The 288,358-nt window shown below is 37.5% G+C and overlaps 1 protein-coding gene across 1 annotated transcript; it reads right to left on the reverse strand.

Moving 5' to 3' along the window:
• Positions 1-5,273: 5,273 nt before the first annotated feature.
• FBN2 (fibrillin 2) lies at positions 5,274-235,415 on the reverse strand. Its single transcript, XM_060093309.1, has 65 exons — positions 234,480-235,415; positions 233,552-233,634; positions 227,950-228,048; positions 225,535-225,630; positions 210,444-210,539; positions 165,814-166,011; positions 157,908-158,033; positions 124,712-124,837; positions 113,476-113,628; positions 111,750-111,983; positions 110,688-110,825; positions 106,738-106,857; positions 105,079-105,204; positions 104,115-104,237; positions 102,337-102,459; positions 96,721-96,873; positions 94,250-94,303; positions 92,529-92,654; positions 90,488-90,613; positions 85,661-85,780; positions 79,602-79,739; positions 78,959-79,009; positions 78,358-78,483; positions 75,477-75,704; positions 74,516-74,641; positions 69,753-69,881; positions 68,855-68,980; positions 66,669-66,794; positions 66,082-66,204; positions 65,800-65,925; positions 65,346-65,471; positions 64,131-64,253; positions 61,721-61,843; positions 59,699-59,824; positions 53,911-54,033; positions 52,923-53,045; positions 50,394-50,555; positions 49,594-49,662; positions 49,016-49,141; positions 47,699-47,824; positions 46,944-47,096; positions 43,410-43,478; positions 42,397-42,522; positions 42,090-42,215; positions 40,352-40,477; positions 38,425-38,541; positions 36,779-36,907; positions 36,242-36,361; positions 33,339-33,464; positions 32,520-32,672; positions 31,652-31,717; positions 31,212-31,337; positions 30,511-30,630; positions 29,485-29,607; positions 28,920-29,051; positions 23,630-23,755; positions 22,105-22,311; positions 21,030-21,155; positions 19,324-19,446; positions 17,993-18,109; positions 17,247-17,375; positions 15,416-15,535; positions 10,674-10,905; positions 9,019-9,190; positions 5,274-7,159 (listed from the first exon to the last, which is right to left on the reverse strand). The coding sequence occupies exons 1-65, from the start codon at positions 234,731-234,733 to the stop codon at positions 6,785-6,787; spliced, it is 8,739 nt and encodes a 2,912-aa protein (XP_059949292.1). The 5' UTR covers positions 234,734-235,415; the 3' UTR covers positions 5,274-6,784.
• Between the last annotated feature and the right edge of the window lie 52,943 nt (positions 235,416-288,358).

Here is a 288,358-nt window from a genome sequence, read left to right on the forward strand (position 1 = left end):
TTTTCTTTGTGTTCCAATAGGCCATCCACGCTATCACTTCCAAGGTTAGTTCATCTTATTCTATACTCGAGAAAATCCTTCCAACTTTCTACCTTGTATCCAAATCTGCCTCATTCTACAAGGTCCAGCTCAATTCTCACCATCTCCAAAAGACCATCTCCAGTAGCTCTACATTTCAATGGCCACTTGCTTTTTCAAGGCAAAGTCTGGGGGACTTTCCAGGCAGTCCAGTGGTTGAGACTTCACCTTCCAGTGCAGGGGGTACAGGATCAATCCCTGGTCCAGGAGCTAAGATCCCACCCACATGCCTCACAGCCAAAAAACCAAAACATAAAACAGAAGCAATATTGTAACAAATTCAATAAAGACTTAAAAAAAAAAAAAGTCTGGGGCATTTGTCTGGGCCCTTAACCACATACCACTTCATAATCTTACGTGGTTATCTTGTTTCCCTGAATTGACTGTAGGCTTTTGGAGGGAAAATCTTTTTAGGACTGGGTAATAACTACCCAACAAATATTCACACAATCAGTTTGTTTCAAAAACAAGAAGTGTGTTATCTGTGTTTTACTAAAAGAAGTTATTGGGCCTGTTCTCCCACCCACGACACTACAGAAGCAACAGCAGCTTCAGTTCAGGTTTGGATGGGGGTGTCCCCTCATGTGACAAATCCAAATTATAGTCAGCCTTCCCAAAGAGCTTTCAATTTACTATCATCTTGGGTAAGATCTATGAAGCTCCCTAAGAAGGTGAAGAAAAGCAGCATAAATCAAGAAAGTCCTCCAGAGAGAAGGTAAGATACCTCCAGAGTGACCCCCAGAAATCTGTCCAGATGATGTCCAGTGAAATCATTACTGTGAAACCACCCATTCCTTGGACGAGGCCCAGCTCCCCAGGTGGTCCGTGGTGTTCTGTGGCCATCCACTACTACCCAAGACAGTAGATCTTATGGAGAGTCTTAGAATCCTCTCCCTTCTTTCATTTACTCATTGACTATTTTCTGGCCTTGGCTCTGTGAATTACCAGAATGACTAAGGTACAGATTCATCTCACATTGAGTTCCTAGGTGCTGATACATGACCATGGGTCTTAGACTCTGCCTCAGGCCTTACCTTCATGAATGCACAGGCCCGAGGCTCTAATTTCATCCCTGCATGAATGGGTTCCCTCAGTACAGAGGTGCTGGGGTGTGGAAGGAAGGCAGTAAACCCAGGAGCAGAAACCTAGGAGCTTGAGCAGGCCAAGGGGCTGCTTTTTTGACATGTTTCTCAGGAATTGGCCATTCACAGCCTTCACTGCTATTTCATTAATGGAACTCACACATGTAGCAGTAGTCGTCTGGGGAAGGCTAGTAGTGCTAACTTTCCCTATGGTTTGCTCTCAAAATCGTGTAAAGCGTTTTCCTGTTTTCCTTTGCAAAATGTCTACACTACATCCTGACATTTCATCTGCAGCCCTTATGGGGGTGACTAATATGAGCTGTTGGTTCTTGGCTCTTTCAAAAGTAAGCCAGCTTAATCTAGTAATATCTTTCTTAGGCTCACAGGAAAAGAATGACAATTAAGCAACACAAGCAACTAGTGTGCTTTCCTTAAGTGTTCTTACTGAAACAAAAGTGTATGTGTTTTTTTTTTTTTTAATGTTTTGAAGGTCTGGTTTAAATAAAACATTTAACCCTTTGAAAGTCAGAGCTCTAGTGTGCTTTTAAAGCAGTGCGTGGTTTAGGTGGGGTCTACTCTGTAGCAGCTAGTATCTTGGCATTCTAGTGTGTATACAAACCTCTGGTCTAGAGGAGTGGGTGCAGTTACACAGAGGGTGGGGTGGACAAAACAAAAAGCAGTGCTTGAATCGTGCTTGGAAAACATTTTTGCATTCAATGTGTGCCAAAACCATGGGAACTGGCCTATATCCTCCGGGTTTAAAAGAGATCCAAGTAGGCTGACCATGTAGTGGAAGTATGAATACAGACTACAACCGTGCAGCCAGGGTTCTGGTCTCACCTGGGTGGAAACTAGCAGTACAGTTAGCTCGGTTACGACTCTGGGCCTCAGTTTCCTCACATGTACATATGAGTAGGTTTCCAAAGGCCTCTGTAGCTCTGACTTTCCATGGCACTACATCATTCTAAAAACGATTATTAGATGTCTGTGTTCTCCTTCATGTTTGGTTTCCTAGGCATCTGTAGATAGGAGGGCTCTGGCTGTGTTGGTGGCCTGAACTTCCAGGGCTGTAGCTGGTGACTCCTGTAAGTGAAGAGCACAGTGGAGACTGTAAACTCTCATGACCACACCAGGACTTCTCCCTAGAGGTACAGACCACTTAGGGGACACGTCCTGGATGCTAGTTATCCCATACAGTTCAGTGGGAAGGTTGTAATTTCAGGGCCACACTTGGGAAGGAGTTTTATGTGAATATGGAGGTGAGCATATTGTGGCTGTAGGCACGGTGGGAGGAGGAAGAAGAAGAAGAACAGCTGACGGTTACTTCATGCTTGCTGTGTGCTCAGCCCTCCGCTGACTGCGCTGCCTGGACCATCTCACTCTGTTTTCTCAGCCACACTGCAGGGAAGCATCATCCTAGGAAAGAAACCAAGGTTCAGGGACATCGTGTAGCTTGTTGGATTGAGTCCTTCCTTTTAACTCCTCTTTCATTTACAACTAATTGGACATGAATAAAAGTGCCTTGCACATCACACCAGGACACCCAGGAGGCTTCTACCCACCCGTCCGTCCAAAAGTAGGGCAGATAGGATCTCAGAGGGGACAGCATATCCAAGGGAGTTGGTGAGCTTGTCCTATCTCCCACTTGCTAAACTCAGGCCGGCCTGGTCTGAAGATCTCTTTCTTTTACCTGCAAAGTGATACTGTCTCAGTGGCTGAAATGCTGAATTTAGTGAGCTGCTCATTGTGTTTCAGGACTCTCGCTCTGTACATCAAATGGATGTTCACAGAGAACTAAGGTCAGAAACACGTACTTCTTATTAAGCAAGAAAACCATGGCTTTGTATTTATTTGAGAAAGCTATCATGCTAAAAAAAATAAAATAAAATAGAACCATAAGCTAGATATCAAAGGCAGGCTTGGCTGAGATTGCAAAACAGCTGTCACCTTCACTTCCTGTGGGGTGTTAATGAATCACCATCTTTCCTGTCTCTTTAGAAGTAATGATTCCTAAAGTTTCCCCTTTATTTTTTTAAAAAACATGGGCTATATTTAACCTTTCCCAATGGATTTGTCTTTGTCTTTAAACAGTTTCCAGTAATCCCCTCAAGGCCCCAAAGATGTGTGATTTAGACTCTTTCCAAAGTCTTTGGAGCATGAAAGAAAGTGGCTGTTTGAATAAATTATGTACTTTCATTCTCTTGTGGACTATTGTAAATTAGAAGTTCAAATGAGCCACAAGCAGCATGGAAAGAAGTGAACAGAATTGATTCTTTCAAAGAGAAGGGACATTTTCAGATTTCCAGCCTATTCTTGAGAAACATGAATATTTCTGAACTACTTATCTATCGAACCATGTGAAATTACCATTTTGTAAGTCAAACATGGCCAATATTGGCAATTCCTCATGGTTCAATTTAACATATGAATTGACTCATTTCCCTTGAAGCATCAAGGATATGAACCAAAAGGTCTGTAGGTCTCAAACTGATGTTCTGTAAATTTTAGTTGTGTTCCCCACCTTCTACCATAAGCATTTATTCTTGAACCAAGAAGGCAAAACAAAACCTTAGAAGGGACAGATCTATGAATTATCCTGTTTGATATTGTTAGATAATGAAATAGGGCAGATGTTAGAATTTACAGTAAAATCCTTATATATTACCTTAAATTATTTTCAATGTTCATGTGCAAATGTAACCAACATTCGCCTACCACAAATAAGGAACAAAATAAAAAGTACTAAACTGGCCTAAATTTTTAAAAGCTCCAAATCTAAATGCTAGTGGAAAAGGAACTCATGTCAGCTGAAGGCCAAATTATTGCTTATTATTTTACTATTACATGTACCTGCTGGACTTGGTTTATATGTCTGGGCTTACATTATTAATTTAGTCTTGCGTGAAGTTTTCTGTAACTTAGCCAAGGTAATTTCTGAGGGGACAGTTAATGAGAAAGACCACATGGTACAGGATATATCATTAGCATTTAGTTACCAGAGAGGCACAAACTAATCACAGCTGTGTCAGTGCTCACAATAACAGAGTTGCAATAAAGCTCTCAGACGTGCCCAAAACGGTTCTTCTTGGAAGGAGCATCTTGAAGTAGTCATTTCCTTCTAGTACATTCTTCTGTGTAAAGCACCTAATGATTTTTTTTTTTCTCTTCTGTGTAAAGCACCTAATGGTGTGGATTCTCGAACTTCCTCCAGAGCAGGTTAATGCTAAACTAAGAGTGCTGTTGCTCAACATTCAGAGTCAAATTTGGTTCCAGGTAATTTCATATTACAGCACTCACGCTGTACCAGTTACAGATGCCAGATGAAGCTGAAGACGCATGTTAAGTTTTAAAGGATGCCTCAAGGCAAATACTTCCCTTATTCCATGCAGCTAATTTTTGGTTGGCTAAGAACAGCATTAAGATCAGTCATAATATTTCCTTGTTTTCTTATTCCTTGGATGAAAAATTTCAGCACACACATTCTCAAACTTTGTATGGAATTAACTTCAGAGACGTGTCTGTTCTCATTTCAGCTGTGTATCAGAAGAGAGTCCCTGTTAAACGATTTCTCCTATCTATACACTTGTCCTGTGAGGACAGTGTGCAACACTGCAAGAGACAGGAAGCTCTCTTCCTGTTATTTTTGGTGAAGGTGCCATTTGGCCTGGGGTATGCCTGCTGCATACTTTTGCCTAAAATCTCAAGTTCAGGAAAACCCTAAGAAGGAAGACTCTTTAAGAGAATGTTTCACTTCCTCACAGGTGTTTTAGGGTGCTTTAACACAATGGCACCCAAACCACAGGTGAGGATGAAGTGAAGAGATTCTGAGGTCTCTAGGAAGATGGGTCCTTGGAGGCTTAGAGTCTGCGCAGAAGTGAACAACCAACTGCCTTGACTATGTCCTTCAATTTGAATATGACCTTACATTGTAATTGTCAGTTGAACACTCCTGTCTACTTTTGGTCACAGACTTGACAGCAGTCGCTTGTTTTCTTGTAAATGTGCCTGGCTTTCCTTCTGGTACTTTCATACAGGTCCCTGTAAGCAAAGCCCCCAGCCCCTCCCACAAACAAAACAGGGGTTGTAGTCCCATAAAACTCTCAGTCGGAAAGCTACCCCAAAATAAGCTTTATTGCAAGAAAAGTGTCATATTTGATACACAGACCTACGAAAACAAACAAAACCAAAAGCCATAAGTTTTTCCTCATAAACACTTGATTACAAATTTACACTGTTTGTTTTTTTAGTTATTAGAAAACAAAACAAAGTCCCAAACTGGATCTAACTGGTGACTAATCTTTGGTCAGCACAGGTGTGAGAGGAACAACCCAGAGCCTGCATGTGCTTTGGCCATTTCACATATGAGGTTTGGTCACTGGTCCAGGGACAGGTTCTTGGGTTGAGAAGAACGCGGGGACGTACTCTTATTAGCACATCCTGGTACAATATCTTTTTAAATGACTAAAGCAAACTAAACATCAATTCATTGTACAAACATCTTTCATACACAATAGGCTATGATAAAACGAGACATATGGTGTATAACTACAGTATTAATGAAAATTCTAAAAAAATTGGATTTAAAAAAAAACAACATATATTCCTTGGCTGTACTGCATGATTTGTTTGCACATATGGCAATCCTGAAATAGCTTGAACATAATAAATGCACCATTAATCTAAGACAGCACCAAACACTACAGAACGCCAGGTGTTCCTTTCCGAAGGAACAGCAGTTCTTCAGCTGCCTACAGTACCACAAGTATGCAGCACGCCCTGGGTAAGAATGAGGTGTTGTGGGTAGCACATGTGCTTCCTTGAGGTTATGAGAAGGAAATACAGTACGGTTTGGCCTGCAACGCTACTGGTCTCACAAGCAGTCAAGGTATTTTGCTACAGTGGTTGTGCTTCATCTTCTGTTGCCTGGTGTGTCTGGTGATGTGAAATATCATCACAATGAGCTGCTCTGGCTTTGATCTCCTTTATAAAGGATCTAATGACACATTGATTACACTGCCCGTTCAGCTCTGTGAGGCTTCCTTTAAAATAATCAGATGTGTACCAGTTGGATGACTGGCAGAAAACCAACGGAAACACCTCTTGAATCTACTGAATTTTTTAAAAAGCACCTCTAAAAGAAATAGCTCAAATTTATAAATCTAAAGAAAAACAACTGAGTTTCCCTTTTTGTTTACATAGTTTGTTCATTTCTCCATATATTACTGCATTAAAAATAAATAAACATCTATATTTTTTTAATTAGCAACTATAGCAAAATACCCAAAGTGTTACAGACTGCTAACAGGAAAAAAAAAGCTCACATTATTTTTGTGCATTTAGTGCCATATGCTGATCTCTTGAATATTTAGGTTTTTTTTTTAATATATTTTAAAGTGAAGTTATATAGAAAATACAGTAACCACGGTTGCCTCTGTACTCAAATCTTTGGCCATACCAGAGTCTAATTATCACTCCCTGTGAGGGTCAACATTCTAAAGTCTGAGACAGGGAGGAAAGAAATAAAAGTCTTTTTTTTTCCTCTTTAAAATTAGTCATTGATTTCTCAGAGGCTTCTGAAGGCTGGCTGTGCAGGGATTTGAGCCTGGAACCAAGTCTGCAAGGGGTTAATAGAGTTGAATCTGCAGCCTCATTCTGAGAGCCTCCCCGAGCTCCCCTAGGAGGTAGTCGTCCTCATTGCTGTCTTCCAGTTTCTTAAGCTCCTTTTTCTTGTAGAGAGGGATGCTAGTGACTTCCAGTGTGTATGTGCCAGGCACGAGCTTCCTCTTGGCCGTGTGCAAGTAGCTGAGCCCATTCCTTTGGTGGATGCGGAAGATGCCATCGTCATTCCCTTGGGAGATGACATAGCGGATGTGGTTGCTGAGTGGCTCAATGGCGGGCATGAGTTCTAGGATGTGCTCCTTAGAGCCAAGGCCGGAAAGGTTGAACTTCATTTTCACGGGGCTGTCCATGTCGACACTCTCCAGGCTGATCTGTTCAACCTGGAGAAAGAGCAGGAAACGATGTGGGAAGAGCTTCGACAGCACAGGTAGATGACTCGAAAGGAGCCTGTTGTCGGGGTGCAGCCACAAGGACGATGTATCTCTGCCCCTCTGCACTCTGCTTGTAACTTACTGTCGGCTGGGAGAAAAGGTCAATTCCACAGAGTATGCCCTGTAAATCTTTATGACTTCTCACTCAGCCTTATCCAGGTAAAGTTACAGGTCTGGGCCTATGGGGAGCACTCATATTTCAAGTTTTTTTGTTGAGTTTATGGAATATCATGCTTATTAATAATAAACAAGATACAGTTTAGGAAATGACTGTAATTTTTTTTTTTCTGGAGTTAAAATGAGAAGTGCAGCTGTTATCTAACAGCAGGGACTGTCCCCAGAGGGCTCTTCACTCTGAAGGCCCAGGTTGATTTTATGGTCACAAACCATGAGTGAGTGTTTTTGCTGGGAGCTGTTAGTGCAGAGGGAGGGACCTGCAGAGTCGTCAGGGCTCAGGTTTGAACCAGCTTTGGTAAAAAGCCAATGGAGCACGGCCCAAATGGACCAAGTCTCCCTCAGTCAGCGGTATGGGAGGTTTAGGAATGCTATTTCAGTAAGACAGGCAAAAAAAAAAAAAAAAAAAAAAAAAAAAAATCAATGCATCGAGTGGGCGCCTGCCAAGAACTTGAGAAAAGTGGTGCAGAAGTGGCCCCATCAGTGTGCAGACAAAATCCTGTCCCCAGAACTACGATGGGAAGGTTTTATGAGCAGAATTTCTGGATTTGTAGTTTGGGATACTTGATGAATATCTCAGTTGCCATATTTAAATATCAGTTAGACACCTCCGTCTCTGCAAGGTAAATGTAATGCTGGCCTATTTATTATTATAAAATAGAACCAGAGACTTTCTGGCTAGCAAAGCCTATCTAGTCTTACAAATAAGGTTCTGAGGCCCAGAAAACTGAAACAAATTGCCCAATTCACACGGCCAGTGAGTTGAAGACTACATTTTTTGATGGGAAATTCTGCAGTAACACTAACTGACAAGGATGGTACTCTCCCTGATGTCTGGGGGAAAACACCTCCAGATACCGGGTACTGTTCAGAGAACATGTAGGATGCTTATGCCAGGCACCATTCCAGGAGCTTCACAGTAATCACTCAATCTTCTTGTCAACCTTCAGAGGTAATTATTTTTATTCCCATTTCACAGGTGAAGAAATTGAGGTAGAGAGAGGTTAAGTAAAATGGCCCAGGTAACATGGGTAGTAAGTAGGGAGGATCAGGGAACATATTCAAAATCATGAAGTCTGTGGCCCGCCCCTTTAACCACTCTGCTAACTACTATGAACAGCAAAGACATAGCAGAAGCAGGCAATTCAGATCTTCAGCTCCTTACAAAATATAAGTTAGGTGGAGATAAACTCTTTATGGGAGGAACACCTGTCTTATAAATATTACAATATAAGACCTAGTTGGCTTACTTACTGAAAATTAAAATCAGCCCAGTGTACTACATATGTACACAACAGAATTGGACAGATTCAAAATAATTTTGCTTTTTGAATCATTTCAAAATAGTTATTTCCTAGAAGGACATATTATTGCCTTCTGGCACAAATCAAAAAATGAAAACATATGATCTGAAACTGTGAATCTTAAAGTCCCCCAGTCCTTGTGTTTTGAGCTAAAAATGCCTCTAATTTTAATTTACTTGTCTCTGCCATAGTGTGTCCATGAATTTAGCCAATAAATTTCATGACAGTTTTAGCTTCACTGAGGCTGAAACCTACATAAAAGTTTACTGCAAAATATACGTGACTCCATATGGATAAAATCTGGTGACAAAACAAAGAGAGGTTACTCACAGCAGTGGGTTTGGGTTCATAAACACTTCTCTTCTGTCTGCTGTCTTTCTTAGAGTAGCCGTTGATTTTGCACTCATAGCATGCTTCCGGGGACAGAGCATTCTCTTCATCCACTTCTGCATCCATTGACAGGTACTGCCCTTTGTTAAATCCCATTCCTGAGACACAGTGGCTATTTGCAATAGGATGCAAGGTGATGTTAGACTTCATTATAATGTTGACTACTGTTTTCCAGAGGTAGAGCAGAGATTTTTCCAAAATAAGAAACCCACAAAGCAAACCCTAAGATCATAAATATAAAAACCTAATAGTCTTGGTAACTCTCTTCTTCAACACTTAATACGTGAGATTCTCCTTTATTTTGAACAGCAAAATTCTTCTAAGAGTGAGCCCCAAGTTTCCCCAATTTTCTATCCTAATTAGACTGAAGCACTATGTGTAGTTAAATCAAGAAAATAAAAGCAAAGTATGAATTTCCAAAGAGAGTGCCAGAAGTTCTTTTGATTCAAAAGCCTGAAGCCTATGTTTGCTGCTCACAACAAAGCTCTCTGCTTTACCAACTGAGATTTCTGAACTCCAATCCTGGTTAGTGAAAGACTCAGCCAGTTGGCTCTAAATGACCCTTGTCTACACCAAGACTTTTGTTTCAAGCATTATTATGTACCCACAGTGGACATACTAGTCCACGACCCTCAGTGTCTGACTCACACACTGCTCCTTCTGAGGAGGGTGACCCTGACTGACTCCTAAACTCTTATCTTCTATGCTGCCGAGCACTGACTTCCTTGAAGGAAGGATGCAGGTGGCCAGCACCTCATCTGCAGCTGATAGGACTTGAGACAGCCGCACTTGGGAAAGTGTGACTAGCTGGAGGGAACCCAGCCTTGTGGAGACAGTGTCACCCCAACCAGGCGCATCCTCTCTGTGCAACAAAAAACCAGATGAGCAAAGAGAGGAACAACTCCCTCCTCAGGGAGCATGGAGCTAGCACCTGCCAAAATTCACAGAAGAATCTGGGGTGAAGCCATTTCCATTTGTACTTCTTAACTCAGGTGCCTCTGACAACACATGAGCCATAGCATTTTTTTTTTTTTTTTTTTTTTGCGGTATGCGGGCCTCTCACTGTCGTGGCCTCCCCCGTTGCGGAGCACAGGCTCCGGACGCGCAGGCTCCGGACGCGCAGGTTCAGCGGCCATGGCTCACGGGCCCAGCCGCTCCGCGGCATATGGGATCCTCCCAGACCGGGGCACGAACCCGTATCCCCTGCATCGGCAGGCGGACTCTCAACCACTTGCGCCACCAGGGAGGCCCCGAGCCATAGCATTTTTAGACAACTACTTGTCTCTGGCCTTGAGGGATCCAACTGAATCCACTCAGGCCATTTTAAGAGGCAAGAGAATGACACCTGTACACATGTTCGAGTCTTATGCTCACCACAAAGGAGGTAATCCACATGCCTTCTTCTATGTGCTTCTTCTTCCATGTGCTTCCTCACATTCCCTAAGTGCCCTGATCAATGCTTTTCCCTTGTGGGCTTTTAATCACCGTGCACTCCCCTCCTGAGTGCCAGGCGGCCAGGTGGCCTGAACACAGGGAGGGCAGCCTGAGCTGGACCACGCTAGCCTTCCTGTGTGCGGGGAGGTGGAGGGCCTTACCCCTGTCCCACTCTGTAGTAGCCAGGTGGGCAGCCGCAGAGGTAGCCCCCTTCCGTGTTGGAGCAGCCGTAATTGCACGGGTTCTTGGAAGACGAGCACTCGTTCACGTCGTGGCAGGCACTGGAGAACTGGTCGAAGGAGAACCCAGAGGGGCAGGCGCACTTGTAGCTCCCCAGGGTGTTGTAGCAGGAAGCAGAGCCACAGGCATTTGGATTGGAGCACTCATTCTCATCTATGAACATAAAGCAAGAGACTCTTACAAGGGGTAGGGGCAGTGGGGCAAAGAAGAGCCTGAGTTTCAAAGTACCTATGATTTTACAGGGGAGATAGCTCTAGAACCGTATTTTTAAAATGTTTACCCTCATGGTCGATTTGCAAAGCCTATGAAATTAAAAAAAACACAACAAGACCCAACAAATCTCCCTAAATTATGACTTAAACAAAACCTTGCCCCGCCCTTTTATATTCCGTTTGTACTAGGTTTTTCTGAATACCCTGGCAGCCTCTGGGGACAGATATTTGCAGGTTGACTACTGAAGAACTCTTCTATTCTCTTATCAGAAGGTTACTTCAAAAGCCTATACTTCAGACAGATTCACAGAGACAGAAAGCAGATTACTAGTTGCCAGGAGTTGCGGGGAGGGAGAAATGGAGAATGACTTCTAATGGGTATGGGGTTTCTTTCTGGGGGAATGAAGATGTTGTGGTGTTGACGTTTGCACACTGCTGTGAGAATATACTAAAAACCACTGAACTGTACATTTTAAAAGGTGAATTTTATGGTATGTGAATTAGATGTCAACGTTTTAAAAGCTTCTATTTATATCTATATTTTTATCCATTCTCCCAGCAATTCCCAAAGCCTTCACTATATATGGAAAGAAAAACAGATAAAAAATTTAAATACCTTAAATGAAAATAACTGAAATAAACATTATTTAATTGAACCTTCTGAACCAATAACCTCGTACACTTTTAACACTTGAGAATGCATCAAGTGCAGACTTTGCCTTCTGACATGGGTTTGCACCAAGCCATCAGCTGACATAGGTTTTACTAGTTTAATGACTCACGTTATACCATAAATGGCTGACAGCAAGATAATTACAGGTTGATACTTTCAGCTGCTCTTATCATTTTTACAAATTCAAAGCTTGACTGTGCTTTTAACTTTGGAGACGATAATTTTGCTCTTAACTATCTGGTTGATACCTATTTTGTGGCTTGACCCCTGTGGGCTTTACTATAATCCAAATGTCACCCTGGGCACCAGTCACATTTGGTCCGTGGAATTCTTTCAAATTCTCATGACTGCACTGGAGCATAGTGTGTCTGTTTACCTAATACCTGACAGGTCTATGTTTCAGCCCATGTGGGGAAACAGGCCCATTTGCAATTAGGTGTACCCTTGGGACACAGCAGCTACAGGGAAGTGCTTATCTGCAGGAGCTCAGTGAGATTACGGAAGATGCAGATACAGTCTCAGTGAAGAGGCCTCTCACACAGGAAATTAAACTTCATTAACTACGTTACAGAGGTTATTGAGAGGGCCGATGTTATTAGGCACATTTCTGTATCGTGATTATAGTTTCAGAATTAAACCAAACTGCCAAATGTAGAATTCTTAATTACTGGATATGAAATGTGCTATGATTGCCTAATATGTACAAATTCTTAGCCTTCATTTCATGGGGAGAAAGTATATGAATAAATTCTTAATAACCAGGCTACCTATGACATAAATATAACTATTTTATTTCTACATACGAAAGACTTGGAATTCTGCCTCAATGGCTCATCTGCTTTTATAATTAAATCTGACAGTTATATGTGGTATTTCTCTCCTAATGGAGAATGTGAGTTAGGTTATAATTTAACAAAATGATCCTGCTATGAATATAGTATTCGACACTGTGTTAGGTAGAAAAATTACCAGGCAAAACCAATTAGTTGAATAAATTGTTTTTAAACATACCACTGACAAGAACATTTTTAAATAGGTAAAATTTTTGGAAGCACCAGGATAGACTTCACATTTATATGCTATAATTGTACATCACAGCATAATTCTATAGGCTTAGGTAATCTGACTTTGAAAATATGTTCCTGTTTGAGACCTACTTTGAGCTGACTCAAGCCTCGCTAAACCATGTTCAAGTTATTTTGAAAAGGACATACAAGGAACTAGAAGTTGCTGACACCACATAACCCAAAGCCTCATATACTAAGAAGTAATCATATGCAAATGTTAATAATATTCTCTTATTTTCAATTTGGAATAATCATCATGCTTGCATATATTTGAGAATGTTACCTAAATCTGTACAGTCCACGTACCAGAATGTTATAAATGTTCTGTGGTAACTGGCTGGAAACTTCTGAAAGTATTCATTTGAATTAAAAAATTTTTTTCATTATTAACACTTACAAGAACTATCATTTTTCTTAAATTGGTAGTAGTATTAACAACATTGTAGGTTTACAATTTAATATTACTTAAGTTATCTGATACACTAACATTTTTGTCTTTTTACAAGGGACCCCACTTAAATCTGTCTGAAATACTTCATACTATATTCCCCCCTCAATCATATGAATAACTGAAGATATTTCATACCTATAGTGACAGATAAAAACGATTTGTGGCCTTTCGTTTTGCATTTTGTTAGAATGCTTGTTATTTTGCTAACTTGTTGCTTTTATTAGTTCCCAATGGGTTGTTTAATTCTCTTACTGCCATATATTTGAGTTAAAATTCCAACTGTGTTCTGTGGGTTCAAGGCAAGAAAGTCAGCAGTTTTATTAGAGACCAGCTGGACTGCTCAACCCTGCACAGAAGAATCTCGAATCTTTCAAATTAAACCCCTGCTTCATCTTACTTACCAGGGGCCTGCTGCTTACAGAGGCCCATTTTAGCAGAGCAAGCTAACAAATTAATTCTTGCAGTTGGGGATATCTGCTTATGTATCTTTAGCTTTGAACTCATCTTTGAAACCACTTATCCCTCTGCCCATGGGGGTCTCTCCTGACTCGAAGGCACACTGGCCTCTGGCTGGACTCCAGCGTGAGCTGCTTTGGGGTGACTGCCTTGCCTGAGTGCCTATTCCAAGGATCCCAGCAAGAAGAACTGGGATACATCACATAGCCCTGACTTTAGGTCAGACCAAATTCAGTGAAAACCTGTGTGGCTATTTTCGCACTAAATGCTTACAGACAGAAACTCCAGGAAACTTAAAAACTTAGAAATTGAGTTGATACTCCATACATGTTCCTATTTCCACTTATGATCACTTTAAAAACAAGAATTTTAGTTAAGCTGACGTGTGTGAAATATTAGAGGATCATTCTTTTGCTTTAAGTTCTGTAGAATTAACCAAGAAGCCCGTGGTGTTAACCAAATAGAGGGTTGGGCCTCATATTTTATAAACAACACCATAAAATCTGTTTTAATAGCTACCTAAAAAAGTACCATTCCCTATGTTCTGAAGAGTGTGCCTACACTTTATCTCTGTTTATGAATCAGTAAATCAGGGCATTAACAACTTCTGTGACATTGTTTTTTCCATGAAGAGAAAAGAAGTAAACTAAACTTATGAAGTTATTTTGATTGACTGCCTAACTCATCATTTTGATAATCCTTTCAAACTCTGTCCTTAACTCCTAGATCATTAGTGGTTTTTGCATTTCCCCCACGAGTGTCTATTTGTGGTGTGGCTAAGCATCTGTCTTTAACCTGGCACAAGGCCACAGCAGACTTGAGATGACTTTCAGAGTTGCTTTCCCTCCTTTGAAATTTGTCTTGATTTTCTCAATTCACTAAACTGTCATTAGAAATTTCTTTTGAGAAGATCACCAAGGATAAAATCAGGTTAATTTATTTAGTGGATTGCTCACAGTAAAATATTTGAAATACACGTGGGGTAATTTAAATGACTACAGAGAAACAGGAAGTACCCCACTGTTTCTCAGCAGGACCACTGTTCTCCTTTCTGTTCTGCTGTGCCAGCATCTAATGTCACACTGTGTTGGATGGTGCCTCTATGAAGGGCATTCAAATGGAGCCAAGAAATTAGGCATATGCTAACTAAGTTAGCCAGTTATTCAAGTAGAGAGTAATGTTCTCTTTGATCAATCCCGCCTTAAAAGGAGAATTTCCATGACTCTATCAAGTGCAAGAAAGGGAGCTGAGTGCCTACAGATTTTATTTTATAAACACTTCTGTATGGAGTTTTCAGTAGAATTTGCTGTAACTAGTACTTTTTCTACCTTAAAATCCTTTAGCCTCTTCATTAAATATGTGACTGGAGAGCACAGATGAATGGTGCTCATTAAGTTGATCTGAATCCCTTTAGATTTACATGAGGGGGATGGATGGGCAATCCTTCAACCCCAAATCAAAAGATACTAAATTACCGATAAAAACCCTCTGACCTTAGCATGTGAAGATGATGATTCTTGACACCATCTTCAGAAACTTAGAATTACACCTAGCAGAAAATTAAAATTATGAAAGCTCTAGTTGAGTTACCATTTAGGTACTTAACATTTTTACTATGTATATTTTCAAATACACACATGTACAGAGACTAGTTTAATGGATCCCCATGCATCAGTCCTAAGTACTGGTTTTTAAGTTCTAGGGTTTAAAGTCTACACTGAAATGCCAGTCTTTATTGTTTCTTTTTACTCAAAGATACTTTAACGTGAGAAAAGCAGATGCTGTGTAACAAGCGAGTGCTCACCGACACACTGATTCCACTGGTAATGCTGAATATATCCTTGAGGGCAGCCACACCTGTAGCCTCCCAGGATGTTCTGGCAGCCATGCTGGCACCTATGGTTTCCATCACATTCATCAACATCTGCAAAAACAATCCCGGCAAGATCTTTATGTAACCTTTCTTCTACTATTCTTAAATGAACTCCAAACACAGCCTGGGGTAACTATTATCACAGGAACAAACAAACAGGACATACTGAGGGGCTGTGATTTTTCCAAGTCACATGGTTATTAATCAGTGGTGGCGCAGAGAACAGTTCTGAGATAAGAAACCACATCATTCTTATGCTATCCACCAGCCATGCCACGTCAGTGCTCTAAATAACAACTTAATGTCAGCAAATCAACCATAGCAACCACAAATGTTGTGCATTTTGGATGGATTAACTACATACGGTATGATTTATTTGGTAAATGATATAAATATCTTTGCATTATATATTCCAATAGGTTCAAAAGTGATTGACATATAAACCTCATTTTTGGGAAGATACAAGCACTACAGAAATACCTAAAAAGTATAATGGTTTGCACACAAAAAATTTTATTACCATTCAAGATTAATTAGATGCAAATTTAAAGTATTCTAAATATGTTATTTTTAGACACGATATAGTATTATGACACATATGGAATAATTTCTTTGTTCAGACATGCATACTCTTCTGGAATGACAACTGAGGCTTTGAAACCTACCCATAAAAAGTGAAATGAAATTGGCATGTCTGATGTATGCGTAACAAATTTATATGGATAATTAATAAATGATATCTTATGTGGATGGTTATAAGCCAAACCCACACATGGCAAGCAGCTGTATGTTTAGAATACTTTCAAAGTCTCAATGACTTCGAATACAAAATATTAAAATAGAAAATTTTTAAATTGAATTTTTCTTGGAAAATTAGATACATATAAAAGTCCTATAATTCTTAGAGTATATTAAAAAACTTAGAGTAATTCTTAGAGAATATTAACAATTTTGAATATATTTCTAGAATTCAAAATCATATATTTCTAAGAATAATTAATTAAAGGGTGACTAATATCAATAAAGACATAAGTTACAATTGTATATAAAAATAGAAAGGGGATGTATATGCTCTCAGAACCTCCGGCATGAGCATTTTGTAAAAGCTACCAATCCTAGTACATTTGTCTCATACGCTAGCACTTGCAATGGAAATACTGAAGAACAATATAATATTTTATTGACCACAGGCAAATTCTTATTTTATTCCCACTTAAATGTTCCCTTGGACTTAATAGGAAATACCTATTGTGACAGAGACTTTATAGGAAATGCCCTTTGTAGAAAAGAGAGTGAATCAGGAGTCTCAGACCAAATAAAATCGCCATCAGTTTTCCCCAGAGCTTTCTGTACATTTTTTCGGTTCTCTATAATTCGTTCTTTGTCTTACACATAACATTTACACATTCAAGTATCATGGAACAGACATCCAATTTTTTTCTGGTATACTCATACACTACTGTAAACTAAATTAGGTACAGAATTCTTTTTCAGTTCAATTCTTTTGTAGATCAGTATTAGGTAAACAGTTACTTTAGAAGCCAATTTGTACTCACAGAATTTTTGTTTCATCACATTAAGGTTTTCCTCTGCCCCCAAAATGATATATGAAAATTTATGAACAAAAAACTCAATTTCTGGGTTTTATTTTGTTAATTTTTTTTTCTTTTGAGATGATCTCAATTTCTTATTGAGTGGCTTGGAAGTTAAAAGAAAACAGTTTGCTCTATTAGAACAAGAATATTTGAGCAAATAAACTCACCTTCACAGTTCAGTCCCGTGGCATCAAGAGAGAACCCTCTTTGGCATTCGCAGCTGAAACTTCCAGGGGTGTTTTGACAGATTCCTTTTGCTCCACAAAGTGAAGGCTGAGACCCACATTCATTGTTGTCTAGCAAAGCACAAAGTGGGAGAGCATCAAGCTTCCCACTTACTATATGACTCAAATTTTACTACATGAAGTAAAAAGTGAAGTATGAAAGCCTAAGTTTCATGATGTGAAAACAGAATTTTAGGGAAATGTATACCATTATTCATGGTCATGTTAAAGGCAAAAATGGTCAGAAAAAATATATTTCAAGAGATTTGAAATTAGAGCATATTTTGGGTCAATTGAGGACATGGTTTTCGATAGTACAGACTGAAAGTCTCTTAACCTGTGTGTCTTCTAACATAAAAAAAAAAACCAGTATGTTCATTAGCATGTTCTAAATTATAGTGAGCCTTTAATCATATTTTATCTGAACAAACATGGTTATATTTAGAATGCAATATAAAGGCATTGCCTGGAATACACCTGGTGTGCATGTGCTTGGACTATACAGGATTTTTTCCTTTGGATATTGTTCTAGTGAAAAAAATATATATTATTAACAAAATTTTTAGACCACTAATTATGAGGGATTGGTTTTAATGTAAATACTGAGCCATTATTCTACCATTTTTTAAGTACAGTTTTAGGCTTCTACTAAAAGTTTGCAAAATTTCCCTTTTGTAGTTTTGTCTTACCAATACAAGCAGTGTGATGCTGTGTGAAACCAGGTGGACATTTACAGGTAAAACCTCCCAAAGTATTGACACAGAGGAACTGGCAGTTGTGTTGTTTCGTTTGACATTCATCAAGGTCTGCAATGAAAGAGAAGCCTATGAAAATTGGAGCAAAGTTATCTGGCAAATCAGGAAGCCACCGGGAGTATTTTGTCTAGATTTCTGTTGGAAGCTTTGTAGATATCCATATGCATATGGCAAGGGGTTTCTTTTCACATACTTAAGCAGTATAAATATTATGGGCTACAATGATAGGATGGCTAAGGTGATACATACCACAAAGTTTTCTTAAAATAAAAAACTGAAAGGATGAATCATAATGGTCTTCGTGAACTGCTCTCAAAACTAATATCCAAAGGTTATAATTCTTGTATTTAATGCACAGTTTAGTACATGTCTGGTCACTTATTTCTATTAAAGAAGGGATTAAACAAAAATAAAACAGAATCTGAAAATTGATGAAGGTCTTAACACAAACACTGAGTCAGGTTCTCAGGATCCAAATGAAAACACCATCATAAATACCAGAAGAAGCAAAAACACAGCATCTATAATTCTAGTCATAAATGGAACTAGTATTTGAACTATACTGACAGAAAACTCAAAATCTGATTTTGGTTGGATTGGAACTTTAAACAACGTGCAAAATTAAATTGACTCATAATGGTTCACTAAGTAGAGCCAAGAGAATAATATTGCTTCTTATTATTCTATTCTATTTGTTTTTTGGTATTTCTTGGAAATAAAACTTCATCTTCTTGAGAATAAACTGTATTTCAAAAATTTAATTAGACAGAAATTTCCTCAGTCCATTATTTTCATACCGATGAGGTTTATTATAAAATTGGACATATGAGTATAGTATTGAAGCTCTTTTAATTATCTAATTTAGTTTGATAATTACTACTAATACTATGTAAGCAAAAATTTAAATTTACCTATTCATTTTCAATCTTCTGCAGTATACGTGTAATAAAGATAGTTTAGAGAAATGAAATCTCAAGTAAGCAACAAAATAAATATTATTTTAGTTGTTCAATCTCTTCCTTCACTATAGCTTTCTGTATTATTTATTTTTCAGTTTGTGCGGTTTGCTGTAAGAAGCAAACCACTGTAACCCAGGTTTTAATTCTCTCTGCCTCCTGGCATGTGTCCATAGAATTTTCTATGAATCATAAAATGGTCACTAGGAAGATGTGCTTTAGTGAAGGTGAGACACACAGTATTATCCCTGATTAGCTGACTTTGAATCTGAAAAAAGAGAGGGTCACAAACGCAGACTCTTCACTCACCTTTGCATGTCTTTCCATCCTCCTGTAGGACATAGCCCCGAGGACAGGAGCACTGGTAACTCCCCTCGGTGTTCTTGCAGATGAAGTTGCAGGGTTTTGGGGACTGTGAACATTCATCAAGATCTAAGCAAAAGTGATGTGAGGATTAAATTATTGGTTAGAAGGAAAAACCAGTCCCTTTCCTCCTTCCATATTCTCACTTCATCTTTTTCTTTTCTTCTTCAACTTAAAATGGAAAATAGAAACGAGGCACAGAACAATTTTCTCTAAAGTAATTTACTGGTTTACTCTGTCGAGCGTGTCTTGGGCAAATATTATAATATCCGGAACAACTGTCTGGGTTCAAAAAAATACACTAGATTTTTTTAGATTGGTGTACTTTGGTTTACAGCTTGAGAATCATAAACTTAAAGGCTAGAGTTTCTTTCCTTTGACACGTGGATGTGGCAGAAATGCTCAAACTCTTAGCTGACACTCCCTTAAGAATCTTTTGGCATCACAGACTGTGCTGGAAGTCTTCCACTTCCCCCTTCAGATGCAGTCCTCAACTTGGTCCACCCCGTTTTCGGGCCCAGGAGGCTGAACTGCACAGACACCATTAGCAGGCTCTCCTGCCCTCTGTCTTCAGGCTGGTCCTTAATTTCTCAATTCCCTCCTCGCAAGATGGGATCAGAGGTCACAGATGTTCTCAAGGCAGGTCTCTGGGCAAAACTTCTTCCCTCTTCTAAGTTTCAATCTTTCCCTCTATCTTTGGCCCAGAGGTGGTACAGCCCCAGCACTCAGCATTATCCCTTGTAGTTTCTGCCCACTCTGCCCACACGTTTATATACTGTCTCTTTGTCAAAAACAAGTCTCCATAAACTGTCCTCATTTGAATATGCCACCTTCTTTCTGCTAGGACTCTGATAGCAAATCACCTCCATTTCCCCCATAAAACACATTGATTGATGCCCACAGAATGCTAAAAGCTCATGATTGATAGCCTAGTCTCTATCACTGTCTTGCCCAAACAAGTGAGTTGAATGTTTACTAAGATTTAGTTTGGTTTTTCTTAACCTTTTCATGCCAGGTATGCTTGTTATTAAAACAAGTTGATGAAATATGAAGGAGAAAAGTTTTTTTTCAAAATGAAAACCAAATGCTTTGGAAAGACTCAGAAAGGCAAGCTACCAACCCCCTCCAATTGTCATAGAATGGTGTCGATGAAACAATAAAATAAATTAGAAAAAGAGATTGTAAAAATGTAGAAGGTCTCTGTACTGAGACTGCTTTGCAACTGGAAATTTTAGATGATGCTTAATTGGTATATTTTATGCAAAAAAACCACAATGAGAAACAAGCAAAAAGCACTCTCTCCATATGCAAACACACAATTTCACAATCAAAAGTCCTATTCTTTCATTAAAAGAATGACAAACATGCCTTTATACATTTTAAATTAAACATAAAATGTTGAAAATATATTTTTAATAATTTCTGTTTCCCTAACTGCACAGACTTTTCGATGAATTGAACAATTCTGTGTCTCACATTACTAGACAAGGCCTTGGACAACTCCTATGATATTAAGAACCACATTGCTAAAAGGAATGGCATTTTTTAACAAAATGTACATTCCAAAGCTCCATAATAAAGATACTCTGCTGACAGTAAATGACATGTAGGAAACCACCACCCAGATGCAGAGACACCTCGCCTCGCCTTACCCACACACGAGGTTCCGCTGATGTCCGTGGTGTAGCCAACCTTGCAGAAGCACCGGAAGGAGCCCATGGTATTGATGCACTGACCATTGGTGCAGAGATTTGGCATAACTTTGCATTCATCAATATCTGTGCGCCAAAAACCCCAAGGCAAAAACAAATGTAATTTAATACAGATGCAAGAATAAAACTGGTTAGAAACTAAGAGAAATTAAGGAATTGACAGATCACTAAGAACCAACATTCATAATTGTGCTGGTGTAACTTTTCATCATTCAGTCCAGTGGCAACATGGAAGGGAGAGAAAAAAGAGAATCTGAAGTGATAGGAAGAGGTAAACAAAAGGAAGGCTATGTTGAAAGCCCCACTGAAGTCTACTCGTTCTGCAATCTAAGTATGAATTATTTTTGGGGAATCTAGAAAGCTACCCCTCTGAAGTTCAACTAATTTGGAATTTGTGATAGTATACCATGGATTGGCTTTAAATTCATACTTGTATTAGACTGAAGAAAGGGTTTCATTAGCAAAGTAATCAAGCACAGGGTCGAGAATCTGTACAGTAATAGAGGAAAATGATATTTTTAGGACATTAGTATACTGATTGTACCAAAAAAATGGAAACTACTAATCATTTATGAGACTTGCTGGTTCGTAAATATGTTGCAAACAGAATGAGTTCCTGCGTACACTCAAACAAATGTGTTACACACAAACAAACAAGCAACCTTTATTTAAATGAAGCAAGTATAGTTCAGGGGTTATACATGGCCTTTGGGGTTAGACAGATATGTTCCATTCCTTGGTCCATCCCTTAAAAAGGCTGTGATCTTGGGAAAATGATTTATCGTTTAAGCTTTGTGCTTCAGTTTCTATCTTTTAAAATAGGAATAATAATACATTCTGCCTTTTAGATTTGATATGAAGATTATACCTTTTAAAGTCTCTGAAGCATTAGCGAAAAGCATATACAACCACAACATACTCACACATATTTTAGCTATTATTTTACTTCCTTCAAATTAATCTGAATTAATGTTCACTGTGTTAATAATATGCATGAATTTCCTCAACTCCTTACCTCTTCCATCAGTGGTATATCCTGGGCCATGAGGACATATCTTTTTGTACTGGGCAGTTCCAGGAAGTGGGCAGAGCTCACACTGGTGACCCCAGCCTCGCCCCCCATCGCAGCAGCATTCTGACTTTGTGACAAGGTTACGGCTGCTGGATGCCATCTGACACATGGTCTGCAATACCTCTGCAAAGCAGAGTCCCTGTCGATTGTCTGAAATGACAGTGTAGTTAATAGGCATCAATGTCAAGGAACTGACATCTTGGTCTTCAAATTAAATAGGACAATCAATGTTCTCCTTAGAAATACTTTCTTAAAAGCTAAATATCCTTTTAAGACAATGTTTAAGACACTGATTAGAAAGTTTTGTTGGAGATTAATTTCATGGAGTGCTCTTTCACTAAACACAGTTTATTAAATTTAATAATAAGTGAAACTATACTTAAGAAATAGATTTGGGATTTTTCTTTTTTTTTCATCTGCAGCTAAGTGATAGTAAACTACCATTCCTGTAGAATCCAGATAAAAGGAAAATCAAAGAAAATTACTTCCCTTTAAATAAGCAAATGAGCAACAGGATTTGTTTTTGAAAAGCAAATTCTAGACTATGTTATAATTTTGGTACATGTTCAATCTAATCTCCTGTATTTTAGACATCTAAAAGACTGCTCAAACATTGGATTAAGTAGTTTTTTTAATTATAAATAAAGGGATTTCAATGATATAAGTAGGCAAAGAGATCTTTTATGTGGTTTTAAGAACCATCCTAATGAACTGTTAATAATATGAACAGAAAAGAACACTTTTTCTGTAGGTTATCTTTTCTATTTCCAGAAAGGTCTAGATTTAAGACAACAATAGCCAATTTCTTGACTAATAATTTCCTAGGATTTGAAGCAGATGACAGCATTTTGAGAACAATCTGATGTAGTTGAAATGTTCTATTTTTGCACCAAATCCAGTGATGAGTGCTGTTTCTCTGTTTGCCTTAAATTTTACTACTCCATACTTTTACACCTGCTCATAATTAACTAAAATGGTTTATGATGTATGCATGTTATCATTAAAATGTCTGAGACTTATATTTTCCAAAAGAAAATATTTTGTAAAACATTTTCCTGTACCATAAAATAAAAATCAACTTTCACTGAATTTTTGAAATGTGGCATATTCTTTAATATCATTAATATAGCAAAGCTTACCTTACATAGCAAATATTTTCTTTTGGAATTAAATCATCCCCTGATGTAAGTTTTACTAAAGTCACATTTTCCATAGAGCTTAATTAATCTTAATTTTGGAAAGACCATTTAAGATGGTTATTTACATTAAGCATAGATGTAGGTACAACACATACATATACAAATATGTCATTTTAATAGATGTCTACCTTTAAGGAAGAGGTACGTGGATTACTCAGATTGGGGAATCTGTTTAGCAGACAAGGATACATATGTAGAACTCTTCTGTGATGATGTCACAAAACAGATGTTTTATTTACCAAGTAAAATATACTCGTTTATCAACTTACCAAGGCATTCAGTGCCTGAAGAGCTTGACTGAAAGCCTTCATTACACTCGCACCTATAGCTCCCAATAGTGTTAACGCAACGCCCATTTTCACAGATTCCTGGCTTGGTCCTGCATTCATTTTCATCTTTAGAAAAGCAAATAATGTGAATCATGAGTAGACTAGAAAATTATAATTTACAAATTTATCTTCTAATGGGTTATACCATATTTAAAACTTCCTCACCAAAATATTAATATGATAGAATACTAATTTATTTTTAAATTTACCTCATCCTTCCAAGATGGGTTCTTTGTTAACAAAGTGTTTTTTTCCCTTTCTTTCTTTTCCTCTTCCTCTTTTCGGGGAAGAGGTGATATTTGATAGACAATTAGAAAATTGGCCTCCAAAAGGGATTACTGACAAGGAGAAAAAGAACTTTGGGGAAGAGGATGCCAATTTATGTGATATGAGAGAGAGGCTGAGGGCAGGGGAGGGGGGTAGGTGTTAGGGAGAGCTGGAGAGTAGGGTAAAAGGGCACTTAGGCCATGGATAAAGGACAAGTTCCTAGACTGACTTTGAGTAAAATCACAGGAGCGGAGCAGTGTGTTAAGGGCGGCTAATGGAAGAAGGAATTTAGGCCGTACTGCTCTTTTGGTTGGTGATAAATAAATAAATATATTAGAGCCAAATTGTTTTATTAAAATCCCTATATACTTACTTATTGTGTTTATTTGATATTTTGTAAATTTTGTTTGAGGTATTTTTCAAATCAATATTGTCAGAAGCATGAGAACTCATGACAATTAAATCCTTCTGATTAATTGCTCCTTTCATGTCTATACTTTTCATTCTTCAATCTGTTAATATTTATTTTGCATGTGCTTGCTTTTTATTAGCATTTTCCTTGAATATCTTGTCCTACCCCTTTATTTTCAATCTAGCTCACATTTTGATTTGGTACGTTTCTTGTAAAAAGCAATAAGCTGCATTGTAAAAGAATTTTTTAAACTACATTTGCCTTTTAACAGAAATTTGAACTATTTCCAAACTGATATGTTTGGACTCTTGCCTGCCATTTTATATTATTTTATATTTACCATGCTATTGCCCCCTTCTCTCAATATTTCTTTGATCAGTCTAGTTTTCTCTGCCCTCCTCTCATCCCTAACTCATGTCTGGAAGTTGTAATCTTCTATTCTTCCAGTGGTAACCATGAAACAACTTCAACATATACTTTAATAAATATTTTTCTATTAATATCAAGAGGTATCTGTTTCAAAAGCTTCTGACCATAACGAGTACCTTGGTATGAGTTCTTTCTCTTCTCTCCCTGTGTCACCTGCCATGTTGATGTGGTCGAGAAATTTTGGTTTGTTATGCTTTTGTTTTTACGGACCACCAACATCTATTTAAACCACATAATAAGGGTTACTGGTTTCTTGGCTTACCATTGCTTCACGTATACTACTACTTCCTCTTGAATTAACTTTAAAAAATATATTGGACTATAGTTTGGTAATCATTTCAGAGACGGTATGTGGGTGATAAATATTCTACAACACGTTTCTGACAATGTCATATTTTTGTTTGCTTTATCACTAGATTGGATATAAAATTTTAGTTCAAAATTATTTTTCCTTAGAATGTTTTGAAAATACTGATGCTCCATTGTTTTCTTTTACCCAGTATTAAGGTTCATTTGTAGGAAATCTGGTTTTGCTCTCTTGGGAGCTTTAAGGATTTTCACTTGTTCTTATTGTTCTGAAACTCACTGTGATATTTCTTGTTAAAGATGTTTTTTTTTTTCTTTTAGGAAAATTATTGTATAAAGTTTAAAGTGTATGCAAAAGTATTAAACTGAGTTATGGATTTAAAAAATTGTATAGTGTTTCTTATTTCTAGAATCTGAGGGTTCAAGGTCTACCTTCTTGATCTCATCCTGTCCCTAATGTTGATACCTTTATTTTGATTAGTATTTTAGTTGTCTGATTTGGATTACTTTTTTCAAGAAGGGCTTTTGTTGGATATACTGAGTGAGTTCTGCCATGTTTGATGATATATAGTACAGCTTTTATACTTGAAAGATAACTTGATGTATCTTAAAGTCTTGAATTACTTTTGCTTTCACACCTTTGGCACTGAGAATCCCTGAGAGAACTTGACAAAAAGAAATTACAATGGGGACTTCCTTGGTGACGCAGTGGTTAAGAATCCACCTGTCAATGCAGGGAACATGGGTTCGATTCCTGGTCTGGGAAGATCCCACATGCCGTAGAGCAACTAAGCCTGTGCGTCACAACTACTGAAGCCCGCACGCTGCAACTACTGAGCCCACGTGCTTCAACTACTGAAGCCTGTGTGCCTAGAGCCCGTGCTCTGCAACAGAGAAGCCACCGCAATGAGAAGCCTGTGTACTGCAACGAAGAGTAGCTCCCACTGGCCGCAACTAGAGAAAGCTCGCACGCAGCAACAAAGACCCAACGCAACCAAGAAAAAAAAAAAAAAAGAAAATTACAACGGATCTCATGTGTAAGAAGTCAGAATTGTAACAGTGTCTTCCATACATGTTATTTCTACCCTTTCATACACTTTGAGAAACATATATTACTCTATAAACATGACTTAGGAGTCTAGGTTTAACTTAGTGTTCAGATCTTGTAAGAACAGTGTTTTCAGATCTTAGAAAAACAGTGTTTTTGAAAGAACCACTGCATAACCAAACCTCTAAGGTGATCTATTTTAACTTTATTAAGTAGTGGATTTTGAATGAAATATCTATTAGATTAAAAGAAACTATGAAATCCAATTATAATCTGATGGGTTGTTGCAGACATTTAAAAATTAATTTAATATTACATACATAATTCAGGAATTCACTCTTTTGTAAAAAATTAAAATTGACACATAAAGTTGAATTCACTTCAGACCAGTAACCTCTAATCTCAATAGTGTCCCTGGATGTAATTCTTTTTCTACAAATTGGCGTTTATATCCTTTTTCTCTTAAATTTTTGCCCACTAATTTTAGCATCCATCTGGATCTTGTCTGCTTTAATGTTATATTTTTTGTAATTCAAAATGTATAACTGAAACATATCTAAAAAGACCTGATTGCTACAAATCTTAGATTTATTTTCTTTCTTTTTAAAAAATTTTCCTGACAATGCAAACAAATGTTGGGAAATTTCTCTTGAGCATAAGATTTTCCAAGTTGCCACAGAAACCTAGTAATGATAGAAAAGATTAATAATATTTTACAGTTTGCATATTGTATAATGAACCTAATAGAGTCTTTTAATTTTTAATCTATTTGGCTATTTGCAAAGAAAATAATACACCATATTTTTCCAGTTTGATAGCTAAAATTCAGATTTTTCTGGTTGCTGAATACAGTAAAATGATATAATTACCTTATATTCCTCTTGATTCCTGTTATATCATCGATCTTATTACTTTCAAATCATTTCTCTCTCCTAATAATATTCATTACACCAAATTTATTAAATATTCACAGTGCCTTAAGTCACACAAATCATATTTTGCTTTTGCATGCACATCTTGTAACTAATATATGTTATCAATAGTGAGAACTTGGAGTGTAATTTGTTGTGGAAGAATGCACGCTGGCCTTGGGGAAAAGCTTTTGTATTCCAATATGATGTTGCAATATAAACACAAAAATAAAGAATTAATGGTTAAAAATAGATAAATAAATCAATCTTTTCCTGTGTATTTACTGGCTTGCATATGTACCTACAGAAAACATATTGTATGATTTACAGTTTTCTTTAAAATATGACACATTGTATATATTATTCTGTAACCAAATATTTAGACATATTTTTACTTCAGTACATACACATATCTATTTTATTCCTTTTAACTGCTCTGTAAGGTTTCATAGCATTGCCATGCCACATTTATTTAGCTGTCATCCTGTGATGGGCATTTAGGTTGTTTCCTACTCTTTCTTTTTTTTTTTGGTGGTTACTACAATCAAAATTTAGTGGACATCCTCATGTTTCTTTTCCTATGGTAGATTCATTTTTATTTTTATTATTTTATTATTATTTTTTTGAGGTACGCGGGCCTCTCACTGTTGTGGCTTCTCCCGTTGCGGAGCACAGGCTCCGGATGCGCAGGCTTAGCGGCCATGGCTCACGGGCCCAGTCGCTCTGTGGCATGTGGGATCTTCCCGGACCGGGGCACGAACCCGTGTCCCCTGCATCGGCAGGCGGACTCTCAATCACTGCGCCACCAGGGAAGCCCGGTAGATTCATTTTTAAAAACAACTTTACTGAGGTATTATTTACCGGCTACAAAATTTCCATTTTTAAGTGTACACTTCAATGATTTTTAGTAAATTCCGGAGTCATACAGTCATTGCCACAATCCAGTTTTAAAACGTTTCCATTTCCCAAAAGGATCCCCAGTGACCGTTTACAGCCACTCTCCATTCTGACTCTTAGCACCAGGCAATCACTAATAGATTTATTTTAAGAAATACTATTATTATGTTATTTTTTCCCAAATGAGAAATTATTAGTAATCTTCAAATGTTCCTCCAAAAATATCCACATTTTTCTGGGTATTGGAGGTTAAAAAGGGAGCACAGCAGATTCTTAATTAAAGAAAGGGAGCCACTTATTCTCAAGGAGGAGGAAGACTGTCATGGGCTGCAGTGCCCCAGGTGACAACACTTTAGGGAATAAGTGCTGAGATACTGGATGGGGTGGCCATGACCAGCTTACATGGCGTGATACTTCAGTACACATCATAAAATCATAACATTTCAAATTCCTGAGGTCATCTTAGAGTTCCAGCCCTACCTCCTACCTTTATAGATGAATTAACTGAGGTCCAAAAACATTAACAAATATGGCTAAGTCACAGAAATACCCAGCCTGTAACAGAGTTCTGGAGATTACCTGCCTCATTACTCTTCTCATTCATGGAGTGACACAAAAGCGAGAATATTAACTCATACTTTTAATTTTGCTACATAAGTAAGTAGCATTGTTTCAAGGAGTTTTTCCACACTTCTAAATTTAATGATTTAGATTTACAAGACAGAGAATGATGATAAACAAGAGGGCATATATTCTAGGACAGGCATAATCTCCACTGTATTATCCAGAACCTATTGTATTAGCATGGACCCTGAGATCGAAGAAATCTAGCTATATAGCACAGCCTTGAAACAGCTGGAAAATAGCTGGCTTGCAGTTAGGATGATTTGGGAATAGCGCTGTAAATCTGTCTTGGAGTAGGAGTATTAAATAAGAAGACACCATCCCATAAAGCCTTACCTACACAGCCTTCTCCGTCAGGCCTTCGGGTCATCCCAGGCGGGCAGATGCACATGAAGGTGCCAATCAGATTCTTACACATCATGCCCCTAGATTCACAGTCATGTAGCCCTTCAGCACATTCATCCAGGTCTATAAAATATTTTTAACAGGAAAAACATAGAAGTAAGAAATTTTCAGGAACAGGCTATTTTTTAGTATTTTTATGTCACTTTTTTGGTCTTCTGGCTCTTATTATGTAACAGAGGAAGGTGGAGCCCAGTCTTTTTCAACTGTTGGCTGTATTCTAGATTTATAAAATTTCAGCATTGGTCCTAAAGATAAGAAGTTCAGGAAAGGGCTATCTTTGCTTTAATAAGAGCTCAAGAGTGTGACATCTTATTTTTGACTTGATTGGACAGACCATCAAGTATCTTGTTATCTAGATATGGAAATCTACCAGCAATGTTGTCAGATACATTTCTCTAAAGCTCTAGAAGAAGATAGCTGAGAACCATAAGCTCATTAAGATATATTTCCAGCATGGCAAATAAAGTGCTAACTACTCCCCTGTCTGTGGCCTTACCTTTGCACATTTTCTGGTCTTCCCTGAGGGCATAGCCAATCGGGCATGTGCATTCGTAGGACCCGAAGGTGTTCATGCAGCGGAAAGCACACAGCAGTGGGTTCTGGGCACACTCATTGATATCTGATCAAGAAAAGAGGCAGGCATGTGCTCAGCCTAGAGTTCTAATTACTTGCTCAAATAAACACTGATGTATTTGCACCTAACTCATCCTCCAACAAATAATAACTATAAACTCTGAAAAAAATACAAAAACAACACCTCAAGTGGTTTTTAGTGGTGAGCTGAAAGTCAGCAAACAACAGGCAAAGAATAGGTTCTCAAGTATTTTTTTCCTGTGGATAGCACCAGTCCTGACAGCAGCACCTGGCAGCTAAATCTTCAGTAGAACCTTTCTGAGCTTCTGTCCAGGAGGATTCAGGTGAGGGAGCCTTGGGGCAACCAAGGCTGCTGAAGAATGAGGAGGAATCCCGGAAATGAGTGGACCAGAGGTAGAGAAATACCTTATTCATTTTTTTTTGCATAAATGCAGCCCAAGTTGCTGACTTAACCATGCATGTATAGGCCAAAATCAAAGAAGCTAGCCACTAGGGTTTAAAGAGCAGAACTGAAATCTGAACCACTGTCTTCCATAGGTCTGACAGTCCACTTTTATGTTTATCCAAGTTAACTGCCTGCTAAGACAAAAGCATCAATATTCTTCAAAATAATATAACTGATTCCAGAAGACATCATTCACAATATCCAGGGCATAATCCAAAATTACTTAGGAACCAGGAAAATGTGACCCAATCTCATGGGAAAAGATAAGCAACTGACGCCAACTCTGAGAGGACCAAGATGCTGGAATTATCAGACAAGGGCTTTAAAGTAGCTTTTGTAACTATGCTCACTGAGATAAAGGAAAATACGTTTGTGATGAATATAATCATCAAGAGAATGTCAGAATAGTATAAATAAAAGCTGAGACATGAAAAACCCTTTCTATATCAAGAAGAAATAATACTAAAGAAAAGTATCACTTGCCTTCACAATTCATCATGGGCCCTGGCTCAAAGCCTTCATTGCAGTTGCATTCAAAACTCCCAATAACATTGGTGCACGTCCCATTTCCACAGGGATTGCCAATTGAACATTCATCGGTATCTGAAAAAGAAGAATAAGAAAGTGCCACAAAATCTGGAGAAGGTTTAGTTTTATAGGAGTATGCCCATGAATATCCATCTGGCCTTCACACATGTCCCAGATCTGTGCAGGGCACACATGACTCTTGCAACCCCCCTTGGCCTTGGCTGGCTGGCCTTTATGCAGGGCAGAGAACCCCGAGAGATCAAGTGTGCAATGATCTGAGGCTTCAGACAGCTGTGGCTTGCCCTAAAAAAAAACACAAACCCAGGGAGGGATGTGGTCTTCTGCCACCAGAGCAGAAGTGGAAAGTCATAAAGTAAAATGGATCTCTTTCCCAGTTAGTGGTTTTGGCAATTGTAAATCTCTAGACACATCAGAGTTTGTATATTTGGTTGAAGGCAGAGGTTGGGCAACTCTCCCCATCTTCACATAAACCAGGTCAACTGGAAAATGTAGAATGGGAGAAGAAAGAGCAGTTACTAGCTACTTATCCTGGGTTTGTAAATCCCACTGCCACCCAGGGTGCCTGAGAGACCTTTTGCTGAATATAAGAAAGAAAACAGAACTTTCAAAGTGTGAAATGTGGAGTCAGCACTTACCCACACAGCGTACTCCAGTGTAATCAAGGTTGTAACCCATTGGACATTCACAGCGAAAAGACCCATCTGTGTTGATACACTGACCGTTTGAACAAATGCCAGGGCTCTCAAGACATTCATTGACATCTAAAATACAGAATCACCCATGAACTTTCTTACATAAAAAGATATGCCCAAACTGTATATATCTATTCAAAAGAGCCTTAAAAAATTTTAAACATATAAACATGTCTTTTATCAGAGAAATATATAAGGTATTTCACATGTTACAACATAGTCTTATGATAAATACAGTGCATATGATAAATATATAATAAATATTGTATTTGTGCATTAAATGCAATATACTATGTTATACAGTAAAATCAGCAGGATTATAAAATAAATGTACAAAAATATACTTATGTAAGACTATAAAAATAAAATGTATCAAACCACACCTTCACGGGTATCATGAAGACTAGGAACAGTTCCATGGCCATAGGGACACAAATCCTGGAACGCCACTACAGAGAAAAACACAAACTACCCATTATCAAAGAGTCTCAACTATCAGAGAACTTAACTGATTATTGATAATACATGAAATTAGGCTTACTTCCCCTCTACAAGGCTGTTTTTAGTAAGAGTCTTTTTATTTTTATAATTTATTGCAAAAGCAACACTGAGCATATTTAGAGGTCACCTGAGCTTGTCCAGCTTCTCCCAGAGTGCCACCTGTGGAGGGTGTCTGATTCTGTCTGCTTGCTTGTTTAATGTTGGTCAGCCAAAGCACCTCTCTGCCCATTACACACAGAAGCTACCTCTGGCCTACAGACCAGGCCAGTTCCAAGCCTGCTGGAACAATCGTACCGTTCAGCTGTGCTAACTAGATCTGTGAGGCTCTTGGTCTATTCCTGCAAATGGCTATTGTGTTGACTCAGCTTCTCAAAACTTCACATAAGAGCCTGGGAGCCACAGCGTGGGATACAATACCCATGTGGGACTCCCACAGCAATCTGGAATATAATTTTCATCCCCTCCTTGGATCTCTTGCCCTGCACCTCTCAAATTCATTCCTTTCAAAACAAGTAATACTAGCCTTGGGGGGAGAAATGAAATAACGTGGTAACTCCCTGCATGTACACATGTTGAATACAAAAGCTGAAAGAAGTTCCTGAGACTAGGTTGCTCACTGAACCATTAAAGTTTATAAGTGAGGGGATAATTTCATCCTCATAATATTCATAAATTACATAGTCTAACTGGGTTCTGCCAGACAGTCCCAAACTAGTGCAAACTGGCATTTTATGTAGTTGTTGCTCTTACCTTCATCATCTTTGGGGCACAGCTCACAGGGGTCCCCCCAGCCCTCTCCTGGCATCTTACTACAGCAGCATTTCGCCTTTGTGGTATTGAAAGCTTTGGGTACGGAACACTTTCCATTTTCAAAGTTTGTGAAACAGAAGCTCTGGCGAGTATCTAATCAAGAAAGCAAACATCACAGACCTCCTTACTGGTCATTTTAAAAGATGGAATAATTTGTACAAAACTCTGTTTCCGACAGAACATTTCTCATGGGCTGAACATGTGATGCAGATTAGATTAGCAGTTAAAAGATAGGTCTGGAAAATCCTCAATTGCTGATAACACTTGCCAGTTTAAACTGACCGCTCTGTAAAATTATATTTAATTATTTAAAATATTTACAATGTTTTAATAATGTGCTTAGGAAATTTGACAAATTATGCTCAATATTAAAATGATTTCCATGTCTTTTTTTCCCCCACTGTTACATTATAGCCTAACAAAATCAATCTAGGTAATTTTCAGTAGGTTACATCATATCAGAAGCAACTCCTCACCAATGTACAAAAAATCTATGCCAACAACAGAATGAAAATGATGAAACAAGGTAACAATTTTTCTTTTAGTATGAAGTTTTTTAAAATGTAGAAATAGAGCCAATAATTCAAAGTACCTTAAAAATTGTACAGTGCATATACATCTGAGACCTACATTTTAAACTTACAGATGATGTATTTGCCAGAGACATATATTTATAGTGACAAACACTGAATCATGGCTTACTGTCTAGCTTTGAAGTTTAAGGACCAATTATGACAGAGAAGCCATTTCAAAACTTACCGAAGCATCTCCGTCCATTATCAGACAATACAAAACCAGGGGGACAGATGCACTGGAAGCCCCCAGGAGTATTGGTGCAGGAACCAAAAAGACAGATGTTGGGATCTTCATCACATTCATTTATATCTGGAGGAGAGCAGAATAATTTATTGATTTAATCAAATCAAAACATTGTTTAATATTTGAAACTAAATAATCTGTCCACACTTTAACAGTTCACTAGCCATTGGATATTTAATATGAAACAATACATTGTATTATGTATACGTTTAACTTATCTTTAAAAAATAAAGTGTTACTGCCTCAAAAGTCAAAGATTACATCCAGTTTTAATCAACCTTATGCCCCAGACTCCCAAGTCGGTCTCTAGCTCTCCAGACTTGACCGCTGGGGGTGTTTTTACATCCACCTGCCTACCCGACAGGACCACTTCAATGTCTCACAGGCATCGCATCCTCAGCAATGGTCCCCTTCTATGATGCCCCTCTCAGCAATCCACACTGGGGACCTGGAATCACATTTATTTCTCTCCCTGACCTTTCAACTTTCACATGCAAGCAGCATGTGGCCTGTAATTTCTATCTCCTCTCTACATTCAAACTCAACATCATTTGCCGCCTGGATTATCGCAAATCTCCCAGCTGGACTGCTGCATCTCCTTCTCTCCTCTTCACACTGCCACCAGGGCTGGTTTTCTAAAACACACACCTATTTGAAAATCTGTGCCTGTAGAACTAGTGGAACTCAGACACGTGTTGAGAATTTTATCATTTCCACCTGACCCCAGAATGGTTCCTTAAAATATACAAGGATTCCTTACCAGTGATGTTTGGCCTTTTTTCATTGGAAGTGCTTATTTAATAGGTTATTTTAACTAAATGAATAAACATTACACAATTTCAGGCACATTAGAACATAAGCTCCATGAGGACTTATGTGATGTGTCTGTCTGTCTGGATCACTGCTGCACCCTCAGCTTAGTCTAGCACAGTGTCTGGCACATTCTACATTCTCAATTTATATTTGCAGAATTTTACTGAGTGAGTCGTACCACATCATTTCTAAAGCAACCTGCAGTGCTCCATACTGCTTGCAGCACAGAGTGCAATCTTCTGAGCTGGCCAATCGATGCCCCTTACCACGTCTGTTTTGCCTCTCTTTTCAAAATGCCTCTCTGTTCCATTTCCTTCTTTGATTAGTAAATTTCTATCCAACTTTTCAGAGACAACTCAAATGTCACCAATCCTTTGTGACAGGCTTCCTGACATGTCATCTTCTCACCACCACCATCATTATTCACAGCCTCCTACTGTGATCCCACATCCTGAACAGACCGCAGTACAGTGTCTGTCACGCTGAATTGTGAGGATATCTTTACAAAATGGGGTTTCTTACGAAATATGTCTTTTCTCTTAGGCAGTAAGTTACCTGTAGGAAAAAACTTGCTTTTTGTGTTTCCAGCACCTAAAAGATGCTGTGTCCACTGTAATGTCCACTGAATGTCAGGATGGATTTATGTGTGTGTGTGTGTGTGTGTGTGAGTGTACATATAGTCACGTTAGGAAGCATTTCATCTAGGAAAGTTGATAGAAGAGATTCTATTGATAGGATGAAGGAAATATTCTTACAGTGAAGTAAGTTAGTTAAAAACCCATTCTTACGACATGTGAAATAGTGATGTTGTTTATCAGTGGATAAAGAAATACTTCTGAGGTTTAAAAAAATGTAAGTGAATCATAGATTTTTTTCACTAAGAAAAATGGTAGCTAAGTCTTTCTGATACAAGGAGACATATGCATTTCTATTTCCTCCTTACGGCTGACACACTGCTGCTGTCCTTGCTCCATAAAGAGATGAATCACAGGGATGTTGAAGAATTGAGATTAAATATAAACAAAGAAAATAAAAGAAAGGATCTTAAACTTTTCAAGGAAGTCTTTGCTAAGATGCTTCTAGTATTATTATTAATTATTTTTAAGTATTAAAAACACTAGACAATCTTACAAGGAACTATACAAATCAGACAAAAAAGGGACAAGATATAAACACCAAATTGGAATGACTAGGGATACCTATTATTTGTAATTATATGGTCTGAAAAGAAATTAAATTTAACTAAGTGAACTGTTTCTTTCAGTTCCATCTATATAAGTCCCTTGAGTGTGAACAGTAGAGCTACTTAGAATTTTTTTAAGAAACTGGGTAACTCAAAGGCAAAAAAAACTCTTAATCATTTCACGTTAGAAGAACCACACTAAGATGCTGGTGCTTCTGAATTTCAACAAAACTGTTAAAAATAATTTGTACAAAAGTGAAATAAAGTAACTGTAAAAAGGTCGGTCTTCATCATGTCCACCAGGCAATTCTGGGACCCACTTTTGATGTGGTTACAGCGTTCTTGTACACTAGGAGAGTTTCCGCAGAAAAACATCTGTTCTGACAAATGGATTAATATTTTCTGTTTTGACATGTGGCCTTCCCAGGGAAAAAAATGTTTCAACAGCATTGTCAAGATTTTCTGCTTCACATTTCTAGGACTCCAGACACCTTTAATAGCTGTTTTAAAATTGGTTGCCAAAGATTACAATTTTTGTAGACACACTTTAAATTCAGTAGAAAGTCTCTGTTGACATTTGGAAAAAAGCTTAGAATGCACTGAAAATTCTTTGACTAGTATAAGATTTCTGTTAATGAAAAATCCCACATCCTTAAATTCTTTATTCTCACCACTCCACCTTCAAATCATTTCTGATGGTTCAATAAAACAGATGTAGGCAGCTATATGTTTAATTCCTTGGGTCAGCATGCTTACAGTGGTTTGGATTTAATATATTTCCACAGAGTCTATACCAGGTCTTATTATACTAAACAGCTCACGGACTCAAAATAAACGTTAGCCTTACCGATGCAATTCTCGCTTTTTACTTCATACCCTGGGGGACAGATGCATCTGAAGGATCCCTCCAAATTCTGACAGGTGCCAGGAGAGCAAGAGCCAGGAAGGGCAACACACTCATTAGTATCTTTAAAGAGAAACACGAAAAAAATGATTTAAAGATGAGACGATTGTTGCCAAAGGATATTAACATGAATTCAACTCAGGCCTTCTGATCTGCCACGTCATTCTGGGCAAATATGCCCTCAGAGACTTTTGACATATTGAGTATTACTCATTTGGCAAGAGGCTAATTTTCCTTTGTCTACGTTTACTGAGACACGGATAGCCTGAAGCTCTATCCCAATAAAACACTGCATACGAGTCATTCCCAACTGTTGGCTTATACCTTTTACCAAAATTTCCCATGAAATTTATCTTGGTCATGTAATCAGATGACCAAATGAAATGCAAATGTGTCCCGAAGTTGGTGGGTGGGGGGGAATCACATCATTATTTTATGAAACAAAACAACATAAAGACTGTTTATTATGTACATACTTACCTATACAGTTCTTGCCATCTGGAGTAAGTTCATAGCCTTCATTACATAAACACTTGAAGGAGCCAATTTCATTAAAACACCGTCCATTTCTGCACACCTGACCAAAAAAGGAACTGCACTCATCTACGTCTGTAAGCAAACAGGAGTTAGCTTTTCAGAGAGAGCTCTTAACACATATTCTGTCACAAGTTGCAACTTAAAAACATATTCATTGGTAGACATTTACAAAACCCTACATTACAATTCCTCATCAACACAGAGAAAAATGGCTCATATCATAAAGATCAGGTGACTAATAAGGTCACACAGATCTCTCCTGTAGGCTTAAGGTGAAGCTTTCCAATTGAAAAATAGTTCTCATCCTGGAGGTAAGAGGATACCCGGATTTAACTGGACCAGCCGGTTTGCAGGTAACTTTACCTGGAGGTAAGCTGACTATATTTATATTCAAAGGACAAATAACGAAGCATATCAAAAATACAGAAAAATCAATTATATGAGAAACACTCTAGAATTGCTGACACGTTTTTCCGTCAATTTGAAAAAGAAGTTCTTAAGTGGTAGGTTTTCATTTAAGCTTAGGGTTGATCCCGTTTGAGTAATTTTTTAGTTTGTTTGCAGATTATACTTTGATCAGAGCCATATTTGTATCTTTCATTCTCCCTGGCTGTACAAAGGGTCTGAGAAACTACAGACAAGAAGGTGGTTCAATAAAGTGTCTAGTTAGCTCTAAATTTTTTCACCGTTGCAGAATTTTATAAAATAAAGAAAGCTGAGAGGAATATATATTGGATTAAATTAGGAGGTGGGTTTGAGCTGTGATGGTTCCATTAAGGTAGAAGGCCTGAGTTACTTTCACATACCTTACAGGATAATGTGAATTAAGAGATGTTATGTAGTAAAGCACCAGTATAGTGTCTGGCACATGGTAAATGAAATATTGTCAGTGTTTGTTGTCATATCTTTTACTATCTTCTCCACCAACTACAGGACCCCCTCCTCCTCCTCGAGTCACTTTCAATTTTTATTTCAATCACTGTCTGTTAGAGGCAAAGGCTAAAATTCTGTGCCATGTAGAGAAGACAGTTTTATTTTCCACTGAAAGTTTACAGTTGTTCACAGAGATTAAATAGGTTTCTGAGGGCTGATTTGGAAACCTAGACACCACGCACTCTTTCTGTGGGAAAAGGCATCCATTGCTTCAAAAGCTGACGGAAAATAAAATTTCAAAACACAACGGGTTTTTCAGTTGTAGATTGTCAGTGTTTGAATGTAAATCAAGAATGGATTTTATGAAATATGAAATAATAACAATGAAACCATAACAGGTCTAACTTTGATCCCATCTAAGGGGTAAAAATAACCCCAAACCATAAATCAGTCCCAATATATTTACTATCCTCTGCATGGCCTTTTCCCTTGAACCGACTGGTTGATTGACATAGTATTCAACCCAGCAGATGGTCTTGTGACTACTTAAGCCAAGAGTGTGACTTCAGTTAACCAGAAATTAGTTAATGATATTACATATCTTTTGGCACACATGCGCAATTTGAATAATAAACATATTTATTCTTTGGCTTTATTCTGTGTTTCAGGATATTGTGTAGAAATGAAAGAGAAGCAATAAAGGACTGAGTACTTACCCAGGCAATCATTATTATGAGTGAGTTCAAAGCCTGGGTAGCAGAGACAGTTATAGGATCCAACGGTGTTTTTACAAGTTCCATTTCCACATGGATGTCGCTCACATTCATCAACATCTACAAAGAAACACTGGCTCAAAGGAATTCAATTTTTTACTAGAAAAACGTAGCCTATTAAACTTTTAGATTTTTTCAAACTACTGGCTTACTTAGATTTTCCTCATTCAATACTAAGAACCCACGTTTATTTAAGGAAAGTAAGTATGAGGTAGAGCTAACTCAGAAGTAGAAAATTATAGGAAAAAGTGTCACTTAGTGACTTACAGGAACATATATGACTCAGAAAAGAACTGGACTAATAAGCAAGCAACTATCTCCTTAGTGAGAGGTTTTAATGAATAGGTTCGCTTGTCAATTGTAAGGAAATCAATCTTTTGAAACACTAGAACAATTTGTTCTATCAAGCATTATAAATGCTCCCCCAGAAATTTTCATATCTTAATTTGATCAGCACAACAAAGGTAAACTGTAATTTCCTAAATTTTATGAATTAGTGGAATCTAAATTGAAGAAGTCTATTAGAGTTCAATTATTATCAGCCTTTGAAAAAATGGAATTAATATTTAGAAAGGTCATGGCATATAAGAGAGGAAATGCTAGACTATGAATTCCAGGATGCTGAAAAAAAAAAAAAAAGAGGGTATTACTGTTCCTTAGGAAGGAAGCTTTGTTTAAGAGAGGTATTACCAAGGAGGCTAGCTGACTTTCATCATGGATGAATTGTTAAGACCAAGGACAGATTTTCACCAGATGAATTTCTGAACCATATAGCTCAGGGGGTTTTCTTAGCAAATCATATTCTCCCTTTCAGAGAGAACAGCCAGGAGAAGCATATATAGGCAAGCAATCTCAGAAAGTTCATGCAAATAGGGCTGCATCCTCCGTGTGTCCTTTGCACAAGCTTCCCTAGAGAATTTTTCCTAGGACCATGGGAAATGGCTGCAGGGGAGCTCTTAGGAGGCGCTGCAAGAATGGAGACGTTCTCGAGGTGGTCCTCATTTATGGATACGCCATAAAGGATACTAGTTCTGCCGTTCTGCTGTACTGAAATCTGACCTTACGATTCACAAAGATAGTATCTTAAATACCAAAAGAGTAGATGCAATTTAGCTTTTTCTAAACTGAGAACATGATAATTATAAATAGCCAACTTTTAAATTTAATTTTCCTCCTGCAAGCGCAAAGTGCTTCAGTGGAGATGAGCCAGTGGCTGACATCAGATTTAAGTAGTTAAGCTGAGTTCCAAGGTGTCCAGCCCATCTGCTTTTGAAATATTAATCATCAGCTCAGCAAGTACTTACTGAACACAATTATTGCTTAACTAACTGTACATTAGCTACTGGGGCTTTTCAAAGTTCCGCTATCTTTGCTTCTAAAAATTGTTTGTAACAGAGTTAAAAAGCAAAACAAGCAGATAAATCTCATGTATTCAATGATTCGGGTGAAAGAAGCATATGTACGTATGTGTGTGTTTATATATTCATTTCAAAACTGTCACTCTGCTACTACTCCCTTGTATTCTTGCATTCCAAAAGGCTTTCTTGAGTGGGAATAGAGAGGGGTAAATGGGCAGCTGGTACTGTGGTGATCTCCACGTAACCCTGAGTATCCCAGAGCTCAGGTTAATAAGCATGTGAAAGTCACCTTGGGAAAAAGGCTGTAAACACTGAACCCAAGAACATATTGTGGTGTGTCCTGTTTGCAAATTTTACATTGAATAAAACCATAAACAGTTTCACATAGCTCATTTTTTGTAAGACTGTTTCTGACAGAGACTTGGTAGTTACTTGTGGCAAGTGACCGAACTGTAATCTCTTCTGGAGTCTCAGCTCCACGTCACCCCTGAAACTAATGTCCTCCTTCTTACCCATGCACATCGTCTGGTCCTGAGAAGCCTTAAAGCCATTGTGGCAGATACACTGGTAACTTCCTTGTAAGTCCACACACAGGCCATGACTGCAAACATTAGGAATTTCTAAACATTCGTTGCGATCTAGCACAAAAAATAAGACACATGTTATACATATCTGATCTTTATTAAGATTCCTTCCTTTTTTTCCACAGGCGCTGTTTCTATAATCTGCTATTAATTATTACAGACAGTCTGAAAATGAACCATAACAACAGCTGAATCAAAATAAGCAAGGCTTTAAAAGTATCCAAACCTCTTTTCAAAAAATTTTAAATCATGCAATTTTTACATGCTGATTGGTATCTCAAGGACATTATTTTATTTTAGGTCCAATTCCAGGAAAATCCATTGAGAGACCTCTTCTTTTCCTAACAAAAGAATCTAAAAGATATGGTGAAATAGGTTCAATATGAATGAATAGATTTACTTAGAAAATCTTTTCAAAATTATCTTTTTTCTCTTTTTTAATACAGTGTTGTATTAGTTCCTGCTGTACAGCAAAGTGAATCAGCCACACGTATACATATATCCCCTCTTCCTTGGATTTCCTTCCCATTTAGATCACCACAGAGCATTGAGTAGAGTTCCCTGTGCTATACAGCAGGTTCTCATTAGTTATCTATTTGTACATAGTAGTGTATATATGTCGATCCCAATCTCCCAATCCATTCTACTCTCCCTTCCCCCCTTGGTATCCATACATTTGGTCTCTACGTCTGTGCCTCTATTTCTACTTTGCAAATAGGTTCATCTATACCATTTTCTAGATTACACATACATGTCCTAACAAAAATAACCAAGAGATCACTGAAAAACTCAAAGAGGAAATCAAAAAATACCTAGAAACAAATGACAATGAAAACACAATGACCCCAAACTTATGGGAGGCAGCAAAAGCAGTTCTAAGAGGGAAGTTTATAGCAATACAACCTTACCTCAAGAAACAAGAAACATCTCAAGTAAACAACCTAACCTTACACCTAAAGCAACTAGAAAAAGAAGGACAAACAAAACCCAAAGTTAGTAGAAGGAAAGAAATAATAAAGATCAAAGCAGAAATAAATGAAATAGAAACGAAGAAAACAATAGCAAAGATTAATGAAACTAAAAGCTGATTCCTTGAGAAGATAAAATAGATAAACCTTTAGCCAAACTCATTGAGAAAAAAAGGGAGAGGACTCAAATCAATAAAATTAGAAATGAAAAAGGAGAAGTTACAACTGACACAGCAGAAATACAAAGGATCATAAGAGAATACTACAAGCAACTATATGCCAATAAAATGGACAACCTGGAAGAAATAGACAAATTCTTAGAAAGGTAAAACCTTCCCAGATTAAACCAGGAAGAAACAGAAAATATGAACAGACCAATCACAAGCACTGAAATTGCTTAATCACTGAAAGTGATTAAAAATCTTCCAACAAACAAAAGTCCAGGACCAGATGGCTTCACAGGCAAATTCTATCAAACATTTAGAGAAGAGCTAACACCTATCCTTCTCAAACTCTTCCAAAAAATTGCAGAGGGGGGAACACACCCAATCTCATTCTACAAGGCCACCATCATCCTGATACCAAAACCAGACAAAGAAAATACCTTTTTTGATAGGAAAGCATGGACAGTTTTTCAGTGCAGGAAGTGTAAAGAACATTGTGCTCAGTGTCAAAGAACGAGTCATTCTCTTTCTTACCTACACAGGCTCCGTTGGGTGAAAGTTTGAAACCTGCAGCGCACTCGCAGCGGTAGCTGCCGGGACTGTTGATGCAGTCGGCATTTCGCTGGCAGAGGTTATCACCGTTGCTGCACTCATCAATATCTGAAAGAGCAACAATTCCGTTTTTAAAACTTCATTATTGCATCAGTATTATATTCACTTAACCAATTTGGTGATCAACTCCCAAATGCTGTAGAAGAAACAGTAAAAATCAGAAAACTGTCTAAAAACCAGTTATGTCTGCCAAACTTTTTTGGATAAGGTCACACATCATTCAGATTACCTTCACAGACCAGGAGCAGGTCATTGTAGCTGAATCCTGTAGGGCATTCACAGCGGAAACTGCCAATCTGGTTAATACACACACCATTTGCACAAATGCCTGGAATCTCTTTACATTCATCAATGTCTGCAATTGAACAGATGTGATCAAATACACAGGGTTCTGCTTAATGTATTCACCATAAAACCTTGAATAATACTATGTGTACACTGGAGTGAAAACACACAGTGTCACAAAAACCAATTCTATATCAGTATGAATGATTTTGTGGGTTATGAAAGCATATAGACCATAAGATATTATATCCTTTGAACAGTGGTGAAAAAAATGAAGTAGCTGATCAAATATACCAAGTGATATTAGTGTCAATATAGCAAATGAACTTCCTAGGGAATCAAACTTCCTCTTAAGTTACAGGTCAGGCTCCCCAAATTGCTATCAGTCATCTGATAAAGCCAGCTCTGTTTTTTAAATTTTATGTCCTTTGTTATACATGCATTGATAATGGACACTTAAAATTATATTGTTTATTTAACCTTTGCGGAAGAAAAGTAGATTGTGCAACAGAAAGTACATTCAGGAGGAAGTGATTTATATAATTAATAATTCTGCAAATTCATAAGTAGATTGGGAGAAAGGAGTACTGTAAAAATACACCCAAAACTTAAACGTATACTTATGAAAACAGACGGTAAAGGTTAAAATAAAGTGGATTATTTACAGTCATGTAATACAATATTTATGAAGAGGAAAACTAAAGTTTCAGCTTGATATGTACGAAATCTTGAGATAGTCACATAACTATCATAACTCAATCACCAGACTATGCTGATGGACTAATCCCACTGTTAACACTTGGTTAGAGGCTGTAAACATGTTATTTCTTTCTTGTCTAACTATATTATATCCAAATACAGATTATTATCTTTTATGGTACTTTAAAAACACTGAACAAATTTTTACAAAATGCTACGTGTATGTATTAAAATAAACATAATTTAGAAAAAACTCACCAACAGCTTTTCCAGTGTGAATGTCAAAGGTGAATCCAGGAATATTTCCACATATGGTTTTAAAGTCAGCTTTAAAATATAAACAAAGCAAATGCACTCTTAGAATTCTCAAACTCCTTCAAAATAACATTTTACATAGTATTACTTTTACTGACAGATACTTTTTTTTTTTTTTTGGCACGTGGGCCTCTCACTGCTGTGGCCTCTTCCGTTGAGGAGAACAGGCTCCGTGTGCGCAGGCTCAGTGGCCATGGCTCACGGGCCCAGCCGCTCTGTGGCATGTGGGATCTTCCCGGACTGGGGCACGAACCTGTGTCCCCTGCATCGTCAGGCGGACTCTCAACCACTGCGCCACCAGGGAAGCCCTGACAGATACATTTTATATTATTCACAATGAGACATTTTAATTTCAATTATATTTATTTGATAACAATGCCAGCTTCTGCAAGGAGTGAATCTAGGCATACTTTATCATTATTATTGCTGTTATTCTTCTTATTATCATCATTAACTTTTTACTGCTCTGATATTAGAAGTAAATCATTATGAGATTCAAAATATCTACTTTAGGCATTTAAATTCTTTTTTTTTTTGGATATGGAGGGCTTTAAAAATGATCCAATTTACGTAGATTGAAAAACCAGGTTAGCGTACAAATTTTAAAAGGGATTAGAATTGCACAAAGGCATAGGCATGCAAAAATAATTTTGTAGTGGTGAAACATGTTAACAATGAGTAATGAATGAGACATGAATTTTTTTTTTTTTAACATAAACGTCTATTTGTTGGAATGTGAAATTTGAGGCATCAAAAACAATGCATCAGGCTTCCCTGGTGGCGCAGTGGTTGACAGTCCACCTGGCGATGCAGGGGACATGGGTTCGTGCCCCGGTCCGAGAGGATCCCACATGCCGCGGAGCTGCTGGGCCCGTGAGCCATGGCCGCTGAGCCTGCGCGTACGGAGCCTGTGCTCCGCAACGGGAGAGGCCACAGCAGTGAGAGGCCCACGTACCGCAAAAAAAAAAAAAAAAAAAAAAAAAACGAAAACAACAACAACAAAAAAAACAGTATGGTGCTGGTACAAAAACAAACACATAAATCAATGGAACAGAATGGAGAGTCCAGAAGTAAGCCCACACTTATGTGATCACTTAATTTATGACAAAGGAGCCCAGATTATACAGTGGGGAAAACACAGTCTCTTCAATAAATGGTGCTGGGAAAACTGTATAGACACTTGCAAAAGATTGAAACTGGCCACTTTCTTACACCTTATAAAAAAATAAACTCAGAATAGATTAGAGACTTAAATGTAAGACTGGAAACCATAAACTCCCAGTAGAAAACATAAGCAGTATGCTCTTTGACACTGGTCTTAGCAATATTTTTTTTTTGAATCTGTCTCCTAAGGCAAGGGAAAGAAAAGCCCTCAGGCAAGGGAAAGAAAAGCAAAAATAAACAAATGGGACTACATCAAACGAAAAACCTTTTGCACAGTGAAGGAAATCATCTACAAAATGAAAAGGCAATCTACTGAATGGGAGAAGATATTTGCAAATGATATATCCAATAAGGGGTTAATATTGAAATATACAAAGAATGGTCACAGCTCAATATAAAAAATACAAACAATCTAGTTAAAAATGGGCAGAGGACTTGAATAGACATTTTTCCAAGGAAGACATACAGATGGCCAACAGACACATGAAAAGATGCTCTACGTCAGTGATCATCAGGGGAAGGCAAGTCAAAACCACAGTGAGATATCACCTCACACCTGTCAGAATGGTTATTATCAAAAAGACCACAAATAACAAGTGTTGGTGAGGATGAGGAGAAAAGGGAACCCTTGTGTACTGTTAGTGGGAATGTAAGTTGGTGCAGTCATTATGGAAAACAGTATGGAGGTTTCTCAAAAAATTAAAAATAAAACTGCCATACAATTCAGCAATTCCACCTCTGAGTATTTACGTGAAGAAAACAAAACACTAACTCAAAAAGATATATACATTTTTATGTTCTCTGCAGCATTATTTACAATAGCCAAGATATGGAAGCAACCTAAGTATCCACTGATGGATGAAGTGATAAACAAGATGTGATACATTGTATGTATATATACACACACACACATATATATACACAATGGAATATTACTCAGCCATAATAATGAATGAAATCTTGCCACTTTCAACAATATAGATGAATCTAGAGGGCATTTTGCTAAGTGAAATAAGTGAGACCAAGAAAGACAAGCAATGTATGACTTCACTTATATGTGGAATCTAAAAAACAAAACAAATGAACAAAACAAAACAGAAACAGAATCATAGTTATAAAGAAAAACTGGTGGTCACCAGAGGGGAAGGGAGTTGGGAGTTGGGCAAAATAGATGTGAGGGATTAAGAAGTACAGATTTCCAGCTATAAAATAAATAAGTCACAGGAAAGTAATGTATCCATAAGGAATGGTCAATAAAATTGCAATAACTTTGTATGGGGACATATGGTTACTAGACTTATTGTGGAGATCAATCCATAATGTATATAAATGTCAAATCACTATGTTGTAATCCTGAAAATAATATTGTATATTAATTATACTTCAATTAAAAAAAAGAAAAAAAGAGAAAATCCATTTGCCCACTGAATTTGAGCCACTGAGAAAGGCCCCATATGTCACTTTTCACCATGTCTCTCCTTAATTTCATCATGTTAAATGAAACATTTTAATAAATATACCCTAAGTAATACTGTATTTGGTAACAAATGCATAACCATTGTTTCTTATTTGTCCTATTGGTTCAACTCTTAGTATCTACAACTATTAAGAGTGATCCCTTCTCAGGTCATAAAGGAACCTGAGTGGGCAACAATTTTAAGACGATGTTTTTGCTCTTGTCTTTATTATCGTTCAGTTTTTCTTTCAAAAGAATCTGTGCTTGGAGAAAAATTTTACTGTGTAAAGACCAGCTCTCTTTTCTGCCTAAAAGTTTCAGGTAAGTTTGAGGGAAATGATGCATACGGAAAACTTTGACACTACATTGCTTTTATGTTAAGTTTGCTCATCAAATCCATTTTTTGCATATTTTCCAAGGTTGAACTAAAAAGATACTCACTGAGCTTGCTGGACTTTATAAATGACCACAAATTTTTAAATCAAAATGACACCTTCTAAATATAGCACAATGACACACAATAGTTTCTCAATAAATACTTGTTTTATGAATAAAAGAATAATTAAGCAGCATGGTTTAAGATAATGAGTTTAAATGGGCTAGCGTTATAAATTTTAATTTCAGCAATGGGGCTTATTTTCAGGATCCAGACTCCTACTCAACAGACATTTCAGGAATTAATGTTTGAATCCCAAGAGGGCTGCTTGAGAAACTGAGCCATATGAGCTCTTGGATATTTTCAGAACGGAGTGTGTCTGCTTTCCGTACTTTTAGTACTTTTTGCTTTTCCTCTACTGTTACATGTATACCTGTGTCACTGACTCAGCCTTCAGCAGAAGCAGGAGCTGTGTGCTTACCCGTTCCTGGCGTTGGGCATGGTTCACAAGGTTTGTTCCAGGCTTTGCCCACATTGTATGTGCAGCAGCACATCCTCTTTGTCACATTAAAAGGCAACTCATTCTCACAAGTGGTTCCATTATAGCTTCGGTAGCAGAAGCTTTTTCTCATGTCTACATAGAGAAAAACAAGTAAGCCAACCAACCCTATCAGCAAGCAGCTAATAGCAAACCCCACACACCTGGACACACCAAACTTCCTCGATTAACTGAAAATTTTCACGGTCATTTGGAGGTATCTTAAAATAATTCCTTAAGCTGAACACAAATCGTTTTTAGATAAGCATCTTTCCTGTTTTTAAATAAGGGGTTTCATTTACAATTTTCTTGCGGGGACAAAGTTAATAGATACTTCTCTATTCAAATGCATTTATTTAATTTAAAAAGGATTACATGTTAAATTTTAAATGTTTTCTTATTCATAAAATAATGTTCACTTTACATGAATGGAAAATAAAAATTATTTAAGAATATATATTTGTAATATTTGATGAAATTTTCTACCTGACTCATGCTTTGTAACATGTAACTATGTAGCCAAAGTTCAAAAATATGGTACAGACCCAGAAGTTTATAAGACTTCGAAATACTTCACTATTCATAAAGATTTAACTTCCAAACTTTCTGAATAATAATTCTGAGATGTATCTGAGAGATAACTGTTGGCCAGGAAGCCAGCAACTGTGACCTAATCAATCTCAGAGACCTTTACCTACCCATACAGTTGTGGCCTCCATTGACCTGCATGTATTCAGGTGGGCAAATGCAGGTGTAATTTCCCAGGGTGTTGTAGCAAGTCCCAGGTCCACACACACCAGGATGTGCAAAACACTCATCAATATCTAGAGGATGCAAGAATATCCATTAATTAGTAAATATTTTCCCCATGAATTTATATCACTTAAACTACTGAACAAAGCATATGGCTGATTCCCCAAATTCATATTTTTATAGAATTTATCTTATTTTTATAAAATTTAGAATTTAAAGCAATTCCATAGGAAATGCCCCCAAATATGCATTTACATGATATAAAATATGTCCTTCTTCTGAAGAATAAAAACCTAACATTCAAAAGTAAAGATGATCAAAATAAACTATTCCAAAGTGGCAAAAAATAACTTAAATGGCACCTATACTTTTTAATTGAAATTTCATATTCTTCAAATGGAATTGCTTTAAAGCTACTTTCCTCTTATGTCATTGAAAACCAAATATTAGTGTCAACTTTAAACTGAATGCAGTTAGAAAAGCCTTTTTCTTTATAGCTCCTTTCAAAATAGTACCCATTCAGAGATTCTACAAGTAGCACAGCTGCTGGGTAATTCTCCTTATTAAATCATTTCTTCCAGATGCATTTATCTAACATGTTCCAAAAGAAAGGTTATAATGGAAACAATTACATTACATGTTTAATGTTCATTTTTTAGAAGCATTCATTCATTCATTCCATAAATAAATACTGAGATTCTACTGTAAGCTAGAACTTGTAGCTATAAAGATGAAACAGATGTGGACCTTGCTTCAAGAAGCTCCCAGTCTAGTGGGGAGATAGGCCTCTAAAAGGATGATTACACAGCCATGTGAGAAGTTGGGGATGGAACCAAGAAAGGCATCTGCATAACCTTTGAACTGCTTCGTACTCTGTTGTCCAACATTTAAAAGTTACTGAAAATATTAGCCAAATGGTTGCATTTCAAACTTACCTATTTTGCTATATAAAATATAACTTATTGGTATTTGAACTAATAACTTATTTTGATACTGAATGTTTTCATACTATTCCAGCTTCCCCCACTTATTACCAACCCATTTACTCAGAGAAAAATAATGGTAAATTGTGGCAAATAATCTGTAAATTAATTTATCTATCATCATACAACTTAGCAGCACTGATAGGAAAAGAAAAAAGCTATGAACCAGTCTCAACATATCCTTTGATAAAATTTGAAGATGGACCCTTTTTCTCCAGGCCTGACCAGTAATTTTGTTTTAAATAGCACTAATAATTTTTAGGTATAAATTTATCTCACCTTCACAGATGCGGGTTTCCTCACTGAGGTAGTAGCCTTGAGGGCACTCACACTGGAAGCTCCCGAAAGTGTTGATACAGTTTCCACCCTGGCAGAGACCTGGTAACTCCTGGCATTCATCAATATCTGCAAAAGAGGAGACAGCTCAGATACCGTCATGAAAGATAAGAGTTACTATGAGAGCTTTCAAATGTGTGATACTGTAAGACCTGCAGACTTCCACACATCCAAGTGAATGCACACTTAGATGGGAGGTTTATTCTGACCATGAATTTTCTTGGCTTTGTCATGGAACTTTGCTATAATCTGAGAAGAGTAATTACAGCAAGCTGAGGATGATTGAAGTTGGGGATAATTATAAAAAGAGTTTCTCTGCAGAACAATCACACATCAGGTCACTGCAATGGGTCAAATCTTTCTGATTTACAAATGGTTATTCATCAGACTGGTAATTGTCCATCTGTAATTTTGCAAAATAATCTTGTTGGGACTGTTCCACACTATCTTTTCTACCAGATTTTCTCTAAAGTAAGTTCTTTACCTTGTTTAAATCTGGTGACAATTAGAGGTATGCTTACCTTCTAAGATGATTGTTATGGGGTTAGGTCTGAAGCCTTCACCTCCAGGACACAAAGTGTAATATTCAGCTGCAAAACAATGGAAAAACAGAAATTTGATACCTGTGTGCAAGAGGCTGACAGTGAATTAGCACTTAACAACCGCCAGGCTCAAAGCGCATATCCTAAGGGGTGTATCCACATTTTCCTTAGTGCCTTTTCAAATACATTATCTTTCAAAGTACATTACATTTTACTTGAAATATGATCATTACTTCATAAATTATATACAAAGTAGAATAACAAAACCCATTTGCTTTTAATTAAAGAAAAAAATTATTTTCAGACAATTTATATCACAACCTTTTTGGCTAGTAAATAAAAACTAAAAGACTCAACAATTCAAAAGTTTCACCTATGTTCATATCAAGACATACATTTCAATTTAAGACATAATATGACTGGACTTGAGGAATACAACTCATCTATGAACCTGAACTAAAACAACTGTGGAAAAGAAACAGGAATGTCCTTTACCTGTGACACCAGGGAGAACTGATATTATCATCATTATTCATATTGGATTGTGGTTAAAAACTGTTTTTTTCTTTTTAGCATTATCAAGAAAAACAGTAAGAAGAGAGGAATTCAGATTCCTTTTATACGACACACTCTTGGCTGGTTTCAGCACAATCATTGAAAGTAGTCCAGATTCAAAGTTTTGACCCTCACTACCTCCCTCACCCCCTAGCACCAGAAGAAAATGGTAGCTAGTGCTCAGCTACCAGTGTTTCTTTCCTCTTCTTCCGTTCCATACTCACTGCTATTGACAGGGGGGCAGGTCTCGCAGGGGTTCCCCCAGGCCTTCCCCAGAGAGCAGCAACAGGAGGAGCGGCTGACGCCCACCCCAATCTCAGTGTTGCAGGAGAGACTCCCGTCGCCCCGAGGACCGAACTTCAGGTAACAGTTTCCCACTCGATTGTCTGCAGGGCAACACAGGAGTTTAAAATTGTCCTTATCAGAGTAAGAATGCCTTTTTTGGAGAATGGCCACTCAGATGATCAAATTCAAATTCTGTACATTAATCCCCAGAACAGAATAATCTCCTGCTTTCAACTTTTTCAAGACTGAGTTGCAGGAATTAAATAAATTACACTTTGCTACATCTAGACATCCATATAGATCATGGACTAAACAAGATAGTAAGCAATTACTCATCTGGGACATTCTGGACCTTTAATAATATGATTGCAAAAAATGTTTCCTATAATCAATCTATAGCATGAGTTTATCAATAAAGGGAGTGAAATCCCATATGTTAATTTAAAGCAATGTATCCTATCACTGAAATATTGATAACTCCATCTCCCTTCCTCTCCTCCCCATAATCTCCATTCTCCCAAAGTTTAGTTTCAACTTGCACATTCAGTTTTGCAGGTTTTGGGAAAGCCAGTCTGTAACAACTTTAGGGAGGCTACTTAAGAGATCAATGAATCTCAGACTTTGTCTTGTCTCTATCCATAATTACCATCTAGATCACCTCATTAGTTCCATGACTTTAAATACTATCAAATTTGTGGTTCCATCTTTCACCTCTCCCCCGAACTCAGATCTTTCTGCCATGTGCCTAGTATTTGATTTCTCCTCTTAGATATCTAAGGTATCTTAGGGTTAACACGTCTAAAATCAAACACCTGATACTCTTTCCTCCACATACAAAACCTGCTCCAATCCTCTCCCAGGCTTCTGCGTTTTCAATAAACAGAAACCCCAATTTTTTAATTGCTCAGGCCCTATACCTTGCAGTCAAACTTTGAATCCTAACTATCATGCCTTATTCAATCCAGTAATAAGGTCTGCCAACCCTATCAAAATATATCTGGAATCTGATGACTTACCACTGCTTCCAAATCACTACAACCTGAGTTCAAGCCACCATCATCCCTCACCTGGACTACTGCAATTGTTTCCTAACTCATCTCTGGACCCAACTCTAGTCTATTTTTCCCACCATAGCCGGAGTCATCCTTCAGAAGCATTACCTTAGGTCAGGCCATGCCCAGTGGTGTCCCACCTCAATCAGAGTAAAATCCAAAGTCCTTATTACAGTCTACCAAGTAGTTTTCATCTCCAGCTGCACATTATAATCACTTGGGCAGCTTTTTATTATTTTACTTTTCTCATTCTTTTTTTTGTTTGGTTTTGTTTTTGTTGCTGACTCTGGTGCAGACAGAGGTGTTAACTCATGGTTCTGCTCTTACGAGGCCTGTATTCATTCATCCTTCCTTCCTCCTGCCCTCCCATTCTCTCTCTTTTATCCCTGCTCTCCATTCTCATTCCTCATCCCCTACGCAACCATATGAATGTGTTTAATATTAATTTTTTGGTCTGTGCTCCTGCAAAATTAGTATTTTTGTTTTCGTGTGCACATTTTAAATTTCTATAAATGGTATTTTGTCGTATACCTCATTCCATCTTTATAACATCCAATCCGTCAACTCCACAGTATTCAACTGTGATTCTTTTTCAATCTATCCACTGTCCAAATATGGCTTCTAAATTCTTGCCGCTGCAAATAATGAGGCACTGAATATTTTTCCTAATGTTTCCGTATGGGCCTGTAAGTTACTTTATTTGATATCTAAAGCCCAGAGAGGAACTGCTGGTTCACAGAGTTTGCATATTCTTAGCCTTTGGTATCAGGAAAAACAGTCCTTGTTATCTGCCATATGCATCCAGTGAACCTTTTTAATTTTTTATATTTGTAAGTCATTTTGAAAATAATTTTCAGAAGAAAAAGGCACAAAAAACCTTACTAGAGATTTTAATGGGAATTTAATCATAGCTAACTCAAATTTTATTCCATATTTTCTTGGTTTTGAAAAAATATATACCTGAAATGGTCCTATAAATGCCATTAACTGCTTGCCTGTCAGTTGTCGTGCATAAACCTGAAACATATTCATTTTGTAAAACTGATTCCACATTTCAAACACATCTGTCCTGGCCAATGTACTGGACAGGGAGCCAGGCAACTCGGGACACTGCTTCAGCTCTGCCATTTGCAAGCTATGAGACCTTGAACAAATGACTGCACCTCTAGGGCCCTGGTTCCCAAATCTGTGAGAGGAGGTGGTAGGAGCAGAAGTCTCAAAAATTCCTGTTTCAAAATATGACTTGGAAGATAAGCAGGATAAAAATGACCATATATTTTGGTAATCTAGAGTTTCTTAAGGTAAAGGACTACTATTTTGTTCTCAAGTTAATTGTAGTAAATGGTCATCACAAGAGAGTATGAGTATTTAACTCTATGTACTTCTATTCATTTGTTTCATATAGCTTTTGCTTACCAACACAACCCACACCAGTGGGGTTCAGCTGGAAATCGGGTGGACAGTTACACTCATAGCGACCAGGAGTGTTGACACATAGTCCGTTCACACAGTTTATTGGATCTGCACATTCATCAATATCTAGGAAAAACATTTAAAATGCCCACATTAACATCTTTACTTTCCTTGTGCATACTGCTGTTCCAAAGAATTTGGTGGAAATTTTGCAAGTCAGTAGACTAAAAATCTTTAGGAGGAAGTCAGAACAATGAAATAAAAATGAAATACTTGTATACACCTAAAGCAGTTTCCATAGATCAGTCACACAGTCACACAGTATTCATGATGATATCATTTAATATCCTTAATAAATAAATAATAATGAAACATTGCAATTCTGAAGAAAAACATTTTACCACTGTTTGCTTAATTAAACTTAAACATATGTATTATATATTTGTACATATATGTGGACATCATAAATATATACAAAGAAATACTTTACTAATTTCGTGTTGGATATTTAATATTAAGTTGTTTATATTACAATGGATCAATTCAATAGTTAAAAATAAATGTATCAGCCAAGGGGTGGGGTGTGAGGAATTGGGAGACTGGGATTGACACATATACATTATTGACACTATGTATAAAATAGACAACTGATGGGAACATATTGTATAGCACAGGGAGCTCTACCTAATGCACTGTGGTGACCTAAATGGGAGGGAAGTCCAAAAGGGAGGGGATATCTGTATGTGTATGGCTGATTCATTTTGTTGTGTAGTGGAGGCTAACACAACATTGTAAAGCAACCATACTCCAATAAAAATTAATAAAAAAATAATAAAACGATAAATGTATCAGAATGTAATTTTCTTTTTCAAAAAAATGCATAGCCCAAGGCATAGCAGGCTAAGCAGAAATTTGAGGAACTTCTATATCTAGCACAAAATGTTCATTTCAACTAATAAGAACACAATTTTAAGCCCTTAACTGGCCATACCTGTACAGTTCCCTCCGGTTCTGTCCAATTCGTAACCATCATCACAGATACAATGGAACATTCCAGGCAAATTATTACATGTTCCAAAGACACAAATATTTTGGAAGGAGCATTCATCGATATCTGGAGATTAAAAAAAATAGTAATATCTTGATTACAAAGACATTTAGATTTACTGTATGACATTAATAAATTATTCTATCTCCTCAGATGTTTTTATGCAGCAAAAATTTTCTTTTTCTTTGACCAAGGATGTCACATAAATGGCAAGCAACTAATGTTCATATGGGGCAGAAATATGAAAGAATATTATCTTATTTTATTGACAGTATTTTACTGTCTTGGGCTGTAAAATACTTCAGAAAAAAATTGGCCTAGGGCATAAAAACTTTTTAGAAATTAAATATGAACATGTTAAAGGAATAAGATTGTAAAAAATTGAAGATAAAAACAAATTCAAAGATTATAATAATTAAGTGAAAACAGCAGATGTTTTATAAACATCTACAACATACAAAATATACAACATAAATATTTTAAATATTAAATATATCTTTTAAATTATTTAAGTTTAATTTTTTTAAACTTTTCTTGTTATGTAATCTGATCTGTTATAATAAAGTCAGTTATAAACAGGGAAAGAAGTTTTTTCCCAGTAGTGTGTAATAAGATCATCCATTGCCCCACATTCCTCCAAATCTCATTAAGATATCTCTATTGGACTGAAATCATAAATTCAGTTTATGGAAGTCTTCCCTGAAGCTTTAACTCAAAATAAACAAGAAGTTATTACTCCTCATTCGTATGAAAATGAAGGCATAGTGTGCCTGTACAGCTGTAGAAGTAATCTGTATTTCTACTCATAGGAAGAGGATGGACATTTTTGTACACAAATTACCTCATATCCTGAGAATGCAGACCAGGCATGCCATTTTAGGCTAGACTAGACAAGTCATTCTAAAATGCTGTCTTGAGACAGTTATATCTTAAGTATAAACGGGCCTTTTGGTCATTTATGATTGTCAAAATAAAGCATTGCAACTATCTTATATTTAAAGTATGGTTCAAATTGTGTCTAGAAGTTCAATTGATGTGTAAAGTTGTCTTTACTTGTATTGGGGCAATAAACAAAGTTATTCTTTTCATATAAATCAGTAAAGACTCATTAAGTTAGTTTATAATTGAGTTGTGTTAATCTATAAATTGAAATGGAATTGTATTATCAGCCTTCTGCATATGCATTTTACTTTTAAGTGAACTTTATTAGAAATAACTTCCATTTAAATAACGTAAAAGTTGTGTGGAATAAGGTATTTTAAGAGAATACTGTCTTGTTTTTATAAAATTGATGCATATTCAGAAATTTGAACAATACAGAAAAGTGGTGATAGGAAACAGAAAAGATAGGAAACACAGAAAATAAGACAGCAAGAACAAAAATCACTCCAAAATGCTTCTATCCAGAATTATCATTGTAATTGGATGAACACCATTCCAAATATTGATATTTCTCAGTGCATATTCACAGAGAGTAAAGCTGAAACAATTTCCATGCATTAGATCAATTTTTTTTTTTTTTTTTAATTGTGGTACGTGGGCCTCTCACTGTTGTGGCCTCTCCCGTTGCGGAGCACAGGCTCCAGATGCGCAGGCTCAGCGGCCATGGCTCATGGGCCCAGCCGCTCCGCGGCATGTGGGATCTTCCCAGACCGGGGCACGAACTCGTGTCCCCTGCATCGGCAGGTGGACTCTCAACCACTGCGCCACCAGGGAAGCCTCAATTTTTCATTATCTCAGTATCTTCTAAAATGTTTCCTAATGTTAAGAATTGATGAAAACACTAAAACTGTATCATCTTTTGGCTTTATGTTAAAATTCAAACACAATTTTAAGACAGTATTAATGGATTCTATACAATGATGATTAACAATTAGCATCCATATATGCTTCTAACTCATTTTTGTTATTCTTATTATTTTCACTTTTTAAATGTTCATGGCATTTACCATAATCTCTACAGTATTTAGTACTAATTCTTTAAAGGAATCAATAATGTTTTTATTGACACTTCTCCATTTATTTCTTGATTGGCTGTTTTTCATTGCTGATAAGTTGTGTGTTTTTCTTGTTTTTGTTTTTGTTTTTGTTTTTTTGCCCAAGACAAGAAGAGAGAGCCCACAGGTGGTTTCTTTCTGAATTATTTCACTTGTCAGGATATGTCTATTGTCTTTTTTAAAAAATAAATTTATTTATTTTATTTATTTTTTGATTGTGTTGGGTCTTCATTGCTGTGCACAGGCTTTCTCTAGTTGTGGTGAGTGGGGGTTACTCTTCGTTGTGGTGTGTAGGCTTCTCATTGAGGTGGCCTCTCTTGTTGCGAAGCATGGGCTCTAGGCGTGAGGGCTTCAGCAGTTGTGGTGCATGGGTTTCAGTAGTTGTGGCGCGTGGGCTCTAGAGTACAGGCTCAGTTGCTGGCGCAACTGGCTGAGTTGCTCCTTGGCATGTGGAAGCTTCCCGGACCAGGGCTCGAACCCGTGTCCCCTGCACTGGCAGGAGGATTCTTAACCACTGCGCCACCAGGGAAACCCTGTCTATTGTCTTTATAATTAACTAACTCTGAGGTATAAGATTCTTGTCACTTGTGTCCTGATAACTGTGAGGGCAGCATTCTAATGTGTGTTGGTACTGAATGTTTGTTTTGTTCATGACTTGCCTTTTCTACCTGCAGTTTGAAGAATCTCTATTACTTAAGTTGACAAATTCAATAAGGCTAAATAAAAATGATTTACTTCTTTCTGTATATTCAGTTCCTTCTTCTATTTCAGGAAAATGGTTGTTTAATACTTTTTTTCTATTCAATTTTTAGGGACTCTTCACTTCAGAAACACCCATTATACTTAAGTTTATGGTCTTTGTCTTTTCTCTAATAGTGTTAATTTATCCTCTCCCCCTTTTTTTTCACTGTGATTATCTCACATCCATTCTCTATGGTAGTAATTATATTTTCATCTCCTCTGTTCTTTGCTGTATCTGTTTAATTGTTCTCTTATTTTGCTGCATTAGTCCACGTTTTTTTGTCTCCCTTAACTCTGCAATATCTCTTTTTGTCTTTTTTTCTGTTTTTATAATCACTTTGAACTTGTTCAATCATATGTTTTCATTAAGGTTATCTGTGGTACAATATACCTATGCGAAACTGGCTCTTGTTCCTTGAGTAGTTTTCCTCTACTCTGGATTGATTATTTATCTGCTTTTTGTATGCTTTTTTTGTTATTGTTGTTTCCATAGAACACCTGCACAGTTGCTGTTTCAGTTTGTTTACACATTACTTGGTCAGCTCTTTCAAGAGTTTTATATACAGTTGATGCTTGAACAACATACATTTGAACTGTGCAGGTCCACTTGTACATGGATTTTTTTCAATAGTAAATACTACAGTGTATGTAGTACAACTACACTATCTGCAGTTGGTTAAATGTGTGGACATGGAACCGTGAATGCAGAGAACTTGTGAACACTGAGGGCCGACTACAAGTTATACACAGATTTCCACCCCCATGCTGAGGGTAGGTGTCCCTAGCCCCCATGTTATTCAAGTGTCAACTGTACTCTGATACAGTTTAGATGGAGCTTCTTGACATCCTCCCTTCTTTTTGATTTGGGCTTTCTATGGAAGACAGCTTGGGGTATGGATTTCATTATAGCTTCTATTCTGTGGCCCAGAGTTTCATAAGGTGGGGGAAGAGGAGAAATACGGATGGGCGGACCTCCACTGGGCTCTGTGTGCTCTTTGTTGGTGAACCTGGCCCCTGCTCTCTCTTTGGAAATCATACTAAATGCTCTGTATCTGGGTTTACTCCATCTGATGGAGTCCTAACCTGTCCCTGAGGAGGTTCTTGCAGGTTCTGCACTTTCCCATTTTGGTGAAGAATACTGGGAAATGGCCAACTCCAGCAGTTTTTTAAACTCTATAGAAATTCTGAGAATTTATGATTAGAGGTAGATGCTGAGTGGAAAATGTTGATTAGAGGATCAATTCAAAGGGTCATCAATTTATAATAAGATGGGAAAATATCAAGTAATTAAAGTAATAAATTCAGGATAAACTGTCTAGATGTGCCAGATCTCATAGAAGAGAGAAGACAAAACCATGGAGAAACAGGCAGAACCATGGAATTACATTTTTGGGATCTCAAAAGTTGGCATCTGGTTAAATGGAGCAGAGGGTGAGCTACATGTGTGCCACTCTCAGGTGCCCTGGCAACTGGGATTTCTCTCCATGGAAACATATTTTGGGAAAGCCAACATGAGAAGGAAGTACAGTAAACAGAAACTATTTAGCATCACCTTGAGGGAGGTTCTGCGAGAAGTTTTGGAAGACCCTAGGCCACAAGTAATGGAACAGAATTATGAAAGGGAAATGTTGTCTTATGTATAAAGGGCTAATTTTGAAATTTTATGTTGGTAAAAGTGTCTGGCTATTGCTAACTTATCCCTTTTCCCACCAATTCTTGTCACACTGACATGGGTAATAAATCATGTAATTCCATAAACACATTGACTCACAGTTTCTACTAATTGACTTCAATGCTTAGAAGGAACCAGGACTAGGAAAAAAATAAAGCTCATTCTACAGCTGCCCTGTATAAAATGGTTTAGATTCTGCCCAACCTAGCAGGTCAAAGTAGAAGCATGAATACTTTCAGTTTCTAATATCATCTTCCCAGAGCCTACTATTCATTCTCTCATTCTGATTCTCTCCAAATTGGTAGATATTTATGGAAATTTCCATGATCTTTTAGGCACACTTTCTTTCTTCAGTGACACTTCTGGTGGTGGGGCAGAGTCAGGCTCTACTCCAAGCTATGCCAGATTGCATAGTTTTTGTTTGGTTGATGCTGGTGAAGTGTGTGTGTATGTGTGTGTGTGTGTGTGTGTGTGTGTCTCTGTGTGTGTGCGTGCTGGCATTTACTATTTCTGTTCATTTGATTAGATACTCATGTAGGGAAAGCCTGTAATCTGGTTTCATTTTATAATCTTTGCTAGCAGTTAGCCTGAGTTTTTTTTTAAGGTTTTCTATGAATCACTAATTTTGTTAAAACCTGATGGCATATGAATTGTTTTCAATCCTTTTCCTTTATTTACATTTTCATGTACTTTTATGAACACAATGATGGTCCAAACTCTATGTAATGTAAATTGAGTCTCTAATGTAAAAGAAAATCCAAATTCTTTTTCTTGGAAAGATATTACACTAGTCATGAAGTCCCATTTCTAGGAAAGGGGGTGATGTCATAACTTAGAGGCAGGAGACATGACTATTAAGCAAAAGGTGCAGCTCTTGATGAGTCCCTGAAGAGGACTTCCAGTCCCAGACATACAGACAGTTGACTAAAGCATAAAGGTAATGCCAAAAATGAGCTACTTAGATTTTGATAAACACATTAAATAGCAGTGATTGAGGTACACAATATATTTTAAAAGCTGAACAGTTTATCCACATTTCATTCATTTAGTGATAAAAAAAAGAAATAGTTAAAAAAAAAAGAAAAACGAATAAGCCAAAGGTCCAACTCTTGGCTCTTGGCCAGGAAAACTTCATAAGAGATGAAAGCCACCTTCATCATTATTCATTCGGCAAAATAGTCCATGCTTAAACAAATGACTTTTATGTGTGCAGCATGTGCTGTGTATTCTGCTTCCAGGTGGAGCCTGTTCAGCCCTTTTTGTGGTTTCATTTGCTGTAGTTGATCCAACTTGGAAATGAGTTGGAATCCTGGTGACCCACCTTGGCAGGATCTGCTGTCTGAGGCTGGAGTGAAGCCCATCTCACACTCGCAGCGATATGCACCCGGGACGTTGAGGCATTGTCCATTCTCACAGAGATTTATGTTTTCTGCACACTCATCAACATCTGTTGAAGGAGCAAATTACATCTCTATTAAGTTCCAAATCTCATGACATTTTTTTCTTTGCTCTATAACTAAACCAGTCTCGCTGGCCTGAGTTAGTGCTCATTAACATGAAACAACAATTATCCATATACACCTAAATAAGGGTATACAACTTGATAGCAGAGCTGTTTATGCCCTAACATTCAATTCCATTATGATGAACAGGAGGAAAGAGGTGTCTCTCACATCTGTCTCAGTTCTCTTTAATGCTAATTTGATGCATCTGTGTTACGCCAACATCATTTAGATATAACCAAGAACATTGGAATTAATCTTAAAATGGTGTTAATTCACTTGAAAACATTACAGTATTAAAATGAACAACTTTTTCACTAGTTCAAGTATTTTTAAGCAAGTAAGGGACACTCTATGGGAGTGAGAAAAGTTTCTTTCATGCCATTACAATCTCATTAAAATATTCTATTTTAATTACACAAATGAGTATTATTCATAGAACTTAAAGACAATTTCTTTGATTCTATCAAATGGAAAAAGGGGGGAAGGGCAGAAATGTTTATTGAGGGCCTAACATTTGCCAGGGAGTGTGCTAGCTGCCTGACATTCATGTTTTCACTTAGTTCACCAACCCTGTGAGGTTTACAAGAGGAAGAACCTGAGGCTAAGAGGAGGCGACTGATGCCTGGGAGTCACAGTGATCTAATCTGCGGCTGAGCCAGGGTCTAGGTCCAGCTGTGTCTGATACCAAGGCCATGCCCCTGCCCTCACACCACGGTGCAGAGACATGTTAAGAAAGATGCAGTACCCGAGGTTTAAAAGTAAGGAAGCTTTACAACTGAATAAACATGTTTTCTTTTTTTTTTTTTTTTTTTTTGCGGTACACGGGCCTCTCACTCTTGTGGCCTCTCCCATTGCAGAGCACAGGCTCTGGACGCACAGGCTCAGCGGCCATGGCTCACGGGCCCAGCCGCTCCGCGGCATGTGGGATCTTCCCGGACCGGGGCACGAACCCGTGTCCCCTGCATCGGCAGGCGGACTCTGAACCACTGCGCCACCAGGGAAGCCCTAAACATGTTTTCTTAAAGAGGCATTAGAAAACTGTAAGTCTGTGTTTTTGATGTCAATAATTAGAAAAAACTTATCTTTTAATTTGGGGCTTAAAGTGTGCACTGAAATTCAACTGAGAAACACCTATCTCTCAAGCTTAAAAGTATCATTCTTTATGTCCAGCAAGATGATCTAGTCTTTTACGTGAATATAATGAGTGGATGTTTTATCCTCAAGGAATGCAGAGTGAATTTACTCACATCCATTAAGCTCTTATGATGCATGTTTCTAAGCTGTTTACTTGTATTATTCCATTTAATACTTTCAATACCATGTGATAAACTGAGATTTTGATAAACACAATAACTAGCAGTGATTGGGTAGGTCATAGATTTTATTTTAAGAAGCTGTATAGTTTTCCCAACATGTCATTCATTCAATGATACAAAAGAAAAAAGGAAATAGTATTTATTATTATTATTACCACCATGTCCATTTCAAAATGGAGAAACTAAGGACACACAGGTTAAGTCATCTACTTAAGGCTATATGGCCAGTAAGCAGCATAGGCAAGATCTGGATCCAGATGGTCTGACTCAGAGTCTGTATTTTTGACCATTATGTTAATTAATGAATAAAAGGAAATGACAGTCACTAAGAGTACATGATAGTAATAAATGCCATTATTTTAAAAATTTCCAGGTTTTTGCGTTTAATATAAGCAAAAGATACATATTCACCTTAAGTCAAGTGTAAAAACAGAGGTAGTGATTTCAGCCTCCTTTACCTACAGTCTTCTTCTGATGATGAAAACATACAGAGTGTTGCATGAAAATCAGCACCTCACCCACCTGAGCAGGTAAATCCATCTCCAGTGAACCCTTCGGAGCAGGCACAGCGGTAGGAGCCTGGGGTATTGACACACTGAGCATTTATGCTGCACTGGTGGGTTCCATTAGAACATTCGTCCAGATCTGCATGTCAAGAGAGCATAGCAATAACGTTCAGAAATGCAAGTGGAATAATTAAACACCCAGGAAGATTTTCATTTGTCTTAATTTAAATGTAAACTGGCCCCAAACTGGCCAAATGGAATGTATTTTAGTTTACTGGTCAAGTTGCAGTTCTATATAATTTTCTAAGACCTCAGACCTATGATCCAAAATGTTCATGCTACAAACATGGGCTAAAATAATTAGTTCAAGCGTTTTGTGAGCTGTCTAATCAACTAGAATTATAATGTTTAAAAGAAAACCAGGCCTAGATTTCCTTCTGATTTCTACTGAGGGTGAATTTTATCATTGGCTACCTTATCACTAAAAAAGGGGTCAATTTTCAAGATAATACTGAATTTCAGAGCAGGACAACTACCATCGAATTTTCAAGTTCATTTTATAGATGAGTAAACCAAGATATGATTCTTGACCTCATGGAGCCCCTAGTCTAGTGGAAAAGACAGATGTTAAACACAGAAAATTACATTAAATACTGTTATACATGTACCATGAAGAAAAGTTACAAGGTATAAGGAAATAAGGAGGGTGTCTAATTTGGATTGCAGGAATTAGGAAAGCTCCACTGAGGAAGTAATTTTTAGATAACTTCACACCTGAAGGATGAGCAAGAGTTGACCTGCAAACAGAAGTAGGGATGGGTCTTCCTTGCAGAGGGAACAGCACGTATAAAAACACGGAGAAGGACAAGAGCTTTGATGTGACAAAAATTAAAGGAGGTCAGAGTGATAAAGCACAATGTAGGAGACCAAGGATGAAGGAGAGTGAAGCTGGAGAGATAGTGGGAAGATGCCATAGGGTTTTGTAAACCATGTGAAGGAAGCTGAATTTTATCCTAAATTTAATGTATTAAAATGACAATTGTGAAGAAATCAGATCCATGGTTTAAAAAAATCTACCTGGCTGCAATGTGGAGAATGGATTGCGGGAGGACCAGAGAGGGAGTAAGTAAACATATGAGGAGGTTCTTTTAGCAGCTAATAGAGAGAAAGGGCTGGGGTGGGGGGCAGATTGAGAGAGAGAACAGTTGTGAGAGCGGGGGATGGAGATGGAAAGGAGTGGATGGATTGGGATGCCATTTTGGAGTAGAGGTGCCTGGACATGGTTAAATCTTTTGCATTAGCGGCAGGCTATTTTTTGATAGCTGGCCAGAGTGATAGATGGACAAGAAGCACAAAAAACGGGAGGCTAGAGGAGAGAAAAACAGTAAACAAATGGGACTAGAAAAATGGGAATGGGGATATAGCTGAAAAGTTGTGAGATTAATGATAGAGAAATGGCTGGACTCAAGTGGGTAGCTAGTGGACTTAGTGACACCATGAGAGAACTTTCCTTAGCAAAGTTATTTAAAAACTATGTTAACTGAAATTCTAGAGTCAGCTCATAAACATTTGACAAATCTAAAACAATTGAGTAGGTAAGAAAGTACATTCAAATTAACTAATGTTATTAATAAGAGATCTTAAAATTATCCTTTAATTCTTGCTGCAGGCTTATCAGGTTTTAATGAGTAATCATGGGGAGGTTGGTTTTGCTTGCTTTAATTTGTAATTTAAATAGACCTGGATAATTTACGATTTGCAACATGCCTTATTGTTGAGGCACATAAAACACTGAACGTATCAAGCAGCACTATGAATGACATCAAGGGTAAAATCCAGTTCCTTGCCTCACAGCTATAAAGGACTTATTAGACTCTGGTCAAGAACTATACAACTTGGAGAATGGCAACTGCCTTCACATTCTCCTTCTAATCTGGTTTCTTGGAATCCAAAACATTTAGATTTCTCTGGAAGAATAATTCTATTTTCTATTAAGAAGCTGGTATTGACCACTTACTATAGACCTAGGTTATCTGAAAAAAATCTTTTCATTCCCTTCATTTATTTCACTGGGTTTTAAATCTCACTGTTACTCTATGAAAAAACTGGAAAAATATATTAGTCATGTTTCATCCTACAGCTGTTTGGATTTCTGGCTGCACATCAAATAATTTTTACTGAACAACACCACATTAAAAAGCAGATGCCAAGGCATACTATTGTAATTTGATCATTTATACCAAAGTTAAAGGGAACTCTTAGGCAAGAATTATCTTGCAACGAAAGACAGCCTTTAATTTTCAAGAGAATAAATGAAAATAAGAGGCATGTTCCTATTTAAGTATGTAGGTTAACAACTGTGCAAAGAAGAGCCTCTAGGGATTTTGTGTCTTAGCAAAGGTTATTTACATTTGCAAAATACTCACCAATACATTTGATGCCATTTCCAACCCAGCCTTCTCTGCAGCTACATTTGAAGCTCCCTGGGACGTTTAGACATGAGGCATGCATGTCACAGTTGTGGGCACCAATTTCACACTCATCCACATCTGAGAAACCATAGTTAATATGAAGATAAGATACAACCTAGTTAATTCTACTTCCAAGAGATTTCTGTATAGGCAAAATTTTAAAGTAAACACAGAGAAAACATTAACGTCACTTTTATTTTTAATATGTTTAGACTTCAACAGGATTTGGAAGTTCATGATCCAAATCAAACAAGGCCTTCCCTGAAAGAAACTGCCAGCCAGAATATATAAAAATAATCACTGGAAATGTTATCTGGAAAGTGACCAGATGCTTTTATCAGAATTATGTATATAGTGTCTGTGTATGTGGTACACATACATATGAACATGCAGAGTTCTTCTCTCATTACTTGCTCTTCCCTGGAGGTGTCAGCTTAAGGCCTAGGCTGCAGTCTAAGTCACCCACCACCTGGCTTGAGCAAAATACCACACTAGAGCCTTGAGCAATGATGGACATTTGGCCCAAAGCACTGACCTTGGGGGTTCAACCCCCATCCGCCCTTCAAAAGGCTAAAACTATTTCGTAGAGAACAGGAATAAGAGATAAAATGAATGGGGTGAACAAAGAAAAAAAGCGAAGAGAGGAAATTTGGGCAGGGAGAAGAGAAGACAAAAGCAAATGGAAAGAGAGGAGAGAAGAGCAGAGAAAAAGATGGGGGAAAGAAAGGAAGGAAAAGAGTCTAAATATAAGTTTAGATTAATTTTTGTTAGTTTAAAAGAACTGCAAAACTCAGCAAGCACCTGGGATTCCTCCAGGTCTTTTGGTGCTTCTTCCTTACGTATATCTCCTGTTTGGGCAGGAGAAAGTGAACGTTGCCCCAAGAGCTACCAGGAGCACATCAGAACCATGGGGGCCAGATTCCACACCCATTCTCCCACTCCATGACCAAGCACGCAGCCAGGTCTGCAGCTTGGTAGCTGAGACCATGCTCATCTACCACAGAGAAGAGACAAACGCATCACACATGCTCTGGGCCAGTTACTCATCACATAACTGTCACAACCTGGTGTGGGTGAAAGTACAAGAAATTCCAGGGAACAAATGATGTTGAAGGTTAACCTCTGAAATATAAGAAGCTGAAACACAGGGGATACAAGCTTGAGACCTACCTGTGCATCCTGTGGTCCCCTTCTTTACTGAATACCCCAGCTGACAGTGGCAAATGAAGGATCCCTTGGTGTTCTCACATTCCCCAAACATGCAGATATTTGAATTTAAGTCACATTCATTCACGTCTAGGAAATTGATTTTCAACACCTTGGTTAATACTTGTTTATTCTAGTAATTCAAAAGCTATCTTTTAAACTGAATAGCGTACTAATGAGATACACAAATAACGTTTAAAATATAATGTATTTGCAGGACACAGTATTACAGATAAATATATTGTATTTAAGGATTTTTTTTTCAAATAATTCTTCCTTTTTGGCTTTCACATCTTCTACTACAATGGTTTGAATTTTAAAAATAACCAAAAAAGCCTTTTCTTCTTAGGTGCGCATGTGTGTGTGTGTGTGTGTGCATACTGTACATAAATATTTATCCTGTTCTTATGGTACCCACCAATGCATGTTTTCATGTCCATTGAAGCCATGAAGCCATCATAACACAGACAGCGATACTCTCCAGGAATGTTGGTACACTGCCCACCATCACAGATATCAGGATTATTTTCACATTCATCAATATCTGATGATACAAAATCAAAATCAAATGAAAAACAAGGATGACTTTTATTAAGCTCATGCATTTTTTTCCATCCAGTTCTACACAAAATATGTGGAGCCAGATTTGTAAGATAAGATTAACCAGATGTACAGAGTCTGTGTATTTTCCTTCCTGTACCTGCGCACGACCTCCCATCTGGCATCAGGGCATAACCTTCACTGCAGCTACATTCATAGCTTCCTTCTGCATTAGTGCACTGGGTGTCACAGCCTCCGTTCATTATCATACATTCGTCAATATCTGTAAAAACATTGCCACCATGTTACTTGTCAGGGATACTTCCTTAAAAAAAAAAAGAGAGAGAGTTTTTCTACTTCTTCTTAAGCAGACAATGCTTCAGTGGCTTTGGATTTTTCTCCCCACTATTCATGCTGATTGATCATTGTAGCATTAGCCTTTCTTAGCTCCTCTCACTTCCTTTTAGACAGCATTTCATTTGACATTCAGCTCCAGTAACCTAAGATTAAAGAATTCAGATATACCATATAGGACTAAATATATATCTAGAGAGAAATATAGGATGTTTCTTATTATAAAACCAAAGGTTCCTCTGCAAAACCACCAAACCATGGCATCTGCCCCCATTCTTAGATTTGTTTTTAGGACAAAGGACTCCCATCGGCGTCATTATATATTCCGTGCCAGAAGCATTCCTCGACTGACTTGAGAAATACAACTTCCAGACCTGTCTGGCCTACCCTTACCTGTACAGCCCTGTCGGTCTGGCGTGGCCTGGTACCCAGCATTGCAGGAGCACTGATAAGTTCCGATCATGTTTACACATTTTCCATTTCTACAGAGATTGTCACTCAGGGAGCATTCATTAATATCTATAAAAAGATACACAGAGTTAATGTTTTATGAAATCACAACACCACTTAAACTATCAAGAACATGCAGCATCAGAGCAATGGTCTCCAAAGGGTTTTATTTACTTCAGGGGGAAGTAAGATGGTCTCTTGCAACAATTCAAAGAAAACGCCAGAATCTATATTTCTCCTAGTTCTATCTACAACAGGGTTCTCCAGTGGAATTTTTTACATTGATGGAACTGTTACATATCTGTGCTGTCCAATATTTAGCTGTTACTGAGTGCTTGAAACATGGATACTGTGACTAAGGAACTGAATTTTTAACGTTATTTAATTTTGATAAAATTTAAATAACCACGTGTGGCTCGTGAGTACCACATTAAACCACATCCACCTAGCACATGCCCCAAATAAAGCTTAATACTTAATCTATGAATTTACACTGGAACCCTCAACTGGTCTTAATTGGATGGTTATGTGTTGTCTAAATAACATGAAGGTTCCTGAGGGAAGACAGCTGGTTCCACAAAACAGAGGGGCTGAAAATAGGGCCCTCAGTTTTTAAGTTTTCATGGCATTGTGTTTACAGGGCCTGGATAGGTGGATTACAGATTATATTGCCTGTTTTTAAGTAAACTAACCCTTATAAGATGGGCAGATGCTTTAAAGAAAACGCCTGCAAAGATCTGTGGAAGAAACTAGTACTAATAATGCAAAAAGAGAAGAGCAAGAAAATGGTAGAGTGACACTTCCTCACACAAGTTACCTGTCAAACACAGTCTAAGGTAAAAATCAGATATAACAAGAAATTCACCCCAAATTCTCAAAATTACTAAGAAGACAATGTGGCAGATTTATGTTTGTAATCATGAAATATTTATTTTGAACATGCAAAAATACGTATTTTATAATGTACATTATGTCATTGAGGGGAACTTTTTTTTCAGCTATAAAACCCATGAAAATTAATTAGCAAAATAAACTAAACTTAGAAACAGATCTCTGGATCACTGGTATCACAACCATGAATAAATATTCTGTAATTATCTGTGTGAAAAAGCTTTTTGAACTATTAAAGTGGAATTAAAAATATTTAAAACCTTTAAATTCACCTTTTAAAAATGTCTGTTTGAAAAAAGAAGCAGACTCACAGATACAAAGAACAAACTAGTGGTTACCAGTGGGGAGAGGAAACGGCGGAGGCGCAAGATAGGGGTAGGGGTTTAAAAAAAAAGGGTTATTATGGGATCATACAAAAACATGAATGCAAAACTTCTGAGAGTTGTAAAGCACGATAGAATTTAAAGAATCTTTCATTCAATAAAAAAATAAAAAATTAAAAAAATAAATAAAATGTCTGGTCTATGATTTAAGATTCACCTAATCATTAGCATAGCGATATAAATATGGGTTATAAATAAATACATGAGTAGTCGGGAGGTGTGCTCAAGTTATGTTTTTATTTGGGGGTGTGGGATCTGTCTATTTTAAACTGTTTTATTTGCTTACACTTTCAAGAAAGACTTACTGTGAGGAAAACATTTCCTGGCTAAATCAAAGCTTTAAAACCTACGGAACGCTTCTTCAAGACCAGCCGTGGTCGCACCTACATCCTCCGCCCCCCCATCCTCAAGCTCAGGGCCAGTAAAGAGGCCTCAGTGCTTCTCTGAGGAGGGGGTTGGAGCGTGAGCTCACACACAGGTGAGCAGGCCCGGTGACGACTGACATGGGGCACCGAGTGGGTTCTTGTGCACAGATGTGTGCACGGGCAAACTATCCACTTCCAAGGGGAGCAGCTGTCCCATTCCAGCCCACCCGGAGGAGGGAACTACAAGGCCTGACACAGGGTCCCTCCCACAGGGTCCTTTCCAGTGCGCTTGTAACGAAAAAGAGGGGAACTGGGGAAAGCATCTTCTAAAGACACAGCCTGAATCCAAATGTACGGACTCTGAATTCCCGAATTTTAATCTGTTAGATTTCACAGGCCAAAAACAACCAGTTCATGAGAATGACCTCTGATCTTTATGATCTTTACCAGTTGAACTGGGAGGGTTTACGTGCTGAGGAGACAAACTCACCCACACAGTCCTCACGTGACGGTGACAGCTCGTGTCCCAGTGGGCAGTCACACTGAAAGCTGCCCTCAGTGTTCACACAGGTGCCACCCCTACAAAGGAGAGGGTTACGTTCACATTCGTCAATGTCTGAAAGGTAAAAACGTGAGAGCCATTAAAGAACTCTGAGGAAAAAACGTTCACGCACACAGCATGGGAGAAAGATTCATTATCTGAGGCCATTGTGACTCAAACGTGAGACATGGGTTAATAGATGGGATAACGCTCTCCTCACTTTATGATCAGTAGATAAAAGGTTAAGGTTCTACTCTGAAAAGACAGTGAGCTATCAAGGCTTTTACTTGTATGAAGTGAGCAGGCTTATGAGAGGTAAAAATAAACAATATTCGCTTTATATCACTCTAAACTCCAGACACCATAAGCCTCTATCTCTAATCAAAGTGAAAGAAAACTCTTAGACTGATCACTTTCTATATCCCATGAGGTGAGTCCTATAAGTTGCTAAAAATCAAACGATGGGCTAAAAGGTGGGCAATGCCAAGAGTGTTTGTAATAACACACAAGTAAGGAAACGAACATGGGATTCGCATGACAATATAAATTTGGGGGTCACCACCCACTACCATACATTTTCAGTGACTCCCTCCTCAGCAGCTAGTCTGTGGTGACTTCAGATTCTATAAATAAGCAGAACCCAGTCTCAATATCTCACTGCCATTAAGGCACCAAGGGGCTGGGGCTCCCCAAGAGCTATCGAGGAGCGGATTTCCTGTCTGACACTTAGATCTGTTCTCTCTCTCGCCACAGCTCCTTGCCAAGCACGCTGTTCACAGCTCTGAGACAGGCGAAGGTCGCGCTAAGGATTCTGTGCTACACTGGTTTGCAGACCCGAGAGGCTTACCCATGCAGTTCTTCATCATCATGAACCCGCTCTCGTAGCCTTCGAAGCACTCACACTCAAAGCTGCCCGGCGTGTTGACACAGATCCCACTCCCACAGAGGTCAGGAGAAATCCTGCACTCGTCAATGTCTAGTTCACAGGGTTTAAAAGAAATTCAGAAAACCAGAGTGAGATGGGAAGGTGTTAACGAACAGAGAGATTTGGCCTTCCAAGCAAAGGTGCTGGAGGAAGCAGGGGCGAGCCGTAGAAGGATGCGTTTTCAGGAGGTCACCTCGAGGGGGACAGGGCTGCAGGCACATTCCTTTCCCCAACTGCCAAAACTGTCACAGCCAATGGGCAGGTGGGCCCTTTTTGTCCTTAAGAATTCTGGAATTGTGGATTTCTCTTTGTTGCTTAGAAATGATAACAGAAGGATGAACCAAGCAACTGTGATATGAGCCGACCAAGGCAGGTGGCAAACGAGGAAGCAGTGGCCATATGGATGGAGTCCCACACATGACGCAAAGCCCACGCTGGTTCTGCTGCACTAGCCCACGTGCGCCCCTGGTGCAGGCGTGTGAGGGCTGCTGCCTCTGAGCAGGGGTGGCTAGCCGGCCACAGAGACAGCCTCAGAGGCAGACGCGACCACTGAACCCTGAGCCGGAGAACGTGCCTATATGGCAGGGCCGTGGAATATGCCCCAACTGTGTTTCTGCGTCATATTCAGACGGAAGAGCCTACTGATTTAATTTTAAAATTAAAAACAAACGATAATGATGGGCTTTTGCGTTTGTCAATTTTTACATACTACAGTAAATAAGAATCTTTAATAGCAGCACTTAGACTCTCAAAAATAGGATTCTCTGAGAAATCTCCCATTCCTGAAATCAAGATTTTCAATAGAGCAGTATGTCTGTAAAATAAGATTAAGAAAACATGACTTGCTTAAATATTTTTGTCAGAGTGGGAAGAATGTTTTTGCCAGCATCTGTTTATTCTCGTGAATTTAAATTTTTAAGTTTTTCTATCACAGGATTTATAAATGGCTAATTTGCATACGTTCTCTTGAGGGGGGCGGGGGGGGTAGTCTCAGCCCCTGCTTTCTCCCAGCTTTTGGTTTTTTTTCTATTGATTTTTCCCAATTGCAGGACATACTGAAAAAATGCAGGTACTTTCTTTTACACAAAAGTCTTAACGAAATTGATTGATTCAATTAAGCAGGTAATAATACGCACACTAATTCTCTTAATTTTTATCTATCAGTATCTAGGAACTGGTGATGAGAGCCGTATAAAGAACACAGAATAAGTTCAATGGCAGAGGAGGGACAGGTTTTGGCTGACGTGATGTGGTGGGAGCTGCATAGTGTAGATTATGAACTCTGGAACCAGATGACTGGGCACAAACCCCACTTCTGTCATCTTCTGGGTGTCGGGGCTTGGGAAAGCCACTTAATTTCTCTGTGCCTTAGTTTCTTTATCTGTAAAATGGGGCATGTAGTAGCACCTGCCTCATAGGAGTAAGTGAACCAATGTTTCTTAAGTGCTGAGAACAGTTCTTGTCTCATAAAGAGGGCAGTATATATGAAAGCTATTTGCTGTTAAGAATTAGCGTTTTGGAGGAAGTGGCTTTTGAACTGATCCTGGAAGACTGCATAGATATTCTAACTTTAAAGATGTAGAATAAATAGAAGGGCAAGAGATAAAATACATAGATGAAGAAAACTAATGCATTTCAGAGAACATCAAGTTGTAGAGAGGCTGATAATGGGTGCAAGTACAGGTGAGATGGGTATGGTTACTGAGGGCGCCAGCGTGGGGAGCAGAAGATGGGCCTTACATGCTGTGAAGAAGGGCAGCCGACCGTGTCCCACTGTCCTTTCACATTGCATCCCACAACACCGCAGTGCTGTCAACAAACTTCTCTCTTATACAGTATAAACGAGGTGAGTTTCAGAGGCATTAAGTGACTTGGCTAATTTCACACCAAAAACAGGGCAGTCAGAACTGGAAAAGCTTCTTTACCTAGGTCTAGGATCATCTAAGTCAATAGAAGTTGTTTTGCGGGAAGTTATACAATCCAAGCCCTGCTTTAGGATGAAAAACCTGGTGGTTGTGAAAATGAAGGATCTAATTGGAAACTTACTGGGGTGGCAGACGCTGGAGGAATCTGCAGTGTAGTAGAGACTGCGAGGTGCTGCCCAGGTCCCCCTTCAAGAAGGAAGGACTCACGCATCCTTGCCCTCAGCTGTCGGGACTGCGGCTGGCAGAAAGTCCTGAGGTGAGAACTATCCTCAGGAAGCGCCTCAGCTAAGCCGATCTTCCTCACAGTCACACCCCTTCTTGGGGCAGATGTATGCAAAGATTCATCATGCAGGTACGTAAACACCTAGCCCCTCTGCCCTTACTCAAGACAACTGTGATGTGCTTCCCAGATGCAGAGCTCCCAGGGTGGGTGGGTTGAGGACCACACTGGGACTGCATCACAGCCCACTTCTGCTTCCTTTCCCTCCCTCCCAAGACCAAGCCTTAATAACCTTCGTGCCTGCTAATCTCTGCTCAATCTGTTTCCTGAGGAGCTGAACCTACAGCAACAATAGTGTAGAAGAAATAGTACAAGTACTTGAGATAGCCATTTTGATGGAAGAATATATATAACTTTTTCACTTGTCTATTGGGAGAGGGAGGTGTCAAAATTAAGTCTGAGGCTTCAATCCTGAGTGAAATGATACTATTAATATATCCAAGGAAGTCCCTAGGCAGAGGAAGGGGGATGGGACAAAGGGAGATGAAAACAAAGAGAAACTGTCCAGATGGAAGTTAGAAATGCAGGAGTGGAACTCAGGAGGACTAGAGAGCTAGAGATGGCACCTAGGAGTCAGCTCAACAGAGGCCATCCAAAAAGGCGTGATGGGGGCTCCCCTGGTGGCACAGTGGTTGAGAGTCCACCTGCCAATGCAGGGGACACAGGTTCGTGCCCCGGTCCGGGAGGATCCCACATGCCGCGGAGCAGCTAGGCCCGTGAGCCATGGCTGCTGGGCCTGCGCATCTGGAGCCTGTGCTCCGCAACAGGAGAGGCCACAGCAGTGAGAGGCCCGCATACTGCAAAAAAAACAAAACAAACAAACAAACAAAAAAGGCGTGATGGTAGATGCAATTCTGAGAGGCAGAATGTTGAGAGAGCAGAGGACTTTGGAAAATGCCCAAGGGATGGAAAATGCCAAAGGCAAGAAGAATCTGGGAAGATTAGAGATGGAACATCATAGTCATGATAGGACAACTGAGACGGGAAATACCGGAAGCTAAGAGAGAAGAAAATCAAGGAGGGGTTTGGCCAGAGGTCAAGGAGACTATGCACTGAGAGAAAGATTTTTTTGAACTTGGCAAAGGTTTTTTGCAAGAGTATATATATGTGCCTGAAGGAGGGAGGTCAGCATTCAGGGGCTACAAAGCAAATGGTTACTTAAAAGGAATGAGAGGTGAAAGTAGGAAAAGAGTATGGTAGCCTGAGGGGAAAGGAGGGCTGAGGAGACGCTCTGCACTTGTTTACAGGTCTAGGGAAAGAAACTGGTAAAGAGGGGGAGATGCCAGAGAGAGAGGAGTGAACTCTGCTAAGAAGGGCCTGGAGCAGAAAGAGGGAAGGAGAGTGAAAGCAGAGAGTTTCGCTGGAAAATTGCAGAAGAACATCACATTTCCTTCTCTGGAAGTGGAGGAGAGAGTAGGGCTGAAAAGGGACATTTTATACCAGAGAAGAGGGTGTGTGAGAAGGGTCCTGGCAATCAGGTTTGACTTCAATAAAGAAGAAAAGGAATGAATAGTGATACGAGAGGGTGTGTAAGTCATAAGAGGTTTAGAAGTGCTGCTAAGAGAGATTTATTAAGGGACGTAAAGAGGTGAATACAAGTATCGCTCAGCAGCTGCAAAGACCTGGTTGAGGGTGAATGCAGGAACCTCGGTCACCTTTTCTCAGGCTCTCCCCGCCAAGTTCAGCAGCCCCGAGTGGAGAAAACAGTGGTGAGGGGGTTAGGAGTCGGGGATCAGCATGGAAGGCACGGCAGAAAGACAAGACGGCAGAACTCCACAAGACCAGATGGATAGTTCTGAAATGCTTAGGGGGATAGTCTAGGCTGGGTAGGGCCAGGAGTGAATCAGTAGGATCCTATGGAGTAGGAAGCTAGGAAAAAGTCAAGAGAGACACTTCAATGGAGATCATGAATGCGTAGTGGGGGCAGGAGAAAAGGGAAAATTCCAAAGAGAATATGAAAAATGAGAGTTCTGAAAATAAGACCTTGGAGACATACTTCAAGTGTTTGGAATAATTTGTTATATTACCTAATAGAAAAACTTGGAATTTTGTATATTTTCTTAGAGAGAATGGCTATGGATAAGGGTATGGATATGGATTGTGACTGAAGCATAATATTAAGAAAACCGTCCACAGATGAGGAAAATAAGTTACAACTTCTCTATTACAAACCTTAAAATTTGTAACAGAATGTCAAGTTTATACAAGTGTTGATTTAATGGCTATATTCTTTAGTACTCATATATTCTGAAAATCCTATTATTATATTGTTCTTGTAGGTAGCACAGATATTATTTTCATGCTCTTTTGCAGCTCTCTCATAACAAGTTTGCTGGAGAAGTGGTTTAGGCATCGGGAAAAGGAAATAAAAAGAACAATGTACATATTCCTAGGAGAAGATGGGCTTTTAAAGGCAGTACTTCCAAATAGCAAAAGAAAGAGAGCCAAGGTTTACCAGTACAACAGAAGAATAGTCTCACCTGTGCAGTTTCTTTCCTCCAAGTCTAGAGCAAAGCCACTATTGCAACGGCACTTGAAACTTCCAATTGTATTCCTGCACTTTCCATACGTGCACATCCCAGGGAATGCTTTGCATTCATTGACATCTACAGGCAGAACAGAGCTGGAATGTAGAGCCGGTTGATAATAAAAGAGTAGGTCCAGCTTACCCTTAAGCTGGGATGAAGTGAGAGCGTGGCATGGACATATATACACTACCAAATGTAAAATAGATAGCTACTGGGAAGCAGCTGCATAGCACAGGGAGATCAGCTCCGTGCTTTGTGACCACCTAGAGGGGTGGGATAATGAGGATGGGAGGGAGGGAGGCTCAAGAGGGACGGGATATGGGGATATATGTATACGTATAGCCGATTCACTTTGTTATACAGCAGAAACTAACACACCATTGTAAAGCAATTATATTCCAATAAAGATGTTAAAAAATAAAAGGGTAGGTTCATCATTTTAAGTTAAAAATCTAACATGATGGAAAAGAATGTACTCAAGTAAAAATGGGGGATATCAAATTTTTCAGTGATTACATTGATGCCACACAGGAAGTGTCAATTGTGAAAAAAATTCTGTATTTTTACTGAACAGTTCTGATCCCTTTATTTCTGACCATTTGTTTTGTAAAGTTTAAGGGAGATAGAGAACTTTTTGCAACATCAGGGCTGCATCTCGTCAGGCTGTGCTGAGGAAAGCAGCAGTACAGTAGAAGGCTGTAAGAAAAGTGAGATTAGCTGTCTTTTTTAGTATCTTCACTTCAATACCAACTTGTATAGGTGATTTATAATCCTGGGCCATAAGGCTGGTCGCATGTTTTGTTTAACAAAGACAATAAAGTGCGAAATCAAATGTTTAAGGCAAAATCAATCTTCAGAGAATGCGGAAGGTGAGCTTTAGTGCAAAGGGACCAAATGCGCTGCTGACGGTTACCTTTGTAAAATGGCCTCCCAGTAAGAACATCCCCTCTGTTAGCAAAACCAGGCCCCCGGGGGCACAGGGTCTCGTACTCCGTGGTGCCAGGTTTGGGGCACTCCTCACACTCAGTGCCCCAAGCCGCCCCAACTGCACAGCAGCAGGCATCCATGCGGAACTTCCCAGGAACAGGATGGATGCATTCATCCTCATCCCACTTCAAGTAACACTGCTCCATGCGGATATCTACAGGGAGAGGGAACCACAGTTTGAGATTAAGCTGTAAGATGCACTGAACATTCACATACCAAACACCTGCTTAGGCCCTGGGATGAGGCCAGGCCCTGGAGACACACCAATGAGCAGGAGACAGAGTCCCTGACCTCCTGAAATGTATACCATAATGACAGTCATTTAAAGAGAGAACAGGTGGACTCTCCTTCAGTGTTACCTAATTCTCACCTGACACCTTCAGGAAGAAAAGGTTCCCTTGGGATAAGATTCCTTCTTATCATCAGCTATGATCCTTTTTTTGTATCACTGACATCAGAAAGAATAAATAACTTTAGCATATTTTAGGGCCACTGAAATATGAGCAATTCTGGGATTAGTTGGGGAAAAAAAAATTGAATTACATATGTAAAAAGTTATAAGAGCCTGGTAGAGTAATCCTGTGCCTTTACTACTGAGTTTCATGTCAATATTTACATCAGGAATCAAAACACTGTCAACATACGGCCTGTGAATGTTTTGACTGGCTTACATACATTAAATTAAAATATTAATTTTGGAAACCTTTGGATAGTACATGTGCTTTACAGTTTGTTGCAGTCTCCACTACTCCTTATTACCACCTCACTCATTTATGTTAACTGCTTGGCCCCTGCAAGCATCTGAGTTTGGAACTCCCGATTTAGATCAACTTCTATCAGAGCAGTTTATCTCTTTTGTTCTCAGAATATTTTCCATTTTCATATGCCAATCTCTTGAAACCTTCTCACATTCACAGCCACGGTAAATTATTGTAGCAAAATTTAAGTAGTGACAAAAAGCATTTAACAATAAAGATGTTAAAAAAAAGCATTTAACAAAAGTACAAGGATGAAGAATCCAATATATCCTCTTAGAATATTACAAAAGCATGATTTTGAGTGATATTACTGAGAATTTATTTTGCTGAGTGATAATTTAAAATCAATGATATCAATTCATATATAGCATCATTTAGTTACTGAAGGCAATTTGATTTCATTAGTTATTTGACCATACTGATACTATTACTTTGTCATCTTCAAAAGATACTTTACTTTTTTCTAAACTTTGGAGATAATTTAAGAATAAAACTCCAAAAAGAAGTTTTCTTTATAATTGGACTTTGGATATTATACTTTCTAAACAATTCCATATGATTTTTTTCCATATGATTTTACAGTCATACTTTGTATCCAAATTTAAATATGCTATCAAAAATTATTTTAAAATGAAATTTGTGTTATTATAATAACTAAACTGTATGCTGTTGCAAACTTTTTTTCTTACTACTAATTTTAAAAATGCCTGTTTTTAAAATACCTTAAAGATCTTTGAATAGAATAATTTAAAAATATATATTATATAGTTTGGAATAATTTTTAATATATAATTTTTTGAATACTTAGTTAATATATAATTTTAGAATACCTATTTAAATACCTTGAAGATCTTGGAATATAATACTACCATTGCTCACACTTTGTCTACAAGCTTAAATTTCAAATACAAGCCTATGTAAAGTTATTTTACAAAACTAAAAACTTACTGTTTCATAAGATATTGGGAAAAAAATCCCTTAAGTAAATAAAAAATTGTTCAGAGACAACATAGAATCAATAGAAGTTTCTTTTTCAATCATGAAACTTAAGTTTAGTCAAGAATAACACTGATAAAAAAATAAAGTCAGCTAGGCACTTCTATAATACAATGCTGACAGAAATAGCTTCCTTATTTAAAATCTTTAGAAAATAAAGCATTAAGAACATTTAAATTCTGAAGATGGTAAAGGAAGGGGTAGGATCAGTCAATATTTTCACACAGAAGCCACATAACTTTGCCATGACTTTCCCCACTGTCTTGTCAAGGAGCATAGCTGCAATGGGCTGGTAAATGTTAAACTTCAAACACGAGTCTCCAATTTTTCTTCTATGTTCAAAATATACATAGTTCTCTTCTTCCATTGACTCAGTGTGAAAGACTAAACAGCCTAAAATATCTGATTAAAGAACTTATAATTTTTGTGTGTCTGTGAAAGTAGGGACTCGAAAATATATTTGTACGCCCACGCTCACAGAAGCATTATTCACAACAGCCGAAAGGTGGAAGCCACCCAAGCGTCCATCGACAGATAAGTAGACAAATAAAATGTGGTACATACATACAATAGAACACCACTCAGCCTGAGAAAGGAGAGAAATACTGATACATGCTACAACATGGATGAACCTTTAAGACACCACACTAAGTGAAATAAGCCAGTCACAGGAGGACAAATATCATATGATTCCTTTCCTATAAGGCACTTAGAGTGGTCAAATTCATAGAGACAGAAAGTAGAAGCATGGATGCCAGGGGCTGGGAGAGGGATAAATGGGGTGTTAGTGTTTAATAGGTACAGAGTTTCAGTTGGGGAAGATGCATTTTTGAGATAAATTTGTGAGTATACTAACTTTCTGTATTATACAGAAACCATTTCATTTAAATTCATTCACTTTAAAAATATCCTCTGGTGAGCTTCCCCCAAATATCTCACTTAAAGCAAGTTTTCCAGCTATAGATCAAATAGTTTTGGTCAGGCCACTATCCAAAAAAATAAGAAAATTCATGCTTGGTTTCATGCATAAAACACAAGACAGCATGGACTTACCCAAACACACACGGCCAGTTCCATCCAACGTAAGGCCTTCAGGGCACTCACAATGAAAAGATCCTTTGCTGTTAACACAGCGTCCATTTGGGCAAACACCAGGAAACACCTCACACTCATTAACGTCTGCAGGGAAATGAAGCAAGCAGAGAGAGAAAGATGTTACAAGTAGAAAAAGCATGTGTAGTCTTACTTCATGTATAGCATATTCATTCTGCAATACAATGTGGATTATTACTTGAGTTAAGCAGAAATATTCCACAACGAAGCCACCGGGTTTCCTGGGTACCAGCTGTGAAAACTACCACAGCCTTGCCTGTCCATAAAACACATCCCAGACATACACCTTTGCCAGCTGTTCTGTACCTTAAAGGCTAGTGATGTCCTCACAAAAATTCACCCAACAGCATAAAGAGGAGAAATGGGAAATTCTAAGCTGTTTCCTAAGAATATTATTCTAAAACATTTGTTGACTACATCTAGTATTTTTATTGAAATCCCAAGGTTTTTGAAAGTGATAAATATCTCCAAAGTGTGAGAGTGAATGTTAATTTTAAATACTGCTCTAAAGACTTACAATGTCATTCAAGAACGCACCCACCTTCACAAGTAACACCTTTAATCCTGGCAAACCCTCTTGGGCAAGCTGTATCTGTGAGAACAAAGGACACATTTTTACTTCATTACAAAAAACACAACTGTCTTAAGCTCAAGAAACAGTATAATGGAATCTAAATTGAACTAAATAAAAACCACAATCTGGGCTTTAGAGGCAAAAGACTCCAGCTGCCCTCTGTTCAATTCAGTGGAGCACATGACATGCTGTGGTAACTCCATCAGTGTTGACCCATATTGAGATTCTCATAATTTTTCCTACAATTTCCTTTTGCTTTCACACTGTCAACCAAATCACAAGTAAACAAAAGATTTAGAGAAAAGAGACATCATGCTCTACCGGGACACATGCAAATAAGAATATTGGAGGATACTGATAGTCACCCAGTAGCTAAATTCTAGTTGATTCCCTTCCTTATCCAAACTATTCAGAAGGTCTGCTTAAAGTAAAAGGATAAACCAAAAACATATTTCAAGAAGTGAATACATTTTACCAGAAAAGACAACATGTTGGGGAGGGTAATGATCTTATGATCTTCCTCATGATGGAAATATACAGAGAAAGAGATGCCTACTGAGGAAGAAGCTTTCTGATGAAAAGCCCAGAAGCCCACTGGCCAGGCTCCTACCTAGTTCACACCGTTCACAGGGGCTCCCCCAGGCGGCCCCGAGGGTGGCGCAGCATTCGGATTTCAGAGTGGCTCCGTTGATGTTCACCTCACAGCGGCTGTCCTGAATGTTGAGCCAACATGTCCCTTTCAGGCTGTCTGAAAAGGAACAGGAAATAGTGGGGAGCTCTCATCTCTGAAGAAAATAGAACTCAGTTCTATACATCAAAGGCATTATTTAGTAGTATTAAAAAACAAAACCATTATTTTAAAAACTTTTTTATAGACATTTACACATACATGCATTTAAATATAGCATATTACATACATGAAAATTAAATATGGTACTGTATATATTTCACACGATATGATAATTAATACAATTATATCTATGGGTATTCTAGGAGCAGCTGCTACTGCCCACGATTTCGTACTGGGATTTGCAAATACAGGGCGTTACTGTTATAAGATCATTACTTGTATGAAAAATATTCATAAGACTTATTCTTTATGGCAGATACTTTGATATTTAAGATTGTATCTAATAACATTCTCCAAATAATCTCCTTCTCTCCTAACTCCCCACCAAATAAACCACACACAATTTCGTTCTGTTGGAGAGAAGCCAGCACCTCTCCAACTGAAGATAATTATTTGATGAATAATTTGAAAAAAGAAATCTTAAAGATAAAAAAATAAACATCACTTATAAAACCACCATTAAGACACACCAGGGCTAATATTTGATGTATTTTCTTTCAGGCATCTTTCTATGATACATATGTATAGCCTTATCTCTAGTTCAAAACGTAACACATGTTTATGATAAACTACTTGAAGAAATAGCAGAGAAAATATAAAAATCACCTGTAATCCAACCATCCAGAGGCAACTACTCCTAACTTTTTATACTATGTTTCTACATCAGATTTAAGTTCTTCCTTAAATGCCCATTAAAAAACCAATTTTGAAGCAGAGAAAAGGAATCCAAAGTTGACATGGCAAATATTAATTGGGTAAAATAAATCATATGTGAAGTTTTCCTTGCAGTACTGTGGCTCTCAGTTTACTGTGCATAACATTACCAAGCTTCTTGTTAAAATGCAGACTCATAAGTTTCCAGGTGTGTGGCCCAGGGGTCTGCATTTGACAAGCTCCTGAGGTGATCCCTCTGCAGGTGATGTGTAAAACAATTTAACAAAGCTTAATAGCATAGTGTGGTCACAGTCTTGGAAAACAATAAAGAAAAAGCCTATTCCTACAGTATTTATTTTTTTTCATTTTTTAAAATAGAGTTTAATTTTTAGAGCAGTTGTAGGTTCACAGCAAAACTGAGCATAAAGTACAGAGTTCCCATATACTCCCTGTCCCCTCACACACACAGCCTTCCCCACTATCAATATCCCACATCAGAGTGGTACATTTTTTTTACAGTCAACGACTCTATACTGTTATAAATATCGTGTACAGGTTTTTGGGTGGACATAAATTTCAGGTCATTTGAATAAAAACTAATGAGTGCAATTGCTGGAGTGTATGGTAAGAGTATGTTTAGTTTTATAAGAGACATCCAAACTGTCTCCAATGTGGCTGTACCATTTTGCAATCCCACCAACAATAAATAAGTTATTGTTGTTCTACATCCTTGTCAGCATTTGGTGTTCTCAGTGTTTTGGATTTTCACCATTCTAGTAGGTGTGTAGTGGTGTCTCATTGTTTTAACTTGCATTTCCCTAATGAAATATTATGTGGGCATTTTTTCATATGCTTATTTGCCATCTGTATATCTTCTTTGGTGAAGTATCTGTTAAGGTCTTTAGCTTATTTTCTAATTAGGTTGTTAGTTTTCTTATTGTTGAGTTTTAAGAGCTCTTTATATTTCAGATAACAGTCTTTTTTTTTTTTTTTTTTTTGCGGTATGCGGGCCTCTCACTGTTGTGGCCTCCCCCGTTGCGGAGCACAGGCTCCGGACGCGCAGGCTCCGGACGCGCAGGCTCAGCGGCCATGGCTCACGGGCCCAGCCGCTCCGCGGCATATGGGATCCTCCCAGACCGGGGCACGAACCCGTATCCCCTGCATCGGCAGGCGGACTCTCAACCACTTGCGCCACCAGGGAGGCCCAGATAACAGTCTTTTTATTGGATATGTTTTTTGCAAATATTTTCTCCCAGTTTGTGGCTTGGCTTCTCATTCTCTTGACCATATCTTTTGCAGAGCAGAAGTTTTTAATTTTAATGAAGTCTGATTTATTAATTACTTCTTTCATGACTCATGCTCTTGGTGTTGTATGCAAGTCACTATCAAACCTAAGGTCATAATAAATTAATATAAACACAGACATTACACTTTTCACAAAAATTAACTCAAAATGCATCACAGACCTAAATGTGAACTACAGTATTTACTTTAAAACTCATCTAATAATAAGGGCAAATAAAGCTATACTGCTAAAATCAACAATAATAATAATAAAAAAACAACCAGAAACACAGAAAGGGAATTGCAATGAAACTGGCAGGCCCATGAAGGGAGACGTTGTAATCTGATTCCCTATGGAACAAGGTAGTGGGTAAGAGGACATTACCTACAACCCAAGCCCTCTGGGACAGAAGATAAAACAAAACAAACAATTCTGTCCTTGACTGAATACAAAAAGTTATGGGGCAAGGATGTGGGGAAGAAATAGGCAGTCCATTTGCTTTTTTCTGTTTTGAGATTCAGTTTGGATAAAAACTGTGTGCAAATGAAAAAGATTTGCTCATATGCATTTGTATCAGGTCTCAAATTACAGTTTTATAGGCTTAAACCTATACATTCCATAGCACAGAGGAAACAGAGATGCTTGTGTAAGGCTACTGTGTATTTAAATGGTCTTTTAAGGACTGGGTTAATTACTGATTTATCACCTTGGCTGTAGTCATTTTAAGTAAGACATATTGTAATAATATTTGCTAATATTTATTGAGGTAGCAACAAGCACTATTAAAGGCTTTCCGTGTATTAGTTTATTTACCCAATAAAACAACCCTATAAGCTATGGACAACTTGCAGATGAGAAAACTGAGGCACAGGGGTCAACTAATTTACCCAAGTAAGTTCACCCAGCTAGGAGAGTGTCAGCATCAAGATTCAAACCTGCACTGTATGATTTCAGAGGCTTTACTCTGCTTCTGTAGGCTGGTATTGTATCAACACTGAAAAGTCCCCAAATCCATCCATACACACACATATACAATCCATCTCTATCTCCTGACTGTTTTTTTCTCTTGTGTGTGTACCTATATACCTACACACACACACACACACACACACACACACACACACACAGAGTCACAATATAGACGTAGTTATATAGTCAGAGGTTGGTTAAGATTTCTGAAAAACAATAAAGCAGGGAAAGCAGATAAGCTAGAGGCTACAGTAAAAATCACGAAGAGAAATAATGGTGGCTTGGACTGGGGGTTCTTGATCTTGGTGGTGAGAAGTGGTTGAAATATGGATAAACGTTAAGTACAATCAATAGGATTTACTGATGGATTAAATGTGCAGTTTGAGAGAAAGGCATCAAGGGTGACTCCAGGATTTTAGAGGCTGGCAATTGTAAGAATGGAGTTACCATTTGACAAGACAGAAATGATTCTAGGAGACACAGATTTAAGCTGAAAGATAGAAATTTGGTTTTAGATATGCTAAGTCTGAAATGTCAACTAGACACCCAAATGGAGACACTGTGCAGATAATTAGAAATACAAATCTGAAATTAGCAGACAGATTAAGGATGGAGAGAGAAATGTGAGTCAATGTAGAGGCCATCTAAGCATGAGTATAAGACAGAGAAGCAAAGAGGTCCAAGGACTGACCTGTGAGACATTTCAAATTGGAAAACAGGAGAATATGAAAGATTTAACAAAGGAAACTGAGAAAACTGGCCAGAAAAGTGAAAGGAAAAGAAGAGGAGGCCATAAATGAAAAACTTCTTGAGAAGGGATGAGTGATGAACTGTGCTAAACACTGCTAATAGGCTAAGAGGAGGAGCATTGCCCCTGTCGTGTCCATGTAATTTAAGGACAGAACGCAGATCCAAGCCAAAGATGAGGGAAATTGGACTAGATTATGCAGAGCTATCAGCTGTGAGCAGTGCAATGCAGCAAAGATTAACCAAATTTATTGTTCTATTATATTTAATCATTTCAACCAGCATACAGCAGTCTCTTCAAGCAGTTTATAGAACAGTTCAAGATTGGTTTATACTTAGGAAGTTTGCATAATATCTTCTAAATCCCTAAATATTCTTTGTATCTAACTAATTCATGTACATTTGGACAATTTAAAATTTTTAATTACATCAGGGAATTTTTATCCAGTTCTAAATTTAGAGATTTGGCCCCTACCAAGAACAGCTTGCAGGCTAATTGCTGATTAAAGCCGTTTGACAGTCCTATTAAAAAGTACATTCATAATACTTCCTAAGTATATTTTACTATTAACTCCCTTTTTAAAATTAGAATTCTGTTTTTAATAAAAAAGAAGAGAAAATGATGTCTAAGATTTTAAAATATTAAGTAAATTTCTTTCTGAGCAGCTTTAGGCTGGGATCTTCAAATTTGATCACAATGAATGAAAACACGTAACACGTTGGCTGAGAAAAATATGGTGGTGTTTAGGTGTCCAACATAATGACTTGGAAATAAAAAGTCTTTGTTCCTTTTCATTAATAACTATAAGGGTAAAGGCCAAAATCATAGACGTGTTTATGACAAAGCAAAAACTAAGATATCTTTGATGCCCAAGTGGCATACAAGTTAGTTTTCTGAGACATTAATTGACTAATGCTGAGTTCATTTCCTTTGCATAATAAAACGAGTCTATCTCAGTTGGAAACTGTGGCTTAGCAAAAATATTTCTGCCTTACCAGATCCAACCCACACGTCCTCCCCCCAAACCAGGAATTCTGTGAGAAAAAAAAGTAATGCCCTAGGCAGATGGCAGTCTATTTCCTAGTTTGGAGAGCTGAGCAAGGCTCAAATTTCACCAGCTGTACCTCACTGGGAGATGAAGAGTTGGCATTTCCAAAGGGAAGGTTTTCATTGAAACTTTGGACTTGGTCAGTTCTCCTCCTGTGACAAACAGGTACTCTAAGCATCCAGCTAAACATTGCTAGCATCAGACATAATACTGAAAATACTATTGTCTTTGGAAAATACTAAATTGAAAATTGATATTGAATAAAGAACAAACAAAAACAGCCAATTTATTTGGCACTATGTAAAACTGAAACATCTCCCTAACTACTTGGAAATATATATTTAGTTCCCTTTAAAGGTGGATACTAGGTAATAATATGAAGTACGTATACCTAGCCAGTGTAGCCATAGACACTAGAAGCAGGAAAGGATGACTGGGATCGTTTTTTCCCTTACATATGCTGAACGGTTGCTTATAGTGATAGATCAGACTATTTCATTTTATATATCTCCTATCGTCTTTATCAAAAACTGACCTTATATGTTTTCAGATACATTGAAAGATGTCTTGGAAGTTTTGGAATCTTTCTCTCTTAGAGATTTCCCAAAGCAAGAAAACAGTTATCTTCTCTTCCTTGGAGCTCATAAATTTATGATTGATGGGAGAAATGAAAAAAAACAATAAATTCTTTCTATTTGTTTAAAGTTTAAACTCTTTAAATTCTTGTTAACTGAGTCCAAATGTGATCACATTTCTGTTTACCATTGAAGGTTGTTTATAAAAAGTATGCAGTAAGGATTTGATTGTATTGATGCCTAAGGCATTCCTGGGGAATGCATATAAATATGTGTGTGGTATGGAAATGCTTATAACATATAGCATAATATATATACTTATAAGAAAGGAACGCTTCCCAGAATCTAACAAAATTTAAGAGCCTGTCCAGTTTATGCTATCATGTTGTACTCCTATCTTGATAACAAGAGAAAACAACTGAAGTAACTCCTAATTATTAGCTTCCTGTGATCGTGTTCTGTTTTTATCCACAGAAGTCCTGAGGTCTCTGCTTATCTTTGTAGTGAAACTGAAACATCAGCACCACGTATGAATCTTACCAATACAGATCAATCCTGTAGAGCTGAGTTTGCTGCCAGGAGAACATTCACAATTGAAAGATCCAAGGTTGTTCCTGCAGGCCCCATTGACACACGGGTTGCTTTCACATTCATTTATATCTACAATCCAGAAGGAAAAGATTCTGTTAGAGCTGCCATGTGTTTCTGGAAAATATTATTCCAACAAGCCACGCTATGCCAGAATGTCTGGTAAACTTGGCTCTTGTAATTTTAATATGGTTCTATGAGGCATAAAGTGAATGGGGAATGGAGAAGTGCATTTTACCGTGTGAATACACATGTGCACGTCCAGGGACTCAGTAAGACTACAGGAATCAGCTTATTTTGAAAGGGTTTAGCATCTAAATCTTCACTGTTTCACTACAACTTTACATAAATTGGATTCATTTTCTCCTATAATGAGATGTAATTTTCCTGTGGGAAATCTGAATTCTGATTCCTTGGAAAGCAACATATTCCTGGGTGCAATGTGTGCTGTGCACAAAAGTGACTGTTTCTGTCATCTGTGGCTCCAAGAGGTTTTGGAAGAATTTTAAAAGCCTGTAGTAGAGATAACATATCACAATGCTGGCTTTAATTCCAAATTTCTGGATACAAATCAGGGAATAAGGGATGAAACTTTAATACTGGGTACAGCATTCTCCTCTAGCCCTTATCCACCTTCCCGTCCACATTTCCATGTTTGGTGTGAGACATTTTTGAGGGCCTCTCACTGTTGTGGCCTCTCTCGTTGTGGAGCACAGGCTCCGGATGCGCAGGCTCAGCAGCCATGGCTCACGGGCCCAGCCGCTCCGCGGCACGTGGGATCTTCCCGGACTGGGGCACGAACCTGTGTCCCCTGCATCGGCAGGCGGACTCTCAACCACTGCGCCACCAGGGAAGCCCCCTGGCGTGAGACATTTTTAAAGCACAACTGTTTGTGCTAAAATTAAAAAGAGAAAAAAATCTTTTAATTGTTTTAAATAGACCTTTACCATCATTAATTTGATCTGAGTCTTAAATCAAATCATATACCATAATCTAAACAACTCCTGTTGACGGTCAGAAGTATGACGGTCAGAATTAGAGTATGCCTATGTTCTCAAGTGGTGACTAAACAAAATGTCAAGCCAATAAAGTTAAGTAGTTTAACATGAGTTAATTAAAAATAAATACAAGATTTAGCTAAAGTGTTTAGAAACAATATCAAAGACTGACCTTCAATATAAATTAAACCACTCAATTTAAGGAAGAGAGACATGGATTTCTTTCTGTATTTGGTTAACTATCTGAAACAGGTCAACATACCTCAAGATTTTTTTTGTTGAACACTACAGTTTCCGAGTTCACCATAATACTTATTTTTTTCTAAATACCTCTTTGAATTAAACATGAATACTATATATACCAAGGAAAACATGCAAATAAATAACTAGAAGATTGTAATGTTTACTCTTGAACATCTCAAGTCAAATATAAACTAAACTGGTTCTGAAAAGGCAGGGCTCGCTGATTTTCAAGTCTATGGACTTGAAATGCAAATTTAAAAATCCATGTGGAAAACAGGTATGTTCCTTCTTTGCTATTTCAAAACTACTAAAGAAGTACCCAGCTATTAAATAAATTCTTCAAGTAGAAATTGTGTGAAGAAATATAAATGCATCTTTCTTTCAGGTCATTTGTAGCAAGAAAGCCTCTTAAAAGAAAAATACAAGAGCAGGTTTTATAAATATAGCACAGATTTGGAATGAAAACATCTATTCCAGAGTACTAAAATTCTTTCAATAAAAACACAATGTAAAAAAGAAATCAGCCAAAAAGCAGCAGATACCTAATCTGAAGACAGATGATATATTACCTACTAATTTTATTTGTAAGAAGCTCCCCCAAAAGAAAAATGTCAGTATCATATACTTTCAAAATCCCTATTTTATATTAAGCAATTATGAACTCAAAAACTATAAACACATGCCATGACAGCTACAAATATAAACTGTTTAATTTTTCTTTAAATACAATGTTTTTATGTTATAAATGTCGTGGAACCAGGAACTGAAACAGTTCACTGTACATTCCTGGAAATAAACTTCAAAGCACATCTGGTTTACATTTAACTAGTTATGTCACTGGAAACACAATCTAAACCACAGTGCTTGCTATAAAAATTTTAACTTTCACAGACTCTCAGAGCTCAAACAAAAAAAGTAAAATAAATTTTCGTAACTTCAGTTTGAAATATCAGAGAAACTTGATCACTGCTATTTATTACGTATTTAAAATAGCCTGTTGAAAACATGAATGACAAGCAAAATCAGTGAATATAGCAAATATATATAGAGAAAGCTAGAATCGGCAATGAATTGGCTGATAATTCCCTGCCTAGTTTTTGGAAATTAGTTTAGAAAGAATAACATGCAGAGAACTGCTTCAGGCAGACAAATTTATTGTGTGAATGCAAGGCTGGAAATAAGGAGGACACCCAAGGGAAAAAGATATCCATGGCCTGCAGGTCTATTTCTTTTTTGCAAAACACTTAATAAAATGCAAATAACTTAATAGTGGGAAGAAAGTGTAGAAATAACAGTTATTTGGTTGGATTTCTCACAATAAATCATTTTTATTTCCACAAATGTCATAAGGCTAGAACCAAAATATTTCTCTATCATTTATCTTTTATTTACATAATATTAACTTCTTTCTTATAAATGACAGATAATAAAACATATTTCGTATTAAAGAAAAGGCTCAGGTTTATCAGGAACAATTATCCTTTGGACAAAATAAGTAAAGACCATGTTTTCTAACCATCACTGTTGCCTGATTTGGTATTAATACGGCTTAATATTTATGTAATCATCCAATGTCATACTATTAAACACCATTAGCTCCTACTCTTCACTTTTTCACGTAAGGAGGTGAATCCCTTTTATTTACCCTTTGGTATTTCACCTCTCAGTACCCTTCAACTTCATCTTACTCGTTAAAATGGAAGAAATATGCTGTAAATATTGATGATTTGGTATGCAAACCAAACTGAATCAGACACCAACCATTTAGTTCCCTGTTATGTGTCTCCCTCACAATAGCACCAAAGGGTACTGTCGCTATGGACAGGGAAACCAGTCCTAATAATCATCAGCTTCCCAGTTAAATCAAGATGATATCCTTAGCTATTCTTGCTTTCAGAGCTTCCTGACATTTAACAGAAGCTTATCTTCCAAGAGACAATAGATAAAACTGATAAAGGGCAGTGCGAAGGAAGTGTAGAAAGTCGGGAATAAAAACAAAATGGAAGGAAACACAATTCTTAAAATCCCTTCTCCCACCCTCCAAAAAACTCATGGAGTAAATATGGCTAGAATTTTTTTTCTTTTACAAAGTTTCTCATGGCAATTTTGAAGGATAAGAGGTGTTGAGGGGAGTGGGTGCTAGAAAATAAAGACTCGGGTTGAATACATTTAAGAAGCTTAGGCTAAACACATATTATGTGAAAATATTCAAAATTCTTAAGTGTGCCCCCTGTCATCTCCGCTCATCTATGGACAGGATGAATCTTCAAGTACTTTAGTTGGGAATGGAAAGTGAGCTTTTCTTTGAGCAGCTCCTGCCACAGGTGGTGGATAGGAGGGGAACTCAACAGTTATCAGAACTAAGTTCAGAAAAACTGCATTTTATGCCAAGGTTTTCTTTTTTCTTCCCTTGTTTTCTTTCTTCAGGTTAATTACTGCTTTTCAGTGGTCCCTCAAATTCAATCCAAACTGAGAATTGCACTTTGTAATTGCATTTCATTGACTTCAGCTAAATCGTTTGTGTTCTGGCATCTTGTTTGAGTCCTAACTTGTTTCTGTTCATAAGAATGCTTTGAAGTTAAACAATAAGATGAAGAGAATGTTAACATCTTTTTGCATAATATTACTATTGCAGTTTTCTTGGCTATGAAGTCACTAGGAAACAAATACTTTAACAGATAAAAAAGGGCTACTCCGAATAACTAAAGATGAATTTTTTTTTTGAAGAGGTTACTATTCGGAAGTAGTTATTGGATTTGAGAATGTCATGGGACACTTCTGTAGGCCCACACAGTGAGACTTAAAAGGAACAATGACTAGTAGTCATACAACAGAATATTCTGAAATACACAGTACTTCGATCAAGAAACAAAAACATAATTGAAGGCACTCATTGCTTAGCTGGTATCTCCTGAAAATGAGGCCTTTCCTAAGCATTTAACTCATTCATGTAACTTCCACTGAAGAAAAATGAGCTTAAAAGAAAAGGAAGACGTTTTTAAACAGTGATTCATGATCTTTAAGCCCAAATTATAACTTCAAAATTTTCAAATGCAAAGGACAATTTTCTTGGACTATAAATTTAATTAAGGTGACCATTTTTACTCAAGCCCCAAATATTTTCTGGGCCAACCTCTGAGGTCTATCAATCATTTCATAAATAAAATGCCAAAGTGCTGACTTTGCCATTACAGTGCAGGTTCCCCCAGGCTAATGTGTCACAGTGGTTTTAAAAAGGGAAAAACAAACAAAAATTTGACATTTTATTAGCAAGTAAAACAAATTAGCTCCTTTCACTTTTTTTTCCCATTAAATTCAAAATGTTTGTTGATATTTCATCTGAATGGGACAAAACTGATGGTTTTATAAACTGGGTTAGGTGCATGCTATTTCTAAAACTGGCAGATTAGCTAAAAGAGATTATAAAATTTAAAACATATTCAAACAACATTCTTTCTGCTCTATTGCTTCATAACGTACTTGTGGTTCACACATATTGAGTTGCTTACTGTTCACAACGAAGGAAGATGACTCTTACCTTCACACGTCTCTGTCTCAGTCCTGAACACATAGCCAGGTGGGCAGGTGCAGCTGTAGCTCCCAGGTGTGTTTCGGCATAGGCCATTGTCACAGAGCAGTCTGTTTACCAGGCACTCATCAATGTCTGGAAGCAACCGTTAGAAGACAGGAGACACACACAGTGAAACAAACAGCACAGTGATCAAAATGTTTTATTTTTGTTGTTTGTTTTTTTCCTCACCCCATACCTTGACTCAGTCTCTTCGTATCCAAAGCACATTCCTGATCCTAAGCAAAATATATTTGGTTTTACTCATATGGAACATTCTTATTCTTGTGGCTACTTTTAAGATGTTTTGAAGTTCCTGGGAGGTGTGTAATGCTTTGGAAAAGGCACATTACTACTTTGTTCTTCATTTACTTACTGCCCCGCAGTGGTATTATATTTTAAGCATCACCATAATCTCCCTCATGATTGTACATTTTATCAAATGGGTGAATCACTATTTATTTATCCATTAGTCCATGCTATGGGTTGAAATGCGTCTCTCAAAAAATATTTTGAGTCTCTAACCCACAGTACCTCAGAATGTGACCTTATTTAGAAATAGGATCATTATAGAGTAATCAAGTTAAAATAAGATCTTTCAGGTAGGTTGTATTCCAATATAGGTATGGACATCAATGACTGGAGTCCACATGAAAAAGGGCAAATTTTGACATAGGGACAGACACATACAGAGGGAAGCTGATGTGAAGACACACAGGGGAAAGATGGATGTGTGGCTAGAGTGACACATCTAAAAGCCTAGGAATGCTGAAGATTGCCAGCAAACACCAGAGACTAGAAGAGGAAAGGAAAGATTCTCCCCTAGAGCCATTAGAGAGAGTGTGGTCCTGCTGACACCTTGATTTTGGACTTCTGACTTCCCAAACTGTAACAATCAATTTCCATTGTTTTAAGCAACCCCGTTTTGTGTACTTTGTTAGGGCAGCCCCAGCAAACTAAAACTGGAATTTGGCTTCATTTTTATTTTTAAAATCTAGTTTTAATTTAATCAAAATTATGCACGTACCTACTTTAAAGAGTTGAGTAGTGCCATGAACCGTGTTCAATGTGTGAATGCTCACTGAATTTCCCTGTTTTCAGTAGGGTACTCATGTGCTCAACTGTACTTGGACACTATGCTGGAAGCAACTTTGCTTCTGGGGAATAAAAACTAGCTGGTTTGCATATTTTTATAAATGTTCAACAATCTCTGGCTGGTGCCATTCCCAACAGATATCAAAATCTGTTATAAGTACATGATATTAAATATAGCTTTATATATCCATCTGTATGTATATCTTCAACCCAAGGTGAAATGGATATGTAATAACATAAATCAGTAATAAAACCCAGAGCCATAAACATAGAAAAATGTATTTCTTTCTAATCATAATCATCAAGACTTGGATGTAAGAGTCATCAGTGGTTAGATGTACAAATTATTATATATAATAATTGATGGAATAACATTTGTTTTATAAAAGTGAACTCAAGTGCTCCACGGGAAAATCTAGATTCTTCACAAATTCTTGAACATATGAACTACATATCTGAGTTTTTTCAAACATTCCCTTATAAATTACAAAAGGAAACACCCATCTCAGTTATCATGTTTGGATATGTTGCAGCAACTGATTCTTTATAAGTCAACCTGTAATATTTAATTTTCTTAACTTATTATTATCCACACTGCCTCATTAATTTTTGAATCCCACTTTCTAGTGAAAAATTATGGGATTAAGATATATGCAGATATAACAGGCCGATAACTGACTCTGTGTCCATTCGCTTGGGAAAAATAATTTAAATATTAAATTGTGCCACTACAAAGTCTGTTACTATGTAACAGCATTTGTTTGATTCCCATATTTTTATATCTCTGTACTAAAATGGAAACAAGAAAAACTGTAAGATCTCTAGTTTTACTCATTTATTTGTAGTTTGATTTCTCCTATAATCCATGGGATTAAACTATACAAAAGGCTCTTGTATAATAAAACAAATAACTTACCAATACAGTTTCTTCCAGAGGCATCTGGCTCATAGCCACTGTTGCAATTACAACGGTAACTACCACGTAAATTTTCACAAATTCCATTGGCACATATATCAGGATCCAGAGCACACTCATTGATATCTGCATTAAATGTTCAAAGTTTAATGCTCACAGCCACTTACTGTCTATTGATACATGTATGTCTAGTAACGATCACTCAAAATACATAGTGTCTAACCCTGCAAACCCCCAATTTGTCTGCCTTTCAGAAAGGGAAAGGAAATGAAAATAAGGAGTGAGAATAAAATTGAGAGATATGGGACACTTTGTGGTAAGTCAAAAGAAAAATGAAGGGAACCGGCAGAAATTCAAAGCATTAAGCCATGTAATATGCTGGCATTTATGATAAAATTATTAAGAAATTTATAGACTGTTGGCTCAAAACCCAAAGGAAAACTCAACTTGATAGGTATTATAACCATCTAATTAAAAGGCAAAGATTTATTAGGGTGTCTGTATAATTTTATGGTCCTGAAGGCCTGGAATATTTTTATTTTATTATCATTTTTTATAGTCAACTAAGTAATATGATACTTATTAAATGTTACTCATTGTTGATAAGTTGAAATTAATGGAGAGGACAGTTCAAATGTGGATGCTTGAGAACACAATGTTTTACAACAAGCCATGAACATGATTACTCTCTGTCACCCGTGGGCCGTGGGACTTGAGGAATGATGTGCTTGTATGAGCAACCATCTAGTTGCAATGGGCAGCTGACTCTGTTGGGGAGGCCATATTGAAAGGGAATAAAAAAACAGTCGGCATAAAATAAAATTTTGGTAACTATGCTCAAATTTTAATCCTAACTACTGTGTTCTAGAATTTGGGAAGCCTTAAATACTCCAGAAATGTCAGTCTTTTAATTTAATTTTTGGGAGAAACATCATTGTAAAAGTTTGCCCTTTACTCTGGTTTCTGATGTTCTTTGCAAAAAAATGTGACATTTACTGTCAATTAATCTATAATTTGTCTAAAGTCTCCTCAAACATGAAAGTATTAGAATATATATGTAAACTAACGATTAATAGCACCCTACAATTTTATTTTAAAAAAACAAAGGACACTATTAATATATAAAATAACTTTATAAACACATATGCACTTAATATTCAAGTTCTATATCGTAATTTTGTTAATCATAGTGCTAAATTAAAAAAAAAGAAAACTTTAATGAAACCTTGTACTTCTTTGGTTGGACAGAAACATTTTAGTATTCTTAGTCATAAGTAGTCAATTTATTTTTAGGGCAGTATATCTCAAATATCTCTTAAAGATCCATATCAAATATCTCTTACAGATTGTTTTTGTTTAAACCATGTCAGCACCATTATTTAACATTTTTCTTTAAATTGTCTTGTTTTTCTTTTTTTTTTTTTTTACAAGCTCTAGATTCTTCTTAAGTGACGGTATCCGTAAAATCATGGTTGTAGTTTGTTAGTGACATTTTAAACAATGCATATTTAACAGAAAAATATTTATCTACTATGAAAAATGTACATCTACATACTGATTGATATCATCTAGCTTATAACCATTGTTCTAGGAGATAATTTATTTTATTACTTTATACTGATATATTTTTATAATATTAAATACATCTTATCTATAATATTATAATAATAAAGCTATAAAACTATATAATTATTATAAGATTGAGAATTGAATAGAGCTACCTCTTCCATCCACAGTGATACCTACTCCACTACTACAAAGACCGTGGAATTCAGCTGTAAGATAAAAACAAATAGAGAAATCAAAACCTTTAAACTATATCTGTTCCACACACAAGTCACTTACATAACTCCAAAACTATCATTAAGAATTACCTGCAATAACTTAAAATGAAAAGAAGGACCATTTCCTAGCACAAAATTATTTTAAGAATTCCAAAATCACAGGTAAGCATAAAAAAGTAAATAAACATAACTGTGATTATCACCCTGAATTTCATTAATATATTGATAAACATTACAAATATTTTCTACTTATGTAAACTTTAAAAAAATCTAAATTGTACAACAGAGATTGCTTTTTAGCTTTTCTTCTCCTCTCAATAATAAACTAACAGAAAACACTTATGTAATAAATAGCATTTACCACGTGATGTGCCTGGTGTTGTTCTAGCATTTTGCATCTAATAATTTATTTAATCCTCCCAATACCACAAACTAGATACTGTTATTTTTCCTCTTTTACTCCCAAGAGAGCTTGGATAGAGATGGGAAGTAACATGCTCAGGTCATAGAGGTTGTAATTGGGGAGCAGGCTTGGACTCTCTGTACTCTACAATAGACATTTCATGTAATAGCCTATTTATAATAGATGATTTAACATCTTTTCTCAGTTATGTGGATCTACCACTCTCATTCAATCAATCTCTTATTGATGAAATTAGGTTTGTTCAACTTTCTGCAATTATAATAAAAAAATACAAAGTTCAGTTCCGTCACTAGGTTAATCTCTTGGAAGTAAAACTGCTCAAAGTTTATGTCTCTTTTAAGGTTTTTGATAGTCCCCCTCTCCCTAAATATCCCAGGTTACCCTTCTAGCACCAATGTAAGAGAGTACCCATTTCTGTATATTCTCCCCAACACTGGGGAAAATCAATTATTTGTATTTTACCAATCTAATAAACAAAAATGATACCTTTTTAAACTTTTCTTTTAATTTTAGATAGATTGGACATCTTTTTATATGGCACTCTACCATTTGCCTTTCTGCTTTGTGAAGTTCTGTGTACACTATACTTTTTTCTATAGAGGATTTCAACTTTCCTTATTGATTAATGTAAATTCTTTATAAATTAAATAAAATATTTTTCTACTTTATATGTGTATTTTAGTCTTTGGGGTCTGTTTTGAGAGTCCTTTATCATTACAAGATAACAAAAAGTTTGTATCTTCTACAAAAATATTATTTTGTAACATTTAATGTAGGGAGCTAACTTCATATTTTTTCCAATATTTATCAACAATATTAATTACTTAGTTTAATTTGTTCTCACTGATCTCAATGCTATCTTTATTGTGTCCTACATTTCCACTTATATTCACAACTCATTTTATTAGTCACTAATCTTTTTACCTAGTCTTGTTATCAATTTTTGCACTTCTTTCATAATATGCATAATTCATTTAACATTTTAGGGGAAGACTTCCTTCATTAACTCCTCTTTTTAAAATATGTCATGCTCAGTAATTCTTCCAGAGGGACTCTCACCATTTTGCTAAGGTTTGAACAGTCCATTTAGGACTTTTAACAAAATTACAAGCCATTTCCTTTGCTGGAATTCATTTCTTCCATCTTCTACCTGGGAAGTTCTTATTCCTTTTTTCAAGACCAAAGTAAGCCTCCACCCCTCTGTGCAGTCTTTCCCAGCCTCCCCAGGCAACTAATTGCTCCTTCCTTTGTGCTCTCCCAGTTCTTTATGTCCCTTTTAAGGCAGCAATCATATTAAACTGTAATTTATATGTTTGCCTACCTATATTTTCAACTATTCCCAACTTTAAAGGAAAAGAGATTGTGTTTATTTCTGATTCCCTACTGTACTTACATCTATTCAATACAGTTTTCATAAAAATATGAATGAACAAGTCATAGAATAGTCAAAGAATTAAACTGTTTAATGTGCCTATAATTTATGACAACATTCAGAAGTAAATTTATGACTTTTTGGAACCACTGATAGATTCCTGATAGACTGGAACTTCTGATAGACTGCAGCCTAAGACCATTCTGTGTAAAGATTAAAAATAAATAAATAAAACCAGGTTCTCATGAACTTATTATAACCTTGAAAGTGATACGTAAATTTTATGCTATTTATCTTCAGAATGACAGAAGGGATGGAAGATTTTGAGGCTAACATATTCACGTAAAGGATCCATTGTAACAGTCATAATTGGATCACAAAATAAATAAATAATCATAAAATTCACCGTGTGTTCTCTCTGCCTAGAGATCATAAGTAAAAACAAGACAGGTCTCTTTATTATATGCTTCACATATCAACACAGATTTGTATTTCTTTTCTTCCATTAAAAATAAAGACAAAACACTTCAGAGCCAAGGTACTCTTTGGCCAAATATCTAATGTGATATTTCTAGATTCTTTATCAGGTGTGAAACTGGCAAAGGTGACTACCTGAATTTTTAGCAGGGCATGGCTGGCAGGGCTCTCCAAAACCATAGTCTGGATTGGCACAGCAGCATTCAGACTTGGTCACTGCGCCAGGGAAAGGACGGACACACACTCCCTTCTTGATTCCACCATAGCATGTACTGCGCATGTGAGTATCTAAAGGAAACAGAAGAACAATGATTTGAGACAGTGATAGAGACAAAGAGATTTCAAAACTGAAGGCTTCTTGTAACTTAAGTGGTCACTATATGGGAAGCTTCTAGAAGGCATCTGCCACTTTTCTTTTTCTTTGTATCTTTAGCATCTCATAGTGTTAAGAGATCAACAAATGTTAGTTGAGAGAGGAAAAGAATAAATGCATTATCAACAATTCTTTTTTTTTTCTCCAAGAAGTTTTATGTGCTACACATGCATCAATTATCCCACTTTTCCTCACGGGCCTGTCATTGAGCCAGATATATTTCCAGAGTTATAAACAAGACTTAGAGCTCTAATCACTGACTACATTTAATATTATTTCTATTTTAGAAGTTCTTATGAACAATGAAGTGCAGTGCAGTTAAACTACCTTGAGATGATACTGCTTGGTCATGAACTTTCTTACTTAAATTTCTGAGTTAGGTGACCTTTCTCTTCAACCCCCAATTTACTGTTGTGACTATGTTTTAATCATTGCAGACTCTTAATAAATCCAGTTACACAAGTAATATTCAATAACTATCACTATGTGTCTGTGGCATTGTGCGTGTTGCTTTACAGACATTATCTTGTTGAACATTCAGGTCAACAACTCCATAGGATAGTGATCATTATCCACTTTTTTTTTTGCGGTACGCGGGCCTCTCCCGCTGTGGAGCACAGGCTCCGGACGCGCAGGCTCAGCGGCCATGGCTCACAGGCCCAGCCACTCCGCAGCATGTGGGATCTTCCCGGACCGGGGCACGAACTCATGTGCCCTGCATCGGCAGGCGGACTCTCACCCACTGCGCCACCAGGGAAGCCCCCTTATCCACTTTTTATAGATGAGGAGGTTGAGGTTCAGAGGGGTTATATAAGTACCTCAAAGCTGTAGACTATCCACTGTCTGACCTGGGATTCAGACTTAGGCTTGTGTGACCTCCAAAACTTTTCCTCTTTCTACTATGTCCTGTTACACCCCAAAGAAGCATATCCTGCTTAGTTCTCTCATTCTAAATTCTCATAAAATATGATACAACTTTATGAGATGGTAACTGGTGAACTATAAAAAAAACTCAGATCATCATACAGGCCAGAGAAGCAGTAGAGCTTTTAAACAGTCTATTGATATGGCAATTCCATCAAAGAGATAACCATTATTATAAATATCTATAATTATTCATAACTTGCTGGAAATAACTTTATCTGCTTGTTATGCAAAGTGAGTCACCTATGTCTTACGATGTGGTGATGTTTCCCGTTAAAACAATGAGATGTGTGGCTGCATTAAACAATGAGATCTGTGTATGCTCAGATAGAAGAAGGTCATAAGATTTTACCACACCAACCCTGGGAAGGGGACGTGCTGTCCCTTTCTGCTTCTGCTATGGCCTGGTTTGGCAGTCAGCTCTGAGTTACACATAAGAATAGAACTCAACACAATGACAAATATGCACAAATACCACATAGTTCATGATTTTCAATAAGATTTTTGTGAGTTCTTAGCATGGTACCACTTATCTCAAAAGGCATCATAGAATGGTCAAAGTTATTTCTGTTTTCATGTTGAGAACATAAGCCAGGAACAATTTTTAGAAGCAAGTTGATAAAAAACCTATGGTACTCACTTCTATTTTTAATGAAGACAGTTGACTTTTTCATTTTCAAAGACCCCACACTGCAACCTTAGTTCACATTATTCTCTTCAATGTAACCAAGCCACTGTCCCCAGTGCACAGAATTACAGGCACCGATACCAGCAGCACCATCAGAACATGCTCACATGAATATTCTGGTCGGTGAGGGGACTTAATCCTAAGCTATACCTGTTCCATATGTTATCAAATTTCTCCATGTCTTTTCTTTCTTAAAAATTGGAATTGCTAAAGGATTTTTTCATGGAATTATCATACTTTATCTTTACCAAAGGTAAAATCGGTATGGACACAAGATGTTAACTGTATTTTTCATTCTTTAGTATCAACTTTTCTTTATAGCTTAAAGCAGCAACTCTAAGACTATTTTTAATGTAACATCACTATTCCGATTTAACAAAACAGTAATAATTGTAATAGTTAACTTATTGGGCATGTTTTATGTGTCAGACATCATTCAAGCTTTACACAAATACATCTAATGTTAACGTATTTAATCTTCAAAAACAACTAGTGAGCAAAGGAGGCACAGAGAGGTAATGTATCTTGCCTAAGGCCTCATAGCTAGTAAATAGCAGAACTAGGGTAAAGAAAAAAATTAACCTTTTACCTGACAGAACTGTCAAACAGTGTTCATGAAGATATTGAAATACTAACGTAACATGATGTTAAAACGGAAATTTAAGCTGAAATCCCATGGTGCTAAATATCATATAACAAGGTGAATTTTGAGACTCCATCCTGAAGGAAGTAGAGATGGAAAATTGGTTGCCAGGTCCTTAAACCCCTCCCAATGCCGAGGATACAATTTGGAGAATAGCAATTAAGAGAAGAGTTTCTGAGGAGGATTTTTTTGGAAGAGCCAGATGACAAGTTGGGCATGCTTCCATCCTCACCCCTGGTCAAGAGAGCAGAGCTTCGCAGGGAGCAACTTGAAGAGCTTTGTACCCAACTCTGTCAGGGACACGTAGCGCACAGAGGAGAGTGGCTGCTATTCCCACCGTAGAACCTCTATTCACTCGGTTCAGAGGGCAAAGGGTGGCATGTCCTATGGATGAGACATGGGCCACACTAAGAGAGGTTCCTAAAACAACTACATGGAGGGTGATGAGACACCATTAGATCTCTGTCTCAAGTGGACTGCAGAAAGACAAGACGTTGAGCCAGGAGTGGCCACCAGGAGAAAAATGCAGTGTCTGCATCTCGGCAAGGGCAGGCCAACGTCCCTGACAAAATCATGAAATCACCCACGAGGAAGAGATTGGCTTTAAACTCGTGTGAAGCCCAGAAGTCTTGAAGCCACCCTAGGACACTGTCACTGCTTCTGCCTTCTCACCTTTCCTCCTGCACTTGAGCCTGTGGAGTCAGAAATGTCTTCCTCACGAAGGTCTGAGCTTGGAAGTCATAACTTCAAATCAAGTTCGAATATTAACTATTATATGATGCTGGACATTCTAATTGCTAAATTCAGATTATTTTCATTACCTAAAGTAGTCATATAAATTTTTGCTATCTAAAAATAGTAAAGTAAGGGGGTGCCTGAGTTTTCTCCCTTACTTATTGGATAAACTGCTCCCATTGAATAGTTAAAAATGTATTTTTAAAGGATTGAAAAAAACAAAATACAGTTGCCTTTTGTTCATATTCTGCCTGTGAGTCATGCTTGTTCAACATACTAGTTACAATAGTAGTTTAATTTTCTGAAAATAAAAACCCACATCTCACTATCTAGGGAAATAAAAATGAACAAACAAAATCTAAAATTAAAGTGCTAACTCTAATAATAATTCATAGTAATGATTCATTTCTAACCTCAACAATCAATGCATCTGAAAGCATTTCAAAAGGCAGAAGACATGAAGAAAACATATCTAACATGTTAAGGAAACAGTAATATATAATTTTACACACAGAACAAATAGTGCTTTTATTTTTAAAAGTTTAAGTAACCACAATTGTGAAAAACAGGAGAAGGTTTCCCAAAAATTTCTAATGCTTCTTCTGTATGTGGACAAGAGAAGGAATATTTGTGTTTGAACACTGAATTCCTAACAACTACTTATATGTCAGTTGCTTAAAAGAAAAATCATTTCTCCCTCCAAAACTGGTTTTGTATTCACCATAGGTTTCAGCAAAATCATTTAGATAAAGGAAAAAAGCAACTGAAAATATTTTAGCTCTCTAAGCAGCAAGGAGCTACATTCTTCTAGTTACTGTATTTGAAATAGCCCTGAACAAGTGCTGACAATCTTGTAAGCTGAAATAAATCCTAGATTGGATAGAGTGGATGAAACTTTAAGTGGTCAGATTATTTCCATCTGCTGTTGCTTCTTTTTTTTTTAACCTTCAGAATCCAAATGTTTTGATTCCCATAGGTAAGAATAAAGTAAAACCAACTATGTCTGAGAAAGAATTTCATTTCTCTCAAATATACTTTTAAACCAGTGAGTATGTCTGCCTTTTACTATGTGACCTGAAAACAGATGGTGCACAATGGCTAATTCACCCTAGAAGTTTCATGAAAGTGCTTTGGAGAGAATACGGCATTCAACGTATTTTTACAACACAATCACTCTGCTCTTGCTATCATTAGGACACGCTGGTTGGGTTTCGAAATGCCAATGACATTTTCATTTTACCTGCCTCTTTAAAGCTGATGCCTGGTAACTCAAAAGTATCCAAGAGGAATTCTGAATGGTTTCAAATAAAATATACTTTCTCTCTCATACTCTTCCCAGGTTTCTATCATTAGTTACACAGTGATGAAGAATAACTATTTAGAAACATTTCTAGCTTTTGATATACGTCGAAGTTCTATTGTATAAATTATTTACATTTAAAATTTTGTTTGGGAAGAAAAGCAGACTCACAGATATAGAGAACAAACTAGTGGTTACCGGGGGGGCAGGGGGAGAGGGCAATAGAGGGGTAGAGGAGTGGGAGCTACAAACTGTTGGGTATAAGATAGGCTCAAGGATAATTGTACAACATGGAGAATATAGCCAATATTTTGTAATAACTGTAAATGGAAAGTAACCTTTAAAATTGTATAAAAATAAAATTTAAAAACATTTTTAAAACTCAGATGGAATAAATAAATAAATAAATAAATAGATTTTCTTGGGATAAAAACAAGAGTTTATTTAGATATAACTACAGTACCCATTTCAAGTCTTATTTGTTATTAATTATAAAATATAAATCCATTGTATTTAGAGATGTGGTTATCTAACACTGTGAAGAATGCTGGTAAAGGACAATTTTTTTTTTTCCTTCTCCAGCATTTCTGACTTGCATCTCATCAGAGGCTTCTGAAGGGAGCTAGCCAGGTTCTTTGTCCATTTTTTTTAAACCACTTTATTGATATATAATTCACATACAAAGAATTCACCCATTTAGAGTGTACAATTCAATAGTTTTTAGCATATTCACAGAGTTGATCATCATCCTAGCTGATTTCAGAACATTTCACCACCTCAAAAATGCCTTTGGTGATCAACCCCTTCTCCCACCACCCTCACCCTCTCTGCTCTAAGCAACCACTAATCTGCTCTGTCTCCACAGATTTGACTTTCACAAATATTTCATTTGGAGTCATACTCTATGTGGTCTTTTATGTGTGGTTTCTTTCACTTAGTGTAATGTTTTCAAGTTCATCCATGCTTTCGTATGTATCACTACTTCATTCCTTTTTACGGCTGAATATGATTCCATTGTATGGATATATCTTTATCCCTTTTTCAAAGATCATTTGGTCAGTGGGGCCATTACAGAATGTTTCACTTACCAACACACACGCGTCCGTCCACACCCACAGCCAGGCCTGGGGGACAGTCACAGCGGAAGGACCCTTCATTGTTGATGCAATGCCCATTCATGCAGATTCCTGGGGTCTGGCACTCATCAATATCTGCCCAGAAGGAAACACAAGCCGGGCCATTACTGGGTAAATTTAACTTTACTACAGAGTTCACCTGTTGCCACCACTCTACATTATCAACATTTTGTTTTCAATTTTATAATTTGTGGATGAACACACAGATGTGACAACAAATCTTATACACAAATGCAATTCTTTCAAACATATTTTTCAGAAAGACTGAGTGAAAGTTGCCTCATTTTACCACTTAGAAGAGTCTCACAAATTCATTTTTTATTATTTATTTGGCAATTCAGCTTAATATTAAATGATATTTAACTCAAATTAGTTAAGTGAAACAAATTCTTCAAACTGAGGTCAGTGTTTGTATTTAACTTTTAGTTACACACACATAAAATTCTAACTAGATGCTGTTTTAATTTTAATTCAATTAGTTCATAATAACAAAATAATTTGGGGTCTCCCTTGTAATTTTCAATTCAATTGCTTGAATTTATGAACTGTAATCCACCATTAAATGGTTTTCCCCCAAAGGGAAACAGCCTTCCAAACATGGGGCTGCCAAATCATGAGCATTTCAAAATTTATGGATTACAGCATTTGTAATTAAAATATTAATAAAAAGTTCAATAAAGCAGGAACTGGTGAGATTTAGGTGATCTTTATATGTGTACTTAAATTTCTTAAGAAATGCTAAAATGTTACATGCTGTAAAGTCATGCTACACACTGGAACAGAATGCTAATCTCATATCCTGTGATTAATCCAAGTCAGCTAACCTTGAGATGACATCCCATGCATGAGTTCAATTAGCAAAGCTATAATATTTCTATTTAATACTGAACTCCCCTTTCCTGAATAGTCAAGAAACTACTTTTATTCAGAAATACAAGAATTGGGCTTGATTTTTCACTCTCTACTGTCCCCAGAATTTCACTGAAATTACAGGGATTGGTTATGAGTATTATTTGGTATTCAGATAAGTTTGTATAATTGAAGGCAGAAAGCATTCATGGAGTTAATTTTGTCTAAAAGAAGAAAACTGTAAATAACTTGTTTTTAAGTAAAACTGCAAAATTTGTTCCATCTTACTAAATTCCAATGGTGAGTATAAACATAATACAGTCTTATTTATTTCCAAGTCATACATTTTGCTTCCTAAAGTTATCGCTAGAGCTCGGCCTTCAAAAGGGTTTTATAAACAAAACAATTGCTAGGAATATTCAAATTACTTCTTCACGAAATCAATCTAAGATTTTTAGGTAATGATATAGTAACAAATGATCCGTGGATTAGCTTATGGAAAAGATATAATGCAAAACCAGTAATGAATGACAGTGGAAAATCTAGCTCTGAGAACACAAGATTTTTTTCTTCCTCTTTTTTATTGAAGCAAAGAGTAGACAGAAATTATTTCTATATTGTCTTTACAAGACTTGCTAGAACCAATCTGTTATTCCCTTAATTCTTCCTATGCCATTATTATTTTTGTAAAGATATTAGTGTTCCATAACCACAATGTATGTTTTTCTAGGAAACTTCAGACACCTGCCGTACTGAATTAGCAAGAGATGTGAATAATACAAAATCCACATGAAGAAACTGAAGTAATTCTTGCATGATTGATTTAAATAAAAAAGATGGTTTCAATCATGGTTACTTTCCTATCTCAAAGCCATACATACCAGTGCAGTAACGCCCATTTGGAGCCAAGACAAATCCTGGTTTGCAGATGCACTTGAAGCTGCCATCTTCATTAATGCACATCCCATTCAAACACATGTTGGTAGTTGTACATTCATCATGATCTGCAGAAGGAGAATGTGAATTACACCACTGGCCTTGAGGAAACCAGTTCCCCCTCTTTCTACAAACAATCACTAGTCATATTCTACTGCATAAGTGAGGCATGTGGTCATGGATTTTTTTTCTTATGAATGCCAACTGACTGAGGGCAAATAGTGTAGAAAACGTGAAGGACCTTTAGTGTAAAGGACATAAAGAAAAAGAATTAAGGAACCTTTGTGCTTAGTTTCTATTAAAACCACATGAGTAGTGTTTTATTTTGATGACCAAAAAAGTTAATATGATTTCAGGGGATGTTTATATTGTATGAGAGAATAAAGCAATGACAACCTCACTGCAAGTGAAATGATCTGGACTTTCATTAGTTGGTGAAATACATGTTGCTGTGCAAATAGAATATTTCTGTGGAGTATTGATATTTACTACACTGTTAGACATCACCAGGACCAAAATTTAGAGATTTGATTATCACATATGTCAAACTTTTTTATGTTTCCCCAGATTGGAGGTGGGCCTTTTCTATTTTGTCAGTGTTATAACCCCAACATTCAAAATACAGTAGGTGTTAATAATTACAAAGAACAACTGCTACTTACAATTAAACATATGCCACACAGAAAATTTCCAGAAGTAGTAAATTATTCATTTGTTATGACATTTCCAAAAAACCTGTCCCTTCACGTTAATAGTCTTAGGTTAAATGTATTTATATTTTACCTAAGTCATCTGAACAACTCTCACATATGTGTTGTGTGAGCTTTCATGAAAATAGTATATATGGTTCTAAATAAAAATGTATATCCTTTAAAAAATATTTTGCAAGGGAGCAGGCAATTTCCATACCAACACAGTTTTTTCCATCTGTAGTTAATTCAAAGCCAGCATTGCAAATGCACTGGAAACTTCCATCTGTGTTCACACATCGACCATTCTTACAAAGAACCCCATTCTGGATGCATTCATCAATGTCTGGGAAAATTAACAATAGCCAAATATTAGTCTTTTAAAATAATTATAGACAAAGACAATAAAACAATAAGTGTAATTTTAAATATCTAGTTTATTTTTACATGTAATATTCAAGATCGTGTTGCTTCTTCAGCAAAATTTTCATTTCTCACTATAGCTTTTTTTCTTGGATACGTAGGTTTATGCAGTTTTACAGCCCTCACTTATAATAGCTGAAGAGGGAAAGAAAGAGAAAAATGAAATGGATGTGCAGTGAATGTAGGAGAGGGTGGACAGTGCAGCTGGAATTACCGGTGCAGTTGCTTCTGACATAGTGGTGGAAGACCTAAAAGTCAGAGCAAGTGATATCGCTTATATGTGGAATCCAAAAACAATATGGCACAAATGAACTTATTTACAAAACAGAAACAGAGTCACAGATGTAGAAAACAAACTGATGGTTACCAAGGGGGAAAGCAGGGGGAGGGATAAATTGGGAGATTGGGATTGACATATACACACTACTATATATAAAATAGATAAGTCGTAAGAACCTACTGTATAGCACAGGGAACTCTACTCAATACTGTGTAATGACCTATATGGGAAAAGAATCTAAAAAAAAGTGGATATATGTATATATATAACTGATTCACTTTGCTGTACAGCAGAAACTAACATAGCATTGTAAATCAACTATACTCCAACAAAAATTAATTTAAAAAAAAGTCAGCAAGGATTTGAGTAAGAGTGAAGTAACTACAGAATATCTGGATTAAGAGCTACATGACAAAAATTGCTGGAATAAAGTGATTCAAGTAACTGCCAGGGGATGAATAGGAAATGAAAAAGAAGACAAGCAGAGTCATCTGCTAAAAGAATTCTGGGATGAATCAGGAGTGAGGGAGAGGTTTGGACGAGGATGGTGGGCATAGCAAGGAAACTGTGAATAAAGAACAGGTTAGGGGCTTCCCTGGTGGCGCAGTGGTTGAGAGTCCGCCTGCCGATGCAGGGGACACGGGTTCGTGCCCCGGTCCGGGAAGATCCCACATGCCGCGGAGCAGCTGGGCCCGTGAGCCATGGCCGCTGAGCCTGTGCGTCCGGAGCCTGTGCTCCGCAACGGGAGAGGCCACAACGGTGAGAGGCCCGCGTACCGCAAAAAAAAAAAAAAAAAAGAGCAGGTTAGATTTGGTGTCCGACTATGTGTGAGGTACAAAGAAAGAGTAGTTGAAAACGACAATAAATTTTAAGCTCCGTTAATCAGAGAGCAGTAATGCTACTGATGTTACTTGGAGAAAGGAAGCTGTGTTCTAGGGAAGGAAGAGAAACCGAATTTTTTTTGTGAAGCCAGATACCACGTTGCCTGTGTTACACATGCAAAAAGTGTTTATGTTTGAAGAGAGCACTTTGAGGGTAGCATAAAGTAAATCTGTAATAATGTAACAGCACTTATTTCATTCCATGTCTTATTTTAATAAATTCATTTTTAACCTCAACAGCCTGGGTCACTATATTTCATGGAACATCATCATATGTGAAAGCAAACTGCCTTACCAATGCATGCTTGCTTGGTGGGAGTCCTCTGGAATCCAGCATGACATTTACAATAATAGGATCCAGGTGTGTTAACACAATCTCCATTAGTGCAGGGATTCGATGTGCATTCATCAACATCTGTGAGTAGCAAAAGAAACCATTATAGACTTCACTCCATTTCTAGAAATGTTTGTTTAAAGTACATTTAGGCCTCCCAAATTTGAGAGAAGGCCAGTCAGTGGTAATAGTCTAAATATCAGAGTATTTATAAATGAATAAAAATTCCTTTCTTCAACTACAGAGGCCAGTCTGGAGATTTACAAAAATAACACCTATTGGAGAGTACAAGGGAATTTGCTTTAATCAAGAAATAACAACTTTTCAATTTGAGTAATGCCCAATGATTAAAACCATGGACTTGGGAAAGACACAGCCACGGTTCTAATACGCTAGAAAATGCTTATTATCTAAGTAACCTGGGCAAGTTAATAGCCTCTTTAAAGCTTAGTACAGAGTCAGAAGATAATTAAAGGTTTTTAAAGATATATATTTATATTACATGTTGACACTTCTACTAGTTTTAAAAAAGAGACAAATTATGGAATTTTTTGTTAATTATTTTTTGTGAACTCAACTATATATATGTAACTATGTATCAAGGCTTGGATAATATTTTGAAGTAAAAAACAAAGGATGGGGTAAAAAATGGAAATTAAGTAAAACAAAGTCTATTACATTCAGTAGCTTCTGGTTTCTTTAGGATCTTAAAATTGGCACAGGGATTTTTTTTTATGAAGCCAAGTTTTACGCAAATACTAGTTCTGGTCCCAAGTGTGAGAAACATCACTGCTTTCCTTCAGGTTCTCTAAGCCTTGATTAAATGCAAACCCATCACAGAATTCAAGGACTGCACAACCAAACAACTGACTAGACAGTGAAGATTAGTCAAATCCCAGAGAAATCAAGTTTGCCAGTGTTAGAAAAAGTTTAATTCATCTTCTTTCAGCAATGCCCACTAAATATTATTTTGAATGCTGCAGAGTTAAAAACCTGGCTGACTGGTTAGGCATAGTGACTTGCCATTTCATATACATGAGAAGCCATTAACATATACAATTTCAGCTAAATTGGAGAACACAACAATAAAGTCAATTCACAGGTTTACCATTTTAATAGACAGATTACTCCTTTCACAGATGTTCTTAAAAGAGGAACTGTACTCTACCAAACTCACCAGCTTCACTGATATATACACTCAGACTGAATGCAATTAAACCCTCTCTGGTAAAGGAGGAAAAAAAAATCTCATAGGAAATAAAAACGACAAAGGAAAACAGGATTAAATACTTTTTCAATTCATCCAAAGATGCCTTCAGCACATTAAGACTCACATTTATGCTTTTGGTTGATAAAATCAATTCACTGAGCCAAAGGAATGAAGCAATATGAGAAAAGACAGAGCTTAGAGCATTAGCAAGCATATCAAGCATAACTAATGGTCTGTCCAACTGGCAACATTACCTTCAATAGGCAATGCTGAAGATCCCTTAAATTCTCTGTGTACCCAACATCGAAATGCAACGATTAGAAAGGTGTCATAGATGTATCTTTCTAGACGCATCATTGTAAAGCTCTGTTCTAGTGAAGAACATGAGAGACCATGCACCCAACCCCCTCTTTTTAGATAAACCTTCTGGGAAGCAGGGTCACTTTTCAGGACCTTTTCCTCCCCTTGAGAACCTGTTCCCAAGGTCCCTCATTGCTATGACAGTTCTGCCAGTTATTTTGCCATTTACAGCCCTGATTCATTTTGGTTTCCTTAGCCCCTTAGGGACCTCACCAAGGTTACAGCACACAGAGAAGATATAGTACTTCACTTATTTATTTCTTCTTCTGAAGTGAAAACAATCACCAAAAACTATTAGTGACTTCACAGTTCCATATGATTTTAAAATCCCATTTGTTTTTTTGTTTGTTTTGTTTCCCAGGATTATTTTAAGATTTTAAGTTTTAGGCTAATCACAAAAGACCACTGCCACATTCTGAAATGTATATTTCATGCTTTTCCTTTACTCTGAGTCTCAATGCCTATTACCTCCAAATGATCACCTTTGTTTTGCCTTGTATAGAGGAACAGAATTTAAATATTACAGTCTGTACACTTTGATTCCTTCCTCTGTTTTCACTGAGGACTGAATATTTTTAAGCAAAATTCCTAAGGATTTTAAACTCCTAAAATAAATGAAGTAATTGAGAAACACTGATTAACAAAATGGTTAAATTCTCAGATACTACTGGGGTAAGAAATGTCTACCCTTGAAAAGTACTTTATATTCCAACTTAGAAGACACTTTTAATTTTCAAGGGCTGTAAGATTACCTTTGCTCAACAGAAACATATTATTTCTTACTATTCCAAAATAGAATTTGAGTTACAAACTCACCTGGGTACTAACATGAACTAAATGGAGGTCTTTGGCTAATTTTTACAGAAAATATTAAACTTATGGCCTATTTTTATTTGTTGGTTGATGAATCATGCAGCGATACATGAACAGCAAATATTAATAGCAAAACAAAAATAGTCAATCAAATTTCAGTTTGATAGATTGTAACTGCTTATGTATGTGCAAGAGGGGATGCTTTGTATGTTGTATACTTATAATCATATTTTCTGGCTGTAAAATCATTCTTAAGTCATATAAGTAGAATAAATATATCATTATGTCCTGGTGTTCCAAAAATAAACACGTGGTCTATCACTTAAACAAGCACCAAGTAGTATGTGCTAAGGCAGGACTGATGCATATGGTTAAACCCTGCACAACCCTGGGGTGTGCTATTTACTTAGATTATGTGAATGGTACCCTCTACAGTTGGGCGGTGCAAAACCTGTGCACCTGTATATAGGGACCCTGGGCTAAGCTTTATTTAATCATTCTGATCTTGTATCTCTGTACACAGTTTAGAATGATTGGTTTTTCCAAAGCATCATATTTGGTTTACATTTTTTTCATAGTCATAGTGCACTTAGATGTTTTCAATTTTACTTGGGAAAATTGTGATACTACCTGTCTCTGTTCCTGGCCTCTCATCTATATTTTATAACAGAAGACCTGAACCCAAATCTGGTATTTAGGGTTATGCTAATTACAAAACACATACATGATTATTTGCTAATAAGATGAATAAATAAAAGAATAGCCTCAAAACGGTTCAATCCCCATGGTCCTAAAACTACCCTTAAAAGATCATCAAAACTCTTCATTGCCAAATACAACAGTGGTTTTGTCCTCATTGTATTTGATTTTTTTGCTGCACTTGACACTTGACGTTCCTTTTCTCTTGAAAGCATACCATTTCAAGGCTTCAGTGACATGTATTTTCAAGATTATTTTGCCACCTCTCCAACATTATTACTAATGTTGCTGGTACACAGGGTTCCAACTGCACTACTCCTGTTATCTTTTTACTCTTCCTGTTGTTCAGCCTGGCTGACAATATTCACCCTCATGGTTCTAATAACCACCTGTATGTTACTGACTACTAAATCTCTAACTCTAGTCCTGAACACTCCTCTTAGCTTGAGACCTCTATAATTAAGTACCAGAGACACCTAAAACTCAACATGCTCAAAAAGAGACTCATCAACCGCTTCCTCCCAAACTCCACCTTCTCTTGCATGTTAATGATGCCACCGTATATCCAGTGTTGCTCGGCTAAGAAGGAAGGAAAGGGGGAAGCAGAGACAGAAATCACAACATTTAGGACCAGAAGGGGAAGGGGAGTCTTGAAGTGGTCCAGCTCAGCAGTAGGTTAAGGGAGCACATGGAAGAGCATGCACACAGGAGAGACCGTTTGTAAATTAGCTTTACTTCAAAAGACTTTTTAAAAATCATATTCAGCCCAACTTGTTCCTGTAGTCTAAAAGCTATTAGAAAACCAAGAATTAAAGAAGCATGAGCTTACCTATGCAATCCCCATTTACATCCTGCTTGTAACCCATGTTGCATTCACATCGGTAGCTAGAAACAGTAGGTATGCAGCGTCCATTTAAACAGAGATTAGCATGGTGCTTACATATATCTATTGTCTGGTTCAGAATAGCTATGGAAAATTAGAGCACAAATGATATTTCATCATTCCAACATGGATTACTTTTCTTAAAGTCGATTTTTAAGAGGATATTTAATAGTATATTATTTAGGTGTACATATCAAAAGCCCACATTATTCTATATTTTATTAAAACTTTAATGTTGAGAATCTAAAAACTATTCTTGAGACACATGGTTGTAACTTGCATTTGTTAAGCTACACATCTGGAAACTTTGCCCATAGTGGTGTCTTTTTAAAATTTCAGGAATGTTCTACCGTACATTTGAATGCTTTCCATTTCTTTTTTTATTTTGTAGTTGAATATTCAGATATAGTAAATAGGCAATATGCCAAAAAGAATAAACATAACACTGTAGGACATCATTAAATATTATTAGCAAGAACAGTTATTTTAAAAAGAATGAACTTAAATGTCAAGCACACCAATGCCAATTCTGGCAGTTCTCAATTTCTTAAGTTATTCAACAAAAGAGGGCGAAGAAAAGAAAGATATTTCATTATAATATTTGTATAGGCGCAGAGCAAGACTTATTCAGTTTATCTCAGTTGAGAGATGGTTCTGGAAAACAATTCAAAGGGTGTATGATCAGGGCAGCTGCAAGCGCCAAATGAAATACACTGGAACCGAAAAACGTGATCTTTAATGGTGTCATCTGGACTTGGAATATTACCACGCTCTCATCTCTATTTTCAAAGAGAACCTGGGTCACTCATTCTTTTCTCCAAGTTAGAAAGTTTATGGAGCATAAAAATAATACTTTCCTAAGATTCTGTTTTACTATATTATGTTTTAGACCTTGAAATAAGTTTCTGCACACACACACAGACACAAACATACTTTGGAAACAAAAGTTAGATATAAAATTATTTAAGGTGGAAAACCAAAGAGTCTACACACAAAGTGAACACTCACTTAGTCCAGTGATGATGGGCCCCTGTCCCCCGGCCCCTACACCGGCTCCCCCAACACCAGGAGAAAAGCCATTGCCTCCAGGAATGGGAATGAAGCCTGTCCCTCCTGGGCCATAGCCATTGCCATTGCCACTTGGAGCAAAGCCACTCCCCCCAGTGCCTCCAGGTCTGGAACCAGCACTCCCTGGAATCCCTCCTATTGGAAGTCCATCCATGCAAAGTCTGCGATATTCCTCTAAAAGAGAAGAAAGTACAGTTAACCATAAATAAATGGATTTCTGCATAATAAAGGCAATTTGTGTACTGTAATAATCATTTTAGGTTATCCTCACTTGATGATATGAATAAGTAAGTTATTATCTTTAATAAACATTTTCAATGCTAGCAGTGGCAGAAAAAGATACAGATGTTTCAGAAAAAATTAAAATATGTATACCATATTTTAACTGAGTTGCATAACCAAAGAATTATCTATACATTTTGATTTTATGTCCCTAAGTGCAACTCATAAAATTCCAGATATAACTGTAAATGCAAGAAATTTACTTGAATGGATGAAAATTAAACCTTTAAGTAATTCATTCTGTATATTTGGTTTTACTTAAATCTCCATCAGTATTGTACTACACATTTTTCCTACCTCTTCTCTTCTCTTTAAGGGATTAATATGGCTTCAGAATAATTTTTTTCTAATGTGGATTTTTAACAGAAGACAGTAGTTAGTAAACTTTTAAATCTGCTCATTATTTGTCCAAGTATCAAAGCTGAGGGAAAAGAAGCAAGAATATAGTGATTGCCTTATTTCCTTAACTGTTCTCAGAATTAGGGCACTATATAAGAAGAAGTGAAAACTATTTAGCTCAAACAATTGTTTGAGTACTGACATTACTATTATATACTACTAGTGGAACGATGAGTTTCCAAAATTATATACTATGCATTAACTCTGCTTTTTAAAATTTTTTACTATTCGATTTTGGAATTTCACGGCTTAGAGATTTAGGAAGAATGTGCCTTAATTTTTTTCTCCATAATAGTACATATAGATACATATCTTTATAAGAATATTTCAAAAAGTGTTATTATTTTTCATAGTATTTATAATATAACATGAAGATAATATAATAACATATTATCAACATACCTTTACGTGATAAACACTAATTGTACTTTACTATTCATATTATATTAACAAGAGGAACTGCTTCTCATTCACCTTAATTTCGCAGTATAGCTTCAGGTATACAGCAGTTAATATAGCAAAGTGAACGAGACGTATCCTCCTACCCTTGTATTCTTAATTTTTAAGGTCATTAGAAAAGAGAGGACATATCTTTAAGGACTGGGACACTATAAGCTAAGGGCATTCCTGAAATAAAGTATAAATGAAGGCCAAATTTTGTTATTCAAGCTTCAGATAGAAGATTAGGAGGTTTTAGAACTGAACTGAAATACTGACATTCCAGATAATTATTAAAACTTCTTGCTTAAAGTCAAGTAATGATCAGTTTTTAGGATATTTTCTAATATTAACAAAATGGATATAATAAAAACTGATCCCAATAACCAATGCCACCCTAACCCTCACAAAAAAACACCCAAGTCATATTGAAGACACTAATAGGAATGCAAACATGACTTGTCTTTAAGGGAAACACTAAAGTACATTATTGTTACTAATTTTCCTAACACTGTCTGTCCTGAGGAACTTGCAGCCAGCAGCTCACCAGAGCCTCTGATGGGACAGGCTTCAGGAATGGTTCCAACACCCCAGCAGCGGCCGGGCTCACAGCAGCATTGCATTTTTGTCATTCTGCCCGGAAGCTCTTGTGCACAGCGACCATTCACCAGGCCGGAGAAACATGTGCCTGTTCTCTGATCTGAACATATGAAAATTAAATAGAAGACATGACAGAATTACCTGGGGTTCACATCAATTATTTCACATGTTAGGAGATGCTAAGCGAAGGGAATTATTTTACTTAATTTCTATTATATCTACTCATTCGTTTAATTTCTATCACATTTATTCATTCCTTTACTTATTTACCAAGCAAATATTCACTGAGTACCTATGCCATGGCATACAAAATGAAAGATGTGAAGCAGATATGAACCAACACTGCAGTGAGAAGCCACACCCAGACAGACCCAGAGCTTGAAGGAAAGCGGCAACCCAGTCTCAGCCTAGACTGGTCAATTAGTCATCCAGCCAACCTGCAGACATGTACTGTTGTTCGCTACTGAGACTTTTGTGGTTATTTGTTACCCAGTAGTATCCACCTGATGCAGGTGCTATTTTAGAAAGGTTGAGCAGAACAGCTCCTTTGAGACAGTGACATCCGAGAAGAGACTTTAATAAGATGAGAGCATGAGCCACACAGTTACCTGAAAGGAGGGAATATGTGAAAAACGAGGAACCTATGTGACTGGAGAAGAGCAGGCAGAAGTGGGGGTGGAAGACCCTGAGCTCAGAGGCGTACAGAAGGCAAGAGTATGCACAGCCCTACAGACCATGAGGGAAGGACTTTCGGATTTTATTCAGAGAGTCAAAAAAATGTAAGTCTAGTTTCACTATATATTATTTAACTTTTATCTAGATGCTTCCAAGAAGTTTTGTCTGTGACAAGAAGAAAACAGGAGCTGCATGTCACTGATGAAGATGAAACCATTAATTACAAATAATGTTATTAATAGGGAAGGCCTAAATTTTTTACACTAGATATTGAGTTTAAAATAAATATATTATTTCCTCAAATGGTCCAAAGTATACCTCAGGTTGCTTCTACGTTATTGTTAAAGAATTGGTTTGAAAGTATTCCATGTAAGAATCAGAATGCCTTCCATTTCCCAAAAGAAACCCAGTATGCCCAAGAGCAAAGTACTAAATGTGATGTATGTGTGCATACTTAAAGGCACTGCAGACATTTCATAAACGTTACAAGCTGGGCTTGGATAGGCTGTCACTGGGAATAATTTCACAGAGAGGTTTCTACTCCCAAGAATGATCCAGGAAAATAGTTTTTAGGATATTCATTCCAGGAACTCAAAGTATCATATTCCTAGATTTACTTGATTGCTACACTCCTCAAGAATAGGATGCAAATTAAGATAAGAAAGTCCTAAGCTCTTTACAGTAATCACTCTTACAAAACACATTCAGGGCTACATGGTACATTGACTGTATTGATCTCTTCAAGGCTCTGTAAGGAGGAGGCTGTACCATAAGATTTGGAAAAAAAAAAAAAAAGAAGAAGAGTCATCATGGCTTTTAGTCAGGATACCTAGGTTTACATCAAATTATTATTACTGTTGATTCTGTAACATATCTTTTCTTCTTTATGGAATGGGGCTGATGGGAGAATTAAATAAAACAATATATGTTCTGTTTCCAGCAGAATGGTGTATTAGCTACCCTGAGTGTCTCTCCCAATTGAAACACCCTGGATAAAATATGAGAAATTATTTTTAAAAATACATCATCTTGCTGACATCAAAGGAAAAAAACAGAGTCTCAAAATGAAGTGAAAACAGGAATCTGAGGAGGTAAGTGCACTCCTAGCTTTCGGTTTAGGGCTTCTGCAAAACTCTGGAGATTTTGATTTTCAACTCTGATAATTTCACAGGGGGTTAGAGCCTAAGATATAAAAGCCCAGATTCACCTCGTTAATGCAAAATGTAATAAGAAACTCCCTCATAAAGTAGGAGTCCCAAACAGCTATATCCTTGTTATGTGGCTAATGAGAGGAAGGCAGCTAAGAGACTTGCCTGTTTATACCTCAGTGCTGGGTGGAGAAAAAAAAAGATTCTTCCTAAAAATATGAAACCAAAAGCTCTTTCTTACACAGACAGCTTTGATGTCAAAACATTAAGTTTGTGTTCTGAAAAACTTCAAAGGAAGAATATAACATTAAAGAGGTCTCCAGGTAGGGATATTCCAAGTAACTCGCAAAAACCAATACAATTGAGGACTTAATACTGACATAGGTCTCAAAGAATTCCCATAGATAAAGTTCTAGGAAAAAAAGGAGTAGCTGGGCCTCCCTGGTGGCGCAAGTGGTTGAGAGTCCGCCTGCCGATGCAGGGGATACGGGTTCGTGCCCCGGTCTGGGAGGATCCCATATGCCGCGGAGCGGCTGGGCCCGTGAGCCATGGCCGCTGAGCCTGCGCGTCCGGAGCCTGCGCGTCCGGAGCCTGTGCTCCGCAACGGGGGAGGCCACAACAGTGAGAGGCCCGCATACCGCGAAAAAAAAAAAAAAAAAAGGAGTAGCTAACAGTAAAGTAACTAAATAAGTAAGTAAATAACGCACAGAGAAACAAGGCTCAATGAACAAAAACTAGCTGAATAAACAGCAGGTTTCAGATACTGGAATGGTCAAACCAATTCTGAAAATCATTGTTTTTGATTAATGATGATTCATTAAATATTAATTAATAATGAAATCATCTTTAATCTGTTTAAGGCAATTAAAAATCTAAAAATGAGAACAGTAAAAACAAGCCCATAAACAATGAAAGAAAAGATGTAAAAGACTTCAATGAAACTTCTATAAATGAAATGATCATAACTGAAATAAAATGCTTAGTGACTATATTAAGCAGTGTATTGCACATAGATGAAAAGAGAATTACTGAGCAGGAGGATATAGCTGAATATATTATTTTAGTGTTGTTCAGAGAGTCAAAGAGATGGAAAATGTTGTGAAGAGGTTAAGAAGTATGCAGGTGAGGGTGAAAAGGTAATTTGCATCTAATAAGAGTACTAGAAAGTGTCATAAGCAGACAGTTGTGGGGAGGCAATAGTCAACAGATACTAGTTTACAACTTTCTAATGATGTTGCAGGACAACCTCAGATCTAGGAAGTCCAATAAATCCAAAGTAGGAAAAATAAAAAGAAATCCACAGCTATCCATATCACTGTGAAACTGCAGAACAACAAAGAAAAGGTGAAGATCTTAAAAACAGCTAGGAAGAAAAGACAGATTATTGGCTAAGGAATGATATTTAAATCAATCACCGACTTCTTAATAGCACCAGTGGATGCTAGAACACAATAGAATAGTATCTTCTGTATGCTGTGATAAAATAACTGTCAACCTAAAATTCTGTACCCCAAGAAACCAAAGGGAAATTAAGTTCATTTTCAGGAAAACACAAACAGAGATAATTTTCTACCAAAAGGTTCTTGCTAAAGGAAATTTTAGAAGAGGTGTTTTAGGTAAAAAGGAAAATAATTCCAATGGAAGGTTTGAAATGTATGAAGGAATAAAGAGGGAAAATATTGTTAGATACATGGACAAGTACTAAAATATCAAACAATAATAATAATGATTAATTTGTTGCAAACGGGGAGTGACAATTGACTAGAATTTTTTAAATTGGAAGGGCGAGATCAAAGTGTAACCATTCTAATATTCTTTTATTTTTTAGATGTGGGTAAAAATACAGATTAATTCTAGGCTTTAAGTTACATATGCATCTTCATACAGCTAGGATAACCACTAAAACCACAGAAATAAACTACGTATTTCTAAACAATAGAGGAAAAAGAATGGGGTGTGGAAGAATGGAAGGCAGGAAGCCTGAATAAATCCGAAAGAAAGCAAGAAAGAGAAAGTAACAAAAAGGCAAGATAAATGGGAAGCAAAAAAGAAAATAATAGAAATAAAAGCAAATATATCAGTTACTGTAATAAACACAAATGAATTTAAATCTCAATTTAAAAGACAAAGGTTTTAAGACTATGCCCCCCAAAATTTAGATTTAGGCTGTTTAAAGAAGCACATTTAAGACAAAAGGAAGCAGAAAGATTGAGAGGAAACATATCCAAATGGCATATATTTAAACCTTCCTCTCCAACTCACAAAATGTGATGCCAAATAATATGAAATAAAATGAACCAAGAGAAAATATTTAGAAACAGACCAAGAAGAAAAGAAAAAAAACTTTAGAGAATCAATATACATCAATAAATGGTTCAATTCACCAGGAAAATATAATACTTTTAAACATTCATCACCTTATAACATAGCATCAAAATACATAAAACAAAAGCTTAAAGGGCCACATGGAGAAACTGAGAAATCCACTACCAAGGTGGAACATTTATACAACTCTTTCAGTAACTGATAGACACAGTAGATAAAATCTAACAGCTCAAGAGGCAATTTGAACAGTACAATTAACAAGTTTGACCTCATATCTATCCAACAACTGGAGAAAACACAAAACTTTTTCAAGCCAACATGGGAGATTTGCAAACCAGGTAAACTCCTTACACCTCTAAACAACTCATGTGTCAAATACATTACCATACTGAAAATAAGGAAATATGTTAAAAAAATGAGTAGGGGCTCATCAGGAATCTGTACCAGTCTCAGATTTTGGGAGTCTGCAATGTCACTGTGAGGGCTCCATAAATTTATACTTTCACTGAACACTGCAATGCAAATGAAAATGCCTCATAATATATAGGCACTACTATGGTTCCCACTGATGGAGATTCCATTGTGACTAATAAAATACAAATTCATTTAAAATTATTACTAAATATCCAGTAGTTTTTTTTTCATTATGTATTTTCTCAAAGATATTGGGTTATCGTCATGTGGCTCTGAAAACATTTTTGATATTAAAGAGGGGGTCTTCAAATTCAATAAACATAATTAACTTCTGTCCTACACAGTTTGGAAACCTCTACTCAGTCTTATAAGATGTGTTGGAGGAAACCATGTCATTGTTGAGAGGGTGGAGGGGCAGAAAGAGAAGACTGGAAAGTAAATCATAACTTTTCCCCATAAATTCTATAATTAGTCTCTTCTAATAACATCAGGGAGGTAAACAATCTACTTCCAATCCTTTGCATCAAAAACATATCAGGATGAGATACAGACACATGTAGTGTGATGTCTCACAATTAAGGTCTCTCCAAAAATACATTTCAAAAGGAAGACAGTGGCTGAGAGTTAGGTTCTTTCCTTTGCATATCTGAATTGCACGGTGCTTAGAAAGTACTGTGTTGGAAATGTGCAATATGGAAGAATAAAAAGGGGCACCCTATAGAACTAGCTAAGAGTTGTCTAGGCACATCATCCCTTGAAATAGGGAATTATTAGGGGCAAAGGCAGAAGAAGCATATTTATTATACCATTAGGAAAAATCCTTCTAAAGCTTGGTATATATTTAACTGTAGAATTGATATGTCATAAGTAACAAAAACATGTCTAGTCCTCTAATAATCTCCTATCACCCTCGCTACACTCCCAGAAGAAGATTTACATCAAGTCTTATTTAAAGCCACACTGAGGAAGAGGAAGCAATCCGTCTCCTCTGATTAAAATATAAATCTATCTTGAAACAAAATAATGGTACTCTTATCAGAGTTTGTTTCATGGCTTGACATTTAGTCTAAACTTGATTTAAGTGAACTAACAGTTAATTATACAATGTGATGAAAACTTGGTAAAAGATGGGGGTGGGGCTTACCTTGAAAAAAATATGTCTCCTGTTGAATGAGCTTTGCTTATTAAAAATGAAGGGGTCAGCCAGAAAACCCTGATGAGGTTAGCTCAGGTCAGAAGACTAGAGATAGTAGGTGTTCAGTAAATAGAAACCATTGTCTCAGACATCAGCTCCTGATACTGGAGGCCTGCACTTGCCTTGCTGAGAGTCTGGCGCCAACCTAAGTTCCACTCGATTAATTCTGCAGATTGCTATTCCTAAAATACTTTCATGTTGCTTTTGTGTTTCTATCATACAAGACTAACTAGAACTAGGAACAATGAAAGAAAGAGAACGACTGTGGCTCCTAGGTTTACTTCTTCCTTTAAAATAGTGAAGTTCGTATTCCTCATTGTCTAACCTTCTCTTTCTAGGACATTCTTTCTTAATTAAAACTACTACCCCTGTTCCACCAGTCGCCTTTTATATGATTTTGTGGTTAAAACTCGAACACTATACAGTTTACTGTTTCATCCCTGTCTCCCTTCCTCTATTAGTTAAACATTTTTAGGAATTTTGGTTTATCCTTCAAGCACTTATTGCAAATGCATGCACACACATGTAATCAACACCCATCATCACATAGAGTGCTGCACAAGGACAGCATATCCTGACCATCACTCTGTATCACTGTCAGAAGATCTTCCTCATTTTGCTTAAACAGTCTTCCCTCATTGTCTTTTGTCTCTGTGCTGCTCAAAATTCTTGATGGGCTCCACCATCCTCAGGATCAACCTGCTACTTCTTAGCACGGCAGTTAACGAGCCTCAGCAATAGAGTCTTCATCTTAACCCATCTGTCCTGTTTTGTCTCCAACTACTTTCTTACTCAGCTCTCTTTCCCAGACAAGCTCTCCTCACCGTCTCCAAGCCCCCTCATTTTCAGCATCTGTACTGCTGCTGACACCTTTCTCTTCGCTCAGTGCAGTCTTATGCCTTTGTTTAGTTGCCATCCATCTTTCAACGTCTCTATCAGTACTCACTTCCTTGAGAATGTTAACTATAATAATCAGGACTTTCTTTTGGACTTACAGCATTTATTGGCTAAGAAATTATTTAGCAATTAACGACCCACTGCCTCAAACTTTCTCTTACGTTACTACTTTTCACATTATGTTTTCAGGTTTTGTTTCCTCAAGAATACTCCATGGCAATACTGTGCACTGAAACTTTTGTAAAGCTCAAGGAAATGCACAAGGATACTGTGGCAACATCACATTACCTTAAGGACTTCTAAATGCTTACTTTCATTTTCTGAACTTCACTTGCTGCTGACTGGCACTTTCCAGTCCCCCAAATAGGGTCCCTGCTAGTTCTGTGTACACAACAGTAGCTGGTACATTAACCTGCATACAGAACTTGCTCACGGCTGCTTGTCAATCGTTACTGACTCGTTGACTGCCAGTCACTCTTCTTGCCTATATTGCAACGTGGAAATTAGGTATTAATAATGCCATGAATATTATAATGACACTGAATTACTAAATGATATAAGGGTCATTACGTTGTGCTATTAAAAATGCTTCTAAGAAAAAAAATATTAGGTAGGGGTTGACTCTTTTTCGAAATGACATATGTTAGTACTCTTTGTTAAAAAGGAGAGCTGTTTCCAGAATATTTTTTAAAACTTGATGGAAAACAGGAGATAAAATCAAATTAAGAATTTGATTTTTATATTTAGCATAAAATGAAATGGGAAAACTATCCTCATTTATAATTAAAATGCCCCGCTAAACTCTCCGGCCATATAAAGCTATTTCCTACACATAAAAGAAAAAGGCAGTTTATTGATGCTTTATAATGTTGTATAGATTCAAGATGTTTTGATTAACTAGAATAAGGAATTAGGGCAGCATTCAGCATGTGCCACTCTTAAAATAAAGGTGCAGATAACATGCAGTTTCTTACTTAAGAAAAAGCTTTGAGTTCATCCAACTCATTATTGTTAGCATACATGTGGTTACAAAATAAACAGCATGGAAATATTTATGACATATATAATTCAATCATAAATAAATTCCATCTAAGAAAATACAGACTCAGATTTTAAAAAATCAAAACCAAAGATCTCTTACATATTAAAATGCTAGATTTATTTTTTTCATATGTGGAAAACACATACTTATTCCAAATGAAACATAGTTATTCAAAAAATTTTTAAGCTGCTTATTACTTAATTTTAACATTGGTTTTGCAATTTTGGAACGTCATTCTCCCCTCCTTAGGGGCTTTCCTCTATTCCTGGGTCAGGATATTGATACTGAAATGAATAGGGACTCATGGTTAGCAAAGAACTCACTGTGCCTCAGGCCTCTGGAGCTCAAGCAGTCTTTCTCACCTTCTGAGCATTGGGGACTGTAACTCACTGCCATCATATCATGTCCAGCAGGATGCCAAATGATGCAAAGCAGTTATTAACCAACATTAAATTCTTACATTCAACGTCATCTCATTCATTCATTTGCTGGTTTGCCTATTCATTCAGAAAAGATTTACTGAGCCCAAACTTCTAAGGAAGGGACTACATAAGGCACAGGGGACAGAAAGCTGCATAAGGCAGGACCTAATGGCGCTCAGAGTCTAGCCAATGAGTAAAGCACAAACACCTGTGACACTGTGATAAACCCAGAAATGAAGGAAATAAAAAATATTATGGGAAGGGCGGATTGACTTTGCCTGACAAGAAAATGTGGGTTAAACAGGGATGGCTATAAAGAAATGTTATATCTAAGTGGGTACTTAAAGGATGAGTTGGGTTTTAACAAGCATAGAAGGGGGAAATCAAGATGCTTCAGGCAGAGGAAGTACTGTGGGCAGTGTGCTCATGTACTGCAATAAGAGAAACATGAGTGTGAGGTATAAGTGGTTAGAGATGAGTCCTGAATACAGGCTGGGTCAGGCTCTAAAGGGCTTTGAAAGTCCAGTAAAGGCTGAGAACTTTATACAAAGAAGCAAGAGATAGAGTTTACCATGATTTAATGGTAAACCAAATATCTGACATTGAAGAAAACAACCTCAGAAAATCACTGGGGATCTTGATCATGATTATCTAAATATGATGAACAATATGCTTCCTTTTCAATGCAAAAAACAATGCATTGGGCTTCCCTGGTGGCGCAGTGGTTGAGAGTCTGCCTGCCGATGCAGGGGACGCGGGTTCATGCCCCGGTCCAGGAGGATCCCACATTCTGCGGAGCGGCTGGGCCCGTGAGCCATGGCTGCTGAGCCTGCACGTCCGGAGCCTGTGCTCCGCAACGGGAGAGGCCGCAGCAGTGAGAGGCCCGTGTACCACACACACAAAAAAAAGAGCATGTGTTGACTAAAGAAAGACTTAGAAATTTAAGAAATGAGAGAGAAAGAAACAACTTAGAAATCTGATATAAAACACTAACATTTGTTAAGGCAAATTCTGCCTTCTTACTAGTTGGTCTAGTTGTACAGTTCATTCCCAAAGGCCTTCAATTACTCCACATTATCTACCAAATAAAATATATACATCTTATTTGGCATTTTCAGAACTTCATGGTGATAATCTCACTTATGTCTCCAGCCACATTTCTTCTAGCCATTTCTAGAATATAAGTTTCCTGAAGTCAGGGTCTATGGCATCCAGCCAGTGATGTTCAACGATGACTAGCAAACTGACATTTTCCCAACAGAGCTGAGTTCATGCCTATTTCAAGCTGATGACTGCACATATGTGTGTATGTGTATGCACATTCTTTTCCTATACAGTTTAAGAAAATTAAGCCAAGTATAGGTAGTTCTACTAATTTTCAATTCTGTTAAACTATGTTAAATGAATCAGACTTACTATGTAGTGAGCCAACTGGTAACACTGACCCTAAAAACAGTTAATTTGCTCAGTTTTATAGACTTAACGCCTCTATAATGTTTTATCTAGTGTAAGATAGAACTCTGATTCATTCGTGAAGAACAAATAATTGTTATTCAAATCTCATAATACTCCAACGGGAAAGGGAGGCTCCAAATGGACATTGTACTTTTCAAAGCAGACTGTCAGCGTGGTGGTAGAGAAACCACTCATGCTGGAGACCTTGATATCTAGGCACAGGGTCTCTGTCACCTTAAAGCAGATAAGGAGACAGTGTAGAACCATAGTAACACAGGTGCAGAGAGACCTGGATTCAAATCGTGGCTCCATTTGTCAGCCTTGAAACATCATGTAAGTCACTTTACCTCTCTAAACCTCAATTCCTTCATCTATAAATCAGAATAATTATGCCTATCACACAGGGCTATTTTAAGGAGTACATCCTCATTCTCCTATACCTCCTCCTTCCCCTAATGATAATAATAGAAGTAATAAGAAATATTTTATTGAACACTTACTAGAAGAAACTGAAGTACAGACAGGTCAGTAGCTTACCCAAGGCCCCACCACTATGTGATAATGAGGTGATACAGATGTCCAGTGCCTTACACGTGGTATGTATTTCATAAATGGCAGCTGTCAATTTTACTACCACTACCATAGCTTCTTCTTTGACTGCTATTGCTACTTTGCTATTACTATTTACGATGACACCATAGTATTCTGAAGGCAGGATCTCCGTTTCTCATGTTTGCTGTTGCACGGCCATAGCATAGTGTTTGGCATATCAACACATTTTATCCAGTGAATTCAAGACTTTTTACTGGTGGCCTAGGACTTCTAGCTTACATCCTGAACCCTCTGTTATTTCCTCTCTTCAACCCAGTTCACTTGGACATCCTTTGGATTTACAAAGTCCCTGGAAGTTAGTTGCTCACACACCCTCCCAGTGGGGATGGGAGACAGTCATTGCCCAGATGGTCATCCTCCAGCAAACCAAGCAACTCCTGTCTTTGGGTGCTGGTTTCATTTCCCTAATTCCTGTACTATAGGAATCTTTAGTGCTCTTAAAGTCGAAGGCTTGTTCAAAAATAGATGACCTACACATGACTGTTTTATCTTTCTAAACAAAAGAGAACATGAAAATATATATGCCTTTAATTAAAATATGCTTAAAACAAAATTAAAGGTATTGATTTCTTTTTTGTAATAACTATTTTCACTAGAATAAACACGTGCTAAGTAAATAAGACACTGACTACATTCATGATTCATAGCAATGAAAGAACCCTTAATTACTACATTTTGTCTCCCAAAGTAGATTTTTAAAAATCTTTCTCATGCCTTTGTGTCTGTAACACTTGGCAAGAGCAATGTCTTGAGGAAATCTTTCTTTATTTCAGAAATGGCTTTGACAACATAAAGCAAACTCAGATGGCTTCTGAAACTGAAGTTTTTGCAAAGAGCACCTGGTCGATCAGTCCCTCAATAGTGGTACCGTTTATTTTAAACAACTCTTCCAGCATTTTCCCAGTCATTTTATAATCGTTGCCATCTCCGTACCTGTTTGGGCTGTTCTGTCATTAGAAAGAAACAGTGTATTGTGCCTTCAAAACTACGAGGCTTACCGATGCACCGAGAGCCATCTGTTGAGGTTACATATCCACGTGGACAAATGCAAAAATAGCTTCCCACGGTGTTGGAACATTCGCCAGTTTCACATATCCCAGGAATGATGCTGCACTCATCAACGTCTAATCAGGGGAAGAAGGAGAAGATGACTGAGAAAGGCCTTCATTAAATAGCTTTTAAAAGGGATTTTTTAAAAAGAGTATGAGAGCACTCATGGTTGATTAGGTCAGATCATATAACCCTGAAGATACTCTTGTTTCAGGCCCTAAAGAATTTCTCACACATATCTATGGGAACTGAGATGAAAGTAAACTCCCATGGCAGTAAAACAAGGCCAACTAAAGCAAAACTCTATATTCTTTTTTTTTCCCCCAAACGCAATTTAAATTGGAAATAAGTAAAGATGTAAATGTTTTAGTTTCCATTCTACATCAATTAGGGAATTATCCTACTAGAGACTTTAAAAAAAACACGTGCATGGATGATATTTTAAAATATGAAATAACTACATTTAAAAATTTATAGCTAATTTTCACATTAATTATTTGAACCAATGGAGGGTGGCAAGCACTTTTTTTTTCTATTTGGCTTCAGGATACGTTTTTGTACTTACATGTGAATATCGGTATATTTGACATTCTGGAAATTAAGTTCAAACCTAAAATAATACAGTAAAATGGCAAAGGGCAAACTTGGGTGGCTTTGGGAAGTGTCCAGTTTTCCTATTGTGCCTCCCTGCACTTATCCATTCAGTTTACTCAATGTTAGGACTAGTCTACTCCCTTTCACATTAATGAAAGGTCTGCTTTCTTTTAAACCGTCCCCAAACCAGAAAACCTGGCCATTTATATAAGCTTTAATGTACTTTTCTTTTAGTTCAATAAGCAGAGAGAGGTGGAAAGTCAACAAAGCTACAATTAGGTACACTGGAAGCTACTTGTTAATACATTTAAAAGGAAATGAGCCATTGTGAGGAGAATCCAGCCACAGATGCCTGGGAGTTAGCTGTCCTTTTTAAGGAACAGAGCTAGCAAAGATCAGTGAATACAGGGAACAATTATAAAAGTCATAAGCATAGATGATTACTGAAAAGTGAACCTGAGCTTTTAGGTTTTAGTTTTTTTAGATGCATATATATATACACACACACATATATGTTTAAGTGTATCAACAGAAAGCAAAGGAAAAATTATATGCTAATTGTAAATTCAAGGAAATAAATTTTAAACACCACAATTAAAGAATGGTTGACAATGCCTTTCTTAAATTCCTCTATTGCTCTATTCATTCTTTTTTCCTGCCGTTTACTGAGAAGTCATTCTTGCCTACAAGCTGTATCATGAAATAACTATATGCTTGTGTCTTCTTGGAATGTTCTTAATAAAAAAGTTACCAGATTCAGACTTTTCTGAAATAATATCTTCATTAGAGGCTTAACAGTTAGCCACTGAAGGCACAGTGGTACAAATCATAATCTACCAATTCCCCTAGAGAGCTCAGAATTCTAACATGAATTGGTTACATGAGAAGCAAACATATAATGTGGTGAAAGAGTTACCATCAGATTTAATCCAACAAAATGAAACCATATGTGCAAAATTAGGGTCTGCTGCATCCTGTGTTGCTATCTTAGTGCAGGGCATCTTAAAAAAACCGAATGTGGATTCAGAAGAGAAAGGAAACTAGAACAGCTATACTCTAATCACCAAATAAACTGATAATCACTTCTAGATAAGGAAGACAAAAAGAAAAAGAGAATAGCACACAGTAAAGCAGCAAGCTCTGCAAAAGTGAAGGACCAAACCTTTCCTACTGATCCTCTTACATCTAAAGTTATGCCAACAATCAAGGCACTTATGGAGCCCAGGATTGATCCAAATTCTTAAAAATTAGGAATCTTCATTTAGTCCTTAATTTAAGCATTTACTCTTATTTTCAGCCATTTCCTTTCATAATAAAGAACTTCTTTGTGCTCTACTTCCAAATAGCCTCCTGACAACAAAAAGAGTAGAAATTGAAAGATGTTTGCCATTTTTCTTTTTTAAGTGGAGAAAAATAACCCTGGAACATAGAAGAACACATGGAATGATATTAAATTTGTGGGTTTTGTGTTAAATATTTTATTTTACAAAACCTCCATGTTTCACAATTCTCCTTAGAAGTAAGTAAGAACCTTGAAAGGTTAGCTTCAAAATAATTATATGTAAAAGGCTCTCAGTAAAGTATTTAAGAATTCTATATGAACAATAGGAATATTTTTCATTTATTTTTGGGCTAGGCTCCCCCTCAAATTTTAATAATTAAAAAATTTGGTGTTTTGTTTTTTTACTGATCAAAAAACCCTGCCTTTCGATGTGCCCAATATTTATTCATCAATTTAAATTTAGCATTGACATTTATGTTAACAAGGATGCATGCATTTAGCTCTTTTATAATAATAGTTTTTCAAGACCATAAGTCACAATCAGATTTGCAAGTAGTATCTTCACAAATACAAAGCATACATTGCCTATGTAGGTGCAAACAAGTAAGCCTAATAGGGACAAGGCTATTCACAGGAAAAGGCAGTCTTAATGGGAATTCATTTCATTCATGTTCTGCATACCTAATATGCTTCTGTCCATCTCCCCTTGAACTTTTTAAAAAAAGTTTATTTATTAGTTTGGAGGCTTTGGTCTGCAATAGAAAAACTGATCCAAACTGACATAAACCAGAAATTTAGTAGCCTGCATATCTGGCAGTCCAGAAGTGGCAAGGATTTTAGGGCTGTTTTAAGGTAATGTCTCTTGCTCGGCTTCTCTGAGATCTGCTCACCTATCTCTCCTCTGTGCTTTGATGTCATACTTAAGGCTGACTTCCCTGATAGAAGCAAAATGGTTATAGCAGTCCTAGGCTAGATCTTTGACTGGGACATCTAGTGGAAGAGAGGGTGTCTCTTCCAGTGGTTCTCTTCTAAGAGGAGGAGAACTTTTTCCCAGGAGCACCCAGCAAATCTTCCCTTTTCTCCTAATATCCTGAACTGAGTCACATGCTAACTCTTTTGAATGATTCCTCTAGCCAGGAAAATGTGCTCATTGACTTAGGCCTGGAGTCCTGAACTAATTACTGCTGCAAGTGGAATACAGTTAGCTTTAGACTAATAAAAAAACAACAAAAACAAAAATAAAAGCCAAAAATAGCATGGGTGAATACATCTGAAAATACAGCATAGTTGAACAATGGAAAGTGTACCAGCACGGTTGGGAAACTGATGAAGATAAGCTTAGCTAGTCAGCCACATGCTGAATCCTGAATCCATATGAGAGCTTTCCCAAGAACTTTGGCTTTTTTTCTGAAATGATTTAAGGTGTCTATGAAGAGGTTTAAATTAAACAAGAACATTTCATAAGCAAATCAATATTTCAGAAAGACAATCCTTGTGTTTAATGTAGATAGACAATAAAGAGTCCAGTGATAAATGATGAGAGCCTGAAGTAAGCTTTATGATGAGGGAGAGAACTCATATTCAAGAGATTCTAGAGGGAGAATCCAACAGGACTTTGCCACTAGATAAATAGCTCAGACTTCTGGCTTGATTGAGAAGGGAGCTAATGGCAGTGCTATTAACAGGAAATGGGATACAGAGGGAAGAACACATTTTGAGGTTTGGGACATCTTGAACAAGACATGTTGAAGAGAAATAGACAGAAATTACAACTCTTCAGCTAAAAATTTGAAACTCAGTAAAAAACGTAAGGGGTAAAGATGTATATTTGTGGTTTATCACCCACTCTGCAGATTGCTTTTGAAGTTGTAGCAATAAAAGAGATTTCCAAAGAAGACACATAAATGAAAAGAATTGCATTTAAGGAGGGAACTCTGAGAACCACCACCATCCAAGGGAAAGTCAAAGGAAGAGAAGCCAGTACAGGAGACTGGGAGGAAGAATCAGGGAAGGTAAAAGCAAGAGTATGATGACGGGATGGTAAGGAAGAACTCTGTCAAAAAAGAGGGAGCTTTAAGTGTGCCATGGAGGGTAAAGAAAGAGAAGGATTGCAAAGTGTTTGGTAATTTGAAGAAGTGGAATACAGGTTTTTTGGGGTTTTTTTTTAAAGGAAAGTAGATCTAAGCAAAACCATCTGACAGATTTCTGACTGCCAAACCACATAACCTCATATTTGTCAATCAACATTTACAACATTCACTGTAACTCTTACTCTAAGCAGAATATAATGAATAATTTGGTAAGTAGTGCTAAGTGTGATCTCAGATATCACTGAATTCTAAGAACATTGCCCTAGAGATTCTGTCAATTCCAATATTTACATGTCATACATAAAAGCAGTCCATGTAACAATTATGTTACAGAGAACTTAGAACAAATAAAATAAGAAATTTTGTTTTAAAAAAGTGCTCATAGAATATTTTCTTTCCATCCCATGCCAAGGAACCACATGTATTTGGCATATTCCATATAACTTTTCTTTTGGTATAGAAAAAAAGTAAATATTATTTCTCTTCTATGTACATTGAATTTTTATGAATATACTATTTGAAACTAGGAAAACTTATGGCTAAATTTTAAATACAATAAGTTGCTGTTTCAAGCTTTTATAGGGACAACAGGCATTTTCAAAATGATAAAATAAGTTGTAATGGAAAAGTAATGTTTGCTTTACTCTTTTCAGATATTGAAAGAATAATGTATATCAATTGCACTCAGAATTTCACTGTATCTTTATAAAGAGCTTTATCAAAATATAATAATTGCACGGTAATACAGTCATCCACCTAAAGTACAAAATTCAACAATTTTTGGTATTTACAGGGTTGTACAACTGTCACTACAATTTAATTTTAGAGCAATTTCATTCCTGCCAAAGTAATTCCACCCCATTAGTAGTCACTCTCCCTACTTCCCTCTAAGCCCTAGGCAATAGCTAAACCATAACAAATAGATTTATGACTTATAATAGCTAAGCTGTATCTATATATTTGCCTATTCTGGACATTTCATATAAAGGAAGCATAAAGTATATGGTCTTTCATGACGGGCTTCTTTCACTTAGCATGATGTTTTCAAAGTTCAACCATGTTGCTGCAAATGTCAAAACTTCATTTCTTTAATTGCTGAATAATATTCTATTGTATGGATATACCACATTTTACTTATCCATTCATCAGTTGATAGATATTTGAATTCTTTTCATTTTTGGCTATTACGAGTAAAGCTGCTATGAACATTTGAGTACTACTTTTCTCTGGACATATGATTTCATCTCACTTGGTATGCACACCTAGAAGTAAAATGGCTGAGTCATATGATAACTCTATGTTTAACTTATTAAGGAACTGCCAAATTGTTTTCCAAAGCAGCTGTAATATTTAACATGCTCACTTGCAATGTATGAGGATTCCAACTTCTCCACATCCTGCCAACACTCATTATTACCTTTTCTATTTTAAGGATGTGAAGTGGTATCACATTATACTCTTGGTTTGCATTTTCCTAATGACTAATAATGTTGAGCACACTTTAACATGCTTATTGATTGCTTTTATATGTCTTCTTTGGAGAAATATCTATTCAATTACTTTGCCAGCTTTTAATTAAGTTATTTGTCTTTTTAAAATTGAGTTGTAAGAGTTCTTTATATATATCCCATATCTGATACATGATTTGCATATAAATTTCCATATGAACCTTAGGATCAGATTGTCAATTTCTGCAAAAAAGCCAGTTGGGATTTTGACGGGGACTGTGTTGCATCTATATAGATCAATTTGAGAAATACTGCCATCTTAATATTTAGTCTTCCAATCTACAAACATGGGATATCTTTCCTTTCATTTAGATCTTCTTTAACTCCTTTCAACAAGGTTTTGTAGTTTTAAGTGTACAAGTCTTTCACTTCCTTTGTTAAATTTGTTCATAAGCATTTATTCTTTCGGTCCTATTGGATGTGGAATTCTTTTCTTAGTTTCATTTTCAGGATGTTCACTGCTAATATATGAAAATACAATTCTTTTTTTTTTTTTTTTGTGCGGTACGCGGGCCTCTCACTGTTGTGGCCTCTCCCGTTGCGAAGCACAGGCTCCGGACACGCAGGCTCAGCGGCCATGGCTCATGGGCCCAGCCGCTCCGCAGCATGTGGGATCTTCCCAGACCGGGGCACGAACCCGTGTCCCCTGCATCGGCAGGCGGACTCTCAACCACTGCGCCACCAGGGAAGCCCTACAATTCATTTTTATATGTTGACATTCTATAGCAGCAACCTTGCTGAACTGTTTATTGGGGCTAATTATAGCTTTTTAGAGGATATCTTCTCCACTTTAGTGGATACCTTACTCATTTTAGTCGATCCCTTATCCACTGAATGCGTGTCATCTGCAAATAGTTTTTCTTCCTTTCCAACCTGGATACTTTTTATTTCCTTTTCTTTCCTAACTGCCCTGGCTAGAACCTCCACTACAATGTTGAATAGAAGTTGTGAGAGCGAACATCTATTTTATTCCTGATCTTCAGGGAAGCATTGATTCTTTTGCCAGTTAGTATGATGTTAGCTATAGTTTTTTATATATGTTCTTTATCAGGTTGAGAATGTACGCTTCTATTCCTAATTTATTGATCATTTTTATCATGAAAGGGTGTCGTATTTTTTTCAAATATCTTTCCTGCATATATTTAGATGATCATATGGCTTTTGTCCTTTATTCTACTTATATGATATATTACATTACTTGATTTTCAGATACTGAACCAACTTGCATTCCTGGGATAAATCCTAATTGATGATGTATAATCATTTTTATATGTGGCTGGATTTAGTGTGCTCATGTTTTCTTGAAGATGTTTGCATCTACATTCATAAGAAATATTAATGAAAATGCTATTCATTCTTTATAACTCTCAATTTTCTCTGTTTAAATCAAATAACTAGATTTTAATTCAGCATCTACCATTCATTCATGAACTCATTAAGCAATTGCTGATTAAAGTCCTTTGATTTGTCATATAACATGTATCAGCCATACATAATCTCTAATCATCATGAATTTATAATTTATTAAGTAGGTAAATTTAAAACAAGGCATGATATGATTGATTCCACCATATAAGATTAACAATATGCTACTTCAATTTAATTATGAGAAACAGGAAAAGTTCTTGGAGGACATAGTAGTTGATAAAAGACCTTAAAGAATGGGGCAGAATTTAAACAGGCAGAGAATATCGGAAAAACTATAAGCCAAAAACTATGGATGAGGAATGAAGAGTTTCCCGTGAGCTGCAGGTATTTATAAGGAGTAGAAGATACAACTAGAAGGTTAGAATGATATTCTCAGGAATCTTTCCTTGCTCTGTAGCAATGAGGAGCAACCGAATCACTAAGCAAGAGAAAGGGAATAAGAATATTACTTTTGGGGGACTTCTTTGGTGGTCCAGTGGTTAAGAATCTGCCTTCCAATGCAGGAGACACGGGTTCGATTCCTTATTGGGGAACTAAGATCCTACATGCTGTGGGGCAACTAAGCCTGCACAATGCAGCTACTGAGCCTGCGCACCACAACTAGAGAGCCCGTGTGCTGCAACTAGAGAAGCCTGTGTGCCGCAATGAAGAGCCCACATGCCACAACAAAGACCCAGCACAGCCAAAAAAAAAAAGAATTATTACTTTTGACAATGCTTTGTGCCAGTGTTGATAAAGAAGAAAGTGCTAGGGTAAAAATGGGGTCAGAGACAGATATGGTCTAAGCTCCAGTTAACGAGGGTGGGACTAGGAGAAGAAAGAATAAATGAAAGGGAGACCTTCAAGATGGCAGAGGAGTAAGATGTAGAGATCACCTTCTTCCCAGAAATACATCAGAAATACATCTACATGTGGAACAATTTCTACAGAACACCTATTGAACACTGGCAGAAGACCTCAGACTTCCCAAAAGCCGTGTGGCTGACAAGGTCTTGATGCTCCAGAAGGTGTCAGGCCTTTGCCTCTGAGGTGGGAGAGCCGAGTTCAGGACTTTGGTACACCAGAGACCTCCCGGCTCCACATAATATCAAACGGCAAAAGCTCTCCCAGATATCTCCATCTCAACACAAAGACCCAGCTCCACTCAACGACCAGCAAGCCACAGTACTGGACACGCTATGCCAAACAACTTGTAAGACAGGAACACAACCCCACCCATTAGCAGAGAGGCTGCCATAAATCATAATAAGGTCACAGACACCCCAAAACACACCACTGTATGCAGTCCTACCCACTCGAAAGACAAGATCCAGGCTCATCCACCAGAACACAGGCACTAGTTCCCTTCACCAGGAATCCTATAAAACCCACTGAACCAACCATAGCCACCGGGGGCAGACACCAAAAACAACGGGAACTCCAAACCTGCAGCCTGCAAAAGGAGACCCAAACACAGTAAGATAAGCAAAATGAGAAGACAGAGAAACACACAGCAGATGAAGGAGCAAGGTAAAAAGCCACCAGACCAAACAAATGAAGAGGAAATAGGCAGCTACCTGAAAAAGAATTTAGAGTAATGATAGTAAAGATGATCCAAAATATTGGAAATAGAATGGAGAAAATACAAGAAATGTTTAACAAGGACCTAAAAGAACTACAGAACAAACAAACAATGATGAACAACACAAAAAATGAAATTAAAAATTCTCTAGAAGGAATCAATAGCAGAAAGACTGAGGCAGAAGAATGGATAAGTGACCTGGAAGATAAAAGAGTGGAAATTAACTACTGCAGAGCGGAATAAAGAAAAAAGAATGAAAAGAATTGAGGACAGTCTCAGAGACCTCTGGGACAACATTAAACGCAACAACATTCAAATTATAAGGGTTCCAGAAGAAGAATAGAAAAAGAAAGGGACTGAGAAAATATTTGAAGAGATTATAGTTGAAAACTTCCTTAATATGGGAAAGGAAATAGTCAATCAAGTCCAGGAAGCACAGAGAGTCCCATACAGGATAAAACCAAGGAGAAACACGCCAAGACACATATTAATCAAGCTATCAAAAATTAAATACAAAGAAAAAATATTAAAAGCAGCAAGGGAAAAACAACAAATAACATGCAAGGGAATCCCCATAAGGTTAACAGCTGATCATTCAGCAGAAACTCTGCAAGCCAGAAGGGAGTGGCAGGACATACTTAAAGTGGTGAAAGGGAAAAACCTACAAGCAAGATTACTCTACCCAGCAAGGATCTCATTCAGATTCAATGGAGAAATTAAAATATTTACAGACAAGCAAAAGCTAAGAGAATCCAGCACCACCAAACCAGCTTTACAACAAATGCTAAAGGAATTTCTCTAGGCAGGAAACACAAGAGAAGGAAAAGACATACAAAAACAAACCCAAAACAATTAAGAAAATGGTAATAGGAACATACATATTGATAATTACCTTAAATGTAAATGGATTAAATGGTCCAACCAAAAGACACAGACTGGCTGAATGGATACAAAAACAAGACCCGTATATATGGTGTCTACAAGAGACCCACTTCAGACCTAGGGACACATACAGACTGAAAGTGAGGGGATGGAAAAAGGTATTCCATGCAAATGAAATCAAAAGAAAACTGGAGTAGCAATTCTCATATCAGACAAAATAGACTTTAAAATAAAGCCTATTACAAGAGACAAAGAAGGACACTACATAATGATCAAGGGATACATACATAATGCACTACATAATGATCAAGGGATCAAGAAGAAGATATAAAAATTGTAAATATTTATGCACCCAACATAGGAGCACCTCAATACATAAGGCAAATGCCAACAGCCATAAAAGGGGAAATTGACAGTGACACAATCATAGTAGGGGACTTTAACACCCCACTTTCACCAGTGGACTGATCATCCAAAATGAAAATAAATAAGCAAACACAAGTTTTAAATGACACATTAAACAAAATGGACTTAATTGATATTTATAGGACATTCCATCCCAAAACAACAGAATACACTTTCTTCTCACGTGCTCACGAAACATTCTACAGGATAGATCATATCTTGGGTCACAAATCAAGCATTGGTAAATTTAAGAAAATTGAAATCATATCAAGTATCTTTTCTGACCACAACGCTATAAGACTAGATATCAATTACAGGAAAAAAACTGTTAAAAATACAAACACATGGAGGCTAAACAATACACTACCAGGAGACCATGGTAGAAATCAAAGAGGAAATCAAAAAACTACCTAGAAACAAATGACAATGAAAACACAACGATGCAATACATATGGAATGCAGCAAAAGCAGTTCTAAGAGGGAACTTTTTAGCAATACAATCCTACCTCGAGAAACACAAAAAATCTCAAATAAACAACCTAACCTTACACCTAAAGCAATTAGAGAAAGAAGAACAAAAAAAGCCCAAAGTTAGCAGAAGGAAAGAAATCATAATGATCAGATTAGAAATCACTGAAAAAGAAATGAAGGAAACAATAGCAAAGATCAATAAACTAAAAGCTGGTTCTTTGAGAGGATAATCAAAATTGATAAACCATTAGCCAGATTCATCAAGAAAAACAGGGAGAAGACTCAAATCAATAGAATTAGAAATGAAAAAGGAGAAGTAACAACTGACACTGCAGAAATACAAAGGATCATGAGAGATTACTAAAAGCAACTATATGCCAATAAAATGGACAACCTGGAAGAAATAGACAAATTCTTAGAAAAGCACAACCTTCCGAGACTGAACCAGGAAGAAATAGAAACTATAAACAGACCAATCACAAGCACTGAAATTGAGACTGCTATTAAAAACCTTCCAAAAGACAAATGCCCTGGATGAGATGGTTCACAGGCAAATTCTATCAAACGTTTAGAGAAGAGCTAACAACTATCCTTCTCAAACTCTTCAAAAACATAGGAGAGGGAGGAACACTCCCAAACTCATGCTACAAAGCCACCATCACCCTGATACCAAAACCAGACAAATATGTCACAAAGAAAGAAAAGTACAGGCCAATATCACTGATGAACACAGATGCAAAAATCCTCAAAACATACTAGCAAACAGAATCCAAGAGCACATTAAAAGGATCATACACCATGATCAAGGGGGTTTATCCCAGGAATGCAAGGATTCTTCAATATATGCAAATCAATCAGTGTGATACACCATGTTAATAAATTGAAGGAGAAAAACCATATGATATCCCCAATAGATGCAGAAAAAGCTTTCAACAAAATTCAACACCCATTTATGATAAAAAACCTCTAGAAAGTAGGCATAGAGGGAACTTACCTCAACATAATAAAGGCCATATATGACAAACCCACAGCCAACACTGTTCTCAAAGGTGAAAAACTGAAACCATTTCCATTAATGTCAGGACCAAGACAAGGCTGTCCACTCTCACCACTATTATTCAACACAGTTTTGGAAGTTTTAGCCACAGCAATCAGAGAAGAAAGAGAAATAAAAGGAATCCACATTGGAAAAGAAGAGTTAAAGCTGTCACTGTTTGCAGATGACATGAGACTATACATAGAGAATCCTAAAGATGCTACCAGAAAACTACTAGAGCTAATCAACGAATTTGGTAAAGTAGCAGGATACAAAATTAATGCACAGAAATCTCTAGCATTCCTATACACTAATGATGAAAAATCTGAAGGAGATATTAAGGAAACACTCCCATTTACCATTGCAACAAAAAGAATAAAATACCTAGGAATCAACCTAAGGAGACAAAAGACCTGTATGCAGAAAACTATAAGACACTGATGAAACAAATTAAAGACGATACAAACAGATGGAGAGATATACCATGTTCTTGGATTGGAAGAATCAACATTGTGAAAATGACTATACTACCCAAAGCAATCTACAGATTCAATGCAATCTCTATCAAACTACCAATGGCATTTTTCACAGAACTAGAACAAAAAATTTCACAATTTGTATGGAAACACAAAAGACCCCAAATAGCCAAAGCAATCTTTTGTTTGTTTGTTTGTTTGTTTGTTTTGTTTGCAGTACGCGGGCCTCTCACTGTTGTGGCCTCTCCTGTTGCGGAGCACAGGCTCCGGATGTGCAGGCTCAGCGGCCATGGCTCACGGGCCCAGCCGCTCCGCAGCATGTGGGATCCTCCCTGACCGGGGCACGAACCCATATCCCCTGCATCGGCAGGCGGACTCTCAACCACTGCGCCACCAGGGAAGCCCCCCCAAAGCAATCTTGAGAAAGAAAAACGGAGCTGGAAGAATCAGGCTCCCTGACTTTAGACTATACTACAAGGCTACAGTAATCAAAACAGTATGGTACTGTCACAAAAACAAAATATAGACCAATGGAACAGGATAGAAAGCCCAGAGATAATCCCATGCACATATGGTCACTTTATTTTTGATAAAGGAGGCAAGAATATACAATGGAGGAAAGACAGCCTCTTCAGTAAGTGGTGCTTGGAAAACTGGATGGCTACATGTGAAAGAATGAAATTAGAACACTCCCTAATGCCATACACAAAAATAAACTCAAAATGAATTAAAGACCTAAATGTAAGGCTAGACAATATAAAACTCTTAGAGGAAAACATAGGCAGACATAAATCACAGTAAGCTCCTTTTTGACCCACATCCTAGAGAAATGGAAATAAAAACAAAAATAAACAAATGGGGCCTAATGAAACTTAAAAGATTTTGTACAGCAAAGGAAACCATAAACAAGACAAAAAGACCACCCTCAGACTGGGAGAAAATATCTGCAAACAAAGCAACTGACAAAGGATTAATCTCCAAAATATACAAGCAGCTCATGCAGCTCAATATCAAAAAAACAAACAACCCAATCTAAAAATGGGCAGAAGACCTAAACAGACATGTCTCCAAAGATGATATACAGATTGCCAACAAACACATGAAAGGATGCCCAACATCAGTAATCATTAGAGAAATGCAAATCAAAACTACAATGAGGTATCACCTCACACCAGTCAGAATGGTCATCATCAAAAAATCTACAAACAATAAATGCTGGAGAGGGTGTGGAGGAAAGGGAACCCTCTTGCACTGTTGGTGGGAATGTAAATTGATACAGCCACTATGGAGAACAGTACAGAGCTTCCTTAAAAAACTAAAAATAGAACTACCATACGACCCAGAAATCCCACTACTGGGCATATACCCTGAGAAAACCATAATTCAATAAGAGTCATGTACCACAATGTTCATTGCAGCTCTATGTACAATAACCAGGACATGGAAGCAACCTAAGTGTCCATGGACAGATGAATGGATAAAGAAGATGTGGCACATAGATACAATGGAATATTACTCAGCCATAAAAAGAAACGAAATTGAGTTATTTGTAGTGAGGTGGATGGACCTAGAGTCTGTCATACAGAGTGAAGTAAGTCAGAAAGAGAAAAACAAATACCATATGCTAACACATATATATGGAATCTAAAAAAGAAAAAAAATGTTTTTGGAGAACCTAGGGGCAGGACAGGAATAAAGATGCAAACGTACAGACGGACTTGAGGACATGGGAGGGGGAAGTGTAAGCTGGTACAAAGTGAGAGAGTGGCATGTACTTATATATACCACCATATGTAAAATAGATATTTAGTGGGAATCAGCCGCATAGCACAGGGAGATCAGCTCGGTGCTTTGTGACCACCTAGGGGGGTGGAATAGGGAAGGTGGGAGGGAGACGTAAGAGGCAGGAGATATGGGGATATATGTATATGTATAGCTGGTTCACTTTGCTATAAAGCAGAAACTAACACACCATTGTAAAGCAATTATACTCCAATAAAGAAGTTTAAAAAAAAAAAAAGAATAAATGAAATGAATATAGATCCTGAAAGTCAAAGCGAGAGTATGGGAAAGGAACAATAAGGCTTCATTACTGAGCTAATATTAATAAAGTCAGTGAAGTAAAGAAACTATATTTTTGGCAAAGTTGATGGTTTCAGCATTAACATTTCGAGCTAATAATATGTAGAAAGCAGCTGAAAATTTAGGCTAAATCTTCAGAAAGTTATTGGCATCTATCTATGGATAAAGACAGTTGAAACCATCAATGTGAATAAAATCAGTGAGATTAGAATATAAAGGGAAGAGAAGAGAACATAAGAGAGGGTGTTAAAGATAGTTACAGAGGAGGTATATTCACTTGAAGGAAGAAAATCAAGCAGGAATAAAGAAAAAGGAAAAAGAGGTCACCAGAATTATTGAAAGGCCATTTAAATTTTAATCAAGTCAAGTGTGGTAGGTAGAATAATAGCCCACCAATGACATCAGAGCCCCAATCCTGGAGACCTATGAATATGTTAGTTTACATGACAAAGGGGAATTAAGATTATTAATTGATTGGTCTTGCAATGGGGAGAGGACTGTGGATTATCTTGTCCTGGCTGCAACATAATCAAGGGTCCTTTTGAACAGAAGAGGGAGGCAGAAATGTCAGATTCAGTGAGAGGTTTGAAGATGTCACACTGCTAGATTTGAAGAGAATGGAGGCCACTAGCCAAGGTATGAGGTCAGCTTCCAGAAGCTGGAAGTCAAGAAAATGGATTCCCCTCTAGGAACTCCAGAAGAAATGCAGTCCTGTCACCACCTTGATTTCAGCCCAGTGAGATCCATTTTAAACTTCTGATCTCCAGAACTGTAAGATAATAAATCCGTGTTGTTTTAAGCCACTAAGTTTATAGCAATATGTTACAGCAGCAATAGGAAACTAATACACCAAGGAATTATATTTAAGAAGAAACAGGGTAATCAAGAATAGCGAATGTTGGGGCTTCCCTGGTGGCGCAGTGGTTGAGAGTCCGCCTGCCGATGCAGGGGTCACAGGTTCGTGCCCTGGTCTGGGAAGATCCCACATGCCGTGGAGCGGCTGGGCCCGTGAGCCATGGCCGCCGAGCCTGCGCGCCTGGATCCTGTGCTCCACAAGGGAGAGGCCACAACAGTGAGAGGCCCATGTACCGCAAAAAAAAAAAAAAAAAAAAAAACCCACAAAAACAAAAAAAAGCGAATGTTATGAGGGATTCAAGAGAATAAAGGTAATTTTACAAAAGGATAAGAAACAGGTGCTAAGGAACTTAAGACTGCTGGTACAAACTAAGCTTTTAGGCGGCTGTAGTGAAGAAAGTCAGAAAAAAATGGTATAGTGAGAGGTGACCAAAGAGATGGAGGAGAGAGCTTTTGTGTTAATGTGGTTTAGGATGGCCTTGATTGTAGGTAAAGAGTAAGAGTCAAGAAAGAGAAGAGATGCAAGCTAGAAAATGAATTTATTAATAGCAAGAGTTAGAAGGAGTCTAGAAAGGTGATGGAATTAAGCATGGAGCTAGAACATTCTACTCTGGAAAGATGGGAAGACACTTCATCAAAGGCAGGGAAAATGGAAAATGAGGATGTAGTAATAAAGGGAATCTGAGGTTGAATAAGTTCATGTCAAATAGCTTCAGTCTATAGAATAAAATAGAGCACAGATGTTACAAAACTTTAATGTGCATAAGAATCACTTGGACAGCTTATTAATCATGCAGACTTCAACTTCTAGTCAGGATTTTTTGGTACTCCCCTTCTGCTCCAAACACAGAACAAAGACAGATAATATACAAAAAAGGACAAAACAAAAAGAGCCAGCTGGTTTCAAAATACAAGATGAAAATTTCCTTGGACCAGAAATAGAATTGCTAAGCTGTAACTACAGCTGAAACCAGGGGTTTGCTGGACTCCTTCCCCAGAAGCTGGCTGTGATGGGCAGGAGATCAGAATTATCCCTGATGACAATATGGTGTGATAAATACCAAAGCAGGAGTAGTGCAGAGTGACAAGGGAATGCAGAGGAGAAACGGGTCAGGAGAGACTTACACAGGAAAGTGACAGTTAAACTGAAACATAACAGGCAAATAGATCTAAAACAGGATACAAAAATGAAACAGAGTATTGTTATCCAAGCAGAGAGAAGAGGGCACAAAGACAAGGCAACAAAGAGCACGACTTGAAGAACAAGTAAATGTTAATGTGTCTGAATCACAGACTGCATAGAAAGAAACAAGCCTAGAGATGTAAGCAGAGGATGACATGCAGAAACTCTGTCTCGAGAACAGGAGACTCAGGAGGGATATGACCAAATCTGTGTTCTAGAGAAATCATCGTGGCTGCAATGTGGAAAAAAGATTGAGAAGAACAAGTAGTAGATAGGGAGACCTCAAAGAAAGCTGTCTCAGTAATCCAGAAAAGAGACCGTGGTCATAAAGGCAGAGTGAAGTGGATGGATTCAAAATATATTTAAGATGTGGAATCCATCCAAATTCTTGGTGATAAAATGGTTGTATCAGGAAAGGAAGGTATTAAGAGTGCTATCCAGATTTATGCCTTGGGCTAGAAAGTGGATAGTTGGGCCAATCACTGAGACAAGGGACTTGAGAAATGCTGGTAAGGTACACACAGTGAGTTTGAGATAACTGGGGGGCATCCAAAGCATACATGTCTGGTACGCAGCTGCATACAAAGGTGGGAAGCTCAGGAGAGATCTGGGTTCCATTTCTGGGAGCCAACTGCATATAGATGTTGTTGTTGGTTTTTTTGGGGGGCGGGAGCAGCGGGCAGGAATGTCGGGTAACATAAGAAATGGGGAAAGTCCACCTAGTGAGCTGGTTGAAATTAGCTTCACTTGATTGGTAGGGATATTCTCTAGGTTACAATGGGTTCTAGAGTAAGTCAGAAGAAACAAAGAATGACTGTAGATAATCCCTAAGTGTGATGTGAAAGGAAGGAAAAGAGAGGGCAGTGGCTCAAGGGAAAGATGGAAAGGAAAGGAGAGTTTTTTAGGATCATGGAAAACACCACGACCCACTGTACATCCAATGTATGGAGGATTAAAGCTTGTTATCTACTATGTAATATCAATATTTTTGTGTTATTTCAGGGTTTTACTATAGTATGATTATATATACCTTCTTTGTCCCTTTTCCTCTAGTTATTGATCTAGGGAAGTATATTTAAAATATTCTGTGTGATAACATTAATAGGCAGTAAAGGAACCTTTTAAATTAAGAGGTTTTTTGTCCACTTAGGCAAAATAATACATTTTCTTCTACGACTGTAGCAATGTAATGCATGGTTCCTTTTTGGCCTGAAACCAAGAGTGCATCTTTCTAAATACTAATTTGGAGTAACTCAGGCATGAAGTAATGGCAGCAAGAGGCAATTCTATCATAGTGTTTTTAAGACTGCAACAACAATTGGAGAGCTATTTGTACTTCAAAATACATGAAAATTTCTGATAACATAGTCAAACAATATGAGTTTAAATTTTTGGTCTGCATCCCCAAATGATATCTCTTGGGAAGTGTAGCTATCTACCAGCAGTGGTTTTTCCTTTTCTTTCTATTTTCTTTTCTTTTTTTTTTTTTTCTAATTTACTCAGGGTGGCAATATTTTGTTACCTTTTGTTAGTCCAAGACAAAGAAGACCAAATTATTTACAGGCTGCAAAATACTGAAGGCTTAAAAGGATGACATTGAGCTTCTGTAAAAGAATATTTCTAACAATTGAGTGATGAACTGTTTAAACCATGTCTTCTAAAATCTTTCTTTTTTCCAATTTTCTCTGCCCTCCACGATTACCTTAAAAATTTTAATATAGAAAAATTAAATTGAAAGGCTCTTTTAATGTTGAGTAAAACCTACAATTTTAACAACATAAAAGTCAGGAAATTCCGAAGTTAAATTCACTATAACCATTTGGACTTGGCAAAGATGCAAGCATTTAATATTTTCTGTTCCCATTTTTCCTTTTTAACATCAGTATGTTAAGACATAATCATAAAACCCTCGGGGTTTTTAAATGTATTTTGGCATAATGTAGTAGGACCTTAATTTAAGAAATCTTGATCTTTCATCAATAATTTGATGATGCATCAAGACATTTATTTTGTATTTTCTAAATAAATGGCATTAAGAGAAAATGTGTCCTACCTTCCATTATAGAATTATTATATAAATATTCATTAGCCTCTGTGCTTTTCATACTTATCGCCATAAAAGGAAATAGATTCAGCAAAAATGGTATGCCCAGTTACTAAGACACATACTATATGCAATTCTTATAAAAAAAGTTAATCTTTGAATTGTTACAGTTGTATTTTCCTGGGTTTGGCTGATTTCCTTATTCCCCTGATAGATTTCATTCATATATATCCAGTTTAAATTCAATATGTAACTGTACATTCTTTGAACTGCACAGACATATCTGTGTATGTGCACAGATTGTATTGTGTAGGTGTAAGTGTGCAGGGGTCACTCCTAAGGCTCACTCAGCCTGTAAAGCACACAATTTGATCTGCTCAAGGAGGTGATGGAGTTGCATAAATCCAACAACTCATCCACTAGCATTCTGTGTGCAAAGTGGCAAATTCAAAATGGCTCACTGGGAAAACTCACCAAGACTGATTGGACCTCACTGGGGTCACACTCTGGGCTGACAGAGCACAGACACATTTGCACAACATATTGAATGACTGCTTTACGGTACAAGACAGAACTGTCGCTTATCCACAGGAAGTAATCTGGACAATTCTCAAGGACACTGAAGCACCTCAGGGGTCTTCACTGAGATTCTGAAAGACCTTCATGTTTGGAATTCACTTTTCTTTAAATTACTCACAGGATCTGTCTGATGATTTATGCAAAAGTTAAACGTTTGCCTGTAGACTTACAACTATAAGTCATGAAGTTGAAATGTTTTCAAATAAACTGAGAATATATGTGGTAATGAGTATTTGAAACCATAAGGGTGCAAGCAGAAAGCAACTTTTTATTTCTCCCACTGCCATTTTGCACATTTTCTTTTGACCAGTTCTTTCCTGACCCTAGGAAATTTCAGGCAGCTCCCTTAGGTTTTCCTACTCTTTTCAGATGAACAAAATGTCTGCTCAAATGCAACAAACCACATAGTTCTAATTTCTCATCCAGTTAACACTTTTCCTCCTTCCCAGTTGGAGCCTGCGGAGGCTTAGAAGCCTTCAGCAGTGGAGGAGATGTGGTTGTCTTTTTTCCTTCTATTTTCCTATTCCTCCTTCCCAAGACATCTGCTATTATGAGTTCTTTCAATGCTATAGTGGGGAGGAGAGAGGACAGGTACTGGTAACAAAGATTTTACTTGGTTGGTGGAGATGTTATCTCACAGATTTTTCCTTCTCAATATCCTTTGCTGGTTCTTTCTCATCTCCTGGACCTCTAAGTGTTGAAATGTTCTAGGGCTCAGCCCTTGGATTCTTCTCTATCAAAATGTTCCCTTTATTATCTATCTATTCTCGTGGCTTTAAACATCAGCTACAAGCTGAAGACTCCCAAATTTATATTGTGAGCCTCGACCTTGCTCTGGACCTTAACCCATATATGCAACTACAAATGTCTACCTGAATGTCTAACAGGTGTCTCAAATTAACCATCTAAAGCTGAGGTCATGGTATCTACCCCCCGACCCAACTATGTACCACCCACAGATGTTCATCTCATTAATGGGAACCGTGTGACCTCCCTTCCGAAAACCTTGGAACTACTCAATTCTTTTGTTTCCCCAGCTCACAAGTGACCCTCAACAAATTCTGTTGGTTCAACCTTCAAAATACATGAAATTCAACCATTTCTCATCACGTTTACCAATAAACTCCTGGTCTAAGCTATCATCAAATCTCACACTACTGCAATAGCTTTTTAATTGCTCTCCCTGCATCCACATGTTCCCTTATCATCTTTTTACCACCCAGCAGCTAGAGCAAATCTTTTAAAATGGAGGTCAGAATATTTCACTCCTCTGCTCAAAACTCTCTGTTGACTCTCATTTTGAGAACTCAAACTGAAGTCCAAAGTATTTACCTGGGCCTGCAAAGCCCCACAAAATCTGGCACCAGACTGCATCTCTAAACCTGTCACTTCCTAGTTACGGTCCTCCTTACCCCTGTGCTCCAGTCACACTGGCCTCTTTAACATTCTCTCCATCCCTCAGGCATGCCCCTGCTTCAGAGCCACTGCACTTGCTGGTCCCTGTCAGGCATCCACCTCCCCACACAGCCATGGTTTTCCCCTCACCTCCTTCACACCCTCATTCTCACCCAGCTTTGATTTTCTGATGGCTTTTTCACATCTGACAGACATGGTGTCGATTTTTACTTGTTTACTGTTTGTCCCTTGTTTTTATAATGTAACCTGCACGAGAGAAAGGATTTTTATCTGCTTGTTCACTACTCTTTCCCCAGGGTCTAGTAGTGTGCTAGGAACTCAATAAATATTTTTCTGAATGAATGATTCTGGCATCAGTGCCCTCTGGGCATGGTGGCTCCAAAGCCTAATACTTTTACTGATATTTTGGGAAACCTCTCAATGCTGAGGTCTCTCACTTCTCACCACTGATCCCAGGGATACCTCCTCTACCTGACCACTTGTAACTCTCTCATCAGCCCCAGTTTTCTGACAGTTTATCCCCAGGCTAGGATCACCCACCCTACAGGAATCCATGTGGCAAGAGCTCTTTTCAAGAACACCCAACCCATTTCCTTTCTGTGGGGTCCTCACTTGGGAGGTGGGAAACTCATGTATCTTTTGCCTTTCAAACTCTAGAAATGCAGAGCAGAGACTCTTCAGATCTGAGTTGGGCTCCACTTCTTTTGTTCCCCCTCCTACACTCTAGTTCATGGGCAACACTTTCCAAAAAAGATCCTCACTACTCTTCAACCTCTTTAAGGATTCTCTCTTTTTACACAGCCCGGAGTTGAGGGATGAAGCAATGAAGGCAGAACAATCTTCCCCTTTCTTTTCTCCCTCATCTCACTCCATTGTTCACAAGTTATGCAAATGATAAAGACAGTAGTTACATATAATATAGCAATATTCCTAAAAGAAAAACACAATCAAATTTTAATTAACTTCTTAAAGAGGAGCATGTCCTAGAATATATTTTACCATAAAATCCACATACTTTCTTGATTCCAGATAGAAATATTAATACTTGATTAACTAGTCACTACAAATAGAGTGTCCACACTAGTACACAAGATTTATATAAAATGCAACATCATACTTTTTGGAAAAAAACCCATCAACATAAACAATCTTCTATCTTGAAGCTATAGGGAATATTTTTAAATGTAAAATCAAGTTTCAAACAAATGCCAAAATGCTATACTTCCTGTTTTTGTTAGTTAACTATAAAAAATATTTTTTTCTATCATATGGTAAATTAAGGGAAAAATATTCCATGTGGTAGGAAAAGTTATAGTAATCTAATTTGTGATTAGCTGTATTCTATGAGTTTGTTAAGACGAATTAATTTTCTAAGCCAACAACTAAACATTCACAATATGGATTTACTAAAGTATTAGATGAGAAATTTTTAGCAAACTTCAAATGTTTTCTATTACAAAATACCTTCAATGGCTTCCAATCTGTTGTGCTTAGAACCCAACAAAACAAGAAAGCAACCTTTGATATTTTTTCCCAATATTATTGAAAGGATTTTCTTTCTTATATGCCTTCATGTTAAAACAGAACCTATTTATGTATAAGCATATAGCAGTAGTTTTAGAAGAAGTTTGCTCATATTTTTGTTTGAAATTTTTTATTTTAAAAATAAAATACTAACTGCAGTAGCATACACATCCCTTCTTTTTGAGTGCTGCATTGATTCATAGACCACATACAGGTAGATGCTTAAGAGCAGAATGACCTGGAATGATGTTAATGATGTCGACAGAAATTTTCTTCTAATTTCAGGAATGACCAGGTTTCTAATTACAGTCTAGGTGACAGCAGAGAAGAATAGAAAAAGAGCAATACTATAAGAAAGGGTGGGAAGAAGAGGAGATAACAATTGGAGATAAGAAAGATAGACCTAGAAAGAAAGATAATAGAGCTAAGTTTATTATGATCTTATTAGCAGCCCATTCCTTTCCTTTTGGAACTCTCTGGCAAACATAATGGTGACCCTGAGTTTCAGTTTGGAGAACACATTTTCGGAAGTAAAACAGCTTTGTGATAATAATACTAATAAATATAATGATGATAATAATAATAAATCTTACAATGTCATTTCTAAAATTCTAGTCATTAAAAATCACATCTCCATACCAACTGCTATATCCTTAAATCACTTATATTACTTTTTACTTAATGTATTTCTATACGCATACTCATTTAAAAAATTTAAATGAGAGGATTTTTAGGGCACTGAAAATAGTCTTTATGATACTGTAATGATGGATACATGTCAGTTTTCATTTGTCCAAATCCAATGTGCAATACCAAGAGTGAACCCTAAGGTAAACTACAGGCTTTCGGTGATTATCATGCATCCATATACGTTCATCAATGTAACAAAGGTACCACTCTGGTGGGGGATGTTGATAACGGGGGAGGCTCTCCAGTGCTGAGTCAAAGACTATAGGAGAAATCTCTATACCTTCTTCTCAATTTTGCTATGAGCCTAAAACCGCTCTAAAAAATAAAGTCTCTACAAAAAATTTTAATTTGAACTTTGTTATAATGAATAATACTTTCAGGAATAACATTCATAAACACATAGTTTTGATGCATTAGTTATGTTTTTTTCCTTAAGACATTGTAATAGATTATAACTATTAAAATAAAACTTAAACTTTGTCCATGACCCACCTAAAATCATCTAACCAGTCACTAAGAAAATAGCTATAAAATTAGGTAAAGGGAAGACAATTTGAAATAGGGCAAGAATAGTGATAACCATGATAATCAAGAACAGGGGTTGGCAAACTGCAGCCTATTGCCTGTCTTTGTAATGAAAGTTTTATTAAAACACAGCCACACTCATTCGTTTATGTATTTAATGTCTATGGCTGCTTTTGCATTAGGGTGGTAGAGTTGCATATCTGCAACAAAAAGTGACTTCCATCTCCAAAAATATTTATTATCTGGCCCTTTACAGAAAAAGTTTGTCAACCCGTGATCTAGAAGGATTCTGCACTCAAGAGTGCCTTGAGGGCCTCCCTGGTGGCGCAAGTGGTTGGGAGTCCGCCTGCCGATGCAGGGGATACGGGTTCGTGCCCCGGTCTGGGAGGATCCCATATGCCGCGGAGCGGCTGGGCCCGTGAGCCATGGCCGCTGAGCCTGCGCGTCCGGAGCCTGCGCGTCCGGAGCCTGTGCTCCGCAACGGGGGAGGCCACAACAGTGAGAGGCCCGCATACCGCAAAAAAAAAAAAAAAAAAAAAAAGAGTGCCTTGAGTTTGCTTTAATTTAAAGAAATGAAACTGGAACTCATAAGCATTTGGGTGAGGTTTATGAGACAATGAAAGTTCCTGAGGTCATTTGGGAAACCACTCTCAAAAAGAAGGCCCACTCCCTGTAACAGAAGATTGGAAAACGAAGGTCAACACAAAGTTTTAAGTTAAACTGAAATGTTAAAGGATGTATCACTTTTATTATCTTCTCTTTTCATTTTTTATTAACTAGCAAATAGTACTGATTTTGCTGGAGAAGAAAGTCTTCACCATAATCCCTAATACATATAAGAACAAAATGAAAAGCTGTTTACTTCTATGGGATATGAACTATTATGATATTCTATCACAAATTGGAGAAGGGAAATTTTGATTTATAGTCACATACTCCTGGTAGCATTTCCAAGAATTTGGAAGTTGAAACCTAAAGCTGAAAAATATGTTTATGCTTCAGATTAGCATCAGCTACAGCTGGTTAAATCAAGCCATACTAAATTTAGTATGATGGTGTACAGCTGTTAGTAAACATTGCCCAAATTGTCTTCTGCCAATCACCAGAATTCAGCCACGCTAGATTGTACAAACCCGCAACTTTGCCCTGCATTTGTCCTGTGTGCACTGCTGCTGGACTGGAACAAAAATATACCTCAGACAGCTTTCATAGTTCAACTGAAAAAGACACGTTAACATGTGAAATATGAAACCACCGTCCATCAGGAAAACCAAAGCTTAAACAGAAAACACAGTAACTCATCTAATATCCATATGATGACACTGAAAGAAACTTGCACATACTATAACTAAATTTATTCATTTGTTTGTTTATTTTAAATTTTGTGTCCTTGAAATAAGAGCTGCTTAAAATAGTTGTGTTCTGGAAGTAAGTAAAACAACAGGTACTTGGAGAAACAATTTACTTGACCTTTTGACCAATACAGCAGGAGACTATAGTTAAAATTTTCAAAATCATTCATATTATCCTTAAATATAATTAATTTACTAAAATCTAGCAAAGGCAGAGTATAGATGAGAAACCCTTTACACTGAAATATGAAAGGATTACATTTAAGAAAAAGAGAGATTCCTAATGTGGGACTATGAAAGAAACACAGCTTAAGCATTACCACAGCTTTGTTTATTTATATCTTGACTAAAATGGAAGCTCTAAAATTAATTAGCAGCTCGTAAAAATTTTCACCAGTCCTTCATACATTTTTCCATGCCTGGGTGGTGAATGTAGTATACACAAGGTCAGTAACTGACAACACTTGTAAAAAATGCACTCATGGATCAAGGTATTATATTTCAAATTTTGTTACATTTTTACCTGACTACACAGGACATTTCTTTAGAGTAGACTAATTTCCTTCAGGCACTGAGCCATGGTAATTTGTGAGATAGCTTTTCTTTCTCTCTCTCTCTCTCTTTCTCTCTTTCAGTAGAAGCTAAAGATACATATCGAGAATATTGTAAACCCAGTATTTTATTTTGTTTATTTTGGCCTGCATTATTGCCTTTACATTTCTACTGTAAAACAGCAATGATTTAGTAAAATGAATAAATGAGCGAGTACATTTGAGTTTATATCTTTTTTTTTCTAATGTCAAAGTTCAAACTGTTCACCTGATCCTTTCATTTCAGGGTAGAATAGATTTTTCTATCACTAACACACACCTACTTTTGTGGCTCTGAGAACGGTTTTTTGCAGGCTCTCAATTTTTTCAGTGATCTTCAGCAGAAAGTGAACTGCAAGAATCATGTAAATTACTTTACCATGTTTTTCATATTTTTTTTAAAAAGGGATTTAAATATACAATGGCACTGGGGAAACACTGGTTCCACCATTTGGGAAAATTTCCCTGAATCCTCTAAAATACAATTTCCTGACCATTGTGTCATGCTGAATAAATAAAAGTCCCCTGGGTCTCAAATATCCATTTCTGTAATTTGGGTGAAACTGGGGCTAGAGGAGTAAAAACTTGGTGAGATGTCAGGAATTAATGGATAATCTTAAATCCCCAGTTCCATGTTCCTTCATCATGATGATGGATTTGAGTCCATTTCATTGTTTGTTAATACTTTGGTCAGAGTAGGCAAATATATGCTCTAGTAGGTCAATTTTGTTTTGTTTTGTTTAAGATTAAAATAGTTTATTTATAGGAAACTGTACTACAAGTAATAACTGAAACATTATATTAGAACTCTTTTACAATTATTTTTTTAAGATCTCAAATCACATGGTTTATCGAATCTTTTATAATTAAATTGTCTGTGCTATATATCCCTGCCTTCTTTAACAAAGACCTAAAAAAGGCCAAATGCTTTCTTTATTTTATATAATACTCATAAAAACCTTATGTAGAAAAGACCATTATTATCTCTACTGTAAAGATAAAGGCATTAATTTGCTTGAGATCACACAGTCCCCACATGCTGCTGGAGCACAGACCCTGACATTTGGGCCCCAAATCTTGTACTATTTGCTCCTATGCTCTCTTTTCTCTCCACATTTATTTCCTGAATTGTACTTGAAACTTAAATTGTCATTTCTCTCTACAATTTTCCTCTTGTTCTTAGAATGAAAACTTTAAAAAATAAATTTCTTGTAAAAGAAAGTTAAATTGTAAAGCATTTATACTCCAATAAAGATGTTTTAAAAAATCACATAAAAAAAGTTAAAATGTGACCTGAATATTTCTAATTTTGATTCACAACCTAGATCACAAGCTAAAGAATATCTTTTTGTTAAATAATTTTCTTTTGGAATATGTATTTTTCACAGACTTCATGTCTGTAATGATGATGCTACCCGTAATGCTGTAAATAAAGAACTCTTTCTCCTTCAGGCTTTCATGGAAAACTATGTGTGCAACTTTCCATGAAAACCATTTTATTTAGGTTTAAATTAAGGGAGAGATGTCACTTCAGTAACTCAGTATGAAATATTGCTGTGAGTTGCCTAAGATTGCCAAAGTAGTGCCCAAGTAACTTAATGCATGCATTTTAATAGCGGAAGTCATTTGTGGGAAGAAGCTGAAAGAGTTTAGACTGGCAACTTCTGATAAATACCCTAGAAAGTGATATGTGCTGATTTTGCCTCAAATGTCAGCCCCAGGCTGCTGTTTGGCTGCTCCTCTGGACTTCTTATCACTCTTGCCTGCTGGCCTCACTTTCTTGGATGTGAATGAGACACATGGGGGGCTTCTAAAGTCAAAATTGAAAACCCCACTGCTAACCTGGTCCATATGCCCTTCCCAAATGGTTATGAAAGCATAAATGCGTCAGATTTCCATTTTATCTTTTAACTCTTAATATATATGCAAAAAATTTCTAAGCCACTCAAAGCTCTGCCTCCCAAGATAAATGCATCATGAAAAGCAGATTCCTAGTGCAAAGAACTTTTATTATCTATTCATTTGATTACATGTCACTGTCTACCTTCTATGGGGGGGCAGGGAGAAAGAGAGAGAGAGAGAGATAGAAACACAGTGACCCTGTTGGATGTCCTTAGCACACATAGGAAGCAATGGCAAGTTGAGCCAGGCTTTAATTCTCAAAGCTAGTAGTTCCATTTAAATAAAGTTTCCATTATTGTCCCTGTGTTATAAAATTAATACTTTTGTTTCCAGGGGAGAGGGTATGGGGAACTGGGATGAAGGAGGCTGGGGACTAAGATCAGGTTAACTTAGGACGATGAGCTTTAGCAATCTTTGTCCGTGTGCTGGCCTTGCCCAGAATTTAATCCTGTTCTCAAGGAGGAGTTTGGGTTGTTATAGGCTCCATCCCTTCTATTAATATGCCTTAAAAATGAGACTGAATATTGAAGGCTGTTGCCAGGAAAATGCTATGCTTAAGATGAGGTGATGCTTCAATAGCCAAGATATGGAAACAACCCAAGTGTCCATCAACATATGATGGATAAAGAAGATATAATGGAATATTACTCAGCCATAAAAAATGAAAATTTACCATTCGCAACAACATGGATGGAACTAGAGAGAACTATCCTTTCTGAAATTAGTCAGAGAAAGACAAATATTGTATGTTATCACTTATATGTGGAATCTAAAAAATAAAACAAATGAATCTATATGCAAAACAGAAGCAGACTCAGAGATATAGAAAACAAACCAGTGAATATCAGTGGAGAGAGGGAAGGTGGGAGGAGCAAGATAGGTGTATGGTACACAAACTACTACGTATAAAATAGATAAGCAACAGGATATATTGTAGAGCACAGAGAAATATAGCCATTATTTTGCAATAACTTTAAGTGGAGTATAACCTATAAAAATATCGAATCACTATGCTGTATACCTGAAACTAATTTAATATTCTAAGTGAAGTATATATCTCAATTAAAAAAAAAGAGTAGGTAATGCTTAATGCTGTGGGAAAATATAAATAAACTGTAACATGTGCAAAACAAAAACAAACAAGATATGGAAATATTTGCAGTATCTTTGCTTCTCCTGTATGATTTCTTAATCTGTATTATGAGCTCAAAGCCTTGAGGAAAAGACCTAAGGAGTAATTTAGAAGATGGGAGTCTAGTCCTGTGAGCCAGAGTGGGGTCACTGATCGCTCAGCAGATGCTTCTCTGAAAGGCAGCACACAGGCCTGGGATGAGGGGGGAGGCACCCTAACTGCAGAGTGTCAGGCTCTTTGTTCCCCAATCAGGCATCAAACAACAGTAGGTGGAAACAAGGCTCAGCATGCTAAGCCTTGTGACCTAAGCTGCCTACACAGACATCAATCCTAGTGGAAATGTGAATGAGTCACCCTTTGAGAAATGAAGGGATCAAAAAGAGAGGTAGACATCCCTCCGGAAAATCATCATATGTGTGTCTGCAAGTATGGTGACCACTACTCACAACAGGAAGAACCAGAAAACGATGCCCATCAGTGAGAAAGTGGATAAACACACTAAGATAAAGCCACATAATGGAATATTATATCCTATTCTAAAGAATGAATTAGAACAACATGCAACTATATAGATGAATCATTTCATTATAATAAAAGCTCCACACAGATCAAAATTTTTTTGTAAAATTTAAAAAACTGGAATAATAACTAACAATAATAAGTGAAATATCTATAGGTGTAATACAACCATCTAAAAAAAGCCAGAAAAATGTAGAACCTGGATACAAAGTGTGGTTGAGGGAGCACCATGATCGATACGGGTTATTATCCTGGCCCTGGCTTTTATTTTTGGTAGTTTCATGGGTGCTTATTACATTATCTAAAGCAACTAAAAAAAGCAGGCTATGACACCCGAACATTGGGAGGACCCTTGGACACAGGGTCTGAAATGACACTGACACCTGGAGGTGGCATCATGGTCCCACATTAGTATGAGGATACAGAAGAGCCAGGCAATGAATGAAGCTCTGGACCAGGTTCAGGTCACAGTGGGTCCACTGGGTGAATGGACCCAGCCAGTATTCACTTCCCAAGACCTCAAATGTCTAATTAGTCAGAAAACACCTATTAATTGGCACAACTGGCACAGACAGCGCTTGGCCTGCAGGGCAAGAGCTATTATAGTGAGGAAGGCCAAGTGGAAGCCTCTGAAATTGCTCCACACTTTAAGATGGGGAATCAAAGAAAAAAAGAAAGCAGGGTTTGGGTGGAATAAGAGTGAGATTATGGCATGAAACAAATACTGTGATGAATAAAATTCTGTGCAACTGAGAGAAAGAGGGAGCATAGATATGTAGGTAGATGTGTGTGTATGTGTGTGTAGAGAGAAAAGAAATCCTGAAATAGACAAATGCAATCACCATAAAGTAGAGCTAGATTGACCTGTTTCCTACTTTAAAAGTCCTAACCTACTTATTTACAAACGAGCAGCCTGTGTTTTGACTCCTGCATCAGCTGTGATTTCACTGGGCCAGGAAGCTCATTTGCAGTTGATGACCAGGATTTTTGCAGCTTTTTGTTTAAAGATGATTTAAGAACATCTTTCTTCACAATACAACTACCACATACACCCTTTAAAATAATACTTATATTTTTGCCAAAAGCAAATTATAATCAGCTTCATTGTATTAACACCCTGACCTCTTCCTCTTTTACAATTAATTTCTCTAGACCTCTGCTATTGACTCCCTTCTGTGAATAAAGACAGAATTAGTTCGATTCCACTTTTCCCTACTGTTGTTCTCCTTCCCCTGCAATTTCAATTCTAAAGTCATAAAGAATGGGTTATTTTAGCACAGTGGTACATAATAAACTTTCATTTTAATAAATAGAAAATATAGCAAAATCTCCACAGCCAGTACCAGGATCACTTAAATGGGTCTAACTCTGGCCTTGCTGGATTGCAGGGCATGACCACAGAATGCAATGAGCAAACAGGTACCCCTGTTGCTGCTGCTGTCTTCATGAGTTTCCCCCTGTAAATACAGTCCATGGGTTGGAGTGTGTGCTGCCCGGTCACCCACCTTTGCTTGCTCAACAGAGCTTGCTGAGAGTGAAAGCTCTGGAATGAATCTAGCAGGTTGGAACCCTGGCTCCATGGTTTCCTAGCCATTAAACCTTGCAAAAGTCACTCAGACTCTCTGTGCCTCAGTCTCTTCTTCTGTAAAGTGGGTTAATAATAGTAACCAACCTCACAGCACTGTATTATGATTTAATAAGAAAACCCATGTAAAGTGGTTTAAGTATAGTCAAGAATAAATGAAGTGCTCCATAAATATTAGCTTTTATTAATATGTTATTTTGGTGCAAATTACCTGCAGGCAGACTCAGACAAAAAATTACTAGTAATGCACAATAAAAAGTGTTGTGATAGAGGAATACCTTATTTGTTATGAGAGCAGAAAGTAGATTTGAGTTTAGCAGCATGGGCTTTCTTATTTAAGGGAGAGGGGATTTATGTTTTAACCACAGTGTTGCAAATTTCTTAAGAAGATTTAAAAGATCATTCTGTGTTTTTTAAATTAATGACCTAAAACGTTTTCCAATGTTTACAGTCCCCTTATTTGAATCTCAATTTTTAATACGTAGTTTTCTTTGAGAGAAATAGTCAATGAATTTATTTATTATTTATTTTAAAGTTAATACACTTTTGGTAATATGAGTAAAAGTAAGTACCTTTCAGTTTAGCACAGACGTTTATTTTCCACGGTTTATCAGAGTTGGAACAGCAGCTAAGGATACTGTGCCAACAACTTTCATGAGTTTCATGAGCATAAGTAAATACATTTGTTGTCACAAATCCCAAACAACTAAATACTGTGGTAATGGAGCAAAGCTGAAGACTCTTCAGAATAAATCACAAACAACTATTTGACATGTAAAGGGCCACTGAAGGGAAACTTTCCAATACAATGATGCTATTTTCCTGCCTTCCATTTAAGCCAGGAAAGAATAAGTAGCTCAAGGAATGTCAGAGAAGGTATAGTCTGGAAGGAGGGATCATGCAAGGACATCTGGTACCTACTTGTGCTTTATCCAAGTGGACTGAAATTCAAAATAACATATTTTATTATAAAAAAGAAAAATGTGGACAGTCTTCTGATACACCATTTCATATTATATTGATATGTTCTGCTTTTCTTCTTCATTTAAATTAAACAGACATTTAGATGAATGAATCTTTGAAAAGAGTAAATAACTGAAACAACTTTCTTTCTGGATGTGAATAAATAGTTTATTCCACCAAAGAATAATTTTGCCCACTGTATGACAGAATTAAGAAAAGATTTTGTAGCCAATCTGGCCCAGGAGAAATAAGACATGACTTTTGTAGACATGAGAGGTTTTATTGAATCTGGGATACTAACTTAGTGATGGGGGAAAATAACTGATTCTTTTACAGACAAACAGAGAGAGAGAAACATATATTCCTTTCTGCTTTGGACTCAGATTCACTTCTCGGACAGTAGCCTATAACTGAACACAAGAAAAAAGAATCCACCTGACTAATGATGTGAAACAAAACAGGCCTCACTGATAGATACAGAGTCACAGGTTTCAAACATTAAATTAGGAGATGAATGCTCCCTTACCATTTTTATTTTTCATTTTAGTATAAACTATATATGTTGAAACTTCCAGTAGAACAAGCTTTTTAGGATAAGATTTTAGTTAAGAAGATATCCCAATGAACAAGCAGAAGACAGCTCTTTCTTTTAAATAGAGAGTGAAGGTTCCTGACCTCAAAAGCATTTCCTGCAGGTGACCAAATAGGGACAATGACACAAAAATCTAAAAATGCTAAACTGCACTTAATGTTTGTGCTCTTGGTCTTTGAATTGCAACCAAAGTAAAATAAGATTATTAAGAAAGTGAAAAAAAAAGTCAGATGAAGGAAAAATTCCCATCATGAAGATCACTGGCCTCTTTCCAAATACAATTTCAACTCTGGCCCCGTATTTTCTTTTCTTTTGGACATTCAACACAAGTAAAAGAACTTAACTTATTATCTAGCCTGTTCCCAATTAATCAATATAGCTTACGATATATCAGGCACTGTTCCAGGCTCTCTGGTACAGCATGAACCAAGACAGAGTTTTTGTCCGCAATGATCTTACTCAAGTGTTGAAGTGAGATGGTCAATAAACAAATACACATACAAAAAAATCAATAACACAATTTTTCAAAGTTATTAAGCTGACTTTGCAGTTTCTTGTTAATGCTACCACCACTCCCCTAATGATATATTCAAAGCTCTAGAGTTACCTTTCTTATTTCTGAACAGATCTAGTAACTTACAAACTAAAAAAGATTTCTTTGGAGAATTTCATTGCCATATGAACAGAAATATAAAATGTGCTATAATAGAAATAGGGAGGGCATCATTTGAAACTAAATCTTTTAGTACTTCTATATTTTACATTCATTGTAATCCACATAAAAAATTAAAATCTTACCTATGACAGTTGGTCAAAAGTAATTGCTATCATCATATTTTTATTTAGAACAAACAGTAACTTTAAACTTATGGCAACACTTTTGCATTGATACTACATAAACTATATGTAAACTGACTATAATTCAAAACCTGTAACCAAGTGTAGCGACAGTTTATAGTCTTTCCAGATATATTATGCCACCAATTACACTAAATAATTTTATGTAAGGAAATACCACTTGATCTTTTACATAAAGAAACACTATAACCCAAAGAAAATTGATAATACTCACTTTTAAGACCTATTCAAATAAACATGACTTAGACACAAAGTAAAGCCTTCATAAAACCTTTAGCTTTCAAATTCTAATCAACACTTCCTCCAATCCTACTATTCCCCACCAATCCCAAGCATTAAATCACATAATTTTTTCTGGGCTTTGGTTAAATGGATTTGGCTGCCTGGGCAGGAAATAAGGAAAGAGACGACTGGATTCAGGGCTCCAGGTGGTGCCTACATTACATCAATAGCCCCCTTTCCTAAAGAACATAGACCAGTGCAAATAGAGTTGCACTGACTTTCGCCAAACTGTGTCCTGGTTCTATATGTTGTTTTGACAAAACGTGCTGTAGAAAAGGCTCATTCCAATTCAACTAAGAAGTAGTACATTGTTGGATGATTAATGGAAATGTCACAACCACTCTCATCAATCGGTGGCTGTGCCTTCTCACCTATAATCAAACACTCTCTTTGTTCCTAGGAACTAGTCTCTACCCAATTTTAATGTTTGATATAATTTCATAAGTGAAATAGAAAACTATTTCATTAAGGAAAAAATATAAATGGCTGGATTACTCCGTTCTCACTACAACATAGAACCTGAGATAACAAATGTAAAATGATCATTGGCTCTTTTTCCAAATCAACCCCATTAATTACACAAACTAATACAAAACTACTCTAAGGTTATTCCTTCACTTTCATATTAAAATAAATAATTACAATTGTGATTAAATCCTCCAAAACTCAAAATGAAGTCATGTTTTTCTTGGATTTAGAGTCAACCATTAGACATGTCCTTAAAATAGAGACCCTTACCTTCACATTTCTGAGTAGTTTCACTCTGCTTGTGACCAGCAGGACATTTGCATTCAAAAGAGCCCACTGTATTGACGCAGTTTCCTCCCTGGCATATCCCAGGAATAGCCTGGCATTCATCAACATCTGTAAGAAGAAAGTATTTTCAATATAGATATCACTGATTTTCAGAATATCTATGTCTATTTGTACATACATATTTCTTGAATGCACAGAAGATGTTCGCTTGTTCTCATGAGAATGAGGTGTGAGGAGTCAGGATCCTTTTGTATGCATGCATTTTTACTTATATAAATGGTATATGTTAAAGATCTCATTTCGTTTCTTGATTTTTTCTTTTAGAATTTTGTTTCTACAATATTGTTATGTGGGCAACCAATCCCTTGCTTTGATTTGCTGCAGAACACTTAGTGTGTTTACTCTCCTGGCAATGGGCACTCAGCATCCTCCAACTTCTCACCACCTCAGGTGAACAAACAGATAATATGACTAGACCTACATCTATTGAAGTAATTTAATTCATAGTTTAAAATCTTTCCCCAAAGAAAACTTCAGGTCTAGGTGGCTTTGCTGTTAAATTCTTTCAAACATTTAAGAACGAAACAATACCAGTTGTACACAAATTCATACAGAAAAGAGAAGACACTGCCCAACCCATTTTATTGAGCTGGCATCACCCTGAAACCAAAGCCAGACAAAGACATCATAAGAAGGAAAACAAGAGAAGAATATCTTTTTGGAATAGGCACACAAAAATTATTAGCAAGTCAACTTTAGCAATATATAAAAAAGTTAATACATCATGACTAAGTGGAGTTTATCCCAGGAACTAGGTTGTATCAACATTCAAGCATAAATCAATTCATCATATTAACAGATTAAGGAAAAGAAAACATATGAGTATATCATAGATGTGAAAAAAGCAATGACAGAGTTCAACACTCATTCATTGTTTTAAAAATCTTGGTAAACCAGAAATACATGGGAATGTCCTCAACCTGATAAAGGGCCTGTGCAAAAAAACTAGAGCTAATATATTATAGGAGACTGGGAAAAATTCTTTTATTTAGAGTTTCTGAATCTTTCATTTTATATCTATGTAAATTTGCCTTAATTTCTCTTTGTGTAAAAGGTAATTCAGTATATTGTTATGATGAACACTGTATAAAAAGGAAATATAATATATAAGCTTATGCAAATGTACATTATCTAGTCAAACTGACAGGCCAACATAACAGATTTATTAATATTACATATTTAATTACATAATAACATATACTCATTGTAATAAACATTAAAGATGCAGAAAAATAGAAAATTAAAGAGATAGCCATTGATATAAGTTAGTAGTCTGTTTAGACTTATTCATACACACATTCAGAGTGGTGGTCCATTTATTTCACAAGAATAAGATCACACTGTATGTGTTGTTCTGCATCGTTTTTTTTCCATTAAAATATTTTGTGGATATATTTCTATGTCAGTATCTATTTATCCTATTATTTTTTTGGTAAGCCCACAAGTTTGGTGTATCTTAGTGTGTAAATTAGGGAATTTAAGTTTACAAAAGAGCTTAGCATCCTTATTATTTCTTCCTCACTTTAACTATCTGTCTATAAAACTAATTACAATAGTCCAAAGTATTTTTATCCTGAAATTAACGTAGATATCATTGTCTTATTAAAGGATAGCTGATCCAAACAGAAAGCAACTAGAATGAAATACATGACAGGAGGTTTATATCCTGAACAGTTTAATTTACATTTCAAACTGTATTATTTTAAAAATGTACTACATTTCCACCCTCATTACAGTGTGGTATAAAACATCCCTAGAAACCTCTTTTCCTGGCAGATAAATCAGAGAAAGAATATCTCGGTATAAGCTAAAAAATGAGGCCAAACCTATAAATCCCTTAATACTATTCATAAAAGCTTTGACTACATATTTAGTCGATTCAGTAATTTTTCAAAGGAAAAAGCAATCTGACTTTACAGGGTTTATTTTGTAATTGCCTAAAAAGTACTTTCCGAGAAAAAAATAAACTTTTATTTTTGAAATACCCTAGAGTGAGCAGCTATACAGAATTAATTTCTTTTGGGTAGATCAAGTTAATCACTAAAATAAAAAAGAAAATTTTAAAGAAATCTTATAGAAATAATCAACATGAACCTAGAAGCACACGAGTGCTCCCTATAAAAACAAAAGAAGCCAGCCTCAGACCTCCAAATTATGCAAGAGTTTCTGCATCTTCCAAGTGCTAGCATAAGGAGCTACTAATGTCTGATTAGTTTTCCACTGTCCAAGTTATACAGATGGGTTTCTGTTCCTCCCTTCAATTCAGGCACAAACTTACTATTTCTTTAAATGCTGGATAACTTCAAATCACATGTAAGGATTTTACAGAATAAAATTGAATCTTTTGAAACTTAAACCTTATATAATCCCTTCAGTCTATGTCTACTAAGGTTATAAATAATGTAACAAAGCAATAGTAAGTCTAGTTTATGAACTCATTTATCCTCCAACTTCTTCAAATAAACTTGCCCTAAGAGATTAAACTGATTTTATTATATAAATTAGCATTAGATGGTATATTATTTTTAGTTGACATTAAAATGTGAAAAAATATGTGCCAGTGCTACAGGCATATAAAAATGGTTCATTTAATTTATATCTGTGGGAACTAAGGACCAATTCCTATTACTGTATTAATAGTGCATGATTTTTTAACTTGGCCTGTCCCCAAATTAGATACATTTTTAAAATTTAAGTTCTTATTCTACACTCCACAGATATTCATTCATAGTACTTCTACTTCTACAAAAACAAATGCCAATCTTTAAGTACAACAATTGAAGAATAGGTCTGTCTCTGACTGGAGCCTAAGACATACAGGGTGTCTTGGCAACCGTTCAATGTGGTTTGATTCGGCCAGAATACCTATTCATGTATTCACGAAATTCCAATGTTGAATAAATGATCATCCTAACAAGCAAATATTGGTAACTTACTACCTGTAGGACTCCGAACTAAAAAAAAAAACAGAGCATGGTTCTGTCTCAATCTTCCTTATCTCAACAAATGTCATCATTGTTTATCCCGATGTCAAAGTCAGAAACCTAAGAGATAAACTCGGCATCCTCTCACTTGTCTCACTTCATTCCATCAGTAACAAGTGCTTACTTCCCAGATATATCTCAAATCTTGGCCCTCTGCCTCTACTCTGGTCTCAACCTCCATGATATATCACCTGTACTGCTGTAGGAAACTTCTAACTGGTTTTTTTTGCTTCCACTCTGGCCCCCCAGAGTTGATTCTTTACAGAGCAACTAAAGTACTTTTATTTACATATGTGTAAATCAAAGACAGAAGTCTGTAGACACTGCCACACTGTTTTCTGGTCTATGAGTTGTTCTACAGAAGTTTGAGACCAGTTAGGATATTCCCTTTAACAAAGATATTTGCTTATTCTGTCTTATCATGCTCACAAATTTTTCCTTATCTTCTCTTTCTTATTGAACTTTTGTGCCTTCCAATCTGCAAACTGAAGCTTTTATCTCTTTTAGAAAATTTTTCAATATTATATTTATGCTTTTTTTCAGTTCCTTTCTTCAGCTTTCTTTACAACCTTTCTGCTGACTTCACTACCTTTCTGCTTCTTTTTTTTTTTTTTTTTTTGCTGTACGCGGGCCTCTCACCGCTGTGGCCTCTCCCGTTGCGGAGCACAGGCTCCGGACACACAGGCTCCGCGGCCATGGCTCGCGGGCCCAGCCGCTCTGCGGCATGTGGGATCCTCCGGGATAGGGGCACAAACCCGTGTCCCCTGCATCGGCAGGAGGACTCTCAACCACTGCGCCACCAGGGAAGCCCTCTTTCTGCTTCTTTACAATCATTATTTATTGTTCTCAGACATTGTGATTTGTGATTTCCTCAAGGTTAACCTTTGTCATTGAATTTTTTCAGTTTTATGTATGTTTGTATGTGTATGTGTAACATTTGCCTTTCATTAGGTAAAGTTTCAAGTCCTTCTTCAGTTTCTTGAGTGCTACCAATGCACTATCTCTGATTGTCCTTTCTGAACTCTTAACAATGCTTCTTTGAGCACCTGTTAAGAGAAGAACCATATTATTTTTCACCTCCTTGAGATAAAAGAGTATATGAACTTTGGGTTTATTTAGGTAATTCTTCCATGAAGCATGTTCCTCTGCCTTTTCCTTATGTTACTTCTCTCTTTTTTAAGCTTTTATATGTAAGCCTTTTCTCTTTAGTACTCACCTTTAAATGGGGCATTTCCTGCTGAAGCAAAAGTGGAGAAAGCCAAGAAGAAACAGGTTGATTTGAGAACTTCTATGGGGACTCCTGCAGCTTCTTACCAAACTCTCTCCACTTTCTTTTCCTCCTGGGTATTAATTTTAAACTTTCAGGTAGTGGTGTAGCTCCCACCTCTGCCCTTTCAGATACAGACTCTGCAAGCTGTTCACTAGTGGCTCCCAAATCCTCTTTTCCTTCCCCCTCCTTTACCTAAAGGAGCGTCTCTGGGTTGGAAGGCTGGCTAGAGGATATTAGAAATGGCTTGCCACCAAAGACTCTCTTTCCATATGCCTTCAGTTACTCCGAGGGCCTGCAGTAGAATACCTCTCATATGGGGATATACTCCTCCTCTCCAAGAGCCCGTCCACAACCACTCAACAGCCTTTCAGGATGCTAATGCTCATAGCAAACACATAGAAGATTCTCCCTGTCCCCATGACTTCCCAACAACTGCCATGTATCCATCACTACTCTGACCTGGAGGTTGCACAGTTTTATTTTAGAAGGGCTTGTTCTCTATTATTCCTTTCCTTGTTAGTTTTTGTTGAGTTAGAAGAAGGGCAATATCCTGCTATTTTCAATACGAGTTTCTATAATTGACTATGCTTCAGGTAAATTTTTTGGATTGTTTAGGGATGGCTTGTGTTCACATAGTGTGAACTACAGTTAAACTTTGCAATGATCTGGTTAACTTGGTCAATGCAGACAGCCAAGATAAATTTGTGTTTAATAATTTATACTAATCAGATGAACCAAATCTCCTTTTCATTTTGTGCTATACAGAAGGCCTGCAAATAACATTCTACTGAGAGCATCTTCCTCTCAGGATAGACCTGAGGAACTAGCCATGCCTGCCTGGTTTCAGATAAGATTCAACTTCTCTACATGATTCATGTGCAGTCTGATTGAAGGATTAAATATTTCTGAATACTAATCCCATTTGACAAGAACAGGTACGAATACTTGTTTTGCAGGGACTGACTCAGGGTCTATACTGCTCTTTCTTTATTTAAGTCCCTGTCTTATGTCCTAGGTAGGTCCTGACTCTGTCACATATGTCAGAATTTCCATGCCTCTCACACTGCTTGGAATGGAGCAGAGGCCCAGCATCAGTCTATTACTATTGTCTATAATAAAGCAAAAGCTGGATTTAAATAAGCAAATTTCTTCTGCCATACTTCCAGTTTTGAAACATCTGGAGTAGTTTAAAAGCCTAATTTCTAAAAATCAAGCAACATAAATTAATAATTATACAAATTTTAATATTTTTTTAAAAATTTTAAATATACTCTATTTGAAAATCTAAAAGACCCAAAGTCAAGTACTATTCTTAAATAAAATACCCTTCTAATTAGAGTGAATGTGTAAGATAGTAAAGATTTAAAAAGAAGAACCTATTTGTAAAAAAATAATACAACATATGCACGTGACAGTTTATGACATATTTATTTAAAGTTTGTAGATATTCTTGGAAAAGAGCTTAATGCCACTTTTATTACCTTTAATTCACTCATTTTTATGCTAGCTTAAATTTTAAGGCTTATGTGAGCCAACTTTAGTCCTTCAATGTTTAATAAAATGAAGAATGTACAAGACTAAATGCAGATTAGACTTAGGCATAAGGGCTAGAACTGAAATGCTCTATATATGAAAGAAGTCAAGAATCATTATGATTGACCTCATAGTACCCTAGGAAGGTATACTCTTCTGACACTGCTTATTTGAGTACAGAAAGTCTTGACAGCAACAGTGAAACGTAAAAAAATTTACTAGTTTCCTCACAGCTTAGTTTTTTCGGGTTTTTTTTTGCTGTTCGTGGGCCTCTCACTGTTGTGGCCTCTCCCGTCGCGGAGCACAGGCTCCGGACGCGCAGGCTCAGCGGCCATGGCTCACGGGCCCAGCTGCTCCATGGCATGTGGGGTCTTCCAGGACCGGGGCACGAACCCGTGTCCCCTGCATCGGCAGGCTGACTCTCAACCACTGCACCACCAGGCAAGTCCCACAGCTTAGTTTTTTTTAAGTATCATCTTAATTTTCTGTTGGCCCTCATTTTTCACATTTATTTGGTTTACTACAAGACCTTATTTCATCCCCTCCTAAGCCATAGATAAAGTAATTCACTAATTGCATCAGCTACAGGATAATTTTATGTTTAGAACTTCAGAAATGTCCTCCCTTGGCTAATATAAACCATGTTTTAAAACCAATATTAAACTGGCTATCATCTACACAGCTGAAATTTATTTTTAACTCCACAAAAATTTTCAGTTACCCTATAAAAAAGATCACTATTATAAAAAAAGTATGACATGTGTGTATCATGTTTTATTATCTTATTTTTTTACGCCCTATTATCTTCCAAATTAATTTGGCAGAGTATTTGGGAAACAGTCTAGGAATTTAAAGGAAAAAGTGAAATCACAGTAAGATGGAGTCTTAAAATAGCCTGAACTGAGGATTAGTGTTTAATTGAGAACTTTCTGACGATGCCATGATTTTGAAATAAAGCAGAACTTTTTCAACTTTTCCAGACCTTTTAACAATGTGGCAAATTTCATTTTGCTCCTGTAGCTGTATTAATCCATTATACTCTTGGGCAAATGGAGCCCAAAACTTATCTCTACTACATAAACAAATTCAAACAAATAAGCCTTCAGACATTACTCAATCCTGAAGGACATTCAGGAAGTTTGAGATCAGATCACACACTTTTCGTAACTGTGTTCAGAAAAACTAGGCCTCTCTGACAAAATACCAAGGTAAAGAAGCCTAAGTACAAATATAGAAGACGAGGAGAGTCAATAATTTGCAATGTTTTGGCTGAAGTTGAGGGCTTTTCTCAACCTGGACTATTTCTACGAAACAGTGGTTTTGGGAAGTATTTTAATATCAATTCCACTTATTAATTCAAAAGATATTTACTGAGTATCTACTACATGTTAGAATGCCTCAGACACATTAATGAATAAAACAGATTTCTGCCCAAATGGAGCTTACATTCTATCTGGGGGACAGTAAAAGCAATAAAGACCATAAGCAAGTGCGTTAGAAGGTGATAAGTGCTAGAGAATAAACAAAAATTATTACTCTGGTAAATCTAGTCAGTAATAATCTAGTAGATCTATACAGTGTTTTATCTTTAATAGTAATCCATTAGGGCTTCCCTGGTGGCGCAGTGGTTGAGAGTCCGCCTGCCGATGCAGGGGACACGGGTTCGTGCCCCGATCCCGGAGGATCCCACATGCCGCGGAGCGGCTGGGCCCGCGAGCCATGGCCGCGGAGCCTGTGTGTCCGGAGCCTGTGCTCCGCAACGGGAGAGGCCACAGCAGTGAGGGGCCCGCGTACAGCAAAAAAAAAAAAAAAATAGTAATCCATTAAATTACATAAATTATACAGTAATCTATATCTAATCTAGGAATTCTATGTAGTATGGTAAATACTATATACTATATAGTATAGTGTATCTTTTATAGAAAAAACTTGCTTTTTCAGGAACGTTATTATCCATAGACAGTGACAGATTCTCCCAGCACACTGAAAGGAGCCCAGACACATGGGTGACTCTGTACACACAGGCTGAAGGCTAACTCACCTTGGCAAGCTCCAGTGCGGATGTTGGGGATGAAGCCCCGCCGGCAGGGCTGAGGCTGGGCGGGACACATCTCACAGGGGTGGCCCCAGGCCCGTCCAATGGTGGCACAGCACAGAGTCTTTGTGCAGACAATGCCTGTCAGCTGCCCTTGGCACATCTGGTTGTTGACCTGAGTGAAACATGGGCCTGTCCTGTAATCTGGAATGTGAAAGAAGACAGAAAGACAGGTTTTATGATCACACACCAATCTTACACCAGGACCTCCAAATACATAAAACAGAGACTCTTCTGATGAAAACATCGTGCGACAAAAGGCCAATGTGTTTGATTTTGAAAATTCATAATTTTTCAATATTGAGAAGTGCATTACAAGAGTTCAATGTATTCTACCCTAGACACTGTAAATAGATGGCTCAAGGGCTGTGTCTGGGACACAGATGTGTTTTCTTGGCCGCCTAATGTTTTAAAAGAATTTAAATGAGTAGCCAACATTTTTAAATGGGGAAATTTCACATGAAATTTATATTTCTGGCTTTTCTTAAAAAGTTGGAAGTTCTGGCCATGCTAGGCCTGACATGTTGCATGGCAGTGGTGGAGTGAAGTGCGTCCCCTCTATGACACCACCACCACAGCCACCCAGCCCTCTCCACTCACTGGTGTGCACCACCTGTGCCCTGATGGCACCTGCTTTAATGACTCCTCTTTACCTAGAAAAATTTCTTCTTTGACTAGGTGGTCAAGAGTTCAGAAAATCAAAACAGAACCAATGAAGATATACCCTTCCATATCACATCTATATTTGGGCAGTCCAGATTGTCTATAATCATTTAGTTCTAACAATTGATTTGTTTCCTTGTCAGTCTGTTTAGTTCTATGTGTAGCTCAGCTTGGAAGACAGTACTAATAAGGCCCATGGTCATGGATTCTTTCCAAGTTAATATTATATGATCTCTATTCTCTAGAAGATGATTGTACAATTGTCCAGCTCGGTTATGATGATGATAAAAATGTTAGCAAATGTGTGTCACTTATGATTTACACGCAGACTCTTCTATGAATATTAAGGACAGCTATTATGACCCTTGGGTCACAAAGTGGTTCATGGACCAGCAACATATCCATCACTCAGAAGCTGGTTAGAAATGCAGACTCAGGCCTCATACCAGACACAATGACTTAGAATATGCATTTAACAAGATATTTAGGAGATCCATACACACCTTAAAGTTTAGGAAGGACTGATCCAGACTACAAGCAACTTGAAAGCTGGGCATTTCTATTATATCTCTCTTCCTGCTATAATTTACTTAAATGACTCTTTAAGATGATCAGTATATGTATACTATTTTAAGCAGAACTGAATTATTAATGGATTTTTAAGTTGTTGTTTGTGTTTTGAAAGACAGAAAATCAGAGAAAAGTCAGTTTCCTGAAGACTGACCAATTAAATGATTAACATTTGTTATAAAATTACAACAGAAATATGTGAAAAAGTTTTTCCCCCGTTTACAGAGATTTGTACGCATGCAGTTTATTAACTCTTGGGAATGTAAGAAGATAGTCAGGATTTCCTGATAAGCCTTAATGCGAATGACATAATTCCATCTGAAGGGGAAAGCCAGAACAAGTTTATTTCAGATTTTTGTAAGAACAAAACAATGTTACATTCAATGGAAGAACAGTCAATAATGTTGGTAAGATTTTTATGAAAAACTGTTACTGGGAAATATCAAACTTGGATATAATTTAACAGTCAAAATGCTAAACAAGAACAACTTAGATATCATCTAAATGCTACAGTATGACAAAAATACACCTTAGAGCCACATAAAATTTCTGTTTTTTAGTGAAGAATGAGGCTTTGTCAGATAGAAGAACGTTTTAAAAGCTCAATATAAAGGGAAAAAATCTAAAATAGGTAACTTTTTTAGCAAGCTGGTTTAACATTCTGTTACTCTGCAGCTGAACTTCAACAAAAATAGCTCATTTTAATCCATTACACAAGAACAGCAGATGTGCTGGCTGCAAATCACGTTTTTGAAGAAGACAATCTTTGTATTATACATGTAGATATGTCAACCTTGTAAAGAAGCATGCTTCCCATACCACAAATTGTCAGGTCATAAATTTTTTAAACCTACTCTATTGTCCTTCAGGCAACATGTTATTTTGCCATTTTAAATAAATATTAGACTTACGATAAATTGTATCACGTTCTGAACAAGTAGGGAAAAGCCTACTTTTCACCAAGTCTCTTTTTCTGTTTTTTTTTTTTTGATAGATTCATGTATATATACCTACATTCACATTCTGTACCCTTTTAGGATTCCCAGAGAGAAGCCTGCATAGCCTCTCTCATAATCTCATTCTTAAGTAAGCCAGTTTGTTAGGAAATACCTTCCTTCTAACTACAGCACCTTCTTAAAATTATGTCCTCTTAGCCTGATCTTCTTGGAGAAGAGGACTATCTGGACAAGGATAGCTGTTTGTCCCTGCAAACGACCTTTCATGTTAAAGGCCTTGATTAAGCCAACCCCAGACTCCCCTTCCTGGGAACAGAGTTTACCATTCCTTATTTCTTCTACCTATATTTCCCTTCATTAAGACTGTGCTTCAGAATCTATTTTCTTACATGGTTACACTTTGCTTTCTGGTTGGCAAGTGCTTACCTTAAAATTGAAAACTTACAATGTAACCTATTTATTCCAGAATTACTCACATGTAAAACGTGAACAAATATTAGATACTGAAAAGAGATTTAAATTTCCTGATCAGATTAAAAAACATTCTGTCCCAGACATTACTAGCATTGTAATTATGGTCAAAGAGTACTAAGAGACCTTAATTAAATGTTATGATTGGCCATACACTCATCATGTTTTCACTTCGGGTAAAATATTATTGTATACCATGCTAACCATTCATAGGTCAGGACACACGTGCAGTGTGTAAACAAAGGATAAAAGGAGTGAACTGCTTAACACGTGGTATGCTGGAACCAGTGGGTTGGAAACAGATATTTTCCTCATTGCTATATGACCAAGAAAATTTTGTTAAAAATTATCCTGTGAAACACAAATAGTGCTATTTTGATTTTCAAATATCTAACTGCAATACGGCATAGTAATTGGCTTTATATAATTTCACTTTTTTTCACATGAAGCAATTGGTACAATTAGCAAACTCATCAAAAACTTAAATTCATTAAGGTATAACTTATACATCATATATTCATCTGTTTTAAATGTAAAATTCAATAATTTTTCATAAATTGTATTGAATTGTGCAACCATCACCACAATCCAACTTTAGGACATTTGCATCACCCCAAATTGTGCTCATTCCCAGCCCCCAGCAACCACTAATCTTTCTGTCACTATAAATCTGCTTTTTCTGGACAATTTCATAGAAATGGAATCACAGGATAGGGGATCTTTTTTGTCTGGCTTCTTTTGGTTAGCATAACGTTCTTGAGAATCATCCATGCCATGGCATGGGTCAGTACTTCAATCCTTTTTACTGCTGAATACTATTCCACTCTATGGATATACCACATCTGATAACCAACCAGTGGCCTTTTGCTGGGCTGTATAGTGAGCACATGTTTAACTTTTAAAGAAACTGTCAAACTGTTTTCCAAAATGACCTCATGGTTCTATATTCCTACCAGTAATGAGTGAGAGTGCCAATTCCTCCACATCCATGCTAATATTTTCTAGTTTCTATCTTTATTATTATAGCCTATGTTACCATTTTACTTTAAATAAATACAATTGAATATAGTTGGGAATTTTGCTATATTTCACAAGTCCTCTTAATATAACTAGAGATGTTAAACAGTGATAGCTAACCAAAGATGAGCATTATTGTCATATGGACCAGAAAACTTTTGCAGAGGTTCCCAGAAGGTAAAGACAAAAACAGGTCTGCTGGGGATTTGGGACTAAGGGAGAATTTTTTTTTTCTTATTTATTCTTTTTGTTTTGTTTTGTGGAAGAGACGAGGATTAGTAAAAGTCAATGGGAGACGCAAGAGGGAAGGGATGTGGGAACAGATGTATATGTATGACTGATTCACTTTGTTATAAAGCAGAAACTAATAAAAAAATAGCAAAAAAAAAAAAGTCAATGGGAATGACCCAGTTGAAAGGGAGGGTTTCTGATTACCATAGAGAATAATAATTTCTAGTATAAGACCCCTAAGGAGTCAGGCTGAGAGTGAAGCCAGAATTTGTGTGGAGTTATCCTTAGACAGAAGAAGAAAAGCACTGTTCTTGTAACCTGAGGGAGGAATGGCAGGATGCACAGAGATGTAGGCATGTTTATATAGTAGAGGAAAATGAGCAATGTCCTCTCAGATACCTTCTCTTTTCTTTGTAAAACGGAGGTGGGACAGTAGGTCTTTGGCAGAGGTTGGCTGGGGTGTCAGATCTTGGAGGCTAACTGAGATGGACACTGCAGATACCAAGAAAGGGAGCTGACCTGAGAATCCAGCAGATTCACAGGTGACAACAGCACCTCTCTATGGTGGAAGAATAAGATGAACTTATAATGGGACCCATCTGTCTGTTTTGTGACTTTTTCCAACAGCTCTAGGCAGCTGAGAAGCTCACTCAGAGATAAGGCTTCATCTAGGATTAGGGTTTTGTCTGTCAGAGAAGAAAAAAATTCAGAATGGCAAGGGGGTGTAAGGTGTTGTTAGACATATTTTGAAATTATAGACTATGGAATCTAAGCTGGATGAGCTGGGAAGCGAAAAAAGGAATGGACTTACAGATTAAGAAGTGGGAGAAAGCAGTAAGATCAATAGACTAGGTGTCCCCAAGAAGCCCCACATGAGGTGGGAAATTAGTCACAGTGATAGCAATACATCAGCTGTCCATGTGGCTGTAGTAGTATTTATTTAACTGTCCGCAGAATGCAGTTAAGGTTCACAGCTGCACAAATGTACACTCCATAATTTAGGAAAGCTACCCACAACTACTGTAATGTAAATGACATCCCCTGGAGTCATGCAGTCAAATAATGCCATAAAGATATCCAAAATTCCATTCATCCCCACTTTAGTACACAAATAATTGCCTGATCCCAGAAGGCGTATGAAAATACGTGAGATTTCCCATCAAGCTGCACAGTCTCTGGACTTAAGCAAGAAGGCATTTCCATTCCTTCCATTCTCAGGAACCAAAGAAATGCAACATGCAATAAAGTGATCGTCTTGTGTGGGAGCTGCAGACATGAGTGAGTACAATGAAGAACTATGGAGGGGGCTTCCCTGGTGGCGCAGTGGTTGAGAGTCTGCCTGCCGATGCAGGGAACACGGGTTCGTGCCCCGGTCCGGGAAGATCCCACATGCTGCGGAGCGGCTGGGCCCATGAGCCATGGCCGCTGAGCCTGCGCATCCAGAGCCTGTTGCTCCGCAACGGGAGAGGCCACAACAGTGAAAGGCCTGCGTACCGCAAAAAAAAAAAAAAAAAAAGAACTATGGAATGTGTATAGTCTAAGTCTAATGATCCTGGCCATATGACAGCCTCCTTTGAGTAATGGAGTTTTTGACATAGCAATTACAAATAAGGTTTAGTGCATTCCATTATGATTCTAATTGAGAATCTATCTAGTCAGTCTGCCAGCTGAAATATCTGATCACAGATATAACTGGAGCGTGCAGAGAAGGCAACCACTCTAATTATAGTTTCCTTAGTCTCAATAAAAATTGCTTAAATGTCTGCTGGTCCAGAATTCATGCCAGGTCTAAATATTCAGAGTTAAGTAAAGTGAAATAAGATAGCAATTGTCTTCCATGATGGAAAAACATCTGTCACCCTCAGGAAATTTTAGAATTAACTACAGAAATGTTTAAGAGAATCAAAGCCATTAATTTAATATTTTTGCTCTTAGGAACTTGTGCAAAAATTATGTACCTGTAATGTTTTGTTTTGTTTTGTTTTGTTTTGTTTGCGGTACGTGGGCCTCTCACTGTTGTGGCCTCTCCCGTTGCGGAGCACAGGCTCCGGACGCGCAGGCTCAGCGGCCATGGCTCACGGGCCCAGCTGCTCCGCGGCATGTGGGATCTTCCCAGACCAGGGCATGAACCCATGTCCCCTGCACCGGCAGGCGGACTCTCAACCACTGTGCCACCAGGGAAGCCCAGTACCTGTAATGTTTAATAGCATCTTGCCCATTCCATTAGATTGCCTTGTAACCAGAGTTTAAAATAAATAATTATGTAATTTATTTAGAGTTGTGATTTTTATGTTAAAATGTGACTATGCTTATACACACAACAGGATCATTTAAGTGAACTTCAGATTTTTATAAATTTGTAAGTTTGAGTACTTAGACATTTAGATCTTTATTAGGTTTATGAGAGTAACTTGAGTACTTACAAAGGTTTTTAAGTTGCACAACTGAAGTATTTAAGGGAGATATTAGGTGTACTTAATATATTAAAGCAGTTTAAAAGGTAGGGAGGTGTTTCATTAACTACATATGAAAATGGAACCAAATACTATTTAAAGACCTCTTAAAGTGACCACTAAAATCTGCTAGACTTACTAGTAGATGAGTGATATTTATACGCCGAATTTAAAAGCTCAAGGAATATACCCTAAAGAACTGAAATCAGGGATCTGAAGAGATATATGGACAACCATGTACACAGCACCATTATTCACAATAGTCAAGAGGTGGACACAACCCATGTGTCTATTGACTGATTAATGAATAAACGAAATACATACAATGGAATACTATTCAGTCTTAAAAAGTAAGGAAATTCTGACACATGCTACAACATGGGTGAACCTTAAGAACATTATTCTGAGTAAAGCAAACCAGCAACAAAAGGAAAAATACTGAATGATTCCACTTATATGAAATGTCTACAGTAGTCACACTCATAGAGACAGAAAGTAGAATGGTGCTTGTCAGAGGCTCGAGGGTAGATGTGGAGTTAAGTGTTTAATGGGCTCAGAGTTTCAGTTTTGTAAGACAAAAAAGTTCTGTGGATGGATGGTGGTGATGGTAGCACAACAATGTACATGTATTTAATGTCACTGAACTGTACACTTAAAAATGGTTAAGATGGTAAGTTTCACATTACATGTATTTTACACAATTAAAAAATATTTTTAAAAAGCTCCCGGAATGACCAGGGTTTTGAAAGTATACTTAAATAAAGCAAACCTGAATTTTTAACACCAAAACAAATAAACTTTGAGTCTTTTTCATATACAGAGTCACCACTGAGGGCACTGAAACATCCCCCTTCCACACTGCTCACCTGCTTTGGGATGGATATTTATGCTGTTTACAACTGAGCACAAGTGCACACAGTGCTGCATGGGTCTTCTTCACTACATAGCTTGGCAGATTTTCTGTAAGGTCAGTTCCGAGGTCTGGAATTGCTGGGTCAAGTAGCCACTTTGAAAAATATTACGGAATTGCTCTCTGAATAGGTGGTACCAACTTACACTCTATTATTTCCTCCCACTCCTTCCAACACTGAGTAGAAGCAAACGGTTTAATTTTTATTAGTTTAATGAGTGAAAAATGGTATCTCATTGTTTTCCCTGAATTATGACAGGGCAACTCATTGTCCCTACGTATTGACAATCAAGAGAAGAAAATTAACTCTGTGACAGGCACTTTATAATGACCCTTTCTATAAACTATCTCACTTTATTTTGATGCACTAAAAAAGTATTTTTGTCATTTTTACACATGAAAAAACTAAAAATCAGACACTAAGTTATATGTGGAGAATCAAAGAGCTGGTAAAAAGAAATGTATGTATACCAAGGGGGAAAGGAGAGGGGAATGGGAGGAACTGGGAGATTGGGATTGACACATATACATTACTGATACTATGTATAAAATAGACAACTAATGAGAACCTACTGTATAGCACAGGGAACTCTACTTAATGCACTGTGGTGACCTAAATAGGAAGGAAATCCAAAAAAGAGGGCATATATGTGTATGTATAGCTGATTCATTTTGTTATACAGTAGAAACTAACACAACATTGTACAGCAACGATACTCCAACTAAAATTAATTTAAAAAAAAAGTGAAGCTGACATTGGACTTGGCCATCCACTTCATACCAAAGCACTGCACCATGCACGATACATTCATGAGACCCCGAGAGCGAACATCCACGGTCTCAGCTTTTGGTAGCTTTGCCTTCTCCTAACAGACCAAAGTCCTTTAGCATTTAAATGAATATTGTCACCTCTCCACAAATGCCTCCTCCCATCCAATGTACAATCTCCTAATTCCCAATGAGCAAGCCTGGTCTTGCTTTGTTTCTGATTTCTCCCAAAGATGAGTCTCCATCTAGCCAGATTAGGTTAGGGAGAAATTCTCTCTCTTACACTGAGAGAAACATTAAAGACTTCGCTTCTGCAAATAGATGAGTAACTATTTTAATTACTGCAGTTGCATTGCATTTTGTTTCTAACATAATACCGTTATTTAATATTTCAGTGGAATGTGGGCTCAGCAAATAAGGACCCCTTTCACCACCCTCTACAGTCTTTCAAAGCACAAGGCTACTGCTGACATCAAAGAGCACTTGAAGAATGAAGAGGCAGGAAAGATAATTAGGTACTGGCCAATGATGCAAACAAAATTGCTATCTTTGATGTCACGTTTCATAAGGATGAGGGCCATCAAAGATGTGGTCCTAAAACTCATGGCCTATGAACTTAAAGTGCACTCTCCCAAGAGCAAAGCCAATTAACTTACTTTAAGGATGACAAAAATTGCTTAAGATTATAAACTAGTAAGATTATTTAAGCAGAAAGATATTGTCACTTCTGAAAAAGAAAGTTAAAAAGACAAAAATATGTTGTCATGAGTTAATAAGGGAACCACAGACATAAATGATTAACACAGAAGATGGATAATATGCAAGTCAAATCAACAAAGTACCAAATTTTATGGTAGCTAAGAAAAACCTATAGTATAATTAAGTAAGCCTGAATAATTTCAGGGAAAGGTAATATGGGCTCACAAAACATTTATCTATTATCAATAAAGTCAGAAACAGAATCAGTGGAAACCAATGTTTGAACAGATCTTATACATCCCTTGCACCAAATACAGTGAGGTCATAAGACTGGATTAAAGCAGCAGTGAATAAAATATTAGGCACAGTTTGATGACAGAGTCTTTATGTAATAATATGGATGTAACGTACTGTTTTATTTCTGAAATTTCTGCCTAAATCAACTCCTCCTGAGCCATGTAGGCAGCTATATACATGCACTGAGTCAACCAAACGTCATAAATCACAGTTTTCCCAGGAAACATGTCGCACTATATGACTGGAAAACCAAAGCCCTTCTCTATGATTCTGCCCTGACATAGAACTTCCAGTATAACATCTAACCAGCCAGGGTGGGGCTGGGATTTCTCCTGAGAAGAGAGCAAATGCCATGTGATCCATTTAATGGGGTTTTAACTATTTGGGAGTTTTAGGGAAATGCTGAAGAGCAAAAAAGACCATAGGTCATAAGGCCTTCTAAAAGGACACAGGTAGCATCTATCATTAGATCCATTTGACTTGCAAAGGGGGAGGCCCTTCCTCTGGGACTAGCCACATGAAGAACAGCAGAGAGTCCCCAGACCCTGCTGGCAGGGGTGGTCCAGCATGGGTGGTGGTCTACACTGGTAAAGTGAATCATTCCTGGCTCTCTAGTTGGAGCCTGTACCTGTTCCTTGTACATCAGGACCAGGAGAGGCTCAAGAGTAAAAGATACCCCTGTGACCTCTCAGCAGGAAGGTTACAGTACTACAATAGCAGCTCAGTAAAATAAAAAAGACCATATCTTACACAGCCTGCAAGTTTGTAACCGCTGGAGAAACCCAGGTAGCTTGACTGGTATAGGTATTAAGGGAATTTGCTTCATGAATAGACAAACACATATTAAAAGACTAAAGTATTTTTTTGGTTCAAGAAAGTAAATCCTTTCAATATTCAGACTCAACCAAAGAACAAAAAAACAAATGGTCACTGTCTCAAGCTAAATTAGTTGTCTAGAAGATCAGACAGAAGAAATAGCTTACAGCACAGAGCAAAATTTCTAAGAAATTAATATCATAAGTAAAAGATGAGACTTGGAGGACAGAGATTGAAGACAAAAATGTAAATAATATGAATTCCAAACTAAGATTTTTAAAAACCCAATAGAAAATAAAGAAATAATAGGAAAAAAAGAATTCCTAAGCTTAAGTGAAAAGTAGCTTTACATCTTTTGGTCACAGGGTGAAGTAAGTCAGAAAGAGAAAAACAAATATCGTATAATATCGCTTATATGTGGAATCTAGAAAAAGGATACAAATGAACTTATTTGCAAAGCAGAAATAGAGACACATAGAGAACGCACATATGGATACCAGGGGGAAGTGGGGATGGGATGAACTGGGAGATTGGATTGACATATACACACTACTATATATAAAATAGATAACTAATGAAAACCTACTGTACAGCACAGGGAACTCTATTCAGTGATCTGTGGTGACCTAAATGGGAAGGAAATCCAAATAAGAGGGAATATATGTATACGTATAGCTGATTCACTTTGTCGTACAGAAGAAACTAACACAACATTGTAAAGCAACTATACTCCAATAAAAATTTAAAAAATAAAAATAAATTGCTCATAGAGTCCTAGACAAGAATAATGGGAAAAAAAGATATATTAAAAAGAGCCTCACAAAATCTCTGAATATCTGAACCTTAAGACTAAAAGGGAAAAAAATCTTTCCATCTCTAGAAAGAAAGAACAGGCTATCTACAAAGAAGATGGACTAGCCTAGCATTAGTCTTCCCATTTGTAGTATAGAGAGTTAAAATACAGTGAAACAACATTTACAGGTTATTAATTTATAATTTTTGAGAAAGAATTCTTGAAACAGAAGAGCTATACGGTAAGTCAGTAGCCTAAAATAATAATGTCTGGAATTGGGGAATAGGAGAGGTACTTGCTATAATGAGGACTTGGAAATAAATTATTCCTAAGATCTCAACTTGGGACTGGGAGATGTGAACAAGTAAAATGTCTAGGAATGAGAGGAACAGGTATTTTTTAAATTTCTATACCACAGAACAGTTGTAAGAGAGGAACAGATGTTTCAATACAATGGTAATCACTAGTTTAAAGAATATAGAATTTCTTAATTAAGGAACAAGGGCAGTGGAAGCAGAGGAATGAAATGTAAGTGATTAAGCCAAAAATGATAGCAAAGGGGAAAAAAGGAAAACTACAAAATATAATGACTTTTATACATAAAGTAAAATGATGGGAATAAACCAAATATACTGAAATCTCAATAAACACAAACATGCTTAGTTTTTAATCAAACAAAAAATCATTTGTAGATCTTATTAAAATAACAAAATTTAGCTCTATTCTGTCTATAAGAAAACCATCAAAATGAAATGATAAAAAGAGTAGAAAACAGGACAAAGAAAAATCAGGGAAAACATAAATGATATAAAGCTGAAGTAGTAATAATCAATATCAAATAGAATGGAATTCAAGCACAAAAAGCAATACCTGAGTCCAAAAAAGAATATTTACTTAAGGTTGAAAATTACAATTCATTAAGAGGATATAAGATTTATACACTAAAACTATAATGAAATATCAATAGCAAAGTTTCAGTAAAACAAGCATAAAGTTATAAGAGGAATATTTTCAAATCTGACAGAACAGACAAAAAATAAATAGCGATACAATCAAAAAGCTTGCCTCCATAGATGGATTTACAATTTTGTACCATATAAACAAAGAACGTGATTTTTTTTATTATTATGGGACATTGATTAAGGTAATCAAATACTTGGTCATAAGCACACCATCATTTCAGTGAAATGCAATACATCCTCGGGGGGTTACACTGAATATTTTCTCTTCCACAGTGTGAAAGTCTGAATCAGCTCCTTGCATAGGAGGATTTTAAGTAATGTGGCTGATGACATTCACAAGAAAAGAATACCTTGTGTGTTTTTTTCTTAAAGGGATCACAACCAACTTTTTAAACTGTAGAATCTGTGACATGAAAAAATACTTTAGAGAAAGTAACTCTAGCAGTTATAAATTGCATACCAATGTGGTTTGTTATAATCTGTAACTGTGCTGTCCAAAACAGTAGCCACTAGCCACATGTGGCTCTCTAAATTTAAACTTTATATTTAAATTAAATAAAGCAAACATTCAGTTCCTCAGTCACACTAGCCACATGTCAAGCGCTTAAGAGCCACATGCGGTTAGTGGCTACCACACTGGCAGCACAAAGAACATTTCCATCATCCCAGAAAGTTCTACTGATGCACACAGAAGTAGCTGTCTCCCAACACCATGAGGAAACAGAGAATGAGACAGCCTTTGGCGTTGAGGCAAGAGTTCTTTAAGAGGTTATGTTTGAAGCTATAAATCATTCCTATCCTTTTTCAGTGCCTACCATGAAGTCTGTGCAGTACATTATGCCCATCATTTAAAGTATCTGTACAATAACTTTATTTGGTTGGCATAAATAGCTTTTCTATACAGATGATGACAGTAGGCTCAGATAGGTTAAATAAAAAAAATAAAAATTAAGTAAAATTGCCCAGAGTCACAAGACAGTGCATGACAAAGCCAGAATTTAAATGACAAATGTATCTGACCCCCAAACCCATGTCCTTAAGCACCACAATCTGCTACCTCTCAGTGGCATCATCATTGGGGGGCAGTGTCCTGTGTTTGTTCAGTGGTTCTCACTCTGCATTAAATGCTCTTTACTGTAGACATTTATTTTTTTCCCTGGTTTTAAGACTGTAACCCTTTTATTTAGCTAATAAGTGAAGTCCAGCTTACCAAATACTTCCCTGGACACTTTGATATGCCTCCAAAGAGAGCCATCATGTCTCAGATGGCTGCGTGTCCAACTGGATTTAGCCTTTCCACTACTCTCAGTGAGCAAGTACTTCTCAGCTATGGAAATTCTCTTTCAGCAGGCACTCTATGGCATGATGACCCAACCAACTTCATGTCATACCAGCAGCTTCACTTCTGTTCTCTGAGGAGGTGGACTATGAAGAAGTATCCCTTCAATGCTGAGACAGGCTGCAGTGCTAGAACTGTAGACATTGCTGGCCAAATGCCCAAGAAGCCACACACAGTATCTATAGAAGGTGAAACACTGCTCTGCAAACTTCCAAAATAATCTGCACTATTAGGTAGGTGCTGGGCTTTGCTGCCAGCTTCCCAAAAGGTTTCCAGGCCATTCTAGAGGAGGCATAGAAAAGTATTTTGAGAACTGTATAGCATTATTTAAATTGTAATTATTTTCAATAACAACTTTTAAAGATAGAACACCCTTAGAGATTATCTGATCATGTGATGAAGAGATGAGGAAATAAAGTCCAGAAAGTTTTGGCAACTAGCCCCAAGTCAAAAGGATTTGATGTAACAGCTTGAGCTTCCTGATTCATTCTCCTGCAGTATTCAACATCAAATTAGAGGCTTACAGCTGATGGAATCTGGGGTGTCAAGGGCTCTTCATGACAAAATACACCCACTGAGTTGAGATACAGAAATACGGTCTAACTCAATAATTCCCAAGATGTGGTCAATGGAACACCAGTTCCACAGAACATTTGGAGTATTTTGTCAAAAAAGAATTCTGTGATCAAATATATTTGATTTAAAAAAAGGAAAAATGTGTGTATGTGCAGGTGAGTGTGAAACTACATGATTTTCAGGAGCCCTCAGTGTACTTGTGTGCATTATTAACTGCCAAGAGGAGGGTATAACAGGCAGTGTTCAAAATTTATTTGCTCATAAAATACTTTCATTCAATAGCATTCCTCAAGACTAGAGTAGGGGGGCGCTTCCTGGGTGGTGCAGTGGTTAAGAATCCACCTGCCAATGCAGGGGACACGGGTTCGAGCCATGGTCCGGGAAGATCCCACATGCCATGGAGCAACTAAGCTTGTGTGCCACAACTACTGAGCCTGCTCTTTAGAGCCCACGAGCCACAACTACTGACCCCGCACGCCACAATTACTGAAGTCCATGTGCCTAGAGCTCGTGCTTGGCAACAAGAGAAGCCACCGCAATGAGAAGCCCGCGCACCACAACGAAGAGTAGTCCCCCGCTCACTGTAACTGGAGAAAGCCCACACGTAGCAACGAAGACCCAACACAGCCAAAAATAAACTAGAGTGGGATGAAATAAATGCACTTTGGCAAACACTTATCTAACCTTATCAAAAGATGAGTCCCTTGTCGTATTCTCAAACATGACTGCCTGGAATAGATTTAATAAAATGGTATCTTTTGAGTAACTGGCTTTCCTCCAGATGACATCACTACTACCATAAATATCATGGAGAACTTTAGAAATTTATGACATGACTGTAGCATTCAAACTTTCTTAGCAGTTGCCAAACTATTGCCTAAACTGCTAATAATACTGAAATATTTATAAGTGATCATAGTTCAGAGATTCTGTGTTTCCTTGCATTATTGTTCTATACATCAAAGATCACATCTATTCTTCTAGAGCCTAAAACCTGATGTCCCATAATCAGTGGAAAGCACACAGTCCCACATTCCTGTGTAGGATGTCGTTGGCAATGTGAGGAAATACACATATAAATAGTGATATGAACAGAGGTATAAAGTACTATATCACTACTATAAATACGTTATATACTTTTTACTTTTCTGACCATCAAAACAACACCATGACTTAGGTACTATTATTATGCCCATTTTAGGGATGAGCATACCGTGGTACAGTAAAGTTAGGTAACTGGTCCAAGGTCACAAAGATAGTAAGTGGCTGAACCAGGAAAAAAAAAAAGATGTGATAAAGAGTCACACAATTAGCTTTCTCACATTTCTTTTTAAAGCAACTAATGATAATGGGATAAAGTGTGTACACTTACTCCACACAGTATTGAGATTTTCAAGCAGTTTATCTTCTACCTTGAAACCTTCAAAGGTGAACTGTCATATTTTGGGGCTCTAGCATTATATGCATATAGAAGCACTTAACACACTAATTAAGAGCACAGGATTGCAGTCAGACAGCTCTGGATTCACAACCATTCACCTATGGTTCACAAACTCCTCACCTATAGCCTTGAGTAAGTTACTTTAACTCAGTTTCCTTATTTGTAAAAATGTGTATAACAAGAGAACTTTACTTAGAGCTTATGATGTGGATGTCAGCCTGTCATGAGATAAAAACTTCCAGTACTTAACACAGTGCCTGACTTTTAATAAATGCGCAGCTGCTGGTGGCTGGTCTCATGACTGTGGCTATTGTGGCTATTAGTAAACAATTTTAGAGCACTCTCTAGTTTACAGCACACTTTTCTATGCTTTATTTCATTACGGCCAATACAGTGACATTGCAAGGTGAAGGATGAGGGAAGCAGAAAAGCCTACCTCCACCTTTGCTCCTCATAATTATATATGGATACAATCTTCCTGGATGTGAAAGCTGGAAGAAACCACTTGTATGGATAGCAGGATCCTTCCAAGAAATAATATACTTCCTCATGGAGTTATTTTCTCTATTAAAGTTCCCTCTTTCCCAAAGATCTGTTTGGAATCAAAGCCAGGTTTCACAGCCTGAAAATTAATACTGTGCAGCCAGAAATAAATTATTTTGCAAAGAGAAATACCAGACCCACATAATTTTACTCAGTGAAAAATAATCTCCCTTTTTACCTCGCCAGAGAGTACAATGGACAAATATAACAGCACAACGTTTATCCATTAATGTGGTCTGTAAAAGAAAGCACCCCTTTTGATTCCTGACTCCTAGCCATTATTCCAGCAGTACTGCTCCAGCCTGGCAACAAAAGCACCATCATCAATTTGTGATTATCCATGACATTATCTGGTTTTCAGATTATCCATTTCTACCTGCAGCCTCTACCTCCTTGCCAGGAGACTATGCCTCGTGCCACTGAGAGCAGGCCCTCAGTAGGGAGGAATCATGGCACAGAATACAATGAGATTGTCAGCATCTGAGCTTATGGGAGAGGCTCTGACTGACTAATGATGAAGATCAAAGAAAACCCCAGCTATATGTCCACATGTTTCCAAACTTCGCTAACATTCCAGATACAGAAACACATCCTGACACTTAAGTAAATTTTAAAATTTCCAACCAGATGTTTGCTAGGTTAAGTATGTGTCTCTGATTGACTTCAAAAATTAGAAGATTATGATTCCTATTTTATATTATCTATTTATATCTTCTATCTCTAATTAGTAAAGGAAATCAAACTTTAAATTTCCTACTAGAAAAAAACATCTTCCTTTGAGTACTCACACATTTCATATTATCTTTTTTGGTATATAAGCATTGTGCTTATCAGATTTCTACTCAGTAAGCAAGTCGTTCTAATTCCTGGGTCATTACAGAATGTTTGTCATAATATATAGACAGGAAGTAATAAACCCCCAGGGTTTCCTTAATTAATCATACATTTTGAGGGCAACTAAACTGTTTAACAAAAAGGCTCTATTTTAATTCCTCATAAATTTGAATAGTTGAGATGGATTTATAGAGTTCATGAAAATCACGGTCAAAAGATATGATGAGCTATGTAGGGAAAATGTGAACCTATTTGGCTTGTTCTGCCTCCAAACCTATTTCCCGCTTAGGAGAAAGCTCTATTGTGTGAGTTTTGGTGGGAGAAATGATGCAAAGGTACATACATAGTCAGAAATCTGTCTCAACAGCAGGAGGACAGGGGAGGCATCAAAGGACTAACTAGGTACTAACCAGCCAAGACCTCAGCTGATTTTTCTGCTGTCAGCTTCCCTTGGCTCTTACCTAGTCTCCAAGTTTCCTTCTCTAGACTGCCCATAGATTCTATATCTATCCTTTCCATACATACAATTTGTTATTATTTGTAATTAAATGAGCCAAATTTGGTTTTTGCGTTTTGCAGTTAAGACCTCTGTTTCAGGTAGCACGTTATTCATCGTGGAAAATATTAAATAAAATTAAATATGTTAATTAAAATTTAAGACTCCGCATAATTTTTTCCATCTGTACCCTTGTAGGTAGGATGTGAAGTTCATGGGCAGCTATCATTCTTTGCGAGGACGTCCATGTTCTGATTAGAATTTTAGAACATGGCTATATTAATAATATGCCCTGGAGCTCCAAATTTTTAATCATTCCCATGTCACCTGCAAATATTAATAATTAAGATATTTAAATGATGCTTAACGCTTAAAAGGTACACATGCTTGTTTTAGTAAAGATTCTTCAAAATCATTATAATGTGAAAATCTGCTCTTGTCTAATTTATAATAACTTGCCAAGGTGTGGAAACAGCTAAGAGGTTTTTAAAAGACAGGAACAAGAAATTAGACAGGCTGCACTGATTTAGGGTTGACAAGAATAAAAAGCACTTTATGAAAGGTGACATCCAACAAGTTATGGAGAGAAGGAATACCAGCTGAAAACGAGATCCAGCCTTTTGGAAAAACTACCTGGGACCGGCTAACTCTTTAACTTATCTTGGAAGAGTCTCACAGTCCCTAAGCAATCTGTTAATTTGGGGCAACAGACTTAAAGTCTTCCTGTTTCCAAGTTCTGAATTTTTACTAATTCTTTGTTAAAATTTTAATGAACAACCCAAGACAGGTAAGTCTGTGGGATACATAAAGTATAATGACTTTGAACCCATAAAAGTTTCCCAAGCATTGAAAAATAAGTTGCCTGGGGGAAAAGATCTCAGAAGATATTAATATTTTGTATGAATTGATGGTTCTTAAAACATTTTATTTTAACTGATAATAGCTGGAAAAATTTTTAAGTGTATAGTAATTTTCTTCAATAATATAATTCTTTTTATAGAGTAGATGAATCTGGTTGCCAGTAGAGGCTACTTAACAACATTTCAATCCTTCTGCTTTGTACGACTTGACTGCTATGAGGTAACAGTTCCACCATATATGTGATGGAAGCCTGTGAGTGACTGGGCTGTCTAATATACTCCCAGAAACTGAACTGCATATGGAATGGGCAAGGCGGAGGGGTGCGAGAAAAACTAATTGTTTAATGTAAAACTTCGTTCAATTTTTATTTTTGTATTTTCATAGAATTACAGCTTTTTTCATGCCGTTGTATTATCTATACTTGAGCACATTCATGCTTGTTCATATTCTCTCTCTTTATGTATTCTAGGTCCTTTAAAGTTACTATTACTTAAGCATTAAGCAGATACAGAATATTAAATATTTTAGTATACCTACATATTAGATACTTTTAAGTAGAAATCATAAAAGAAGTTAGTAAAAGAGAATTAGTTAAAACTAAAATCTTATATATAAGAAAACTCACCATAACCAAAAATTCAAAAGCAAACAACAGTCTAAGAGCAGATAGCTGAGCCATATAAATGTAAAAATAAATAAATAAATATATATATATATATATATATATATATACACACACACACACATATATAGACATTAATTCTGTTTATGGTTTATGTAGGTATGACATATGTACATGTACATATATATATCTATATGCCATAAACAAAGAATTAATATCCAGAATATATGAAGAATGCATGCAAATCAAAAAGTAAAGATGAACACCTCTAGAAAGATAGAGAAAAATGTTAATACACAACTCACAGAAGAGAATACAAATGGTTGATAAATAATGAAAAGATATGCAAACATACTGAGAGAAACAAAATTAAAATGAAGTATAATTGGACACACATCAGACAGGCCAAAAAATGTAGCAAGCACTGTTCCAAGCATCTTGCATATTTTGTGTTGTTTAGTCCTCATGAAAACTACAAGGTATGGCTATTATACCCTCATTTTCCAGAAGAGCAAAGTGAGGTACAGAGAGGTTGGGTCAATAAGCTAGTGAGTGGTAGTCCATGCAGCCCAACTTCTTAACTTGACAACACAAAGTATTGGATAATACTGGATAAGACAACTCTGGCTAAGAAAGGACCATGTTCATGGTCAAGTGAACTGTTGTGGAGAGAAGTCTAACAACGTGTAACAAGTTGAAGATGCATACATCCAATCTTGTTTAGTCAAGAGAAACTCTTACATACATGCACAAGGAAACACTTTAAAAGAAGTTCATCGTAGGGCCTCCCTGGTGGCGCAAGTGGTTGAGAGTCCGCCTGCCGATGCAGGGGATACGGGTTCGTGCCCCGGTCTGGGAGGATCCCATATGCCGCGGAGCGGCTGGGCCCGTGAGCCATGGCCGCTGAGCCTGCGCGTCCGGAGCCTGCGCGTCCGGAGCCTGCGCGTCCGGAGCCTGTGCTCCGCAACGGGGGAGGCCACAACAGTGAGAGGCCCGCATACCGCAAAAAAAAAAAAAAAAAAAAAAAAAAAGAAGTTCATCGTAGCACTTTTTAATTAGGAAAAATGAGAAAGAATCTAAATGTTTATCAGTGAAAGAATAAGTAAACTGCTTTACAGTTATACAAATGGAATACTGCAGAATAGTTTAAATGAATAAACTAGTTCTGTATGTATTAACATGGGAAGATCTCAACAACAATGTTCAATGAAAATAAGTTAAAGGATACATGGAGTCTGATAGCATTTATGTTCATTAAACATGTAAAACAATGATATATATATATATATAATTTGTGGAAACACTAAATGTAGTAAATGTATAAAGTGAATGGAGTAAATACACTATAAATTATGACAGTGATTACCTCTGGAAAAACAAGAGAGAGGAAAAAAAAGAACAAAGGAGATTTCAATTTACCTGTAAAGATGTATTTCTTTTATAAAAGAGAGGGAGAAAGAACAAGAAGTGATTTGAAGCAATTTTTTTAAAGTTAGTTTTCTTTTCATTTGATGGTATGCACATGGAAGATTTCTTGAAATGTCTTTTGTTATATTCCAGACTTTAAAATTTTTCCATAGTATTACTCTTAAAAAGATCACTTAATTAAGAACAGAGCATTCCTGAGTAATTAGACAGAAGTATGTCCGATTTCCAGGACTAAATCAAACTTATCATTTAAGTACAGAATTTATTTAGAGGCATTTCTCAGAGTTTATTTAACTGCAAGAGATCAGACATATCTCACTAATGCCCATATATAAAAATAAATTTAGGGTTAGAATGTTATGTTATCCTCCCTATATTCTTTTACCCTACAATTTTAATACTTAGACTTCTCTTCTGAGGGCTATCAGAGACAAGGCAAGTCATAGAAGAGAAAAACACAGTTGTTCTTATAAACCCAGAAGACATAACATCAAATGCAAGTCTTCTTAAGAAAAATTAGTATATCATGACTTTTTATTCCACACAACTGTACACCTACCATAAATGGAGTACAATAGGAAAAACTTTCACAATCTCAAGATAACCCTGCTGACAATGAATGAAAAAGTTAAATTAAATGATAAACAATTAGGAAAAATATTTCCTAAGTGGAAAAATGATTGGTCACTATTACCACATTAGTATTTTTAATGGAAGACAGATAATTATTCAAAACAATGACTCTCCTAAATAATATTTAGTCATATAAAAAATTATTGTTCACAACACTCCACTTCCGTTGTTCTTTTATCTTCAAAACATTCACCTCTTTCTTATTTCAGGGCTTTTTCCCCGTGTAATCTCCTTTTCCAAGAACTTTATTCCTTCAGTTCTTAAAATGGCTAGTTCCTTTTCATCCTTAAGGCCTGTTCAAGTCACTAGTACCACTCATCAAAATCCAATTTTTCCCTCTTTTCAGGCACATAGAAAACTGTATATACCTGTATTTTTAAAAATTAGGTGTTGCCATGTCATGTGACCTTTTCTGGCCAATCATATAACAGATGTCACTTTCACGCAAAAGCCTTTAAGGGCCAGTCTTCAAGTCATCATATCTTCCTTCTTTGCTTTGGTGACCATGGAGACATGTTGAGATAGAGTCTCCTTCACTCTGAATCCCTGAGTAACTATGATGAACAAAGTTCCCCTGATACCTCACACTGGACACTTGGTTACATAGGGTGAAAAGAAATTAACCTTTGTTTACTAAGTAAACAAACCACAGAGACTTTAAGGTTGTTACAGTAACATAACCTAGGCCATCTGACTAATCCAAGGTCTCAAATTAAATGGCATCTCTAAAGAGTGGAATTTCTTACACGATCATTGAAATTGCTTTAATCCATTATCTCAGGAAACATTTTGTTTCCTTCAGAGAATTTATCACAATATATTTTTAAGTGTATTTTTTTTTTGTTTGTTTTAAATTTTCCAAACAGACTGTAAGCACCATACAAAAGGGATTTTAAATGTCTTGGTTATAGTGGTTTCCCTAGTACTTAGCACAATGACTAGTAGATGGTATCTTCTTAGTAAATATATGCTAAATGAATGAATGTTTCACTTTATTTTACTTAAAATAACATGTTAGGTACTTTACAAATTTTGATACACAGTTAACATGCTTGGGCAAGAAATTCCAATGACAACAAAGGTTAAAATGCACAAGAACTTCTCACAACACATATGAAAGTTCTGAATTTGCATATCCTATTACTTAAAAGCTATTTTACCTTTGGGACACCACTGCTCCAATTTAGACAACATCAGTTAGAGAAGACTTCTTGATTTATCAAAAAAATAAAAATAAAAAATAATTCCAGTTAAACTCAGATGCAGTTCATGTAAACAGAGTGTAGACTTAAACTTAACCAACATATTAAAAAGTCATAAAAGTTATAAAGATGACATTTTATTGAAGTTGTAAAGAACACATATACTAAGCTGGAGTCCTTACTCTCCTGCTTGAAATTTAATAAACGTTTCAGTCATATTTATGACCATTTCATTTTCCACATATCTTTTGTTGCCAGGATAAAACCTTAGGAGTTCATGCTTCAATAAACTCAGACTCAAGAATCTATTACAAAAATGAATTTTAGGCTGGCATCCACTGAAGCCCTAAATCTTCTCATTCAACTGCCAGGATGTAAGGTAAAAACGGTTGCTTTACTAACAGTCTTTGTCAGCTGCCATACTTTTGCCAGTGACTATCAAGCATGGATTGTCGGTAAGCTGCAATCTATCATAAATTTTGTGTGAGATTTTAACATGCCTGGAGGTCTCAACTCAGTAACATTTCAAGGTCTAGCTTCAGACAAGGCAAGATGCCACTGACAGGAAGCAAGTTTAAACTAAATATGGTAAAAAGGAACATTTCTATACAATCATGCTAGATCAGAGTCAATAATGGCAAGTACACCTGTGGCAATTTAGCTGGATTTGTACTCATTAATAAGTATTTGACCAAGATAGCCCATGAAACACTTGACCAAATTTTATTTGGAATATTTGTTCTCATACATTTAGCTATATTTTCCCCTGATTTGGATTTTAAATGCTTTTATACTCTTATTTTCATATTCTTCCATTTAAAACATTTTTTTTCTTTTTATACTACATAAATGTTTAATGCACTCAGGCGATACATCTCTCTAATACCATAATGAAGTTAAAAACTCTGGCTTTCTAGTAAATGTGTTTGTATCTATGCCTTGTAATCATGAGTGATAAATAACAGATGAATTCATTTTTAAAAGGAAAATAATTATGGTTCTTAATAATAATAAAAATAGTAGCAAATTTACTCCTATACTCAATAGACACTTGAGGAAACAAAGGTTCTATGAGGGTAGGTACTACGTCCAAAGCAATACAGCAGCATAAAAAACAATAAGTGTGTGTGTGTTATTAGTTATAATGCATGACCAGGAGAACGATATAGTATACAGACTAGCAGTATAGCAGAGAGAATACACATTAGAGTCAGAAAGACCTGGGTTCAATCTCAGTGCCAACATTTGCTAGCTTCCTGACACTAATTTATTGAAAAAATTCATGGGAAGAGTCTTTCTACATAGTAGGTGCTCATTAAAAAATAGCTATTTATCATAATATTATTTAAACATGACTTCAATAATTTTCTGTTAATGGTCAGCATTGCCCAAGCATTGTATGATAAACATGCATTATTTCTATAAACAGAAAAAGTAAATCATATAAAAAGAGTAATTTTATAATGTTGACAATTTGAGATTAGAGCCATACCTAGATCAAGTATTAAAAAGGAAAGCTGACCAATTTCATATCAACTTTATTTCAACATATGTTAGCTGTATAGATGGTGAGAATGGCTTGTGAAAAAGAAGAGAGAGAGAGAGAGAGAGAGGTCAGGAGAACTTGCACTGGCATTTCTACTGAAGACAAAAACAACAAGGTTGGGATGAATCATGGAAACCTCAGTAAATGCAAAAAGAAACAAAATAGAGAATAATAAAAATCTCCAAACTTTTCCTTAAAATTCCACAACTTATTTTCTTAAACAGAAACTGGAAAACCAGAGTTTACTCCTTCATACTTGCAGGTATTGTATGTACTGTGAAGTGGAGAGATCAATGCTAGTGCCCACATGGAGACATGAAGTATAGAGAATAATGCAGTGCAATCACATGGGTTGTGTATACATGTCCTTGCCACTCTCTCACTTCGTCCCAGCTTAAATATACACTACCAAATGTAAAATAGACAGCTAGTGGGAAGCAGCCACAGAGCACAAGGAGATCAGCTCCATGCTTTGTGACCACCTAGAGGGGTGGGATAGGGAGGGTGGGAGGGAGATGCAAGAGGGAGGAGATATGGGGATATATGTATATGTATAGCTGATTCACTTTGTTGTAAAGCAGAAACTAACACACCCTTGTAAAGCAATTATACTCCAATAAAGATGTTAAAAAAAATCACATGGGTTTATGTAGCCAGGGGACACACATCATTTTTAAGTTCACCCATCTATAACCAGATATGCAAGTTTACATTAACAGTAACAAGCATATGAAAAATAGCAAGTTTTCTACTCCACTGATTACTGGCTTCTATGAAAAACAAACAAGTTACTCATCAATTCCTTAACCACTAATGCAGAAATCTTGGAATGCACTTTTTCCTTCCAAGTACAGAGTGCTCCCGAGTTTTTGCTGATCTATTTCCATATTGATTTGGAAATAGATTTGATCCAATACTCAGAAAAACCTTTACCATATGTAATTTCTTCAAATGCTTAACTGATGAGGATAACACCCTACATCCAAAGAAAATGGTAACATGAGATAGACAGAGATAAACTCCTGTTATAAATTTTGAGTTAAGAAAAGGAGAAAATTATCTTCAAGAAAAAAGGAAAGGCCTTTTTTTTTGAAAGGATACATAGAGTCTGTACTAGTTTTTTTTAACAGCTTTATTGGAGTATAATTGCTTAACAAAGGTGTGTTAGTTTCTGCTGTATAACAAAGTGAATCAGCTATACATATACATATATCCCCATATCTCCTCCCCCTTGCATCTCCCTCCCACCCTCCCTATCCCACCCCTCTAGGTGGACAGAAAGCACCGAGCTGATCTCCCTGTGCTATGCAGCTGCTTCCCACTAGCTGTCTATTTTACATTTGGTAGTGTATATATGTCCATGCCACTCTCACTTCATCCCAGCTTACCCTTCCCCCTCCCTGTGTCCTCAAGTCCATTCTCTACGTTTGAGTCTTTATTCCTGTCCTGCCCCTAGGTTCTTCAGAACATTTTTTTTTTAGATTCCATATTTATGTGTTAGCATACGGTATTTGTTTTCCTCTTTCTGACTTACTTCACTCTATATGACAATCGCTAGGTCCATCCACCTCACTACAAATAACTCAGTTTCGTTTCTTTTTATGGCTGAGTAATATTCCGTTGTATCTATGTGCCACATCTTCTTTATCCATTCATCTGTCCATGGACACTTAGGTTGCTTCTATGTCTTGGCTATTGTAAATAGAGCTGCAATGAACATTGTGGTACATAACTCTGTGAATTATGGTTTTCTCGGGTTATGTGCTCAGTAGTGGGATTTCTGGGTTGTATGGTAGTTCTATTTTTAGTTTTATAAGGAACTTCCATACTGTTCTCCATAGTGGCTGTATCAATTTACATTCCCACCAACAGTGCAAGAGGGTTCCTTTTCCTCCACATCCTCTCCAGCATTTATTGTTTGTAGATAATTTGATGATGGCCATTCTGACCGGTGTGAGGTGATACCTCATTGTAGTTTTGATTTGCATTTCTCTAATGATTAGTGATGTTGACCATCCTTTCATGTGTTTGTTGGCAATCTGTGTATCTTCTTTGGGGAAATGTCTATTTAGGTCTTCTGCCTATTTTTAGATTGAGTTGTTTGTTTTTTTGATATTGAGCTGCATGAGCTGCTTGTATATTTTGGAGATTAATCCTTCATCAGTTGCTTCATTTGCAAATATTTTCTCCCATTCCGAGGGTTGTCCTTTCATCTTGTTTATGGTTTCCTTTGCTGTGCAAAAGCTTTTAAGTTTCATTAGGTCCCACTTGTTTATTTTTGTTTTTATTTCCATTTCTCTAGGAGGTAGGTCAAAAAGGATCTTGCTGTGATTTATGTCATAGAGTGTTCTATGTTTTCCTCTAAGAGTGTTATAGTGTCTGGCCTTACATTTAGGTCTTTAATCCATTTTGAGCTTATTTTTGTGTAAGGTGTTAGGGAGTGCTCTAATTTCATTCTTTTACATGTAGCTGTCCAGTTTTCCCAGCACCATTTATTGAAGAGGCTGTCTTTTCTCCATTGTATACTCTTGCCACCTTTATCAAACATAAGGTGACCATATGTGCGTGGGTTTCTCTCTGGGCTTCCTATCCTGTTCCATTGATCTATATTTCTGTTTTTGTGCCAGTACCATACGTCTTGATTACTGTAGCTTTGTAAAATAGTCTGAAGTCAGGGAGCCTGATTCCTCCAGCTCCATTTTTCCTTTTCAGGATTGCTTTGGCTATTGGTGTCTTTTGTGTTTCCACAAAAATTGTGAAATATTTTATTCTAGTTCTGTGAAAAATGTCATTGGTAGTTTGATAGGGATTGCACTGAATCTGTAGATTGCTTTGGGTAGTAGAGTCATTTTCACAATGTTGATTTTTCCAATCCAAGAACATGGTATATCTCTCCATCTGTTTGTATCATCTTTAATTTCTTTCATCAGTGTCCTGAAGTTTTCTGCATACAGGTCGTTGTCTCCTTAGGTAGGTTGATTCCTAAGCATTTTATTCTTTTTGTTGCAGTGGTAAATGGGAGTGTTTCCTTAATTTCTCTTTCAGATTTTTCATCATTAGTGTATAGGAATGCAAGAGATTTCTGTGCATTAATTTTGCATCCTGCTACTTTACCAAATGCATTGATTAGCTCTAGTAGTTTTCTGGTAGCATCTTTAGGATTCTCTATGTATAGTATCATGTCATCTGCAAACAGTGACAGCTTTATTTCTTCTTTTCCGATTTGGACTCCTTTTATTTCCTTTTCTTCTCTGATTGCTGTGGCTGAAACTTCCAAAACTATGTTGAATAAGAGTGGTGAGAGTGGGCAACCTTGTCTTGTTCCTGATCTTAGTGGAAATGGTTTCAGTTTTTCACCACTGAGAACAATGTTGGCTGTGGGTTTGTCATATACGGCCTTTATTATGTTGAGGAAAGTTCCTTCTATGCCTACTTTCTGGAGGGTTTTTATCATAAATGGGTGTCCTAGTTTTAAAACTGACTTTTACCAATTTGAATAACCTTTAAAAAGGTCACTTTCTAAAATATACTGGAATTTTCTTAAGAAGACACTTGATTTTTCTGCAATGCAATCAAATGTTCTCAGGACACTGAGAATTATGCTCCAAGCAGTGAGACTTTGAGATTCTACAATTTACTGAGAACAAAAGCAGGTTCCACTGGTAAAAGCACTGCTGGCATGCTTCCTTGCAAGATCGGGTGGTAACAGAGTTTAGGGAATAATCCCATTCTGTCCACACAGGAACTGGAACAAGTGAAGACTGCTAGAGCTACCATGTCACAATGCTACCAGAGCCAAGTACAAGCCACAAGCCTAATGATTTTGGCACAATACTGGCATTTATGTCATAGACAATGTTCTTACTCTTTAATAGAGCCAAAATTATTTCTTCCAAAATGGTTCCAATATCCGATGGGGGTAATTTTCTAATGTTTAACAAACACAGTGGGGAAAATGCAGCAACAATAACAAATCAAGAAAAAGCCCACCTTGATGAATAAAAAAATGTTGCCACTAGTTTTAAAAGTTAAAAAACCAATCTCTGAATGATGAGCATTTTTTTTCCTCAACCTGATTCTAATTAAATGATACTAATTAAATTCTATTGAGGGCATCGATGCCAAGTTTTTAGAGATATTCTTTTGAGCCATTCTCTCCTTGTCACAATCCCTTCTAATAAACACCATGATCACTTTGAATTTTGATCTATGACCTACAAATTCTCTGAAGAATTTGAATTTGAATGAAGTTTCTCCTCTCCTAATACCAGTTAAAGGTATTGAGATTCATGCCTAAATGACAGTTAACGTTTTCCCCCCATCTCATTTTGTCAAACTCAGAAATACTCAGAGACTTAAAACGGCTGTTTTTGAAAATATTTTTTAACAGTTACGGTTGTTAAAAAATAATGTTGGGGGGCTTCCCTGGTGGCACAGTGGTTGAGAGTCCGCCTGCCGATGCAGGGGACACGGGTTCGTGCCCCGGTCCGGGAAGATCCCACATGTCGTGGAGCAGCTGGGCCTGTGGGCCATGGCCGCTGAGCCTGTGCATCCGGAGCCTGTGCTCCGCAACGGGAGAGGCCACGACAGTGAGAAGCCCACGTACCGCAAAAACTAAATAAATAAATAAATAATGTTGGGGATCAGATTAACAGAGCTCTTCATGCTGCCATTCTCTTCTTGTGCATTCTATGCAGAGAAATTTGTCTTTTAAATATTTCATTTTCTAATTCATCAACTTTCTTCCTTTCTGGCCACTTTTTAAAGAAAGCATCTTTATCCATTAAATATTGTTATTCCCTCTCTGATTCTTTTCTTGGGCTAGTTCCTTCCTTTCAGCAATGTTACTCCATCCTTAGGCTCTACTTTTCACCTATTCTTCTGAAATCAGACCATTTTTGCTAATGTTTACTGGACAAAGTTGTCTGACTGTCTCATGGGTGTCTTAGGTATGACATGTCTTACCCTGAACCTCCTGTCATTTCCTAGAACTCTGGTTTTCTCTCTGTGATCATCACATCAGATAAGGTCATCAGCATTCACACAGTCATCCAAGCTAAAACCCTTACAGTAATTCTTGACACTTCTCACTCTAGCCCCAGATCTGTCACTAAGTCTTGTCCATTCTGCTTTGGAAATGTCACTGGAATGCATAGCCTCCCCTTCAGTACAACTCTGATGCCTTAGTTGAGGCCCTCTGCTCTCTCCTAGACCATTTCAGCAGCCATCCTTCTTTCAGTGTCATTTGCCTTCAGAGTTTATTTTCTTCCACATCTAAGTTAAAATTTTCTAAAGTACCAACCTAACAAAATATTTTGGCTGGCTTCCTGTTAGTATATGATAAAGTCCACATTTCTTTTTTTTTTTTAATTAGTTTCTTCTTTATAACAAAGTCCACATTTCTTAACTTGACATAGAAGGCCCTTTTTGTATGACTGTACACCATTAATGTTTCTGAACTTTATGCTGTAAGTAAGGATACCACTCATTAGAGGAGGTGTGAGGTTTCAATGACATGATGCATGTCAAGTGTTTACCCAGTTCCTGAAAACTACTGAGTGTTCAAAAATGTTAGCTGTTATTGTTATCATTATTACCTTTTTCCTTCATAACTGATAAATTCCTCAACCTCCCATCCCCAAATTACACCCCACTCTAGCCATGGTGGACCAATTTTCTCTTCCCAAACATGCCCTTCCTTTTCATCTTGTGTCTGTGTACTTCATGTTCTCTCTGCCTGGATTTCCCACCATAGAACTTAATGGCTAGAATTCAGAGTTGAGAGATAGTCCCCCCTTTCTTATCCTCCTACCTTATTTACTATATACTCTATACAGTGTATACACATTACTATATATATTGTAAATACTGGCAGCTGCCCCTTCTGTATAGATATAATAGTTCTTGACTGAGAACTGAGAGGAAGAGGGAGCCCCATTTCATGGGCCATACCTGCATGGATTGGAGCTTCCATTACACTGCACTGAGGGGTGGGGAAGGAGGAAGCAAGTCATGGCTCAAGTGACACAGACCCTTGTTGTTTTTACCTAGATTTAATAGGTCTTCTTGAATAAGTGTGTCTTTGTTTGCTTGACTCTCATAAGACACTTCAAAAGGCAGGAATGCAAGGGAACTTCCTCAACATTTTATGACAACAGGTAACCTGTTGCAGGCCATCTACAAAAAACCCACAGCTACATCGTACTTAAGGGTGAAAGACTGGTTGCTTTCTTTTTCCTTAACATCAGGAATAGGACAAGGGTGTCTGCTCTTGCCAATTCTATTCAGCACTGTAGTGTAGGTTCTAGTCAGGGCAATTAGGCAAGAAAAGGAAATAAAAGGCATGCATACTAGAAAGAAAGACATAAAACTATCTCCATTTGTAGATGACAAGATCTCATGTATATATAAAATTCTAAATTATCCACTAAAAAATTAATACGTTCCTCAAGGTTGCAGAATACAAGATCATTACACAAAAATCAACTGTATTTCTATACACTAGCAATGAAAAATTAAAAAGTGAAATTAAGAAAACAAATCCATTTACAATGGCCTCAAAAAATAAAATACTTAGGAACAAATTTAACAAAATTTGACACAAGAAGTATAAAAATCATACTTCAAAAATACAAAGCATTGTTAGAATTAAAGAAGATATAAGTAAATAAAAAGATATTCCATAAAATAAAGGAGAAAAAAGAACAAATTAAGCAATTATTTTAAGACATTTTGGGATACCCGTTCCTAAATGTCTTCAACAAATGAGAGTAAGGTAGGGAAGGAGATTCCTTGCTTTATCTTACGCTGATAATCAGCCTGATGGGCAGGATTTCTAGGGCAGCCTGACGTCAACACCTAGAACACCAAACACCATACACAAAAACTTAACATATGACGTGTGCATGTGTTATGGATGAACACACTCAAGAAATTCCAGATTCTCAGAGATTTGTGGGCCAGATTTCCTTGGAACTGTGAGTGGAATTTCCTAGATTTGGTTTGGTAATCACCATAAATCTAATCCAAAATGAATGAGGAATAAAGCAGAGGGCCAGATAGTTCACTCCAAACTTCTCATAAATGCCCTGAGTCAGGAACTACTGTGCTTACTAGTTAAGTAACTACTGTGTTCAAGCTTTTGCTTTAGTGTCATCCTAACGGGCAATAAGATAGTCTGTGACATCCAGAGCCACTCTGTACAGAACAAGGTCACTGCAGCCCCCAGACAGGGTAATTCAAAGCACAGTAATTTAGAACTCTGCATTTATTACTGCAAATTTCTTTCAGTACAGTGTTCAGAGAAAGAGATATGTTTTCTAGTTCATTATTATGTCTTTGGGCTAGCAAACAGGGTTAGAGCTATATTTCAAGATCCTTTGTAATGTGATATTTACAATAAGTAACACAGAATCTCCTAAAAGCTTTTAACTGAATGATTGGATGTATATGTTTCATAATTCTAGTAATTAAATAATAGAAAATATTTTTAGGCATTTGTACCAAGCAATGTACCAAGTTCTTTATATATTGGAGTATACCTTGTGGACTAACCCATAATGCAGAGCTCCTTACTCCTAGACCAATCTCTACCTTTCCAGCATTCATCAGCACCAAACTGGCCATGCAGCTAGCATCTCAGGAAGAGGATAAGACCTAAGAAAGTCCTGTTAGGAAGGAAAAGCAAAAGGAAAGGCTGACCCCTCTGTGCTGAGGAGTACTGTCAGAGGCAGGCTGGAGAAGCACAGCATGAGAAGTCCAGGGCAGGGACAGTGTGTTAGATACAGTAAGGGGAATGCAGAGGGCACAGTACATCTGCCTTCTTTTGGGACTCCAGGAAGAGGTCACCTCCCAAATCCACTCCAATCTGAGGATAACCAAAATGGCTCCTGCACGGCCCCACAAGGACCTTGAAATTATTGGAGGATTTGGCCAGGATGTTTGCAAAATCCTACACTCATGATCATACCTAACAGATAAGCAAAAACCCTTCGAACATCTTGCCGCAGAGTTGAGGATTTAACTGGGATTCCCCAAAGTCCTTTCCTCACCCCCTCAGCTCCTTGGCCATTATCTGCTCAGCTGCTCTTTCATCTTGTCTGGTTCCGGCTCTAGGTTTTTTCCTGAAGTGCCCTCTGCCTGAAAAATGCTGCCTGGTATTCCCCAGCCCTAGTCAAGCCCTCCAAACTGTCTGTTTATCAAACAGCGTTTCAGATACCACCTCCTTCACAAATCGTTCTTAAAACAATTACAAGTAAGAGATCAAGTTCCTTGGCTCCCACTCAAATACAGGGACAATAAACTATACTTTTTTAGTTTGCAGAGTCATAAGCAACAGGAAGTACATAGTTGTGTAGTGAGAAATAAATACTTATAAATGCCAGTAATTATTTTAAAAAGAGGAAATATTATAACGTATGATACGAAAAGTATGTGATGTGTCTCTTTGTACATCTCAGTATAATCTACACTACTATAATCTCACTATGATCTACAAAACTATAATGGTATCTTTGAATAAGCTACAGAGTTTAAGCAAGATATGATGTCATAAGGTTGCTTCAAACAAGTGAGATTTTCCTTAAAAAAGACCTAGATAATGCTTTTCATTTTCTACTTATGATTTTTAAGGTATATTGGGTTTATTTCTTAGTTTACCACATAGTAACCAAGCCAAGATTATAAACATTATAATTGAAGCCATTTTAAACATTGTTGACTCAATCTTGCCCCCTGCAGGGAGTGTTAACATCTTACTGAGGTCACTGAGATTTAAAAATTTGTGAAATGGAGAAAACTTTAAGATAAAGTTGACTCTTTTCAAATCCAATTTTGCCACATCAGAGAGAGGGACAGCCTATTCTAATATTGTTAAAACATTATAAATCTGTTCAAAATAACCCGATAGTAAGTTTTCTTCAGAGTGGCTTCATTTGGGGCTCTAAATGTAAAAACTGAGTTGTTGATAAAATCTTGACTATATTTTAATAAATGATTTCTCAGACTTGTCATAAGAATATTCTGGGGTATTTTGTACCTACCTCACGCTAGACCAGTGTTCTACAAACTTCGCCTTACAGTGGAATTACTTTGGGAGCTTTAAGAAATAAATGCTGATGCTTGGGGGTGGGTCCCATTGTTCAAGATTCTTATGTAATTGATCTGGATAAAGCCTGGGTGTCAGGATTTTAAATGCTCCCTGGAAATGTAAATATGCCACGATGGTTGAAATTCATTGAATTTGGAGCACTAAATTTGAGTCTCCAAGGTATAGGCATAGGAATCAATATTTTGGAACAAAAAACTCCAGGTGATTCTTATTACCAACAAAGATAGGTAAACAGTGATCTAGCCCAGTGTCCTCACATTTCAAACAAGAAATTACTCATGAATTGACTTGCTTAAGAGCACAGTTAATCTGTCAAATTCTAATTAAAATCTCTCTGTGACAATCAGAACTTAATTCTTTTTTCTTTGATGAAAATAGTCATGTTCAAAATTTGGAATGTGCCATGTATGCTATTTCTAAGTCAGATGAAGACATTCACATTCAGCTTTGTCCATATGGAAGAATTTTGCATGCATTAAACCATGACATTAAGTATGGTCATGGGAAACACAGTCTTTAATCCACAAAAGATGAGGCACCCATAGAACCAGTGTTTCTTGGTACAATAATGTGTACTTAATAAGCCACCACAATCTTACTTGTAAATGTCAACTGCAATATCACAAATCATATCATCTTCTATCAGAAACCCCTATAACCTGGCTTTCTCTGTGACTTCAGATTGATTTCAGATCAAAAACTTGTAAATGTGATATCAACTTCCTGGCAAACACAGGAGATTGAAACCATATCATAGAATCTCCCTTTCCCACTGCTAATATAAACAGCAATAAAAAAGGTAAAATCTAACAAAAAATTTCACTCTCAGCACCTAAAGTAGGAAATAGGCACAAACTCCTGCTATAATATTTGAAAATGGCAGCCAAGGAATGAAATAGGAGACTGCTCCTCCAAATAATACAGGGAATGAGAATGATTCATCAATATCCTATGAAGTCTCACTAATTCTCCCTTGAGAGCTACTGTGGGTTCAGCTTATGGAGAAATTAGGGAAAGTTTGGAGGAGTAAAAGTCCCTACCAACCAACATAATAGCTCATCAGAAAGCAGAAAAACAGAGAGGAACCAGCCATTGTGATTTCTACCAGATGGGAGGAAACCAGACAGTGAAGACAGGATGATCCTCGCCACACAGGGTCAATTATCCCGAGTACTCAACAGGAGAAGAGGAGACCCATGGACAATATGGAAAAAAAAATTCTCAGGGAGCAGGAGGCTGGACTGAAGTCCCTTATGATGACAATAGCAAGGAGAAACTACTGCTGGAGAATGATAGGGCAAATGGGTGAAATCAGCACCAAGCACGATTCTCTGAAATCAAAGGTACACCAGGGACTATAGCTGAAATGGGAGGAATCACTCAAATTTCAGGGATATACTCTTTGAAAAGAGAATATTCCCATGACCATACAGAGTGATCCTAGCACAAGTCATACAAAGAATATCCTCAGAAAGTGCAGAGCACAGATCCTTTCATCAAAGCTGCCCAAACCCCAGCTGAGGTCTTCCTCTCCTCTTCTGGGCTCAGAACACCAAGTACTTGAATCCCTGGCTCTCGAACAGGAGCAAGGACAGGAAGACAACTCTTAGGTAATTTTGGAAGGGAGAAAAGGAAAATTCACTTTTACCAAGTTAGTGGAAATAGAAATTCTGGACAGAGCTGCCCATTTTAAGCAAGCATAAGATAAAAAGAAACGGGACAGGAACTTTCTAACATACTATAATTTTTTTTAAGGCACAGAGCAGATTAAGAAAACAAGAATACTCCATTATAGGAAAGAAAGAATAATCAAGGAAATAGAAAATAATTATTCATCATTAAGTATAACGTTAGCTACAGCTTTTTTGGAACTGCCCCTTTCTCACATTGAGGGAGATCTCTTACTCTCTAGTTTGTTGACAGTTTGTGTCAGGAATGGATTCTGGATTTTGTCAAATGTTTGTCTGCCTCTATTTAGATAATCATGTGATTTTTAAAAATTTGTTAATACGGTGACTTATACTGATTCTTTATTCTGGGATAAAATTCTGGTTATTATATACACTCTTTCAATATACTGTTGGTGCACTTTGCTGAAATTCAGAAATTTTGTATCATGAAAAATATTTGCAAGCTCTTTTTTTCTTGAAATGCCTTTCGCCGGTTTTGGTTTCAAAGTAATCTGGCCTCATAGAATGAGTTGGGAAGTTTTAACTCCTGTTTCTTTTCTAGAAAAATTTTTATAGGATTGGCATTATTTCCTTCTTAAATGTTCAGCAGAATTTACCAGTGAAGCTATCTGAGTCAGGATTTTTCTTTATAAGAAGGTTTTTAACTACAGGTTCAATTTCTTTAATTGATATAGGGATATCTATGTTATTTCTTCTTGAGTGAACTTTGTTGATTTACATCTTTCAAGAAATTACCCACTTCATTTTTATCAGCTTAAAGCTGTTCATGGTATTGCCTCATTATTCACTTATCAGTAAAATCTGGAGTGATGTTACCTCTCTCATTCTTGATATTGATAAGCTGTGTCTTTGCTTTTTCCCTGTCAGTGTGGATAGTGGCTTATCAATTTTATTAATCTTTTCAGTGAACCAGCTTTTGGTTTCAATGATTTTCTCACTTCTTCTGTTTCCTACTTCATTTATTTTTACTCTGAACTTACTTCTTTTCTTCTGCTTATTTTGGTTTAATTTTTCTTTTAATTTTTTAATGAAAAAGCTGAGGTCCCTGATTTGAGATCTCTCTTCTTCTAATATAGACCTTTAGAGCTATAAAATTCCAAGTATTCCTTCAATGGCATCTCACAAATTCTGATATATTGTTTTCATTCATTAAGTTCAAAATGCTTTCTAATTTCCCTTTTGATTTCTTCTTTGAGCCACGGATACCAGAAATGAGTTACACAGTTTCTGAATGTTTGGGTATCTTCCAGAGATCTTTCTGTTACTGCTTTCTGATTTAATTCCATTGTGAACTAAAAAGACACTTTGCATACAGCTTAAAGAATCTGTCAGGCTATGCCTGGGTTCTCTCTGCCCACAGCACAGCCTGGAAAAACTCTCAAGCAGCAACCTGGGAAAATCTAGCAGAGTCCTTTCAGGGATCACTTTCTATTGTTACTTGAGGTCCAATATCTTGAAACCCATTGTTTCATATATTTATTCTGTTTTTCAGTTCTTCCCAGCCAGGAGGGTTAATCTGGTTCCTGTTAGGCCATGTTGGCTGGAAATAGAAGTCTCAAATTTGTTTTAAGTATTATGAGTTTTGAATAAATATTTTACCACATCTTACACATAAAGAAACTCTGGGTATAAGCATTCAGAGGTATAATCAGAAATTTATATACCAAAAAGATTTCCCTAGGCCAGATAACAAAAGAACATAAAAATAGCAAGCCATCTCTTTCATTCTATTGGAAATGTGTACCTATCTATCATTCTCATACTTAACAATTGATACAATATATTTCTAAAGTGTAGAAATACATGACTTTTGCAATTTTGTGTTTTACTCGAAATAAAGTTGTAGTTAAGTGTGTGAGTTTTGAGGTTATACCACTGTATTCCAATCCTACTTTCTCCATTTATTAGCTGAGTGAATTTCAGCAAATTGTTTTACCTCCTCGTGCCTCAGTTTTCTCATTTGTAATATGACGTTAAAAAATGCTATCTTTGGGTTGCTGTAAGTATTAATTTCTCTAAAAATCTTATCATAATCCCCAGTATTACATAATTTTCCATTTCAAATTAATACTACTTTAATTTATGCAGAGATAAATCTTAATCTGACTGAAAACACTATACATACAAACGTAATAGATTCACTGCTATTATCTACCTGACATGCAATGAATTCTCCTGAATGAGGTCTTTGCCTTCAGCCTCTCCACCCTCCATTTCTTTTTGTTTACCACTCCAGACTGACCTTTATAGGGAACTCCTTTCAAGATTAGAAGTCCTTCATAATCCCTCTCCCCAGAGCCTACTGCATAGAGGGCAGCCTCTTGGCTTTGGCATTCCAGACTTTGGATATTAACATCCAAGTTTATTTTTCCAGCCTCATCTTCTACTCTTCCCTTTCACTGTATCTTAGAGCCACACTGATGAATAAGCATCCATGAACACTCAAGGACCTCAACTACGTCTGTACTTTTTTCATTCTATTTTTTCTACTTGGAACTGCTATTTTTATGTAGTCACATACACAGCCTGCCTTTTATATACTGTGTGGAGCAGAGGGAACACAAGGCAACTTAAGATAAAAATATCTGCTCTTAAAAGGCTCACAGCCAAAAAAGTAAGCAGTCACAATGCAATGATGAAGAGAGCTAGTCTAAAGGAATGGGATATATGGCATGTATAGGAAAAAAAGAAGAGCATGCCTAATTTTTGCACCAAAGGTAAGGTAAGGCAGGGAGGCAGGTGGTGGTCAAGGAAAGCTTCACAGAGAAACTGTTCTCTGGACAGTCTGAAGACCCCTCTGACCTACTTGTATTAGATTTAGCAATATACTAGCCCATTGATTACAAGTACCTTGAGTGAAATAAACTACTATATATTAGTTATACTGTGAAATGCTTGGAACACGACTTCATGCATAGAGCAGGGGGAGAGTAAAGAGTCCAGTTAAATAGTGAGTAACTACTAATAGCAACACTGGTACTTACAGTAGAAACATGTCAAAAAAAAGATGAGCAGGGTGTAAAAATTCAACTGCATAACGGGCAAGGCAGTGATTATGATATATAGTATTTTTCATTTGACCTGTATTATCACAAAAAATCCACACAAAAATTACATTGTTCACAACGTATGCACTCTGACCTAAGACATTCTGAGTGATGCTGGAACAATCTTCCTCATCCATAAACACAATTCTGTGTAGGAGAGCATATCATATCTTGGCTTTATTTTTCATAATTATAGCTTATTATTTACTGAGCACTTACTCTGTGCCAGACACTGTCTAGGCACTTTATCTTTCATTTAATTCTTATACCAAGAATGTGAGCCACTCTTAAAACATGCTATTTATTCTGAGTCCTTACACTATCAATAAAAGCAGCATTAAACTTTATGTGTATGATTTAAACGGTTGACAAAATCTCTTTATTCCGTATCTGAAAATCCATTTTTGAATATTCCACTGTTATCTTTTTGATAACTGGGGAGTTCAGTTAAAAGAGATTAGCATCAATAATGATCATTTATTGGGTGCCAAGTATTGTATCATTAAGTCTCAAAAATAATTCAAGGTTGACACAGTAGACACCTATTATATATTCAGAAACACAGATCAGAGAGGGCAATCACATTTCCAAGGCCACACAGGTCTTAATATTAAGGTTTGATTCTGGCTATACCCTGTGTTCCTAAAACACAGCAAATATCACTCAGTAGATGCCTACCATGTGCCAGGTGCTCTGCCTATTATGTGTTAAGAGCTTATTAACATAGTATTGCTTTTAATCTTCCCAACAACTCTATAAGGTAATTGCAGATCCATAATCCTTTATCTGAAACCCGTGCAGACAGGTGTTATTTAAGAATTTTTAGTATTTGAGAATTTTTTTTTAAATATACAGTGATATAACATAAACCCCTCTCCCCACCCATGCACATTTTGTTATTTATTGCTTTTGGCTAAATCCTATGTAATAACCTTTCATTATATTTAATTCGTGTGTGTGTGGTAGCTTCACCTAGTTTCCATACCAGCTAAAACTCTAATGTCTTCGGACCTGATGCTGAAATAGGAGAACAGGAAAGTATTTATGGAGCTACACAACTCTAAAATATTTGAATATTTTTATTTTGTATTGCAGGTTCCTCTGCCTCTAGGTAGACAAACCAAAAGCAAACAAAGATATACATAAATAAGGGCACTTAGAGCTGGAATAAATGAAAATACTCACTGGTTTAACTCAAAGGAGTTTTAGAAATAAAGCATCAGGGTCTAACAGGCTGCCAACACATTCAATCTTACTGCATAGAGCAAAAGAGCACAGGCTTAAATCGAAGAGTGAGAAACGGAAGCTTGGCCTCTCCCAGATCAGATTAATCAATGAACTGATTTTCTCCAAAACTTAAGAGCCGTCCTTTACACAGCCCAGCATCTCCACTCTGAGTTTTAGCTTTCCATCTCCCTTTGCTATCATTCTTCATTCCGTTCTTCTTTTCCTTCCCTTCCACTTTCCACTGCCTGCTTTTTTTCTCTCTCATTTTCCTTCCCTTGTGTTCTTAATGGCATTCAAGATAAGGATGTCATCTGAGCTACTGCCAAAAAGTTCAGTTCCCACAGATCTTCTGGTATTTCTCTGATGCCCATTTAAGGCTAAGTTTAGCTTAGAGAGTGCAAGGTTATAAAACGTTCTTAATGACCTCAGGAGTGCAGAACTGTGTGTGTGTGTGATCGTGCAGGAGCGTGTGAGTTTGACATCTGCGGCTGGTAATGTTTTCTCTGTTCCTTGTAATTTCATTCTCACTAAATCTTCTGAGTGCAAGAAAAAGGGAGACCTCTTATTTCTATAAACCAACATCAGCTCAGTAACTGTGGTAACTGGTAATTAATTGTGGAGTTTAAATAATGTTATTCAGTACAAGATTCCATCATGCTATATCGTGTAATATTAACACAGGAATTAGTCCGATACTGTTTTTCCCATTATAATGAGTGAGTTTGTTTCATTCAGATTAACTGCAGGAACACTTCTGTAATTCTCCCTTAATCAGGAACCATTTCTGAGCTCTCACATAAATTTGTTACTACTCCCATTATAGTATTTACTATGTTGTATTTTATTTTAGTGTTTAAGCAGATGACTAGTTCTAGTCTTTAAACAGATAATTTGCTTCTCATTAACAGGGAGTATATATTGTTTGTAAGTTGAACTCCACATACTTGGCCTAATACTAAATAAGTACGCAATAGATATGTGATAAATAAATAAATATTTATTTATAAATAAATTTATTTTAGTTACCATCCTGTATGTTCTAACTTGTGGTTAAAAAGGTAAAAGAATAAAATTCCAATAGGAATTTTAGGAAATTCCTAGGAAAAAACTATAGATATTTATAATATTTGGAAATGGGGAAGACTTTTTAAACATAATACCAAAGGAATTAATCATAAAAAGCCTTTTTGGAGGGAAATGAACAGAACATATGAAAAGCTTTAAATTTTCACATATTCAATGACTCAGTAATTACATTTCTAGGATATATTCTAAGAATAAAATCAAAGATATAGATTTATCTACATAGATTTTTATCACAGCTTTGCTAAGAAACAAACCAATAAAATCACAAGAGAACCTGAAAATGACCTTAAATGTTAAATGTTAATTAATAAAAAATGTAATTACAGTAGACAGCTATATCACCATAATTGAATTTAAGGTCTGAAATCAGATGGTTGGAGATCCTCCTCCTGTTCTAATACCCCCAATGCTACCATAAGTTTGAAGTGGGCAAAACTTCCTCATCTGTGAGACAGAGAAAATAACTTTACAAATATCATACAGTTGTTTAGAATGTAGATACCTAGCCCTCATTATTACAACATGCAGTGTAACTATTACAATCCATAATCTAATAGAATGTTGTTCATAACCTAAAAGAAGAAGCAGGACATAAGTACATTTCATGTTACAGAACGTGAAATATTCTTACAGTCGACTCCATAAGAATGGAAATAGCCCATTCTTTGTAAGCAATATATGTGTGGTAGAAGAAAGGACTCAAAGTGTAACCCAAATCTTAAAAGTAATTAATTCTGACTGGAGAAGAATCATAAATAATTGCATTTCTTGTTTTTCCTTGTCTTATTTTCTAAATTACCTTATAACAAACACACGTTACCTTTAGATAAGAACATTACAATGGGAGGAATTTTTTCTAAAAGTACTGCCCATTCGTTTCTTGGAAGTATCAAATCCACTGCATATAGAATTCTGCAGAATTCCAGTCTGTTCTCTCACCACACTCCCCTGTATTCCTGGTCACATTATTAATTTACTATGCTACTTGAATGTCTATAGGCTAAACAAACCCACCCTGCATACTTTATAATAGATTCCAAGAGTATGGAATTAATGTTGATTAATAAATGTATAAATTATTTCTGCACAAAGTTTGGTCTGGTCTACATAATCCCCAGAATTCTGGAAAGCCCTAATTTGCCAATCTCCACGCTCGTTCTTGGAGAATCTGGATAAGGTCTCAGTAGGTTTAATAACAGTCATTGTTACTTTACCAACTGAAATGTGAGTGGATGAACAAAAATGTACAGAATAATTCAAGACTTTAAGGTGCCATCACACAATCCTGAGCAGTAAGTTATAACGGATGCCTTTAGAGAAGTCACCATCATCACGTTCCCCCTGAATTAGACAGTAAGAGAGGCACTACACATCTGTTAAATGCCCGCTTAGGCAGGAGCATAATAACGCAGAGTTTAAACAGCCAGGACTCTGACAACGGAATTCCGTCTCACAATGGAGGGAGCAAGCGCACACCCTGTGACTGGAAGTATTCGAGCAGAAGCTGAGTTACTCCTCCTCAACATGTTTTTAGACACTGAGTTCATGCGTTAACTGGATGATTTTATGAAAGTTATCCTGAAGGGAAATCTGTCCATTTTACATTTCACATAAAGGCGTGATACTTTAGATTTTATAAACTTTAACATTTGCAACTTGATCTCACTTTTTTTTCTGATGCAGATTCAGATTAACAAAAGGAACTTTTCTTTAAAATATCAGTAGGTTAAAAAGTAAATTTCCTATCCTCCTTTTTAAGGTACGATTTACTGAAAGATGTACATTTTAAAGGAAACATCACTAAGCATAAGGGTATTTGAAATTTTACCAAATTTACACACTTTTTAAAAGGAAGTCATGTTTACATGTTTACTACTACAAACTGTTAAAAAACAATTGTTTAACAATTTGTAGTAGTAATTTATGCATAATTTAAAAGGGTCTAGGATATATTTCTAACAGATGGTCTTTATATAAGCATCAAGGAAAATTCCATTACAAAATACGATTTCAACAACCATTTAAGGTATAGAAGTTGAAACAGGGACCTGGGGCAGGCCATGTTTATTTTTATTTTAAAAAAAATACTTATTTATTTATTTGGCAGCATCAGGTCTTAGTTGTGACACGTGGTATCTTTCGTTGTGGTGCGAGGGCTCTAGAGCGCACGTGCTTACTTGCTCCGCGGCATGTGGGATCTTAGTTCCCTGAACCAGTGATCGAACCCACATCCCCTGCATTGGAAAGCGGATTCTTAACCACTGGACCACCAGGGAAGTCTCCAGGCCACTGGAGTTTATAATAAGTAATCACTGTACTTAGTCCAGAAATCCCTCAGGTAATTTCATTTCTTGCCTGCCTGCCCCCTCCAAGTTTCTACTGATAAATAATAAGGTATATTTTAAGTGTTAGAGAAAAAACACCAAGTCTTGATATATAATGATGAATGCATGTCTATGTATTTTCAGGTTTATATTAAGTACAATATTTATCTTATTTCAAATGTCATCTTTATGGAGAGAGAAGCAAAAAAAATTGAATATTGTCATGTGCCTTGGACATAGCTAAGCTGTCTGCATTTTACAATCAGCATGGGACCACAAGAACTCTTTCTTCAATGTTAAGTATAAAAGGTCATTGTACATATCAGCAAGAATGAGGAAAGAACTCCAAAAAGGCTCAGCTTACCCAGCACCAAGACTCAAGTTAAATACCACAATCATGCCAGTCATTGGTTACCATTCAGTCTCTGTCTCCAGTCCGGAAACCAGTCTGCCAGAAGCCCAGATAGCAGAAAAAGCTGCCATGTTTATCACACTACTGATCCCAAGAGACCAATTTAAACAGAAATTATATGTGTTCTACATTAAGAATGAAAAGTATCCCTAATTTTACAAAACAGTTTTTTCTAGGAGAACAAAGAACATATATTTTGAAAATTCAATCATTGAAAAAGACAATATGAACCATAAATGTAAACTGGGCACATGGGTCTATTCACTAACCTCAACATAAATAAATTATTCCTTTTGTAGCTAAGCAGACAATGTTTCTTGAGAAAAATTATGAACTCCACTTTCAGTGGGATTAGCTATTACACATTAAAAATTCAATTGAAAATATCTTTCAAAAGCGTTAAAGTTCAGAGTTGCAACCTAAGAGTGGAAATTGCTAATTTCTTCTTTGGAAGAAACAAAGTTTTAGAACTTTCATCTGAAGGTTAGTACTTAAAAAGATTTTTAAGAAACAAACCCATGTTTAAAAAAAAAAATCCTTCAGGCCAATGCATTAACTAATAAATTTTGTAATTCTTCTGAAAACATGCTACTGTACATGTAAAATATATGTTAAGTGTTTACTGAATTTCCATAAATTTAATAAGGACTAACAAACCCAATGAATGAATAACTGTTGCAGAATAACGATGTAATGCCTGGAAGCCTCTTTCTCGAAACTACACAATTCCTTTGCCAATTAGGAATTGAATTTGAAATCTGCTCAAGATAAAAGTGCTACAAAGTTTACATGACCTCCAGAAAAAATGAACATCATCTCCACCAATTATAACTATGTTTGAAATTATAAATTTAACTATTTTCCATTCTATGGTGTTTAAATAAACTTATCATCTCGGAAATTTGTTTTATTCCATTCTCAACAACTTATCATTTTATGCTAACATTTCACAATTAATTTTTCTTCCCAAAATAAAAGCATCTGGTGAAGACGTTTAAATTTGTCCTAAGTGTAACTATAAACTCTGTCATTTGTGGAATGTACTTCGGTCCCAAGAAATCTCTATTACCTTAGGAATAATGTAAATATCTTAATGTACATATACATACAAGTGTATGTTAAAAGGCTGCATACATCTTACTTTTCAAACTTCACCATATAATTCTAATTTCTCAGCTTCTTCTCAAGCTTCAACCTGAATACCAGGATTAAGTTTTTGTCAGTGTAATGGATATAATTTTAAAAACACAAGGTTTCTTTGCAATTCAAAGCCTCTATACATATATAAACCATCACCACTACTTATCTGTAACATTTCAATGACATAGCTTCATATACTCAAAGTTTCACAACAAAGAAAGCACTATACAACTTTAGATGCTATGAAAGCCCTGGGAAAATCAATTGAGTATTATGTAATTATGAATGATTATGTAATATTGATTTTAGTTTAAGCTTATTTTACTTTTATGGTTCAGTGCTAAACAGTTATCACATTTTATAAAATTTACCTTCTTTGATATGCCCTTTTGCTATCAGAACATTATTAATAGTTCACTTATTCCATCAACACTGGGGATTTTCAGTAGTCTACAGGTCACAAGTTTAACTGCTATTTAAATTATGGTAAATTGGTTTCATATTGGCTTGACCGACAGTTTACATGGATAAGGTGGACAATGCTGGATGCCTACCCAGCAGCCATTCTCCTACCCCTTTCCTCCTGCCCAACACAACTTCTACTGGGTTGATACCAAACTCTCCTTTTCAGATAGATGACTTTGAGAGGCTTTCATCATCTCCTGCTCCAAAGACAGGGCCTGGTAAGTCTACATGGAACATATTAATACCATTCCTCTCACCAGGGACTGGTTCAAAAACTCAAGCTTAATCCAATCAGCGTATGGAGTATCTCTGAAGGCTAGTATTGGCCCATGGTTAAAGGAGAGGTTTTCTCTCTCTAGATGTGAACAAGAAAGCATGTTCCCTTAGTTACTGCTGGCAGTCATTTCACAACTATAAAGAACTGGAGGGTAGGGCAAAACTGACAAAGGAAGGCAAGGCCAAGAGAAGTAGAACAACAGAATGAAAGGCTTGATCATGTCCTACCTGAAGCCCAGTGACTCTGGAATTTCTGTATGCAATGTAATATATTTCCTTGTTGTTTAGGGCAATTTATTTCAGATTTTTGTTGGTTTTGCAGCCAAGAACATGCTACATTTTTTTTTTTAACAGAGGCCGCACTGCCAACAGTGACTCCTAATTTGAATTAACTCCAAGTTATTAGGATCTGCCATCAGTCACTCACTCAGAATTACTCTAGAGCCGGAGTCCCAGAGTTGGCCTCCTGAACTGAGTTCACTCTGGTGGAAAAAACTGAGACACTTCAACTGCTATTAGCTATATCTCAAAATCTGACCATACAAGTTATAGACATAATCAAAGAAGAATGAAAATATTTCGTTAGAAGATTTTTTTCATCAGGTAATAAAAAATTACACATTTACAACAAGATAAACTTCTCCAAAGGGAGGTTCTCTTTTCTCTTCTTACCTCTTTCACACTGTGGACCAGTGAATCCATAAACACAAGCACAGCGGTTGGGTCCAATACAACGTCCACCATTCTGACATCCATTTTCACAGACGGCTGCACACAAACACAACAAGAAGCTCACTGTACAGTAAATGTCCAAGTACAATGTAGTAGTGTAGAAATGTAGCAATAATGGATCTTACCTCTAAAACACGTCACATCATGCATTTAAGTAAATATATTTCAGTGTATGTTGAGACCAAAACCTACATAATTCATGTAAATCACGTTGTTAAGCAAGCATTTGGTAAAAGTTTTTTTTAATCAGAATCACAAGGATTGGCTGGCTCTAATGCCCATACAGTCAGAATATAATGATTCAATCCACTATTTCAGTTCTATTAACACTATAATCTATTTTCATAGGTAAAAGGTGACTGAAATATGAAGGAAAAGGATTGTAGATTTTAGAGAGCAGAGAGAGGGAGAAAAAGAAGCAGAGGAAAATGCAATATGAAAAAATAAAGAGGATATGGCAATAAAAAAGAAAAAAACAAAGAAAATGAAGCCAAAAAAGAAGGCAGAATAAATAAGTAAAAGGCAAACCTAACACGAAAAATGGGGGAAAATACTATCAATTCAGCAATAAAATACCAAGAGAAGTAACTAATGTGTCAATTTATACAAAGAAAGAAAGGGGAAAACCTCACTGTGTCAACACAAAAGGTTCTTTCTTATGAAATTAACCCACAGTTCAAAATCTGTAAGTAATGATGACAAACGCCTGCGGCACACACTTTCCCTCCTCTGGACTTGTGAAGGGAGACCAGAATTCCGAAGTCAGGTGGCCCAGAGGGAGCCAGAGAGTCAGAAAGGAATCTGAACTCTCTCCCCACTGCACCTCCCAAGGGGAGCAACTCAGCAGCCAGGACCCAAGACAAGAAAGTGTCCTAAAAAAATCACCCTTCTGATTACTTGAAAAATAAGTATTCCTGTGAAACATAATGAGGACAGCTGAATTCAAGAATCTCATCTCCTGCAAGAGAAAATACCAATACTACAAGCTGTGTCATAACCTACCCACCTGTTGAACAGATTAACACTGTCCTCACAGAAGTAGAAGAGGATTACATTCTATGACCTGTGCCTCCAAAACAGGACTTAAGACACGAAAGGGCAGTGACAAGGCAGAGCACATTTACGTGCACTTCAAGTGAGGGCCATATCAGAAATGGGAAGCTCAATAAATAAAGTGATATCTAAAGATGCAAGAGGGTTGCTATTTCCTTACCAGGAACATGCAGCTGGATTACCTACCATCATCCAGAGCACACAGAATGATTTCTCTTCTGCTCATAGTAGCAATACCAAAGCAAACTTTGAAACAAGACACCTTCGTCTTAAAGCATCAGTGTGCCAATGGTCTTAAAATTCTTTGTCTGCATCAGGCTTCGCTCCAAAGCAGACTTCTTTGTATGTCTACACAGGAATGTCTCCCTAAGAACCACACCTTTCTGCTTCTTCACTTGTCCCAAGCTGAGTTTTACTAGAAAGTCCAATTCATCACTGCCTTGGAAAAACAGTTGGGCAGTAAGTTAGACGGATAAGTACACAGGATAAAAGATGCAAAATAAAGGTCATGAGAAGCATGAGAAAGATGGAGGTGGACAGGAATGTGGAAGGAACAAAAATCTGTCAAGAGAACTCTCGGTAGGGTATAATTTCCCAGAAACAACCGTAAGGATTTGAATATTTTGATTGTTAAAGGTATACTGCAAATGGGTAACACTCACCTAATGTAATTAATTAATATGAAAGGAATTTTCTTTAAATACTATCAAGGTGTAAGAAATGTCAATGAAAGTCACTGTCCCAGACATGTTCTCTCATTATGCATATGCTAACCCTTATAATGTGAATGGGAAAACCCATCCATGACTGTCACTCAGGATCTATCCCTCGGGAGGCAGAGGGAGGGCTTCTCTCAGGGTTTTCCAAGACAGAGCTTCCAAATGCCAGGGAGGAGAAGAGGGCTGGATGAGCCTGGAGCATCTCCTGGAGACAGATCGCCCAGTACACATGAAATCCAGGCTAACCTACACAGGTTAGACTAACAATGCCTCTCTTCTCACTGAATTTTTTTTTGGTGTGGAAAACATAGTTATTATTCATAAAAAATTATGTTAACATGCAACATGGCTTTTTGTTACTTCAAATGAAAAAAAAATTTAATTTATCAATTTTAATTTTTAATACAGTAAATATCAGCACGTATAACCCATTTAAACAAAAAATCTTTGGTGACTTCAATAATTTAAGGAACTACCAAGGGTTCCTCTGAACAAGAAGGATGAGACCAGCCAATACAGCCATTTGCTTCTATTCCTACTCTCACCTGAGAGAGAGATCTTCCAGGAGAGGGACCATAAGGAGTTTGCCTTTGTTTCCCCCTCATTTACTGTAGTATTTGATGAACTGCAGATTCTCAAAAATTCCCAAAATATATCAAAATCTCGCAGGATTCTTCCCACCTTTTTGGGAGGTGGAACAACGCAGGGAACAGATGAGGAGTTCTGCTGTGCTCAGCACATCCCAATCACGTCATCCTTCCGATTCTCAGCTTCCCTGCCTATAGAGTAGAGTTAATAGTCCCTACCCCAGAGGAGTTTGAGGATTAAATAAAATGGTGTAAAAAACAAAGTTCACAGTGGCTATACATTAAAGTGTTCTACAATCTTAATTCCCCTTCTTTTTTACACTGCAAAGAATCTGTATGAAAAATAAGACTTGTTCTACAGCAACCAAAGTTTACCCTGAAGAGCAATAGCCAAAGAAGAGAAGCAGGCAATGTAGATATAAAAGTGGACCAAAAGGAAAAAAAAGAGGTAAATTCCTTCTTTTGAATAAATTAGGATAAAAGTTATTTTATAAAGTAACAAGACATAATGGCAACAAATTTACCTTTCAACTGCAGTTGGAAAGAAACTTGTATAAGCCTAAATTTCCACCACGGAAAGAATGCTGACCACCCAGGAAGAAAAAAAAGTGCTTACACCTAGTGTGGGACAAAGCAAAAGGCAAGGAAGAAGAAGACTATGGAAAGAAATATGAGCTGGTTTCTTACCTGCCTGCCATGATCTGGGGAGAAGGGAGAAGCAAACACTGTTTCAAGCTGGTCAGCCTGTCATATAGAACCCTGATCATGACTGCCAAAGTCTGAATATTTTTATTCAGTAAATATTTACTGAGCACCTACTCTGTGCTAGGTAATATGACAAGTGTCTGTTATTACTAGACAGACTCCTGTACCACTCATAGGTACAAACACTTGGACATAAGTCAAATCTGAAATTATGGTAGTCACTTCTACACAAACATATGGGATAAAAACAGACACTAAAGATGGCGGAAGAGTAAGATGCGGAGATCACCTTCCTCCCCACAGATACACCAGAAATACAGCTACACATGGAACAACTCCTACAGAACACCTATTGAATGCTGGCAAAAGACCTCAGACCTCCCAAAAGGCAAGAAACTCCCCACGTACCTGGGTAGGGCAAAGCGGAGATTCCCGCACAGAGGATTGGTGCCGACAAGCACTCACGAGCCCGAGAGGCTTGTCTGCTCGCCCGCCGGGGCGGGCGGGGCTGGGAGCTGAGGCTCGGGCTTCAGTCAGAGCGCAGGGAGAGGACTGGGGCTGGCAGGGTGAACACAGCCTGAAGGGGCTAATGTGCCACAGCTATACGGGAGGGAGTCCGGGAAAAAGTCTGGACCTGCTGAAGAGGCAAGAGACTTTTTCTTCCCTCTTTGTTTCCTGGTGCGCGAGGAGAGGGGATTAAGAGCGCTGCTTAAAGGAGTTCCAGAGGCGGGCGTGATCCGCGGCTGAAAGCGCAGACCCCAGAGGCAGGTGTGGGACGCTGGGCTGCTACTGCCGCCGCCAAGAGGTCTCTGTGCGAGCGCAGGTCACTGTCCACGCCCCCCCTTCCGGAGAGCCTGTGCAGCCCGTCCCTGCGGGATCCAGGGTCGGCTTCCCCGGGAGAGCGCACGGCGCGCCTCGGGGTGGTGCAACGTCACGCTGGCCTCTGCCGCCGCACGCTAGCCCCCGCACTCCATGCCCTTCCTTCCCCCCGCCAACCAGCCTGAGTGAGCCAGAGTCCCCGAAGCGGCTGCTCCTTTAACCCTGTCCTGTCTGAGCGAAGAACAGACGCCCTCCGGTGACCTACACGCAGAGGCGGGGCCAAATCCAAAGCTGAGACCCAGGAGCTGTGAGAACAAAGAAGAGAAAGGGAAATCTCTCCCAGCAGCCTCAGAAGCAGCAGATTAAAGCTCCACAATCAACTTGATGTACCCTGCATCTGTGGAATACATGAATAGACAACGAATCATCCCAAATTGAGGAGCCAGGAGTCAGTGCTGTGCCTCTGAGGTGGGAGAGCCACGTTCACGACACTGGTCCACAAGAGACCTCCCAGCGCCACATAATATCAAATGGCGAAAATCTCCCAGAGATCTCCATCTCAACACCAGCACCCAGCTTCACTCAATGACCAGCAAGCCACAGTGCTGGACACCCTATGCCAAACAACTAGCATGACAGGAACACAATGCCACCCATTAGCAGAGAGGCTGCCTAAAATCATAAAAAGTCCACAGACACCCCAAAACACACCACCAAACGTGGACCAGCCTACCAGAAAGACAAGATCCGGCCTCATCCACCTAATTAGTGCCACCATTAGGCACTAATCCCCTCCACCAGGAAGCCTACACAACCCACTGAACCAACCTTAGCCACTGGGGACAGACACCAAAAACAACGGGAAGTACGAACCTGCAGCCTGCAAAAAGGAGACCCCAAATACAGTAAGATAAGCAAAATGAGAAGACAGAAAAACACACAGCAGGAGAAGGAGCAAGATACAAACCCATCAGACCTAACAAATGAAGAGGAAATAGGCAGTCTACCTGAAAAAGAATTCAGGATAATGATAGTAAAGATGATCCAAAATCCTGGAAATAGAATAGACAAAATGCAAGAAACAGTTAACAAGGACCTAGAAGAACTAAAGATGAATCAAGTAACGATTAGAAACACAATAAATGAAATTAAAAATACTCTAGATGGGATCAATAGCAGGATAACTGAGGCAGAAAAACGGATAAGTGACGTGGAAGATAAAATGGTGGAAATAACTACTGCAGAGCAGAAGAAAGAAAAAAGAATGAAAAAAACTGAGGACAGTCTCAGAGACGTATGGGACAACATTAAACGCACCAACATTAGAAGTATAGGGGTTCCAGAAGAAGAAGAGAAAAAGAAAGGGACTGAGAAAATATTTGAAGAGATTATAGTTGAAAACTTCCCTAATATGGGAAAGGAAATAGTTAATCAAGTCCAGGAGGCACAGAGAGTCCCATACAGAATAAATCCAAGGAGAAATATGTCAAGACACATGTTAATCAAACTGTCAAAAATTAAAAACAAAGAAAACATATTAAAAGCAGCAAGGGAAAAACGACAAATAACACACAAGGGAATCCCCATAAGGTTAACAGCTGACCTTTCAGCATAAACTCTGCAAGCCAGAAGGGACTGGCACGACATATTTAAAGTGATGATGGAGAAAAACCTGCAACCAAGATTACTCTACCCAGCAAGGATCTCATTCAGATTTGATGGAGAAATTAAAACCTTTACAGACAAGCAAAAGCTGAGAGAGTTCAGCACCACCAAACCAGCTTTACAACAAATGCTAAAGGAACTTCTCTACGCAAGAAACACAACAGAAGGAAAAGACCTACAATAACGAACCCAAAACAATTAAGAAAATGGGAATAGCAACATACATATCAATAATTACCTTAAATGTAAATGGACTAAATGCTCCCACCAAAAGACACAGATTGGCTGAATGGATACAAAAACAAGACCCATATATATGCTGTCTACAAGAGACCCACTTCAGACCTAGAGACACATACAGACTGAAAGTGAGGGGATGGAAAAAGATATTCCATGCAAATGGAAACCAAAAGAAAGCTGGAGTAGCAATTCTCATATCAGACAAAATAGACTTTAAAATAAAGCCTATTACAAGAGACAAAGAAGGACACTACATAATGATCAAGGGATCGATCCAAGAAGAACATATAACAATTGTAAATATTTATGCACCCAACATAGTAGCACCTCAATACATAAGGCAAATACTAACAACCATAAAAGGGGAAATTGACAGTAACACATTCATAGTAGGGGACTTTAACACCCCACTTTCACCAATGGACAGATCATCCAAAATGAAAATAAACAAGGAAACACAAACTTTAAATGATACATTAAACAAGATGAACTTAATTGATATTTATAGGACATTCCATACAAGAACAACAGAATACACATTTTTCTCAAGTGCTCATGGAACATTCTCCAGGATAGATCATATCTTGGGTCACAAATCAAGCCTTGGTAAATTTAAGAAAATTGAAATTGTATCAAGTATCTTTTCCGACCACAATGCTATAAGATTAGATATCAATTACAGGAAAAGAGCTATAAAAAATACAAACACATGGAGGCAAAGCAATACACTACTTAATAACGAAGTGATCACTGAAGAAATCAAAGAGGAAATAAAAAAGTACCTAGAAACAAATGACAATGGAGACACCACGACCCAAAACCTATGGGATGCAGCAAAAGCAGTTCTAAGAGGGAAGTTTATAGCAGTAAAATCCCACCTTAAGAAACAGGAAACATCTCGAATAAACAACCTAACCTTGCACCTAAAGCAATTAGAGAAGGAAGAACAAAAACACCCCATAGTTAGCAGAAGTAAAGAAGTCATAAAAATCAGATCAGAAATAAATGAAATCAAATGAAGGAAACGATAGCAAAGATCAATAAAACTAAAAGTTGGTTCTTTGAGAAGATAAACAAAATTGATATACCATTAGCCAGACTCATCAAGAAAAAAAGGGAGAAGACTCAAATCAATAGAATTAGAAATGAAAAAGGAGAAGTAAAAACAGACACTGCAGAAATACAAAAGATCATGGGAGATTACTACAAGCAGCTCTATGCCAGTAAAATGGACAACCTGGAAGAAATGGACAAATTCTTAGAAATACACAACCTGCCAAGACTGAATCAGGAAGAAATAGAAAATATGAACAGACCAATCACAAGCACTGAAATTGAAACAGTGATAAAATATCTTCCAACAAACAAAAGCCCAGGCAGGACCAGATGGCTTCACAGGCGAATTCTATCCAACATTTAGAGAAGAGCTGACACCTATCCTTCTCAAACTCTTCTAAAATATAGCAGAGGGAGGAACACTCCCAAACTCATTCTACGAGGCCACCATCACCTTGATACCAAAACCAGAAAAGGATGTCACAAAGAAAGAAAACTACAGGCCAATATCACTGATGAACATAGATGCAAAAATCCTCAACAAAATACTAGCAAACAGAATCCAACATCACATTAAAAGGATCATACACCATGATCAAGTGGGGTTTATTCCAGGAATGCAAGGATTCTTCAATATACGCAAATCAATCAACGTGATACACCATATTCACAAATTGGAGGAGAAAAACCATATGATCATCTCAATAGATGCAGAGAAAGCTTTCGACACAATTCAACACCCATTTATAATAAAAACCATGCAGAAAGTAGGCATAGAGGGAACTTTCCTCAAATGATAAAGGCCATATATGACAAACCCACAGCCAACATCGTCCTCAATGATGAAAAACTGAAACCATTTCCACTAAGATCAGGAACAAGACAACGTTGCCCACTCTCACCACTCTTATTCAACATAGTTTTGGAAGTTTTAGCCACAGCAATCAGAGAAGAAAAGGAAATAAAAGGAATCCAAATCAGAAAAGAAGAAGTAAAGCTGTCACTGTTTGCAGATGACATAATACTATACATAGAGAATCCTAAAGATGCCACCAGAAAACTACTAGAGCTAATCAATGCATTTGGTAAAGTAGCAGGATGCAAAATTAATGCACAGAAATCTCTGGCATTCTTATATACTAATGATGAAAAATCTGAAAGTGAAATCAAGAAAACACTCCCATTTACCACTGCAACAAAAAGAATAAAATATCTAGGAATAAACCTACCTAAGGGGACAAAAGACCTGTATGCAGAAAATTATAAGACACTGATGAAAGAAATTAAAGATGATACAAATAGATGGAGAGATATACCATGTTCTTGGATTAGAAGAATCAACATTGTGAAAATGACTCTACTACCCAAAGCAATCTACAGATTCAATGCAATCCCTATCAAGCTACCACTGGCATTTTTCACAGAGCTAGAACAAAAAATTTCACAATTTGCATGGAAACACAAAAGACCCCGAATAGCCAAAGCAATCTTGAGAACGAAAAATGGAGCTGGAGGAATCAGGCTCCCTGACTTCAGACTATACTACAAAGCTACAGTAATCAAGACAGTATGGTACTGGAACAAAAACAGAAAGATAGATCAATGGAACAGGATAGAAAGCCCAGAGATAAACCCACGCACATATGGTCACCTAATCTTTGATAAAGGAGGCAGGAATGTACAGTGGAGAAAGGACAGCCTCTTCAATAAGTGGTGCTGGGAAAACTGGACAGGGACATGTAAAAGTATGAGATTAGATCACTCTCTAACACCATACATAAAAATAAGCTCAAAATGGATAAAAGACCTAAATGTAAGGCCAGAAACTATCAAACTCTTAGAGGAAAACATAGGCAGAACATTCTATGACATAAGTCACAGCAAGATCCTTTTTGACCCACCTCCTAGAGAAATGGAAATAAAAACAAAAATAAACACATGGGACCTAATGAAACTTAAAAGCTTTTACACAGCAAAGGAAACCATAAACAAGACCAAAAGACAACCCTCAGAATGGGAGAAAATATTTGCAAATGAAGCAACTGACAAAGGCTTAATCTCAAAAATTTATAAGCAGCACATGCAGCTCAATAACAAAAAAACAAACAACCCAATCCAAAAATGGGCAGAAGACCTAAATAGACTTTTCTCCACAGAAGATATACAGACTGCCAACAAACACATGAAAGGATGCTCAACATCTTTACTCATTAGAGAAATGCAAATCAAAACTACAATGCGATATCATCCCACACCAGTCAGAATGGCCTTCATCAAAAAATCTAGAAACAATAAATGCTGGAGAGGGTGTGGAAAAAAGGGAACACTCTTGCACTGCTGGTGGGAATGTGAATTGGTACAGCCACTATGGAGAACAGTGTGGTGGTTCCTTAAGAAACTACAAATAGAGCTACCATATGACCCAGCAATCCCACTACTGGGCATATACTGTGAGAAAACCATAATTCAAAAAGAGCCATGTACCAAAATGTTCATAGCAGCCCGATTTACAATAGCCCGGAGATGGAAACAACCTAAGAGTCCATCATCGGATGAATGGATAAAGAAGGTGTGGCACATATATACAATGGAATATTAGCCATAAAAAGAAACAAAATTGAGCTATTTTTAATGAGGTGTATAGACCTAGAGTCTGTCATACAGAGTGAAGTAAGTCAGAAAGAGAAAGACAAATACTGTATGCTAACACATATATATGGAATTTAAGAAAAAAAAGTGTCATGAAGAACCTAGGGGTAAGACAGGAATAAAGACACAGACCTACTAGAGAATGGACTTGAGGATATGGGGAGGGGGGAGGGTAAGCTGTGACAAAGAGAAAGAGAGGCATGGACATATATACAGTACCAAACGTAAGGTAGATAGCTAGTGGGAAGCAGCCGCATAGCACAGGGAGATCAGCTCGGTGCTTTGTGACTGCCTAGAGGTGTGGGATAGGGAGGGTGGGAGGGAGACGCAAGAGGGAGGGGATATGGGAACATATGTATATGTATAACTGATTCATTTTGTTATAAAGCAGAAACTAACACACCTTTGTTAAGCAATTATACTCCAAAAAAAAGATGCTAAACCAGGTTAAAATGTTACAAAGAGGAAAGAAACAAAAGCCTATTTTTCTACATGAAATAATATAAATCTCTACTACTGGCACTACCTTTTTCCTTTGTCTTCCAGGTTACCCTGCTCTCCCAGTTTTCCTCCTGTCTCACTGTCTACTCTTTCTCACTCTTTGCTGGCTTCTCCTTTCTCTTCTCCACCTCAAAATGTTGGGCAGCAATCAAGGCTCTGGCTTCAGCCCACCTCTCTTCTCTACCTGCACCAACTTCCTAGTGATCTTTGTCTAGGCCTACAATTAAAAGATTAACCATATAAAAATTCAATCTATATGCTCCCGAAGTCATATCTCTATCTCTGAGCTCTCTCCTAAGAGCTGAGTTCATAGATCTTTTCACTTGGAAGTCTAACAAACTTCTTTAACTATCAAATCCAAAAGAGAACTCTTGATATCTCATGCTCTTAGCCCCACCTAACCCCAGTCCAACCCACTCCCCACTCAGTCTTTGGAATATCAGGAAATGGCATCACCATTCAGCCCAGAGCTCAACCCAAACCTTCTCGTTGTCATTATGGATCTTTGCTTTTTCTTTCAGTCTCATTCACCACACCCATTCCATCAGTACACACTTCCTTCCATAGATTCTACCTCCAATGCAAGCTTAATCCAAACACTTATCACATCCTCAGTTACTAGAGCATCATTTACCAGCACCACTGCACTAGCCTCCTAACTGGCCCCTTCATTTTCTCTCTTGCCATTTCTACAATCCAGTTTCAACACAGCAGCCAGAGTGATTTTTTTTTTTAATGTTAATCGGATTGTATCACTCCACTGCTCAAACTGCACCAATGGGTTCCCATAATATTTGGGGGATAGTCCAAATTTCTTTCCTTGGTTTATGAGGCCCTACACCTTTGTCTCTGAACTCATCCCCTGCCATTATTTCTTTCCCTCACTTCAGCCACATAAGTCTTCCTCTTGTTTCAAAAATGTATGTTCCCACCACAGGTCCTTCGTATTTGCTTTTCCCTCTTTCTAGAACACTTTTCCCATAGACCTAAAAGCACAGACTCAGGTCTGTGTTCAAAGTCACCTTCTCAGAGATTCCCCAGTTAAAAAATAGCAGAGAACTGCTTATTCTGACCCAGACTCTCTCCCCCTTACTCTCATTTATTGTTCTAGAACTTCTCATTCCCTAAATTTGTATTAGGCATTTCACTTTTCACCTACTTGTTACCTGTCTTCCCTACCAGAAGATAAGCTCTAAGAAGTTGGGCATCATCTTGCTCATCACTGGTGTACTCCCAGCACCTTGGACAATGTGGGGCATACAGTAGTTATTCAATAAATATTGCTGAAGGAAATGAAAGAGTACTTTCTAAAGAACATTTTCTACATTTCTGGGAAAACAGCTAAGCAATTTTAAGGTTTTTATAATCCTCATTTTTTGTTTGTTTGTTTGTTTTTTGCGGTACGCGGGCCTCTCACTGTTGTGGCCTCTCCCGTTGTGGAGCACAGGCTCTGGACGCGCAGGCTCAGCAGCCATGGCTCACGGGCCCAGCCGCTCCACGGCATGTGGGATCTTCCCGGACCGGGTCACGAACCCGTGTCCCCTGCATCAGCAAGCGGACTCTCAACCACTGCGCCACCAGGGAAGCCCTATAATCTTCATTTTAAAGAACATTTCCAGGACTTTTCTGGGTTCACAAGCTGACACTGTTACACCCTCCTCTTTACTCCCAGTAATACTCTCTCTATATAAGACAACTTAGAAAGCATCTTCCTTAAACCATTTCTTGAGCTGACATGTACTAGTTATCATACCATCACCTTCTTATTTGCTGGGACTAATGAATTTTTTAAATTATATAACTTTCTTGAACCAAATGTTCTATTACCCGTGAGTAAAGGTTAGGCAAGGATAGTTCCGTCCCATGAGATATCTAGAGCACAAATTTTCAGATGTATGATGGTCTTCTGGCCCAGTGCTTTTTTGCTTTCCCCTCCTGAAAAGTGTGGTGACATCAATATGGCTTGCCACAGGGGCAGAAGAACATAAAAGCACCTCCTACAGGATGGGGAAACTACTTTCCGTCACCTCATTTCCCATTTCTGTGTGAAGAGCAGGGAAGAGACATACCTACAAGAGCTCTTTCTGTAGAACTTTCAGGAAAATACATACATACATACACACACATATCCCAGACAGGTACAGCAGCTGAATTCAGGCAAAAGTGGCTAGTTTTAGGATAGGTTTGACGAAATACTCTGAAAGACCAGTTGAGGCAAAGCTCTTCCCCTGCAATTCTAAAGGAATTACAATTTTTCTCCCTAAGAAGTAAAAGGTTGAGTTTCAAGAAGCCTAACAGTGTCTCTTCTCTGGCTATTGAATTCTATAAAATAGGGATACAATCAGATCTCCTAATGTTTTTGTAGGTGTAAAAAAAGGTATAAATCTGCTTTGTTATAAATAAAATAGACAAATTATGCTGTATAGCACAGGGAACTCTACCTAATGCACTGTGGTAACCTAAATGGGAGGGAATTCCAAAAGGGAGGGGATATCTGTCTGTGTATGGCTGATTCATTTTGGTGTGCAGTGGAGGCTAACACAACATTATAAAGCAACTGTACTCCAATAAAAATAAATAAATAAATAAATAAATAAATAAATATGGTGTTCATAGTAGACTTTTTTAAATAGTTATAATCTGGAGTCCATTGTATAAAATTTGGAAAATGCTTGAATGTATGAAAAAATACAGAAAAAAAATCTTTTATGAAAAAAGGAATTTTGTTACAATCTCTGATCCACTGTTGTCCAGCTGTTTCCTGCTCTCACTTGGTCAACCCTAGCCTAAAAAAAGTTATTACATTGGCATCTCCTATTCTTGCAAAAAACTGGCCTCAGAGCACGGTGTTCTCTCAGATTCCTTAAGATTCCATTTCCCAGGCTCAATCTCAGGCTAGCTCAACAGCTTTTCCCATACCTGAGAACCACCTACACAAGGGGTCTGCAAACTATGGGCCACAGGACAGATCTGGCTCACTGCCAGTTTTTGTGCTGTCCATGAGTTAAGAAGGGTTTTTACAATTTTATGTGGTTGAAAAATCAAAAGAAGAATAATATTTTTGTGACACATGGAAATTATATGAAATTCAAATTTCAGTGTCCAGAAAGTTTTGCTGAAACACAGTCAAGCTTTTTTATTTGCATATGGTTGCTTTTGCACTACAATGGCAGAGTTGAATAGTGACACGGATCACAAAGTGTAAAATATTTACTATCTGGCCTTTACAGAAAATGTTTGTCGACTCCTGACCTTAAGAGAATATTTTTCTTTAAATCAATTCACCTGTTTATTTTAAATTATTTTAAAAGAAAACTTTATAGCACTTATAAACAGAAAGCTAAAATTACCCAAACCTGAAGGCAACCTCAAAAATAACATCAAAAGCCACAAGGAGATACCACTTTGTATCCATTAAGATTGCTACCACCAAGAAAACAGAAAAAACAATTGTTGGTGAGGATGTGGAGAAATTGGAACCCTTGTGCACTGCTGGTTCCCACCTGTAGTAAAATATAAAATGGTGTAGCCACTATTGAAAACAGTATGAAGGGCAGGTCTTCAAAAATGTAAAACAGAACTACCATATGATCCCTCGATTCCAGTTGTGGGTATATATCCAAAAGACCTGAAGCAGGGACTTGAATGGATGTTTATACACCCAGGTTCACCACAGTGTTATTCGTAACCAAAGGTGGAAGTATCTCAAGTGTCCATCAATGGACAAATAGATAAAAGCAAAATATGATATATACACAAAATGGAATATTATTCAGCCTTAAAAAGGAAGAAAATTCTGACACAAGCTACAACATAAATGAACCACGAACGCATTATGCTAAGTGAAAGAAGCCAGCCACAAAAGGACGAATACTATATGATTCCGCTTATATGTGGTACCTAGAGCTGTCAAATTCATGGAGACAGAAAGTAGAATGGTGCTTGCCAGGAGGTGGGGTGAGGGGAAATGGGGAGATGGCATTTAATGGGTACAGAGTTTCAGTCTTACAACACAAAAAATGTTCTGTGGATGGATGTTGGCGACAGTTGCACAACAATGTGAATGTACTTAATGCCACTGAACATATACTTAATAGTTAAAATGGTAAATTTTATATTATATATATATTTTATAATAATTTTAGAAGTTTTTTAGACTGCAACAAAAACAGAATAAGTTTAGTTTAAAACAAGCTAGATATTCTTGCACATCTAAGATGTGGTCTTGCTATGTTAAAATGGTTAATGAACAATTCTTAGGGAGGCCTTGATGATTAGCAGCAAACCTAGACTCTGCACCTGATGAAATGCAAACGGAGTGAAAAGGGACTTTCTTACTATTTATGATTCAACTTTCGTTAATATCATGTCCTTCTACTCATCCATACTTAAAAATATGGGGATTCCTGTAAGAGTCCCACAGTTTGGGAAACACTAACCTAAAGTATTCCCCAGTGATAAGTCAAAATATAAGAGGTATCATCCCTACATTCTTGTTAAAAGGTTGTTTTTGATTATAATAGGATATTCTCCAGTGAGTAAAGAGCTTTGCTGGATTAAAGTTCCCTCTTTCACAATGACATGATTTTTAAAAAATCACTTCACAGCCCTGTACTGTGGTATTAAATAATAAAATATATTTGAGAAAAGGACAATTTATAAGATTGGCTCTGCTAGGGTTAAGTTTGGGATATCCTAAAAAGAGAGAGAGATCACAGCGAACGTTACCATTTTTTTCAGAAAGGTATCCATGCTTTATGGAACTAGATAAAAGAAAATCAAGTAAATATTTACCTGTGATATACGTCAAATTTGATAAAGCACTAGTAATATTCAACAACATCAATACTCTAAAACAAAAATTTTTAAAGAACTGGAAAAAATTAGGTATTCAGCTATAAGGTATGTCTTTTCTACATCAAAATATGTTTAAAGGAATTTAAGATCCTTTACAAGACCTTAAGTTATGACTCAGTATCAAATGCCCACTCAATCAAATTATTTCTAATAAATCGAGTCTATCCCAATGTTGCTTACGTTGTCCACAATAAGTTCCAATATATCCTTTCTGGCACTGGCAATGGTCATCTGCACAGGTCCCACCGTTCATGCACCTAACGCTGCACTGCTGAACTGCAAAGAACAACAAAAAACATAAAATTATCGATCACTAGAATTATAGTATCTGTGAGAGTTATAAAACTATACTAAATACCCAATTAATGACAAATGTATTCTACGGAAGTAAATGTTATGACCCAAGCATACCTTTATTTATTTGTAGTAAGTATGCACACGAGCATATCTGTTACAACATATGTTATTTAGTATATATTTAAAATCTATTACACTTTCAACGTTAAAAGAAGGAAATATAAGGTGACTAGAAGTGTAAGTTCTAGGATGCAGGAAGCACTCATGTATCCATTCAGAATGCGGTGGCTGAGGCCTGGCACTGCCATCACCCAGTGCTTAAGCAACTGCTTCTCTTTCTCTCACGTCAAGTGTTTTAACAAGGTCTGCAGGTTCCACTGGAAAATATATCTCAAATCCATCTTCTCCTTTCTGTCGCCATTGATACTGTGTGGTTCAGTATCATCTCTCACCTGGACTGTTGCAGTAACCTCCTGATAGGTTCCCTAGCTTCTACTCTTACCCTCTTCAAATTCTTTCTCTGCAGAGCAGCTACAGTAATCTTTTAATAATATAAATGGCATTGCTTCATTTTCTTATTGAAACCCTTTCAATGATTCCCTGTTGGATTTGGGATATAATGCAACCCTTCCATGACCAAGGAGGCTGTGTATTATCTCCACACATTGGTAGTAACTGAAGACATATACGTAAACAAGTTCACCCAGGGTAGACAGAACTCTTGGGAATACCTAACTGTGACTGTAAGGCTAATAGAGAAGATACAGAAAGGAGACTAAGAAATAATATCAAGAAAAGGAGTATTGTGAGCCATTAATATTTTACAAGTGAAGGGAAAAGAAAGCATTTCAAGAAGATACTGATTCATGGTGCTAAATGCTTTGTGGAGCTGGAGCATCATGAGGACTGGAAAGGAGAGAAAAGTTACTGATGGAAAGGCAGCCAGTATTACTCAAGGCCAAATGAATTCAGGGATCCCCTATTAAATTACATACCATAAACTGAGGGTCAGCCAGTGATTGTTCAGCTGCCCAGGTAGAGGAATTAAGAAACTGAACTGTAAAAAAATTTCTCCAGATTTGGGTTTTTTGCTGAGGATGTAGTTGAGAAAACTAAGAGAACAGGATAATGAAGATATGGGGAATGGTATCGTCCAGGCAGTCAGACAAGGGAGGTTCAGGAAAGTAGTGGAAGAAATTTGCTAATCAGGGTAGAAAGTCTTGATGAATTCTAAATAACAGGTTTTCAAAGGTCTGGAAAATGACAGATTATTTTCACAGAAAACGAAACTAGAGCATTAATCAGAAGTTTCATCATCAGACAATGACATTTGTTATATGAATCTTGAATCTTATATTCCTCAATCAGATAGATTATCTATTACCTTTTCTTAGGGAAAATTTGTAGAGAGAAGTGTTAAAAATATACCAACTTCACACTAGTTTGAGGCAGACAAAGATTTAATTATTGAGCAATTAAATAAATAATATCTGCTTCCAACTTGCTATAAAATATTACCTTAAACACTGGCCTAAAAGATTAATTTTGGACCTTAAAGACCCAAAAACTTCTACTTAGGTCATGAAAAACACAATCTTAGCCCACTGTTATTGTGATCTTACAGAGCTGTTGGGAGTCAGTATGTGTAAAGCAAAATAGCTAATATATGTAAAACATCTGGTCAGTACACAATAAATATTTGTTGTCATCTCAATCCTCTTATCTTTTCCCTTTAGTTAACCCACAAAACAGGATATGAGCCACAGGAATTAAGCAAAGGCAAAAAACAGAGCTGAGGGTTTGAGACTACAGGCTTAGGCATCAGAATCCCTGGCTTCAAATCCATGTTACTTTGGGCTAGTTAAACTTATATGCCTCATTCTCCTTCTCTGTCAATCGGGTAATAATAGTATCTCATAATATTCATGTGAGAATTAAATAAAATGATATAGTTAAACACTTAAAACAGTACCTGCAACACGGTAAAAACCCAGTAAATTATAGCTATTACTCGCAAAGAATTACTTCTCCACTAAATCCAGGCTCTTTTACTGAATAGACACATAGCTTCTGGACCAGTATGAAATTATTTTTCTTAATGAAAATCACTCCCCCATTACCCCTTAGTTGTTGGTGGCAACAACTAAGCCACCAAAGATTTTTACTCCAAAGATTAGTACTGACCTAGTTAGTGAGGAAAATTATCATGGGGCTATATCCTCATTGAAAAGGACATTCAGTATTGACTCAAAAGCTTACGGATAATGCAGTAAATAAGGTCACATATTAAAAACGTACTTGATTTTGATCCACAGGTTGGTGATATTTGGCCGCTGGAACAAGTACACATGTTAGGACGGGAACAAAATCCATCTCCACAACTATTTCTACAAATTGCTGTAGAAAGCAAAACAGGGAAGCGAACGAACAATTAGGTAATAAACCATAGTTTACAAAATAAGAAAACTATAGTTAAAAACAATAAACCTGAAAAACTAAGATATAAAATATATGATATATTATATACAATGGAATATTACTCAGCCAAAAAAAGAAACGAAATTGAGTTAGTTGTAATGAGGTGGACGGACCTAGAGCCTGTCATACAGAATGAGGTAAGTCAGAAAGAGACAAACAAATACCATATGCTAACATATATGTATATGGAATCTAAAAAAAAAAAAAGGTTCTAACGAACCTAGAGGCAGGACAGGAGTAAAGATGCAGATGTAGAGAATGAACTTGAGGACACGAGGAGGGGGAAGGGTAAGCTGGGACGAAGTGAGAGAGTGGCATGGACATATATACACTACCAAATGTAAAATAGATAGCTAGTGGGAAGCAGCCACATAGTACAGGGAGATCAGCTGGGTGCTTTGTGACCACCTAGAGGGGTGGGATAGGGAGGGTGGGACGGAGATGCAAGAGGGAGGGGATATGGGTATATATGTATACGTATAGCTGATTCACTTTGTTATACAGCAGAAACTAACACAACATTGTAAAGCTATTATACTCTAATAAAGATGTTAAAAATGTTTTTAAATACGTGATATATAATGCCTAATTTCAGATATACAACAAAATTACCCATTGTAGACAAGCGAATAAGTCTCTTAAGTATCCCTATGATAATGTTCACACAAATGAAGCTACTTCAAGTTCCATAATCCTAATCATTCAACTCTTATCAATACAGGTCATCTTTTCCATTCAAGGGAAAGAGTTTATACTCAGAATTCACCGTGAGAAGACAGTCTTGGTCCTAGGAAGCTGGGAGGGTTGAGGAAACCTAGAGGTCCTGCATACCTTCAGAAAACACAGCCAACTCTGTAAAGGACCTTCACAGGAGACAGAGAATGTGAAATTGGCTGAGCTGGAGACTCCACGCTCTAACTACTTGGCCAAGCCCCAGGGGTTCCATGCACATTCCTTCCCAGCTGGTATCTGACCTGCCCCATCATCAATCTTTGTTCCCCTTAATAATTCTCTCTCTCCTTCCTCCAGCCTTTCTTCTCCCATTTTACCTCCACAACCTAGCCTATTCCTGCTGCTCAGAAAAGCTGCTGCGACATTTTGATGGAGGGAGAGTCAAAGCCTCCTGCAGCTATGACCTCCAAGGTATGAGGGTCATCAGAGCAAAGAATGTTAGGCTCACTGACACAGCACATACCACAGATCCTCAAAATCGGTAGCCCAGTGCCTTCAAATGGGAAGTCTCTCCCATATTTAGAGTCAGTTCATTTAGGAGCTGAGAGATTTATCTCTATATCCACAAGTGAATTCTCTGTGTGCACACAGGCAAATGCTTTAATGTTCCATGAGTGGATGCATGAAGACAGGAAGAGGAGAGTCTGGGAATGCCCTGAAAGTAGCTGTAAATATGTACGTAAATGTGTGTATGTATCTTTCGCTAGGGAGGGGGTCTCACAACTTTCAAAGAGATCTGAGCCCCTCAATATGTAATGTAAAGGGTGTGTTCTATAGAAATGAACTCAATAAATGTTGTTCTTCTCCGGATTGCCTTTTGACACCCACGTAATATGGCCATCATCTCTATTACCACTCCCTATAAACGAAAATGTCATAAGTTACAGTGTGAAGATAAAAAACAATTTTAGGCAAGAATATGGCTTCTGCCATGGAGTTGACTATTAATTCTTAAAATGTGCTAGATTTTCTGATCACCAATAACTTTCCAATGACAAATGTTTACTAAAACATTGTTTTATCTCAAAGCCCCCTTACCCTCAGTAGGCAGACATTTAGTCTAGGCTTACATTATATACAAAGTGCCCCTTCCCAGGTCCTAAACCCAAAGAAGGTCTGATGGGCCGGAGACTACTCATCCTCAGACGGATCCCTGTCATGGCCACAGGTGTACCCTGTATATCCGTGAACCCATGAGAAGCAAGAATGCTTAGGCTCTTTCTCTTCATACTCATCTCAAACTATTGTACATCTCATCTAAATATCTGTCCCTCCCACAATTACAAAAACGATGAGGCCCAGAAATACCAGAGGGGAAAGGAGAGAGGACCTGGGTGTTGGGATTTCAGTGACACTGGGAGAAGATGCATGGCACAGTGGAGAGTAAATGAATGGTATGCAAGAGGTCTGAGGTTGAGTTCCTGCTCTGCCATTGACCCACTGCAAGCTCGGAAAAAAACCCACAGCTTCTCTGGGTTTAGTTTTCTCATTGGTAAAATAAAACAAAAGGATTATACTGGAATGTTCTGATGTCTCTTCGGGTCTCAAATGCTATGATTCTGGGCCAACCCCTTCCCACTGTTATTCCACTGATCAAAATGCTCTTCATAGTATAATCTCACAACAAAAAAATTAATAAGCAAACTTTTCCATTGCTTCATGTTCTAACAAGATTTTAAAAAAACAAATGGGAAGTGAGAAAGTCAATTTTGGAAACAAATATTTGGAAGTTTGGAAGTACTTCAGTGATTTTTGCAGGCCACAATTAAGAACAATAACAACAAGACGCAGATTCAAATCAAAATGCATTAAGTTTCCAGTAGTTTGAGAAATATATTTTTATTTTAATATCTTCTCATGAAGCCTGATTAAGGCCAACCAGATTAAAATTCTAGGACTTGATCATTTTAATATCTTTCTGTAAAGAAAAAATGTTGATGTATAAATGTATAAGGAAATTAATCTTTGGTCCTCCTTTTCTATTTGTATTTCACTTATTCTCTTTTTGTAAGTTTCCTCAGAGCTTTTCTTTTGCTAAATGATGGAAATTCAATAAATATAATAAATAATTTTTATCATAAGAAAGTCATGGAATGAAAATTCTTTTTTTATTGACGTCTAGTTGATTTACAATATTAGTTTCAGGTGTATAGCACAGTGATTCAGTATTTTTGCAGATTATACTCCATTATGTTATTACAATATAATGGTTAAAATTCCCTGTGCTATACAATATATCCTTGTTGCTTATCTATTTTACACATAGTAGTTTGTATCTGTTAATCCCACACCCCTAATTTGTCCCTTCCCCACTTCTCCCTTTTGTAACCACTAGTTTTCTGTATCTATGAGTCTGTTTCTGTTTTGCACATACATTCATTTGTATTATTTTTTAGATTCCACATATAAGTGATATCATACATTTTTTTTTCTTTCTCTGTCTGACTTATTTCACTAAGCATAATTTTCTCTAGGTCCATCCACATTGCTGCAAATGGCAGAATTTCATGGAATGAAAATTCTTAATTTTGACATTATGATGGTTTCAATTTAGTTATTACCTCCATATACTACAGTTTTAAATGTCAAACTAATTGAACTAGTGAATTTAATGCAAAATATTAAGGTAAAATTTAGATGAGACCCATGCAAGAGAATATAAATGCATTACAGTCTCCCTCTCTTTTGTGCACTATTTTATAGTCTTGGGTGTTTGAATTACCTTTTAAATGTACTAATAAATATTTTTGTAGATATCTCTTGACACAAGTACTGTAAATGTTTCTTGGAGATATAAAGATCATTTCAAAGTTTATGCTTTTTATAGATTTATGATACATGTACATTCCAGTGTATTTCATAAGCACCCAAATACTTGGAGTATCAGAAATGTGGGCTACAATATTCACTGTTACTTTGAGATTTCCAAAGCTGATTTTCTAAACATGTAAAGAGCACACTGTTACTCAAAGACCAAAAATATATTTAAAGCTGACACTCAGAGGGCCATATATATACATATACTTTTTTTTTTTCCTACTGCAAATATTCTGGAAGGCTCTGTTCTCTGGAATTCCCATTCCACACTGATCCAATAAAATCTGACTTTACAGATTTTCAACACGTACCATAAACCAATCCCTTCTCCTCGGTTACTCTCCAACTCAATAATGGCAGTCACATTCATTACATTTAGTGAGTCAGACTTTCCGCAGTGCCTAAGTCACTCTCCGCTAGTATGGCAGGTGTGTGGTGAGTGACTTAGCTGTTTCAGGATTCTAGGAACCATGTAAGTTTAAAGCAGGCACAGTAACACCCTACTGGTCTGAAAAAGTAAATGCACCCCTACAAATGCCTCATGTATATGACTTATGTGCTGGAGGTAAAAGAACCCAATACCCTTCCATTCTTTTTAATAAAAGTAAAGGTTTATTTAAAATATTTATGAATCACCCTAAAGAACACAGTTGTTGCTTCCTGTTTTTGCCTCATTACTGGATATTGTGGGGTTTTTAGGGTAGAAATAATAAGAAGCTAGTATTCACAACACTTGAGATATCATGCCTTTTTAAAAACTGCACAGAAATAACATCAAGTGTCTATCTCAAACCCACAAAACCAGTAAATATAGAGTCAGAGATGCCACTACATCCTTATTATCCCTTGGCTAGTGTGGCTTGCCCTTTTTCTCTCTTCATGTGGCATAATTATCTTTTCCCTGGAGAATATCGAGGTCAATCTAAAGTCAAGACTGTCTCTAAATAAATGTGCTATGACACCTGGCTGTCCTCCCAACAAGGCAAATGTGGCTGTGCTATATAAATACACAAGAAAAGGCCAGTCACACTTCAACTTACAAATTCACAGGCATGTGAAGTAAGACATCCCATAGTCCACCACTGTGAGGCTGATAATGGTAACTAATGACTTCTCCAATTAAAACTTGGAGAGCTGGGTATACACTTTGGAAACTGAATAAAATAATCAAAACTTTTAAGGTCAGATATGCAAAACTTTTGAAGTTCTAAGACTCACACTTTGGAAATCTACTGTACACTATGAGATCTGGGATCTGGAAATCCTAAATTTCCTAAATGTCTTCCAAAAATTAAAAAAAAAAAAAGTCAAGCCATTTGGAAGAGTTCTCTCTTTTAAAATTTTTGTTAACCTGGATCAACTCTAAATCTCTGAGAGTGCTCCTTTCATATCTATGTTAGGTGACTGTTGAGATGAAACCAGAGATAATAAAGCGGTTTTGTACAGAGGCCTAAGAAAGCTTGATATTCAGAAGGCCTAAACCTCCTGCAGAGTCAAAAGGCAGATAATTTACATAATCACATTGTGGTCTTATCTGCTCTCCTTCAGGAAAAAGTGGTGTGGGTTATCTGGGGAATTGCTGTACTCCCCCTTCAGTTTGTATTAATAGACATAGAAAGATAAAACTTCCAAGTATCTTTGAAACCTTTATTATTATTGCCCTTCAACAGAGTCTACAAGTGAAGTCTAAACCGAGGCAAACTGGCTGCTACTTCCCCACCATTCAAATGGGGCCGCGCGTCCTAATTATTACTGCTATGTGGCCACCGGATTCTAAACGCAAATGTGTGTCCAAACGACTGAATGCAAGAGGTCGGCCCTGAGATGGGGCCGAGCGTGCTGCCCCAAACTGCGATCCCAGCCTAGCACTCACGGACAATGCATTGGTTTCCTCCAGGGAGCGTCTTCCATCCCGGGCAGCAGTAGGAGTGGAACCTGGATCCGCATACGTTGGGCCTGCGATAGACAAGTGAAGTAACGCACACTTAGAGAGGGGTGAGGTAATACATTAGCAGTTTTCGTAACATTTATGGGACAACCAACAGACCAAAACTACACGTCAAATTCCTGGGGCTTGGGGCTCAGACGTGGAAGTAAACGAACTAGACACTGGAATGAGGAGGGTCAGAAATGTCTAAACATTGCCTTTCATCCGCCCTCCGTTGCTACCTTTTTAAAGAGCGAAAAGAAACAGGGAAACATATAATTTGCTACTATTCTAGACTCCGGATGCAGAGAACAAAGGGAGCACTCCGTTTCAAAAATCCTTGCCCTCGTCCCCAAATCCATCCCTCCTTGATCAACTGTTACTTTGGCCCCGACATGTCAAGGATGGCGAGTCGGAAGGTGGAGCGCTCGGCTTGATGATTAGAGTGAGCTGTAAGCCCCGCACACGTCCTCAAACAAAAGGCTCGGGAGTTGCGCCCCCGACGGTGGGGAGCAGGCAGGCTTGACCAGCCCCAGCGCGGCGCGGGGCGACCTCAAGCGCGCCTTCCTTCAGGAACTTGTTCCCGCACGGTGGGCTCTGCAGGCGCTCCGCGATCCGCACCCGGGGGCCTCCGACCCACCCGCTGCCCAACCCCCCGAGGGAGTTGTTTTTTTTGGGTTTTTTTGGGGGGGGGGGGTTTGTGGTTTTTTTTGCCGGCCGAACTGCGGAGGAAAAGGGGGAGGCGCTTCTGGGAGTCTTTGGGGTCTACTGGTGGAAGGGGCCCCGGCTCTAGCCGCCAGAACTGGGTTTTGGGAGGGGGTGGGATGGAAAGCTGCCAAGCCGAGGTTTCCCCCCATGCCGCCTGCCCACCTACCCTCGGAGCACGTCCTGCTGTCCTCGCCTGCGGACGCGGCTGGCCGCCGCGACGCCCTCCTCCCGGTACTCGGGCACTGCGAACCCGCCTTCAGAGCCCGCCGCTGCGGGCCTGACCTGTTGCGGCGGCGACTGGGGCCGGGGCGGCTTGGGCGGCGGGGGCTGGGGCTGGCCGGCCGTGCCCTGCGCCCAGAGCGCCACGCAGCCCAGCCACACGAAGTAGGGCTGGAGACACAGCCGCCGCCGTCTCCCCATCGCGCGCGCTGAGAGCGCGCGGACCGTGGTCCGCTGAGAGGAAGCTCTCGAAGACAAAATCTACGCGGCCCGAAAAAAGTCAGGTCTAACAAGGCTTTCGTCGGCTCCGAGACTCCCTTGAGCTCAGGCTCCCTGCTCTAGTGGGAGTCCCGGACCGAGCGCCGGCCCGCTGACTGCCGGCGAGGCGCGAGCTCTAGAGAAGCGGGCGGCGAGGCGCGGCGGCTGAGCGGCCGGCAGCCCCGCGCGGTCCACGTTGCATCCCCCGGGCCGCTGCCCCGAGCGACTCCAGGACCGCCAGCAGGCGGGGGCGGGAAATTACAAAAGTAACCCGAGCAGCCGCGGCGTAAAGTTACAAAGAAAGCGGACCTCAAAAGAAAAAAAGGGCCTGCACGCAGCGACTCAGCGGATTCCCGTGCGCTCCGGGCACAGATCTTGGAAAGCTGAAAAAGTCACCAGAAAGAAGCCGGAAAGCAAACAAAAGTCGCCCCCCAAAGAAAAGGAGGGTCTTCTCCCGGCTCGCCCGGAGTTCCACTTGGCAGCGACGCGCCGGCGGCGGCCGAAGAGCAGGGCGGAGGTGCGCGGGACCGGGGCGAGCCGCCGGTGAGAGGGAGGGCGGGAGGCTGGACGCCGGGGAAGATGCGGCGGGCGAGGGCTAGGCGCGGGGGTTTTGAGGCCCGGCGGGGCGCTGGGCGGGCCGGCGGGCGGCGGCTGTCAGTGGGGGCTGGAGCACAGCCGTCCACACGTGGGGCGCAGCCCTGACCGAGGGGCCGGCGCAGAGTGGGCGGAGACAGAGTAAGGGGGCGATGGGGTGGGGAGGAACAAGGGGAGCCAGGGGCTGGGGGAGGGGAAGAGGAAGGAAAGGGGTAGGGTGAAGGGAGGGGAAAGGACTCAGATTGGGGAGAAGGGGGGCGATCCGGAGAGGAAGGCCAGGGTTTGGAAAAGGGGCTTGGAAAGAGGGATTGGCGAGCTTGGGTACGAGAGGAAATGAGCGGGGGATGGGGGCGAGGTTAGGGCGAGGAGAGAAGTGGGAAAGAGGAGGGAGGGCGGGGGGGCCTGGAGGAGGGGGCGAGGCGCTAGTCGACTTTGCTACCCGTCCCCCTCAATTGGCCGCTAGCTCTGTTTTGACTGCCTGTACAAAGCGAGCAGACGACGGGGGAGGGGGCAGTTAGGGACCGGATTTGGGAAAGGAGGCTGCAGCCCCTTCCCCTCCCCCTCCGCCCTCGCTGGGCCACGGACCAGGGACGAGGGTCTCTAAACGTGCCTGGCTTGGCTAGACCCGCAGCTGAACTTCCCCACCAGGCAGAGGCCACAAGGTTGAGGATGAGAACGGGTCCTCCTGCAGGGACCCAGACCCAGACCCGGGGTTGGGGGATTCTCAGTCAAGCAGGACTAGAGACTCCCTCGGGAGTTGGCTGCAACCTCCATCCGAGGAGGCCGGGCCCTCCCCATCGCCCTCCTACCCCCACCTCCCCATCGGGAGCGGCGTCAGTCTGCGGAACCCGCAGAGGGGCTGGGCGTTTCCGGATTGAAATGCGCCCTCCACCTCCAAGACCGAGCTCACGTAGCCGCGGGGAGCCTTGGCAGCTTGCAGGCGCCGCGGTCCTGGGGAGTCCGTACAGGGGGTGTGCTTCGGGGTGAGCCCTGCCAGGACTCTGCATGAGTTCGCAGCCAGAGAAGAGTTAGATCCCCAGAAGTGTGTTTGGGGGGCACGCGCATGGTGGGTAAATGGATTTGGGGGCATATCCCTGGTTCCTGTCTTAAACTTCTGATTAATGGTTAAACGCTAGCAATTGGTGCATCCACTGGCTGGCCACATGCCCTCTGGATCCGTAGAGTATCCTCTGTGCTCACCCGACTTTGGGTTCTTCCTTTGTGGCCCTGATTTCATGAGATTTCCGTGAAGCCCTAGTTGTCTCTCAGCATTTCATAATTAAAAATCTAACACCCCTGAAAACTGGGACTGGACATCCAATCATGGTTTAGGATATAGTACGAGACACCAATGTCTGGATTATTCAGGCCTAGAGAAACTTACTTTAAAGATTTATATACCTAAAGATTTTTTCCTGGCCCACATTGCCCAGATGTGCTATTTGGCAGCCAAAATTCTCTGAGAATTGGCATAGCTCCCTCTTTTTTTCCCCAATGTAGTTAGGCAAAGACTTGTAAGGTAGTATTCCTTCTTACAGTATTCTCATAAGGAAAAGTAGGCACAACATAATTTCATGTGGGACACCAATCTGTTCAAATCCAAAGAAACTAAAGACAGCAAGAGAGGTATTTGTCATGCCCTGTCCTTCAAACAAAATCATTTTAATTAAAAGAGCTAAATAAGGGCTTCCCTGGTGGTGCAGTGGTTGAGAGTCCACCTGCCGATGCAGGGGACACGGGTTCATGCCCTGGTCCGGGAAGATCCCACATGCTGCGGAGCGGCTGGGCCCGTAAGCCATGGCCGCTGAGCCTGCGCGTCCGGAGCCTGTGCTCCGCAACGGGAGAGGCCACAACAGTGAGAGGCCCGCGTACCGCAAAAAAAAAAAAAGAAAAAAAAAAGAGCTAAATAAAGTATCCCCTGGGTTAAAGCAGTGTTTTAATCATACTTTTTAAACATTTAGCCCCATTAAATGGGTTTTTATTTAATACTTAAATAGTTTTGTGGTTCATTTCTGTCTATCGTATCAAATCCAAATGCTCTAAAATTACATAGGCATTTATCCTTAGACTTACCAATTCCAAATTTAGAAATGTATTTAAAAGATAAAACAGGCAAAAAATGAAATGATGAATGCTATAGTCTGTTCATTGCAGCACTGTTTATAATGGCAAAAGATTAGAAATACAAAGTTCCCATCCACAAGAAACTGGTTGAATATGGTTTAATCCATTCGGTAGAATACTATACAGCTGTAAAAAATGAATGAGGATCTCTCTATATGCCTATGAGTGATCTCTAGAATATACAATTCAATGAAAAAGAAAAACAAACAAACAAAAAAACCAAACTGCAGATAGACTAGGTAAATCTATTGAGACAGAAAGAAGAATAAAGGTTACCAAGGGCTGAGGTGGGAGAAGGGAATGAGGAATCATTGTTTTACGGGTATAGAGTTTCCATTTAAGGTGATGAAAATGTTCTGAAAATTAATAATGTGACAATGATTGCACAATATTTTGAATGTACTTAATGCCACTGAATCGTATACTTAAATATGGCTAAAATGATAAGCTTCATGTTGTGTATATTTTACAACAATAAAAATTTTCATGTAAGGTGCAGGATATTGTATATGGTATGCTACCTTTGGGGGGCAAACGTGCACATGCATGTGTGTGTGTGTGTGTGTGTGTGTACACTTTTAAAAAATAGAAGTATAAACCATATCTAATAAAAATAGTTATCTTAGAGAAGGAAGAGGATGTGAAGGAATAGATAATGATGGAACCTCTACCTTTCCAAATATGCCTTGTTTTATAGTTCTAACTTTGGAGCCATGTGTATATCTTATATAGTTAAAAACAATGAAATTTAAAAGAGCTATGCCTAAAATCTGAAAAGAAACTAAAACAAATGAACCTGTTTATCACATTAGTGGCATAAATGGAGAGAATTATTATTTACAGTGACATTTAAATACAATATTTGGACTGTACATCTTTAGTAGGATGTAACCTAAGGATGAAATGAACAAAAAGAAGTCTGAAATTGCATTCCATGGTGGTAATGTGAGAGAGAGAGATTGGGAAGGGGGAGAGAGAAAGAGGGAGATAGATATTAGAAATCATGATTTCAGCATAAGAGAAAAGAGATGAAATATAAAATGAAAGTAAAAACACTGCAAGTTAAATTGAATTAAAATGCCAAGATGTAATCAGAACTTACATCTATCATTAAAAAATATGTATTTCCTGGTCCTACGCATTGAAAAGACCTGAAAGTAGTGACAACCCAATAGCAATAAGCACCCATTGTGCTCAGATTGTGGTCCCTAAATACCATTTCCCAGTAAAAGGAATGAGGGCTCCTTTGGGTAGGTGGCTGATTTCAGGTCTGGGGCAGGAACTATGTAAAATGAGTCTGGATTATCTATTTTGTCATATTTGAAAGCAAGGAAATTATCAAACAATTTTGGGTCATATCAAAAGGAAACAGGACCTAACTTGAAAAAGGTTCCACTGACGAAAGATGGGAAAACCCAAACATCACAAAGAAAAATGACTGCAAAGGACTGAAATATATGAAATGTGTAAATATTCAAGAATTACAAATGATACTTTAAACAAAAATTAATTGGTCACTTTGGAGATTGTTAGGGCGCAGCTTATTCTAGAAACATTGATAAATAAAATAATCAAACATTTATTTTGCTTTTGCTGGATAGACTCAGAGGAAGTATTTTTTAAAAAAATTACAGTTGTAAACACAGGAATGATAGAATTTTAAAAAATCACAACTTTGCAAACTCTAATGAAATAATGGATCCAGGCAAGAGTTATTAATGGCTACTAAAACTGTAAAGTCAAGTATTCTCGATTGGGGGCCATCTTCTCTCTGGAGGACATTTGGCAACATCTGGAGACATTTTTTACTGTCACAATAAGATGGTGTGTATGGGGCAAGAGTGTTGAGGGTATCAGGGATCCTACTAAATATCCTACAGTGCATAGGACAGTCCCCCATAACAAAGTATTATCTGGTCCAAAATAGCAATTTATTTGAGAACCCTCGCATTAGATGAACAGTCAGTGGGGACCTTTTTAATGAATGATTCAAGCTGTTACCCCCAGAACCTAGTGATTATTACTAACTTCTAAAAAATAGGATAATCAGACATTATGTGTCTGCTTAAGTGGTACAACTAGAGGCACACAGAACTTCCTGTGAAATATCTTTGTCAAAAAAAATTGAACCTAAATGTAATCATAACTTTATATTTAATAATATAAATTTTCAGTTTCTAGGAACTATGGAGGGCAGTAAAACACATTAAAAGATACCTCAAGAATACAGTCAACCAGATCTAGAATGTGGGAAATACCACAGGACCAAAGTTTTTCAAATAGATGACGTGAGTATAGAAAAGGTGGGGGGGAGCTCTTTTGATCCAACAATCACATGCAATGTTTGTACCTTATCTGAGATTGTTATTTGAACACAGGTGTAAAACAAAATTTTGAGGCAGTATGCGGGGGTGGGGGTGAAAGCTGATTATTAGCTAGTAAAAATTTATTTTCAATTTTAGGGAGTGTGAAAATGATATCATGGTTATATTTTTTAATAATATTTTCTGATACTGACTAAATTCTTTATGGGTGAAATGATATGATGCCTGGGATTTGACATAAAATACCACAGGAAAAACACAGGCAGCATTCTAAAAAGATGGAGTAGATGTACTTTCCTCTATTCCTCTTGCTCAGTATACTTAGCTGAACATCCTGGACATTATGTATAGAAAAAAAGAGTAAGAAGACTCTGATCAGTGGAGAGAAGATGGCAGACTGGCCAGGGACCTGAGTCACAACATGGAAGTGAATTTCTTGGGTTTTTTTGTTTTTTGTTTTTTTTGCTTCATACATTGTGGACTGGGTGCTGGAGTAGGTGACAACCTGGAAATGCCAACTGGCACAGACCAAAAAAAAGCGTCCAAGAAAACCCTGAATTCTCTAGCCAAAGGACAGGAAAGAGGCATACTAGCCAGCCAGAAAACTTGTAGATGATAACTGCTCTATAACCAGCCAAACATCACAGAAAAAAAAAAAAAAAAATGTGGTCACCCGCAACCAGCAAAGGCCAAGTGAAGACTTTAAACTTTCATCCTTGCCAGGCTGTAACAAGGTGTCCTTCCCCAGAGTAGTGTCAGAGAAGGCCAAATAATGGGCCACTCCATCCCCCTGCTGCCCCCACGGTGCCAGTGGAGAACCTGGACTTCCACTCCCACCTAACAGTAATGAAGTGCCCCTGTCTGCTGGGATGGTATCAGAGGAGTCCTAATAGAGAGTCAGGACCCTTATCATTGCCCATCCCCACGGGAAGCCAAGGAGAGCCATGTGGGGAGCAATAATAAAGCATGTCTCTCCCTCCCAGCCAGGGTGGTATAGCAGAAATTTAGTGGGGAGCTAGTACTCCCACCCCTGCCCAGCAATAGCAAAGTGCTCCTCACACTTCAACTGCGTCAAGGGAGGCAGAACATGGACTTCTCCTGCCATCTAATAGTAATGAGGCAGCACCCTTCTCTTTTCACCCCCAACCCTGTACAGTATCAGAAAAGGTTGCTAAAACAGATGACTTAAATAAGATCCAAAGTATCATAACACCCAAAATGTCCAGGATTCAATTGAAAATTACTCCTCATACCAAGGACCAGGAAAATCTCAATGTAAATGAGAAAAGAAAAGTAATACTCACCAATGCTGAGATGATGCACGTGTTAGAATTTTCCGACCATGGCTTTAAAGCAGACATGATAAAAATGTTTCAAAGAGCATTTGTGAACATGCTTGAAACAAAGGAAAAAGAAAAAAAGAAAGACTCAACAAAGAAATAGAAGATATAATGAAGAACTAAAAGGAAATTTTATGTGAAAAATTCAATAATTAAAATTTAAAAGCTTAATAAATGGGTTAACAGCAAAATGGAGAGGACAGAGGAAAGAATCAATGAACTTGAAGGTGGAATAATAGAAATTACCCAAACTGAACAAAAAGAGAAACTAGATTGGAAAAACAAACAACCAGAGTTTCAGGTTCCTGTGAGACTATAACAAAAATATTTAACATTTTGTCATCAGAATCTGGAAGAGGAGTGTAGAGCTTCTAAGAAACTACTTGAAGAAATAATGGCTGAATATTTGCCAAATTTAGCAAAAGACAAACATACAGATTCAAGAAGCTGAATAAATCTTAAACAGTATAAACGCAAAGGAATCCACATCAAGATTTCTCACAGTCAGACTCATGAAAATAAAAGACAAAGAAAGCAGCAAGAGAAATGACACCTTACTGATAGGCGAAAACAATTCAAATGACAGCAAGTCTCTCATCAGAAACCATGGAGGTCAGAAGGAAGTGTCACACATTTCTCGAGTGCTGAAAGAAAAGAATTGTCAATGCAGTTCTATCCCCAGTGACAATATTTTTCAGAAAGAAAGGGAAATCAAGATGTCAGATTAAGGAAACAAAAAGGAGTTGTCTCCAGCAGAGTGGGGATGTCCCCTCTCACCACTCCTGTTCAATATTGTACTGGAATAAGAGAAGAGAAGGAAATAAAAGTTATACAAATTGGGAAGGAAGAAATAAAACTGTCCTTATTTGCAGATGACATAATTGTCTATCTAGAAAATTCTGAAGAATCAACAAAAATCTCCTGGAACTAATACATAGTTATAGTAAGTTTGCAGGATACAAGGTCAATATAGACAATTTGGTTGCTTTCCTGTATATCAATAAATTATTGGCAAAAAAATTAGATATACATCTAACAAAATATGTACAAGATCTATATGAGGGAAACTACACAACTCTGAAGAAAGAAAAGAAGATTTAAATAAGTGGAGAGATATTCCTTGTTCATGGATAAAAAGACTCAATACTGTTAAGATGTCAGTTTGTCTCGACTTGATTTACAGGTTCAACACAATGCCAATTAAAATACCAGCAAGTTATTTTGTAGATATTGACAAACTGATTCTAAAGATTATATGAAGAAGCAAAATACCCATAATATCCTACAAAATACTGAAGAATAGTCAGAGGATTGACACTACCCAACTTCAAGACTTACTATAAAAGCTATGGTAATCAAGATGGTGTGGTTATTGGATACATGGGTGTTTGTTATATTTCTGTCTCTAATTTTGTATATATTTGAAGGTTTTCATAGTGAAAAATTTTTTTAATGCTACATACTTGTTCCTGAGAGCCTTTTTCAACTGCCCTTTTCTCTATGTTTTGTCCCTTCCCCTAATAACCAAAACTTTATCTACACTCTAGGTTTTATCAGTTTTCCTGATTTTCTGTTTCTTAAATAAGAAATTTCTGCTTTAATCATTATTATCTTATTTATGTTTTCCTTGAAAAAATGCATGATTTAATTTTGTAGTTTTTATTCAGATTTATTAGTCCAGTGCTTAATTTATTTGTTTAGATTCCTTTTTAATTGCTTAAATGTGTAAAACTATGAGTGCTCAACTTCAGATAATCCCTAAATTTTTTGATATAGGATGTATTCATTATCTGTATTTTATAAATTTTCTTCATTTTTCCTTCTGAATTTGAAGTATTTAAGAGAAAGGCACATACTTTTCTGTGGCTAGATATTTTTCTATTTATGATTATTATTTTCTAGTTTTATTGTAGTGTATTCATGGATCATGGTCTCTTCTTCATGTATTTGTGTATATATTTGGAAATGATCTGTGTTCTTTATATAGCACTGGTTTTGTAAATTTTCCATGGAAAGAAATGTTAAATTTTCCATGAAAAGAAGGTATATATCTTTCATGTTGTAGAGTTTGAGGCATATCTGTTAGCTGGAGTATAATTATATTATTAAAATTCTCTGTATGCTTATTTTGATGTGTAGTTGGTCTGTCATAAGCCTACAGGAGCAAGTTAAAATCTGCTGCTAATACTGTGTTTCTATCCACTCCTTGTTTTCCTGCAGTTTGTGTTTTCATCTCTTATTATAAATGTACACATTTATGGCAGCTCTATTCTCATTGTAAACTGTATACCTCATACCTATAAAATGGACCTCTACCTTATCTAACATTTGTTTTGGATTTAGTCTTGGTGATACTGATACTTTCAATGAAGATTTTTTTTTTGTTACGACATATTTGCCTATCATGTCTTGTTTTCCCATATAATCTGAATCTTTTAGCTCTGGATGCTTCTTGTGTATTCAACAGATTGTTTGGTATTTTTAAAAATCAAATCTGATCATCTTTGTGTGAATATATCCTTTTTACATTCGATGTCAAAACAAATATATTTTGTTTTAATTTTTTCATCTAATTTTATGTTTTAGTTTTGTTTCAAATGCTTCCCTTGTCTTTTGCCTTCTTGTGCATGGATTTTCTTTCTGTTACTTGGGTTAAATGTATGCAGTGTGTACTTTCCTTGTCATAATTTGGAAGGATTATATCCTCTTTTTAGATATTGCCAGTGAAACATTTGTAAGTTTATATATTTTATCTAACCACTACCTCTTGATATAGCAACTTTAGACAACATTTGTTGATGTTCCCTGTGAAATTTTAGATAATTAGCACACTGCACTTTCTCCTAACTCTTTTCTCTTTCTCACTTTCTGCTTTTGTCAATTGTACTGTTATTTTAGTTCTGGTGATTCCCTTTATAACATATAAATAATATACTTACACTACTACTTGTCAATTTGTTCACTTTGCTATGTTTATTGATTTATGACCAAGAAAGATGAGAAATGGATACATTTTCTTTCCCCCAGTTTTATTATTTTCACAACTTATGCCAATCTAACCTTTCTCTCCCCAATCATGCATCCTATAATAGTCTTTTTTTTTTTTTTTTTTTTGCCTGCATAACGTGGCTTATGGGATCTTAGTTCCCCAATCAGGGACCGCACCTGGGCCATGGCAGTGAAAGCACTGAGTCCTAACCACTGGACTGCCAGGGAACTCCCTAGTCATTGTTATATATTTAAATTAATCACATATTTGCTGTGATTTCTCCTATCATTTCTTACTTGGGTAGAATATTTTGCTGTTGTCATTTTTTTTCAAGATTCACAAATATATATTTCATGATTTGTTTGCTTGGTTTTAAAGCTATCTGCCTACTGTCTGAGAATGTCTACCTATTGACTATATATTTGGATAATTACTCAGCTTGGCATAAAGCATAACACTTTGGTGTCACATAACCCCTTCATTAGCTCTTTGTAGATTACTGATGCATTTTTTAATGGCATTTAATCTGGTTTTAGATCAGTATGTGGCCAGCCTGATCCTCCCCTCCCACTTCCACCTCACATTCAGCCTGATTTTTCTCCCTGGAAAATGCTTGCATTACTTTTTTTTTTTTTTTCTTTTTTTTTCTTTTTGCGGTATGCGGGCCTCTCACTGTTGTGGCCTCTCCCGTTGCGGAGCACAGGCTCCGGACGCGCAGGCCCAGCGGCCATGGCTCACGGGCCCAGCCGCTCCGCGGCATATGGGATCCTCCCAGACCGGGGCACGAACCCGTATCCCCTGCATCGGCAGGCGGACTCTCAACCACTGCGCCACCAGGGAGGCCCCCGCTTGCATTACTTTTGAAGTTTTATGAACTTACCTAAATACATGTTTCAGAATATATCATCATTTATTATTTTTTTCTTGCAATATGATATAATATTTTTCTACAGATTCAATTCTTACTATTTTCTAGGAAATTTTCGTTTTCTCTATCTTTAATTATCTTTTCCATTCTGAGTGTCGGTTTCCTGACTTCAATGACAAATATTATTTTTGTTTTGGTCTATTGTCCATTTACATTTTTATTATTATTGAAACATAGTTGGTGGACAATATTATGTTAGTTTCAGTTGTACTACATAGTTATTTGACATTTATATACCTCATGAAATGTTTGTTATGATAATGTAGTAACCATCTATCCCTATACAAAGTTATTACAATGTTATTAACCATATTCCTTATGCTGTATATTACATCCCCTTGGCTTATTTATTTTATAACTGGAGGTTTGTAGCTCTTAATCTCATTCACCTTTACTGCCTACCCTCCCACCCCTGAGCCCCCTGGCAACCACCCATTTGTTCTATGTATCTATGAGTCTGTTTTTTTTTGTTATGTTTTGTTTGTTTTGCTTTTTAGATTCCACTATAAGTGAAATCATACGGTGTTTGTCTTTCTGTGTCTCACTTATTTCACTTAGCATAATACCCTTTAGGTCCATCCATGTTGTCACAAATGGCAAGAATTCATTTTTTAATGGCTGAGTAATATTCCATTATGTATGCTTGTATGTATGTATACCACATCTTCTTTATCCATTCTTCCATTGATGTACACTTAGGTTGCTTCCATATCTTGGCTATTCTAAAAAAATGCTGCAGTGAACATTGGGGTGCATATATCTTTTTGAATTAGTTTTTTGTTTTCTTTGGGTCAATACCCAGAAGTGAAATTGCTGGATCATATGACAGTTCAATTTTTAATTTTTTGAGGAACTTCTGTACTGTTTTCCATAGTGGCTGCACTAGTTTACAATCCCACCAACAGTGTACAAGGGTTCCCTTTTTTCCATATCCTTGCCAACACTTGTTGTTTGATGTCTTTTTGGTGTTAGCCATTCCGATAGGTGTGAGGTGGTATCTCACTGTGGTTTTGATTTGCATTTCCCTGATGATTAGTGATATTGAGCATCTTTCCACGTATCTGTTGGCCATCTGTATGTCTTTTTTGGAAAAAAAATGTGTATTCAGGTCCTCTGCCTTGCTGTCCACTTACTTTAATCTCCTTCTTTTCCTCTATGTTCATCGTGGTTATCTCAAACCTTTTTTCTTTGTTAGTAATTTGGTTATAGGCCAAGTCTAATTTGCTAAATTTAGTCTTTTTTTTTTTTCTGTTTAGTTTGGTTTCACTTCTGTATTTATTTCTTAGGTCTGCAGTTTTCATTTTCCTTCAGCTTTTGTTTGTCATCTCTAAGGTTCTCTGCTTCTATCAAGTTTCATATTTTCATTATGTTCTTCCTCAATACAAAACCTTTCTAGGGAAATTTTTTCTATTTCTTCAATTTTGCTTTTGTCTAGATAAGATTGTCATCTGTGGCATAGATTAGTAGCAGCCTAGTCAGTATCTATCCTTCCCTATTTTCTTATTTCCAGACCACTCATTTTATTTAAGGCAGTAATGTACCCAGCTAAAAGGCAACATTTCCAAGACTCACAGCTAAAAGCAGTTGATGCATTTCTTCTTAGTTTCCTACCCCCACGAGGACACTTAAATCTTCCCATATTTTAGCTTGTGCAGGTACAAGTTTTGTGTGTTGGTTCACCCTTCTCTGTGTATGAGGGTCTTAGTACAATTTTTTAAAAGCAGCTTTTCATTAACATTTCTTGCCTACTGTGTGTGTTAGTGAGTGTGTTGGGTGCTTCATGCTAGTTACAGTAATTTGTTTTACTACAGTGAACCACAAGGATTCAAGTAAACCTCTTTCTTTTCTCTCTCTCTTTCTCTCCCTCCTTCCCCAACATTTTGGGTTGCTCATTTTGGATTGTATGGCATGAAGCTCAGTCCTTTCTTTTAATTGATATTGAGGTATTTTGGCTGGTTTGCTGCTAATTTGTTATTATATCACTAGGTTTAGGGAAAAGGAGAGTTTTAGACATTTTCATTCTACCATCTTAACTTGAAAATCTGTATGAGTACTTTAAATAAATTTTAATCAAAATAATGTAAACAAATGGTAACAAATCAAATCATGCAAAAATATTGTGATAAGAAACAACTGAACTCAGCTTCACTGCGGCTTTACACAAAACTTACTCTACAGAGGCACTTTTTTCTTTTTCTTACACACTGTGAAATGCACACATTTTAAGTGTAAAGTCTGATGAGTTGTGACAATTGCACATACCCTGTGACCCCCTCTATTAAAATATAGAACATTTTTATCACACAAGAAAGATTCCTTTTGTAATTTTGCAGTTAATACCCACCTCATTCCTCCATCCCAGAGGCAATTGGTGTATGGGTTTTGTTTCACCATAGGTTAGTCTGCCTACTGTAGAACTTCATGTATATTGAATCATACAGTAGGTACTCATTTATATCTGGCTTCTTTCAACCCAGCATAAAATTTTTGAAGATTTTCCGTGTTGTAACATGTTTCAGTGGTTTGTTCCTTTTTATTAGTGAAGAGTACTCCATTGTCTGTTTATATTCCGATTTGTTTATCCATTCTGCTGACGATGGGCACTTAGGTTGTTTCCAGTTTGGAGTGACTACAAAGAAACCTGCTACAGACATTATTGTACACATCTTCCTATGTCTACCTGTTTTCATTTCTCTTGAGTAAAGGACTAACGTGGAGTTTCTGGGTCTTAGAGTAGGTGTACTTTTAACTTTATGAGAAACTACTAGAACAATTTCTAAACTGGTTATACCATTCTACACTGCCTCCAGCAATATATGAAAGTTTTGACTACTCCATATGCTCAACAGCATTTGGTGTTACTGGTTGTTTCACCTTTTCCATTTTAATGATGTTGCGGTATATACCACTGTGATCTTAATTTGCATTTCCCAGGTGACTAATGATTGATGTTAAGCAATTTTTCTTGTGCTTATTAACCATTTTTATTTCTTCCTCCATGAAATGCCTGTTCAAGTTTTTTGCTGATTTTTTATTCATTGTTTTACTTTTTATTATTGAGTTGTAGGAATTGTTTATATATTCTAGATACAAGGGCTTTATCAGATATAGGTATTGCAAATACTTTCTCCCAGACTGAGGCTCAGATATGTTTCATTAATGATGTCTTTCGATGAGCAGAATACTTATGTTTTGATGAAATATGTCTATCTTTTCTTTTTTATTTCATGGAGAGTGACAACTAGCTAAGAAATCATTACCTAACCCAAGCTAAATCAGTTTGTCAAGTTCTACAGAAAAGTCTGCTTGGATTTTGACTGAGATTGCACTGAATTTGTAGATCAAGTTTGGAGAATGGAACTTCATCAATATTGAGTTTTTACTGAGTCTAACACTCCATGGGCATGGAACAGCTATTTATTTGGTTCTTCATTAATTTCTCATAGTAATATAATTTTCCAGTTTTATGTGTCAATTTGGCTAGGCTATAGTACTCAGTTATTCAGTCAAACACTGATCCATATGTTGCTGTGAATGTATTATACTGATATTTTGTAGACTTAATTAACATCTATAATCAGTTTAAATAAAGATTATCCTTGATAATCTGGATTGGCCTGATCCAATCAATTTAAAGGCCTGAGGAGCAGAATTGAAGTTTCCCTGAGGAGGAAGAAATTCTATTTGTGGGTTGCATCTTCAGCTTCTGCCCAAGAGTTTCCAATTTACCCTTCCTAACAGCTTTCCCTGAGAGTTTCAGACATAACTAGCCAGCCCCTACAATCACATAAGCCAGTTCCTTACAATATATCTCTATCCTACTGATTCTGTTTCTCTGGTGAAACCCTGACTCTGAGACACTTAGCATATAGCAGTAAAGATGATTTTTGAGTATTGACTCAAATATTTACCCTTTCTTCATTCCTTAGGTGGTGGTGTTTTTCTCACCTAACAGGACACAAGCCTTTGGTAAAGGGAGTACTTTCTGGGATCTTTCAGGGGACATAGTGTGGGGTGAGCAGGACACACTTGATAAATACACGTTAGCTCTCCTGTATCTTGAAGTCTGAATTCTTTCCACTCTGTTATACCAAGGAATTTCTGACATTTCAATTTTATTTAATGAGGACCACTGTTGAGAGTCCATATCTTTGTTTACCAGCACAGCAAGCAATTAGAACCATATCTATCCCCTCAAAATTGAAGACTGAATTCAATGTCTGTAGAACATGTATCTTTATCAAGACATAACTAGGTGATGAATTTAATTGACATTGTGTATCAGCAATCTTCATGGTCAGATCCCAATTTTGGTCTTTGGGTTTGATAGTTCTTTGGCTTTAAGAAATAAGATTATTTTAGCAAAATTATAGACACTTCTTAGTTTTCACTTTTGGTTTTGACTGAGAACTTAGGGATTTGTTGTACATATTCCTTCCTTTAATACATTTGAGGCCTTCAGAAGTAGCCACACCATTTAGTAATCTTTGAATTTCTCATGCTCTTTATACTGTTCATTTGCCCTGGTAATGAGTTTCACCAAAGCCTTGACCTCAAGTGGTAGTAGATAACAAATGAGCAGTATGTTGATTAGTTATTTGCCTTCAGCTCCCGCTGGGCCAGAGTTCCCTACTGATTCCTGATGATCTGTTACCTGGAAAATGGTAAAATAGAAAATAAGCTAAAATTCTTAGTTGCAAGCTGAAGAAACTGACTATCCTAAGCAGGAAGGAATCTTTTAGAAGGAACTTGGATAGCTCACAAATGTGATAAGAATTATTCAGTGAGGCTCAAGATACAAGCAGACTCAAGAAGGAAGTATAACCACTATATTTTAGCAGGAATAGGCCTTCGGTCACCACTAGATATTATTGCAGCTACCCTTAAGGATTTATATCATCCCCTTCATCTTTACATCATTCACTTCTGATTCAGAGTTCTGGAACTGTGTGTCCAGTGGCTGAGTTTAAGCACTGGCCCACATGGCCTCTGGGGGAAGACATACCTATTTGTCTTTTGCAGTTGAAGGCATAGAACTGCACCCCACCAATATTGCACACAATAGGGAATACTCCCCCCAAATGACGTAGGTTGAATAATATTCGGCCAAAAGAAAACAACCACACACAAATTTAAATAACAATTTGTCCTGAAGTCCTAAAAACATATTTATTCTGACCTATAATTTGTTGGTATTATTTCTTGGCAAGATGTCTCATTTGTTTGTTGGCCCCTACCTCTTCCCCTCATTTTTACTGCTCCATTGTTTTCTGTCAGTCAGGATGCTGAAAAGGATTAATGCCAGTCCAATTCTCCTGCCTTTGCAAGTGAATTGGATCTTTGTTGTTCCTTTCTTTCTAGAAAATGTGGTAATCTTTATTCTTATTTGAGGTTCAGAAACTTTATAGGAGGGGTCTTTTTTTCATTCATTATGCTGAGTGTATCATGGGCCCCTTTGACCTCGAGAATGATGGTATTCTTCAGTTATTTGATTATTACTTCCTCCATCTTTTCTGTTCCCCTTTTCTGAAATACCTAGTAGTCAAACACTGTACCTTCTGGAGATTCTCTATTTAAATTTATCAGAAGCTCTCCTCCATGGGTAAGCTTCTCTTCCTGTTCTTTTCACTGTTGTGAGTTTATTCCTTTTTGCATTTTTTTTCAGTCAGGTCAAGGGAGGGATGAGAGCAAATTCTTATTTTTGATCTTCCTGTAAAGAAAGTGTCTATGCATTAATGATAATCCCTTTCCTTGTTCAGTATTTGTTGAAAACATTTTCCCTGTTATCTTTTACTTTACAATTGTGTTTTCTTTTTATTTACAAAAGTTTTAAAATCTGTCAATTAAAATTTTTTTCTGCCACACAGTCTTCAAAACTTAGAAAGTACTTCCCTAAATAGAAATTTGAAAAAAAAAAGAAATTTGATTATTGTTTTGATTTTCTTATATTTTCTGATATTTGGTGAGCTGAATGCCCAGCACTAATTATTAAATACAACACCCCTTCTTAATGATTTGTGGTGTTTTATAATATATTTTTATAAGTATTAGGGCCTACTTCCTTTTATGTATTCTGTCTCATTACCCTGTCTACTTTTATAACAATACTACACTGTTTTAATTCCTTTAGCTTTATCAGAAGCCTGGGGGCTCTCACTGACACCAGTTCCCTTGCAACCTTCTTTAGAGGAAGATAATTTTTTTTCAAACCTCATAAAAAAAGGGGGCAGTGTGCAAGTAAATGCCCTCCTTGTTCCTCGCTGCTGCTATCAAAACATCTCTCCTTCTATTTTCAGAGTCCCCAGTTCCTTTGATGCGTTTACCATTGGACCTTATCTTCCCCTGTTTCTCCTCATTGTCCTCTTCCAATTCTTCATCGTTCCTTGTCGTTTATTGAAGTCTTGAACTCCTAGATTAATCTCTTCTTGTCCTGTTCTCCTACTGTCATAATTCTCATGGAACAACATCCATGTCAATAACATATTCAATACTCTAGTCTCCCAGGTTCTAGACTTCCTTATTTTCAATGAACATTACATCCAACCTCAGGTACTCAGTCCCATGGTCACACATTAAACAATATTACCAGTAACTATACCATCGTTGAAATAATTGTTTTAAACTTGCTATTAATCTCTTATCTTCACTTGCTATGCCAGCTCACTTACTCTAATGCCCCAATGCAACAGTTCAACATCATTGAAATTACTGATCCCTTATCCCCCCTTTATACTTTTCTCTGTACTCTCTTTTATTTCACTTCTTTCCTTAGCCAGTTTACATTCCATGGATCTTCCATGCAAATACCCTCAACTCCTTTGCCTCTAACATAGCAAAAACTTAATCTTGATTAAACTGTACATCTTGTATCGGCTTCCAAAGAATGGAATACTTCTCTGGAATAGTGTAATACAAGAGAACTATCTGCAATGATGAAAATATTTTATATCTATGTCAGTTTATTTTCCTACTTTCAATACAAATATTTAATGCTTTCTCCACTCTCTTAAACCTTCTGCACCTCTCCACATTTCTCCCTCTATTCGCTGATGATCTCACTTATGCTTCATTGAGGTGATAAAACAAATGAGAACCCCTTCATTTTCTCACTACCAAATCTCCTCAGCTAACTGCATCTGAACTTCTTTGCCTCACTTCTACCTCTACTGGAAAAAGTGTCCATTTTTCACTCAGAGGCCAACTCCTCCATTTAATGCTTTGGAACTCTTCTCCTCCAGGATCACGAAAAACTTCACTCTTCTAGCTTGTCCCTCTGTTCAGCACCAGCATTCCACCATTCTTAAGTTATCCCTCATCTTAAAAAAAAGTCTGCTTTGTCTCTGTGCCTCATTCTAGATATTATATTTCTTTTCTATTCTTCACTGCTGTCCCTGCTTCCTCATCTCTACATATTTATTTAGCAACTGATAACCAATTTATTAAAATAGTTGATTTAAGCATCTGCAGCAGTGACCTCAATCTCTACTCTTGACTCAGTACAGATGGAGGTCTCTGAAGGACTGTTCAAGTCAGTGAGTCACTTGAGAACTGTGATCTGGAAAAGAATCCCAACTCTTAGAATGTTTCACCACAAGGAATTTTTCTTGTAGTGATCCTGAGTGTTGCTAGGCATACCATCTGGTCTCTTAATTTTGAGGTCGTTTTCCTTTGCATATCTAAACAAGTCAGCACAGAGTTTCTCCAGAGATTTTACATTGCTGTTGGTTAGGGTAATTTTAATTGGGTTCCACAAGTGTCTTTCCTTAGAAGTCACAGCTCCAGTGCTGCTTTCTAATCCACTTGTTCCTTGGCAGAGGGAACTGTGGTAAGTCAGGAGGAGGGGATAGGACTTGAGCTTTGCTGAAGCTACAGCTACATCAGGGGCATCCTATTAGTTCCTAAACCCAGGCCAATTAAGGGTTTTTCTTGGGTACCATTGTATAGAAACTACTCCTTTTCAGTGTTGCCAAATGAATACTAAGTTACCAAATCCAGTGGGTATGAGTCTGTGTTCATTTTACTCCTACTCATTTAATAATTTTACTTTACTCAATCCCAACCTTTGAAATAATTGATCACTCCCTCTTTCTTGAAAACTGCTCCTTACTTTTATCCTATAGCACTGCATTCTCCATGTCCTCCCACCTTACCAGTTACTAATTTCAGTCCCGGCACCAGGCCTCTAAACAGACCTGGCAATTGACTTTCTCTGAATACATTCCCTCCCTAGGTGATATCTTCATATACTAAGAATAAGTTTAATATCCCAGAACTAATTCTAGTTTTCCTTAATCTTCATTTTTCCAAGTTGTCATTGCTACCTTGGGATGAATTAAGTTGTGACTAGTAGAAATTCCAACCCAAAGCAGATTAAAAAATAAGAGTACACAGAAGTAAGGCTGTGTGTTGGTAATGGCCCTTAGCTGTAGACAACAGAATTCACTGTGCTTGTTTTATCAATCAGATGCTTATTAAAGGATATGAGAAAGCATACAAAATCATTGGAAGAACTGGAGGAAGAGGCTGAGGCTCCAGGAAGAATGCCCAGTATCATTCTCTAGAGCTGTGTTTGTTTGTGTTTGGTTTTTCTGCTACTGCCACCACCACTGTCCCCTTCAGAACCATGCTTCTTCTGCTGTTCTCCTGCCCTGACGACCTTGGGCACTGAACACACTACTTCTGCTGCCAGCCACTGAGAGATGCCTCCACCCTCCGCCCATTTCCTCATGCAGTTCTTTTCCTCTTCAGTCCTCCTTTGGGTATGTTTGGTTACAGAGGTGAAGTCATGGTTCTCAATGACTGAGGCAAAGGAAATTGAGACAGATGGTGGTTTCTCCATTGGCAAGGCAAGACTCACAATGTAGGAAACTATTAAAATCTAGAGAAGGAGTTCAAAATATATTGGGCAGTCACAAATGACAGACATCCACTGTGGAGGGCTTAAAGGCATTGCTTACAAAGATTTTTCACTCCTTTATTATTTTTCTTGGTTTTGCCCTCCTCTGTGTGTCACTTTTTCTCCCCCCGTGTAGCTTCACTAGGAGGGCTGCAGTGTTCTAATTAGCAAGTTAACTTTTTGAAAGTCAACTTGGTGTCAGGTAGCGTTCTAGGGGATGGCCTCTGCCTAACAGGGAGTGAAGTGAGAGTGTCTCAAGTAACTTCTAATTAAGAGAAGCAGTTTTTTTTCTCTGAAGCTTCCAGTAAAATATGCATCCTTCTAAACCAGGTCATAGTACCTTTCTTGATACACCCTGTCTGGTGAGCAAGTGGGAGTAGCTGATTGGTTTAAGCCAGTCTTGGGCCATCACTGGCCTGAGTGAGGTGAGCTTCCCTTGAGGACATAGGCCATTTGTGGAAGAAGTGAACACAAGAACAGGATAAAGAGGAAATGAATGCTGGGTGACTCCACAGAGTAAACTTACGTTTGCATTCGCTCTATCTAATTATCATTCTAGATGAACTTGAGAACTGCATTGACTTCTATAGAAATTGTATTAATCCAGTAAATAATTTTAGAAGAAGGGGCATCTTTATAAAATTTATTCTTCTCATTCAAGAATGAGGGATATGTCTTTACTCGTTGTTATTCTTTATTGCTCATAAAAGGTTTATAATATCTTTCACATGTACTTCCTTGCAAGATTTTTGCCAGGTACAGTAGTCCCCCTTATCCGTGGATCCAGTTTCACTTACCTGCAGGCAACCTCGGTCCAAAATAGTAAATGGAAAATTCTGGAAACAAACAATTTATAAGTTTTATATTTTGTGCTGTTCTGAGTGGCGTGATGAAACCTCGCTCCATCCTGCTCTGTTCCGCCCCGGATGAGAACTATCCCTTCCACCAGCGTATCCCACCCATTGGTAACTTACTGTCCACGCGGTCATCAGATCTACTGACTATTGCCGTGCTTGTGTTCAAGTAACCCTTATTTCACTTAATAACGGCCCCAAAGTGCACGAGTAGTGATGCCGGCAGTTCCACTATGCCAAGGGAAAATCGTAAAGTGCTTCCTTGAAGTGAAAAGGTGAAAGTTCTCGACTTAATAAGAAAAGAAAAAGCTTCGAATGCTGAGGTTGCTAAGGTCTCTGGTAAGAAGGAGTTTTCTATCCGTGCAATTCTGAAGAAGGAAAAAGAAATCGCTGGAAGCAGATGATCTTCCTTCCTTGACAACAGAAGGTGAGTACAAGCCTAACGCTAAGTCACAATGCTTACCTCATTCACTTCACTTCATCTCATCATGTAGGCATTTTATCATCTTACATCATCGCAAGAAGGGTGAGTTACAGTACAGTAAGATATTTTGAGAGAGCACATAACTTTTATTAGTGTATTGTTATAACTGTTCTATTTTATTATTGTTGTTAGTATCTTACTGTGCCTAAACTTTATCATTGGTATGTATATATAGGAAAAAACAATAGTATGTATAGGATTGACACTATCTGAGGTTTCAGGCATCTACAGGGTGTCTTAGAATGTATCCCCTGTGGATAAGGGACACTACTGTAGTTTTTATTTTGGTGTTATTGTGAAAACAACTTCTAAAAATATTTTCTTTTTGATATGTATATTATCAATTTGTGTATATTAAATGAAATCATTCTAAATTACATATAAGTAATTTTATAAATCCTAATTATTTATAAAAAATCCTGGCATTGTAGAATAAAATTTACATTTAGTTTCTGTTGATATTGCCAAAAAAGTAATACTGTGCTTTTATTTCTAAAAAATAAATTACAAATTTTTTTCTTTCATACATTATTAAAATGATATTAATCACGAGAATGATATATATCAGCTATCAAAGTTTTGCTATTTATTTAGTGATACTAATGCAAAATTAAGTTTAATAAGATTACTTCTATTCTTTCACCATTAAATAAAATACTAAAATTGGCTGATACTCTTTATTATGTTAAAGAAAGATTTCTATTTTTATTGAGTACTTTTAAAATAAGCTGCAATCAGTGAATCAAAAGACATAATATTTTAAATTTTATCAGTTTGATAAATATTATATGAAGAGACTTCCTAATATGGAATAACCTTCTAACCAGAATTTAAATCCTTTCATTAAATCTAGTCATTATTGCTCTCTAAATATTTACCCATTGAATTTTTATTTTTAAAACTTTAAAAGGGAACACATGAAACCTCTGTTTGAGACTCTTCCTGGTGTAGAAACAAGGATAAGATTCTTAGGGATACGTTAATATTGGCATATACTACGGCTTTAACTTATATTACTGAAATATTCATCTTGAAAATGCTCATTTTCCACTTTCTAAGTTATCTAATTTATTTAAGAAACCAAACCATTTATCTAAATAAAAACTTTAAATTACTGCACTCACTTATATATTATTTTTACTTTTGTATGCCTTTTCCAAAATCGTTTTTGGCTATTATATTGGCACAATATGCAGGAAATTGATTTAATTTTTTTCTGAAACCATGTAAATATAGTCAATAAAAACTCTATTATCCACTTAAATTTATTTATTCATCCATTTATTTTTGGCTGTGTTGGGTCTCCATTGCGGCGAGCAGGGGCCACTTCTCATTGCGGTGCACGGGCCTCTCACCATCGCGGCCTCTCGTTGCAGAGCACAGGCTCCAGACGCGCAGGCTCAGTAGTTGTGGCCCACGGGCCTAGTTGCTCTACAGGCTTCAGACGTGCAGGCTCAGTAGTTGTGGCCCACGGGCCTAGTTGCTCCGCGGCATGTGGGATCCCCCCGGACCAGGGCTCGAACCCGTGTCTCCTGCACTGGCAGGCGGACGCTCAACCACTGCGCCACCAGGGAAGCCCTCTATTATCCACTTTAAAAGAACAGTGAATAAGCAAGTTTTTGCTTTTTCCCCCCCATCAACCAAAGGAATTTCTTAATTCAGTTAAGAGTATTTCCCTAGGAAAAATGAAAATAGATGCAAGTGATATTAAGTTGCTAATAGACTTACGTGTTTAATTTTTTTAATTTTTGAATTAATTATGGATTTGTCTGAATTTCTTTTACACACTCCCATTTTCTTTTACTTCTGTCCTCCTTCCCTTCATCCCTCTGGAATAGTGAAAGTTTCTTATGAAAGTAGAGTCTGGCAGTTTCAAATTTCCAATCTTTAAACTATATTAGGCAATTCATGGAGTGAATTTTTGAAGCCAATTGAAATAGCACATTTAAGATTCTTGGATGAGGAAACCCTTTATAAATAAGATTTTCCTTTTCAAATACAGAATGGCTCCCTGATCATATGAAGAGTAACTTAAGCTACTATGTTAAAGGATGTTCATTCTTAAGATACTTCTCAAAAGTCCGCTTTAAATCCCTTTCTCAATATATAAAGCAAGTAAAATTTTTCCTATAATTTTCCTTATACTTATATTAGTATCTTTTTAGTGATTTTATCACTAAGATGATATTTTTAAAGTTTATTGAAGACTTTTTAAAGTTTAATTCTCTTAGTGTTTCAGAAGAACAACATAGACTTGGCTACCTTTGGTGTTACACTAGATTTTTTTTTTTCATTCAAAAGTGGTATTGAGATATTTTTACCTTCTTCCATGTAATGATTTTTTAAGATGACCTTGGAATTGACATAACAACAGACCATTATGGGTTTTCCTAGGGTTACCATCTTAGTGTTTCTCTACTTTTTCTCTCTCCAGCCTGAATTTTGCTTTGCAGAGTTTCCAGTTTCTTAACACTCCATTTTTATGACCTTGTTTCAAACTCACTTTCCCCTCAAACTAGATACTACTTAGCCTTCTTAGCAACCATCATGCCATAGTAAATCCCTCTTTATATAGACACATTTTTATATAGAACCAGACTGCACAAGTCATCTTCCTCACACCCAGCTCAGACACAATATCCCCCCTCTTTACAGCTTCTAAGATAAAATCCAAACTTCTTAGAGCGTATTCCAAGATATCAACTACCCTATCTCATATTTGGTAATACCTTTGGCCTGGATTTTCTACTTCTGTGAAATAAGTGAGATTTCTCTCTAGTCTTACATGTTATTGTCCAATCATAGTTATTATCATCATCATTGATTACTAACATGGATCTTTACACTTATGTTATTGTCTCCAAACTTCTGCATGTGTCACTTTACATAGAATATAACTTTTCTTTCATCTCTAACAAACTGCATTTTAAAATGTATCCACTCTACACTACCTTTACTAATTCCTCTAGAAAATATTTTTGCCTACTCTAAAGACTTAGACATAAAACTCTTCCACAGAACTGTAATTAGTTTGTACTGGCTTGTAGTTTGCTTCTTATATGTGTGCTTATATAATTGTATTTTTTTAATCGATGAAAGAGAGCTCTCCTGTCATTTTGGACCTATGGCTTGGTATTAAAGAACAATTGAGCATCTTTCTCAAGGATTCTGACATTATGCACTATATTCTGTCACTGTTTCTAAGTTGTATGTCTTTTCAATGGCTTATATAGACAAATAAGCTTCTCTAATAAATTGGAACTCTAATTTTTTAAAAAAGTAAAAAATTGAAGTAAACAAGCCCTTAGGAGTCAAAAATATTAACACCATGAGTGATTTCCCAGTGGAGCCACATAAAAAATGCCTACGGTTTAGGATTGAATGTCTGATAGCATGATTAATGAAGCACGTGTACTCTGTCTTAACTATATTTACACTTTTGTGAAATGTAATCTTGGATCACATAGAGTCCATAAATTAAATAGCAAAAGAAGATTCCAAGATGAAATCATTTTATTACATAGGAACGCTTAATTTGTCAACCTTGAAATCCCATAATGCTGTCTTTTTATTTTTCAGTTTTTCCATTTGCTTGTTTTGGTGTTTAGCCCAATGAAAGATATCTCAGGAGACCATATTTTACAAGTGAATGCAAACATATGAAGCAACTTGATGGTTTGGAGTTTATATTTAAGCAACGTTGTATTATCCTAGTTTAATTATGTTACCCATAATGTAGACAAGCTATATTTTTATTAAAAGGGGGAAAAAAAAAGGCTGATCTCAGAAGCACAGAAACTAGAACTGGTGGGTCACATGAATCTATAGAATCAGCTCTGCTAATTCCATACAGATGTGCTAGTGCATTCCTGTAAATTTTCAGACTGAAAAGGAAATGTTAGTTACACCCTTCCCCTTTAAAGCCTAGGGTAAAATATTTCGCATATTGTACATATGCTTTACTAACAGAAAAAATAAAAAGACCAAAATTAACAAGTAGTCGCTTTGGGCTTAGCATTTTACTGTAAACATAAAAGAACAAGTGTGTTTAAAACCTACATACAATTCTTGTGTGGATATCAGTCCCCATATTTCAAAGTATAAAAGTGGAATTTGTATTTTTTTTAGTGATTCAGTTATACATACATATATATATATTCTTTTTCCGATTCTTTTCCATTAATGGTTATTACAAGATATTGAAAATAGTTCCCTGTGCTATACAGTAGGTCCTTGTTGTTTACTTATTTTATGTACTGTAGTGTGTATCTATTAATCCCAAACTCCTAATTTACCCCTCCTTCACCCCCTTTCCCCTTTGGTAACCATAAGTTGGTTTTCTATGTCTGTGAGTTTATTTCTGTTTTCTAAATAAGTTCATTTGTATCATTGTTTTTAGATTCTATATATGAGTGACATCATATGATATTTGTCTTTGACTTACTTCACTTAGTATGATAATCTCTAGGTCCATTCATGTTGCTGCAAATGGCATTATTTCATTCTTTTTTATGGCTGAGTAATATTCCTCTACATATATATCTCCTTTATCCATTCATCTGTCCATGGACATTTAGGTTGCTTCCATGTCTTGGCTATTGTAAATAGTGCTGCTATGAACACTGAGGGTGCATGTATCTTTTTGAATTAGAGTTTTCTCTGGATATATGCCTAGGAGTGGGATTGCAGGATCATATGGTAGCTCTATTTTTAGTCTTTTTAAGAAACCTCCATACTGTTCTCCATAGTGGCAGCATCAATTTACATTCCCACCACCAGTGTAGGAGGGTTCCCTTTTCTCCACATCCTCTCCAGAATTTATTATTTATAGACCTTTTGATGATGGCCATTCTGAGTGGTGTGTGATGATACCTCATTGTGGTTTTGATTTGCATTTCTCTAATAATTAGTGATGTTGAGCATCTTTTCATCTGCCTGCTGGTCACCTATATGTCTTCTTTGGAGAAATATCTATTTAGGTCTTCTGCCCATGTTTTATTTGGTTGTTTGTTTTTTTGATATTGAGCTGTATAAGCTGTTTGTATATTTTGGAAATTAATTTTATTTAAAACCTATACAGAATTCTTTTGCAGATATCAGCCCCCATATTTCAGCATATAAAAGTGTAATTTGTATTTTTAAAGAGTGATTGAGGGAAATAGTTTATTGAGAAAATTCATATCCATTTCTAACATGACAAATAATATAGTTGTCATGTGGACATGTTTACCTTTGGAGAATTGATATGATTATACTTCACCATATTAACAGGGATATAGACCTCCCAGAAGGAATTACACAGTGACTAAGATAGCACTCACTGCATTACCTGGAATCCTTGACTGGCATTTCTATATTCTCCAGGCCAATGCATCCAAAATGGCTTATTAGCTAATAGGCCCATCTACAGATGGACCAGTGGCTCCTGGTCAGGCACTGAAGAAATCTTTAATGTCTGTCTTGATTTTGCTTTGAATAGGGGAATTAGAAGTCATCTAGTCCAGGAGAGGCAAATACATAGTATGAGTCCTGACCCTTCACCTCTCATAACCTTCTTTCCCACAGAGCCTGAACTTGACTATTGAATCTTTTTCAGTACAGCACTATGGTTAGCCATTACTATTCAAACAGAAATTGGCACACGGGAGGAAAACTGTTTATCTTCCGTGATTTAGTCCAGTGCTCTAATTTTCTGTAGAGTAAACCGAGGCTCGGAAAGACTGGTTAGAAATCACTTGGCTAGTAAGTGGCAGAAATAGCACCTGAGTCTCTGAATTTAATCTTGAAGACTTATATTCCAATAGTTCTCTGGTGAAAAGATATGGCGATTTCCTAGTAATCATTCATTAATCAACCAATATCTAAAGGCAACTGAGACCAGGCATGCTCTGTTAAAATACTCTGCTATGGGGAAAACCATCAGGCTAGCTACGGAACAATGAATAGAAGAATAGAAGCCTCTTGCGATTAGTTACTAGAAGAGTTTTCAAGGAGTGTAGAGCCAGGGAGGGCAGATGACTCTGAGTCAAGGTTAAAACATTTCAGGGACATGTAGATAGCAAGTCTTGTAAGAGGAGAACTGAATGGAACTTTACAGGGTCCTGTTTTAGAACCCGCATTAGGGACTGTGCTTGTACCATAATGTCTAAAGATAACTCAGCAAGGCCTGGGAGAGAGACTTGATTCTGTTGCTCAGTCTGTGACAGCTTCTCACCAGGAAACAAAGTTGCTCGGCACTTACATTTAAATTTGAGAGACACTGACAACAAGCCTTGTAAAAACATGGTGGGCAACACAGTTTCAAAACTCATCAGCTGGAGCAGGTTAGTGAGGGGGCCACTGGTGTCTAAACACTGCTTATAAACCCCAGATAGACCTTGCCAGCCAACACAATTTTGTCAGTAGCTGCTTGGCTGACTCAGGGAAGCCGGAGTCCCTGGGTGTATGACTCAGCATCTGAACCTCATGTGGAGCAAGATGCTGACCCAAAACGTGGCCTGGCTGGTTCCTCACAACCAGTCCATGGCGCCTGCCAGAGATCACACCCCTGATTTGCTATTGTTGAGCCCTTGAAGCATAAACTGATCTATCTAGAAGAGCCTCATATGAATAGGACATGTTCACAATCAAACTGAAGTCTTCTCTGGACTTTGGGAGTTTGAAAGGTTCTCACATTTCAAAAAGTTAGAGAGAGGGTGTAATACATTTTATGGCAGAGTGCACAAGTCTTCTACATTTACAGGAATTGGAAGGGGTTCCCTTGATGCTACTTATAGATGTGAGTTGGAAACATAGAGGAGGCTTCATGTAGGAGAAATGGAGAAGGGAACCTGACTCAAAACTCTGCTTTCCTCCTCCTCCTTGAATATGGATGCTATTGAATGTATCTGAGTTGCAGGTGTAGTACTTGCCCCAGTTTTATATTTCTAAATGCCTTGGTGAACCCAGCAGAGTAAAGAGAGATTCAGAAATAGTCCTACACTCTACACCCTAAAAGAACCGGGGGGATTGGTGGGTGAATGGACCATGAGTGGGTGACTCTAGGTGCCACAAGGAAATATGGCAGTCTTTCTAACCAGCAGGAAACTGTAGTAAAATACAGTGGATCTTCCCAGAACAGGTTTTGAGGTAGAGAAAATGGTTGTTCTTTAAGCTAATAACCAGATTTCATTTTACTGAAACTTCTAGATGAGCATTTTGTGTGTGTGTGCAGAATGGGATCAGCATGTGAAACACTGTATGTCAGGGAGGAATGAGAGAGGCTGAGAAAGATACAGACATGCGACATGTACCTTAGACAGTAGAGCTTTGGGGGAAATGGGGATATTGGATTGGCCGGTGGTACTGGCAGAAAACAGGTGGCACATTCAAATTAGGGTAATTTGAAGCGAGTTTAATTAAGGGACTATTGATTGAGATGTATGCAGTATGTAGGAAAACCATGAGGCACAGTGCAGAATCCCTGCATTAATTTTAAAAAAAGACATTATTATTCCCAGATCCAAAGGGAAGTACCAGTTATCAGAACCTGGGGTCTGTGAGCCCCATGATAAAACAGCTGCCTATCAAGGGGTAAAACCTTCTATCTTAGGATGTGGGATAAAGACAACATCCAGACTGGGGGATCTCAGTCTCTTACTCTGTTCTTACTTCTTGCTGAAACTCCCCATTGGCCGCAGAGCAAGGAAGCCCAATGATGCAGTCAACACAGGTCCACCTTCTATGGCACAGAACAGGGTGGAGAAAGGTGGAGATAGAATCTGAAGGGGAAATGGAAGGCATTCAGAGCTGATCTTTGAAGAGGATGTTTAGAAAGCCTTGCTATATGGTGTGGGATTTAAACCACTACCCTATCTCCCCATGAAAATGTCAGTAAAAATCAACCTTACTCACCAGTGCTTCATGGAATTAGGTATGTATGTTTGATGAAGGGTTTTATGAGTTTAAGTCAGGTCCCACATGAGGTTTAGCTGACAAAATTCAGTTGAATTTGGTTACTCATATTTGAGAGATATTTAGCCAGCAGTGTTTTTCTTAAGAAATAACAGTGAATTGTTCTCAATTTTGACTTAAAGAAAATATAATAAGAAATTCTGGAACTCTTTTCCTATTACTGGTAAAATTAAGTCAAAGCATTAAGTTGGGGCTCATGAGCTGTAGAGGTTCTTGGGCTTGTGATTAGGGTGCTTTCACAGATGCCTCTCAGTACCTAAAATAGTGCATTGCACAGAAGAGGTATCCAATTTTTTGGCCTGAAATAAACAAATGCATGAATGAATAGATCGATTGAGAGGTTCTTGATTCCAACTAGTGCCTGCTTCTGACAGGAGAAGCCAGAGGAAGTATTGATAACATGCCCCTTTCCAAAAGCAAACCACTTCCTTTCTTTTGATTTTTCCTTCTTGAGTTTTCTGTTCACCATGTGGAGACAGGAGAGTTGAGCAGGCATGGAGGCCTGTGGTGCTCAGATGCCACAATGCCAGCCAGAAACAGACAGGGGAGGGGTAGCCCTGCTGAAACTGTGTGGACTAAAGTCCAAGGAAAGGTGTCTCATTGCTAGGAAGGCTGTGTGGCTTTCCTTCCTAGCTGAACCAAGAACCTAGCCACCTACCACCCTACTGCAGAAAAACAGCACCCTTGCAAACCCACGATGTGCTTTAAAGGAGGGAGCCATTTCACTGTATACTTGGGTGGACAGCAAAGGAGGACACTTCGTAAAGACTTTGTCATTGAGTCTTATTTTACTGCCTATGTCATCATGATACTACACTCTGAAAATTCTGTTACATAGATACGGTATCTGAGTATATTGACAGTCTATCTTTATTATTTACAACTATTTCCAATGATGTTACATTTTCTTAACAACCCAGTGCTTGTCGATGAAACACAGTGAGTCTTTGCACATACTATGGCAACAGCTTTTCCACTGCCCCTGTGTTCCTTCCTGCCATTGCTTTTTCATCAATACAGATGTCTCTATATTTTTGCCAATTTATTTGATTGTGTGTGAAAAACTAATCTAAATACTTAAGAATTCATTCTCCTGTTGTATATGTGTCAAATGCTTTATGAAACAATAAATCAACCTAGGCGAACATGTTCAATTTATAAACGTCCTTACCCTTTTTCCCATGAACCATGAAGATTTTGTATGTCTTTGTCTAAGGACTAATTTTTCAAGTATGTCCAGCGTGCATTGCTCCTGAGACTGATTTACCAGATGATGTTATTAATTGTGTTTTTTTGGTATCTCCTATACTTACTGCCGTAATACCTGTGTTCGTAAGTTCATCTCTAGAAGCATCTGTACTCTTTTCATGTGCAATGTTGTAACTTACTTTCAGAGAACTTTTTAATGAATTATTAATGTTAGGATAATGGATAAGTCAAAATTTCATTTGTATAAATATTTTTCAATTTCATTAAGCTGATCCATTTACATCAAAGGAAGTTGAGACCCTCATTGTTATGTTTTATTTCAGAATGATGTAACTTAGTAGAGTCCATAAAATATTGTGTTTCCACAAACATAAGATGCTCAGATTTAAACATTTTAACATTTTTAATGCCAGGAGGTATTCCACAATAGATATGTGTGGTTAATAGGGTAGGGGCTCTAGGGTTTGGTTTTTTTCCCATAAAAGTTGTTTTTAAATTGGTTGTTACCTCTTAGACTCAAGAAAATGTGTTATTCTGTACTTTTTTTTATTGCATAAAACATACTGTAATATGTACCTGGGTATTCTAATTTTTGAGTGATGGTGTAAAACTTTGCAGTGCTTTTCTTCCCTTCTCTTTCCTCCTGTCAGTATAATCAACAATTGAGGTTCAGGAGGTCTAGTATGGTATTATTGATATTTTGTCGTGAGAATAACTGACACTCACGCATCTGGTTCTTGTTTTGCAGATGCCTCACATGAGTCCTGGGAGAGTGTTTCTTTCTGACACCTCCCCTTATTAAGTCTCTCCTTCTGTGAGCAGGTGTGAGTTTAAAAAAGCCACCATCAAAAAAAAAAAAAAAAAAAAAGGGCTTCCCTGGTGGCGCAGTGGTTGAGAGTCCGCCTGCCGATGCAGGGGACACGGGTTCGTTCTCCGATCTGGGAAGATCCCACATGCCGCGGAGCGGTTGGGTCCGTACGCCATGGCCGCTGAGCCTGTGCATCCGGAGCCTGTGCTCCGCAACGGGAGAAGGCCACAGCAGTGAGAAGCCCGCGTACCGCAAAAAAAAAAAAAAAAAGCCACCATCTCTGATATCTATAAACTCAGAATTTGGGGGAGGAACTGTGAGGGGTGGAGAGGCATAAACAGCACACTTTGGGTGCTGATCGAAAGTGTGGGAAAGATGCAGGATAGGTTCCCAACCTAGTCTAGCTCCTCTTTATGTGTCTTTCCAGGTGGTTCATTTTCCAAACCAGAAAGTTCACAGGGAAATCTTCTTAGTGTGCCCGGGAGTCCCTTACTTCCCATTTTCTCATTATGAGGGTCAAGGAGAAGCAGGGTAGGACAGGACATTAAGGAGAGCTACTCAGGAGACTAGAAAGCCCATTTAATCTGTTTCACAAAGTGTAGGTTTCCTCTAGGGAAGTCCTTAGAACACGAAGAGGCAGCTGCAACTGGGTAGTTTTGATCACTTGTTCATCTCCTCAAGGGCAACAAAGTATATTTCTTGGGAGATCATAGCCTCTGGGCTATAACAATCATGCATTCACTAATGTATGAATTTTATTCAGATCTCATCAGACCTTATGTGAAGCATCTCCTTGGACCCACCTGTGAGGGCTCTCATCCCTAAAACATCATCCCATATTTTCATCTTCACCAATTTTTCTTAACCACCCAGCTTAAAAAACCAACCACTCGGGCTTCCCTGGTGGCGCAGTGGTTGAGAGTCTGCCTGCTGATGCACAGGACATGGGTTCATGCCCCGGTCCGGGAAGATCCCACATGCTGCGGAGCGGCTGGGCCCGTAAGCCATGGCTGCTGAGCCTGTGCATCCGGAGCCTGTGCTCCGCAATGGGAGAGGCCACAACAGTGAGAGGCCTGTGTACCGAAAAAAAAAAAAAAAAAAAACAACAACTCCACCAGGTCCTTCTGACTGAGGGACTCAAGGCCTCAAGTCTACCCCATCATTTGCACAAGTCCATTGTACCCAGAGAAAATAGAAGACAATCCTCAATAATCTGACTGAGTCACAGGTGAGTTCACCTCAAAGTAATTGACTCGGCTTTAAAAAATACATAGAGGCAATGCATTTCACCTCTGACATATAAAGAGCTTGGAAGCTGGTACTCCTATTCTCAAAGAAGAAAAATGCTGAACAAAGTGAAAACGAATTACTTAGATCCATCAGAAAATTGGGGTCACAGGACACACTGCCACTGGGAAATCTGGAGAGTCAAGGTGAATACAGAAATTCACAGTCACAATCAGCTTAGTATCTGGAACAGACGCCACTGGAGCCATAAACTGGTGGGAACACTTAAGTGGTAATGCATCTTAATCTAACTGACCTTTATAGGTACATCACCCAACAACAGCACAATTCACATTTTTCTCAAACTTGCATGGAACATTTTGATGAATTGGTGGAGGCCAAGTATGAACTAGCTTGAGAGAGAGAAACTCAGGAGGACCCAGTCTTGGGGGGGACCCAATACTTTTGTGTTTATTACCTCCAGGGACCCTACCCTGTTCTCAAGGTGAAGATCTAAGAAAAATCCTCTCATGTTTCTGGCAGGAGGAGGAGAAAAGTAGCCATTTGGAAATATGCCCACAGTGTTCTCTGTAGCAAAGGCCTACTATCCACAGGAAAGGACTTTATCAGATCTTATCTGACCTGGGGAAGGGCAGTTAGCCAAACCAGCTCTCTCTAGTTCGCCTGTCTAATCTCATGGGAAAAAAAATAAAGGCTATGAAAAATTTTTGAAGATCACAACACAAGGACCTACACCCATTCAAGGAATGAGATATTATCAGAAGATTACAGAACACTTCAATTTCCCTCATCTTACTGTCATGTTACAAGGGCCCCAGAGAATCAAAACAGGCAAAACTGACAGAACTGCAAGGAGATACAGACAAATCCACATTATAGTTGGAGATTTCCACACACTTTTTCTTTCCAGCAACTAAAAAATCAGGAAGGATGCAGTTGAACTAAAAAGTATCATTTATTGACTGGATCTGATTGACATTTATAGAACACATCACCCAACAACAAAATACACACTTTTCTCAATCTTGCATAGAACACTCATCAAGATAGACCATATTCTGGGTCATAAAACATACCTTAACAAATTTAAAAGAATAGAAATTATTCCGAGTTTTTATTCAGATTGCAATAGAATTATATTAAATTCAATAAGAAAAAATTAGCTGGAAGACCCCCAAATATTTGGAGATTAGACAACACGGAGATCTACAATAAACGGGTACACAATAGCAAATTCACAAGTCACAATTCAAACATCTAATTCTTACAAATTTTTTTTTTTTTTTGCCTGCAAATTTGAAAGGAAGAGACAATGTGAAATTTTACCTTCCTCTTTTGACCAGGCACCACAGACAGAGATCTGGGAGAGCTGTCTTTGATAAGAATTCTCACCTTTTTCCAGCCTCCACCAGTTTTCCCAGGATCCCATATGCTGTCTCTGGAGTGAGCAGAGCGTCGCAGTGGGCCTCATCCTGGTCACCAGAAACTGAAGAGGAGGAAAAATAATTTTCCCTCCTCACTTTATGGTGAGTGTCGAAATTTTGTGGCCACAGTGGAGAACTTTTAACTTAGATAACCTTATCCATTTATGTGGTACCTCAGAGAAAAATTCTCCACTGTGGCCACTATAATTCAAGATTATCTTTGGTAAGGTTAACCTGCTTATTCAGCTTAAAAACAAAAGTTTATTCACATGAGGCCTAACAGCTGAACCCAGTTCAGCTTAAGTCGGGCCCAATCTGTTCCCACACCTGGTTCGATTTCCAAGCAAGACCCAGTCCGTCCCCAGACCCAGTCTGGTTTCTAAGTCAGACCCAGTCGGACTCAAGCTAGTTTCTGGACCTAGTCTGGAAAAATAAATACTCAAAGTCTGAAAGCTCATAAAATAACACAAAGCTGTGAAGCTAGAATCCGAGAAGGACTTCCACACGACCTCCGGAGTCTGCGAGAAAGCAGCGAGTTCAAGGGGCTCAACAGGTAAGTCTGTTTGCTCCGTGCTCCTGAGGGCCCTTTGAGGTCTCCTTCGGTTCCCTCTTCTGACACCCAAACCATTAAAAGAGAAACTAAGGGGCTTCCCTGGTGGCGCAGTGGTTGAGAGTCCACCTGCCGATGCAGGGGACACGGGTTCGTGCCCCGGTCCGGGAAGATCCCACATGCCGCGGAGTGGCTGGGCCCGTGAGCCATGGCCGCTGAGCCTGCGCGTCCGGAGCCTGTGCTCCACAACGGGAGAGGCCACAGCAGCAAAAGTCAGTTTGAGTCTAGCAGCATCCAATCTAACAGATATAAAAGGCACTCTGAAGAGATGTACAAACTGAAAGACTTTTATAGGCAGAAGGGAGCAGGGACTTGGAAGTTATATGAGGCAAAAAAAAGCAGGTTGGTTAATTGCATAGCTACTTTCCTTAGGGGATGGCAGGGGCCTATCAGGCAGATTACCTACCTAGGGCTGATCAGGTGTTCCTGATGGACTGGTTTAAGATTCTGTTTCTGAGAGAGCTGAAACTATAACTAAGTCTTGGTTTGGTGATGTGGGGCTTAGCATAAGTGACTGCATTTGGGGCCTGTTGTCTTTTTTTTAAACAGAACCAAAACTGCCATACTGAAGATTAGGGCTAAAATTTGTGTCCTTACTATGTGCTAGGCATTATCCTAAGAGTTATACAAGTGTTTAACACATCTTTATCCTCACAACAATCCCCAAGAGGTGGGTATTTTTATTATTTCTATTTCTGAGATGAGAAAATCCCGGTACAGAAAGGTTAAGTAATTGTCCATGGTACATAACTAAAGGCAACAGAGGCGGAATTTGAGCCCAAAAGTCTTGATCCCGAACATGTACATTTAACTGCCTTGGAAAAGTCTCTGCATGTGTGCAAGGTTTTCTGGGTTACAAACACAGAAATGAAACTGCTGGATTACAAGGTATGAGCATTTTACTATTTTTAGAGTTACTGTACCAGTTTATATTTACACCATCACTAAATGCGTGTTTTAGGCCCCGGTCCTCTCCTCGTGTGAAGGGGAGCTACTCTGCATGATCTGAACCGGTTGTCTGTACTTGTTGATCACTCAAAGCCCAGGAGGTCTATGCCTTCAGCTACACTTACCACATCAAGTTTTGTTTTGTTTTATTTTGGTTCTATTATAATTTTTGGAACATGGCTATCTTTCAAATTTTTCTCTTTTATAGGTAATCTTAACTGTTACAACTTTGAGTAGAGAGCATCCTCAAACCATGAACTTTAGCACTACTTGGACCTTCAATTCTATTCATCTTTTTTTTTTTCTGCTTTATAACAAAGTGAATCAGTCATACATATACATCTGTTCCCACATCCCTTCCCTCATACATCTCCCTCCCTCCCACCCTCCCCATCCCACCCCTCCAGGCGGTCACAAAGCACCGAGCTGATCTCCCTGTGCTCTGCGGCTGCTTCCCACTATCTATCTACCTTACGTTTGGTAGTGTATATATGTCCATGCCTCTCTTTCGCTTTGTCACAGCTTACCCTTCCCCCTCCCCATATCCTCAAGTCCATTCTCAAGTAGGTCTGTGTCTTTATTCCCGTTTTACCCCTAGGTTCTTCATGACATTTTTTTTTAAATTCCATATATATGTGTTAGCATACGGTATTTGTCTTTCTCTTTCTGACTTACTTCACTCTGTATGACAGACTCTAGGTCTATCCACCTCATTACAAATAGCTCAGTTTCGTTTCTTTTTATGGCTGAGTAATATTCCATTGTATATATGTGCCACATCTTCTTTATCCATTCATCCGATTTCACTACAACCACCAATATTTCTTTTCTTAGAAAAAATTTATTGAAGTAGAGTTGATTTACAATGTTGTGTTAATTTCTGCTGTACAGCAAAGTGATTTAGGTATACATATATACACACATTCTTTTTTATATTCTTTTCCATTATGGTTTAGGATATTGAATATAGTTCCCTGTGCTATACAGTAGGACCATGTTGTTTATGCATTCTATATGTACTAGTTTGCATGTGCTAACCCCAAACTCCCAGTCCATTCCTCCCACACACACCCCTTGACAACCATAAGTCTGTTCTCTATGTCTGTGACTCTGTTTCTGTTTCACAGATAAGTTCATCTGTGGCATATTTTAGATTCCACATATAAGTGATATCATATGGTATTTGTCTTTCTCTTTCTGACTTACTTCACTTAGTATGATAATCTCTAGTTCCATCCATGTTGCTGCAAATGGCATTATTTCATTCTTTTTTATGGCTGAGTAGTATTCCATTGTATATCTGTACCACATCTTTTTTATCCATTCATCTAGACATGCCCTAGATGGACATTTAGGTTGTTCCATGTCTAGACTCTTGTAAACGGTGCTGCTATGAACATTGGGGTGTATGTATCTTTTCGAGTTAGAATTTTCTCTGCATATATGCCCAAGAGTGGGACTGTTGGATCCTATGACAATTCTATTTTGAGTTTTTTGAAGAATCTCCATACTGTTTTCCATAGTGGCTACACCAATTTACATTCCCACCAACAGTATGGGAGAGTTCCCTTTTCTCCACATCCTCTCCAACATTTGTTATTTGTAGACTTTTTCATGATGGCCATTCTGACTGGTGTGAGTCTGTACCTCATGGTAGTTTTGATTTGCATTTCTCTAATAATTAGTAATGTTAAGTATCTTTTCATGTGCATTTGGACATCTGTATATATTCTTTGGAGAAATGTCTACTTAGTCCTTCTGCCTATTTTTTGAATGGGTATAACCACCACATATTTCTTAAAACTCTCTCCCTTTGTTCTACTTACCAAGGATTCAACATGTCTTTATTGATCATCTTCTGATGAACAAGACACTGTGCTAGATACAGGGCAAACAAAAACAAATTAGGCAGAATTCCTTGCTCTGAAGAACTTAGAAAGGAATTAGCCACATAAAAAACTAATAATAATGAAATTTGATAAATACTGGAATGGAAGTATAATCTCATGCTATGAGAATATACATAATAAAGCATTTCTTTTTGCTTTAGGTGGGGCTTAGGGACGGTGACATATATGCTGGGAATTCAAAAAGAAGTAGGATTTTTTAAAACTTTGAGGAGAAAGTGAAGGTGTTTACTGAAAGGGAGGAACATAAACAATTGCTTGAAGGCCTGAACATTCATAGCATATTCATGAATCAGCAAATAGGGTAGTTCAGATGGTGGATGATGGGAATTGGGAAATAATTTACAGATTATATGACTGAGAAGGTAAGTTGGTCAAAACTTTGGAAGTGGTTGCCTGGAGGTGGCAACTGAGAGGAGAGAGAGAAAGCGTCATAGCTCACTACTACCTTCCCAATTCAGCTTTTATTGGTTCTGTATGCAGTTTAACTTCACATATCACTTTTTCACTTAACAGCTCTTGAAAACTTATACCACTTTTTAGATAATGACTCCTTTTTTTTCCAGTATAATGACTTTTTCTCCTAAAATCCACTAAATAAACATACTATGCAAAGTTATATTTCAGCATTATTTCAAACAAAGGCACACTTACACATTTATTTTATACAACAGTTTCTAGTTAAAGAATATTACTTGGAACGAATTTGAAATGTGTGCTACATTTGGATGAACCTTAATGTTTTGCTTTGCCAAGTAAGAGGAATTCAGACGTGTCCTCTTCTGCTACTCTTCATTCTTGTGCATGTATACGATTTCCTCATGTTTGGAAGCGCATATTTTTCTACCCAAAGATTCCAATCTTTTCCATTTACGTCAAAGCCTTTCACATCAGATAGTTATTTTAGGGTTAAAGTCTCACGGGAAAGAGAATTGTCAAGTTCATATGATGCTAATATTAAATGCTTGTCAAATATTCAAACAAGTGACTTTCCTCTACCTTTTTTTTTCTTTTTTTACAACTTTATTGGAGTATATTTGCTTAACAATGGTGTGTTAGTTTCTGCTTTATAACAAAATTAACCAGTTATACATATACATATGTTCCCATATCCCCTCCCACTTGCGTCTCCCTCCCACCCTCCCTATCCCACCCCTCCAGGCAGTCACAAAGCACCAAGCTGATCTCCCTGTGCTATGCGGCTGCTTCCCACTAGCTATCTACCTTACGTTTGGTACTGTATATATGTCCATGCCTCTCTCTCGCTTTGTCACAGCTTACCCTTCCCCCTCCCCATATCCTCAAGTCCATTCTCTAGTAGGTCTGCATCTTTATTCCTGTCTTACCCCTATGTTCTTCATGACATTCTTTTTCTTAAATTCCATATATATGTGTCCGCATACAGTATTTGTCTTTCTCTTTCTGACTTACTTCACTCTGTATGACAGACTCTAGGTCCATCCACCTCATTACAAATAGCTCAATTTCGTTTCATTTTATGGCTGAGTAATATTCCATTGTATATATGTGCCACATCTTCTTTATCCATTCATCCAATGATGGACTCTTAGGTTGTTTCCATCTCTGAGCTATTGTAAATCGGGCTGCTATGAACATTTTGGTACATGACTCTTTTTGAATTATGGTTTTCTCAGGGTACATGCCCAGTAGTGGGATTGCTGGGTCATATGGTAGTACTATTTGTAGTTTTTTAAGGAACCTCCATACTGTTCTCCATAGTGGCTGTACCAATTCACATTCCCACCAGCAGTGCAAGAGTGTTCCCTTTTTTCCACACCCTCTCCAGCATTTATTGTTTCTAGATTTTTTGATGATGGCCATTCTGACTGGTGTGAGATGATATCTCATTGTAGTTTTGATTTGCATTTCTCTAATGAGCAAAGATGTTGAGCATCCTTTCATGTGTTTGTTGGCAGTCTGTATATCTTCTGTGGAGAAATGTCTATTTAGGTCTTCTGCCCATTTTTGGATTGGGTTGTTTGTTTTTTTGCTATTGAGCTGCATGAGCTGCTTCTAAATTTTGGAGATGAATCCTTTGTCAGTTGCTTCATTTGCAAATATTTTCTCCCATTCTAAGGGTTGTCTTTTGGTCTTGTTTATGGTTTCCTTTCCTGTGCAAAAACTTTAAAGTTTCATTAGGTCCCATGTGTTTATTTTTGTCTTTATTTCCATTTCTCTAGGAGGTGGGTCAAAAAGGATCTTGCTGTGATTTATGTCATAGAGTGTTCTGCCTATGTTTTCCTCTAAGAGTGTTATAGTCTCTGGCCTTACATTTAGGACTTTAATCCATTTTGAGCTTATTTTTGTGTATGGTGTTAGGGAGTGATCTAATCTCATACTTTTACATGTCCCTGTCCAGTTTTCCCAGCACCACTTATTGAAGAGGCTGTCCTTTCTCCACTGTACATTCCTGCCTCCTTTATCAAAGATTAGGTGACCATATGTGCGTGGGTTTATCTCTGGGCTTTCTATCCTGTTCCATTGATCTATCTTTCTGTTTTTGTTCCAGTACCATACTGTCTTGATTACTGTAGCTTTGTAGTATAGTCTGAAGTCAGGGAGCCTGATTCCTCCAGCTCCATTTTTCGTTCTCAAGATTGCTTTGGCTATTTGGGGTCTTTTGTGTTTCCATACAAATTGTGAAATTTTTTGTTCTAGTTCTGTGAAAAATGCCAGTGGTAGTTTGATAGGGATTGCATTGAATCTGTAGATTGCTTTGGGTAGTAGAGTCATTTTCACAATGTTGATTCTTCCAATCCAAGAACTTGGTATATCTCTCCATCTATTTGTGTCATCTTTAATTTCTTTCATCAGTGTCTTATAATTTTCTGCATACAGGTGTTTTGTCTCCTTAGGTAGGTTTATTCCTAGATATTTTATTCTTTTTGTTGCAATGGTAAATAGGAGTGTTTTCTTGATTTCACTTTTAGATTTTTCATCATTAGTATATAGGAATGCCAGTGATTAGTGTGCATTAATTTTGTATCCTGCTACTTTACCAAATTCATTGCTTAGCTCTAGCAGTTTTCTGGTAGCATTTTTAGGATTCTCTATGTATAGTATCATGTCATCTGCAAACAGTGACAGCTTTACTTCTTCTTTTCCAATTTGGATTCCTTTTATTTCCTTTTCTTCTCTGATTGCTGCGGCTAAAACTTCCAAAATTAGGTTGAATAAGAGTGGTGAGAGTGGGCAACCTTGTCTTGTTCCTGATCTTAGTGGAAATGGTTTCAGTTTTTCACCATTGAGGACGATGTTGGCTGTGGGTTTGTCATATATGGCTTTTATTATGTTGAGGAAATTTCCCTCTATGCCTACTTTCTGCAGTGTTTTTATCATAAATGGGTGTTGAATTTTGTCAAAAGCTTTCTCTGCATCTATTGAGATGATCATATGGTTTTTCTCCTTCAATTTGTTAATATGGTGTATCACGTTGATTGATTTGCGTATATTGAAGAATCCTTGCATTCCTGGAATAAACCCCACTTGATCATGGTGTATGATCCTTTTAATGTGATGTTGGATTCTGTTTGCTAGTATTTTGTTGAGGATGTTGATAGATGTTGAGCATCTATATTCATCAGTGATATTGGCCTGTAGTTTTCTTTCTTTGTGACATCCTTGTCTGGTTTTGGTATCAAGGTGATGGTGGCCTCATAGAATGAGTTTGGGAGTGTTCCTCCCTCTGCTATATTTTGGAAGAGTTTGAGAAGGATATGTGTTAGCTCTCCTCTAAATGTTTGATAGAATTTGCCTGTGAAGCCATCTGGTCCTGGGCTTTTGTTTGTTGGAAGATTTTTTATCACAGTTTCAATTTCAGAGCTTGTGATTGGTCTGTTCATATTTTCTATTTCTTCCTGATTCAGTCTTGGCAGGTTGTGCATTTCTAAGAATTTGTCCATTTCTTCCAGATTGTCCACTTTATTGGCATAGAGTTCCTTGTAGTAATCTCTCATGATCTTTTGTATTTCTGCAGTGTCAGTTGTTACTTCTCCTTTTTCATTTCTAATTCTATTGATTTGAGTCTTCTCCCTTTTTTTCTTGATGAGTCTGCCTAATGGTTTATCAGTTTTGTTTATCTTCTCAAAGAACCAACTTTTAGTTTTATTGATCTTTGCTATCATTTCCTTCATTTCTTTTTCATTTATTTCTGATCTGATTTTTATGACTTCTTTCCTTCTGCTAACTTTGGGATGTTTTTGTTCTTCTTTCTCTAATTGCTTTAGGTGCAAGGTTAGGTTGTTTATTCGAGATGTTTCCTGTTTCTTAAGGTGGGATTGTATTGCTATAAAACTCCCTCTTAGAACTGCTTTTGCTGCATCCCATAGGCTTTGGGTCGTGGTGTCTCCATTGTCATTTGTTTCTAGGTATTTTTTGATTTCCTCTTTGATTTCTTCAGTGATCACTTCGTTATTAAGTAGTGTATTGTTTAGCCTACATGTGTTTGTATTTTTTACAGCTCTTTTCCTGTAATTGATATCTAGTCTCATAGCATTGTGGTCGGAAAAGATACTTGATACAATTTCAATTTTCTTAAATTTACCAAGGCTTGATTTGTTACCCAAGATATGATCTATCCTGGAGAATGTTCCATGAGCACTTGAGAAAAATGTGTATTCTGTTGTTCTTGGATGGAATGTCCTATAAATATCAATTAAGTTCATCTTGTTTAATGTATCATTTAAAGCTTGTGTTTCCTTATTTGTTTTCATTTTGGATGATCTGTCCATTGGTGAAAGTGGGGTGTTAAAGTCCCCTACTATGAATGTGTCACTGTCGATTTCCCCTTTTATGGCTGTTAGTATTTGCCTTATGTATTGAGGTGCTCCTATGTTGGGTGCATAAATATTTACAATTGTTATATGTTCTTCTTGGATCCATCCCTTGATCATTATGTAGTGTCCTTCTTTGTCTCTTCTAGTTGTCTTTATTTTAAAATCTATTTTGTCTGATATGAGAATTGCTACTCCAGCTTTCTTTTGGTTTCCATTTGCATGGAATATCTTTTTCCATCCCCTCACTTTCAGTCTGTATGTGTCTCTAGGTCTGAAGTGGGTCTCTTGTAGACAGCATATATATGGGTCTTGTTTTTGTATCCATTCATCCAATCTGTGTCTTTTGGTGGGAGCATTTAGTCCATTAACATTTAAGGTAATTATCTATATGTATGTTCCTATTACCATTTTCTTAATTGTTTTGGGTTCGTTATTGTAGGTCTTTTCCTTCTGTTGTGTTTCTTGCCTAGATAAGTTCCTTTATCATTTGTTGTAAAGCTGGTTTGGTGGTGCTGAACTCTCTCAGCTTTTGCTTGTCTGTAAACGTTTTAATTTCTCCATCAAATCTGAATGAGATCCTTGCTGGGTAGAGTAATCTTGGTTGCAGGTTTTTCTCCTTCATCACTTTAAATATGTGCTGCCACTCCCTTCTGGCTTGCAGAGTTTCTGCTGAATGATCAGCTGTTAACCTTATGGGGATTCCCTTGTGTGTTATTTGTTGTTTTTCCCTTGCTGCTTTTAATATGTTTTCTTTGTTTTTAATTTTTGACAGTTTGACTAATATGTGTCTTGACATATGTCTCCTTGGATTTATCCTGTATGGGACTATCTGTGCCTCCTGGGCTTGACTATTTCCTTTCCCATATTAGGGAAGTTTTCAACTATAATCTCTTCAAATATTTTCTCAGTCCCTTTCTTTTTTTCTTCTTCTTCTGGAACCCCTATAATTCGAATGGTGGTGCATTTAATGTTGTCCCAGAGGTCTCTGAGAGTGTCCTCAGTTCTTTTCATTCTTTTTTCTTTCTTCTGCTCTGCAGTAGTTATTTCCACTATCTTATCTTCCACATCACTTATCCGTTTTTCTGCCTCAGTTTTTCTGCTATTGATCCCATCTAAAGTATTTTTAATTTCATTTATTGTGTTTTGAATTGTTGCTTGACTCATCTTTAGTTCTTATAGGTCCTTGCTAACTGTTTCTTGCATTTTGTCTATTCTATTTCCAAGGTTTTGGATCATCTTTACTGTAATTATTCTGAATTCTTTTTCAGGTAGACTTCCCATTTCCTCTTCATTTGTTAGGTCTGATGGGTTTTTATCTTGCTCCTTCTCCTGCTGTGTGTTTTTCTGTATTCTCATTTTGCCTAACTTACTGTGTTTGGGGTCTCCTTTTTGCAGGCTGCAGGTTCGTACTTCCCGTTGTTTTTGGTGTCTGTCCCCAGTGGCTAAGGTTGGTTCAGTGGGTTGTGTAGGCTTCCTGGTGGAGGGGACTATTGCCTGTGTTCTGGTGGATGAGGCTGGATCTTGTCTTTCTGGTGGGCAGGTCCACGTCTGGTGGTGTGTTTTGGGGTATCTATGGACTTTTTATGATTTTAGGCAGCCTCTCTGCTAATGGGTGGCGTTGTGTTCCTGTCATGCTAGTTGTTTGGCATAGGGTGTCCAGCACTGTAGCTTGCTGGTCGTTGAGTGAAGCTGGGTGCTGGTGTTGAGATGGAGATCTCTGGAAGATTTTCGCCGTTTGATATTATGTGGAGCTGGGAGGTCTCTTGTGGACCAGTGTCCTGAAGTTGGCTCTCCCACCTCAGAGGCACAGCACTGACTCCTGGCTCCTCAATTTGGGATGATTCGTTGTCTATTCATGTATTCCACAGATGCAGGATACATCAAGTTGATTGTGGAGCTTTAATCCGCTGCTTCTGAGGCTGCTGGGAGTGATTTCCCTTTCTCTTCTTTGTTCTCAGAGCTCCCGGGTCTGAGCTTTGGATTTGGCCCCACCTCTCCGTGTAGCTCGCGGAGGGCGTCTGTTCTTCGCTCAGACAGGACAGGGTTAAAGGAGCAGCCGCTTCGGGGACTCTGGCTCACTCAGGCCGGGGGTGGGGGGAGGGAGGGGCACGGAGGCGGGGCACGCGTGCGGCGGCAGAGGCCGGCATGACGTTGCACCACCCTGAGGCGCGCCGTGCGCTCTCCCGGGGAAGCGGACCCTGGATCCCGGGACCCCGGCAGTGACGGTCTGCACAGGCTCCCCGGAAGGGGTGCGTGGACAGTGACCTGCGCTCGCACACAGGCTTCTTGGCGGCGGCAGCAGCAGCCCAGCGTGCCACGCCCGTTTCTGGGGTGTGCGCTTTCAGCCGTGCCTCACGCCTGCCTGTGTATCTCCGACTCTAGAGCTCCTTTAAGTAGCGCTCTTAATCCCCTCTCCTCTCGCACCAGGAAACAACGAGGCAAGAAAAAGTCTCTTGCCTCTTCGGCAGGTCCAGATTTTTTCCCGGACTCCCTCCCGGCTAGCTGTGGCGCACTAGCCCCTTCAGGCTGAGTTCTCGCCGCCAGCCCCAGTCCTCTCCCTGCGCTCTGACCGAAGCCCGAGCCTCAGCTCCCAGCCCCGCCCACCCCACGGGCGAGCAGACAAGCCTCGGGCTCGTGAGTGCTGGTCGGCACCAATAATCCTCTGTGTGGGAATCTCTCCGCTTTGCCCTACCCAGGTACGTGGGGAGTTTCTTGCCTTTTGGGAGGTCTGAGGTCTTCTGCCAGCGTTCAGTAGGTGTTCTGTAGGAATTGTTCCACTTGTAGATGTATTTCTGGTGTATATGTGGGGAGGAAGGTGATCTCCGCGTCTTACTCTTCTGCCATCTTCCCCGGAAGTCTTTCCTCTAACTTTTTAAGGATGATATTTCACCCCTCTTCCTCAGCCATCATCAATCTTCCTCCTTGTAGAATATAATAAAGCTCATTACATTACTTTATATGTACAAACAGTATTTATTCACTGTTAAATTGATTATTTTTATAAACATGTTTTTATTATTCAATTGATATATTATCTGAGAAAAATGCTGGATATATTATATTGGTATGGACACATCACATGTTTTTATATTTAACAACTTTTCACTTAGTGGCATTATTTTTAGGAATAATTTAAGGCCATTACAGGAGGAATAGGTGCATTTGGATTTCACATAAGACCTCGTTTGTGAGAGCACAACTAATAAAAAAAATTGCAATCTATTTCTATAGGTTGACAAGATTATGCCTGTTATATCTGATTGCAAGAAAATAATCCAGTTTTAAACACTGAAGCAAAAACAGATAATTTATTGGAAAAAAAATTGTTTCAGTTATTTCATCAAATAATGTTCTAAACAACCAGTCTGAGAGGGTAACTGTGAGCGCTGCTGGGCATCCCAGTAGCCAGCAATCCAGGACCATCTTTTTATTTGTCTAGCTGTTCTTGTCTGCTTAATTCTTGTGTATCTCTGCACCAGATTCAAATTCCAAGGAGAGATATCTAATAGCCATGGACTGGTTTATTCCTATACTTCAGTGACTACTTTGAATGGGAGACAGTTTCCCAAAGTAGGTTTTTTAACTATAAAAATGAGGAAAGTGCTTGATATAGGAAAAACAACAGATGCCCACCAGATTTTATCAATACCCTACCAGTATGTGTACACAGACACACACACACACACACACACAGACATATTTTCCTCCGCATGTAAATATTTAAAAATCCCTTCAGCTGACATAATGAATCTACAAAAGAAAACACTCTCAGCACTGTAGAGCAGACTAACCAAATGATAACCATTTAGTGCATTCAGGTTCAAGTCTGGAATCTCTGGATTATCGATCATCCTTGTTTCTGCAGCTAGTCATAAGGCTTTACCAGCTATTTATGTCTTCCCTTCGCAACCCTTTGTATGCGTTGTTGTGGTTGTTGTTGTTTTTCTAAACACCTTTTAAACAGTGGCGACCTTCTGGTGAACAGTCACATGGGACATAAATATTATTAGCTCTGGTCTATTCTGAGAGCTCCATTCAGGCAAACTATTAGCCAGTGTCTATGTATGAGTGTAGAAACTCTTCTTATGTTATCTTTCTTTAAAAAAAAAAAAAAAGGAGATAAGAAGAGGTGCAATTCAAAAGACTGCCCATTGGAAGGATTGCCTTTCTCCACTGTCTTCCAGGGCCACAAGTAAGTAGGACCATAATTCAATAGAAGCTTATATTAGCTGTTGGAGAAAAGCTTGGAGAACTATCTGAAAACCAAACCAGATTTCATCCTCAGTCATCCAATCAAAAGGAGTTGCCAATAAATCTATTGATATGGGTTTAGGAAGAAGTTCATCTTTGAAATGTTTGACATGATATAAATCTCTGAAATTTTCCCACGTGGCAGACTACTTGCTATTCACTGAAATAATTATTCTTTTATTCTTCCTGGAATTATTTCCAGGTTATGTCTAGCAGCTTCCTTTGTAGTTAGTTAGGTGTGATCATGTGACTGTGATCTAGCTAATGAAATGTAAGCTATCAATACCATTTTCAGGGGAAGGTATTTAAGAAATCTTGTGCTGCTTTTGCAGTCTTACATCTTCCCTGCTATCATGTAGATGCAGAGGATAACAATGTTCTAGGGAATGGCAGAGATTTAAGAGGCAAAAGTGCTGAATCTCTGAGTCACTATGTGAATGAATGCCACCATCCAGGAACACCCATACTTGACTGTCAGATGAGCAAGAAATCCACTGCTATTGGGTTAAATGCCTGAAATTTGCATGTATTATGGAAATTAGTATATTAGACCTTGGATTGAGGAACATTGATGTCTTGCATTTGGCCCTTCCTACTATATACCTTTACCCTGTGGGTCAGTGAGCTAGTGTAGGGATTCTGCCAGTGGCCAAAGATGTCCATTCAAATACACACCAATAAGCTAAGAAAATAATCATTGGATGGGTTTGTTGTTCCACTGGCCTTGGGCAAGTACTCCATTTTGGCACTTATCCTATTAGCCTTACTCTGACTGTCAGACCATGATGATTTAATGGGTTTCTGGAACTAAGATTAGCTCAGTATTCAATACTACCTAAAAGTTTTGGTGATTCCCTTCCTTGGTTTTTCACAGTGCAGAGTATCTTAAGTTTCTTTGGGGAGGACTGGGAGGAAGGACTGAGAACCTATGTATTGTGTTACTGTAAATCCTTCCTTAACATGTGTGATTTTGACCTTATTCAAGGGCCTCTAAGTTTGGAAAATGGGCTCAGAGACCATGACTCTGTAGTGTGGATAGCTTAAGTTGGTCTCTAGAATATTTTTGATTATACAGTAAAATCTTACTACCTATTACTTCTATGGGTCCATGATTAACACACTTCAGCTAGAGGCCTCTGTGGGTCTGGCATTCTTGGAACTAGCATGATCATGTTGACTCTGTTTTTGATATGAAAACCAGGGATGACATTTGACTAGTACACACCGGAACTTTGTAGTGGCCAGCATCCATTTTGATTCTTGGTGCCTGTGCTCTATTGCTCATTAACTATTTTGAGTTTACCCCTGATGATAAAGATGTATACTGTACTTCAGCCACTATCTGAACTGGCAGCCCAGAGATCTTCCCATTCCTATTTTTATCAAAAACCCAATTATGATGGTTCAGGACTAGTTGGGACGATATGTTTATCTCAGAGTATATATATTATAGAAAAATTAAGTTACATTTCTCACATGGTTTTAAATGTAAAAAATTGTATCAATTACAATAATGTAAATTTTATTAAATATTATAAACCAGATTATTTAATTAAATGCTACTAATAAAAACTTTCCACTCTTCAGGTTCCCAGAAAGAAATATAAGATTGGCCACCATGGAAAAGCCACACTTTGCTGATATTACTTGCATGTGTTTGTGCAACTTTTACAAGTTCAGTAATTCAGATCTTTTTTCTCTAAACATTTCAGTAAAAACTAATATTCCAGGAAGCTCTGAACCCAGTACTCTGCCACTTACCTTCATGTACACATATACCCTATGAGATGCATACAGAAAAGATACAGGCACAATTGGAGGCTCACTAAAAATGTTTTAAGGTCATTCCTAGTGCATCTATTTTTTTTTCAGTTATTAAGGACTTTGTAATGTGTTGAGAATCAAAAAGGGGGAAGAATGATGAGCTTGAGGATAGTGATAAATGGTTGAAACTTTACCCTTAACTTTGGGAAATTGGAAATGCAATGGATGGGTAAAATGACTACTAATCGGCAATAACCCTCCTTTTTCACACAGCTAAGAAATAATGATCTTGGGGACTTCCTTGGCAGTCCAGTGGTTAAGACTTCACCTTCCAATGCAGGAGGTGTGGGTTCGATCCCTGGTCAGGGAGCTAAGATCCCACATGCCTCATGGCTAAAAAAACAAAACATAAAACAGAAGCAATATTGTAACAAACTCAATAAAGACTTTTAAAATGGTCCACATAAAAAAATCTTAAAAAAAAAGAAAGAATGATCTTGAATAGAATTGAAGCCAAAATACCATGAGGTTTTACTCCCTCTGCTGTACCATCTTGCCTGCCATGGGTTTCACAGCTCATTACATCAGTCTGGACTTACGTAGTCAATAAAATGATGTTTGCTCCAGATATTACGATGGATTTACAATAGTGGACTTTGAATAAACATTATTTTTCATTGATATTCCAGTTCTGAGTAATCAGGGGAAATGGTGAGATTGTGGCTAATGCCCAGAGGCTGCAGTACTGAAAGTAAAATCTAGTAGAAGCCGTCCTTAGATCTCAGAGTGAGTAGCGTGTACCAATACAACATGAAAAATCATAGATCCTGTGTGTTTTTCTTTAGTGCTACACAAGAGTGAAAGAAATGACATAACTTATTGGATACTCAAAGGAAAGGTAAAAGGATTTGTTTTTCTGGTATTGAAATTTCTCTGTGGTTAAAACACCAGTTTTACAATGTTGTAGAACAAACACTGTGAAGACTTTGTATCTTACCATTGGCATGACAGTTTTGTCACTCTGTGTGGGAATGTGAAACTGTCATACAATATTACTTCACACAAGATTAACAACCCTCACTCCTTTGTCGAGACAATACCTGAAATAGAGAATCAACTTTTTTTTTCCAGTTAAGCTGGACAGAACAATGAAATCTGAGTGATTATCATTGTCTTTTCTTTTAAATAGGACCAAATATGGTAGTAGTCTTTGAAAAGTCTCTTTATGTTCAACTCCAGGCAGCTCAGATCTTCTATAAAAACTCCAGCACTTACTGAGTCCCCTAAGAGTGATCAACTGAAGATGTGTAATATGAAACTTCTGTGCGAATTGTTAACTTCCCTCAGATGGGGCAAACCACAGTGTCTTTTAATGCACTAATGGTATCAAAATGCATAAACATCAAATGCAACTGCACTCTCACATTTGATACCAATCTGGTATTTTAATAATGAATTTAATGCAGGGCACGAGGGAAATTATAGCATATCCTCACATCCAGCTTACTACTGCTTGACAATTTCATAAAGGCTTCTTTCAATCAAACCCCTCTTCCCAGGTTTGAATAATAGGATCATAACAAAGAGATAAGGCAAAAATTAGAATTTAGGACTCCCCCATATTAACGACTAATGGATTTCCCATATCCCATTAAACACTTTAACCATTGCTCATTTGCTCACAGGGAATATTACTTTCCCTCTAGTCTCAAACGAAATATAAATAATAAAAATACTTTAGGAAAGTTCTTTTCAGGATCTGCTCTTAACTCATATTAACACTCATGGAAAGTTATGCAACTACTGGACTTTGAAAGACAAATGGAACCTTTAAACACCTTTTTTTTTCTTTTTTTAAATGCAAAGTTCCAGCTATGAGATTTGACCATAAAAAAGCCTTCACAATATTGTGGTTCAAATGCTTTCATTCATAATTTCATAACTTTCATAAATATTTTATATTAAAATGGAAAAATTAATACCCTATACTTTTCCTAAGAACACATCTTAGTTGCTAAAAATTTTACAAAATTAAAATGTCAGACTTGGAAGGGTCATACAGATACACAGTCTTCCAGACAAACAAAGTTTTCACTTATTTCCTCATAGTTCACAAAACGCAGAAGAGAGAAAATTGTTATTTTAAAAATATACATAGTAGTAGAATTTCTGTTGCTATAGTGTTTTTATAACAATGCTAAAAGGGAACTTCAAACCCTTCATATCTCATCTTTTTAATAAATGAAATGAATCCAGAATTTCCAGTCTTATCGCATCTATAACTTCCACCACATCTATTTTAAGAATGAATTAACCCAACACCATTTGTATCCTTTCTCTTCCATATCTTTTAAGCTAAAGCATACTGAAGAATTGACGATTCTAAAAATATTTTCCCAAATTAGATATATTGATGATATACTTGATTCTAAGATATGTTATTGGGGTTGCTGGTGAAAGTAGCTATCTTGTAAAATGGAATTTGGTGACATATTCACAAATGTTTCACGTTTGTCAATTGCACAGTAATTTTCCTACTTAGGCTTCAGAGAAAACATAACATCCACTAAAACTTTCATTTCTACTTGAAGTGCAGAAGAACTCTCAGAGAAGACAAGTTTGGAGGTCTTTGCATTTTCAGTACAAATGTGCATTTCTCTTCTGAAATAGTGTATGATTTCAGGCCTCAATTTTAAACAACAAAAAAAAAACATTAGAATGAAAAGATGAAATGTGTGGTCAACCAGGGGCTGACAATGTGAATTTCAGGTTTCCAGAAAATCAAAAGAAAACAAGGGATTTTCCTGAGAAAAATTAGGCTGAATGTTTGTATATAAAGTTTACTGTTTATAACCCCTGGGTATGGTAGAAGGGTCAAGAAAGCTCCATTCTTTTCAAAGGTGGTAGATTCTTATTTCTTTAATATCAAATGACAAAGTGCAATTTCAAAATGTAGTAAACCTATCTTCCATATTCCATAATGTTTTATCCTCATCAGTCTGCTAGGCTACTTCTGGCTTAACATAAAAAATAAATAAATAAATAAGGTATTGCTTTAGTATAGTAGTAGAACTTGAAGGTCTTGGGGCCAGGAATGAGACTCTAGAAAACAAAACGGAAGAATATCTTATTGCCTACAAAACGTGTCTACCTATGGAGTGGAAAATAATAATAGAAAAGCACCCAAACTTATGAATCATTCATTCATTCAGAGGTTTTTTATTGCTTACTGGGTACTAGATAGGCTGACATTGAAGAGCATACAGTCTACTGCCTTGGGGATACTGAAAAACAGGCAGTTACAACTTGACAATGGTCTTTTCAGAGCTTCAGACACAGCGCTGAGGTTTGAGCAATCATGAGGCTTCTGGCGGAGGCGATTATCTGAGCTGCAGTTAGAAGGAGGGGTAGATTTAGCTAGGGGAATAATTGTATGGAGAAAAAGACATTCAAAGCACAGTCCCTCCTCTCCCCCAGGCAAAGCCTCAGGCACAAGGAAACAGGATAGTTTGGGGAAATGCAGGTGGAACTGCAAGGCAACAAGTGTCAAAAATGACACTCCATTGGCAGTAGAGGACTACATTCTATATGGCCTTGAGGATATGCTAAGGTACATGGACTTCTTCCTAAGGCAGTGGGTAGCCATTGAATAATTTTAAGCAGAAGAATGATCTGTTTTAAGAAAGTCATTTCGGTGTGCTGTGGAGTCAACAAGCATACTGTTGAGGGTGGAGCAGAGCGGGGTTGATGTTCCAGAGGGCTTGAGGGGCTACTGCATGCAATTCATGTGTGATATCATGAGGGTCTGCTCAAGGGAATGGAGAGAAATGGACAGCTTTGAGAGGACTGGTGAGGAGGGGAGAGGTAGGTATCTAAGTCAATTCCATTTATTTGCTTTGGGGGACCTGGCTGATAGTATTGAGAGAGGGAGTGCAGGGGAAGGTTGGGGCTCACGAGGCATGTCTGAAATAGAGATCGCATTTGGGCACCACACTGCCTTGCTGTACATTCAAATGAATTTAGCTGAATCTGTCTTAGGGAATAGCTGGCCAGGCCCAAAGCTTTATTTCTGTTGCTAGACTTAGACTAACAGAGGAACGTTGAATTATTGGCCTCTGTGAAGCCACTGACTCCAGAGGAGAAATTCTCCCTTCAGCAATGTTGGGCACTAGTCCATTTGGAACAAAAAAGCTGGAAGAGGAAAAGACAAAAACTTCATTTGGATATTGTAAAAGGAAAGAAGATATTTCAAAATTGTCTACGTAAAGAGGAGTTAATACAAGTATTACACTCTGTAGCAAAATCTGTTTTATGTATAGTCGTTAAATTGTGAAGAAAAGTTATTTATGTGGACAGTTTACACAGTTTTTGAGTTTGTGCCTTGATTTACAAAAGTTCACTTTGTAGACTTGTTTTCCTCCATTGTCTTGCTAAATGTAATTCTCAATTCTGTGCTGTTTCCAAAAATTATTAGTAGTTTAATTAGTCATACCTAATTTGGGGATTCCATTAGTGGCAGCATCCCTGCATTTAATTACTTACTATCTGTTGAATGACTCTATTTGTTTTGGGGCATCTATGACAGGGAAGGTCCTTTGGGAGCCATGAATCCCTGAAATTACATACAAAGCTTGTGCATGGGTAGTAGACACCTTTGTCAAACAGAGAGTGCACTGGAGTTGGTCCTTGGACAGGCATGGGGTCAGGCTTTTCCAGGTCTCCGTTGTAAATCCTGTGATGTTGCCTCCTTTCTCTTTTCTCTCATTTATATTAGCTTGAGGCAGAGATTTTGGCTCAATATTATCTGACTTTCTGACGTATTTGGTTCTTGGCTGCAGGCAGAAAGGGTCTCTTTTAACAAAGCCATATATTCTTCCCTTCCTGCTTTCAGACGGGCTAGCGCTGATGAAGTGGCTGTCTCTTCTAAAGTAGTGAAGCAATTTTGTCTCACTTGGCTCATGATTGCAGGTAATGGAAAATAATTCTGTCTAATTTAAGGAGAAGGAATTTATTAGAAGGATATAAGGTAGGAGACAAAGAGAGGCCAGGAAGTGGGAGCACAGGCAGGGTCTCGCCTCTGAAATGCTCTGGTTAGGGCACTGCCACCGGCCCTACGTCCACTGTTGACAGTGTACTGGCAGTAAGGCTATTAGCACCACTCATCCCTGCCACTGACACTGCACCATAAAGTTCATCTCTGCGTCACTCACTGGAGGTACGAAAGCTGGGGAAAATAGCTCAGCACCTGAGACTAGGCACATGTACCTATGGTTGCTGCTGAGGCAAGACGAGGGCATACCTGGCTTCCTGTGTATCAGGAGGTGGGCCATGTCTCTCTCCAGGGCTCACACAATGAGGATCCCTCCTAATTGGAAGGGGTTTGTGTAGCCAACAAATGACAAATATTCATTACAGTTTATTCTTTTGGCTACCTCTATTTGTTCTTCTGCACATATTTACATTACAAAATACCTTCACCCAACATAATGTAACTATTCCACATACAACTTAAAATGTGTTTCTTCCTTCTGCAATGGTAGGAAGCCCAAAGTGACTCAAGCTCCAAATCCAGAATCTCTGGGTGATGTCTATTTTCTCTAGTTTTGTACAATCCCACTTCAGAATTCTGCCACTAGTGACAGGAATTACATCATTAATTACTCCCAACAAACCTCCTCAAGAAAAGGAAACTTTATTAAAATGTATAGATAGGGCTTCCCTGGTGGCACAGTGGTTGAGAGCCCACCTGCCGTTTCAGGGGACACGGGTTCGTGCCCCGGTCCGGGAAGATCCCACATGCCATGGGGCGGCTAGGACCGTGAGCCATGGCACTGAGCCTGCGCGTCCGGAGCCTGTGCTCCTCAACGGGAGAGGCCACAACAGTGAGAGGCCCGCGTACCACAAAAAAAAAAAAAAAAAAAAAAAAAAAGTGTAGGTAAAGCCATGTCTCAATAGGGAAGAAAAAAATAGGTAGAGGCATTAGTCTTTGTTTCTGCAACTGGCCTTGAGGCAGTAGCTGGTATTTATAACTTTCTTCCTCCACCAAGCCTTTCTGTTTGCTTTGTACTCTGCTAGCGCCTCAGCTGGCTGGGATTCTTTACCCAGTGGGGTCACTCA

This window comes from Mesoplodon densirostris, chromosome 3 (assembly GCF_025265405.1).
Source record: "Mesoplodon densirostris isolate mMesDen1 chromosome 3, mMesDen1 primary haplotype, whole genome shotgun sequence".
NCBI lineage: Eukaryota > Metazoa > Chordata > Mammalia > Artiodactyla > Ziphiidae > Mesoplodon > Mesoplodon densirostris.

Bases quoted from the DNA above. Each gene is read 5' to 3' on its own strand.
- FBN2 (XM_060093309.1), bottom strand. From the start codon at position 234,733: ATGGGGAGACGGCGGCGGCTGTGTCTCCAGCCCTACTTCGTGTGGCTG. The intron at 104,238-105,078 runs GTATGGAAATTG...CTCCTTCTGCAG, and splicing joins AGATGGAAAAAACTGTGTTG to ATCATGATGAATGTACAACT. The intron at 15,536-17,246 runs GTGAGTTTATTT...TTGTTTTTGCAG, and splicing joins CACGGGACTGAACTGTGAAG to ATGTTGATGAATGTGATGGA.